Here is a 279,462-nt window from a genome sequence, read left to right as displayed (position 1 = left end):
ATGAACACACTCCTAACCCTGTGGAAAGCCTTTCCAGAAGAGTTGAAGCTGTTATAGCTGCAAAGGGTGGGCTGACATCATATTAAACACTATGGATTAAGAATGGGATCTCACTCAATTTCATATGTGTGTGACGGCAGATGAGCAAATTCTTTTGGCAACATAGTGTGTGTATACATATATATTCTTAATCCATTCATGGTGGGGAAGTACATGCAAGGTGTTCCAAGGCAGAGCAGTCAAAAAAGACAATATATTTCTTTTTTTTTTTTCAGATTTACGACTACCAACATTACATATAAAAACTCAGAATGTGTAGGTTCACTGGTGGTTTTGGATAGAAAATAAAACAATGATATAGTCTAGAATCAAACCACTCTGAATGACTTTTATTTACATCTTAGCAATTCAATTATGCAATTATTTTTTAATTAAGTGGATTTGACCGATGAGTAGGCTTATAGTAGCTCGAGCACAGGCCTAAACAGACTGGAAAATACTTCTACAATGAGCTAGGCAAGTCTTAGAGATGACAAAAGCTATAGTTCAAGGAGCATGGTCATTGTGTAGACCAGTGGTTCACAAACCAGTCCTCAGGGCCCCCAGACAGTCCATACCTTTGCTGTACTGTAGCTTTGAACACATGGGGTGTGAACCATTTAGCAGGCCATGAGGATCGGACTGAGATCTATATACTCACCTTAAACAGTATTACAAGAAAAGGGCAAAATGTGGAACCTTGGCTTTCTGCAAGAACACTTCATGACACGAAATCAGACCAGCAGGTGGTGCTGTGGTTAAAAGACATTCAACATCTCTGTCAGACTCTTCAAGAGTGAAGGAAAGCCACTTGAGGAGCAGACGCCAACGGCAGATAATCATCCCGAAAGCAAAAGGCCGCTGCCTGCGTCATTCACACCTGCCAGCACAAATTCTGCATTTCAGAACTTCCCACACAAGTCAACCGCTTTAATGTGCGTTAAAAATATAGATCACAGATGATAAAGTCCATTATCATCAGCAGCAGTGAGGTCGCTAATTTGGAACTGGAACCAGGGGGCAATGCAATGGCGCCCTCTTCTGGAATGTTGGTGTGGAAAATGAAGTTTATAACTTTTTTTTTTTTTTTTAATCAGATTATTTCATTTCTGCTGAGCAAGCTTTTACATAGGCATTCTGAGCTGCTGTAGTAGCACTGCACGCTTCGGTGTCTTAAATTTAAGACATTTATTAAATTCTGAGGATTGTTATTCAGTAATTCCACGAAAAAACATGCAGACTGGCTGAGTTATTAATAAAATAGGACGTTGACGATGGGAAAATAAGTGTTCTTTAGGGACTATTTTGCTTTACAATGCCTTGCAAGTATCCCTCCACCGTAAATCGATTACATTAAATAGATTAAAATACATTTTAGGCCAAACCTTTATCACAAAACTATGATAAAGCAATGTCTCGGGCATCAGGCAGCAATATATCTAATCATTTCATGTAACAACGTTCTGTGAGGGAGCTTTCAGGGGCATTAAACTCCTCAGACGTCTGGTTCCTATCACCACTGTAATGGAGAACAGAGCATTTCATACCAAACTGCTGTGGATGGCTCTGTTTACATATGAAACATTCAATCATATATGCTGGAGTTCTCCTTTATGTTAAATGAGTGAGGAATAGAGGTCTGTAATCGCGGGTGATTCTGTGAAGATTAAAAGTCGAACATTCACAGTTTCTGCACAATCCAAGCATGCGTATGCAAACAAAATCATTCCGAGTGATTCGATGTGAAATGAAAAGAAAAAAAAGGCCGCAATTTTCCCAACATCAACATTAGATATAAAAACTCAGAAGACACGTGTAGGTTCACTGGTGGTTTTGGATAGTAAAAAAAATGGCTATATTTGTGTTGTAGTGTCCTATCACCACCACTGGAAAGAAATCTGAGTCTGCTACTTTCCCTACAATTTCATAATAAACAACTCTGAATGACTTTGCTTACACTACAATGACAGAGTTATGCAAAAATTTTGAAAAACTGGTGGAATTCCCCTCAAAGGTGAACTGATACCCAAAGAAGACTCAGATTTACTACTACACGGTTCCTCTCAGCAGCACTGTAGGGAAATCTGAATCAGTACGTTTTTCCACAGTACATCATTTCACTTCAAACCACCATGAATGACTGTTTACATCTCTATGATGAGGTTATTTAGAGATTTTAAAAGTCAGTGCAGCTCCCCTTTAAATCGCATATAGAAAGGGAATACATTTCTATATATTTTTCAAAATATATTTGAAATTTGTACCATATTGCTATATATTATTTTTCAGTTTTTGTCATACCCAGAACAGGGTCCAAAACTGACTTGGGAAAAAGTTCGGCTCCATTGACTTACATTAAAAGTAAAGTATGTGTTTCTAAGATTAAGAGTTTCACAATAGGGAAATTTCACATCCGCATTTAACCCATCTGTGAAGTGAAAAACCACATACACACTTGTGAGCACACACACAAGGGGGCAGTGAGCACACCTGCCCAGAACAGTGGGCAGCCCTATCTGCAGCACCCAGGGAGCAGTTGGCAGTCTTGCTCAAGGACACCTCAGTCATAGACTGTCAGCTCTGGGGATCAAACCAGTGACCTTCCGGTCACAGGGCCAGTCTCTTAACCTCCAACCCATGACTGCCCCCGTCTCCTGTAAAGTGACTATTTTGGAGATACAAGGTCTTCTTCCGACAACAGAAACATGTCTATCATATACATTAACACTTTTAGATATATTAGATATATTCCACTACATCCAATATATGACAATATAGTGGAATGTTGTCGGAAGAAGACCTTGTATCTTCAAAATAGTAACTTTACAGGAGAAGGAAAAAACTTACTTCACTTTTAATGTGAGTCAATGGAACCAGACATCTTTTCACGTCATTTTGGGCCATTTCTTTTGGTCCGTTTATCATTAAATTGACACACAACATAAAGGTCAGTAGGCATTTTCAAACTATGCCAAAAACTGAAAAATTCTAAAAATGGAGATACAAGGTTTTGTTCCAACAGCAATGATATGTGTATATACTGGCATACATATAGATATTAAAAAAGGCACAGTTTATATATTTAGCACATACATTTTGAGACATCACATATATCTGCTGACAAAAAAGACCATTAGAACTATTTGGATTAAAACCTAATGCTTCAGCTATGTAATAGGATTGGTTACTATTAGAGGTCACTATCTTCCTGTAGGATACCTTTAGATCCCATTTGGAAACCATCAAATGCATCTGGAATCAGGCCACCTGTTAAACAGTTAGATTCCTTTCCACTGTGATATCAACCCATCAGGAAAACACAGAATACCATTAGGACACCATCATAAACCAGTAGACATTTTCAGCATGGTTTGCAAATATATGAACATTTTAATTCCGTGTGAGATTATTTCTTTCTTAACTAAGATTTTTTTGTTTGTTTGCTTATTTTTTCCCCCAAAATGTAACAGTTCTGCTGAAAACACCCATAGAAACCACTAAGTGCTTCTGATGGTTCCTGATGGTTTTGTAATGTCTTTCGGTTGTTTTATGGGTTGATATAACAATGTAGAGGATGGTAATGGTTTAACACGTTACCAGAATGATTCTAAATGCATCTGATGGTTTCCCAAAGGGATCTGAAAGTGTGCAAGGGGGAACTAGTGTGTCTATTGGAAACCATTAGGCCGGTTTCCAGCAGAAATCAGAACTACTAGGTTTTAATCGTGGTTTCTATTGGTCCCATGTCCGCAGGGAAGCGCTGTGCAGTCTAGCGGTGTCGGTGTCGGTCACCTGGGCGCTGTGAGAAACTTCACCGCGAGCTTTTTGGAGGAGTTTCTTTTTAAACAGGAAGTCCCCGCGTGCTTCTTCTCTCTGCTCACCTCGAGCTCGCGCGCTCGTCGCGAGCTCACTCAGTCAAGGCTTCGGCTGGAGGACGGTCAGTCAGTCACACGCCCTGAGAAAACGCGTCTAACTCTCACCCACAACGACTTCCGCCAAACCCCGCTGATTTATTTAGTCTGTACCGCCTTTCTTTCTCCTTCTGTGAACTTTTGGAGCACTTTTTTGAGGATATCTGTGAGGAGGTGAGAAAACGTCCTCAAATGAGTTCTAACTATGAAAACAGTGATGCCTCGTTCGCCGGGACCGGACAAGACGAGATGGACCTTCCCTTTCCTCTTTTCCTCTACAACCAACCTGGAAATGACCTTCCACAGGATGACCAAGGTCAGTTAATGGGCACTAGAAATTACATGCCAGAGGCCACTTTGTTAAAACATTGCCTACTGGTCCCAGTTTTGCTGCAGGTTATGTTATTCACTTGTGTATTTCCATATGGCACTGCATTGAATTTTTTTTGTAATTGTATTTTAAATGTATTATCATTAACAGAGCATTAATGTTCTATAACAGTGTTAAACCACAAAAGAACTTCTTAGAGCGAAGATATGGTTGAATTTAGACATTACGTTTCAAGATATTACTTAAATGTCTTGAAAAGTTAGTACTCTGAAAAGGGTTGTTCAGGGGTTATTTGTGGTTATGTATTGGCTAGAACCATAATGCCTCAAAGAACCATGCATAAGTGGTTCTTGGCATGGTTCAGTGCTTCTCTAAGCCTCCTTTAAAGAAAAGGCTATATATAGTGCACAAAAAGTTTCCGCTGTTGTGTTGTTTTGGTACAGCTTAGAACCCTTTTTTGCTCAGAATGTATTTTTGTTGTTTGTTCTTCGTAGAAGACATGAAAAGTCATTTGCATTGCCATAAAACCGAGCACTGAGGGTTTCCGTTTCCACACTAAAATGGCGTGTTCAGTTTTTCTTAACCGTTTGAAGAACCATCTAGATCCTTCTTCTGTTCTTCCCCTCAACACTGACCCATGTTCACTTCTGTGCTTGTCAACAGATGACCTTGATGCTCCATCACACCTCGATGCCAATCCATCTTCAGCCTGCACCAATGAGGGCCATGCTCCATACAGCGACCTGTCCCTCAATCAGCCTTCCTACCATCACCCAACTTCGGAGGACCTTCTCACTTGCCACCATGCCGATTTGAGAGACCTTCTTGGCCACTCACTCTCATCCCACTCTGGAGCTCCTCCAGCCTCCAGCCCCAGGATTGAGATCACCTGCCCTGATCTGCACCATCACCACCGTGACCATGTCCAAACGGCGCCTGTGGACATCAATCGACGGCTCACCGTTCCTCCTTACCAGAACACCCTGTACAGAGAGAACCTGAGTCCAGCCAGCAGCAACTCCTCCACCAGCTGGCAGTCAGAGGTCTGTTCTCCTGTGCCTTCGCCCGGCGTTTCACCCAGTGGTGGTGGTGGCGGCTTTACAGCTGCAGTGACAGTGGCTGAACTTTGCCCAAGACTCCAAGCCATCCACGCATCCGGATCACCCCGTACCTCACCAACCACGTCTCCACGTACCAGCATCACTGAAGAGACCTTCCTGAACTGCAGACAGTCTTCTTCGCGGCCACGTTCACGCTCACCTTCTCCACAGATTAAACGCACCTACGATCAGTACCAGAACCCCAACCTGGTTCACCCGCGCTCTCGAAGCCCCTCTCCAAATGCCGGGAGAGAAGAGCCACCAGAGCCCTACGGCCCTCTGGCCAACCTGGAAGAGTTTGTTGACAGCCCTAACAGAAACCTGACCAAACCCATTCCCACCAAGATTATACGACCCAGTCAGGAGTTCTCTATCTACAGCCAGTCAGATGCCGTCTTCTCGACCATTCAAGAAGTGAAGAGGGAACCTATAATGGAGCCTCGCTATGTCATACCACCCATCACCTGGACTAATCAGCTGCCCTCGGGGATGTGCGGGTAAATCACCTGATGTTAGATGTGTGGTAATGCACCAGTTTCAATGTGGCGATTCAACTGCATCAATTTGCTAAACCGTTGCAGTTACAATCGATTATAGTAATTAGGGGTGAGAATCATGGGCCGATGCTGACATCTGATATCTTTAAAGTGCAGCATCTGCTGATGCAGATACATAAACATATATGACATAGAGAACTTGGGACTACGTCTAGCTAGATTAGCATTATAGAAAGACATGAATTTTATTTCTGAAGGGTTACAAATGCCATAAAATGAATAATATGGAAATATTCTAGCACAGGGCCACCTAACCATTCTAGAGTACAGTAAATACTTTATCATATTTGGTTTGAAATACCTGTCAAATCAAATCACTAGTCCAATGGCTGCAATTATCTGCAGGTACCAATTTTATTGTGCATCCCTAAATATAATACATTTAATATAATGATTAGAGATGTATGATCATATTAGAATTTTATGAACTGTAACTGTCCTCTCATTTTTGGTTCTCAGTGTGACCCTGCCTCCTCTGGAGTGGTCTCTGCCCAGCAGTGCCAATGAGTATGACCTGAGTATAGAGGTGCAGCCCAAACAGCACCACCGCGCCCACTATGAGACGGAGGGCAGCAGAGGGGCCGTTAAGGCACCGACACCTCCAGGAGGCCATCCTGTGGTTCAGGTACAGAAAGCATGTCTGTATTGTGAGGGAGTAGGCTGTGGGGGTGGCGATGTTATCATGATTGTGATAAATTACGTCATTTTTTTTCTGAGTAGGCCGTGGGCATCCTCAGTACTGCACATCTACACATATCCGTATCATAAACAAGACAGATTTAGAGCAATTACAGAAAACCTGTACACAACAACCGGTGTACAGTAACTGCATGAAGTGCAGGGAAACAACACTGTTAATCCTGATAAGTTGAGTTTATTCAAACTATTAAAATAAAAATCACTTTGATTAAAGGAAATTGGAATTTAAGGAACTTCACTGCCAAATTCAGGTTTGAAACTCTTTGTAATCATTTATTGCGTTGAATGCATGCAAATGTAACAAAGTCTAAGTAATTATCACTGAAACTATAGTAGCGTGAGTTATTAATACTACATATCTCATCAAATTAGCTTGTTTAAAGCAATGACTTTGTAACATTTTGTACATTTTGTTGATTTCAATTCCAATTATTTTACAGTTTGCTAAAGTGCTTCTGCTTGTGTACTGTAATGATAATAAGTTCAGACAAAACACTTCTGTTAAGAGTCTTCAGAGTTACATGCTATTACATCAAACCTTTTAAAAGGCAACTTAAGTTGCTTTGTTATAACTGGCTACTAAATAGACGCACATAACACAATCATGGTTAGAATAACTAGAATGTGAAGTGTATATCACTGCTGTTGGAAGAAAACCTTGTATCTCCATTTTTGTCGTTTCTCAGTTTTTGACACAATTTGAAAATGGCTGTTGCCCTTTACATTATGTATAATTTTGTATAAAAATTGGACCATGAGAAATGCCCCAAAGTGATGTGGAAAAAAGTCTGGTTCCATTGACTTACATTAAAAGTAAAGTATATATTTTCCTTCTCCTGTAAAGTTACCATTTTGGAGATATTAGGTTTTTTTTTTTTTGGATAACAGCGATATACAACCTAAATGAAACCTATGTGATATGAAAATGCCATTAGTGTGAAAACAACATTTGAAAGAAAAATATGAACTAATAAACAGAAAGCAACAAAACTCTGGGAATTCTGGGAATTTTTTCCCCTTACTATCTTATAACGTGTCTTGTTTAGTTTTTCCCAAAAGTGCACTTGAATTTTCAGTAAAACATTACGAACAACAACAAATATTACAAACAACTAATTGTAAAAAAAAGTCATTAATCATTACTTGATTATTTAAATACAAAAGATGTCAGAGAACTTACATCAGAAAAACAACATTTTCTCATACAGGTCTTGTATCGTGAAAGCAGTTTCTATGTTGCCCTCCCTTGGTAGGCTGTGTATGTAAACACGAATGTGTATGTGAAGTTAGGATGATGGCTTTGCATGAGTCACAGAAATAGTCTAGATAGAAAGTTGTGGTGGGGTTTGACAGTGTAAGGATTGTGGATTACTGAGATAACTATGCAGCAGGGAGAAGAAGAGAAGTTTGTCAGTGTGTTTGTGTGTATATGTTTGTGGGGTGTTTGCGTGTTTGCAGTGACAGTAACTCCCTGTTATCCAGTAAGCTATGGTGTTCTGGTCTATGAAAATGAAGCTTGGTGTTTTTGCCCAGTGTCACAGAGTTCAATCCATTGTCTCTCACTACTGATTCAGTTAACCCTCTTTAGACCGTTCCTACATCAGCAGTTCTTACAGAAACTCGAGTTTAGCTGAGTCTGACAGATCTACAGGATTTTACATTTTAGGACACTTTGAATGTATGCTGCCTCTCAAAAGTTTTGGTGCACTTTACCTTCATTTTGAATGTGAATGTGAATGGTAGTTAGCAATTAAATAGGTAAAAATATTGAAAGTTTTTGTTAAAAGCCATGTTGATACTCACTTTTATCTTTAAACATCACAATTATTTCTTTCAGTCTTGAAGATTTACTTTGTTGGTTCAAAACTTTGAATGAATTCGCAAAAAAAAAAATTTAATAACAAAAATAAACTCACATCCAGACAGAAAAAACTCACATGCAGGCATAGTTTAGCTTGCAGGAACAGAAATGTAAGATTTCCAGGGCCTTTTTTTTTTTAAGGTTGCTACTGAAAATTTTTGTCAGCGATTCCAAAATGAAAACATTAACTGTAACATAATCCCACAGATTCAAAGATAATACATGTAAAATAATACATATGCTAGGAATTTCCAAGTACAGCCTAAGTGTCCTGACGGTTCTAGTGAATATTATTAATATATTATTATTATATTAATATATATATTATTAAAATATAATACTTCATTATTTTCTACAGGGAAATTTATTGGTAAATTCCATATCACCTTCACTATACCAATAGAAAACTCCTTCTTTTTTCAAAAGCACAAAGATGTGGTTTGGAACTCACTCATTTACTTGCTCATGTTTAGCAGTCTGAAGTTTCTCCGCAAGGGGACACTGTTAGCACACAGTTGCTTTGGAGTATGTTATTTAATGAGAAGAAACGCCCATGAAACCCCACGCCCATGAACGCACGAATTTGCAGTAACATCTTTTAAAATAAGATGTGAAATAGTTGTTGAAAAATTTTGTTACTCAGTATTATGTTATTTAACATGATTAATATTTATATTAAATATTTTCATTAAACAAACATTTTTGATAAAAAAGTAACATTATGATGTACTTTTAATAAAAAAAACACAAAATATTTAATAAAAATGTAATTGGATTAAATGGTGAAACAAGACTTGACAAGTGCACAGATTTCAGACTACAGTCAAATTCAACTAAGCTAACACTACTTGTTAATGACAGTACATTATCGTATGCAATAAAATATCGTACCATATCGTAGGCAATAAAACATAAAAGTAAAAAGCATAGAGAAAATTTTAATCTTGGCAACCTGAATCGAATTTGAGAACTGAATCAAGTTGTGAGGTTCCCCATCCCTAATATTGAAACTATTTTGACACAAAGGAGGTTTCAGCACCTGAAAGGTGTGAGTGCTGATTAGTGTTAACTCTGCAAGAGGATAATTTATGTGGTCTTTCACTAAAATTGTCACAAATATTTATGTTTGATGTTTTCCTCAAAATGGAGAATTTAATATGTTAAAGCATTGCAAACCAACAAAGAGAACATGCGCATTTGTATTGTAAATCTAGATATCTCCAAACTTTTGACATCAGTGTAGCTGCAGTGTTTTTTTTTATACCAAGTTTTAGACGCTATCGCTACTCCTTTATGGACTTGTTTCCTGCAAATGATAAAGAGGCCTCTGTTGATGTTGTGTGTAGTCAAATTTCAGACTGTTCATGTAGAGCTAATCTACTAGAAATGCCTGTCTAGAAAACTGGATTTTGCAGGCTGACATTTTTGTTTCGAAATTGAGTCATGTACATGTAGCACATATTTTATGCTACTGTGGTGAAATAAATAATAAATAAAAAAAACGCTTTAGTCTGTATTTAAAAAAAAAGCAAAAAGCTCCTTCTTAAAAATGGCATCCAAAGTTGGCGTTATATGACTCTATCTGCATCAGACAATGAGTATGGCCACTGACTGTGGAATAACCAATCAAAATTGATCTTTTACATGTGCACTAAAGCACAGCAATAAGCTCAATAGGGATGGGAATGTGATGTCATAACGCAATGGGTGGCCATTGTGGCAGGGTTCATCAGTCTAGGCTGGTTTAGAAAAGCTGAAAAACACAAATTTTTCTACCTGCTTTATTTTTTTTTCTCTGATCAGTAGTTTATGGTCTCGCTAAATAACTTTACAGAGATTACTAAACAGATCACAGATCAGAGCAAAATCAAGAAAACAGTTTGGAAGGGAAGTAAATCAGCAAACAGTTGGTCAGAGAGGAAGATAATCAGGAATTTAGATGCAGCTGTAGTTAAAAAGGACACATGAAGCATCACAGTGAGAGTGCGGATAAGCATCAGTTTCATGTTTATTTTGTAGCTCTACTCGTGTAGATTTTTAACAGGAAGAAAAATTTCAACATCACAAAAGGCTCATGGGTGTCAGCATGTCACTGCTGCCATTTAAAGTGCAACAGAAAGTTGGAATAAGAGGCTGGCGAATAAGAAGGAAATCTCAGCATTGTGGTGAGGTGTGATACCACTGCTGATCAGCAGACATGACATTTTATTTCTCCAAATGTATTGTTTTCCAGCTAAAATGTATGAAGTACTAAGTGAAGTGAGCAGCTGTGACTGGGCTGAGACGATTCATGTTTTTTTATTTGTTTCTCTGAAAGACTTTAGATTTACTGCCTCTTTAGTGTAAATGTGAGAGTTACATGATCTAATATGGATGTTATAGGGCTTAACATTGTACAGTATAGCAGTAATGTCTTTTGCTAAATAGCAAAGGAAGCAGAGTTTACTAAAAAGCTGCCTACAGTGGAATATGCTACGTCAATATATAAAATATGCTACGACAACACGTCATCTAGGAAAGGTCTGTAAACAGAGGAGGAGGTAACATTGGCATGTCCAGATTATTACTCAGATCCGTGTTTGGGGGTTTGTGTGGATCCAGGCGAACAATAAGGCTAATGTTATCATTCAATAGTTTGTCTTCCCTCTGGAGTTGGTTAAGATACACTCCCTTTTCATTTCATTCAATATAATGCATGAAAAAATCACTAAGTCTAAAAAAAATTTATTAAACAGCAATTTCTTTAAGTGAGCATTTATGGCATGTAAACAAAGAACGTGCTCGGCCAACATAGTGGAACGATCCCATGATTCAGCAAGGAATGATGTACATTCCCAAGCTCTGTATGCTTTTGTCATTTCTAAGACTGTTTGTCATACAGTTGCCTGTAAAAACGGAAAATTCAGGCTTCAAGATGCCTCCTACTGCGGCTTTAAAACAATGTCATGTGGTGTCAGGAACGTAAGCAAGTCTGTTTGAGATTACTGAACATCACAGTGTGGTTTGAAGTAAGGGTGTGATGATTTTGGCATGCACTGTTGGTTAGCTTGGCTAGCTTTCACAACTTGTTAGCTACATTTGTACGATTGTATTCTTTTACATGAAAAATAAAAAAAAAACCATTTATAAACTATGATTTATCAAACCATTTGTTTTGGACTCGCTCAGGAGCTCCCTCTAGTGTTTGAGAAACCCAGAAGACATTGCAGAGCGGTAATTCTCCTGTCTACAAGTTCTCTGGCAGCATAGCAAGTGTCCAGAGAGCTGGAGAACAATCCTGGGGAAGAATTTAATTTTTTGGACCTGAATTATCCACATCTGGTCACACTACATTCCAACTTTAACTCTGACTACTGTTTGTTATGGGCGCAGTTGCGTGGATACAGGGGACGGGAAGCTCTGGCTCTGCATGTCTTCATCGGCACGGCTGACGAGAGGGCCGTGAGACCACACGCCTTCTACCAGGTCCACCGCATCACCGGCAAGGCTGTCACCACCACCAGCCACGAGAGAATGATTCATGGAACTAAAGTTCTGGAAATGCCGCTAGAACCCAAGGACAACATGCGGGCCATGTAAGGCACTGCTTAACATTTTTTGTAGTTCTGCCCTTTCATAAAGTTTTTCATGATGATGTTTGTACTAAGGCAATTTTTTTTTGAAAAAAGTAAAAATTACTTTTTGGAGTAAAAGAAAATAGTCCCATATCCAGAGGTGTCACCTGAATCACCTCATCAGCTACTTACAAATTTCTTGTGTTGAACTGGATTATTTTTTTCCTCTGACTGATAAATTTTTATAGATAAACAAATGCTTTGCTGTTACAAATACTTACAAATGATGGATTACACATTATTGTCCATGTGCATGCTGTTTCAGTATGTAACATACTTGGCTCTTTCAGAGTGGACTGTGCTGGAATTTTGAAGCTGAAGAATGCCGATATCGAGCTGCGGAAAGGTGAGACCGACGTTGGACGGAAGAACACCCGTGTGCGCCTGGTCTTCCGTGTCCATGTGCCTCAGCCTGGGGGTCAATTGCTTTCTCTCCAAGTGGCCTCACATCCTATTGAATGCTGTAAGTAATCTAATCATAGGTTAATACAGTTAAAGAATGACTATCTCTCTGCCTAATTAGACTGCATTACATAAGATTAAATTAAGTTAATAATAGAAATGTAATATTTGGATATGGGCACCTTTCATACTTGACAACTGTATTGATTTCTGTATAGAAACCTAATAAAAAATAGGCTCCTAGGAGGAGTACATGATAGAAAAATCAGGTCATCAGCACATCAGCACCAGTAAAAGAAGACGGAAGTAATACAGTGCATGTATTCATGTTACCGGCGGTCATGTTTTTCCATAACCTCACTGATTTCAGTTTATATGTCAGTAGCAACCATCATTCATTCATCTACATATATTCAAATCATTCCATTCACCAGTGTAGTTCTGTCAAGGCAGCTTTCATTATTTCTATGTAAGTTTTTATATGGATGCCCAACGTCTGGGGATTTTCATTTTTAAGTAATGTGTCATAATTTGAATTAAATTACTGGGCCAGGTAAAGTAATCTAATCTTAGAGTGCTTTCACACTTACCTTGTTTGATGCAGACCAAGTAAACATTTTGACAGGTATGAACTCTGCAGCAAAAAAAATGAACAGTGGTCCGGTCCACCTCCAAGTGAACCCTGGTTCAGTTTGCTGCTGGTAGAAATGCTTTTTCATGATGCGCCAAATAAGGAATTCAGAATTGATCAGCATTGATCAATCAGTGTCGATGTTTTGCATCTTCTAGCAAAACATCAGCCTGTACTGTCTTCATAATCTGCCTGTTTTGACATCTTGACTGTTGGCAGACACTCCTGCAGCATGAGCTGTTGCTAATGAAGGTACATTTGCAGTAAAATAGGAGCAAAGCAGTGTGCGTGTAGTTTTGACCACGCATCAGCAACTTGGTTGGTTAAATTCAAATGAACAAGCCAACAAAAAAAGTAGATATCAAGTAAGGTTTATTATGTCTTTAATTGTAATACATGGGCTTAAAAACATCTCTATTTCCTATTTATCTATTTTCATGGCAGCATATATAAGATTAACACAATGCTTGTATTCCTGCAAAATTTCTAACCAATAAACAAACACCCATTAATTTGGTGCACTTTATTCATTGCAACCAAATGAAAAGGATACAGTGTCACAAAAACCCAAACCCAAACTGATGAGGATTTTTGCAAACTAACTAGCTGTGAAAACAGCCTAAGATGCATCATGATTCTCTCTTAAAATGATCTCTGAAATTCCCTACACTGTAAAACGTTTTAACTTTAAAAAACATTTGCGTTCATTAAAATTATAATATTAATGGAAGAACAATTTGTGTTTTACATTTGTTAACTTATTATTTGAAGTTCAGTAAACTAAAAATATTAAAGTTAACCAGTTTGCATTTTTAGGTTAAAAGGCTGCATTTTTTACAGTGTACTGTAAAATAAACTTGTGTGGACCTAGAGACTTTATGAAGTGAGATCTTTGGAACAGCCTTGCTTTAAGGAGAAAAAAATGTAGGATCTCACTAATGTGCACGTTTACAGACACAAATATTTGTGGTTATGAAGTAAAATGTTTAACATATGCACATGTGCCAGGGGTTTCCCAGAGTAAGTGGAAAATTCTTAGCATTTCAAATAAAAAACATCTTGGTTTAGACAGTGAAACAAGACTTAAGAATTTCACAGGTAGGTAAAACTGCAATATAGTAAAAATATATTCCTTGATTTTTTTTGTTTCATTTCTTAGATTTTAGTTAAACTCAATAGATTGTAGGCCTGTAGACTTAACACGTATGCAGAATGTAGCACGGCTAGATTCAAATTCAAGCTAACACCGCTTGTTAATAAACAGGAAATAAAAAATGTAATTGTAATCAAAAGATGCATCAAGAATCGCTTTATAATTGCCTCTCGGCTCCCTAAATTGAATTTCAATTGAATGGTAAGGTGCCTAAATATTCTCACCGCTAGTTAATTGTCATGCCATCGTACTAACTTTGAATGTCTACACTTTTAGGCAGCTCTGTCCCAAATGAGGTTTTATTTGAAAGCCTAACTTGTATGGTTGCAGTAGGAGGTCACCGTTCTGTGTTGGTTCTGTTCTGTATGTTGCAGCTCAGAGGTCGGCCCATGAGCTTCCGGCTGTGGAGAGACAAGATGTGGATTGCTGCTCGGTGCTGGGCAGTATGCAGATGATCCTAACAGGACAAAACTTCACCTCTGAGTCGAGGGTTCTCTTCACTGAAAAAACCCAAGGTGGGTGGGGTGGATGAGCGAGGACTGTGATATTAATCAGTTTAATATTGGAATTGTAGGTTGAAAGAATGCTATTTCCAAATCACAAGAGCTGCATTTTTTATTAGAGCCTACATTATCATTATCAACAATGTTGTCTTAACAAATTTAAAGTGTCTAAAATGTAAACTGGGAACATGCTTTTGAACCGTCTGTACATTAGTTTCACCAGTCAGGCCAATCAGAAGCAAATAAATGTCCATGCGTACCTAACAGTATAATAACAACTAACTGGCAGTCTGACACAGCGTTGTCCACTGTTCAAGCCTCAAGCCAGAAAAAATGACTTCTTGCTTGGCCTTCGTATGAGAAATAATCAGGATTGAAATCACAACTGCAATATTGGACGCAAAAATCGCAATTAGACATTTAACCAAAATTATTCAGCCCCAGCTAGGATGAACTCTCAACACGACCACAAGCAACCTCCCTGTTAACTTTGACTCCCATCATCACTGTTTTAATACTTTAAGCCCCCAGGACATTGTGCTCTGCTTGTAGTGAACATTAGCATGTAATTTGTTTTGGAGTTGTATTCACATCATTTGCATATCAGGTTGGAGCCAGCCTGTGGGTTTGCATTGTACACCGTAGTCTGGTTTGGTCAATGCACTTCTGGTGCAGCAGCGTAAGAACGGGAAACAGACAGATAACAGGCTTGCAAAGCAGCAACATACACGCACACAGAGAGACTCACCACACGTCACTTTGTCAGTGTTTACAGAGAAAGTCAATAGACCTCAGAGGCAACACCCACACACTGTAGATAAATAGGTGAGCTTACATTGTCATCCCAAAATTAAAATCTGAATCATGCATTTAAGCAAGTCAAATGTGAGCTCTTCCTTTACAGATTATCATTTGCACAAAATTAAAGGAGATTCCACCAATTTTTTCTACATAATTTAATGGTTGAGATGTAAACAAAGTCGTTCAGAGTGGTTAAAAGGTTAATTGTAGAGAAACTTACTGACTTGTATTTCTTTACTGTACAAGTGATAGGAGCCAGGGGTCCCAGTGTCTACAACTATTTTTCTTTACAGCACCCTGCTATGAATGTGAAGAAGTGTCTCAGATATCAAGCAGCATATTCATAATGATTTCATGCAATATTGTATTGAGAGGGAAACTTTTAGAGGCATTAAACTCCTCAGATATCTGGTTCCTACCACCACCACTGTAAACAATTCTCACTCTGTAAGTTTATGTTGACAAACAATGACTGAATGACTTCACAAACACTAAATTGTACATACATTTTGAAAAAAATGGTGGTAGGTTAGTAAAGTTAGTAAAACTATGCAACTATATTTGAGTACAGAGTTAGTAAACCCAATTAAAATTCTCTTGCTCAGTTCAAGACAGTTCACTCTCAACACTTGACAATTTAGAACTTACATTACTTGCATTGATTTATAAATGTCAACTACCTTAGAGAAACTGTTTTGAGTAGCTTTTGTTTTTTGAGCATAGTTGAGCATTTAACAAAGACCATTGCTTAAACTTAAAAAAAACACAAAGAGAAACTTGCACAAACAAAATGGATGTACAGTTCACTCCAGTTAACACCATCAATCACTGAGTTAATTTAAACCACAGTTCAACTGTAAAGAATGGCACTGGCATATTACTGAGATGCCACGTAGTTTGCTACTGTTTGGTGAATATAGAGTTCAGCGCCATTTTCCATTGAGGTGTGCAGTGTGGTGCTAAAGGATGTGGTTAGGCAGTGCAGAGATACGATCTACAAGCAGAGTCTTCTCTTTCCTTTCCTCTACACGGAGTGCGTAGGCAGCCAAATAGAGGTACAAGGGGAGGGGGAGCTTCACTCACCGCACATGAAAGGGACTCTCTGCTGACTTTGCCTACGCACCAGAGTCATGGAAAGGATGCAGTGGGAGTCAAGTTTGTTGTGGCACCGAACAATACAAGCAAATGCTAAAGGGGGTATTGGTGTGAAAGGTGCTGTTAGTGTTAACAGGTTATTTGTAGAACAAGAGAAACAATGGAAAAAAATAATAAATTAGAATTTTTTTTTTTAAATTAGAACCATTTTGCCAACTGTGTTTTGCACACTGTGGAATTAGATCTCCACATTTAACCCATCTGTGCAGTGAAACACCCACATGCATGCACACTAGTGAACACACACACTAGGGGGCAGTGAGCACACTTGCCCAGAGCAGCGGGCAGCCCTATCCACGGCACCCAGGGAGCAATAAAATGGCCCGGTTAGTGCTAAAAACTCATTTGAATTAGTTATTCAACAAGTCCTTTAAATCAAAAGGCCTTGATTACTTTTAAATTATTGTTTGGTTCCTGCAGATGGCTTGGAAGTATGGAAGGCAGAAGCAACAGTTGACAGGGAAAAAAGCCAAACTGTAAGTATTCAATACAATATGTGGCTGGATGAAAAAGGAATTATTGTAAATAAACTTGTTTGTAGCTAAACAGTTATTGTGTCCCACCCAGAATATGCTATATGTGGAAATTCCTCCATATCAAGACCTCAACATCCACCACCCAGCCAAAGTCAACTTCTATGTGCTGAACGGGAAGAAGAAGCACAGTCAGCCGCAGCATTTCACCTACATGCCTCTCACAGGTGACTGTCTGCTTTCCATTATGACCTAGACACAGAGAAGGGCACTGCAGGGCAAATAATAAGGTCAAAAGAATTAGAATCAAGCGATTAACATCTTTTTGTAAGAGAGAAGGTGGAACTGTTCCCTCAGAGAGCAGACATGAGGGAACAGCTATATTTTAGGCAAGCCAAAGACAAGAGACAAGAGTTTTTATTTTGCTGGGGCCGGTTTCCCAAAAGCATCCTAGATCACAGAGAGAGTGTTCAGTGTGAAGTGTGAATTATTTAAGAATAATTACTGTGCTTAGATGCTTTTGGGAAATCTAGCCTTGTTTGAAAGTGCAGTGGGTTCCAGAATGTTATATTTAAAACAACATGAAAGGTGTCCAAAAAATGTTATCTCCAAATATAGGTGGGCAACAATACAACATTTTATTGTTATTGTGATTTAATTGTTTTCATGATGCACTGTTTGCTTTTCTAGGCATATTGTGGGTTTTGTCCATACCTAAAGAAGACTAACTGCATGTTTTAGTACAAAGAGGGCATAAATTTGGCCTGTTTACCTTGATTTAGTGCAGTGCAGTACGTGAAGCATTGACTAAATGTCATTGAATTCATAGTTTTTAAATGTGGCTCTACTAGTGCATCATGTCTATGTGTCAAAATATTGTGATACGCATCATTTTAACTTCATAGAAGACAAAAAAAACATTAACCTTTAAAGTACCTAAATATAAGTAATTTTGGAGCAATTCTGTTGGTCTATTCTATTGGTAAAGGGCAGCAGCTGTGTTCAAATTATGTAGAAAAAACAAAATAGAATGAAAGGAGATACATCGTTTTGGACAGCAATATATGATATGTGAGCAAAAAAAGTCTCATGTAGCTAACAAGTAATGGGAAGCTTATTCCATACCACACCAGTGCTGTGCTGACTGCTAACATGTCTAAATTATCACACACTAGCCACAAGTTGTGTTGTTAAGTCATCTCAAACAGATTTGCTAATAGGATTTCTGTCACATACGGTTACCCAGCAAATTACCTGTACATTGTTACTGTACTTAATCCTTAACATCTTTTTTCAATGTTTTTTTTTTTTTACTTTTACTACTTCTACTTTCACTCCATCACATTTCAAAGTGAAACATCCTCGTTTTCATTCCACTACTTTCTGCCCAAATATGTCGTTACTCGTTACTCTGAAGTGAGAAAGACTGTTTTCATGTGATGCACTTTCAAATCAAAGCAAACCAATCATAGCGCACCTTTCACTAAACCCTGCCCCTTAATACAAATTGTTAAGTCGTAGACCCGGACACGTCAGAGACGTTTTCAGAATTTAACCATGTCCCTTCATGTTCTGTGGGTTGATTTTTTTTTTTAATAGGCTACCCCCCCATATTCTAAGCATTTGTAGTAGGAAGGGAAATTTGACCCAAGACACAAAAGAAGATCTGGACTAAATATTGTGGAAGGCTTCTTCCTTTTCATCTTTTATTTATGCATTTAGCCACTGTATTTGTCCTTTAGCACTATTAGGCTGCCTTCATTGTGCTCCACCAGCATGCATGAGCAACAGAAGAGTAGTGAGGTATTTTACAATGTGCAGGTGTAACATATTTTTAATTATGTAAAAGCTTTTTTTGTTAATAAATCAAAATAATATAATGCCTAGAATAACTCGCATTACTTTCCCTTTTGATGCTTAAATGCCAAGTACTTTAGTTTTTTTTTTGTTTTTTTTTTTTTACTAATGTAGAAATATAGATAGAAATCTTTTACTTTTACTTAAATAATATTTTACCAAGAGTATCTCTACTTCAAGTTCAGGAGTCGTGTACTTTACCCACTACAGTAGTTACCCATAAAAATGGGTAAAAGTGTTTTGCATGGCTAAAAACACCAGTATTGACCATTTTGAAGCCTCAGTTCTGTCTGTATGCTTTCTGTCTTGTTCATAGAGAGTGTCTGATAAATTGTTAGAAACCACATAAGCAAAAGTCAATTTGAGGTTACATTACAACACAACTGGTGGCAAGTGTGTGATGATTTAGTCATGCAGTTTGCACATTGCTGACTGGTGGGGTATGAGTTTCCATTACTTCTGTTAGCCACATTAGCCTTGTAGCCTCCCCAGTGCAAAACTAGAAAACTTTGAACATCACACTTGGCTGATCGAATGCATTGGTGGAAAAAATCAAATTAATATTGTTTTACACTTACCCCAAATGCAGCTGATCAGCCAAGACGTATTTGATGTCCAAATTTTGCTTTTTTAGTTCAGAACTGGAGCTGCTAGGCTAACACTGCTAATAAATATTGGAAGTCAATAGTCACCCAAACTGTTTCAGTAAATACATGGCCAAAACTCTCAATTCAATTGAGAGTTCAAACTGTATACAAGTCAATGTGGTTTAGGGCAGAGTGTGAGTTACTATGAACTATAAAAACAAAAAAAACTTATCTGTGCAGTGAAAAGCACAGCCATGTAGGATAATGAGAATCAGTTCTTTCCTGAGGACAACTGGGTATCATTCCGTGCACAACAACCAAAAGCGGGGCTAAAGGAATTCACAATACAAATGCACCGTAGAGTAACCATAGGTAGAGAAACTAAGCTTGTGCTGTCAGAAAATCATCACACTGTCCAATTACAATTTTGACGATCACATTTTCTGCACAAATCAGCCACAACCTTATATGTTTGAACCTGAATACTCACATGAAGACATGTAAGTTGGATGCTGGACCCACCAGTGACTTGCTGGGCCACCTGCAAGTCCTTGTACAACAGCAACCTGGTGGTGTACTTGCAGAAAGAGGCAGGTGATGCTGACAAAGTAATGCAGTAATTTGGAAAAGTGAGACATAATGCAGACATGCAGGTGCAATTATAACTGTCCCTGCCATTTTAGGTTGTCATTTAAACAAGTTTATGTAGCTTCTTGATGTAATTTGAAGCAAATACATGAAGATTTTGGCAGGTATTTTTGGGGTGAGTGACCTTCAGTATTTGTTAGCATTTTTAGAATAGCAGCTTCAATTCTAAATTAAAACAAAATGATCTGCTTCAACATGTCTTTTTAAAGTGTTTTCATGAGCTTCATCTTTGTCCTCCTTGTCATATTCTTACCCTTCTCCCAGTGCCGTTGATAAAGGCTGAGCCAGTTGACGAGTATCAGTATGGGCAGCTTGGTTGCAGCATATCACAGGTTTTGAGCATGTCTCCTCAGACCTGCCGCCACACCAGCCAGCTCCCTACCAGCAGCTGTGCTATGCCAGTCATGGCAGCCTCTGTCTCCCCGAGGGCCAGCCCCACCTTCTACCCTCCAGTTTCAGAGTACCAGCTCCAGCACCCCTCAGCCCTCTACCAAAGCCAAGCAGATGTCCTGAGCAGCAGTCCCGGCCACTACCAGCCTCCACTGAATCACTCGGCACCTGGAGTACATGCTAGGGCCCAGATCCCTGCTAACCCAGGCTCTCACCTCAAACCCAGCAGCTACCAGCACGCTATGGCTGGGCATAGCTACGAAGCTGCGGCCTCTGTCTTTTCAGACCTGCATGTGTCAGATTTCAGCCCCCTCGTTACTCACCAGAGAGGCTTTGGGCAGAGAGCGGCTCCTGCTGCTGGGAGGTCCCCTCCAGCACAAAACTACAACCAGCCGCAGCCCTGTCAGCCTATAGAGCATCAGAGAACCAGCAGCCCTGCAAGAGTCACAATCAAGCAGGAAAATCTGGACCAGGCATATCTGGACGATGGTGAGCAGGCTTGATACCACTTTTTCCTTTTTTTCGAATACTGATACAGACACTTGATATCTGTGATAACAGTAACAATTATGGGTGTGGCAGATTGTTTCAACTGATACTTGACATCATTAACCAACAAACTTAAAACCAAAGACCCTTGAAACGACGTTTTATTAATATAAACAAGGCTTTAGGCTTTATTGAATGAAAAAAATTGCAGCCTAATGTAACAGATATGACAGTAATGTACTGTAGTCTACTTACATATATTTACCACATATAATTAGCCCAAGTTAACAAATGTAATGGCTTGAACGGTGCTTGCTTGAAGTTCATATGCATAGTTTGAACAATCAACATAAAGTCTGTAAATCATAGCTTATTTGGTTATGGGGCTAACTACATAGGATAATTATTCACTAACAAATCTTTGTAAGCTACATATTATGGCTCAACCAAAGCAACAGGTTGGATCATTCTCAGCACTGCAGTGACACTGATGTGGTGGTGGTGTATTAGTGTGTGTTGCGCTGGTACGAGTGGATCAGAAACAGCAGTGCTGCTGGAGTTTTCATTCACTGTCCATGCAATTAGACACATTGACTTAATTGGTCCACTTTATGGAGGCAGATGATCTGCTGTGGCGACCCCTAAAGGGCGCAGCCGAAAGAAGAAGGTCCACTTTGTAGATGTAAAGTCAGAGACGATAGCTCATCTGCTGCTGCACAGTTTGTGTCGGTCATCCTCTAGTCCTTCATCAGTGCCCACAGGACACTGCTGGCTAGATATTTTTGGTTGGTGGACTATTCTCAGTCCAGCCGTGACACTGAGGTGTCACTCCAGCAGCACTCCTGCCTCTGATCAACAACCAGGGCAACACACTAACACAATCCACCACCCAAATAAAACAAAGAGTATGGATGTAAGGAGGTATAATTAACGTACTGGCTGAATAAACTGGTGTATATTTCACTTTCACAGTTAGGAAACTAGGGTTAAACGATAAGACAATATGTAGCTGCAATTTTTCTGACCAATATTGTGACTGTGATTTAAATTGCGATTATTTTATATAAATAAGGTTAAGGCCTGTTTTCTTTTGACCAGTATATCCACTCTTCTGGCTCGAAGTGTGAAAACTGAGTGTAGTATACCAGTGTTCAGTTGTTTTTTATTGGTCTCGGTATCTGAGCTTTTTATAGTTGTCTCAGTATCTGAACTATTATTTGGTTAAAGTTCCCTATTTAAAAGTTAAGACAACATTGTCGATAGTGTAGGCTATAATTAAAACAGCAACACTTTAAAAATTGACTTTCAAAATGCAATTTTAATATAAAAAGATTCATCTTTTGGTCCTAATGGAAACCATTATGAGAAGTGATTTACTGAAGCAAACCTGGCTATGACGTAATACCATACTTTCACAGTTGTTGGTCCTGGTGTTTATAGTTACCATTTCATTGTGTCTCAAGGAAGAACACATGACAATGTAGATCAGTATGCATTTGTTCTGTAGCATGGCCCCCTTTTCAGTGTGCACTATGTGGGTCAGTGCTTTAAATAGTCCGTGGTAATGCTAGTTCAATATTGAACTGTCAGTTGGTGTAACAATACACAGAGTAGGTCTGAGAGGACTATTGATCTTTCAAGAATAGGTTCAATTGAAAAAGCCCTGGTGAATAAACAGCCTTTCTTCTTTGTTTTTGTTGATAATGAATTATTATAGTCTTTAATTAAACTAAAAAAGTCACTCTTAAAAAACACATTAAAGTTGGGGTCATGGCTGATTGCCCCCACTGTGACATATGGTGGAGCACTAAGCAAATTAAAGGGCCCATACAATAGAAAGTTTTTTTTAAACAAAATAGTTTTAAATTCTACTGAGCTAGGTGTCCTGAAAGCATCACTGAGATGCTTGTGGGGAAACTGGGCCCTGTTCGCTCATCAGTATACAGTTTATGAATGGAAGAACAGCCTGTTTTGAATATAGTGATTTTGTGATGTCACCAAAAAAACAAGGAATTTACATGTAGCTACCTGTTCAATTTACAGCAGCGTAGCCCTGCCCACCCCTGTTAAAGTTATAAGGAGAGTTTCAACCTGGACAGCTTTTCGAAATATACCACTATACAAGGCAGCCAGTGAGAACACAGATCATTTAAATACCTGTCTTAAAGCCATATTAACCAGATTAATGGGATAAAGAGATGTTGGAAATGGTTATCTAGTAATAATTTAGCATAGTTTTTGGTACATTACACCACACAAGCATCATAAGTGAAGCTCAGGCAAAAAATACAAGAAAACTATAGGATATGGATCGTTTAATGGAGGAAATCAGTGTTTATTGTTCAGTTTGAAAAAGCTTGGTGTACTAATTGGTATCCCAACTTGACGATTAACCAGCATTAAGTATGATGAGTAATAACTGACATTATGTTTACCATTTGATGTGTCGGACGGTCCCACAGTCTCATCTGCACTACAGTGATTCTGCGGTGACTATCGTAGGAGTTGAAGTGTCACTGTGGCACTTTGCCTTCTATTTAAGGCCCAGTGCTACCTGTAACAACCACCTTGATCTAAAATTAGACTGGAGAGGGAGAAAAGTTTCCAATTTTAGCCCACTCTTGTTCAACAACAGGAAGCAAAGCCAAATGAAGCATTAGATTGCCAGTTGACGAACAATACTGCCCCCTAGTGATCAACTAATGCACAATTCTCATCTAGGCGGGGCCCATACTGCAGTACCCCTGACTGCGCATTTCACACTCACTACTCTGGCAGAAGCCTGTATATCACAGCAACATCTTAAGCTTCTGTAATTTTCATTTGTTGTATGCAGTAGCTTTAACTTTACAGGTCCTAGAACAGCCTCATCTCACTGTAGAGTATGCAGATATTTGCATAAGTCATCCCTGTAACATTTCTCTTCTGTTCTCACAGTGAATGAAGTGATCAGAAAAGATCTGACTGTCCACACCAGTGAACAGTGATTGGCGACACAGAAAAACAGCTTCTTCCAAAGAAGAAGACACTTCTTCAAACTTTACGTCTATACAAAGTTCTTTATTTCATATCCAGAGGTTTTTAAAGGAGCAGTAAGTAACAGTGTCCTGTAATGCTTTAGTGATACTCATTACTGATGGTGAAATAACTAGCAAAGTGTCAGAGAAAGCACTTTATCCTTGAGTATTAACTACTGTTAAAAAGATTTGGTTTTTAGTCGACATTGAATTGTGCTGTTTTTAGCTTTTAACAGAACATGTTACTCATTGGTCCTTTAAAACCTATTTCTTTTCTAATTTGTGAAAGTACAAAATGTTGAGCAATATCAATTTTAGTCTTTTTTCTCCTGATATTTTTATATCACAGATGTTCTCATTTAATAATGCTTATGAAGCGTCTTTGTTTTATGAATATGTATTTATGGCTGTACATTCATATTAAATTCACTATAATAAAGCAATAGAACTGCATCTACAATGTATATTTGATGTTTCCTGTAGACTGATGGAAAACTGACAACTATAGAGAACCAGCATAAATGTTGTAGAAAGGCTAGAATATTAATATTGTGTTCCTAAGCTGATGTACAGTATTTCCTGATTACAGCTGCTACGTTTTTAGTAATTACAGAATGTGCAGGTTTAAAACAGTGTCTCTTATGAAAGTCATTTATTGGAGGGACTTGTATTACAAGTTAATGAAATGTTGCTGAAAGAGGAGCAATGAAGGCAATGATTAACTTACAGATAAGCTTTCCTCAGCTATATATAGAAAAGATCAGATTACTAATGGGGAATGGAAGGGAATGGGCCCATGATCAGTTTATATATAGTCCAATTTAGGTACAAAAAAATAGGAAAAATGTTCAATATTGTACAATAAATAAATAAAAAACTACTACTACAAACGGAAATTCTCACCAAAAGAACTAGAAAATTTGTAAGTGTTGTAAGAAGATTTGTAAGTAGTGTAAAAAAAATGTTCTATAGTAATTGACTACCATCAGCACAGTTAATTAAATATGAAATGTTGCAGACTTTTCACATGGAAACTGTTTCGTGTTGAGAGTCCATGATGAAGGTTTCTGAGCAGCAGCACCCACAACCTATAACTAACATTCACTCTCACACTTGCTGGCACACTCATATCCAAACTCGAGAACCTTATCGCTTCTTCTTGCTCTCCTTTTTTGGTTTCTGTCGCATCTGCTGTATAGCTGCCTTTGGCTTTTTGCTCTGCTCAGAACCTTTGGTGTCAGATGGCTCTGCAGTCTCTTCCTGTAAAAAAACAACGAAGAATGCACCTCAGTAGTCGAATTAGATCCACAACAGATTAGGTCCAAAAAGACAAAACAATATGCAAATAAACTAGGTGTCTTTTATAAGATTACACTGTATTTTGTTGCAAAAATACATTTAAATATTTTAAAGGGTAAATAGTATTTGGTAAATAGCACTTTACATAAACCCTATGCTTTGCTTATTGGGTAAGGAGGTGGGGTCAGGGTGTCTTTCTCGAGGACCAAAGTAAACATCCTCACTGCTGAACCCTTAAAAACTGTTCTATGGAGTTTCTTTAGTAATTGCACTGGTTACAGATACAACTGTGAACATTCAAAAAGCCATATGAGTGCTTAAACGGTTCTGTGTGTTACCCAAAAGGTTCTGCTATTGTTAAAAGTTACAGAATGAATCTATACTCGGTACAACACAGAATGCATTTTGCTAATAGATATAAATATATATATAAATTTGGTCTAGATCACGTAACTTTAAGTTTTGGACAAACTTTTAGTGTCAGTGGTTCTTCACAGTTTCATGAATCAGCCCATAAGCTGGGAAAGTGGGGAAACCATTCTTATACTCCATGACAAACATTGGTAGTCAATACATACTATTCTACTGTAGATAATAAATATATACATGCATAGTATTTATGTATTTAACTTAATAGTCTTTGTTAGAATCAAAACAGATGAGTCATTACTCCGTCTCATCTGGACATAAACACACAGGTCAACCAATCAAACATTAAAACCACCTCCTTGTTTCACTCCACACAGGAGCACTCTGTAGTCCTACAGCTACAGACAGTCCATCTGTTGGTCTGCATCCTTTCTTAGCCCCCTTTTACTTTGTTCTTCAATGGTCAGGACACCATAGAGCAGGTACTATTTGGGTGATGGTGGTGGTGTGTCATGTGTGTGGCGCAGGTCTGAGTGGATCAGACACAGCAGTGCTGCTGGAGTTTTTAAACAATGTGTACCACTCACTGTCCACTCCCACGTTACCGGTGGTGTAAAGTCAGAGACAGCAGCTCGTCTGTTGTTGCACAGTTTGTTGGTCATCCTCTAGTCATTCATCAATGGTCAGAGGACGCTGTTGGCTGGATGTTTTTGTTCGGTGGACTATTCTCAGTCCAGCAATGACAGTGAGGGGTTTAAAAACTCCAGCACCCAAGTAGTACCTGCTCTGTGGTGGTCCTGAGCACTGAAGAACAGGGTGAAAGGGGGCTAACAAAGTATGCAGAGTAACAGATGGACTACAGTCTGTAATCGCAGATCTACAAAGTGCTCCTAGCTATAAGGTAGGTGGAGCTGATAAAGTGAACAATACAACGCATGATATAAACACTAGCAGCAAGTACAGGCTATTCTCTGACCTCACCTGTTCATGGCTCTTGGATGTGGGTATAATTATGGCTAAAATGCAGACGAGCTGGAAAATAGCTCCAAGAAAAAGGCCATAGCGCAAGAGATTCTCGAAAAGGGTGGGCTCGGGAACCTCTGGAGGGGAGAGATCCAGGTCTCCAGACATGATGATGTTTATCTGCAGCCAGGAAAATGACACGTGTATGGAATAGAGTGAAACAATCCCAGGATCCCAGCCCACTCTGGAATAGCCAGGCTAGTGGGAAAAGTTCGTAATTTACAACTAGACACAAACAACTCATTAACTGGCTCCTGAATAAAAGTCACTTACTGTTCTAATGCAGTAAAGCGCCGAGCTCCAAGCCGTTCAGTTAAGATCGATGTTTTGAATCTTCGCTTGATTTTCAGCTAAACATTCTTCTTTGTGTCTTTCTCGCTCTGCAGCCGATCACGCCAAGGCTTCTGCTGTATGAAAGTCACACACTGCCACCTGCTGTACAGGCGCGGAAACGCGTTCGGCAGACCCTCCGTTCAGGCCCGTCCCTAAGACCGTGGTTGTCCTCTCAGTGTCAGTTCTGGGACCCCCATGCTGAGGACATGTTTGTGTCTTTCATGCTCTAACAGGACACGATGAGCGTGTTAGGGAAATTATGCATAGTGGGATTGGGATCCAGACCTAGACTGAGAAGCCCTGTCACAAGACTTATTCAACTCCAAATCCCCATCAGTGAAATCCCATTCAATCAAAAGTAACTGCCTACAGAATGACTGAACTTTACTTACATATACATAGAAATTTATATATGTAGCACCTGTGTAGTAAGTGAAGCTGATTATATGGACAATGAGCGTAGAAACAAAGAGGTGTATGTACGTATATATACATATACATATATACATATATACACACACACACACACAATGAAATGGACAATGAGTGTAGAGTATATATATATATATATATATATATATATATATATATATATATATATAAATTTCCATATATATATACTCTACACTCATTGTCCATTTCATTGTTCACTTACTATATAGCTGCACTTTGTAGTTCTACAATTACAGACTGTAGTCCATCTGTTACTCTGCAGACTTTGTTAGCCCCCTTTTACCTTGTTCATCTGTGGTCAGGACCACCACAGAGCAGGTATTGTTTGGGTGGTTATCATTCTCAGCACTGCAGTAAAACTGACATGGTGGTGGTGGTGTGTTAGTGTGTGTTGCACTGGTCTGAGTGGATCAGACAGAGCAGTGCTGCTGGAGTATTTAAACACCTCAGTGTCGTTGCTGGACTGCAAAAAGTCCACCAACCAAAAATATCCAGCCAACAGCGTCCTGTGGGCAGCGTCCTGTGACCACTGGTGAGGGACTGGAGGATGATTAGCTCATACTGTACAGCAAGAGATGAGCTATCATCTCTGACTTTCCATCTACAAGGTGGACTGACAAGTTAGGGGTGTCTAATCGAGTGGACAGTGAGTGGACACATTGTATAAAAATTTCCAGCAGCACTGCTGTGTCTGATCCACTCAGACCAGCACAGCACACACTAACACACCACCATGTCAGTGTTATGAAGGAAAAGGGGCCTTACAAAGTACACAGGGAAACAGATGGATCTATCTATCTATTTAAAATCCATTTCTGTCCTATTTGCTGTTTAATATTTTATGTTTGTTAGTCTAACATGTCACATAAAAGAAACAAAATGAAACCATGACGCAGTCAGAGCACATCTGTCATTTTTATCTGATTGGTGTCCTTATTTAATAAAAAGTCCATTTTGAGAGAATACATGGTCAAAAACTGTCTGAAATAGAATTGTAATTATGATATATAACCTAACCTAAAACCTGAAATTAGGACAAGCATTGGTGCTAAACCTTATCGAGCCTAATGAGAAGCTGGTTTTGACAAAATGTGAACATGTAAAGTGCATCATTCAATTTCAATTCCTTTTCTTTCGTATGTTTGTGAAGGTTCACACTATTATGTTGTATGTATGAGGTAATATTAGCATGGGAGCAAATTCATCTGATTTAATCTGCCTACAAAAACAAAAACATAATGTTTTGACACTAAACAAACAATGTATGTGTTTAATGTATTTAATCATAAAAAATCTGATTATGAGGAATGAGATTTGTCCAAGCTTGTCCAACCAACAAAACCTGCAAAAATAAAATGAGCAAAAATAATTTGAAAATGGATCAATCAGTGATTATGAATCTACCATTTAATATTCATTTCAAAACACATTATAGGCCACTTTCAAGGGTTTTTTCTGTGTGATATAGGTTATTGAGACAGGCTTTCCACATATAAGACATAGCAATGCTATATTGTGACTAATATTCATTAGAAACATAAGAGTATATTTTCCATCAAATGTCTTTTCAAAAAATTGTTATATCTAGAGTTGGTAAACTCTTCATTTGTACTTACCTAATATTTCAGCTCATTTCAGTCATTCTGTAATTAGTTAGACCCAATATTTAAGATGCAATTTACAATCTGTTGGACATACTTTAAAAATGAATAAATAAAAAACTATTGACAGCAAGTTGGCAGGATTGAACAAAGTAAATCGAAGTTTTTGCCTGAATTTTTTCATGGCAATCCATGATTGGCCGGGCCCTTGGTGAGCTGGTGTATTTGGGCAGTATCGCAATTTTTTGCTGTTCTGACTATTCATCTATTCAATTTGTTATTAAAGGAAAAAATGTAGTTTAACCTCTTCAACTCCTTGAGACCACCGGTGGTTCCAAAATGTGCTTCATCATGTTCTTCATAACTTTCATATTTCATAAGCTACATTCAAAAGCTGGGCGTCGTATGAGGCTGTAATTCTTCTCTCCAGTCAAATAGGGGGTGATGTCATTTTAAACCCTTATAATAAAAGCAGCTGATTTTTTTTTCTACTGAAAGTCGTCAGTCAATTTTCCACAAATCTGGGCTATAAACTCTAAACAGACGGCGTCTCTTCAGTGATCTGCTCTGTAAATATGATTTTTATAAAATAACACAAAGAGCGTCTGAGATTTTTGGCTTTCAGCTGTAAATTGTAAGCATAGAGTAATATGTATGATTATAAAACACATTTTCTGTCAATTAGAGGGGAGCGTTTACAAAATAAATAAATGAAATAAAAATGTACATTTATTTCATGCAGTTACTGAATAATTTGCCTTACCATTTGGTCATGAAAATTCAGATGGACAAACCAAAATATACTCACGAGAATAAGAGGTTACATAAACGCGGCCTGCTTTCCCGTTGGCTGTAGGGCTAATCCTGCGTGTAGATATTTTTCAGATTTGTGAAGTGCTTATCAGATATTTAGAATACAGAAGATCACTGGCACTTTAAACTGCCTGTACATGTAAGTGATTATATAATGCATTCGTCACTCAGGCATGAGGTTACATTTAAAAAAAAAAATGAAATGAAGTCTCGACACAAATTGATGTAGATAAAACTGAATTAATCAGAGGAGGAAGACGGATGCACCACTCCACACAAAGATATTTAAAAGGCTTTTATTTCATATGATTAGCTAGTCGGTAACCAATGGATGGATCTGCATGTAGACTTTTTTAATGCTTGGTATCTCTTGAAGTATTAACATTTCTGGTTTACAGGATGACAATAAGCTACATTAAGCTACAGGAGTAGCAAACGCTTATCTTCCAGTGGCAAATGTGTTCCTCTGTAAGAGAAGGTAAAGCATGCCAAAGCATCCACAAAAGGAATCACTGATACAGATACCTCTACACGAGACAAAAAAGGGACGAGGGCGAGCAGTTCTTTGGAAAAAGTCTTTACACGGTGGAGATGAGCGCAGGGACAGAGTGGGTTAGGTGGTGTTAGTAAGCAGCAGTGTCGGCAGTATTGCATCTGCAGAGGTCTTTTGCGATTGACATGGTTTCTGACAGGTGGTGGAATTAAATGTCTGAAAACTGGGGGTTGGGGCCAGTCACTGGCGTCCACAGTGTCCCAGGGAAGACTGGGATTTTGTTGTCTGCTTGGCAGGGGAGTAAAGAGCCCCTGCAGCTTTTTCAATCATGGTCACAGAAGAAACATGAAGACATTTCTTTTATTCTGCATTGGTCCTATTACAACGCAGGTTCACAACACACACGCAAGCAGTCCTACGCAGCGGCATTAGAAGTCCAAGGCAGCTTGAAAGAACCAAAAAAGCAACACGGCACATTAAAGCAACGGTAGCAGGAGAACAAGCACTGTAGCCATGACTTCAAAGTTAAAAAAATAAGACATTAAAAATGAAAAAGACAAGTCAAAACATTTTACTAATGCCCCTACTTCAAGGCTTCTTACTCTCACAATTGACCTGTCTATGCTCTGCCCACAAATGTTTCTCATAGCTACTGTTGCTAGGTAGGGCAAGCATTGGCAAAAAACGCACTGAGCCTAATGAGAAGCTGTTTTCTTTAAATATACACATTTAAAGTGCGTAATTCAGTTTAAATTATATTTCTTTTGCATGCATGTGACAGTTTACAATATTAGGGCAGATCAGGTGTACTTGTGTTGCATATGTGAGGTAATATCATCATGGTTGCAAATCCTTTTTTAATCTAGTCTTGACTTGCTACAAAATAAAACATTATGTGGCGACACTAAACAAATTTTGTACGGTCCAATATAAAAAAAACACATTCCAATTAGGTTGAATTTGATTTTCGCCATGCTTGTCCAACCTAGCAACAGTTGCTATGACAGAACACATTTGTGGGCGGAGCACGGAGTTCCAAAGGCATTGCATACAGGCAAAAAACAAACAAATAAACAAACATCTTAGTTGGCTATTCACAGCTTTTTCACAATGACACACAATGACAAGCATGAAAAAAGGCCCACATATAAAGGTACAACACTGAGAAATAATTAACTTAAAGAAAAGATAAAAGAAAACAAAGGAGCACATTAGACAACGGGCTTTGAAGACAAGATATTACAACATATTCTTCTTATTCCTTCAGAAAAGACGGAATATTATCCACCAGTGTCGATTAGCCATATGGCAAACCATCCAGTAAAAAAACAGAAATCAACCCTCAATGGATATAAATGCATCCGCACGCACACAGGCATTCATCAACATAGACACACATTGCATAATAAAATCATGCCACTTTTACTTGTGGGTCGCTGGCATTGTAATAAACTACTAATCATTTTCTTGCAAGCACTATACTGAGCAAAGTGAAATGCTAAAGTAATTCATTTCTGATTGGGAGGTAGCCTAGCATTAGCATACTAATACTCTCCTGCATGTGTTTATGAAATGGGTGCGTGAAATGAGTCTTGATCTCTTGGTGAACTGTTCATTTAAAGAAATAAAACTGCCTTTCAACAGACAGTGTCATTTGTTACACTGAAACTACCTTTCAGATCCTTTTTCACAAGGATTTATAATGTGATTTATCTCTAGCAGCCAGGTGCACGTTTTGTTGTGGAAAAGACCCCCATGTATGGCTTTCGACAATGGTTATTATCTTACTCTTTAAAGGGGAATTTCACCATTTTTTTTCGAATTTTGTACATATTTTGGCGTTTGAGACGTGCAGAAAGTCAGAGTGGTTTGATGTGAAACGTTTCAACAGAGAGAAACTTACAAGGCAGTTTCTTAATAATGGTGGAAATGGCCACCAGACGTCACAACACAAGTCAGGGGTACAACACAAATTTTACTGTCCAAAACCACACCTGGACCTACACGTGTCTTCTAAGTTACGACATGTAATGCTGATGAACGTAAAATTGTGCTAAATTATGAAATTATGGTTTTCTTGGCCAGTTTCACTTTACTGTAAATGGTATTTGTTAAAATGGGCCACCCTGAATGCACCTTTGCCACCCTCTGAGTAGCTTTTAAAAGTGCACTATAGGCCAGATATCTGGTCTCGGATGTGTCATAGCGGCCTCAGGCAATGAATGTGTCATCATTTCATGTCATAACATGCTGCAAAGTGGCTTTTACAAGCACTAAACGTTGCTTTAGATGTCTGGTTCCTATCACCACCACTGTGAACAATTCTTACCAAGTTTCTCTAGAACAGAGCATTTCACACCATACCACTCTGAATGACTTCGTTTATATGTTAGCCATTTATTTATGCAGAAATTCTGCATCATTTCCCCTTTAACCAAAGTAAGAGCAGAATATTGTGGGCCCAAAAATAATATCAACACATTTAAATGGACACAGAAGTGTTAACAAGTGAACAAACACACAGAAAACACAATCAGCACATGAATAAACTAATTACAGATTAAACAGCAAATATGGGCTCTAATTGGATAACACAGCTCATAGTAGCACTCTTCAGATTCAGGCAATAAAAGTAACCTGAAAGACTCTATTAATATAGCTCTAGATTTATATTCAGTCCTACACCCACTCTGGGGAAATTTAATAAAATGTGCATTTTTCCTCTACATTTTATTATCAAAATGACAAGTGCCACACACATACACAATATAATGATGCTCTATCTTCAGAACATGCTTCTATGTACATCAAGTTATAGATACATGCTGTATTAACAAAGTTGATCAATGCATATGTACAGAGCACAGTTATGAGGAAAGAAGTGCACACCGATGGACTGGGATTAAATGCTGCCTATCTCCTTATGTTGCCCTTCAAGTGTGAAATGACTGGACGATGATTATCGCATCTCCGCTGAACTGAACTGCGTCCCTTATTATTGTTACTTTGGCATTTCAAAGAGTGATGTGGTACTGAATGGGTCTGAATGCTCCAAACAAGGCAGTGGACTAACCAGAGGTATTAAAATGTATGTGAGATGATGAAAAGAGGGGAATCAAAATGGATTAGAAGCTTTCAAGAGTACATACCGGTATGAACAGATGGCAATAGATCAGTTCTCACAAAGCATTCTTGGCCAGTTTCACTATACTGCAAGTGGTATCTGCTAAAATGGGCCAACATAATGAAACTCATGAATGTGATGTCAGTCCATGTTTGGCACAGTAATATAATCAATAACAACATAATCCCACCTTTAAACCCTCAGACAAAGAAAAGTATGATTATTTTAGACATAAAGCATTAAATGGTAACTGGTTATTATCACTTATTAGCCTATTCTTCAACAGCGTATAAACAGAGAGCTGTAAATCGCTCCACATAGCCCTGAATCTTCTCGGCATCTCATATACAGAATCAACTCTGTTATCTAAAATTCTCAAGTCAAATCCAGCAGCCCGAAAAAGGTCTTCGTACACATAGTAAACAATTTCATCATACAATAAAATATTCAACAACACCTGGGACTATTCATGAAATACATGAATGCTGAAAAACTGTGATAATTAACTAGGCATATTCATTCAGGCACTCGGAGCCAGCTCATAGAAGCAGAACGAGCAGCCGATAAACCACAGACTAGGCTGCCTTTCCCTTTTCAAGTGGACAATCCACATTGAAAGCACTCAGTAGTGTGACATTAAACATTTAACATATTGAAAATGGTAGATAACCCAACATTTAGCTAACTGCAGCTGTAAGATCAATGCTGGAAACATTGGAAATATATTTCTGATGCCTGGTTGGCACCTTCCTATACTACTGACACAAATGAGTAGCTTCATATCTTCAGGTAGTTCGATTTTTAGCATATTCTCACACTTTGGAGCTGCCCTCATTAATAATTTACTTACATGCAATAAGATTATTTTCAGTTTAGAATTGATGTAAATGACTACAGTGGAGAAAATGTCTTGTATAACAGTGCTGTAGGCCATATGCCTCCATCAAGTGCAAATATTCCTCTGCTGAAGAGCATAGGGAAAACAATCCGAAACCTGCTTTGGCTCTCCTTTCACTCTCCATGCTTCTACTAAATGTACGCTACATAGTGAAAAGGTTACATGGAGACATGGATGTTTCACACTCAGCAATGCTCTTTACTTTTTCAAGTATATTTTTCTGGATACTGTGTGATTATGTGGCGTAGATGTAAAGGAGGTCAGGGTTCATGCAGTGGTGGCTGTTGGTGGGGGTTGGTTAGTTGGTTAGTCGAGTTATAGAGAGGTGGTGTTACTTCTTGGCGTGAAGGCCAGCCAGCGTGGCGTCTATCTCCTCTTCCTCTTTGAGGGTGTGCCATTGGGCAATGGGGCGGCGCGGGTTGGCCAGCATGTCAGACCAGTGCTTCAGCTCCGTGCCCGATGCCTTGCTGCCGATAAAGATTTTCCCGATGGCATCGTTCTTACCAATCTTGTCGTAGTCAAAGACGGTGACCACCACAAGGATTTTCTAGGTTGCGAAACAAAGACAGTATTGAAAATATTTTTACAGTTAATAAAATATGAGTGAATGTAAAATTCTGAGGATCTAGTAACTTTGAGTGAATGTCCACAGGACAAAATGTAACAACTCTAATTTTTGCTTACTATGATGTGTGACAGCAGCACATTTTGAAAATCTCTCGTTTTTGCCATTGAGAAATCTTGCTTAGACTCAGAGTTGCTAATAAGGGCATGGCACACACTGAAGAAAAATGCATGAATTCAGAAGTCTATTATAAAACCGTTCATTCCAGCAACACCGTCTGATTGGTTTAGAAGCGTTTTCTTACTCTGCAGCTGCCTGTTACTCAAGTCAAGTCAAGAGGCTTTTATTGTCATTCTATCTATGTACAAGTACACAGTGGAGTGAAATTACGTTCCTCCAGGAGCAACACTAGGAACAATGCTGTGTTCACATATTTGTGTTGAAAGAACGTCATTCCGCACCTCGTAGTGGTATGTGACTGATAGCGGCATGAAACCATGCAAACAATGGCATGGCTTCGTTATATAATACCTTTCAAAAAATCGATATCTGGTTTATTCCACCCACCACTGTTGCTCCTTGCAGTGGAAGAATTTTCCATTGCATTTCGATTTTAAAACTAAGGAATATGTTTTGCCATTGTCCATCTACTGCAAACATGCAAGTGAAGCTTAAGCTGCTACTTTAGTACATGCAAAAACAGAAAATAAACATCTATTAAACTTCTATTAAAAAATACTTGACCCGCAGCTCGTTTGGCCACGTTCTGTGTGGCAACAGGTCTGCACCGAATCTGAACCTGTTGGCCCGAAGCTACACTCTTAAACCAGATGGTTCTTCAAGGGTCTTTAGTAAAAAAAATGGTTGTATATAGAACCATGAACACTCAAAGAACCCTTTACATGACTTAAGCATACTTTTCATTGTCGAAGTGTTTTTCAGACTGATGTGATTGATGGAAAACGTATGATTCTATATAGAACCTTTTTGAAAAGGGTTCTACATAGTACCAAAAAAGGATTCTTCTAAGGGTGTTACAACACCAAGCATGGAACAATAGAAAAACCCGTTTTGTTGTTATACAGAACCCTTTTCAAAAAGGTTCTATATAGTACCATCTACAGCACATTTCCCCATCAATCTGAAGAACTCTTTGGTGATCCAAAAAACCCTTAAACCATGCCAAGGGTTCTTTGCGTCACGTCTGCTGAGGAAACGGACTCGATTTCCCAGGATCGCTTGGCAGATCACAGACACATGACACTACCTACTTCCGCTCAGGACACACATTCGGACTCGATCTCCCACTGCCTTTGGAGATCAGCTGACCCCGGATTCTCCCCCACGATCCTATCAGCGTTCATGACCTCCTGTTTATTGACTGGTGCCACCTGTGTATTGATCATGTGCTCTTCTTAGTTAGTTTAAAAGCCTGGGCTTTAGTTGGCTTCATTGCAAGGTGTTGTTGGTTCTATGGCAATTACTGAGCGTTCTTCTGACTGCCCTCCCGTGTATGATTTGTGTTTTCTGGTTCTTTGACTCTGTTTTTGGATTTACCCTTTGGACTTGTTTATTCTTGTGATCCTGCCTTGGTATTCTTGGTGTTCCCTTTCTGTGCTTTGACCATTTTGCATGCCTCTGGACTACAATTGTGGTTGTGGATGTTCACATTAAAACTTCTGATTTTTACAAAGTTTGCGAGCATCTGAATTCTGTGACAGCATTACACTTTGAGTTTTCATGATTTTATATAGATTGGTGGTACATGGTTCTATATTACTAAAGGAACCCTGAAGAACCATGTGTGTACCTTTCGGGTCAGTAGCTGTAACAGACTAACTAAACAAACTACAACTAGCAGCACCGAATAGAACTCAGCAAACAAGAAGGGCTGTGAAACGCTTTATAGACTGACTGGAACAAACTAGTTAATCCAGCAAGTGCTAAAAATCCTGGGCTAAACCTGAAATTGCAACTGAAATTGAAATTTTATGGCTCTATCAGTAATAATGCAAAAGATACTACATGTTTTGGTAAAGGAATCGCAAATATTAAACTATTTTTTTTAAGCTTGAGGTTGTGTGTGTTACCATGGATCTAGGATCTACTGTCCTCGATGTTATTCACAGTAACATACTTCCTCTCGTGTCCTACTGCTAAAATATGGAATAGCTAAACCATAAGTCTATGAGGACCTCTAGAACAACATATTCCTAGCCACCTCCCAGCTTCCATCCATATCTAGTGATGTCAATACTTTTCAAGAACTGCATAGCAAATCTCTGAACTACCAGTACTCACTGCAGTACTTCCTTCCACAAGGTAATGAACTCTATGCTTTTTATAAATTCTGTTGCTGCTGCCTACCTGCATCTGCTCCAGTGGGATCTCAAAGCTGAAGGACTCGTTGTAGTACGGATTCAATGTGTTTTTCTTTACTGTGGTCTTCTTCTTCTTCAAACGCTTGCCATTCTGCAGCAGCTGGATCTTCACATATGGATCTGCACAAATCGCAAATATCAAAAGCACATTATCTTGTTGCACATATACTCCATTTTAAGAATATATGAACAAACTTTTGCTAGTTTACCATGAGACACTGTTTTACCTTCAAGTGGACAGCAATTAAACATTAAAGTGTCATCAAAACATCAGATCCTTCCAGACTGGATTACTGATTTCATTATAATCAGGTAATTAGTAGCAGTAACTGCCACAGAATTATCCTTTGAAAGTAACCTGTCTGGGTAAGACTAATGCAACAGGGACAGGTCTGGTGATCAGTCACTGTCAGTCTTATGTTTTAGGTGAAACTGACATTCTTAAAGGAGAATTTCACAAATGTTTCTAAATTGCAGCATAAATAAATGTTAATGCTCCATTCTATAAATGCACCCAGTCACAATTGTTCACAGTGGTACTGATAGGAACCAGACGTCTGAAGAGTTTAATGCCTCTAAAAGCTCCGTCACGTTCAAGTTTTTACATGAAATCGTTATGAATATGCTGCCTGATGCCTGAGACATTGTTTTATTATAGTATTGGGAGATAAATTACATGACATAAAGGTACATACAGGATGTATGTACAAAGCAGGCAAAGCAGTTCCCCAAAAAAGTTAACACTGTTTTACCTTTACACACCATTACAACATACACAAACTCTAAGGTGCATGTATATTGACTGGTGGCTTTGGAGAAACACTACATTTGTGTTACAGACATACTGATCATCTCATCACCACTGTAAAAAATGATTTGGTATTTTTCTTTACAATGAATCACACTGACGTTTCTCACACACACACACACAAAACACACACATCTTCTAAGCCACTTATTTGTTTACATCTCATTGATTGAATTGACTGAACAATACTTAAAATTCCCCTTTAATCTCCTAACATGTTCAGGGTCATTTCTACTTCTCAGCTCAGCTGGTTCTGCTCACCAGACAGTCCACCCACGTCCATTTTCTTTAAGTTCTTCGCCTCTAGGATGCAAACGGTGAGCTTGCCAGCAGTGGGGACATATCGTAGTGAGATGCAGATATCACCAAGCTTCTCAGGCTACAGAGAGAAAGCAAAGAGGGCAATTAATCACACATGCAGCAGATGAGAAGGTGATGAAGCTACTTTGCATGGCAGCTCTTTATGCTTCTAGACTCTATAGACTCTATAGATTTAAATGTATGCAGTTCATGTAAAGGCCTTAAACATGTTTCAGTTCATTCACCTCTTCTTTCTCAGCACTTTCCAGGTCTTTCCACTCCTCGATGGGCTGCCCCAGGTCTACTGTGTTCATGGGCAGCTTGACCTCACCAATGATGTCGTGCTTGGAGAAGCGGTCATAGTCGTACACAGACATGACCAGAGTTTTTCCTCCCAGCTCCTGGTAGGGAACCTAAAGGGGAGACCACCAGGCAAAATGAACACTGGTAAAAACTTCTATATGAAGTAATTATATTTCTTACAGAATGGCAAGGATTGTGTTAAATTAAATAAATTAAAAAATGTAGTAATGCCAGTTGTGCTGCACACCACTGTGATTAGTTTGGGCAACCAGTATATTCCATGTAGCAACATTATGAGTCTAGTGCTAACGCTGCTTCTCTCTTTTTTAACAAACAAGTCTAACATAGTGAAATTTATGTCTGTAAGTCTTTGACCTACTTGAACTGTATTATTCCCTAATATACCCAATACAGCAAAACAAATCCTATTTCTTCCTCTGACGGAGATCATAAGCTGTGTGTACCACTGACTCATTAGTGGAGGAACATCAAAGAAAATGAATGTGCTCCGATTTGCTGACAGGTATAAAATGAAGCCGACTGCTCTCTGTTTACCCTCCTCTCAGCAAGTTCACTAGATTTCCTCACTTAACTGTCTCGCTTGTTCTCTCTCTTTCTTTCATTCATATACTCAGTGTTGAAATGTGGCCATCCCATTTTAAAAGTTGTACAGTCTCAGACAGATGGCTTAGAAGATAGGGAAAGATTCCTGTCCCAGATCAGCTCTCTCGTAGCGAGGCAGTGAGTTTGAGCTGTAGCTGCATGGCTGACCACCAGAGGCCTGTTAGCTCCCTATAGAGCTTATTAGTGACTATGAGAAAGAAAAACTTGCTGTTTAGCCAAAGCAGGCATTAGGCCTGAAGCACAGGCAGTACTGGAGATTTAGAGAACAAGATGAAAACAACAGAATTTTTAAACAGATTTCTCCAACATAAACTACTAAAAGAACACTGTGATAGCTGTGATGCTACTACTGTTCTAAGCTACCTTATATTGTATTGTCCATTGTTATAGATAACAGTATATTAACCATAAGTGTTGAGTCAAGTGTGTGATGATTTAGACATGCAGTTTCCAAACTGCTAGCCTAATTGGTGGGATATGATCTCCTAATACTTATTAGCTAGTACTTGTTAGCTGCATTAGCCTCATTGCTTCAGTGAAAAATTAAGGAATCCTTGTGAAAAATCTCATTTAAACTCTTTCCCTCTTACCCTAAATGTAGTCGGTCAGCTAAGACATAACTGGTGTGCAAGTGTTGAGTCCAGTGTGCGGTGATTTAAACACACGGTTTGCACGGGGCTAGCCATTTTAGTTTAGCTAGTACTTGTTAGCTACATTAGCCACGTGGCTCTGGTGAAAAACTAAGGAAGCAAACATGGCTTGGTGGATCAGCTACATTGGTGTAATGGGAACAAATGTCTGTTTCAGTTTTTTCTTTTTTAATGGGAAAAGCTCTGCACTTAGACATACAGTGCATAGTACATAGAAGAGAGGAACCCTATTTGGAGCTATAAGAACCATTTTTAAAAAGGGTTCTTTTAAGAGCCACTTACTGTTTTATCACCATAGAATCATTTGACCGTGCAAAGAACCACTTATCCAAATCACGTGGTCGCAACAGCAGAAGTTGGGCCGCAATTATAAACGTACAACTTTACAGGGATATTTGCAGTATATTTGCTCCATAAAATTAGCATCAAAGGCCTTTCAACACATTGCGTCACTTGTTTTCAACTGCAGAACCATCAGAACCATGTACAGAAAATTCCACTCCTCGTGATGCTGTGAATCCTGGAGGCAAAGTCATACTAAGTCCTGAAACCTACTCCTACAGCAATTTCACATTATATCTCTGATATCTTAGACGTTTTCATTAGATGAACATGTTTCAGAGCAGGGCCCTTTGGCTTCCACATAATATGAATTTACCTGATGATGTCTGATGCTCATATGATAGAGTTAATACTACATTTATGTACTCATATTTTAATGTAAACTTAAAGTATGTTCACTATTTAGGCCTATTAGTACATCACATTCTCTGTAAAATGTAAAAAATGCTTGATGCAGATTACACTTTTCAAAATAAAGGAGGAAGAAAAGCTCCCTTGAACAAACCTTGAAGACAAAGGTCTCATTGAACACAGGATTGAGTGTCTTTTTGTGCACTTTGGTGTCAAACTTTTTCTTCTTGTCGGGGAGGAGGAAGACTTTGACGTAAGGGTCTGAAGTTCCTCCAGAGTCCATAGAAATCAGGTCAGCACACTGCAAGATCCCCACTGTCAACTGGGAAAAGAAGTGGTAGATAAAAAGAAAAAGGGTATCAGTAGAGGAGACATGAAGGAAAGCATAAAACCCTTCACAGTTTTGAAATAAACAGTTTTTCATTCACTGACAAAATGTATTTAATTGATTTGTGCAAATAATTTCTACATGAATATATTACATCGACACAGTTTTTTCTCTCAGTCATGTCTTGCAATAATTTTGTTGATGGAATATATTATATTTATGGTGGAAATGATGCAGATGTTTGAATAAAGAAAATTCTGTGCATCACCCTCAGTGCAATGCAAATACCTTCAGGTGGAGAATCCTGAAGAACTAAATGAAAAATGCCTTAAAGGGTCCATATAAAAGAAAAATGTAATAATTTTGAAATAAAAGAGATGTTCTAGGTGGAAATTTTGAAACATATGCAAAAAATATTGTTAAAGCTTCAAATTGTACTGTTCTCTCCTCAGTTAATAAAGCATGTATAATTTGAAGTTCTGTTTTTAATCTTTTTAAAAATCTATTTATTTACATATGTTCGCCTATTGAGAAGAGCCAGTTGAGGTGGTTCAGGCATCTGATTAGAATGGCTCCTGGCCACCTTCTGGTGGAGTTTTTCCAGGCACAGCCTACTGGGACAAGACCTCAATTTCATCCCTGGACCTGCTGGAGTTTTGGATTTTTTCTCCAGTTTGGCCTGGAAGCTGCAGGGGACAGGGTCATCTGGGATTCTCTGCTCTCCCAACAGCAACAGCGACCCTAGCTGGTTTTAGTGGTTTAAGATGATGATGACGATGATGATGTTCGCCTATTCAGCCTATAGCAATTTAGCCCCACCCACTCAAACAGTTATAAGGAGTGTTTCAGCCTGGACTGAGGTGCAATACATGGCAGCCAATCAGAGATGGTGGCAGCCAATCAGAACAGAGTACAATACATATTCCAGTCTTAAAAGCTCAGCAACCAAAACAGACTGCTTAAGGGAAAAGTAATGGTTGGAAAATGATCAAGTATAAAAAAAATAAAAAAGGAAAAAAAGTAGGATATAAACCCTAAAATAGTTTGAATAAAATATCAGATTTAATAAAAAATGCAATGCTTTCATTGAATGGAGAGATGGATGTTTTGCGGGAGTAAACATGACTTATACCCCCACCTGCGACATTCAGCTTCTGATCAGAAATTTGCAGTACTTTCTTACATTTAATATTTCTATTTAAAGAGATCACAAGAAAAAAAAAACATGAGCGAACACCACCCATCACTGAAACATCACTGAGTAAAGAATAAATGAGGCACCTTGTTATCCTGGAAGTCATAATCCAAAGAGTACTGCAGCTTTCCAAGCTTCTCCTGCTCCTTTTCTTCCTCCTCTTTCTCCTCCTCTGTCAGACCTGTTTCTCCATCTTCGTCGTCATCATCCTGTTGTTTCTGCAGGGGGAGGTTTGTGTAAATGCCTTTAGCAGATGAGGAAGACTGAGGAGTTTTAGTGTTTCCTGTCTGCAGCATGCCACAAGCTCAGGGCTTTGTTAGCCTCTTGGTGCAATAGAGTGTAGATGTGATTATAACTATTCTTGTCTGTTCATACGCCTGTTATAGCAGCCTCTTACCAATGCAGTCATTCAAGGTTGGATGTTGCAAATGACTTGAGCTCACAATTTCTTTTGGTGACACGTTATTATTTTTTTCATATAGTCATGGATGTTGAGTGGAAATAGTGGAATCTTGTGCTTTGTAGAAGTTGGCATCCTACTGGTGCCCATCAGTTCAGACTCTTCAGTGTAAATAACAGGCCTATTATTCACTTATTAATCTACAATAAAATCATCAGTAACTGCTATGAAACTGACATGTATGCTAGTATTTATGCTGGTGAAGACCAGCAAGCTTATAGCATTTGGTCCCTAACGCAATGTTAGTGAATGTATTCAGTTGAATAAGTTTATTTACTTTAAGACGTAAAACTATTTAAGATGTGAAACACAGGAAAATATATTTGGTGACTTGTTCACATTCATGTATAATTTGAAACATCCCATGTTTTTGAAATAATAATCTGAGAAATTGCAGCTCAAAATTTCTGCATATGACTAAATGCTGCCTGGCCGCATTTGCAGGCCCATTTTCTCGTCAGCATGATCTAATTCACTGCTATTCAGTAATTCTCAAGGGAATAACCGGTGAGCAAAAATGAGTTAAAGAGGAATGGGTTCCTTTGTGCTATTTCTGGACTTTGAAACGCTGACTTGTGTTTTCCTTCTATTTTCTGCTTCAGTATTTTTGAATAGCACCCAACCGGGTGCAGAAAAAAACACATTACTAACATTCAGGCATCATCAGTGAATTTACAGGCATCATCAGCTCTTACAGTTTAACACATAACACATGCATTTTACAATTTCTATTCAGTCTACAATCCATTGCTTAAAATAATTTTGATTCAGATTCCTTACTGATGCTAAAATTTAACCAAATAACTGGCTTAATCTTTGGGGAATTCCAGTGATTTTGTGCATAATTCAATCACTGAGATGTAAACAAAGTCTTTCAGAGAGGTTTGATGGGGTGCGTTGGAGACACTTACTGAATCCACTTACTTGCACTCTACTCACTTACTGATCTAAACATACCTCCTGAGTGGTAAAATAGTGATAAATCTAAAAAAAAGGTTTATTTGAGTACTATTTTTCCTAACAATGCTCGGCATATATGTACCTTTCTGCCATGAATGTTTTTTAAAAACTTTTAGACCAAAATATCACAGAACTATTGTGAAACAATGTCTCAGGCCTCAGGCAGCATAGCCATATCTATTTATGAGGGAGCTTTTAGAGGTGGATGTCTGGTTCCTATCACCACCACTTTGAACAAGTCTGACTAGGTAAGTTTCTCTAGAACAGAGCATTTCACACCAAACCACTCTGAATGGCTTTGTTAAAATGTGAGCACTGTGATTATGCAGACTTTTAACAAATTTTGTGGAATTCTCCTTTAAGTAAGTGCTGATTCATACACTGATCCAGGATCAGATTGGTTCCTGTTCAGAGTGTAATTAATTAAAACGAAAGGTACTGAAAAGCATAAATCCTTTGAGACTTTAGGAGTAAAATGACTTGAGCTCTTCATCAGATTCCCATATTTCATTCAGCTTGTTTTGGTTTTATTGATTTATAATGTGAATTAGAGTGTGCGTTTTGGCTCAACAGCACTGTGTGATGTTTTTTTTTCTGTGACTGGTGTTCCTGACAGAGTGCCACCAAAAAAATTGTCAGTCTCAAGACCATTCCTAAAATTCTCCCTATAGCAGCAAATTAAAGGGCACAGCGTAGTATGTTATATCTAATGCTCCTCAGATTGTCTAAATGTTCTTTTATTTGCATCAAGTCTTTTCCCACTTTAAAGCTTTAAAGAATCCTCATCACCCTCTAATTCTGAGCTTTTCTCCCCCATAGAAACAGCTATGCCCTTTAACACATGCATCTGTGAGTCTTATGGGTTGCCTTTGACTAAAATATTCAAACCTGTCAGTATTAGTGAGTTAATTGTTCCATTCTCATAACAAGGTTTTGCATTGGTTATTATTGGTTTGTCCATGTAATCATCTGCATTGTAACTTTCCTGTGTTTTTTTTTGTTTGTTTCTTTTCTTGTCAAGCAGTAAAAGGTTGGAAAAAAAACAAGGAAGTTACAATGATCATTCTGCCAAACCCTGCACTAGCACTCGGCGGCCAAAGAGCTGGGTGCCGTTCGTCCGTTCACCTACCGTAGCGCCGCCAAGAAGGAGAAGCGCCGAGAAGCACGGCGCGCACACATAAAGACACAAAGCAGGAGGGGAACAAGGGAGGGAGAGCAGAGAGAGAGAGAGAGGGAGAGGGAGAGGGTGAACTCAAGAGACACACCAGGAAGAGAACGAGAGACAGCAAAGAGAGCCATCAACACCAAGAACACCACTCTGAGAACAGACACACTACAGGGACAAGAGGAGGAGGAAATCTGAGCATGCTCTGGAGGCCGTAGCCTTCACTGAGACGAGCTGTATTCAGAGGTGTAGTTTTTTTTTTAACTGGTTTATAAGACAAAGTGCCATCGCTGGCCCACTAAGGACTACTGGCTTTCCCTCAGCATAGGCCTGAGGACCACCAGAGGGTGCTTCATGGTGTTTGGGAAACCCCGTTGTACGGGATAGTCACTAGAAAATATTTCGTTTTTGCATGTACAAGGGTGCTAATTGGGAATGTGTCTCCTTTTGCTGCAACAGCCTCTACTTTTCTGTAGGGGAAGTTAACTGTGGCTGTCAAATGGCACTCTAGCTCATCCCAAAGCTATTGGACTGGGTTCCATCACACCGGAGAACACAGTTGTTGCTCCACAGCCCAGTGCTGGGGGGTTATCCCCTTTTAGCTGACATTGGGCATAGTGGCCATAGGCTCATGTACAACTGCTTCAGACCATCCCATGCTATTGGTTAATGCTTTATAATGGAGATTATACAAGCTGTATGAGTACAATTAAACACCCATGTCAGCAATGGGTGACCTTAAAATAGCTGAGTTCACTAATTAGAAGGGGTGTCTACAAGCTTTTGGACATGTATTGTACTTTAAGGTGCATCTGTTGCTGACACAAGTATCAACTGTGCATGGACAGCTTGTATGATCTCCAGGAAAATGCCCTGCTAATAGAATAGGATGCTCTGGAGCAGCTGTACATGAGCTTAACCCCCCCAACATTGCGCTATGGAGCAGTGGAACCACGTTCTTTCTAGTGATGGAGCTCCATTCAATACCTTAGAGATAAGTTGGAGTGGCATTTAAGAGCCACAACTAACCATACAAGAGAAGAGTAGAGGCTGTAACTGTGGCAAAGAAGAACTTCCTATTAATTCCTTTGATTTCAGAAGAATCACTGGAAGAGCAGGTGACTTTTACCACCACTGCATGTGAAATTAAAAGGAAAGAAAAGGAACAAATTAAGACTGACCCTTCACTCAGTGTCTCCCCTAAATACCAACTGTCTGGTTGTAGCTTAGCAACTGTAACTAAGCTCAGGCATTCAGAACTTCACTTTATATGCTATGTTGTGTGAGGGGTATGTGTAAATCTGATACATAATATACTATGATTTTGGAGAAAGGAGTGAAATTTCACCCTCTTCCTAATCCAGAAGGTGGATAAAGAACAACAGACTCTGTATTGAATTAATTCAGTTTAGTATCATCTGCAGCTAAAACAACCATTGAAATTAAATGGATAAGAAGCCACAGGCAGAAAAAGCTAAATATATTCAATAAGGCAAAATCACTGTGGCATATTGTATTTTCTAGAAAGCTTGGCTAACACTGTACGTATTTAAGATATGAGGCATTACAGATTAATGTATCATTAACCCTGTGAACCTGACAAGCTCAGTAGCAGGCCAAAAAAAGAAAGCTGCTCCTTTAAATCTGCCACCAGAGGAGTTATGCCATGTATGTGTTCCCACTGGCAACACTGAGCTGATTTTATCCAACTCAGTGTGTAGAACTGGACTTTTCTGCGTGCTATCATGTTTCCTATCACTGTATAAAAGATGGCTTTGGATGCAAAATTTATATACAACATTGTGTTTAATCAGAGTAGTAGAAAAGTATGCCTGATGTATGACTTGTATTCCTATACATGGGTTTAAGATTATATATCGCTCCTGTCAGAACAAAACCTTGTATCTCCAAAATTGTAACTTTACAGGAAAACGAAAAAACATACATTACTTTCAATGTAAGTCAGTGAAACCAGACTTTTTTCCAAATCATTTTTGGCCATTTGTTTTGGTTCATCCTTCACAAAATGTACACACAATATAAAGACCAACATGCAGTTATGTCAAAAACTGAAAAGCGACAAAAACGGAGATACAAGGTTTTCCACCAACAACAGTGATATTTAGGAAAAGATTACATTCATATCAAGTTAAATGCAAAAGCAGGCCTGAAAAATCACATGATCAATAAAGGAGAGTAGGATAAACAGCAGAACTTGCTACTTTTGTGTATCAGGCTTACAAAAGTAAAGGGTTCAAATTCAAGCATAATGATAATAGATTGGTTTACAATAGATTGGTTCACAGCAGCTCAAACTAAATAATAATTAAAATTTGTGTTTTTTAAGACAAACGGTCCAAACTATGTATTGTTTGTTTTCTCAGGTTTTACCAATGATTGTTTGAAACATTAATATGGCCTTTAGTTTGGGATTCATAGGTCTCTCCCTATTCAAACAGCCAGTCCTGTATGAGTGGAGGTATCTGCCTGGGGTTTTTGCCAAAATGGCCAGTGAGTGGACAGGCTTTCTTATAAGGACTTTGATTGTAGGTACTTTTAGCGGGTATGCACTAGCTAGGCTATTTTTGCTAACCGGACTGGACTAGCTCAGCACAGAAATCACACTACTTTAGACTTACAGTACACCACTGTTATGCCCCCATCCAAAAATCTGAGGAGCTGGTGGATCCAGCACAGTGTTTACTTGGCTATCTCTTCTTTTCCTGCCTTGTCATCACCTAGCGTGTCTTTTCTCATCCGAGAACACAATGAGATACAACACTCACATTACTCACAAACACAGGAAATAAAATTCCACAACAAAACAGACCAGATGGACTCTCCTCTTCCACACACATCTGCTCTCACTTCCTGATGACTCAGCAGGATTTCTAAATGATCTGGATTGCTACTTCAAGCTTACAACTTCCTTTCGTGTGGGCAGAATCACAGAGCCAGGTTGATTCTGAAATTGTATCATTAACTGTAGTGCACTGTGGATGTAACAGCGCATCACAGCACATACACACTCCAAGTAAGGGACTTGAGCCTGAGCAGGTTGTGCTGTACAGCAGCTTTAGCTTTATCAGCTCACGGTTCTCCTTTTTTGCAGAGGTGCTCAGGGACCTCTGCTTCCTGCATACGTACATCTCCACCCTGCATGTTCTTCATGTTGAAGCCGTCTTTGCCCTTCTTGCCTTTCTTGTTCTTCTTCTTCTTGCAGCAGCACTTCTTGATGATGCAGAAGCAGCAAGTGAGGATGAGGAGGGCGGCCACCACGGCGATGGCAATCAGAGCCCAGGGCGGCACTGTGACAGACAGAGACACTTAGTAATTAGCCCAAATTATGAATCACAACACTACAGTGAAACTGATCACATGATCAAAAAAGCAGTCTGGTCTCAGAATAGCGATGCAGTGTCAAAGACCCCTTTTACACCTGGTTATTTCATGTATTCTAATACTGGACTGTGTTCTAATAAGACTTAAGCCACATGTGTTTACACTTGGTAGTTAAATGAATCTCCAGGTAGTCAGACTGAAATCTGATTGCTGTGTGGGAGGAAATTGGCAAAACTGGTTGTTACTTGGCAAACAATTACCAATTGTTTATCCATTCAGCCTCTTCACCTGCAGTTTGCTTTGCACAGTAGAATCTTTTCACATTGCTATTAAGCATTAAGCATTTTTCCGTCTGGTCCCAACCATGTGTATCCTCCACGATTATCCACCTTGTAGACACGGAACACATGGCATCCCTGTGAGTTTGGGTTGTACTGGTAGGGGTTTTGGTTGTCAAATGTCTTGGAGAGATGAGTTCATGTAAACTGCTATAACGTGGCTCAAATGTGTCTCAGACCACCTCTTACAGTGGTTTGAGTGACTGGATGTGTATCTGCTTTAAATGCAACTTGGATGTGTTTACACTTGCATTTTTATGCAGTTTGGCCTTATCCAGGTATATTTCTAATACTCAAGATGCAGAGTCTGGAGTCTGAAGTCACTGCAGTTTGAGTCTAAGTTGAGTCTTGAGTCTCTGGGGTGTGAGTGCAAATTGAGTTTCTAGTAGTGAATTTTAGTTTAGTGTCATTATAAGCTGTGGCCATTGTACTAAAGTAAACCCTCACTTAGAACCTGCCAGGTTCCACAAAGCCAGGTCCAAGAAGTCAAGACAGATGTGCTAATAAATTGAAATGGTTCACTGGCCTGCAGTTTATAGGTATTATGCTGTCTAGCTTTAATCTAATTTGATCAAGTCTTAAAGGAAGCTAGATTAGCTCACAGCTTCAGCTAAATTATCCTTAGCATACTTGCTTTGAAACTACACAGGTTGTTGTCTCTTACCTTTGAAGATCAATTTTAATGCATGTTGTGCTTCATTCTGTCTGATTGAAAGTTTTGCTAAAAAGGTTATTCAAACCTGACACAGGAGCAGCGCTGTAATTACTGTGTGTGACAGCAGCAAAACTGATAGTCATGCACATAAAATTGGAAACTTAAGCTTTTATTCATTTACTGCAGAAAGTTTGGTGGTCCTAAATAAGTTTTTTGTTTCTGTTTTTTCCCTCAGGCTGAATTTTCAAGTCGTAGTTGAATTTTAAGTCAATGTGCAACTCAAGTTCGAGTTGCTGTCCGTCCAGGGTACAGCTTATATCCATACTAGTTTTCTCCTTTTTTGGTAGTCATAACAAAGGAACAATTGGATCCAGCAGAGCAAGAAGCATTTCATCATTATCCTAAGAAACCCTCACATCTCCAAAATGACAACTTTATAGAAGACTGAAAATGGGTTCTTCACAGTTTTTTTTTTTCACATTTTCTCTACAATTTAGTCACTGTCAATTTCACTTGCAAGTGATTTTTCCCCTCTGATCAGGCAGTGCTACTAAGCTAGGAGTGTGAAGGCTAGCATGTGCTTCCTCCATGACACTGTCTTTATGAACTGCCACTAATGCAACCTCATTGGCCAACTCAAGACGCTCAGAGGAGAACGCTTACTGCCAATTATGTTAGCATAACACTAGCCAACATGGTGGGAGAGGGATTCCCACCCAGAGAGAGTCAGACCAATTATGCTCACTTGGTCTGCAGACATCGACGGCTGTGGCATTGCCAGGTATTAATCTCACAGTCCCCCAACAATAAAGCTTATATTAACTTAACATTTGGTAATGTAACTCCTCCCTACAGACTGCATATCCTACTATGACATAATTACTAAGAAACATAGAAATGTAGTGGGCCTACATATAAGGTCTTCAAAGGTTTGCTTTTAAAACTTTCTATTGGTTCATTTGTCAAGAAATATTTTCACAGCTTTCAAGCAGTGCAAAACAGTAAAATACAAAAAAAAAAACAACACAGTTGTGACTTTTTCTTGTTGTTGTCTAACTGTGCAAAATTTACTTGACTCAAATGAGCACATACATCATTTCTAGAAAAACTGACTGTATTATACATGTGCAAAGTAGTCTTTCATTTTACACGTACTATGTGTATTTCAGTATTACTCTGGAAAGTAATGCAAAAGAAATGCTGATGTAATACAACATTTTGGTGCCCCTGGTTAATATATACATTTTGTTGACTTTCCAAGTGAAAATAAGTTAACACTGTACATTTTAATGCACAATTAGTGTTTATATGCTGATATGATTTATATGAGTTTAACATAGTGAGAAAAAAAAGTAATATTTTAATAAATTGTATAATTTGTTATATGCTATTTTCTTTCAACATGTTAAACTCAGAAAATAAATAGAATATGTGCACAGAATTGTGCATAAAAATGCCATGTTTACGTTTCCTGTAGAGAATGTGTTAAATTATTTTCATTTAGAAAATCAACAAAGCATGTAATTTGACCAGGAGGGAGGTGTGCAAACTAATGCATACAACTATGCATCAGTTCCACATGTGAATCAAGTTACATCACATCATCAGGTTTTTTTTACATTAGCTTCATGTCTTTGTTACCCCTGCACAACTCCACCCTGACTGGACTTACATGGGATCGTCTCAATCTCGTTGAGGAACTTGTTCCTGATTTTCTCAAAGATGTCATCCATGGAAGATCCTCCAGACTCGGTGGAGTTGTCTGCTGTGGTGGATACGGCAGGGACAGGAGCCATGGTCATGGTGCTGGGCGGGTGGGTGCCCCCTAGACCCGTGGGCTCAGGGCCCACCATGGCCTCAGGCTTCTTCTTGAACAGGTTCCACTTCATGATGTGCAGCTAGGCACTGTGTCCCTGCAAGAACACACCAAAATACAACTCACCCACCAGGCAAGGGCACCTGTGATGCAAAAAAAAAGGAAAAGATTGATGTGATGGGGACCCTTAGCACAAAACATGATTGCTTTGTTAAAATCACCGTGGTCCACGTCCACTGAGACTATGGTGTCCATACTGTTAGACAGATGAGCAGAACACAGCTGGGGAGAAAACATTAATTTTACAAGAAGCTCTGTGTCCAGAATTTGAATCAATAATACATTGAAGACACAAAAAATATATGTGGTTAAGGCCTTGCAGCTCTAGGAAAGAAGGCTCTTTTTAATAACTGAATAGGCGGCTTTGCATATAAACAATGGGAGCAGAAATGAAGGCGCAGCATCGGGGGCTTCAGGCTAGCCAAGGATGCCACACAAGACAAATGACAGGGACAAGGCACTGCAGGAAAACACAGAGACGCATAACAGGATGGAGTTTGCCGACCATGAGAGCGAGAAATATTTGTCTTAGGAGGTGGGAACGGCATGGTAATAAACCCTTGCTTAGACGCTCTACATTATTAATTTACCACTCTGAAATAAAACAAAGCAAAAACAAACTCTAAAGAGGCATAAATTGTGCTTTCATATTCAGATACACAGATATCTACAACAGTGGTAATAGGCAAAAAGCAGAAAGTTGCACTGATTGCCATATTTCTAATTTTAAAAATCTTTTTAAGCCTTGGGGAAAAAAGTTCCTTGAAAGAAAATTATATTTTTCCAACTATATTTAGCAGTTAGAATAATGAAAAGGTTTTTTATAGCTTATTAGGAGAAAAAAAAAATCAGCATTTAACGTAAAACAGCTTTTATAGTTAATCAAATGACTTTCTATATCTAAAATTAAGACCAGTGATTCTATTAATGTTATTACTGATGTTCATTTAATTCATTATTATGTATTATTCTGGTTTATGTACATATGTTTTCTGTGAAAGTCCAGTCTTTACAGCCTGTATTACCAAGAGACATAAATAAAAAAACTGGTAACACCTTATTTGGTCCTTTGTAGATGATTAATAAACTCATCAACAACATATGAGTGAAGCAGCAGTAGTGCAGCATCTGAATACCCTGAAGTAAATATCTTGTAGATGTTCTGTTGATACATTACTTACATTAAGTAGATGTATTGTTAATATCTTACTCCCATTACACAAAACCTAACCTTACCCAACCATAATCAAATCCTACCCTTCACCCTGGCCTTAATCCTAACCCTCACCTTGGCCCTAATCCTGAGCCTAACCTTAACCTCAACCCAAAACCTAATCCTTACCCTCATATGTTTTTGAGTCCATTGAGTGTTTGTTTCATCTAGAAAGGACCCCTCAAAATAAAGTGGCACCAAAAAACACAACTCCAGGACAAAAACACCTCAATTACCTTTGTGGAAAAGTCTGGGAAGATCTGGGAAACACTACAGGTTAATATAGAACAGCTTTGGCAACAAAGAGGCATCAAAACCGACCAGTTCTCCAAGACTGATTCCAGTCTGAAAGAACCAAGGACCTAAAATGCTGAACTTGCCACCCTCTCAGAGGTTTAGGCTAGATAAGCTGCACCATCACAAAGCCCTCACATGACAAAAGCAACCCAGATAAGAGTTCTCTGTGAATTTAGATAATCCCAGTATTCCACCAGTCATTAAATGGGCTGGATCAATCGCTCTACACAAAGAGCTAAACATTCTGATAAATCACAAGTAAAAAAAGTTAAGTGTCAGCACGATAAACGTAATAAACATTTGCTGTCAAGCACTGTCCTCAGAGATGCACCTCAGCAAATTTAGCTTCTACATACACCATATGAACCAGCACTGGACAGTGGAGCAATGGAACTGCGTTCTCTGGAGTGACGAAGCTCCATCCCACACCTTTGGGATGAATTTGAGTGATCCAGAAGTAATCATCTAACATCAGTACCTGGACTAAGTAATGCTCTTTTGGCTGAATGCAGTCAAATCCTTGCAGCAATGTTCTAACATCTAGTGTAAAGCCTGTAGTAGCTGTTACTGCACTGAATGGGGACAAACTCCCTAGTAATACCCTTGATTTTAGAAAACAGTAGACGAGTAGGTATCTGCTAACTTTTGGAGATGTAGGGTCAGATTTATGTTTTGTTACTTTGCGCCTGCTGTGGCTTCTGCTGCAGAACTGTCACAGCTTTTGATGCACTGCAGGCATTTGAGAGGTTTGTGCTCACCACAAGTTCCAAATCATGCAGTTCAGTCAAATTAAACAGGGTTTTGACAATATTACATGGTTTCTAAATGTACTCGGCGAAAAACTCAGCTCGAGTGATGAATGGAAACAGAAAGCTAAAATAATTACTGATCAATATGCCAAAATAATCACAACGGGTAAAAGCCTTTTTTCACTTAACCCCTTTATAAGCCCAAAACCTTAACAAGTTTTATCACACACTTCTATAACCTCAGAATAGCATCATTAGTTTTCATCGAAGTCCCTGTAGTTACTGAATAATAAGCTTTGCATGAGAAAAAACCTGGATTGTTTAGGGGTTAATAGCTATTTTGACTCACTAAATCAAAATGTCAAGAAAATGCACTCTAATTTTCACTTAATGAGTTATAATATGAACCTGAAACAGAGAAAATGATGCTGGAAAATGAGCTTCTGTATAAAAAGCACATTAGCCAAAAAGGGGTTTATTTAACGCTGGTCATATGTTAATTACAAAGTAGTGCCTGTGTGTTAATTTCCATGCAAATTATTAGCAGATAAGCCACTGAGCTGGCCACCCCCCACTAGCGTGAAGCGTCAGTAGGCTGTCAATAATTAACGCCTTTTTTAGTAAAGCTGCCCTTTGGTGCTGGTAGACAGAAGCTAGTAGTACTGTAATTACATCAGAGTCTATACTGCAGGCTAGTGTTGTTACTATGGACGTGTATTAGTCATCAAACACAGGCTGAATACTGAACTCACTCTTTAGGAATTCGTTATGTTCATCATGAGATGTCAGGACGACGATATGGTCTTCACAAAAAAGTGATTTATTCAGTAAAGTAAGTTGGGAGAATCTAGAATGTTCTCCTTATTCACTATTCATTTGTTCACTTGTTCAGTTCTTTTCCTGGCCAGAGTACACTGACCAAATGTTCTGTTTATTTGGTAAGTAGGTGCTCTGGAATCTGGAATATAATGTAAAAAATGAAATTTGAACAATACATATCACATTTTCAAATAATGACAAACAGACTAAACTAGATTTATATGTATGAACAGAGCCCTGATAACTCAATCAGCAGAGCATCAGCCTTGTAATCCAGGGTTTGAGCCCCTGTTTGGGGGACTAGAACAGTTGCTTGCTACCAAAGCCCGTCTGTAGACAATTGTGAATTTATCTTTGGGGGACTAATAAAGGGTTATCTTATAAGAAGCATCTGCTGGAAACTTTTACAATGATCTTATTCAGGCAAACTGGCTAATTATACAGACCTCTTAAAAGCAAATCAGATTTTTTTGGAGAACTGAAACATCTAGATTTATAATCTTACAAACATTCTGAAACACATCATCCTTAAAATAAGTAAAGTTGTCTTCTCTCACTGTGCAGTTTTGAAATGTTTCAAGCTGATTAACCTCATACTGTCACGATTGGCCCCTCCCAGCCCTCCATGTGATTTTGTTTACCTCTGGTCTTGTCCATATGCTTCCTTGTTTTGATTCTTCCCTGTTCTGCCCCCTTGTTTCTAGACTCCACCCTTGATTGTTTTCACCTGTGTCTTGTTAACCCTTGCTGTTCTTGTATTTAAGCCCTGTGTTTTCCCTTGTTAGTGGCTGGTCTTTGTATGGTGTTGTTTCCTCTGTTGTCTGTCTAGTCTGTGTTCCTTTTCATAATGTCTGTCCCTCAATCTCTCAATGTTGGCTCTTTGACCCTGGACTGTTTACACCGTGATTATGGATTTGCCCCTACTAAATCTTGCTTCTCTCAGCGTATGCGTCCGCCTCATCGTTGCTCAACCGCGTTACACACACACATCTGGACTAGTCAATGTCTTCCATCTCTTTGGAATTAATAAAGTAGTTTATTAACATATACATTTTTGTTTTGTTTTGTTTGAAACATAAAATAGTTACTGATCAATGTGCCAAAATATTCATAAAGAATATCAATTCACATTGCCCCTTAACAGGCCCAAAACCTTAACACAATTTGTTTTGTTTTTTCCAGGCCTCATTTCAAGAGGTGTTTTCAGGAATCTTAACCCTTGTGTGGTGTTTAGGTCTCTTTGGAACCCATTTTCAATGTTTACGAAATTAAAAAATGTGATTTATTATTATTCTAAACCCAGATTTGTGAGCTTTGCTCATTTTCTGTGAAAGACATAAAATAAAATATATGTGTGTGTGTGTGTGCACAGCATGTACAGGCTGCTGACTGGCTACAGCTGCTGATGTAGAACCCTACACTGGGCACTTATGATATTTAAAAAAAAACGGATAATTACATAAACTGTTCTGGCTGAACAATAATGTGGTGGGTCCACCAGGCCACTGAGTGACAAATACAAGGTTAAGAATTGTAGTTTGACTCAAGATTGTTTGAAAGATATTTTTATTTAATAAAAAGCAAAGTTTCTCTAGTATTGAACTGGAGACTCTACTCTAAATCTACAATGCCTTAAACCAATGAAATATTGACTGATCTTCACTTATTAAGATCATCTATATGTCACCAAAAATAAAGAACAAGGTGTGTCAGAGAAAATTTTAGTCTGTGAAAATAGCTGTACGTTTATAACCCTGGCCATTTCTTTGACTAGAGTGAGTGAAAATATTCCTAAACAACATCAATCTAAGTTGCCAGCTATCAGTGCTTGGTTTCTTTTCCCTACTGAACACACTAACTCCTCTTAATCTCTAAGCAGAGGCTTAGAGAGGTGGTAGTTAATAAGAAATATAAATCTGAAATTTGCAGGCTGACAGGAATGCGGGCAGAACTGAATGATTGTGTTATTGTTTCAGGGCTAATGGCTAACTCCTAATTACACGTTCGTTCTCTTTAGACTTGAGAGGGAATTGCTTTAATAAGTTTTATTGATTTATGTATCAACTATCAAAGGACCCAGGCACATAATAAGCAGCGCAATGTAAGTTAATGTGTATTAAATATTGACAGGCTGACCTGTTTACAGTACAGATGGCAAGATATGACTATCATTTTTAATATAGATACAGATGCTGAAATCTTGAGCATCAGCTGATACTGATACTCAGCTTTATAGTGAACTATATTTAATTGAAGCTGTTCTATGGCTTTTCACAGATGAAAGAAAACATGCAAAATCTGACTGATTTTATACAAACAGAATTAAACAAATATATAGAGAGCTACTCTTTGTTTCTCTGTTAATGTTAGATAAAAGTGATGCTCTTATGATATGAGCAAAATAATTCTTATTAATAATTCTTGTGCGCCAAGCAATATTTTGGGATACATTTCTTAGAGAATCAGGACTACTGCTTTATAAAGGGTGTTAAAATGGTTAATGATCATAAACACCTTATAAATAATTAATAGGCAGTTATAACATATACACCAAAAGGGCAACAGTGATCTGTTTCTTGCCAAATGGTGAGACCACATTCATCTATACTGTTAAACCAGATTTTTCTGGTTACTCGTCTTTCTCTTCTCTACCAGTCAGCTCCATTACAAGTTCATATTCATCACTCAGAGTAGGGTCCAACAGTCTGGGACCCCTCATGAAAATTCTTCTGTTTGGCATTCTTTTCTAATTTAATCATAGTTTTTTCATCACAAATTATATTATCAGCATAGCAATTTGATTGAAATGTAGAATCTTTGAAATTGTAACATTATAGATTTTTAATATTTGGCCTGTCCTTCTGTTGCTTTAATGACACCGTGCACTCAAGCTGCCATGAAGTCCACCAGTTTGTGCAAAAGTCTCAGTAGATCAAATCATTGTCCTCTGAACATGTGCATGAGTGGAACAGATGAAAATGACCTTTCTGTAAAAAGGCTTACGGTCATTGTTACAAATCTGCTTAAATTTGAACAGTGACGTAAAACTAAAAAACAAAGATCCACTGTTTCTGTCTCATTTTAATTGTCATAACTTTTCTTTGTTTAAAATTCTTCAAAATTCTAAAATGTTTCTTAGCATTGTTTATTACACACTTCCATAACCTACGAATAGCTTAGTAAGTTTACACTCAAGTCCCTGTAGTTGCTGAAAAAATAAGCCATTGTATGTAATAAGCCTGGAATGTTAAGGGGTTAAAGGTTACATGAAAAAGAAATCCAGCTTTTTAATTTTTTTCAGACTTTTTAATTTTTTTATTTTTCAGACTTTTTTAATTTCAGTTCAAAAATAAACCTTCTTCTACCTTCTTTTTTTAAAGAATGATTTTATTTGTTAATGTATGTTTTCTTTACCGTATAGAAAAATAAATCATTTAATCTCTTTTAAAACCAAGATTATAATGAATCGATACTTTTGGTCCAACTGCACAATCTAGAACATTCTAGTAACTCTCAGATTTACTTCAAAACAAATGTTAGGACACTAATCCAAATGTGCACACATTATGTTCAAGCCAGAGATCTCCAAATGACAGTTTGGGGACAAACTTGTGGACTTATGATGTAGGGCTGAATGAATCTGACAAAAACAGCGAGGAAAAGTATGATAAAAACTGAAAACTGCACTGACAATTCTAAAGTCAAGAGTGAAAAATACACTGAAATGGAAAAACACAGATGTGTTCCACACCTGCTGTACTCAGATCATCCAAAGGAGAACATCTAACAAGCCTGAATGAGCATCAGTCGTGCAAACTCAGAATACGTCAAGCTGTCATCCAAAAGAAGAGATACACAGCAAAATACTAAAAAAAATAAAATATGTGATGGAAAGAGACACTAATGTTTTCTTAATGTTTCAGCACTTTTACCAACTTTCAGTTAGTAAACCTGGTCATTATTGCTCATTATTATAATATTATTGATGGAGTCAAATAAATAAATAACTTTCGCTTGGAAAGTAAAGCTATAAAGTTTGTTCAGAAAGACTCATTTTGAGCACTGAATGTGTTTTGTTGTATAATAAATGATTATTTGTTATTTTTATGGTATTTAAGATGTAATTAATACCCAATAATAAACTCATTTTAACCCATTCATAAACTTTTTATAAGGATATTCTTAGTGTAACGTGGCACTGAATCAGACTAGAATACACCATGTCAGAGCATTTTCTGCTGATATCAGCTCAGTATCAGATCACTGTAATCTCTAGTTTAAAATCTGTGTACAAGCTGTGCCTTCAGTGAGTAAGAAACCAGTAAAGCCAGAGGATAAAAAACAACGAGAGGACACAAAAACAGCCAGCCCTGTATTAAATCTCTAATGGAGGATTTTAGGATGAAGGTATTGATTAATTCAAGCACAACTGCATTATTGAGAGAGAGAAAGATCAAGAGAGCAAAAGAGAGGGGGGGTGTGAGAGAAAGAGAGGGTGAGAGAGAAAAAGAGAGGGGGGAGAGATGGGGAGAGAGAGAGAGTGAGCGAGAGGGAGAGAGGGAGAGAGGGAGAAAGAGAGAAGGGGGAGAGAGAAAGAGAGAGACAGAGAGAGAGAGAGAATGAGAGAGGGAGAAAGGGAGAAAGAGAGGGGGGAGAGATGGGGAGAGAGAGAGAGAGAGAGAGAGAGAGAGAGAGAGAGAGAGAGAGAGAGAGAGTGAGAGAGAGGGAGAGAGGGAGAAAGAGAGGGGGGAGAGATGGAGAGAGAGAGAGAGAGAGAGAGAGAGAGAGAGAGTGAGAGAGAGAGTGAGAGAGAGGGAGAGAGGGAGAAAAAGAGAAGGGGGAGAGAGAAAGAGAGAGACAGAGAGAGAGAATGAGAGAGGGAGAAAGGGAGAAAGAGAGAAGGGGGAGAGAGAGAGAGAGAGAGAGAGAGAGAGAGAGAGAGAGAGAGAGAGATAACAATATATAACAAGAACTCTGATTGGTTCAAACTAATTGTTTCAACAAAAAAAAAGTCTGCACGATTTGGGCAAAATCTATAATTCCGATTTTCTGACCAGTAATGCAGGTGGGATTTAAATTGTGATTGTTTTCTATAAATTAAGATCCATGCTCAGCAGCTGTCCTTTACTTTCTGTGAAAAACAGATGATTGGACCAACAGAAATGCTCCAAAATCACTTAGAATAAAACATCTTTACATTATCTTACATGGGAAGTAAGGAATTTGTTGCCCTCTCCTGTACAGCTACCAGTGACGATATGCAGTTTTACCAGACTTTAATGCTGAACGTATTGCTCCAGACTGCCACTTAGTTATGTTTGTGATGTCAAAGCTCAGGGCGTTTGGCCTAATTCATATACATATACAGCTTAAATTTAGAACTTGCACTCTAACCCTTGTGTGGTGTTCAGGTCTGTGGGACCCAATTTTAATGTTTAGCAAAAAAAAGGATGCAATTTATTATTATTTCAACCTCAGCTTCCTTTGCTCATTTTCTGTGAAGACCATATAAAATAACACATTCTTAGTGACTCAACTTTGTTCACCCCTACACATTTATATTACCCATGTGGTGTTAGGCTGAACCTGCGGGGAATAAAAGTGTGAGGTGCTGTGTCCTTCACTCTGTTCCCCTTCTACATGACATGCTGTTAGTGTGTGTTTGTCTGTGTGTATGTGTTTGTCTATACACACAGATATATATATATATATATATATATATATATATATATATATATATATATATATATATATATTATATATACACACACACACATATGTGTGTGTGTGTGTGTGTGTGTGTGTGTGTGTGTGTGTGTGTTTATGTGTGTGTGAGGGTAGACAACATGGACAGGCTGCTGACTGGCTACAGCTGCTAAAGGATGCTGGCCACCTATATTTTTTGCGATTTGTGATTGGAAAACTGCACTCTTTTGAGTGTTTTCAATATAAACACAGTTCATTTTTCAGTCCTACTGGTGACAAAATGCATTTGAGGAAAACTGCCAAAAATCAAATCAGCAAAAAAAGTCCATCTGCCAATTTGGCTATAAAGAATTTAGAATCGAAATCGGCCACAAAAAATAATGACAGGTGCACCAGCCAAAAACAAAAACAACAATAAGTGATGCAAAACCTTGGGGAGGAAACTGTAATATGATTAGAAAGTAATTTGAACTAAATCACAAAGAATTATTTGAGCATTCGCATGATTATTTAAGTTGTCGTGATTCTACATTTATCCATTACTTTGTCTTTATAATGGAAGAGCTTGTAAAAACAAACAACCTCCAGCCATTTTTCACAGTCTGGTTATCTCTCTGTATTTCAGCCAGTTTTCCATTAGCATCCATTACGTGTAGAACTCCACTACATTACATGTTAAGCGCATGGAGGGTGTCATTGATTTTCTACACCTACTGCTTGTTATCGGCCCCTCTTCTCTGCAGCCCCACAGCTCACCTGCTGAGTTAGACTGACATTTGCTCTCTATCTGAGGTATTGATTGACAATGTCCCATCGTTGTAGCCATTCTGCCGGCATGGAGAATATGATGAGCCTGCCCTTTTCACTCGCACACTCTATCAGTCACAACAGGCTCTCATTAGAATGCCTCTCGCTGGACTCTGCTCGTCATATGTAAAGTGCTTTTGACAGATCAGGGATTTGGCTTTTATCCATTACCCTGCATGGAAAAAAATGATAGCCCAAAAAGGATGGGAATAAACAATGAATGTGGCATGAATATCCGCAGAAAAGTCATGTAGCACTTTCATTCAGCTTCGTCTCAGTCGTGTATTCCTATTGGCCTCGTAAGCTCTGATTCGATTGGCTGAGGAAAAGCATCGAATGGGATATGTAGAAGATCCTGGAGCAGCATTTCTCTCAAATACATCACTGGTCTCCAAGCTCTGCCCTCAGCAGTTTGTGAAGGGGGGAGTGTAGCTTTCACTTCTCACTCTCCCTCAGAGAGACAGAGCGAGGGAGAAGCGATCTGTCTGAGTTTAGGAGACAGGCAATCTCACAGCTCCAGCTAAATGAGCAAGCAAGACAATTGGACCGAATCAGGCTATGCAGCTGCCAAACTGGCCAGGTTGTATCCCTGACATCTGCAGAGCAGACATGCACATTTACACACTGATATTCTTCTCAGTAATGACAGATATGAGTAGCTTACTTTTAAAAATAAAGGTGCCAGAAAGGGTTCTTGGAGCCATAGAAGAACCACTTTTGGTGCCATAAAGCCTTTAGTGGATGTCACTTAAAAGAACCATTTTTGAAAATGACACGTGAATGTAAAGATTCTGAATCAATGATTGATTTTTTTCTTAAAAACATACAACAAGGCGAAAAACCATTTAAGCATTTTCTTATGGCACCAAATACTGGAACCTCTTTTTGGACCAAAAAACTGAAGCTATGCTATTGACCATCAACTCAGCACTGAAGGTTCCAGGTGTTTTGGTTCAAGTGGGTCACATAGGGTGTCCCACTATATCTGTGGTAGAACTTGCAGCTGGAGCCTACTTAGCATATTCATTACTCTTCGGAGTACATGTGATGATAAAATCAGCATTACAATGGTTCCAGATGTTTCTCAAGCAGATGGAAAATGAACCAGAACTCTAAGTTCTTGTTGGTTCCTGTTTGAGCCATATAACTTTTGGGTTTTCCTTTAATAATGTGCTTTTAGCAGAAACCCTTAAGGCTTACAGAAACAAATGAAAGATATTCAAGATAAAACGACTTTAATTAAAGGCCCATTACGTTTTTATCATACAATCAGGTCTAGGACCTCCACGGTCATTCAATTTTATATTTGTGGTTAACAATTCATTAACATTTTTTATTCGTTGTATGCTGTAACTGTTAAAGTACCAAGCCCAAAAGTGGTCAGATTGACTGATTAGCTAGTTTTCGTCCAAGTTTTCGATATTTAGTAACTCCTAACTGAAGACAGAAACAACTTGAGATCAAATAAATAAACATTACTCACTGCTGCCCTCTAGAGGTTTTATTAACAAACATCGGATAAACAAATGTTACTCACTGCTTCCCTCTAAAGGCCTTATTACAAACACCAAATAAACAAACATTACTCACTGCTGCCCTCTAGAGGTCTTATTACAAACATCAAATAAACAAACATTACTCACTGCTGCCCTCTAAAGGCCTTATTACAAACACCAAATAAACAAACATTACTCACTGCTGCCCTCTAGAGGTCTTATTACAAACATCAAATAAACAAACATTACTCACTGCTGCCCTCTAAAGGCCTTATTACAAACACCAAATAAACAAACATTACTCACTGCTGCCCTCTAAAGGCCTTATTACAAACACCAAATAAACAAACATTACTCACTGCTGCCCTCTAAAGGCCTTATTACAAACACCAAATAAACAAACATTACTCACTGCTGCCCTCTAAAGGTCTTATTACAAACATCAAATAAACAAACATTACTCACTGCTGCCCTCTAAAGGTCTTATTACAAACACCAAATAAACAAACATTACTCACTGCTGCCCTCTAAAGGCCTTATTACAAACACCAAATAAACAAACATTACTCACTGCTGCCCTCTAAAGGCCTTATTACAAACACCAAATAAACAAACATTACTCACTGCTGCCCTCTAAAGGTCTTATTACAAACATCAAATAAACAAACATTACTCACTGCCGCCCTCTAAAGGAGTTATTATAAATACCAAATAAACAAACATTACTCACTGCCGCCCTCTAAAGGCCTTATTACAAACACCAAATAAACAAACATTACTCACTGCTGCCCTCTAAAGGCCTTATTACAAACACCAAATAAACAAACATTACTCACTGCTGCCCTCTAAAGGCCTTATTACAAACACCAAATAAACAAACATTACTCACTGCTGCCCTCTAAAGGTCTTATTACAAACATCAAATAAACAAACATTACTCACTGCTGCCCTCTAAAGGCCTTATTACAAACACCAAATAAACAAACATTACTCACTGCTGCCCTCTAAAGGTCTTATTACAAACATCAAATAAACAAACATTACTCACTGCCGCCCTCTAAAGGAGTTATTATAAATACCAAATAAACAAACATTACTCACTGCCGCCCTCTAAAGGCCTTATTACAAACACCAAATAAACAAACATTACTCACTGCTGCCCTCTAAAGGTCTTATTACAAACACCAAATAAACAAACATTACTCACTGCTGCCCTCTAAAGGCCTTATTACAAACACCAAATAAACAAACATTACTCACTGCTGCCCTCTAAAGGCCTTATTACAAACACCAAATAAACAAACATTACTCACTGCCGCCCTCTAAAGGTCTTATTACAAACACCAAATAAACAAACATTACTCACTGCCGCCCTCTAAAGGTGTTATTAACAAACATCAAATAAACAAACATTACTCACTGCCGCCCTCTAAAGGAGTTATTATAAATACCAAATAAACAAACATTACTCACTGCCGCCCTCTAAAGGCCTTATTACAAACACCAAATAAACAAACATTACTCACTGCTGCCCTCTAAAGGTCTTATTACAAACATCAAATAAACAAACATTACTCACTGCTGCCCTCTAAAGGCCTTAATACAAACACCAAATAAACAAACATTACTCACTGCTGCCCTCTAAAGGCCTTATTACAAACACCAAATAAACAAACATTACTCACTGCTGCCTTCTACAGGTTTTATTAACAAACATCAAATAAACAAACATTACTCACTGCCGCCCTCTAAAGGTGTTATTAACAAACATCAAATAAACAAACATTACTCACTGCCGCCCTCTAAAGGCCTTATTATAAACACCAAATAAACAAACATTACTCACTGCTGCCCTCTAAAGGCCTTTTTAAAAACACCAAATAAACAAACATTACTCACTGCTGCCCTCTAAAGGTCTTATTACAAACATCAAATAAACAAACATTACTCACTGCTGCCCTCTAAAGGCCTTATTACAAACACCAAATAAACAAACATTACTCACTGCTGCCCTCTAAAGGTCTTATTACAAACACCAAATAAACAAACATTACTCACTGCTGCCCTCTAAAGGTCTTATTACAAACATCAAATAAACAAATATTACTCACTGCTGCCTTCTACAGGTTTTATTAACAAACATCAAATAAACAAACATTACTCACCGCCGCCCTCTAAAGGTGTTATTATAAACACCAAATAAACAAACATTACTCACTGCTGCCCTCTAAAGGTCTTATTACAAACATCAAATAAACAAATATTACTCACTGCTGCCTTCTACAGGTTTTATTAACAAACATCAAATAAACAAACATTACTCACTGCCGCCCTCTAAAGGTGTTATTAACAAACACAAAATAAATAAACATTACTCACTGCCGCCCTCTAAAGACCTTATTATAAACACAAAATAAATAAACATTACTCACTGCTGCCCTCTAAAGGCCTTATTACAAACACCAAATAAACAAACATTACTCACTGCTGCCCTCTAAAGGTCTTATTACAAACATCAAATAAACAAATATTACTCACTGCTGCCTTCTACAGGTTTTATTAACAAACATCAAATAAACAAACATTACTCACCGCCGCCCTCTAAAGGTGTTATTATAAACATCAAATAAACAAACATTACTCACCGCCGCCCTCTAAAGGTGTTATTAACAAACACCAAATAAATAAACATTACTCACGCCCGCCCTCTAAAGGCCTTATTATAAACACCAAATAAACAAACATTACTCACGCCCGCCCTCTAAAGGTGTTATTAACAAACACCAAATAAACAAACATTACTCACTGCTGCCCTCTAAAGGTGTTATTAACAAACATCAAATAAACAAACATTACTCACCGCCACCCTCTAAAGAAGTTACTAACAAACACCAAATAAACAAATGTTACTCAGCACTGCCCTCTAAAAATGTTATTAACAAACACCAAATAAACAAACATCACTCACTGCCACCGTAGATTGCTTATTAACAAAGGCAGAAATTTGGACGTTGTTTTTGTTATTCTTTTGCTTTCTGCTTCACAAATACACTTTTCACTTTTTCCCTTTTTTTAGATTTCTTTGCCTCAACCGAACAAATGAAAACCCACCAAATTCATTTTGTCTTTGTTGCCACCTAAACACTTGATTGTAAAAAATAACCACTACAGAAAATGTTTGCGATCAGCTCAAATAATTTTTGATTGTCTAGAGCAATTGCAATCAAGCAGTTGTGTAATAATTGTGACAGGTCTACATTAAACCTACATTTTTTCTCTGATAGAACAAATCAACCCTTGAGAATCCTCTTGTTTGTAAAAAAAAAAAGGAAAAAAAAAGCCACAATTATTACTGCAGCGTCAGAGTCTCTCTGCTGCCCCTTGCCTGTAGCAAGGGGGTAACTCAAGTTACAGAAAACAATGCAAACTAACATCCTCAGAAAAATCTCCTACAGACAGGTACATACACACAGAAAAAAAACTGAGGACCAAAACAGAAAGGGGCTTTGAACACAAAGGTTGGAACACAGCTAAGCATAGCTTTGAAGCAGTCAGGGGAAAAACAAAGCAAGTCCATTTCATTTGCAGTTCTATTCCTGGGACCTCCATATATTATATAATTGTGCATGTCCTCTGGTCTAACACACCCGACTCAAGTCATGAAGGCCTCGATAATTATCCAATAAATTAAATGAGCATGTTAAAGCAGGGAAAACACAAATAAACTGTGGGGTTAGCCTGGCAATAGAATTGAGAAACAAGTTATATCCGTATAGAGAGCCCTAGACACAAAGTAATCAATGTCTTATTCTCCTCAGAGGAAAACACCAGGGGATAGAAAGCATTCAGCTTCAGGGCTGCAGGCAGAAGGAAACGGATAACTTTCAAGAGTTCTTAAAAGCAAATACAGGACACACTGAGTCAAATAAGCTCTTTGCTGCAGAAGAAAAGGAGCTTTGTGGTGGCAGAGCACCACTGGAATGGCACAATAACAGATCTTTTAAGTTAATGCTCATGGACCGACTGACTTTCAAATTATTCTGTTTTGATTTCAGAAACAAATGACCAAAATGATTATTTTGTGATGCAGACACCATGTGGATACAAGGAGATTCCCCCTTGATCCTCTTGACTGGTTTCCCTGCTTAAGTGACCTAGTGGAACATTATAGTATGTTAGCTAGTAGGTAACCATGAGTCTGAATCAAACCGCTGGCGAAATCCACACAACTGCACCCTTGTTGAGATGTAGCGGCTCCCAGGAACATCGTTTTTTTCACACAGGTTTCTGTTCATTGTTTCAATAGGAGAGGTCAAATGTCAGTAAAATGAGGGCCTGCTACTTTATGGGAACACTGGTTTGTAAGGGATAGTATACATTGCTGATAATGAGGCAGGGCATGGTCAGGCCTTGGCCAGTTTGCACTGATTCCTGTCCATGAATTCAGTTACAGGAACAATGAGAGCTGGCAAAACCTAATTTGTAAACCTGGTGCTTTGCTGCAGCATGTTAGCCAAGCCAATGACTAGCTCCTCTCATATAAGGAAAGGCTGCTGGAATACTTGACAAAAGGCATTATTGGCCTTTTTTCACAGTGCAAATGAGCGAGCATTAACAAGACTAATGGGGAAGAATCACTGACATAGTGTAAAATATCATAAAATCATAAAAAGGGCAGACAGACAGACACATTCACACCTAGGGGCAATTTAGCATGTCCAAATAGCCTGACTGCATGTCTTTGAACAGTGGGACGAAACCCACGCAGACAATATGTAACCTCTACACAGAGAGTATTGCGGTCGCCCAGCCGGGGACTCGAATCTAGGCCCTACTTGCTGTGAGGCGACAGCTCTAGCCACCACGCCACCGTGCCCCCCCAAATGACATATGAAAATGTAAAAAGAAAGAAAAATAAGTGAAAACAGATTTTTGGACAGTGACGATATACTGATAGTAGTATTCATGAAGAAGAAGTTCCAAAGTTAATTACAGCCAACACTGCTGTCTAAAGGCCATGTTATAATTACAGAATCTTGTTGGTGTGAGTGATGCTAAGCTATTATCAGAGGTCTCAGCTAACTATTCAAACTTATGCAAAGCTACTGTGTATGTACGCTGGCTGATCTAAAGCAAATCTCACACAGAGAGGTCTTTTATTAATGTTGATGGTGTGAACAGCCGTGTTGGCTTGACTAAGCTCAGAGTTTAGTGCACTATCCCGACTTTCTGAGCAGGAATTCCTAGGTAATGGGTCGTTTTCTTTGATCTTTCCTCGATCTTTCCTAGACGTGGGAAATTCCAAGCTATGAGCTTCAGTCGAAGGCAGCATTAAGTACTAGATCACTGCTCTATGAGTGAAGGCCAGTTCTGTTGCTATGAAGCTACATTACATTTTTCTTCATTCAACCCCTGACAGGATTTAACTTCTGCATGTTTGATGCATTTACGCTTACAGCTGTTCTGCTCTATCACTAGGGGCCCAGTGTACCTCAAATGTTCTAACATCTTAAACACAATCATTTACGCTCTGCGACGGAGGCTTACACATAATCGTTTGGCAGATGTTCTTAACCAGAGTGACTAAAAAGAAATGGTGATGGATTTTCATATCTACTGCACAGTGATACCTGTGAGAGCACACAAAATATCAGGTTACTGTTAGAGTGTTTGTTACATAGCTGCTTGTCCTGGGCTGACCCTGATGCAATCAATTTACAGCAGCTCCACAGCCCAGAGCAACACCTCCACAGCAAATAGCCTAACCACATCCATTTCAGTGTCTCCTACAATATCTACAATGTACTGTACAAGAAGACAGGAAACAGATAGCATGAAGCAGCCAAGCAGATAAGCTTTATGAGTCTTGTTTTACTGTAACTACTGCAAAATTCCACTGTGGTTCATCCAAGAGGGATGAATGAAGAGCAAGTGTAGCCAGTATAGCACAGTTTCACACACTGAAGTGGGAACTACTGGCACCGGACTCAACTTCCAGCAGCCTCCTTATTATAGATATGGCAGCGCAGCCACATTAGTGAATGGCATGATTAATTACGGTCATTGTCACTCCTAATGCACCTGCTGTGATAGGCTTGCTGCTCTCCACTGAGGCAGTGAGGTAAGCCTCGGGCTTTGAACTGTGCCCAATTTCACATTAGCTTAAGTTTCTAAACAACCAAATGCAACATCGTTTCACAATGAACTGCTGTCTAAATCTCAAAGGCTACAAACCAACTCTGTGTGCCGGAATAGAGGTGAGCTTAGAGTTTGGAGAGAAGCGAAGAGATAGAGAATGAGAAAGAGAGAGGAACCCCCTTACCAGGCAACAGTTATGTCCTCCTGATCACAGCCACCCATCCAAAACAAGTGGTGGACTTAACGCTTCAATGGTGAGGTAACATCCCCCAGTGACTCCTCCATCAGAGCAAACTGCAGCGCCCCTCACTTCTCTCCACTGCAGCAGAGCTCGCTCACATACACTTCCACTCACAGTAACCCCCCCCCCCCCCCCACACCTCTCTCTTTCAGCTATCTTCTGTGATTCCTATACCTCGCTCGCCCAATCTTGCTCTCTCTCTCTGTCTCATTAGCTGTCCTCACTTCCCTCTCTCTCCCTCTCTCTCACACACATTCACATATACTCACACTCTCGCTTGATACTTTTACCTCTCTCTCTCTCTCTCTCTCTCTCTCTCTCTATCCTCATTTAAGATGCTGCTCACACACTGCTGCATGCAGTAAGCTACGCCCTGAATGGGTACTGGAGGACAATCTCAAATGATCAATATGTAAAACCCCCCCGCCCCTCAGGGGCTCCACTGGTTTAGCCACTGAAATGGGCTAGGATGGTGGAGGGACCAGGTGCACACAACAAACCTGGAGAGGGAAGATGGCATTTTTGGAGTCTCAGTTTAGTCCAAGCTCACTCAGTTCCTTCATTCAGAGCAAGGCTGTACAGTGAAAAATCTCAGGTCAGCTTTTTACAGTGCATCGCAAACATAACAAAGGAACATTGAGTATTATACACCACATGGCCAAAAGTATGTCGACATCCCTCTTAACGATTGAATTAATTATTGCACACAGGCGTATAAATCAAGCACACAGCCAGGCGCTCTCCACAGACAAACACTGGAGGTAGAATGGGTCATATGGCATTGTCACAGGATGCCACCATTTTTGCTAGATCTGCCCCAGTCAAACCTAAGTGCTATTATTGTGAATGGAAGAATCTAGGAGGAACAATAGTCACAAAGCTGTGAACCACACATACTAACAGAGCGAGAATGCCAAGTGTTGAAGCATTGTAGCGCCTACAGGGAACAATCTTAAACGTGATTTTTTTTCTGCAATTTGTACTGCAAAATTTCTAACTATTTGCTGACTTTAACATATTGAGAAAGAAATAAACAAAGTGAAACATACATAATTATTTTATATAGTTTTATTTTGTTACCCAATGTGTTACATCAGCAAATATATTGTAATTTTGCATCCGAATATGCAGTTCATTTAAAATGTTTGCAAATATATATATATATATATATATATATATATATATATATATATATATATCTCATTGCTGTGCAAAGAAAACCATGTATCTCCATTTTTGTAAAACCTCAAAACATCTTTACATTATCTTACATTGAAAGTTAAGAGCGTTTCTGTCTTCTCCTGTAAAGTTACTATGTTGGAGATACTTGTTCTACTTTAGACAGTGAACATATCACTGCAGTCCACTAAAATGCTTCTGCCTGGATGTGAATCTTTCCTGAGCTCTGACAAGCACATGTTTCTACTGATGCTTTTCTTATAAATCACATTAGCAAGCAGTGGGCAGGTGTTGAAGTGTCCAGGTGGTGCAGTTACCATCTTTTTATCAACTAAATTGGGTTTCAGTGAAGCCTCAGGCATGAAAAGAGTAACACAACACAATTTAGAGAAAACATCTGAAACAGAAGCTACACTCAGTCTGCACAGCACATTGTAAGATTCTCACACACTATTAGAAATTGAACTAAAGAGCTAAAGAGCAATCTAAGAGCCCATTTGTCTACTTGTCTCAGTCGATAATGTGAAATAGCAACACTTGTGCATAAAATCGGAACATTACACTAGTTCAGTGCAAGAAACGGCCAAGTAATAAGCATCACTGCGATTCATGTCTTACAGAAAGTGATCTGAATAGTGACCAAAAGAGAACCTACAGGACGTGTAGTGGATATTAACGGAGAGTGAGGCAGGCGCAGGCTTGGCAGCAGCTGTAGCTGACTTGCTTGTCACAAAAGTGACAGGCCATTTAAACCTGAATACTTTATTTAGGTTTACTAGAAGCTTTAGATAAATGAGGACGTGCATACCGGAACATCTCGTCCTGTGCCGCACATTATCTGAGCCAAGATAAATTCTACATCACATCTGAGCAAGTTTGTGGCATTGTGTAAAACATGCTGTTGATTTTGAATTATAATGGGTAGAGAAGGTAATTTTAAAGGTTTGAAATGCACGGAGATGCAGAATTAAAGCCATCAGAGAGATTTTCTTGTGTCATTTGTTATGTCAGAATGGTGAAAGTGAGTGTGTTGCTATGCAGACTGCAGAGACCAGTGATTTAGCATAGCTGAGAACTGATGATGCAGGAGAAGTGCTTTAATGTCAGCACTGATCAAGGAAGGGAACGTGAGAAAGAGAGAGAGACAAAGAGAGAGAGAGAGAGAGAGAGAGAGAGAGAGACATATTCTTAATCTTTAAAATACATTAATATAACGAGATTTCATTCCAGTAAATTCTGGATAATTTCTTTTGGCCTATTCATCTTGAAATGGCGTCAAAATAAATAACTGAAAAAAAAAGAGTTATGAAGTGTTGATATGACAATATACTGACCACTCAAACTGACCTGAATCAGGCAGGTGATTTCTAAATTGATTGATTTCTAGTTGATCAGGCATTGATTTTCTAAATTAAAATACGTTAACACATCCTCTACAGAAAACATGCTTAAAATAGTTTTTTTCTGCAAATTTTAGTGTAAAATGTCTAATCATTTGCAGAACTGAAAAAATAATGCATTAAATTTTAATTGTGGCATAACTTCTGCATATTTTATGCTTTATAATTTTCCCCAATGTGTGAACTTCAGTCAATAAACAGTAATTGTGCATTAAAATGTGCATAAGTGTGATCTCTGTAGAGCATCACGTAGGAAATAAAACTTTGGCACCCAACATTCTGCATACGATTGTAGTCACTCACAAAACTACATACCTGACATATCAGTTTTGTAACAGCTGCTGAAAGCTCTGTAATATTTGAAAGTAGTGAACTGTGAATTTTAAAGCTAGAGCTTGAAGCTGGGCATAAATATCAAAACAAAAAACATCTGATTTCTGCACTTTTTACATATAATACTGGACTCCCTCGAGGAGAGGCTTGGAAATGAGTAAACACAGTAACATCCAGAAAATAACTATTTATTTTATATATATATATATATATATATATATATATATATATATATATATATATATATATATATATAATTAATATTCTATAAATTTTGTTTATTCACATATTAACACTTTTCTCAGTAAATAAACATATACTACACAAATAAACAGATTTTGAAAATGTGTCTTGGGTACCTAAGACTATCGCATAGTACTGTATATTTTACCTTACATGTTTTAAAGCCACTGCCACTGTTTTCCATTTCTAACAACTGACTGACATTTGGTTAGACTACAGCTTGTATTCACAGTCCATGACGTATCTAGAACTTCCAGAAGGCCTACAGTGACATTTGTATTTCACACAATTAGCCCTTAACCCCAAATCAAAACATTGGTTAACTCCTCTGTCCTAATTTTACTGGCAATTAATCGAACATGTAAGCCCTTTAGTTCAGCGCTTATAGATCCAAACAATGGGAAAGCTCTCTTATCAACCTAGATACTACGGAGGAAAAAAACCCAGTTGGACAATTTTCCATTCCACTGCACAATTATTAATTGCATTGACTACATTAATTACACGATTAAATACATCGTACCGTCCCTACATGAAAACTAAGTTACAAAAACTGACCATTTTAAATTCATCCTTTTTGTGATGTCACAAAAACCAATGCATACAACAACTTAGCCTTGCCATTTCTGTTGAAGTTATATTATATAGCACAGCCCACCAGAAAAGAGATGATTTACATATATCAGTCTTAAAAACACAGTAACAGCTTGTTTAATTGTAAATGATAAAGAGAAACCTTGTCATGTAAGTATTTAAGTATGTCACAATGTATGTTCATTTAAATATCAGTGCTGGCCTGAAATGCTGCACTACTCTGTTGCTTTTTAATCAGTATTTTAGAACGGACAGTTGAACAGTGTCGTCTCCCTGCCCTTGAGTAATGTCCACTCCCCTCTCCATGTGTCTTCTTCTGGGGGGATCCCTCCCTGCATGTGTGCGACATCTTGTGATAGAGGGTGAAAAGATGTGGAGTGCTCTCCTGGCACGGTGCCATATGGTGCCAACTTGGTGCAATCACCCTAGACCAGATGGGGTCTGCCACCAATTGAATTAGTCACTTAGAACACAAGGCAAAAGGAATACAAGCAGCAAAGCTGGATTACCTGTTTGAAGGTTTAGTCTTCGAGATATGCTTGATGTTCTTGACTAGTTTGTGCACACTTCTACACTAGTGCTTCAAAGAGGTGATCCAGTATAGACATTATTCAGGCTTTGTGTCAATCGAGGATGGTAGGTGCCACAAGACGGTAGCAAGACGGTCCATTACGGATATTGTATGCATGATTTCATCTTCAAGATGTAAACATAGTCATTCTGAGTAGTCTGGTGTGAAATGTTCTGTTCTAGAAAAACTTACCAATGGTGGTGATAGGAGCCAGATGACTGAAGACTTTAATGCCTCTAAAGTCTCTCTCACAGAACATTTCTACATGAAATGGTCGCGAATGTTCTGTGTGATGCCTGAGACATTGTTTTATAGTTCTGGGATAAGATCGTTTTGGCCTTATGATATTTTTTTTTTATTTAGCTATGAGGTACATTCAGGGTGTTCTACAACCCCAATTTCAATGAAGTTGGGATATTGTGTAAAACATAAATAAAAACAGAATATGATGATTTGCAAATCCTTTTCAACCTATATTTAATTGAATACATTACAACAAAGACAAGATATTTAATGTTCAAACAGATAAACTTTATTGTTTTTTGCAAATATTCACTCATTTTGAATTTGATGCCTGCAACACGTTCCAAAGAAGTTGGGACAGGGGCGTGTTTACCACTGTGTTGCATCACCTTTCCTTTTAACAACACTCAATAAGCGTTTGGGAACTGAGGACACTAATTGGTGAAGCTCTGTAGGTGGAATTCTTTCCCATTCTTGCTTGATGTACAACTTCAGTAGCTCAGCAGTCCGGGGTCTCCGTTGTCGTGTTTTGCGCTTCATAATGCGCCACACATTTTCAATGGGAGACAGGTCTGGACTGCAGGCAGGCCAGTCTAGTACCCACACTCTTTTACTACAAAGCCACGCTGTTGTAATACGTGCAGAATGTGGCTTGGCATTGTCTTGCTGAAATAAGCAGGATGTCCCTGAAAAAGACGTTGCTTGGATGGCAGCAGATGTTGCTCCAAAACCTGTATGTACCTTTCAGCATTAATGGTGCCTTCACAGATGTGCAAGTTACCCGTGCCATGAGCACTAACACACCCCCACACCATCAGAGATGCTGGCTTTTGAACTTTGCGCTGATAACAATCCAGACAGTCCTTTTCCTCTTTTGCCCGGAGGACAAGTGTTTTTTGAGCATTCCTCAACTTTCCCAGTCTTTTGTTCCCTCTGTCCCAACTTCTTTGGAACGTGTTACAGGCATCAAATTCAAAATGAGTGAATATTTGCAAAAACAATAAAGTTTATCCGTTTGAACATTAAATATCTTTGTAGCGTATTCAGTTGAATGTAGGTTGAAAAGGATTTGCAAATCATCGTATTATGTTTTTATTTATATTTTACACAAAGTCCCAACTTCACTGGAATTGGGGTTGTAGGTCAAAATAGCAAATCATACCCAAAAAAACACTTTTTTGGCAACATTTAAACTAATAAGACACGTTTTGACTTAATAAAATGACCCTATTTGCATTATACATTGCAACCCCTGTCATCACCACTATAGAGATATCACAGTCATAAGTTTCTCTTCAGTGAATCATTTCACATCATGAATGACAGGTTTTATTATGTACACAATTTGCAACATTGTCACAACTTAACCTTTGCTCTTGCTGCCAGCCTGATGCTTCACCAGACAGTTTAAGCAAATTTGAGCATTTGTTGATAAGCTATGTTATTACAGACAGTGCAAATGATGCATTAATATATAGTGATGGGTTTAAGCCTGCACTCATTCAAATGCATTTAAATTGATAGATTAGCTTGAATATAAGATCATTCAGGGTGTGAAGTCACTATGAAAAGGACAATAATATAACCTACATCCACATTTGCCCTATATAGAGTATAATGCATGACTCTAGCAGCTCACTTCCATCTAATTAACCCAATACTCTGTGAAATGGTCTAATTTTAGTCTGGGATTAATGTGTGTAGGTCTGATGAGTGGAGAGACTAGATGCACCGTTGAATGATCAACAGTTAAATGCATCTAGCAAGCAAGCAAACAATGCGTGATTGTTTCTCAAATCAAACCAACAATTTTCTGCAGGCTCTATCCCCTGTCTCTCTCTGTCTCTCTCTGTCTCTCTCTCTCTCTCTGTCTCTTCTACAAGGCTTTCTCTAGGGTAAATACATCATTCTTTAATAAACAGCCTTTGAAATGTTTAAGGTTGGAAACAAGTTATAAGAGCTTTTTCCTCTGCCTGTGAAAGTGTCTCTCATAAAAACAGAAAACTTCCAGCAGAAGGAAAAAACTAACTTTTTTGGGTCATTTCTTTTAGTCCATTCATCACGTAATTTACATACAGTGTAAAGGGTAACATTTTCAAATTATGTCAAAAGATACAATGTTTATACACTGCTCAAAAAAATAAAGGGAACACTCAAATAACACATCCTAGATCTAAAGGAATGAAATATTCTCATTGAATACTTTGTTCTGTACAAAGTTGAATGTGCTGACAACAAAATCACACAAAAATCATCAATGGAAATCAAATTTATTAACCAATAGAGGCCTGGATTTGGAGTCACACACAAAATTTAAGTGGAAAAACACGACAGGCTGATCCAACTTTGATGTAATGTCCTTAAAACAAGTTAAAATGAGGCTCAGTATTGTGTGTGGCCTCCATGTGCCTGTATGACCTCCCTACAATGCCTGGGCATGCTCCTGATCAGGTGGTGGATGGTCTCTTGAGGGATCTCCTCCCAGACCTGCACTAAAGCATCCGCCAACTCCTGGACAGTCTGTGGTGCACTGTGGCGTTGGTGGATGGAGCGAGACATGATGGCCCAGATGTGCTCAATTGGATTCAGGTCTGGGGAACAGGCAGGCCAGTCCATAGCTTCAGTGCCTTCATCTTGCAGGAACTGCTGACACACTCCAGCCACATAAGGTCTAGCATTGTCCTGCATTAGGAGGAACCCAGGGCCAACTGTACCAACATATGGTCTCACAAGGGGTCTGAGGATCTCATCTCAGTACCTAATGGCAGTCAGGCTACCTCTGGCGAGCACATGGAGGGCTGTGCGGCCCTCCAAAGAAATGCCACCCCTCACCATTACTGACCCACTGCCAAACCGGTCATGCTGAAGGATGTTGCAGGCAGCAGATTGTTCTCCACGGCATCTCCAGACTCTGTCACATCTGTCACATGTGCTCAGTGTGAACCTGCTTTCATCTGTGAAGAGCACAGGGCGCCAGTGGCGAATTTGCCAATCCTGGTGTTCTCTGGCAAATGCCAAGCGTCCTACACGGTGTTGGGCTGTGAGCACAAGCCCCATCTGTGGACGTCGGACCCTCATACCATCCTCATGGACATTTTAACCGTTTGTGCAGACACATGCACATTTGTGGCCTGCTGGAGGTCATTTTGCAGGGCTCCGGCAGTGCTCCTCCTGTTCCTCCTTGCACAAAGGCGAGGTAGCAGTCCTGCTGCTGGGTTGTTGCCCTCCTACGGCCTCCTCCACGTCTCCTGGTGTACTGGCCTGTCTCCTGGTAGCGTCTCCAGCCTATGGACACTAGCTGACAGACACAGCAAACCTTCTTGCCCCAGCTCGCATTGATGTGCCATCCTGGATGAGCTGCACTACCTGAGCCACTTGCGTGGGTTGTAGAGTCCGTCTCATGCTACCACGAGTGTGAAAGCACCACCAACATTCAAAAGTGACCAAAACACCAGCCAGAAAGCAGAAAGGTGCTGAGAAGTGGTCTGTGGTTCCCACCTACAGAACCACTCCTTTATTGAGTGTGCCTTGCTAATTGCCAATAATTTCCACCTGTTGTTGTTCAGTGCTCTCTCTCTCTCTCTCTCTCTCTATATATATATATATATATATACACACACACATATAGCACTGAACAATAAATCCACAGGTGTTTCTGTCCATGCCTTCGAGAAGACACCTAAACTATAAGTGTATGAGTCTGAAAGTATGAGAACTTCACTGAGAAATGGAATCAGAGAACAAGCAGAATATTTGCATGAGAACATGAAACTGGACATCTGAGTCTGAATTTAATTTGGATTGCTTTAACTGTGAGAACCAGAAAGTGCAAAAATAATTTAATAAAAAAAATTTTTTTTTTAAATAGAACGCAAGACTCCTAATAAGGATGGAAGAAGTAATACACACAATAATACTAAAAATGTGATATGATATTCAGTTGCTGTGGTTTCTGTATAATTTTCTCTATGTCTTTTGCATTTTTCCCAAAAAAATAAATAGCTGGAAGGATTGAAAATAAGTAAATATAAATAAATTGAAATGTGATCTCAGACTTTTGACAGTACTGTATATATCAGGCTATAATTAGCGGTAAGTATACAAAAATCTGATACTCTTTCTTTTTCTGTATCTATATAAAAAGCGATATGTCTCCTGATCCCGCTGGCTGGAGTAATCAGCCATATTCCATTCTCGTTGCGATAACTCATTTGTCCCTTGGCTCTGATGCGTCGACACAATCACATTTCCAATCATGAGCAGGGCTGAAGCGCTCAGGCCCTCCGCCCAGAGACTCCTCCATTGATTCCTGCATGATTTATTCCACAGAAACAGAATGTCCCTTTTTGCTTGGCTGGATTTATGAGTCGGCTGAGGAGTGCTGAGAGAGCAATGCGTTACAGACTGAAACTGAAGCTTCAGCTGAGAGTCCACACTGCTGAACTTTCCTCCACAGTCGGCCATTTTGGATCAATTAGGGAACACCTCCTAATTATGATGTATGCTATGATGTATGGTTTGGAGACTGTGGCTCTGTCTAAAAGATAGGAGGCTGAGCTGGAGGTGGCGGAGATGAAGATGCTGAGATTTTTGTTGGGAGTGACAAGGATGGACAAGATTAGAAATGAGCAGATCAGAGGGACAGTGAAGGTGGAGCAGTTTGGAGATAAAGCCAGAGAGGCCAGGTTGAGGAGGAATAGTGGATATATTGGTCAAAGAATGTTGGAGATGGAGCTGCCGGGTAGAAGGAGAAGAGGTAGACCTCAGAGAAGGTTTATGGATGTAGTGAAGGTGGACATGGAGATGGTTGGTGTAAAAGTAGAGGAGGCAGTGGATAGGGCAAGATGGAGGCAGATGATCCGCTGTGGCGACCCCTAAAGGGAGCAGCCGAAAGAAGAAGAAGAAGAAGGGAACACCTCCTAATTGGTCGAGACTATTTGCAGCAAACACATCTCTGGATTTGTCTACATACAGCAGTGGGCTGGATGAACCTTTTCCTTGGGTCATTACTGTTGTGGTACAAATAATGCAGATAATGCAGCATACAAACAGTGCAAACCACACGAACGGCATCTCCTTTAGCTGAGTGGCTGAGTCAGGGATGTTTCAGTCACATTTCAAATAAGAATGAAAACGCAGCAGACCTTCAATCACCTCCTACTGTCTAATCCATCCACTGCATCCACTTTGTTTTCAAGACAGTAGACATAAAAGAATTGCTGGTCTTCAGGCTTAACACAACATGAACACCTGAGTGATTGCCATGTTTCCCTCGTAGTGACTGAGAAGCTGCCTGACTCAGCCTTGACAACAAAAAAAGCTGTGGACCAGCTGATACTGCAGTGAGAATGACTAAGATTTTCCAAATTCCAGCTGATGGTCGGAGGCATGAGTGTATGAGATACACATTTGAGAGAAATGACTGAAGTTGGTTCTTATTCGAATTTCCTGTTCCAGCTTAAAGGATGCAGAATGTACTGCTGTACCATTTAAGGTGGAACAAAAACATTAGAGGAAAAAGCTGCTGAATAACAAGCCAACCTCTACATTGTTTTTACCTCAGGGGCTAGTGTTAGAAAGCAATACTGCCGTGGGTTTATCTTTGTATTATTCAGGTTTGTTTTAATGTTTTGCACAAAAAATATTGCAAATTTGCTTTGTATGTTAAAAACAGATGGTAAAGGTGAAGGTAAATAAATTTGACTATATTGCCCACAATCATTTGCATGTGTATGTACATGTTCTGTGCAAAGGTTTTTTTTTGGGCATCAATAGAATAAACAATACAATAGAATAAACACAATTAAACATTGTGATTTATGTGTAAGATATATATTATGTGTACATAATAACTTTACTGAAAGAAAATTATCTGTGTTTACTTGTATTTATACTAATATATAATATAGTGTTTTACACACTTGCTGCTGAGATGCAATTTTTTAATCATTTTTATTGCAAAACAACAGTAATATCTCTAGATAATTACATTTATGTAACAGCTTTAGCATTTACTCCCCAGTCCATATAGAAAAACTAAGCTACAAACACAGCCTGTTGTGAGGTTACTGTTTCTGTGATGTCACAAGAACCAACTCATTTACATGTATCCATCTATTCAGCCTATAGGAGCTTGGCCCCACCCATTTATGCTGAAGGTATAAGGAGTGTTTCAGTGTTTCAGGGTCTACTTTTTTGCAATATACAGGACAGCCATTCAGAACAGAGCACGTATATGTATCAGTCTTAAAGGCACAGTAACCAAAACAGCCCGTTTAATTCAAAGGGAAAAAGAAATGGTCAAAAAATTAATTAGAACTGTTTTAGTACAAAAAACACAAATGTTGTAAGTGCACCTCAAGGGGAAAATAAAAGACAGTAAAAATGTAGATATGGGCCCTTAAAAATGTACAGAGTAGATGAATGGAAAGCCATTTTTCCTGCCCGCTGGTTCACGATGACATAATCAAAAATCGGAAGAAATACAAAAATCGCAATTTTTTTTGTATTTCAAATGAGGTGACTTGATGAGTCGGGTTTAATATGATAACAGACCTAAGCTAACAAGTAAAAAAGTTTTGATTTCAGGTTGACTTCAATGGACTGAAGCCACATTGAAATGTATATATTCCTGTATGGTGACAATCTGTTCTCTCACAAAAGATTTCTTTAAAAAATAACGTTGTTGTGGAAGGCATGTGAAGCAGCTGGCATGTGTGGTGCGGCCAGTGATATTTTTAGGATCTTATATAAATGCTTCCAATTGCCAAAAAAGAGAGGAATAAAAACGAAAACAAGGAAGACATAATGAAAGAAAGAATCCCGCTGTCTCGTAGCGCTCACGAAGACAATTATATTCTTTTCGGTCAACTTAATTGATACTATTTGTTTCATGTGGGAGTCTTCGGGGAGCGTGTTTCCTGCTTCAGGCGTAATGATCTCACTGTGCAAATCCAGCCCAGACCCAGTTTGTAGGCACCTGCTTCTTTAACACAAGAAATCTCCCTCAACAGTTAAAGAAAGAGAGCTGACAGTGAGAACTCTCTGCTCTCTGAAACACGTTTGGAACTTCACTCCATCTAAAGCTTGAAGGTCTCGGGGACTCTGTGTGTTGTCTTTATACAAAGATGGAATTATACGCTACCTGTCAAATGTTTGGGTACACCTAGCTTTACAATGTAACATTATATATAATGCTGTTTAGATCTTGCTATTCTTTTCTTTGTAAACACTGTAAATCTGAAGGTAAATCTAATAAAGTTTTATCCCCTTGCTGTGATGTCAGCACTCATCAAGACTCATCAGCACTCAACACTGGAGGTGTTTAAACCACCTTCGAACCAAAACAGTTTCAATATGTGCTTTAACAATATTTGAAAAAGAAATTGCTCAAATTGTCATATTGTGTTTAGGCAAAGCCTACTTTTCAAACCAAAGAACCCAATTACAGTAATCAACATCAGAAGAATAGAATAGAATAGAATAGAATAGAATAGAATAGAATAGAATAGAATAGAACAAAGTAGCATAGACTAGATTAGACTAGACTAGAATAGAACAGAAGAGAGTAGAATAGACCAGATTAGACTAGAATAGACTAGAGTAGAATAAAATAGAATAGAATAGAACAGAGTAGCATAGACTAGATTAGACTTGAATAGAATAAAATAGAATAGAACAAAGTAGCATAGACTAGAATAGAATAGAACAGAGTAGCATAGACTAAATTAGAATGGAATAGAATAGAATAGAGTAGATTAGAGTAGATTAGAGTTTTCTGCATCTGTGAATTTATCTGATAAATTGTGGAAACATTTGCATTCAAATGATTTGGACTTCTCATTCTTTTCATTTGTTTTTCACAGCTTTGGACATTCAGTCTTTGAGTCAAAGAAACATTTTGGTCAGTGCAACTGTAAGGAAAACTCACATCATTCCTTTTGGCTGTTGGTGGCATGTACATTGGGCATGTCTTTTCACCTTGTTTAACCTTCCATCTCTGTGCTGTCATTCTCCCCAGCCTACCTTCCCTTGGGTGCTTGCTCATTTTGGGAGCTCATCTACTTTCAGTCAGTAATGACCGTAGATCAGTGCTGAGTAAGCGGAGCTGCCATGATCACGCCTGCTGAGTGTGGTTCTGGACACTTCAGACCCCTCGTGCATTCTGGGCTGAACTGAGAGTAATCAGCAAGATGGTCCAGAGCAATATTAAATTTAATTGATAGAGGCATTTGTGTAAAAATGTCCTGTACAGTCTGAATTTGTTAGAACTGTAGCCTAATTTAGCGTTTAATGGAAGTAACTGGCTTAGATAACCTTGAGTGGCTGGAGTTGTGTGAAGGCAGCAAATGTAGGCGACGTTTACACAGCAGGTAAAAGTGGTCCAAATCAGATCTTTTCCTCATATTTGACACAGATTTGTCATTTGTGTGGCTGTGTGAAGAGCAGAAAATGCACTGAATCTGACATTTTCAATTCCAATTTGAGATGCTTTCATATGTGGTACTGAAATCCAATCCGTATCCGATCTGCAGCAATGCGACTGAGTCTGAACAGCCAGATCAGAATTCATGCGACTTTTACGTCAGTCCAACTCGACAAATGTCATCATTTCGCGCTGCCGATACTCGTAAACATTTATTCTGGTGTTTCTGTACCAAAAATTAGAGGAGACTTATCGCAGCCGCTCTGGGTTTTAAGAGGTTTCGAACGAAACAGCCAAGCGCAGCCAGAGGAGCCCGAGGCCGCAGCGCCAGAGAACAGCTTAAACAATCCGAGGGCCCGAACCAAAGAAGTGGCCGTGGCCGAATAACGCACCTTTTTTACGGCAAACTCGAACACACGAGCCCAGCTGTCACACACTGGAATGTCATAACTGCTCCTGCAATGCTGGTGAGGACGAAACCAGGCGCGACTAGTGTTCGCTAGTCGTCATGATTGTTTACCTCTGGACAAGCCACATGAAGTATGTTGTTCTTTTGTGCATGCGGGTCGGTTTGGGAGCTGATCTGTTCAGACTGATGTCGCATACAGATCACATTTAAAAGACAGTGTGAACAAGCAAACAAACAAATCGGATTTGGTGAGAAAATCAGATTTGGGCCAATTTTACCTTCTGTGTACAATTAAGTTACAATTAATTAGTTGTATTGAGTTAGTACCATTAATACATATGAGTCCAAAATGCTCAATCATTTCAAGACCACAGGAGTGATTTATTCAATTTACATAAATGTATACAACAATAAACAAATGCTTTGTTAATACTTGGTTCAGAGAATTACTTACAGTACAATGAGTTGAGTTACTTAAACTTAAATGGTTTAAGGTAATCACTTTCCTCAAACCATTTAAGTTCACTGAACTGACCAGGTTTTACAGTGTGGAGAAAGGTTGGAGCATAGATGAACCTCCCCAGGAGTGGCCGGCCTACCAAAATTTCACCAAGAGTACATCAACGACTCATCCAGGACGTCACATAAGAGCTAAGATGAACGTCTAAAGAACTGCAGGACTCAATTGCCTCAGTTATGGTCAATGACCACAATTCCACAATAAGAAAGACATAAAAATGGCATCAATGCGAGAGTTACCAAGCTCAAACCACTGCTGACCAAAAACACAAAGGCTCACCTTAAATTTGCCAAAGAATTTCTAGATGACTCCCAAGACTTTTACAACAATATTCTGTGGAACGTTTTGGAAGACATGGACCTCATTACATCTGGCATACAGCTAACATCATATTCCACCATAAGAACATCATACCAACAGTCAAACATGGTGGGGGTAGTGCGAAGGTCTGGGGTTGCTTCGCTTCTGCATGACCTGGATGGCTTGTCATAACTGATGGAACCATGAATTTTGCTCTCTATCAGAAAATCCTGATGGATAATGTCCTCCTGTCACATTGTGACCTAAAGCTCAAGTGCAACTATTACTAACTATGATTACTACTAGTATTGATAACAGTAATAATAATAATATCATCATCATCGTTTACATTATATATACTATATCAGTACACATGTGCATAAATTTGTAGGTAGTTTGACCAGAGGAGGACGGGTCCCCCCTTATGAGCCTTGGTTCTTCCCAAGGTTTCTTCCTCAGCTTTCTTCCTTGCCACTGTCACCCCTGGCTTGCTCCCCTGGGGGTTTAACATGTCTTTTTCTGTGAAGCTGCTTTGTGACAACATCAGTTGTAAAAAGCGCTATACAAAAAATTTTGATTTGATTTGAGTTGGGTTATGCAGCAGGACAATGATCCAAAGCACACAGACAAGTCCACCTCCCGCAAATGTTTGATTGCAGAGGTGTTCTAAATACATTCTGAGCATAAAATGACACAATTTCACATAAGGCAAACTAAATCCATCCATCCATCCATCCATCCATCCATCCATCATCTTCCGCTTCTCCGGGGTTCGGGTCGCGGGGGCAGCATCCTGAGCAATGAAGCCCAGACCTCCCTTTCCCCAGCCACTTCCACTAGCAAACTAAATCTTCATATAAAAAAAAAACATCACAGATCCAAAAAAAATAAATTTAAATTTATTTAAAAATGTATCTAAATTTGGCCCATTCTGACTCATTTTCTGTTTCATCATGTGAAAATGTAATTCAGGCAATAATCTCAATCTAAGACATATTACATATATTTATATTTCAAACATATATGTTTACATATGTTTATATTTAACATATTTTTACTTGCCAATATAGTGATTTTGCCTATATATCGCATTTCTATCTGGTTAAAATTAAGCCGTAGCTCCTTTTGCCACTCTTTACAGTGCTCTATGAAATTGTTCTTTAACCCCAAAATGTGTGTACAGGTCACATGCTGGCACAATCTGAAACCCACCTGCAATAATAAGCACACATTGTGAAAAGAATGAAAACTGTAGTGCTGGAGGAACACCTAGTATATCTTCATGAGGAACTGAGAACTGAAAGAGCCTAAATGCTGCCATTTGGTTACTGAGGTTAAAGATAGATTTCAGTAAAATATTACATGGAAAACCTCCTTGAACATAGTATATCATAACATAAAGATTATATTAGACTTACAATATTATGTTTGTGAGGGTCTTCCATTGAACCACATATTCCTATAACACTACACCTAAACCTTACCTTAACCTTAGTAACCAAAAGACAGCATTTAGGCTCTTTCAGTCCTGCAAATGTAAGCCGCTTTGTGCAAAAATTAAAAGCTCATATTTTTTCATATTTACACACATTTTCCATTACAACTTTTATGTCTTTTAATAACATGTTTAAACACCTTTTTTGTATTTCTTAGAGCACTGTAAAGAACGGTAAGAGAAGCTGTGGCTAGATGTAATCAAGGTAGAGAAATAATATTTGGGCTATTCTACTGAATCAGTTCAAACTGCAGTCCCAACGTGAAAAATAAATAAATAAATGAATAAGTAAATATTCAGACCTTAGACATATTGCTGTTGTCGAAAGGAAACCTCATATCTCCAAAATGGTAACTTTACAGAAAAAGGAAAAAAACAACTTTACTTTCAACTGTCACTACTGAAGTAGTCACTACTGAAACATTTGGCAAAGTGTTAATAGTGTTCTGATTGTCTTCACAGTGATGAAACGAAATGTTCAGTCCTTTGTTGCAATATAAATAAACATATTAAAGTATAGGGGCACTCAAAGCAAAAAGGTTTTAGTCCAAAGGCCAATTAAAATCCGACATGTAGTTTTGAACCGACTCAATAGAATGATACATATAGAAAAAAATCCTGGTAAGTCAAAACATCATAAATACAGAAAATATACAGATTAATTTTGAGACGGTTGTAAGAATATCATAACCGTGATCAACTTATTTTTACTTAAATAACATGATCTTCAGGAGATCTTAAGATGATCCACTGGCAGATCATTTTACTTTCATCAAGCTTTATTGAGGTACACCCACATACATACACAGAACCCTTTTTCATCTGTGAGCAAGAGCAACTTGCTCAACCTTAATTTTTAATGTGAGTACAAGGTAGTGAGTCCTCTAAATCCTGCTGTTGTTTCACTGAGTGTACAATGGAATAAAACTAAACAGCCAGCGAGCAAACATGGAGGTTAAAGGGGTATAGTGAAATTAGCCATGGTGAAGGCCATTTGTGTCCCAAACCTCTAGCGGATACTATTTACGCTGCAATTTATTCTCTCTCTGAGTGTGAGGAGGACAGATAAAGACGGCTCTCTCTCTCTCTCTCTCTCTCTCTCTCTCGCTCTCTCTCTCTCTCTTTCTCTCTCGCTCTCTCTCTCTCTCTCTCTCTCTTTCTCTCTCTCTCTCTCTCGCTCTCTCTCTCTCTCTTTCTCTCTCGCTCTCTCTCTCTCTCTCTCTCTCTCTCTCTCTCTCTCTCTCTCTCTCTCTCTCCTTCTGCAAGTACTGCTGCAATGCAGGGGTTTAACAAGGAAATATGAAGCTAGAGGGCGCAGGGAGCACTCTCCCCTCTCTCTCTCTCTCTCTCCTCTTATGCACAGACAGAAAGTACAGTACCTCCCCCAATAGTACAGTGAATGTAATGCTAATCAGTAGGTTTACTATGCCATTTCCAATGACTTGTCATTTGGCATGATATTCCAGCAAAAGAAGAAGTATTACCAGTCTCAGCAGGAAAATATTAAACTCAGTAAAAACTCTCTTTTTCTCATTTTACATTAAATATGACGTGCTTGCACCGCCTTTGTGTATATACTTCCGTGAAATAAATCATAGCTGAATGAACACAGCATAGCCCCAATTTTCAATTATGAGTCAACATCAGCAATGCTGGATTACAGTCTTATTACACTAAGACGTAATTGAATGGAGATGAAAGGGCAGCACAGTTCAGTCTTACACTGCTGGAGTGCACTATTTATCCCAAGACTCTCTGAGCTGAGCACTTATCAGCTTTCAACACAGCCCTTGCTCTTTGTCTCTTTGCTTGGAAAAGTAGGGTTTCTAAGCATCCAGTCTGCTTTCAAAGTGAGGTCAGCTTTAGCCCCTTTAATTGCTCGTATCACTGTTGCTCAACACACGTTGGCATCTGTTTGAGGCCTGTTCATAGACAGTCTCTGACTTCTGTTAATAGGATTTTGTTCTAGATGAGAGTGAACTGAAGGATGAATTAAGATTAAAGTCATGTACACACATGAAAATGAAAGAGATGTTTATGAGTGAGAAATGAATGAAAATGCACACCCTGAGAAAATTAGACTATATTTTGTTTCAATGAGCCTGGCTTTGCTGCTAATTTGCCCCGTTTTGTTACAGCCACTAAACATCTCTGTTCTGTTAGTGCTGTAAACATTGTAAAAGGAATGTGGTTCCTGCCGGTCTGTGCCAGTATGTGTTATACTAACAAATTGTCTGGTGTTTGTTTTTATTTATTGACAGGTGGGGGGTAAACTAGACCCCTCTGGCTCCTCTAGCTTAGTCCTGTGCTGCAAGCATGCATGGTCTATAAAGAGCACTGTTCAATAAGGCTGCTTTGTCATGCCTGTGGCTCAATATATCTAAAAAGGAACCTTTTGTGGTGCTATATAAAACCATCTTTGACTTGTTCTTTTAAGAACCACGCACATCTGGTTCTTTATAATGGAAAAGAACATTTGCATATATGTTATTGCTGTCTGAACAAAACCTTTCTATTTTTTACTTTTTTGCTTAATTTGAAAACACCAGTTGCCCTCTATGTTGTGTTAAATATCATGATGAACGGACAAAAAGGTAAAAAAGCATTACTTTAACTTCCATTAAGTTTTTTTTTATCTTCTCCTGAAAAGTTAACATTTTGAAGATACAAAGTTTGCTTCCCACAGTGATGCTATAATTGCCTTTAATAAAGAGACCTCCTTTTTAAGAGTATGCCATAAAATGTTAAGCTCATAAAACTTAATGGTTAGATACAGAAATAATCATGGAGATCATTTCAGAAGTTAGTATAGAAAGATGATGGGACTGTTCTCAGTGGATTTTATCAGATTGTTTCTGGCTTCTGTGGTTGTATGGACCAGGGACAGGTTGTATATTAAGTAGTATGATATAGAATTTATACTCTAAAATGTTTGCTTTGCTTTGCTGTGTTAGTGAACGTAATGATGGTACTTTTCAGGACTGACCTGTGAAAAAAGTGGCAGCGATGTTACAAACTGTAGCTGCAGAAATGAATTCTAAGTATGAAGAAGAAAGATGCTGGTGTGGACAAGACAGCCGATGAGAAATAGCCCAGTGGAGAGTTTGGAGAAAGTGGAATAAAATGTCAGAGATAATGGGAAGGCGGTCAGCATTTACCACACTGGAACTCCTTTAGAAACATAGACTTGAAATTTGTTTAAAGAGGAATGATGGTTGAATCAGGTTTCTTGCACTTGAGCAATTATGTAACTAATGAAACATAGCAAATGATTTAAATGAAATTGTTAATGAGTAATAAAAATGTGATTATCTAGAACGGCTGAATGCTAGCATTAAGGTCTACATTGAACATTTCAGGTCCACGTATAATAAATGTGAGGTTTCATGCACCAAAAACAGTTCATTTATTTTTTACATGACCATTTTCCAAACTCTCTTTATCCCTTAGAATTAAGCAGACTTTACTGTGCCTTTAACCTAATCAACTCCTTGAGACCACCATCCAAAATGCAGTCATATTTTTCATAACTTTCATATTTCATAAGCTACATTCTAAAGGTAGGTGTCATATGAGACTGTAACTGTCTTCTTTCCAGTCAAATAGATGGGAGATGTAATTTCAAACCCTTATAATGTCTCTTATAGTAATATACTCTGTAAAACCTTTTGGCTTTCAGCAGTAAACTCTGTGCAATATATGTGCGATGATAAAACACACACACACACACACACACACACACACACACACACACACACACACACACACATACACACACACACACACACACATCTTCCAAGCCGCTTCTCCTTCTGGGGTTGCAGGAGGTGCTGGAGCCCATCCCAGCTGTCATCAGGCGGAAGGCATGATAAAACGTTCTGTTAATTTGAGGGGAGCTAAATAAGTAAATTAAATAAAATTGTACATTAATTTCATGCAGTTACTGAATAATTTGACTTACGATTTGGTCATGTAAATTCAGATGGACAAGCCAAAAACAAACTCTGGAGAATTAGAGGTTAAGACTGATATATGTAATGACGTCTGCTTTGATTGGTTCCCCCTATTGTGCCTCAATCAAAAAGCAGTTCAGGCTGAAACACTCCTTAGACCTTCAGTATGAATGGGTGGGGCTAAACCGCTGTAGTCTGAAAAGGTTGATAAACTTAAATATGTTGGTTGTCGTGACACCTCAAGAACAATACATTCAAAACTGGCTATTTTTATAGCTCAGTTTCCATATTTGGATTGCGTGGGCTGAAACTTTACCAGTGTTATTTTTTCATTTAAAAAAAAGGTTTCCATGATATAAGCCCTATAAATGTGTCTTAAACGCATACAAAACGTTGCCTTATAAGCATTTGCATGTATTTTAGGTGTGGATTCTTTAAGCTCTTTATAAAATTCTCTAAAACATAAGCTCTCTTCCTCCTCATCTTCTCTGAAAAGGCTTAACCTGTGAGGCCATGAGGTTTACTGACCTGAATCTATAATTCAATCTAATAAACCACAAGATCAGTAATGGAAGGCAAATCTTTTTAGCCTTTTCAGTTTCTCTTCAGTAAAAGCTTCAAATAATCTCAGACTACTACCATATATTGGATAATAATCTATAAGAATGTACGCTATGTGGCCAAAAGTATGCATACACCCCTCTTTATTTTTGAGGTTTTAGCTGCACCCATTGTTAACAGATGCATAAAATCAACCACATTTCCATGCAATCTCCATAGACAAACACCAGCAGTGGAATCAGTCGCACTAAAGAACTTGGCATCTTTAAATCTGGCACTATCACAGGACCACACCTTTGCCACAAGTCAGCTTGTGAAATTCTTGCCCTGCTAAATATGCCTTGCTATTATTATGAAATGGAAGCTTCTAGGAGCAACAACAGCTCAACCACAAAGCATTTGACCAGGCAAACTTATAAAGTAGGCTTCTGAGTGCTGAAGCCATAGCATGACCAATCTTCTGTTGCATCACTCATTAGAGAGCTCCAAACTGCCTCTGGAGGCAATATCAGTGCAAGAACTACACATCAGGAGCTTCATGAAATGGGTTTCTGCTCCACTCAAGCTTAAGATCACTATGCGCAATGCCAAGTGTCGGCTGGAGTAGTATAAAGCACGCCAGTACTGGACTCTTGAGCAGTGGAAACTCTGTTGGATGAATCTGAGATTAATCTCAGCAGATGTCAGGAAAATGGCATATACCCAAATGTAAACTTTCATATAGGAGGTATAATGGTCTGTTTTCAAGTTTTGGGCTCAGCCCCATAGTTCCAGTGAAGGGTGATGTTAATGCTACAACCTACAAAGACATTTTAGACAATTCTATGCTTCCAACTTGGTGGCACATTCTTGTTCCAGCATGACTGGGCCCTGTGCACACAGCAAGGACCATAAAGACATGGGTTGATGAGTTTGGTGTGGGGGAACTCCAGTGGCCTGCACAGAGCCCTGACCATAACCCCACTGAACACCTTGGCATGAACAAGAATGTTGACTGCAAGCCAGGCTTTCTCAAATCTTCAATGTCGGACCTCACAAATGCTGTTTTGAAGTAGAGAGGCTGTCAGCTGCAAAGGGGGCACTGCTCCACATCAATGTTCACAGGTTTGGGGAGGGAAGGCAAACAATGGTGATGGTCAGGTGACCACATAAATTTGGCCATGTAATGTATGCTTATTGTCATTTTTTTAAAAGATAAAATGAGCCACAAACCACAGCCTGCCAAATAAATGATAATCAGTTTCTGATGTTGATCCAGAGTCTGTGTTGTTAAGCTAAGATCAGATTTAGACTTCCTATATTCAGTATATTTACACTTATTTCCTGATTCAAACAGAGGATTATGCACAGTCCAGTTAAAAGTATGGTATTCTATATCATTGTTCATAGTACAAAGTAGCTTAATAAATCACTGTGAAACAAAACATTCTTCTGTTCATTATAATAATAACTACACCTGGAGGAGTTGAGATCAAACCACTGTTCCTCCTGTGACCTCTTCCCCCAAGTATATCCTATAATTACAAGACAAATTAAAATCCATAAACAAGAGCATGGCAGACAGAGACAGATATGCCTAAGGGAGAGATAGCACAGTTATGATTCATTATGATTTAAACCAACTTTTAGACAGAAAAGTGTGGGTAGTGGCATCACTCGAGCGCTTGTTAATGACAGAAGCCTCAGATCCCCATTCTTCACCTCAATAAAGGCACTCTAATTTCCATTAATTGCTATACAAAGACTGCCCAGTGCTCCAGTGCTCGAAAGCAGAACTTCTGTTCATGGTCTAATTTCCAATTTGTTGAGAGGAAAAGAAAACAATCTCATTAATTTCAGAGGAACTAATTAATGATGTGATCATTTAAATTTATAGGGTCATTCCCAGCAATTATCTCTTGCACCAGACTTGTCATTTTCGGTGCGCCTTACTGCCATTCCCTCTGCCAGTTCAGATCTCAGACCGCTGCAGTGTCCACTGGAGCATGGAAAATTCAAACCCATGTCCACATGACAATATTAATCCATTATAAATTCAGCACTCTGGAGAACACAGCTGCCCTCTTTGAGGCACAAGGAACAGTGAGTGGTTCTTACTGATGAGCAATCAGTTCTAAACGAGAATCCAACTTATTTTGAAATTTATAAGACAGTTAGAATTAAAGGGCTCATATCATGACAAAATGACCTTTTCTCACTTTTATAAATAAAAGAGCTTGAAATAGTGTGTAAATATTGTTAGTTTCAAAATGTACTGGTCACTCCACAGTTTACAAACCCATTTCTGAAAAGGTTGGGATGCTGTGCAAAATGTAAATAAAAACAGCGCAATGGTGTGCAAAATATTTAATCTCTAGATTTAACTGAAAACAGTATAAAGACAACATATAAAATGTTGAAACTAAGAAATCTTACTGTTTTTTAAAAAAATATATAGGCCTTGTATGCCAAACATACAAGTAAATAAATAAATACACACACACACACACACACACACACACACACACACACATATATATATATAGCCCTGCGATGGGCTGGCGACCTGTCCAGGGTGTTTCCTGCCTTCCGCCCGGTGACAGCTGGGATAGGCTATCCTATGGGATAGGATTGGTTGAATATATGTATATTCAATATATATTCATAATATGAATATACATGTATTCAACCAACAGCAGTTTGACCCCACCCATTCACACTTAGGTTATAAGGAGAGTTTCAGCCCAGACTGCTTTTTGAATGAAGCGCAATCCAGGGCAGCCAGTCAGAACAGAGATCATTTACATATTTAATTCTTAAAGGCACAACAGTAACCAGAATAGCCTGTTCAATTCTAATGGATAAAAAGAGGCAAGAAAAGGCCACATAGATGTAAATTATCACTGTGCTATGTGCTGTATCACAGCCGCTTATCCTCATGGGTCGCGGAGGTGCTGGAGCCTATCCCAGCGGTCATTGGGCAGAACACCCTGGACAGGTTGCCAGTCCATCACAGGGTAGACAATCACGCCTAGGGGAAATGTAGCATCTCCATTTCACCTCACTGCATGTCTTTGGACTGTGGGAGGAAACCAAAGCAGAAAAAAAATTAAGCAAAAGTTATTGCTTTGCTACTTATGTTACTGTTCTACAGTCTCTGTGCTTTATTGTAGAAAATCTAACAAATGGTTAATACATGTGATTATCCCTCTATTGCACACTGTATGAGAGAGATGCTGGCCTAATTATTAAGATAATCAAATGATTAAAATAATGTGTGGGTGCTCATTATGTTGCCTTGTATGATATCTTGATGAAACATTGTACAGTAATGCTACGGAGTCCTACAGATTAGCATGAATTTATTTATTATTTATCTAAATATTTGGAATAAAAGTGAGTACCTCTAAAATTTGCTGATGTTAAAGGCTTTGTGGTACAGAGGGATGCAGTATGTTCACTCTACAGGAGTGCTGGCCAGAAGTCTTTTGGGGGGTGGCCAGTAACACAGTAACAACAACAACAACACAGATTTCATCGCTGTCCAAAGAAAAGGAAGTATCTCCAATACAGTAACTTTACAGGAGATGGCAAAAACAGTCTTACCTTTCAATGTGAGTTAGTGTAAAAAGATCTTATTGGTCCAATCGTCAGGAAATTTTCACAAAATGTAAAGGACAGTTTCTGAGCTCAAATTATGTAGAAAAGTAAAAATTGCAAAAATGGAGATGCATGTTGGACAGTGGACAGTAACGATATGCTCAGTTCTGATAAAATGTACTTTACAGGGGCCCATTTCCTACATTTGTACATCATCCTGAGGTCTACATATTACATTTGTGTGTAATAAGTAAGTGTGTTTAATGTGAAAACCAGACATAATTCATTTTACATGACTATTTTCTAACCTCTCTTCATCAGTTAGACTTAAACAGGCTGTTTTTATCACTGTGCCTTTAGGACTGATATATGTAAGTGACTTTTATTCTCATTGACTGTATAGGTAAATTACAGTTGTAATTCACTTTCACTTTCAGTGAAATCACAACAATTAGATCAATGCAGGACGTTCCATCCATGGACTGAATGGGCTGGGGAACGAACACCATGTTTTAAACCTTTAAGAATATTTACATACTACATCAAACTCCATGATACTGTCCCTTTAATATTAAAATATTTAAGGTGCTGAAGAACTGAATAATATTTTAATAATGCCTTTATAAAGCTGCTGCAGGTCTGGCTACACCTGAGGCTGGTCCATGGAAGCAGCTGTGAGCCTCTGCAAAGAAGGGAATGAGGATGAGTCAACCCTACCCTACAGTTAATAGTGAGGCCAATCGATAACAGCACTGCTGTGGGGTTCTGCCAGTTATTTCATGAGTAGCTGAGCAGATCAGCTTGGCTGAAGCTGATTGGAGAGGTCCAGGTGTCGGTAGTATTGTTCTAGAAGAGTCATGGCCTCTCTATGGAAGAGTGTGGAACGAGGCTGTGCTCTCCTCCGCAGTGCCTTTCTCTCTCCCCTGCCAAGGTCGAACAAATTAGGCCAGTCAGACACTCTGGCCCACATGTACTCTTTCGACATGGCTCTATAAGTAACACACACATACACACTTTCATGCACACACAAACTTGCTTTTGTTATCCTTGCCGGCACCCAAAATAGCATGTCCCAATAGGTGTGGGGATAGGTGGGAAGGTGGGAGACAGATTGGGCTGCATTTTACCAGCAGCCCCCAAAACAGAGATGGAGCCTCTAGATTATCTAGATCTAGGTCAGTTTGACTGAGTACCCTGGAAAAGGCCTGACCCACAGAGAGAGACTCACTCATGACTAATTGCTTAGTACGTCGGTCTTCCTCTGTCAGCATTTCCTTTCCATATGTCAACACCTTGAGTGGGAGAAAACCACTGGGTTTCGACCAGGGCCTGACCGATACATCTGTCAGCTGATAAAACTGGCTGATACTGAGGATTTACTGTTTATGATATTACCATATAATATCATTTAAAAACATTTTCACATTACTCAACGTGCATAACAATTATTTATTTTCCTGAAGTTTGATAATTAATAAGTGCCATATTTAAAGGGCCTGTATCATTTTTTGCTCCAAGGTTAAAATGATCAAGAACATGATATTTTCAGCCTCTCTTTATTAAACAAGCAGGTTTTGTTACTGGGTCATTCTCCAGTTGGAGTGTGAATTCACATGAATACATTCTTTTAAAAATTCATTTCTTTCATCCCTGAACTGAGTAATCTTAAAATGCCCATTGACATCTCCTATTATGATATATGTAAAAAATGAGAGCTTAAACATATTTTACAGTCACTGGTGTTATATGACCGGGGTACAACACCACTGGTGGTCAGGTGACCTTGTGCAACCTTTTAAAATCAGCAATAAAAATGATCTTTGACATTATTTTGACAATTTTAATAACCCATCCATTAAAGCACATAACACCAGTGACACACAGAAGTTATGTACTGCCAGATAAACAAAACTATTAATAAATCAATGAAATATAATGAGCAGGTGTGGACTTCTCATGCCTTGAGATGCTTCTTCTCTGATGAGCCCTGACCCAAATAAGCAGATTAATAGAGCTGAAAATACTGTTAAAGTGTAAAATAAGAGTCCTGATAACACCAGTGACCAAAATTTCTGTGACAAATGAATTTTTCAAATAAAATATTGTATGTACCTTTAAAATCTGGTATAATATTAGTGAAGTTAAACCTCTTAAAAATATTATTTTATATTAAAAATTGTTTCTCAAATGTTGAAAGGTTTTGTGATGAGCCTTTACAGATACAGCGTGACTATGAAACAGGATAAAAATGTATTATTTAATTTTAGGTCAAGTCTGTAAATGTACATACCGATTGTGTTTAATATTTTAGGCATCTTTTTGAGCCCTGCAACCTCTGAGATGTGGTTTCCCACTCTAACTGGCGAATGACTCTACTAAACCTTTAAGACAGAATCAGACAGATTTTTTTCCAAACTGCTATAAAACATGAACAATTCAGGACCATCTACATGATTAAATGGTTCTTTACATCGTAAAATGATGGACTAAAAAAGGACTAATGGAGAATGTGTTGTAGATGGTTCTGTATAGCACCTATTTGGAAAGGCTTCTATGCAGCATCAAAAAGGGATCTTCTATTGTTACAAGCTTGATATCAAAACAACAGTTTTTGGTGTGGGTAAATGTGATGATTGTGAGTTGAAAGAGTATCCAAAGAGAACTCAATCAAACTTGGTGCAGGATGTGTTGTTTTCATTATGGGATTTCAGCAGTTACCTTATTTATCTTGTTAGCACCCATGTAAACAGCACATTCCAATGTCTTAAATCAGATTAACACTTCATGAAATCTGGATTTTAACTCAGTAATCAGCTTTGTCAATGTCATGTTCACCTCTTCTCAGACTTCTTTCGTTTTTCTTAGTCTGTGCATGTGCGCAAACAGAGCCCTGTCCTGTAAACAGCAAGCAGCATTTTACACTGCAGCAAACACTTTTAGAGCGTTGCTTAAACCAACTACATGCTTGACGAGATAAAGAATTTGAGTATTCTTCATTTTCTAGATGGTTGTGCCGGGCGCCCAAGCCTAGGGCACAGACGAAAGCCACGAGAGGCAGCATGAAAACGGTGCTTCAGGCCTGCGTGAGAGGTACACTAGGCTTGGATGCCTGGCACAATGATGTAGACTCACAATTGCAAGTAAAGTGACTTCACATTTTAATAAAAAGCTGCGGCATAAAGTTTTAACTTTGCGTCACGTCCTTCTTCTTCTGTGAGTTTATGGCTGGTTGCACAGCAGAAATCTGATTATTGCCTGACTCCTGTGGACCCAGAGTTTTCCCATCATCTGATTACCTAAGTGCATGTAAACACATTGAACGAATTACGGTAAAAATCAGATTTTCTTCCATTATCAGAATATTACGTGCATGTGAACGTTCTCAGTGAAATGGTGATTTTGCCTTTGAGACTTAAACATCGAGCCAGACCTTCTTTTTGAGCCTGCGCACAAAAGACTCCAGTGAAATATAAACAGACGCGTTTAACTGTTGAATTATTATATCAAGCTTTACAGGGTGACTCGCAGCAGCACACATGCACCATATTTTAGGGTGTTTTTATCCTCCAGACTCAGTATTGCTTCTTTAATTTTAACAAAGAAAACTTAGATAGTGCAACTTTAAATATGTTCAGGTGTTTAAGGACGGTATTTAAGGTATTGAAGAGTTTTGTATTAATGAAAATCTGGACTGACACAAAAAAATATTCAAGGTGTCCATTTGGTATAAAGACAGCAAAAAGATTAGCAGATTGATTGACTGGGTGTGAAGGATGTCTTGAGGGACTGCGCCTCTGATTCTCCTTTAGTGGCTGAACACCAAAAAGGGGCAGCAGGAGTGAACAACTGACCAGGCAGCATGTCACAAAATTTAGACCTCTGCAGCTGGAGGCTCAGCTTTATTGGCTCATGGTTTGAGCTGGTAATTTGATCATGGCGGTAACATGCATCATCGATCACGCGTTAATGAGTCTACATTGGAGCGAATGCTGAATCAGAATGCAGAGCAGTGCTTCTCTGCAGAGAAATGAGGAACAGACGGCACGCTGACTAGAAGCTAACATAGGGTACATATAGTGCGCTATACATTATTCAGACAAACCCTGTAGTTAGTGCAATATGCCCTGAAAATACTGCAGATATATCACACACACATGTTGGGTTGGATGATCGCTGTCATCTCTGTACATCCGCAATATTAAATTAATGTAAACATTAAATTTTGTGGTGAAAGTTATTGTGCTGTTTCCCAGTCCTGAACATGAAATGTGTAAATAAGTTGTATAAATAATAAAACATCATGCTATTGTGCTCATGGATGTGGTGAATAGCATTCATAAAAAATAGCTATTACAATCATAAATATCATCCCTGTTTAATAATACATGCTGGCTGAGTAAATTAACTCAGTCGAAGGTACTGTATTTAGTGAAAGCCATGGTGGTTCAGTTTGAGCTGTGCTTTGAAATCATCTTATCTGTCAACCTACTTTTGTTTACTTTTGTGTTGCATCTTTCTTTCTTCTCGGGCTTATTTGCTCTGTCTGCTGCAGCTTAAACTGAACAAGCAGGAATCCTGCTGGAGTAACATTCATTCATTTCCCTTAAAATAAGCTGATTTGGAACTGCTTCACGTTTACAATGATAACTCTGTGGAACTGTTTGTTTGCTTATTGCATTGCACGTTATCTTTTCTAATTGAGTCTAAATTGCATCTCCATTAAGTTACCGTTTTTGTTTTACTGTATATGAGAATCAAGCACGTCATTTTGCCTTTAATGTTGATGCATTTATTCGGCCTAGCCAGCAGCTGACTGTGATTATAACGGGCTAAGAACTTATCACTTATTCACCCAGCAGAAGAGCCCAGGATACACCTTTAAAAGCTTTATTTACACCACTGTGCAACAAGTGATCCTTAAAGAGCTCTTGATTGGACCTTTGTGTCTTTTGAAAGATTCAGCTAGGTTTGCTTACAGCCCACAGAAATATGCAACATAGCAATGCTGATAATATTATGGTGGTAGCATGATATCAAATACCATCGTTGTCAGGATAAAACCGCATATCTCCATTATTGTTGTTTTTTGTGTGAAACTTTCATGATAAATGGGCAATTAAAATGGGCAAAAATTACCTGGACAAAACTAAAATACTTTAGCTGACATAAGCAGTTTTTCCTTCTCTTATAAAGTTGCAATTTCAAATACAAGGTTTTGTTCTGCCTGCTCTGACATTCAGCGACAACCTGAATTTACAGTAGACGGCACTCTTAGCCAGAGAGACAGTCTAATCACGATTCATTGGATAGCAATCGTGTGAGGGGTCTTTCCTAAGGCAACATAAATGTTCTCATTGTTGCCAAAGCAGGGAACTGAACCCCAGTCTTCACTGTACAAGGATATGGCCATATAATTATAAGATCTCATGAGACCTGCTGCAAAAACAATAATTAACGCCACACCCACCACCAAATTTGCTTGTTACATCACTATTGTTATGTCTCGAATAAGCCGATGCTCTCAAGACCACTTCACCCACTAGCATCTAACATGAGCTAAACATTTGTTACACTACCTATTTAAGATTTAGGAAAAAATTCAAATTACAAATAATGAATATCGAGTGCCCACTGGGACAGACCACTACTAAGAATTACAAAAATTCATGCAAGTATTTCAAAGGTTATACTTTGCATTAAATTGTTGGGCTGATTATATCATGTGTAGTTTATTAGTATTAGTATTATTTGGATGAGAACAGAAGCATTTTCACAAGTGGTCTTAGACCATAGAAACTGGATATTTGAGGGGGCCCAGTCACCACAATGTGATTGTCCCTCTTCACAGCAGCCCTCCTGGGCCCCAAGTAGTTATGATACTGGATGCAACTTAGTCAATTGTGCCTCACCAACTAATCTTTAACAGTGAAAATGATACAGAATATAATGACAAAATATAATCAAACCCTTCCACGGGTCTATCTGTAAACATGCCTGTCTGCAACACTTTTTTTGATAAGTTATTCATTCTTGCCAGCTCCATATTAATATTAATAGAAACTATGTCGCTACAACACTAGATCTTGTGGTGGATCAAACTTTAGCTAAAGAATAGGCAGGGAAGACCTTGCATTTGAAATAACAGGGCCAAATTAATTCTAGAAAATACGCAGTTTACCATTTCGCTTTACTGCTCTCTTAATTATTATGCAGTGACACTCACTTGTATCAAAGCTACACTGGCAAACACAGTTAATGACTTTAGGAACAGCAACCAGTTTATTATTTCATCTCATTTTTCCTCTGAATCAGACCCCTGTGCATTTAAAGCTAGCGATGGAAAAATAAATCACAAACAACACAGCACATATCAGCAGCTGGGCTCACTACGCTTCAGGGCTCCCTGCATTGATTACCCATCCATTGATCTGCTCATGCTACGATGCCTGCAGTGTGGTTTGGTACAATCAGGTTTGGATTAGTCCAGCAGCTTTCGCTACCTTTTCCTCGAGCTGATTCCTCCTGTTTAATCAGCGCACACATTAGAATCGGTGCTTCTCTCTCTGTCTGTATCACACATACATACAGTAGTGCTGTACAGTTCAGAACTGCTGCTTTGGTGTATCCTTACTGAGACAACTGCATCGGAGGTTCTGTCGGTGCAGTGTGCGCAGGTGTGTGTGAGAGTGAGCCACTCTGGGGGAACACACTGCACCAGTGGCTGTGAGTTGTGTGGCAGGCTGCCTGAGTCAGCCTGAGGCACTCTGGGCCGCAGTCGCCACTGGAGCAATTTGTTAACATACAAGCCTTATTTTGCCTTCCTCCTGCTTCACCTGTACATCACAGGATAACATCACCACCAAATAATTCATATACTGCAGAAATTAGGCACTATGTTCAGTACTTAAAGAACATTTGCCAGCTGCATGTTTCATTAGAAAGAATTAAAACATAATTAGCTGTTTAACTGGATTTAGCACAGAGCAATGTGTGAAACGTTGTATAAAAATCACTGTCTGCATAGTTTTTGATAGATTTATTTTAGGTTTTAGACTTTTTAATTTGTTCAAACTATTCAAAGTACATAATAATAAAGCATTGTGCTATTAATGATATCTTGAAGTATCACCCACCCCTATTATATAGATGCATTACATTTTTATATAGTCCACATTATCTGTTTGGACAATTCTCTACCACACACACACACACACACACACACACACACACACACACACACGTATACATCTCTGCTGTTGGAAAAAAAAACCCTCCATCCATCCAAAAATCTCCATTTTTGTTGTTTTTTCAGTTTTTCACATATGTACACTATATATATATATATATATAATAAAGGGAGCACTCAAATAACACATCCTAGATCTGAATGAATGAAATATTATCATTGAATACTTTGTTCTGTACAAATTTGAATGTGCTGACAAAATCACACAAAAATCATCAATGGAAATCAAATTTATTAACCAATGGAGGCCTGGATTGGAGTCACACACAAAATTAAAGTGGAAAACACACGACAGGCTGATCCAACTTTGATGTGATGTCCTTAAAACAAGTCAAAAGGAGGCTCAGTATTGCTCAGTACAGGGTCTGGGCCTGCTCCTGATGAGGTGGCAGATGGTCTCCTGAGGGATCTCCTCCCAGACCTGGACTACAGCATCCGCCAACACATGGAGGGCTGTGCGGCCCTCCAAAGAAATGCCACACCATTACTGACCCACCTCCAAACCGGTCATGCTGAAGGATGTTGCAGGTAGCAGATCGTTCTCCACGGCGTCTCCAGACTCTGTCACGTCTGTCACATGAACCTGCTTTCATCTGTGAAGAGCACTGGGCACCAGTGGCGAATTTGCCAACCCTGGTGTTCTCTGGCAAATGCCAAGCGTCCTGCATGGTGTTGGGCTGTGAGCACAACCCCCATCTGTGGACGTTGGGCCCTCATACCATCCTCATGGAGTCGGTTTCTAACCGTTTGTGCAGACACATGCACATTTGTGGCCTGCTGGAGGTCATTTTGCAGGGCTCTGGCAGCGCTCCTCCTGTTCCTCCTTGCACAAAGGCGGAGGTAGCGGTCCTGCTGCTGGGTTGTTGCCCTCCTACGGCCTCCTCCACGTCTCCTGGTGTACTGGCCTGTCTCCTGATAGTGCCTCCAGCCTCTGGACACTACGCTGACAGACACAGCAAACCTTCTTGCCACAGCTCGCATTGATGTGCCCTCCTGGATGAGCTGCACTACCTGAGCCACTTGTGTGGGTTGTAGAGTCCGTCTCATGCTACCACGACTGTGAAAGCACCACCAACATTCAAAAGTGACCAAAACATCAGCCAGAAAGCAGAAAGGTACTGAGAAGTGGTCTGTGGTCCCCACCTGCAGAACCACTCCTTTATTGAGTGTGTCTTGCTAATTGCCAATAATTTCCACCTGTTGTCTGTTCCATTTGCACAACAGCTGTGAAATTGATTGTCAATCAGTGCTGCTTCCTAAGTGGACAGTTTGATTTCACAGAAGTTTGATTTACTTGGGAGTTATATTGTGTTGTTTAAGTGTTCCCTTTATTTTTTTTAGCAGTGTATATATATATATATATATATATATATGTATATACACACACAGTACTGTGCGAAAGTCTTAGGCACCCAAGAAACATTTTCAAAATCTATTTATTTGTGTAGTTTGTGCTTTGCTGAGAAAAGTGTTAATATTTACATAAACAAAATGTATAGAATATTAATTAATAATTATTATGTGTACATTGTGCTCATGATGTAATTGATGATATTAACAAGTCTCTGTGGCGGTTGTGAAGCTGCCAAGAAAAAATATGGACCCAAGAAATTCTTGTTACTTTTTATTATTTTTATGTTTATTTGGATTATAAATGTGACTTTATGTATGTTGTGATAAACTCACTGCTGAGGTAAATTGTTTAGATGCCTAAAACTTTCACACAGCACTGTATGCCATATATATATATATATATATATATATATATATATATATATATATATATATATATATATATATATATATATGTTGCATGTGCAGTTTTATCAAAGCAAATTCAATACTCATAGTCATCACAGGCAGGGGTCAGTAAACAAGCGGGCAGGTGCAAATAAAGTAAATCCATTATCAAAAACCAGGTAACAAAGCAAATGTCAAAGAACAAATACCCACACAAACCACAGCTCAGCGCTCAGTTTAGGAAACAGAGGCTTTATAAAGTCCAAGGCTAAACAAAGGGGTATATATGTGAGCTAATGTCCATGAGATGAGTTACAGGTGCATGTGGAATTGAAAGAGTGGAGCCAGGGCAGAGCTGAAGCTGAGTACAGCCAATGTAAAACAGAGGGGGAAGTGAGAGCCGGAGTGAAACATAATGGGGCAGGTCCAAATGGAGCCACCCCAGAGGGGGGGACACTGTGACAAATCTGCACTATTTTTAGGTCATTATTCAAATTTAAGCAAATTTGTGTCTCTGACCATGTTATGGCCTGTATACAGAAAGGTCAGTTTTTTTTTGCATCTCTTTCACTGAAGCTCGTGTTCAGATGGACTGAATCTACACAGAGGCTTTCGTCATTGTCAGTGACCAGAGTTGCGCCAGTTTGAATGCATGCTTACATTAAATCAAAGGGCCACACCAAAAACTTAATATAATCTAATGTCAAAATTTTGAAGATTCTACCTTTCACTCAGATTGATCATTACACTGATAATATAATTTGTAATGATAACGTTTGCATGCATCAAGTAGAAAAGAATGGAAAATATAAGCATTTTCACTTGTGGTCAGATTTGGGTCTCTACTGTTGCCTGGGCAAAAGTTTTTTTATGTTTTATTTTTTCCAAAATATCAATCTCAGCAAATAAACAGAAATTGTGCACTAAATTTGCAACAATTTCCATATTTGAGTATGTTCTCTGTAGAGGATGTATTAACTTCTTCTCATTTAGAAAAATGAGAAAATCAATGAGAAAACAGATCTCCTAATGATCATGCAAGAGCTGGTAGAAAACCAAAAAGGTCCCGACCAGATAAACAACACTTCAAGCTTTCATCTTTGAGAGAGAGAAGAAAATCAAGCTGCTTCAGATCTGAAAACATCCACAGGTTTCTGTCCATCCTTCCACTGTGAGAAGACCATGCAGCGCTGTGGCTCTAAAAGGATGTGTAGCTGTCAAGAAGCCTCATAGAGAAGTGAAAGAGCTGTTTTCAGAACAATGGACTGACCACCCTGGAGTCTAGACTTCAACGTCACTGAGTGTGTTTTGCATTATTTTAACTGCAAGAAGAAAATATATATCCAACTTCTAAGACTGAACTTTGGAGGTGTGAAGAAAATCCCAGCAAGTCTCCTGAAAAGACTGGGAGCTGTAATAAAGGTGCAGGATGGACACACTGAGCACAGAAATGCTTGCATTTGTAATGAATTATTGAGGCTTTTGTATAAATTAGTTACATATGTCTTCTGTTTTTTTTCTAGTGCTGAGAAATAAAAAGCCTGTACTCAATGGCTGTTTTGACTGTAAATGAAAGACATGAAAGGGCAGTCTGTGACTTGTATGTATATTGTATATATTGTAATGCAGTAAGATCCTCTGTTGGATGACAGCACTCAGGGACAAATGCAGCTGAACAAGTGTCAGAAAAAAAAGGAAAAGTCAAAAGTCAGTGATGTATTCTGTGACTCCCTGTCTAAGGCCACGTTGGCTATTTGTTGGTAGAATTAGTCAGCAATAACGGCTCTGACTCTGCATCTGGACATTCTGAATACAGAATAATACAGTCTATACTCTCACAATAGCACAATTCATACACATTCCACTGATGACTGAACATGCAGTGGGCTGTCAGTCATTATCTCTGAATAATTTAAAAGACTACTACATTTTGTAGTATGTGTATATACAGTCGTGTCCAAAAGTTTTGGCTCCCCTGGTCAAACTTCATGTTTTGTTGATTGTATTATGCAGACACACTTCTGTATAATTTAATGCATGGTTACTGTTTATTTCCTGAACTTCACATATTGGAAAAAAAACACATAAAATGTGGACTGTGCAAAAGTCAAAGGACATTTTATGTTTTGCATTTTCTTCCTAAAATGTTAAACTCAGCATGTAAACAAAAATTGGGCAATAAATCTTTCAGAACAATACCATATTTAAGTTTGATCTATTCAGAGGACGTGTTTACACTTTACACTTTACTTTTACACAAAACCTTTTCATATGACTGTATATGTATATATGTATGTAACATACAGATTGTGTCTATTGCTGTACATCTAAATGCAGTGTGCAGTGGAATTAGTGTGTGTGTCTGCATACACATGTTAGTAACGCATACGAGGCACCACTTCACAGTGCGAGAGCGCACACAGGTCCACCACATCTGACTTGGTCAGCAGAAAATCCATGCAGCCTGCAGGCACTGAAGCTGTACACAGGGTGCCTTCTGCTGCCCTCACTACAGATGCAGACTTCACTGCTGGCTTTAATCAATGCCTCGAGTGCTCCGGCCCTGCCTCTCCATCAGCTTCCGTGCTTCAGTGCGCCTGACATCAACCAAACAGGGACCATCAAGGTAATCATGACTGAAAGAGTGTGGGCTGTCTTCAGCCACTGCGGTAAAAGATCGCAGCAGCCAGCACTGTTTGAGTGTAGTTATCAGTGAAATGGAGACCCTGGCAGGGTCCTTGAGACTGGGAGGGGAGGCATTCAAATAAAGTGTTTTCAGTGTCACTGTTGCCGAGCTCTTTGAGTTTATGAAGCTGCAGTGTGAGAGACTGATTGATGAGACAGCAGACAGAGAGAAATCAAAGGTATCTCAGAGAGAGAGAGAGAGAGAGACAGAGAGAGAGGGAGAGAAGGAGAAGAACATGACTGTAACATCGTATATGGAACAACTGCACATAGAGATGAACATGGATAAACAAATGGCTGAAAAAAATTGCAAATAAAGTCCAAACTCAGCCGCTGCATTTTTGACTCTGTGTCCAAGGCCACATCAGCTGTTTTCTGATAGTGTAAAAACAGCTCTGACTTCAATAACGGGGCAGCCTTCAGCGGGATTTATTCTCTACGTATTTCACTCATTAAGTGCCAGGATTAATATATTTTCCATCAGTCTATCTTACTCAGTTGTTAAAAACTGGCCAAATTACATTCTGCATTATATAATCACAGACATATCAAAAGCATTTTTCAATTTGTATTACATCATTTGAGTACAGCAGCTGTCCTTTACACTGTGGGAGGATTTCATGATGAATGGGTCAATAGAAATGTTCCAAAAATTATATTGGCTTACATTAAAAATTAAGAAAATTTTTTGAAAACATCACTTTAGAATTACTAGAGGTTTTTGGACAGCGACACAATACATATATGCCCTGCGATGGACTGGCAACCTGTCCAGGGTGTATCCTGCCTTCCTCCCAGTGACCGCTGGGATAGACGAAGCAGCGGCTTAAAAAATGTGTGTGTGTGTGTGTGTGTGTGTGTGTGTGTCTATATATATATATATATATATATATATATATATATATATATATATATATATATATATATTAGGTTAATGTGTGGCTACATATACAGTAGATATATATATATACATACATATACGGTAGATATAGGTAGATATAGATAGACAGCGCTGTACAATGGTCCAATGTTTCTTCTAAAATCAAGGGTATTAACTGAGAATTGGCTTTATTTTTACCCGATTTTCTCCCCAATTTAATTCCACCTACTAGTTTGGACTCCCCCAATCACATGATGTTGTCAACACTAGGAGGGTGAAAGCAGCACAGGCTTCCTCCAAGACCTGTGAAACCAACCGCCACTTCTTTTTGAACTGCCGCTCACGCAACGTCACGGTACAGCTGAATGCGCTCAGAGGAAAGCGCCAACCGCCAGATCTGTTACGTCAGCTAACAGACGCCTGCAATGACTAGTATCGCATTGAGTGATGGGGGGAGAATGGGGGCCATCCTACCCACCAGAGAGATAGCAGTGCTCAGATAGCAGATAATAGTGCTCTCTTGGCCTCCCGGCTATGGACAGCTGTAGCATCACCAGGGATCAAACTCGTGATCTCCTGATGGTAGGGTCAACGCTTAGATGGTTGTGTCAATCGGGAGCCCCAGCATCTACTCTTTAATGAAGGCTTCACACTCGATTTTGACACATTGCTGTGAGGATTTGATTGCGTTCAGCCACAAGAGTATTAGTGAGGTCAGGTATTGACGTTGGATGGTTACTTTTTAATCACAAATACCACTATGACACATCCTAAAGGTACTGAATGGTGTTCCATCACTCAAGAGAACACAGATATATATATATACACAAGATATATATGGGTATGTCAGGCTCTGTTATGTACTATCAGAGACCAGCAAGGCTTTTAAAAATATGCCTTATCATCATACACATTTTCATTTGCATCCAAGAACTGCTATAATCAATACATTTTGGTAAAAAAAAAAACTTGAATAATTGAGTAGAATCTATATTTAAAACACAGCATCCAGTCAAGAACATTCTGTTGTATAGGCCTTCAAACATCTGCTTTACCCAGCTGTCCTGTGGTGCAGTCTGGGGAACACCCTATTAAGAATTCCACAGAGAAGCGGTCGTGCTCCAAGAAGAAAAGGCAGCAAATCCCCTTCGTATTTACCCTTTTATTATGTTTCACTGTTTCAGTGTTAAACTGAGAAGATGCACAAGAACGACCCTGATGCTCGGTGGAAAAATCTCATCCCAGTTTCATTGACAGGGAAACACGAATCGAACAGGAAAACACAATTCAATTTCATGAGCCATCAACTACGTAGCTATCCACTGAAGACATACTGCACTCCAGAGAGAAGGGTGGAGGCGTTTACGAATGGGGGGAAGGTGGGGGGTGTAGATTAAATGTTTGTTAGCTAAGGAGAGAAGAGTGTTTTTTGTTGTACAGTGTAGAATAAAGCCTGGTTCTACAGCACAGGCCCCATGAGGTGAAAGCCAATAACATTACACTGTGCTAAATTATGATTCCTAGTACTGCGTCATTACTTCAGAAAGCTTGTCCATTATTGCCGGGCATAAAAGGTGACACCTCTGTTCTCCAAACATTAGCAGCTCCCATGCAGCAGTCCAGTGCAGGGACTTACTGGGGGTGGGATGATGGTTTCACTTCAGTGAATCAGCAGAGTGTGTGTATATATATATATATATATATATATATATATATATATATATATATATATATATAGATAGATAGATAGATATAGATATATATACAGAGGTATGTATGTGTGCAAGATATTCCTAACTCAAAAACATTCACACTCATTATATCTGACCCTCAAGGACAACTGGAGCATCCAAATCCCCTACCTTGCACCACCCCCCCCCCCCCCCCACCTTCCTTCCAGTCTGACACTGCATGGTCTATTCACCCTGGTCAACACTGCAATCAATGAGATTACCCCCTGAGTTGCTTCTCTCTTCAATTGCACCACTGCAGATTTTGCTTTGAAGGACTTTCTATGGGGCAGAATCGGCACACTTATTCACTGCGAAACAGCTTTTATCATTGACCTCAGACCAGTCTGCTCTACCTGGTCAAACAAATGCCCTTCATCAAGCGGAATGAGCAATCCTCCAAGCTCCCCAATCTAACTAAAAACTTAATTAATCAAGCAAAAAGGACGAACAAAACTTAAAACGGTCTGAAAAGCAAATATTTCCATAGACAAAGTTTACAGCGAGCAGAAGATAACAGGGATAATGTGGGCTCATCTATGTGAGAGCTGTTCAGACAGAACAGCTTGTTCAGCAGAAAAAGGCTCGCCTACAATCAGTGCCCATAGCCCACCGTGGGACGCCAAACCCAAAAAGCCCTATCACAGCACTGACGAGAGACATACAGAATCCCCAGAGAACAATCTGAAGCACCGTTGGATCCTTTTCCAACATTTTGCAGGGCAATCTCTGTGCACTCAGTTCCATTCATGACAGTTTCCCTGCTTCAGCAGCTGCTCATCGGCTTCTATTATAATCATGTTGAGCACCAAGCAAAAGTAATGAAATGATTCTCTGTGGTAATCAATCATATGCCACACATGTGTCAGATAAGCATTGGACTGATGTTGAAATATTCCTTTATTTGCTATAAAGTTCAATATCTTTACCTCAGTCTTGGTTTGAGAGGCATTCAGCCCTTTATTCAGCACATGTCCACCTTCTCAAGTTGCATTCTACGCACATCTCTATTATGTAATCAGACACTGCAGCACGGGATGCTACACAAACGGACCTGCGAGGAGAAAGTTACACTCAAGCAACCCCCCCAGACCCTCCTCCTCCTCCTCCTATCCCCTCCCCATCTCCTCTCCATGCAGTACTTCTATCTTTAACTAGGAATTTCAATTAATTGCATCTTTTGTTACCTTTTAAAGTCCCCTACATGTGCAGGGCTGGTCTCAGGTGGCTGCGAACCTGAGTAGCCTACAGTATCACTAAGAACTAAGAACCTTAGAGTATGTACTAAAGGAAATGTGCTTACCTTGGGCTGAGCTGTACTGCGCCAAGAAAGGAAGGAGGGGAAACTTCACCAGATGCCGCAGGACACTTTGAGCGGCACGTGAAACGTAAGAAACAAACAAACAAAAAACCCCCGAAGAAAGCTAAAGGAAAAAAGATCACAGTACTTTGCGTTATCCTCCGTTATCTTTCTTTCTTCCGCTCTTTTTTGTAAGAAATGTTTTGCAGTGCCCACAGGGGTCTTCCTCTCCCGGGTCTCCCTCTGCCCCTCACACACACTCTCTCACTCACACGTACACACACGCTCTCCGGAGAGATGGGCTCTGACAGCGCGCAGGTTTGGGACGCACTCGCACATTTTCACTCCGCTGTTCTGCAATCGTTCCTCAGCATCGCAGCCTCTGGCGTTTCTCTGCTGTGCCGCGCAGCGGCGCTTTCTGATTGGTCGCCGAGCCGGTCAATCAGTGCGCCGCGTCTCTCCGATTGGCCCAGCGAGATGTTTTCTCCGCCCCCTTTTCGCCACTACTTTTCACCACTCCTTTCTACTACTGCGGCCTAATGACGCTTAAGTTAACTTGTTCGAATTTTCCGTTCCACCTTAAATGGTGCAGCGGTTACGTTCTGGCGCTTGCGCAGTTTAAGGTGGAACTGAAAATCAGAACTTCAGCTGCTCGTAGTAGAAAGCAGACTCGGGAGACAGTCACCCACAGTGATAGGGAGGGAGGGAGGGAGGGAGAGGGGGATGCTAAGGGAGGCACAGGCACTGCTGAGGAGTGGATAACGCTGCGGAGACTGGACGCGGATTGCCATGCTCAGCATCCCACGGTGTGTGTGTGTGTGTGTGTGTGTGTGTGTGTGTGTGTGTGTGTGTGTGTGTGTGTGTGTGTGTGATCGTTTCTCGTATTCTGTGATTTGTGGGGACCCGCTGGTCTGCACCATGACAGGAAAACAAGGATCTTTGACGTTACTGCTGCATTTACAGGTCCTTTTTAGCAAAAATGTACAAAACTACAGATTATGGTTATTAGTGAAATAAACAAATGAATGTGGTCTTAAACGCTGAACAAACTATTACAGAGGTAGGCCTCAGTTCAGGCCATAGATGTCAACACATGGTCAAAAACGAGGAAAGAAGTCACCTCTCTGATAATGCTAACATCTGTTAGTGCCCCTATGGGATTCTAGGAGTATGTTAGTGCTTTTGAAGCTTGTAAGTGACATATTAAGATATGTTATGCCTTTTATGTATCAGTTTTACAGTGACTCCCTTATTTATAGAGATGCTGCTGTTGTTTTCCATTCCTAACAACTGACCGAAACCTGGTTAGAAGACCACGCATATTCAGAGTCAGTGAGTGACTTTCAGAAGGCTGAGAGTGATCCCACCCGTTGTAAATCAAAAAGCAATTCCTTGTTTGCGCAGTCAGTTCCTAATTGTTAGCAGTCTGACAAGTTAGGATTCTATCCAGGTCCTGAAGGCCTAACTAACAGGTGAGCTTGCTTGGCCTGTGTTTGTATTAATTTAACAGGGTAAATCAGCAGCCCGCTCCTAAAGAGGTAGAGCCCTGGTTTTCTGATTTTATTTGGTCAGCTAATGACCATGGCTAGTGCTGCGTAATGGGTAAAACTGCTGACATACCACAGCACACTAGCTCTTGGGCAAGACTCCTAGTCCTACACCAACATCTGTAACAAGATTGAACTGTAGGCAGTTCTGGATAAGAGCATGCTGTCAAACGCATACATTTTAATGTATTGAGTCTGAGTGGGTATAGATTAGCCTGTTCAGATTTGGTGAGGTGGTCTAAATGTGGTGCTGTTTAATACAACAGGTAGTGTCCTACAGGAGTAAAATCCAATGAAATAATGAAATATTAAAATTCATAAATCCTATGGAAATGGACAGCAGTGGCCTCAAGCAGAAAACTAGGGAACATGATTATGCTACATTTAAGATAAAAGACTCCTTTGGTTTAATTTTATCACTAGCTGTCCAGGTTGCTAATCTTTTCATAGCAAACAACCAAAAGCGTGAAATGAAGAAGATGAAAATGCCCAGATTTTGGAAAAAGCTGTTAGCTAACCTAATTCAGCGAACATATTAGTCGAATAGCTTTTCTGTGCTGAGTTAGCCGTAGTTTGCAGTTCGTTTTTCTTCCCTTTTTTGAAAGAAGTCGGAGATGGGTTGGGCTGGTCTGTGACTGAACTCCCAGTCTGGAAACGAGTCCCACTCTGACCCTGAAAATGATATTTTAGTTAACAAAGCAAATGCTATGCTTGGGTTTAGGGTAGATTTAGCATTATTTTGCTGCAGTTATACAGAAATCAGTGGAAATATCCTACTAAGACAGAAATACAAATGTGTCTGTGTGTGTTTGAGAGAGAACGAGTGGGAGTGCATCATCCTGCAGTGCTAAGTGCTAGCCTCTTGCTACGTAAAGTTGGTGGGTTTTAACACTGAGGTGCTATTAGCATTTAGCTAATGTGCTCTCGGTGAACGAGCAAAGACTGCAGGGAGGAATTGGTTGTGTGCAACTCGCACTTCGACTTCCATGTGGAAAGAGTCAGGCACTCATAACGAAGATAAACAGCTGGTGGGTTCTTCATTGAAAGGAATAAGAATGTTCAGGCCTCTTCTTTGCTAACCTACTACATTGAAAAGGTTCAGTGAATGCTTCAGGCTCCACTCTAGCTTCTCCCAGTTTGCTCTGTGGTGACTCAGTACTAATTAAATGGGTTTGATGGAGCCCATGCCAGCATCTGAAATCAATGCAATAAATTTAGGCCTGGCCCAGACAGCTAGGTGGAGCTGTAAAACGGGTTTATGGTTTTATAGAGCAGAAATCCCCAATGATACAATAAACATACATACAACCAATATGAACTCTGAGTGTTCAGGACTGATGAATAATCTATATTCAACAAAACTCAGTGTTCATTTAATTTCTTCATTTTTCATGCTTTGGAACTGATGATATTGAAGTATTGATGTTGAAAAATCAGTGCTTTAATAAAATACAGTGGTATGCCTTTCAATGCCAAATGGACACAGGGACCCCAAAGTGCTGGCTCCATGAGTAGATTTATTGCATACTGATGCAGAAGCAAAATGTTTCAGAGCATGGCAGACATCCAAATCATGCTGTTTCACTATCTTCAGGAATTTCACAGCAGGATTCAACGTGTAACAACTGTCTGGAAAAACTCATGCATTTTTCAGCTACTCATACATAATCATTGGCAGTTAGCAAAAGTAATTTTGGTATTGCTTGCATCTTAAAGTTTCTTTAAAAACAGAAACACATAGGCCATAGACTTGATTTGGGGCCTGTTTTCATACAGTAAATGTATAATCTAATTCTCAGATTCATCCATTTAGTAAGTCCTTGAGTCCTGCATTGAACGCCTGCTTTGTTTGCTCAGCTGCCTGACACAATACCAACGAATGACAAGCCCCATCAATCTGACCAGATTTGACAATGTCCTAATTGCTGCAAATAACAAATGCAAAGGCAAAGACGTGCTGGTTGTTAATGTCTGTAGTACATTATCTGCTTTAAAAACCAGTTTCCCCTGTTCCTTAACTCGAGTTCCCAGTCCTGGTCCTGGAACAGCCCAACCCTGTATCTTATGGTCCTGTTTTAACAGACCTGATCCATCGAATCAGCTAAATAACAAGCCCTTCCTGAGCTGAAGTAGATGTGTTAGAGCAACACATACCCAGAGTAATACCTAAACCGAGTTTCAGAAGAGTCATGAAATGTGCTGACTCTGTCCACTCCATTTCCAGCCTGGCTCCCTCCACTCATCATCTCTGCAACCTGTGCCTGGCTTGTTTTGCATTATTTTTGGTCTGTGTTTAGGTTGTTGTAAGTATTCTAGCACTATATAAGTGTTTGTTGGTTCCTTTATAAAACTGTACATGTTTACACTGCAGTTCTAAGCTGTGTTCACTGTTTCTAGCTCCAATCCTTAACACCTGTTACATTTATCTTCCTGATTTTTGATCCCTACTGAGACTTTGCCACTGTTTATACTGAATGACCATGAGTTTTGGGAAAGCCCTGCAATAAATTCAACTCGGTGCGTCTGTCTGCCCCTCATGTCTTTCTGTTAGTATCAAATGTCCCCATTTTTTTCTGTACATGTCCCCATTTGTCCACTCCTAAGCATGTTTCTGTTTAGTTTCTTTTCTCTACAACAAACAGAAAGGGTTTCAGTCTCTGTGCCAGGTGCCACAATCTGTTCTGCATGAGATGCCACAGAAGAATAATTTTTTGGCTCCTGAAAGAACCATGTTCGACAAGGACATCAGAGAATGTGAAGAAGCTTTTATAGATTTAAAGAGACTTTCACACAATGGAAAGGTTCTATACCAATTTAAGGGTTCTTCCTAGACCAGGAGTTGTCTTGAGGGGCCAAAGTTGTGTTGAGGGGCCAAAAAGACAAAATATTATACATTTAAAAAAGGCAGGTAGATTTAGTTTACTTAACATCTTAATCAGAATTTAATGTTATGTAGAGTATAAAAACGTTTGCCGTCTAATTGGGTGAGGGGGTGGGGTTACAGTAACTTTCCAGTGGGAAAGGTTGGGCAACATTATGTTGAAGTGTTTTGATCACCCATAATGTTCTTGAAACTCACATATCTCACTTACAAAAATGGTTCTCCAAAGAACAATCTATTGAAAGGTACTGTAAGGCACCAAAAATGGTTCTTTTGCAACTATTGTCAAAGAATGAGAAACCAAAGCTCACTCCGATTTATTTCTTGTTGTGTGTATTATGTGTCACCTGAATATCTCAATGACATGTTATTCTGGTTGCTGGCAGCAGAGGGTGCTGCAGTTTCAGTTAGCGTGTATGGTCTTCAGTGCCTCAGGATAGATCTGAGTGCTTTTCTAAAGGAGCTGACTTGAGATCAGTTGTTCCAGTAAGAACAATGATTTACTGATGTAATATTAGTGCCACAGGGGCGGCACAGTGGCGTGGTGGGTAGCGCTGTCGCCTCACAGCAAGGAGGGCCTGGGTTCAATTCCCCGGCCAGGCGACCAGGATCCTCTCTGTGTGGAGTTTGCATGTTCTCCCCATGTCTGCGTGGGTTTCCTCCGGGTTCTCCGGTTTCCTCCCACAGTCCAAAGACATGCAGTCAGGCCAATTGGACATGCTAAATTACCCCTGGGTGTGGGTGTGGGTGTGAGTGTGTCCAGGGTGTATCCTGCCTTCTGCCCGAAGACTGCTGGGATAGGCTCCAGCACCCCGCCCCGCGACTCTGACGGAGAAGCGGCTTAGTGCCACCTACTGCACAGTATAAAATGAAGAGGCTGATATCCATAGCTTGGTGCACTAACATGTACAGGTTTCCCCTTGTACTTGCTCATTGTGTGAAACACTTGTAAATATGTGGCTAATTTGAGGAAATGTTCTAAACAACAATGAGGGATGCCATAACAGTGAGGGATGCACGTGACATGCTTCTTGTGCAAGGAAAGCACATATCACTATGCATGGCTCTCTAGGAAGTTGTAGTAATGACCGTCATACGTGGAACTACATGGAAGCGCTATTGAATACCTGCTGGTGCGGCTTGGATGAGTGAAATGCCTGCACGACGTGGGCCCATGGTTGTGTATGTGTGCATATTTTAGTGACCTTCACTGACCCATCTGCTTTTAGCTGCATTTACGTTTGTCGCGAAGGCCTTTTGCGTCATGGTGAGAATTCATTTGGCACGGTTTGGCTTAATGTTCAGTTCTGTTATACTATCTGTGTCATGTTCACCCATTTAAAGACGCACCTACTCAGATTAAGCAGCACAAGTGCTTTAGATTAACACTTTGATACTTGATATTCCTATAGCAGTCATCATATTTGTACGTTTGTTTCAGTGTAATAATAATAATAATGATAATAATAATAATAATAATAATAATAATAATAACAAAGAGAACAAATCGAAGGTGTGAATTTATTTTTAACAAACACTGAAAAGTTGACAGAGTTTCCCCTTTTTGCAGATGATCCCATAGAACTGTTGGAAACTTTATCAGCTTGACAATATAGGACAGCGACAGGTTTGGGGGAAACACATACATAAATAGACACAATATTTAAATAGATGTCTCAACCACAAGCAGTCAATGGTGTATATTCTTCCCTATGTGAATATAAGAGCCAGAGTGTTACATACGAAAAAGGCGATAAATGTCTCTTTATTTTTGTCTTCATATGTACAGTTCATGTTTTTTTTTTCATTTCGGTAACCAGTGTCTTCAAGATCCTATGAAGAGAGAGAGGGTCAAATATTAAATATCATTTTATGAATACATGATAGAAAGACAAGTTTAATATGCATGGCCTTTGGTACTGTTTTTGGTGATCCTTGTCCAACTATAGAATATAGTTGAATATATATATTCAAAAGTTTGGAATTATTTGCCTAATGTATTATTGTAAAGTAAATATGGAAAATAGACTGAAATGTCCTGTAATTATCCGCTCTACATCACTTATGTCAAGTTATTTGCCTTGATATTTGATCTGCACTTGTGATGAATTCTGAATATTAATTTTATTATAACTTAATTAAAAGCCACTTCATAATCCTATGCAGCTCTGGTCATCATTCTGGACACATCTAAAAAGGTTGAACTTTTATTTACATCTTCATCTTGTCCTACTAATTACTTTAAACTGTGAAGTTGGACCAGACTCACAAAATAGCATGTTTACAGTAGGAAGCAAAAACATTCTGTGCTGTAAATGCAATAAAGTTAATGTGAATAGATTTTATTTGAAGCTATATTGGATCATTTCTATTAGTCCATTCATCATAACATTAGTTATGTTGACAGTGATGATGTTATAATCATTATATACAACTAACTTTGTTTTATATTATTAAACACAATGATGCCAAACTGTTGAACAGAACTGTCTATGGTGTAATATAGCAAAATATTTTAGTAATATTTTTATATATAAAAAGTCACTCCACACCTTTTGAAAGGACTCGCTCTCTTCCTACTGCTCCTAATTTGGGACTGGAACATATGCAGACAGGAAAGAACAAGAAACAGTTGTCAGTGGCCTCTGGCACTATATACGACAGCTGAAGCAGCAGAAACGACATGCGGTTTTAGCTTCTCCTTTTGTTTAAAGTGAGAAGTTCAACTCGAATTCCTAGACTTTTCAAAGCAATTCATTGATACATTATCATTATGACTATTACAATATTCACTGCGTACACAGGACGAGTTACTGTGGGTCCGCCCAAACAAAGAAATTGAACGTGTTCAATCAAATAGTGCATGTGGGCTGAAGGGTTTATTAGCATAAGAGCTGGGATTGAAAGGCTGTGGGCTACCCAGGGCCTAATGGGGAGCCAGGTCCTGAGTCAGGAAAATGTGATTGGGTCTCCCGTTGTACACATATGGAGGCACACCAGATTTAATTTATGGAGCACAACCACTCAGCCCCCCTCCAGCAGAAGGGGCTGCACTCTCCAAGTATAGTACCCACCATGTAAGGTCAGCGTGTAGGGGGGGAAGACAGATGTCTTGTCAAGACCCAAATTAGATGTAAACTTAGGACTCAAAATTGCTTATTTGGAACTCTTCCGCTACGAAACCTCAATGCCTAATTTTTGTGACATGCTTTTAATGACAAAGAGGTGAGGAAATCGAGTATTAAATGAATAAACAAACAAGCAAACAAACCAACAGCTATTTTTAATGTCGCATGCTGGCAACACTGACCTGCATGAATGTGGCTTAACAACTTATTTTTTGTCAGCGTCTGCAATCACTGCCTCTGTAAGGAAGGAAAAACAGTTGCAAGTTAGCCATGATGCCTTATTCAAACTCAGTCAAAGCATGTCTGGTATGATACATTAAAATAGCTTCATGTTATCATCCAAATCGATAGGTTAGCAATTTCAACAAGGCACTGTCACTGAAATGACAGCAATGACTATAGCGGCCAGACATGGTGACATCTTAACTCAATTGCTAAAAGACTTTAAATGACTTTACAAGGACAATAAATCTGTCTGGTTCAGTAAGCCTGAGCCGCTAAGTGGCTAAAGAGTAATAACCCTACTAGCATTAGAACAGACGACAGATCAGTAGCAATAAACATAACTATTAACATGACTTAAGGCGGATTAGATTAATATCAGGGGCACATAAACACAGTGTTTAATTTGATAACTGCCTATGGAAATCAACCAAATACCACAGGTGTTTATTCAGGACTGTACTGTGCCTCAGTATATAATCAGTTTATATGTGGACACCATCAAATTGGACTGTTTTTTGTAACATTTGTCCAAGTCCAAAATGAGGATAAATTAGGGATATGCCGATATGAAACTTTAATGTCACGCTAATTACTGAACCTTTTAACACAGTTTTTTGATGCTATCATGATACTGTATTAGGATAAGAAAAAAGACTACATGTATTAGATAACAATGTACACATACGCAGTCTTAATGTTGTTAAGTGAGCATCATGTCTTTGGGCCATGTGGAAAACCATTGGTTCTCTAGATCAGCGGCTCTCAAACCGCTCCTCAAGGCCCAACAGATGATCCATATTTTTGCTCTATTCCTATGTGTTGTAGGTTGGGTAGGAGCAAAAATGTGGCCAATTTGGAGAACCACTGCTCTAGAGAGCACTTTGAGTTTGAAAAGACAGCACTGTGACCATTACTGTGAGCTGTGAATGTACTCAGACTTAATGGGATCACAATGTGATGGCATTAGCCATTTAAGGATGTGGCAATTTCTGCCTTTTTAACTACTCTTTCCTACCAACAACACAGTTACTGAATGCTGTTGCTGTGTTTATATGTAAAGAATGTGATCTAATGAAGCCAGAAATTCAGAAATGTTTTCAGTTTATGCCACAAACTACCATTTTGAACAAAAGATTTGCATTTAAGTCAAATGTACATCTGATTTCTGGTGAAATTCTCTGGTTAAAGTGAGATCGGTCCACATTAACAACATCACATGATTGAATATTGTGGTTTTGCATTTTATTGAATATCAGCACGTCTAGAGTACCTCAGGGCTAAACGGCCAAATATTTATGTATAATATATCTTGCAAGAAAATGAGTGATGTTGCCCTTTTGGTGTTCAGTGTTTCTGACACTGATTAACCTCATTCACTATGTTAAAGCTCACTGCCCAAATCAGCAGTGCATAAATTGCTGTCATGCATTGTTTCTCAGCACCTGCTGAGCTTATTGTCCGGCTGACTTACGTTTGACCTCCAGCTTGCAGGAGACAGTAGCCTCTCCATGTTCGTTTGTGGCTCTGCAGGAGTACACACCACCGTCAAAGTTACCAGGCTTGCGAATCTCCAGAGAGCAGATGCCTTGGTTGTTGATCTGCCTGAACTTAGGGTCATCTCCAATGATCATCTGATTTTTCATCCACATGATCTTGGGCTGCCGATAAAAAGAAAGCAGGGCCCATGTTTTCTGAAAACTTTAAAAGCATAATTCATATAAATTAAGTATTAGTTGTGAAAATCTTTGATGCCTCAGTGCTGGACAAATTAAGCTGCTAAGCATTTGTCACATAGCCGCTGAGTGACTAGATCCCTGCTATGCATTCCCACATGCATTAAGTGGACCACAGTCAGGGGTCTCTGGACCACATAGCTGAAGAACGCTACTCATCCGACCTGCGCCAGTGTGCATCTATTCTATTTATCATCCATCCCAAGGGCTGGCGGTGTCTACGAGGCTAAGCTGACTGCCAGATTCCTGAGGTCATTCGAATTCTAGCTTTGCATCCACACAATGGAGGCTCAGCACACTGCTGTCAGTGCTGATAATGGAGGCCCAGCTGCACTTAAAGAAATCAGCCTCAAAACACTATGTTAGGGATACATAAGGAGAACATGGGTTTCTTCATGCTTCATGACTCCTTTTTGGGTACCTTCAGTCTAGTGGAGGACTGACCAGTATGGCTGTCAACCATCTAACTTCAAGACTGAACAAGAACTCAACTCCTACAGCCACTTTGCAGTGAAGCCATGAAGCTGAAATGAGCTAACTTACCTTAGGGAATCCTCTGACTGAGCAGAGCAGCTTGGTGCTGTAGCCCACAGTGGTGGAGCGGTCTTGCATGGGAGTGGTGAACTTGGGGGCCTCGCTGAAGTCATGCTCTTTGTACACTGGTGGCTTATAGTCAATACCTGGTGGACAAATATCATAACATGCAGGTGTTTGTCAACTGGAATCCCTTTTATCCACATTCATATCCCAAACATATACCAAAGACTGACTTGAAAAAAGCTGTTTTATTTACAATGGGGGCTGAGACCAAAAGTCTGAGACCACTAGTGAAAATGCTTCTGTTTTGTATTTAATAGGCTGGTAAGCTGCCATAGACCCCACAAGCAAATGCCTTAACATGGTCAGTGTCACAAATTTGCTCAAATTCGGATAGTGACCTAGAAATAGTCCTTTATATTAATAACCCCATATATTTCTTCGTTTTGCTCATCATAACTTTTCATTTGTTGAAAGGTTTCACAATTATAAATAAATAAGTAATTGTTCAATGTGGTTTCAGACATTAGACCCTGCCACAGATCTAAACAAATACAGATGACCAGGGAGAATTCTGGCTTACCTGTCTTCTGGATGGTGGCAAAGGTCTTTGTAGCAGTGGCGGCTTCACTCATTCCACACTTGTTCTCAGAGAAGACCCTAAAACCGTAAGTATTTCCCATGATGAGGTCTGAGATAGTGGCGTTCATCCTGTGATAGTGCTCCAACACTGTGAACCAGTCCTGTAGAGAGAAAACAGTCAAGCTAGATGAATAAACGTTATTGATGAGATTCAAATCTAACAGCAGCTGAAAAGGCAGGAATAGTTTTTGAAAGGCAGAAAAAGGTTTGCTTGATATTAATAACATGACAAACAATAGAAGTCGCAGACTAAATCTCAAACTATGCTAACTTGACAGAAGTGAGCCAAAAGAATTGAACAGTTTTATTACATAAGGGTATATGGGTCAATATGAATGTTGCATATACGTCTCTGGTTTGGCTGAGCTTGGTTTAGCATTATAGATCTAATTTTGTGTTCCCAGCTGTACAGCTGTAAGAACAGGTACAGAGAGCAGTGGGGAATGAGATACTGCACTTAGCTAGCAATTTAGGCTGCTACACCAAAACGAATATACAAGATGTAGAATTTCTAGTTCCAGTAAAGTAGTGGTTTCACAAATATCACAAAAAGGTTTCCTGAACCACAGAAGAACCACTTTTGGTCCTTTAAAGAGCCATTAATGATGTTTGTGAACATTAACAAACTTTTAAAAGGTGATGATTATAAAAATTCTATATTAATTTAAAGGTTCTTCCTGGAAAATTACATAACATGGAAGTTCTTTAAAATAGAAAAAGGTTCTACACCCTCATACGTCTTGTTCATACAATGGGTTCTCCAAAACTCTATCCACTGAAAGGTTTTTAGAGAAGCCAAAGTAGTTCTTCTGTGGCGGGTCTCTCAAACTACCGGCCTGGCAGCATCATACGGTCCAGCACATAATTACAATTCATTCTTAAATATGGCATGCGTGTCACTTTTTTCTGCTTTTTGCAGGAAAATATTGACATCTTAAGGGCAGATTTGCTCCGCCCCACCAACCACTGTAGCTGATTAGCCAAAATTAGCTTTATTAAATGGTGGTAATGAGGCTAAAAGCAAAAATAGAGCACTGCATCCAAGATAAACCATTCAAACCAAAACCTGATGCAGCATGAACATTGCACACTGAGCGGGAACACTGAGCGGGCACACTGAGCGGGCATCACTGTAATTTAGCTACAACTTAGCTATCATTTCAGTTTGGACCACTTGTTAGTTCAATTTGCCTTAGTGGATTCATTCATGACATAGCAGAAGATATGTCAGAATTCAAAGATGAATGAAAATATCAAATAAATATACTAAGAATGCAGAATTAGTTACTAACACTTCATTCACAACCCTTTCTAGCACCTTTATAGTGCAGGACATTAACCCTTTATAATCCTAGCCTTATATGCCAAAGCTTATTATTCAGTAACTACAAAGACTGCAAACTGGTTGAGCTATTCTTAGGGTGTAGAAGTGTGTGACAAAACTTTGGGCCACTGATGGGCCCTGGCTATTTAAGGTGTTAAATCAACTTGATGACTAATGAGTCACTGAGTCACTGAATATAATAAGAAGAAGCCCTCACCCCAGTCTTCTTATCAGCTTTCTGGATTGTGTATCCAGTGATGGTTGTATTTCCATTATCCTTGGGCTCGGTCCATTCCAGAGCCACATTGAAACCCCAAGTGTCCACAATCTTCACACTTGCTGGTGGACCTGGCAGCTCTGTGACCCAAAGAGAATAGAACTGTGTTAAAATGTATACAGTTAGCCCCAAATTATTGGAACCAAAGCTGAAATCATCTCTAAAGACTCCAAATTTGGTAGAGGTTTTTGTTAATAACATCTATGGTGTACAGTGGGATCCAAAGATCTAAGACCACTAGTTAGAATACTTCTATTTTGTATTCTTTTCTAATTGAATATGCTTATTTTCACTGTTAATTATATCATCTGTACAGCAATTTGAGTGAAAAGTAGAATCATAACATTTTGACAATCATTTCTCTCTTTAGCTTTAACAACACAGTGCACCCAAGCTGGCATGGACTCTACAAGTTTGAGGCCTTAATGTGTTCACTGTGTTCATGATTTGCTTAAGTTTGAGTAGTGACCAAGAAACAGTGCACAATCTGAATATTTCCTCTACATTTTTCTTGACATAATTTTTCTTTGTTTAATTTATTTCCAAATGCTAAAACTTGCCGTTTATTTTGTTATTGTTTACATGAAAAAAATCTCAAATTCTTGCTGTGATCTCAGACTTTTGAACTCCACTATATACCCATCATTTTCAGACACTAACATAATTTACCAGCTTTAAATAAAGTGTTATAATTTATACTGTAACATAGCCTCATGGCTTACAAAACAATGTTCAATCTTTGGAAAATGTATGAAATGAATTTTCAAACAGTGACGTTGCTGCACACCAATGATCTGCAGAGTTATCTGAGCTTTGTCCTCAAAGCTGTCCACCTTTACACACATCTCATAGACACCAGAGTCAGCTCTCTCTGAGGTACGGATGAAGAAGATGCTGTCTCTGTCGGTGTTGCGGATGTTCACTCTCTTGGTGTCGAGAGGCTGGCCATCTTTCGTCCAGGTGACCGCAGGCTGGGGTTTGCCCTGAGAAGAGGAAGCGTTCCAACATTGGCACTATTAAGTGGTAATAGCTGTGAATGTAAAGCTACAAACATGTTTTGTTTATGGAGCTATAATTCATATAGAGACCTGCTGAAGTGTTAAAGCTCACTTACAATGAAGGGGATGACAAGATTGATCTTCTCTCCAACATTCACCACATAGCGCTGCCTCAAAATACGTGGCAGGTGAATCTTGGGGCGGTCTACACAGGAGACAAGAAGAGATACATTAAACATTTAGATTTAGCCTCTGTGTGATGGTGTTAAAGCTAAAAAGGTAGTATTTTAATTCCAATTAAGACCTGCAAGTTTTATATTTACCCTCTAAAACATAAAGGTTTTTTTAATCTGAAGTCTGGTGATTCAGTAACTGCGACAAATTATTCAGCAACTATGAAACTAATATATAAGTTACGTAGTTATTGTGGGAACACATAGGGGTTCGCTGGGTAACTTCTAAGGTCAACCTTAGATTCAGTTTCAAGTCCTTTCAGAGGGCAACAGAATGCTAACTAACTGAAATTCCACCCTCCCTGCCCTGTGCAGACTTTTTTTTTGTACTGTAGAAAATTGCTAAAACACTTCTTAACCAAAGATCTTGCACATTACTAATTAACATTATAATCCTGGGATCAAACTTTATCAACTAAATCAGTAGTCAGCAGCAGTATAAGCTCTCTTCTCTGCACTGCCTGTGGCTCATATCTACTTTTGGACATCTGACATGCTGACTGTGGGTCTGCTCATCTCATCACCGCTGTAAATAGGTCAGTGTTATCACATCCCGCCTACTTATAACATATGATGGAAAGCTTGAGTTACATTTAATGAGCAATTCTCTTAAACTCCAAACTCCAGCAAGCAGAGATATGCAAACATAAAAAACAGCAAAATGGCTACATCTTCTAATTATTGTTTACAACATGGCAGTGAACCTTGCTAGAGTTGGACCAAGCCAAGCAGACTCCAATGACACCGGCATTTTACAAGGTTTGGCATTCGTTAAATGTCAACTCAGCTGGAGTTCTCTTATTTTGCCTTTGGAAAAAAAAGAGTGTAAATATAGCAAAAAAATAAAATACAATAAAGGATTATCAACTGATACAGTGCACATCATCTGTAGTGACATAAAGCCTTAGAAATAAAAATGTACAGCTTTTATTTTGTCAGTTCAAATGAAAGTACATAATGTATCGTTACATTGTAATTATAATGTAATTATAATGTAATAATCAAGTAATTACATAATTTTACATTCAATGAGCATTCAATGAGCTTTCTGCAAAAATAGACTGTACATACAACGATAACTTATCATGGAATACAAATCATTCTACTACATTCTGCATACTAACTCAATTGTGGTTTGGATGGAAAGTTTAGAACCTGCACTTTTAACCAAATTTCTTTGCTCATTTCAATGAGCTACAAGTGAAGCATAATTATTATGAAAATAAAGCATGCTTATAGTAATGACTGCAATGTCTTATGTTTCATGACCAACACTGGGTATCTAACTGTGACGCTACTTTAAAGCAGTATCAAAATCATTTGTTAATACTTTGAAGGAAATTCTTAATATTTGCCCTCAAAAATCATAATATTTCCTTGTTTTTTTTACCCTTTCTTTTCATTAATGTGAGCTACTTTATACTGCTGTTTTATTTAAAATAAGAAATGCAGTATAAGTAAATTGGGGATAGGAATGAAGTGGCAACAAAAAGCAGAGAGACTTTGAGACAAGAAAACTTTGGAATCCTCAGACCCTCATGCGTACGCTTGGAAATTTGTAAGAGCCAATCATTTAGATTGTTGCTTCACCACATCATAGTTCATTTGCATAAAGTTGAAAAAATCTCAACTCAATTTGTTGTCCTGTGATGCTTGTTGTTAAACCACAGCTATAGATGGCAAACAATCACAGGAAACGACTGGTCTCCTATGGCTCTATTGCTTGCTAATGTAGGCCTATTAATCAAATTTTAATAAAAAAAAAAACTTTAATTCCATCTTGCAGTGAAACCTGGTGAATCACAGAAACCTGTCATGGACTATTTGATCTCATTGAGCTTGTTTGAATGTTTGAATGTGTTTCTATGTGTTATCACTTTTACTGGCACTGAGCAAGTATTTCAGGGAGTTTGGCTTCCAAAATATAATAAGTTATGATATGATCAGGAAAAATTTATATAAAGATATACAGATGTTCAAGCTGAACAGCTTTTACTGAATATATTATAAATCTCAACGACCTGTTGATGAGCATTTTCAACAGGATGCTGTTCTAAGCCCTGTGGAAGCCCATAGGACATAATACATGCACTATATTAAATTTAAATATTATATTTATAAGCATGAAAAAAATATATATATATTATTTAAATGCTACTAACCCAAAGTTGCCTTTCAGATTCCATGGCATGTTTCTAGATAAACACAGCATCTCTGGCAAGTGCAAAGAGCTTGCAGGTAACCCGAGATGCCTCTCGGCTCCAGGAACGGTGAGAGAACACATGGGAATGTCACCCACCCCCCATATGCACTATTCACACTTGTCACCATCGCTCTTGTGGGAAGTAGCTTGAAACCAATCCAGAATGCTTTCTGTCCTCAGTTTCAAAGACCTGCAAAACCCTTCATATGTAATCCTTGTTAATGGGAAGTAATTCCTTGCGATTTTCCAAGGATTTGTAACCAGGATTGCCATTCTTACTTGCAGAGCTAATTTATAAGCTGTCATTCTGCCCTGTACCACCAGTGCTGGAAAGGCAATGCAGGAGTTTGGACCTTCAGCCAAAGCACTGCATCCACCCTGCATGCCTAAAGTATGTAGGCTGGACTCATGTTACAGTGCAATCTAGCTCAACTTTCCATCCTACATTCATGATTTCTTTCTTTAGACTCTGAGTGCGTTCAAACCAACTGCTGATAAGGTGTCCTGTCAGCTTTCCTCCAAAAAGAGTCTCCTTAGGGTAAAAACTGGCTGCTTTGTGAAAATAGTTTGATGTTCTTAACTCTTTAAATGGAAAAGCTAAAAGAGCCAAACTGTTATTACTTCTACAACCTAAGATTAACTCAAGTTCTCCCAGAATTTTATGTATTTGAGTCAGATTAATGATGCAGTCACGGAATTAATGGCAAAACTTTCATAGTAATTGTGAAATTCAATTTCAACAAAGTGTGAAAAGTGTTAAAGTTTGCAGTAAAAACACAAATGCCATTAATGGGTTTGTTTAGTAAGAAACTGTACAATTAAAACAACAGCTTCAGTTACTGTAATTCCTCCAACTGTATGTTTTGAAACCAAAGCTAACCAACATTAATCTGAGTAATGTTAACATAAGATGCCATACTGGAACAAACTCTTCCGAATATGCAGACCCGTGATCTACAAAATCCCTCTCCGGCACTCAGTTATTCATACTGATCGAGATGGATGACCCTGGTTCTCCGTTTTGTTTTAACATGGTGTTCATGCCACACAATTGAATTAACATCAAGCTTGTAACGCAACCCCATCAAGTGAGCCGGAGCCAAACCCTGTCCGCTAGATTCGCCCTTCTACAGGCAGCCAACTGTCAGAGAACATAAAAACTTTCCAACACACTTTGCCAACTGTCTGGGGAGCAGAGCTGGAGTCCATGCCCAGTTCAGCACACTTACAGAATGCAGGCAAGCCTGGATATCCACGTTGGCTATTGACAGATTGTTGGAGCACTATTTCTACATTACAAATGTTGAAAAACAGCCCACATTAATATGCCCATTTCTCATAATCTGGGACTTTCAAATATTTTTTTTCTAAAATACTGCATAATTAAATGTTTAAAATGTAAACAAAGCCATCCCAAGTGGTTTGATGTGAAATGCATAAGTCTAGAGAAACTCACTGATAGGAACCAGAGAATTGAATACATTTAAAGGTTACAAATATGCTGCCTGATGCCCACAACACTGTTTCATGATACTTTGTAAACACATTTTTGGCCTTAAATTGGCCAAAAACATTCATGGCAGAGAGGTACACGAAGGTTGTTGTAAGGCAAATTGTAGGTTCGTACCCTGTAGTGAGCAACACTGATACCCCCCCAGCCCCCCGCACCCCACCACCCCGCACCCATGGTAGACTGGAGTTAAATTCCTCTACGCATGCAAGCACACCATGCTACACCGAAAAAATGCCTTGGGCAAGACTCCTAACTTTATATTGGCTTAACTCCATAACACAAAATTAAAATCAACATTGTACACTGTACAAAAAATCATAAAACATGTTCCCTGGTCAATTTGGATTGCAAATATGTCTGTATTTGTGACCCCTGGCTCTTGTCACCACACTGTGAAGAAATCCACAGCATTAAGTTCAATCAGTCATCACATCAAACCTTTGAGTGGCTTTACGCATCAACAATTGTATTACGCAGAAAATTTGATAAAGTGGTGATGTTCCACCAATAAAACATTATAGTGTTGTAGTAGAACGTTTAGAAAAAGGACTGATAAACAGAATGAAACAGGATGAATGGAGGAAATTGCTCTAGAGACTCTCGTCTGCCGATGTTGGTTAGGTTCGTGCTCCAGCCTTTAGATAGTCTTTACTTATAAGACTTGTATAGGGAAGTCTTATACTTCTGCTGGAAAACCAGGACTTACCAACCACCTCTCTGACCAGGACAGCATCAGGCAAAACGGCAGGGGGGCTACGTCCGCCGGCATTCACAGCCACCACCCTGATGTTCAAATGGTCACCAGTGGTCTGGTTCTTAATGACGTAACGGCAAGACACTGTGAGCTCTTGGTTCACAGCCTTCCAGTCACCAGCTGAACAAAACACAGAGAATAAAGATCAGTTCATGTACAGAAATATAAGGTGGATATTCAAAACAGTAGAGGTGTTTTTGTGCTGGTCTTCCACCCGAAGACTGCTGGGATAGGCTCCAGCATCCCCCCGCGACCCTGACGGAGAAGCGGCTTAGAAAATGGATGGATGGATGGATGTTTTTGTGCTGTCCATACTGACCCACATGAGCTCAAAGCAAAACTGACCTGCACTCCTGCTTTATTTATTTAACACTGAGGATATTGCTTTGGGAGATTGAGCCCTCTGAAAAGTACAGAAGGTACCGGCCAAAAACCTGCTTCCATAAAATATTCTTTCACAACATCCTTTGAACTGAGATTTGGAGTGAAGTAGTCTTACAGGAACTGCAATAGGAATTTTATTGAAGAACATTTGTTCCATTTATGGTTTAATTGAAAAATCCTGACTCTTTAGCACCATCAGCGTCTGCACATTTCAATGCAAACTTTCTGGTTATTTACAGAATTTTAACATATTGGGAACAAAATATAACATAAAATGTGGCCTATGCAAAAGTTATTGTACAATATATTATTAATATATAGTATCCATTATGTTAAACTCATCAAATTAATAGACACTGTGCACTAGAATTTGCAGAAAAATTTTATATTTAAATGTGTCCTCTGTAGACTTTTGACTGAGAAACAGTTTTGTCCAAGACCAAAGACAGGTATGAGGAGCCACTAATGCATTTGGTGAAAACTAATTAAAACTAAGTAAACAAATTTACTATCAAATTTTTTCCAAATACAGTAATGTGAGAAAGTCTTAGGCACCCAAGACACAGTTTAAAAATCTAGTTATTTGTGTAGTTTGTGTTTATTTGCTGAGAAGTGTTAATATTTGAATAAACAAAATGTATAGAATATTAATTAATAATGAATGTATATATTAATAATATTGCAGTTAAGGGTGTTACTTGCGAACAGGATCTTTCCTGCGGAAAACCATGCCGGCCAAGCCAGCCCCCATCAAGAAGGCGGTCAAGAAGGAGGCCATATATTAATAATAAATTAATAATTATATATATATATATATATATATATATATATATATATATATATATATATATATAATAGTGATTTTATGGATTTAAGTGTGTTTGTTTAACCATTTCCCAGCCTCTCCTCGAGGAAGCCCAGTATTATATGTAGTTTAAAAGCAGCTCCTGGTTTGACCAATCAGTGCTTCAGTAATTTGAGCTCATGATGTAATTGATGATATTAACGAGTGTCTGTGGCGGCTGTGAAGGTGTCAAAGAAAATGTTTATTGTTGAAAATGTTATGTTTATTTGAATTAAGAATATGACTTTATTCTAATGTATATTGTGATAAACTCACTGCTGAGGTAAACTGTTTTTTTTTATAAATTTTAGTAAATTTGCTTAGGTGCCTAAAACTTTCACTCACTGTATTTTTATACTGTATTTTTCTCCAGCTTTGCAGAAGCTGAAACTGAAAGCAGCTTCTTTCTACCTGCCAGGCACTTCACTTGTGAGAAGGGTTCCTGGAGACAGTGTTACCACTAGAAATGCCTCACTCCTTATATGGACACAAGCTAGGTGCATGCGTAAATCTACTGGTGACACTTTGGGGACAGGTGAAACTGAGAGCTCTGACCAGCCAACTCTAATTTGCATTTCTCTGTGTTTAAATCTGGGAGCAGTGCAGTGTGACGTGGGGTATTTTAAGAATGAGGATCTCATTAAACACAAAATGTTCATCCATCCAGGCATGGATGTTATCATAGACATTTTAAATGATCAGATTCCTTCTTGTGTGGAAGCAGTTTTTTTTTTTTTAGAATTTTTAAGGAACCATATCTTGGAGTGTAATGTCACATGAGAACAGTGCTAAATTTTCAAAGGACAACCACCCAACTCTCCATATATGGACACTAAGCTGCAAAACACATTCTTTTGGAATTTGTATTTGTGATGTCACAAAAATGTTTTCATATGGAATTCCATACACTTGCCTGTTCAGCCTACAGTAGTTTAGCCCTGCCCATTTCATTCTTAAATTAGGGATGTTTCAATTTGGGTTTTGGAGTATTTAATTTTGGCTAATCAGAACAGATTTACATATAGCCATCCCACATCCCAGGCAAAATTACATGGTTAATTGACTTTCTAAGTGAAAATGAACACATCTACTACTACTACAGAGAACATGTGTAATTTCTGCCAATATTACATAAACCATGTCATAACATTTTGCCCTGGACATGTTTTATTTACTAGCCCCCCCAGTATTTTACATTCAGCAAATAGACAATAATTTTGCATTAAAACATAATGTGATTGGGGTACCAAAACTGTTGCATTTGCCTGTATATCAGTCATAATAAAGAAAGGTTGGAAAATGTTTGCAAGTTGGTTATTTAAAAATAAATGATTTTTGATAAATTAACCACATGAATGTCAGTAAACAAATTAGACAAAGAAGAAGGAAGATGTGGGCGGTGGGCAGGGCTGGGATGTTTCAGAATTCATGTATCAGAAATACAGACTACAGAAATTAAGTCCAAGTTATATTTGTAGTCAGTCCAAGTTGCATTTTGTGAAGGCAGTATTCAGAAAATACTTTTACATTTTTAGAATACTTTTACAATAGTTTCCCACAAAATAAAAAAATATATACTATAGCCAGTAACAGTCAGTGATTGTTGACAGAACTTCATTGATACAATCCCATACATTATTTACTGAGTATCACAGCTAACCACTTTGCAGTCATCATCATCATTAACCACTTAATCCAGATAGGGTTGCGGTCACTTTGTAGTCAAGTTTGCAAATTTTTAATGAGATATGCCAAATTTTTTGCTTAGTTCATTAGATAGCAGTGGGTTTATGGGAGCAGCAGTGAACCAAGGCTGGTGATCAGAGCCAAAATAATGTTGAGAATCTTGAGTTGATTTAATTTTTCATTAAATTAACAGAAGAATTACATGAAGAAAACTGCTACCAGTTACAGCGAGGAACAGTGTGAATAAAGACACATATATATATGTGCATTCTAATGTGCATATATATAAATATGAATTCTAAATGTTTTCTGAATTTTTCTTTTTCTATATTTTAATGGAATACGATACTGAATACATTTTGGACATTGTATTGAGTATTCAGGCTATAGGCTCTTTAATCCCTTAGGATCAATCAAAAACCTCTGAAAACAGGAACTTCAAAAACATCTGATTTGGTTTTGTGTTGAAAAGTTTCTTTGGCAGTGAAAAGCTGTGAGAAGAGTAATGTATGATGCTGGGATTGGGTTCAAATAACGCTCCAGCGACCCCTCACAGAGCGGAAAGTTCTCAGCCACATGCAGAGCGTCCGACTTACTTCCTTCTTTGCAGCATTCCACGGTGTATCCATCCAAGCCGGCGTTGCCAATAGTAGCAGGAGGCCTCCACTGGATAGTGACTGAGGTATCGTTGACATCCTCCACAACCAGCTCCAGTGGCTCACTGGTGGGCTCTGAAGAAGCACCACAATCCAAAATTACAAACTCGACCTTTCAGTTTCTCACAAAGGCCATAATAGTAATTAGAAAATCTGGAAGAAGATGGAATGTGAAGGAACCAGAAGCAGCAAGCTCTCCTCTGAACGGGAGGTTTACCTGCAGGTGGAGGTGGGGTAGGAGCTTTGACCTCCTCAGCTGGTGGAGCCTCAGCAGCAGCTGGTGTTAAATAGGCAGGGGTCCATTAGAAGCAGCAGATATAAAAGCAGTTTTTTTAGGACGTATACATTAGCTTGAGCCTTGTAGCTTAATGTAGCCTAGTAAGGTTTCACTCCGACATAACTGAGTAAAGCAGCAGCATCATTCAAATAATATGAATATATTCTCTACAAGGCCTAGTCCAGAAAATTCCTTACACTGGCATCTGACAGTGGATATTTGCTCACATAGTGTGAAAGGCACAGTACTAGGATTGCACTTTACCATCAGCGGGAGCCTTTCCTTCAGCAGCAGGAGCAGCGCCTTCCTCAGCAGGAGCAGCAGCAGCTATGTTAGACGTCAAAGCGTTAATCAATCAGATAAAGCAAAGACTTCAAATCGCCCACAAGTAGCAACAATCCTGCTGAAAAAGCAGCACAGACCAGCATGTAGGCTAACTGGTTTATACTGGTCTGGTGCCAATTTAGCTGGTCACCCATCATGGTCATACTTGGTTGACCAGCATGCCAGCATCCAAAAGGCAACATACAGTGTACTGATTAGCTGTTTTCTCTAGCAGGGAAAGCCAAAACAAGAGATTTGGAATGCTTATCATTTGTTATGTGTAGTTTAGTAAGCTTCATCAGTAGCTGCTACATTTAAATGTTAAATGACCTAAAAAGCTCATTTGATAAAAACCACTTTCTAAAATACAGCTAATCAGTTGACAAGCTGCTAGTGCAAACACCAAAACAACGCCGCTAGAAGTAGCAAGCTAATAGTGTGCAAGACATACTCTCACATGAAAAGTGTCAAAGGATAGAAGAAAGTACGCTACATGTATTCTGATATACAAAGTAGATGAGGATACATTAAAATGTGTTTTAGACAGATTAGATATAAGTCCGGATGTTAAGGCTAACATGCAAACTCACCCTCTTTCTGCATTCATGTTTCACAGATTCACAACTTGATTAAAAATGCAGCCATAGCTAGTTATTAGAATACCAAATATATTCCCTTTCAGAAAGTAGCTCTACATAAAACGTCCTTTGGAAAGGTAAAAATGCATTTTTGATGGTAAAGCTAACATGTTAGCCTCATTCTGCCTTCAACTGGATTAAAAACCTAGCTCTAGCTGGTTGTTAGGATGCTAATTACATTCTGTAGAAGATTAGAACTTTATAAAAAGTGTTTAATAAAGATAAAGAAATTTTCACAGAATCACAAATTGGTTAAAACTCCACATGTAGCTAGTTGTTAGCATGCTGAACGTGTTCTGATATGATGAGGAAAGATAAAATGCTACCATCTCTTCGCCTTTGTCATTTATAGAATCACAATTTGATGAAAAATTTAATTTGTCAGAGATGTAATTTGTAAAATGACAGTAAATGTTACGAGAGTGTGCTAAAGCAAAAATTTGGCTCAAGAGTATCAGCCTGGATGATTATAGGCTGTATGGCTGCATGGCTTCCCAACATGCAGAGCTTCGTTATGCTGATACTGCACGACGACTGCGTAAAGTAAGGATGTACTGCATAGGCGTAACATGAACTAGTGACTCTGCAAATCTAATACAGGCTTAGAATCACCCTAAAGTCTCACAGGCGAATGAGCTGAGTTTAGGCTGGGATTGGACAAGGTGTTAGTCCCTAACTAATGCATTAGCAATGCCAAAGAGGAACTGTGAGATGTAGTTAAATCTCAGGACAAATCCCAACAAAATGAAGATGAGCCCTCGAACTGTAACAATAATCTCTTGATCATCATTGTGGTGCAACTGATGTCCACAAGCTATTGCTCAGGCTTAGATGCTAAATAGGCTGCCTGTTAAATGGAATGGCGAGGTTTTCTGTCAGCTGTGCAGAAACCAGAATAAAAATAGCCCTATAGGCAGGCTCTTGATTAAAGACGTGTCAAAGCTGTCGCAGAAGCGTTTAAAAGAGAAAAGCAGCCAAACAGCTGTGGACTCCTTATGGTGCTGTCCAGCCTCTGCTGAACCCTGAATTCTTGGAGGGTTTCACTGTTGCGGTGAGATGAAAATTGCACTGTCAATGGATTCTCAAGCCCGGGTAGTTAGGGGTTTACAACATGCTGATAAAGGTCATGCTTCTGTAACTATGTTAAGATCAGTGCATCAATTTCCACAGAGATGGCAGGATTAAGTGGGAGCTGTAGTCGTGGTTACAGGAAGTTTCGGGAAGTTGCTCTCAATTCCTGTCCTGGTAACCCACTGTCCTGCAAAGTTGCAAGAGTTCCCCGCCCCAAGGATGTCCTGGATCAGGCTTGTTAGGGTAGGGAACACTGTGCACGACAGTGGGTTCCCAGTTGAGGACTGCTGTGATAGTAGACAATACCTTCGGAAGGAGGGGGAGTTGGTGCCTTGGGTGCCTCGGCTGGCGGAGCTTCAGCAGGAGCAGCCTCCGCTGGTGGCGCCTCGGCTGGGGGAGCTTCAGCAGGAGGAGCCTCAGGTGCAGGCTCTGGTGCAGGCTCTGGGGCAGGCGCAGGAGCTGGTTCCTCCTTCTTGACCTCCTTCTTGGCCTCCTTCTTGACCGCCTTCTTGATGGGGGCTGGCTTGGCCGGCATGGTTTTCCGCAGGAAAGATCCTGTTCGCAAGTAACACCCTTGACTGCAACCAGGAAAGGGGCGAGCTGGATTTTATAGCTTGTGTGGGGGCTACGGAACTCCACCCCAACCCTTAGTTTTACGTAACAGCTGCAGATAGGACCACACAGAGCTCTTGGCATCATAGATTGACTGCCGCAAGTCGACAGGTCAAAGCAATGCTGCTTGCAGACAAGGACAACAGCAGATTCAAGTGATGAGAGATGTAAGATTTATAATAACTTGATGGGCAGTGAGAGGTACAGTTTATACTGAACTATATTAAGTAAATGATTAAGTAAAACTAGACTTGTCCACTAATGTTGTGGCTACAATAACAAAAATGAAAAAGTACAGCACTTACAAATGTCAGACAGCAGCCTTCATTTATTTAATCTCCTGTCAAAACTGCCACTCATTCATTTTTCAGAACATTTCTGAGGAGATCAGATATAAAACAATTCACAATTAAAGAAGTGGAAAAACAAGAATTTCCAAAAAAAGAAACAAAAATCATAGATAAAAAAAAAAAGATACAGATAAACTGGGACTCCTAACACCCATGCGAGACCTAGACGACCACCAAACCTGCCTCCATCATATAAACAGCACTTAAAGCTTTCATCTTTGAGAGTGAGGAGAAAATCAAGATTCACTCTCATCAGATCAGAAAAAAATCCACAGATGTTTCTGTTCATCCTTCCACTGTGAGAAGACAAGCCACTACTATAAGTGTGAAAGGATGTGTAGCTTAATAAAGAAAAAGAATGGAATTTGTAAAACAAACACAGAAGCTACTGATGTCTCCAGAAAAATGGACTGCCCACCCCATGGAGTCCAGCCCTCAACATCCCTGAATCCCTATTTAACAATCCCTATGTGGATTATGTGGATTGTGAGAGGAAGGAAAAACAACTAGGGAAAAAAATCCCTGTAGACTTCTTTGCAAAAATGAAAGCGTGTCTCCCAAAATGAATGTAATAGAGTCAAAGAGTGGACACCATAAATACTGACATTGTATTTATTTTTGTTGGAGCTTTTGTGTAATTTTCTGCTAAATCCTGCTTTTTTCCTGAGGCTCGAAAATGAATAACGATGAAAAAAAGTGCTTGATGCCAGTTTTGACTGGAAATAAATGAAGGACGAAATAAAGTCGTCATTGACTCTTTCACAGCATTGTAAGTCATAAAAAGCTCATCACTATCAGACTGCACTATTAAATCAACTCTGGGCATAGAAATCGTGACCTGATCCCTCACTGTAGTACTGCAAAAACAATTTGAACGGTTTGAAAACTGGGCTACACTGGAAGGAAAATTGACTAATTATTTAAACAGACCAAAAACAAGCATGTTAAAGAATGATGTTCTTTTATTATGGTAGACGGACAACATTGGATTGGTTGTTATGCAGAAATCTCCGGAAGCATGCCAGTTCCCCACAGGTTTACAGGGCAACGCAAAAACATAAAAAGCACAATTTTCCCCTTACAAACCACATTTCTCTACTAGTTTTCCTTATCCTAAACGATTGTTGTCGCAAATGACTTGGCTATTTACAATGTATACAATTATGACTTTCTGTACAAAAAAAAATGGAAATTAACTTGTACAAATGATTATCTGGGGGGAAAATTACAAATAAGAAAGTTCTATCCTGTTAAAACGGCCGAACATTAGGTAGACCATTTTCCAAATTCTGTTTCACACCAAGGTGACATGCTTTTACAACATTTAGAAACCCATTACATGTCTATTGCACATTGCAAGTTACATTAGATACCATACCTTTAACAGCATATTTTAATTTTGAATCAATAACAAGCATCGCATGATGTTGGGGACTGTTCAACAACTCCTTGTGATCCTGTAGCCAGTGTCATGGCTTGATATATAGTTTAAAACATCTTACACTCTTCAGGGAAAACAAGTGCTACTTGTAAGCCAGCTTAGGCCATTTGGTTTGAAGAACACAACTGTGCAAATGATCTGAATGCATCAAAGGACATTTTTAGTGCTCCTTTGGCCAACACAGTAAACTCACCATCGTTATTTAGCATTCAATTTAACTGTGTGGTGTAAATGCAATTCCGACCGAAGTTCTACAGTAACACTGGTGATTTTACTGCATGCAATTTCAGGGGGAAATAAAAGGTAACCCCCTTCACCACTAATGCTCACCATGGGGCATCAAATCACCCCCGTGCAGTGAAATAATATGGCAGATAGTGTAGTTTATGTTGTAGTCTATCTTCGACATACTGCAGTTCAGAACATTCCAGAGGGAGAAAGGGAGAAAAACAGAACACAACTGAAACCAAAGTCATTTTCACTGCCATCTCCAGTTATTTTCCGCCATCTCTGCCAGTCAGAGTAAACAGTAAGTTGTTGAATAGTCCTGTTATGAGAGACAGCACAACACAACACACCCATCACAGAGTTACAGGCACAGTAACCAGGGACATGATGCAGACAGAGCACAACGGCTTCTGTTACCAAAACCCGACTTCACATAGGGGCCGTTTGAAACAGTTAGTCGGTTATAATGGCATGGGACTGCAAACGTAATCTCTTTCCATCTATTGCCTCAAAGCTAGACAAAACACACAGGAAAAGAGACTGAAAATAGGCTTCTCTAGATAAGCTGCATTTTTGCCACTATATTTCTATTTTATGGTAAATTACCAATATTGAGTTAGGTTATAAAGCCCAATCTATCCTCATAACATTGCTTGATGTAAAAACATACTCCAATCTCGTTTATTAAAAAAAGTAAACAGCACTGAATGGGCCAGGCAAATTAAGCCATTAATGCACTGTCATACGTCTTAATGAATGTAATTAGATGTAAATCTCTCACAGCAGACTGGAAGAAGCAGTGCAAAGAAATTTCAGAACAGAGTAGTATGTGAACACAAGGAAGGCCTATCTAGAATATTGTGTGGCTCTTTTTAACTGATCTGGCTAATAAACCCTTTCTGACCATTTTAAGACCCTTTTTCCTTTTCTGTCAGTGACATATTTACATAGATGAATAATGGCAGCATACAATGTTTATGAGGAAAAATAAATGGAGGTTATAAATGCAGTAGTAAAGAGAGTGATGCAAGTTCCTAACTGACCACTGGCTTACTTAAATCAGCTTTGCTTTCCACATGCGCGTTTGGATATGCTTTTTTTATTTTCAGGTAGGGATGAGGGGAAATTACTGGTCCACCACTGCTTACTTTAAGCAATTCCTATACATCTTTTTCATTTTTTACATACTGTAGGGACTGACCGATCCTCTGTGGAACAGCATGCAACTTCAACATTAGTTATCTGAAAAATACTGCTGTGATATGCTTTTTCTAGACTTTAATGAAAAGAAAAAAACATCATGGGTTGATGAATAACATTACCACATGCTAACATGACTATTGAAAAGAAAAGGAAGGGTAGAAATAGGTTGTGGGTTTGAATCATTGTATGATTATTTATTGTTAATTAGGTACTTAATGGATATGCCCTTGTAAGCTATGAGACTGTAAGGCTATTTCACTGTGATCAAGCACCTATGCTATTACTATAAGACAACTGCATGGAAAATTGGTCATTTTCCTATGGGGGAGTGACATTTGATAGCACCAAATAATCAAAAACAATCCTATTGTTTGTTTTCTACATACACATCAGATCTTGATGCTCTTTCATAGGGGTAGTTTCTCTCCCACTCTAAAAGCATGGCTGACGCTAAGCAGGTCTGAAAACTGGAGTATTTGGTTTTTGCACTTTGAGATATTTGCACCATACGCTACAAACTAGAACATTTGACTGAGAGGACAGCAGTATTAAATAATCGTATCTGGACGCCTGAGATTACTAACCCCCTGAGCTGAGATCAGTTTCAAAGCCAAATAAAATCTACCTAAAGTATTGTTACGTTAAAAAGAACAGTCCACAGAAACTATATGCTGTTTCAAAAGCTTATGGCAAGAACCTTTATCTGCTGGAGTCTTTCTGAATGCCTCTGACCCTTTACTGTGTATGGTTTTAGTGCTGTTGCTGACTGCCTCGATGCTGCCAGAGATTCAGCAGTGCAAGTTTCGAGATGCCCCCTACAGGACAACCAGGGAACAGAATAGCGCACCTTGCAGTACATTGCTGTTTTTAAGGCATTCTTGTTTGTCCTAAAGAAACTCGGCTGGCAAAGAAAGGTAACTGCATTCTGCATATGCCAAAGTGTCTCTGAGGTTCATATTCATCACACGCTTCCACATGCAGTCTAATTTATGAGTAGGAGATTTCTGAAATGTATGCCCGGGTGGGTATATTCGATCAGCAGCAGCATTCCTGCACTAGCCATCACTGCGGAGGACTGCAGATAGAGACGGTGCTCAATCGTACGTGGTGATGTCCTTGATTTTTAAGCTTTGAGGTGAACGTATTTTGTGCATGCTAGCAAGAGGCAGTTAGCACCTGTTTTCTTGAGTTGTATTGTGGGCAGCAGTGGAACAGTAAGGGCTCCCGGAAAGAAAGAAGTACATACCAATGTATATGTGTATATGATCTGCAGATACATTATATATTTTTTTTGTTTGTGACAGACGTACCTATGGTCCTTAATTATGATTCTTGCAATGTAAGTACAGTATTACATCAACAATTGCAAAATGAGATGAATAAACATAAAAAAGATGACCTCTGAACCCTGTTAGCACAGCACAGGATCTTTTCAGCGATTTAACATGAACAGGTATTTCAGGGAGTTTGTGTTTGGAAAGATGGAAATGCCGATGAGGGTTCAGTTTATATTGGTGTTCAAAGTGTGGGCAGTTTGGGGTCAGTCTCTTTCTCTGGAGATTCAATATAATTGGCTGCCTCCTGCAGTTTTAACAGCATTGCCATCTGCAATAGCAAAGAAAAAATTGCATAAGGGTCCATATAGCATGTAAGTGCATTTGTAATATAGGGTATCTATCTATCTATCTATCTATCTATATATATAAACCTCAAAACTGTCATTAGAACATACCTACTAATAATCTAGGCATCTACAGATTATTCAGAAAACAGCTATACAAACCAGGGGGTCAGACTCCATGGAGCTTGGAGGGGTCTCCTTATGGGGCCGCTCCTCTCCAGGTTGGCTGGGACTGGCTGGCCCTGTGCTCGGAGGAGGCAGGTGGAAGAGCTTGGCCTGGTCTTGTTGAGCAGAAGGCCAGGGAAGAGAATCCCGTACCCACTCCACTGGGTCCTCCCAAACTGCCTTCTGACCATGAACCTAGAGCAGGGAAAAGTGTGAGTTATAGATTAAAAGACTTCTAAAACCGACTGCACGACCTGTAAACCGCAGCTTGCATCAGCTGGACATGGAGTCCTTAAGCAGTTTGGAGATCATTGTTCAGTTTAGTACCTGACAACACTGATTAGGAAGAACCCTCTAAGCATTAAACAGCAAAGCTTTGAACAACAGGAACACACCAACATGTCATCTGTAGGCATGACCAGGCACTGAGTTCATAAACTGTTGGATAGCAAGACTTATGATGTTCAAAGTAAAATAACTCTGTCTGTTTTTGTGAAGCCTGCCACACCTTGATGCCATCTTTGGCCCCCTCCTGCAGGTAAGGGATGATGGAATGGTTCCATAAATCAATAAACCAGGAGCGGAAGTCCTCCACTGTCACTGGACAGGACAAGAAGAAGCACGGGCCTACAAAACAACAGCATAGGAACAGAGACATTCTTTCAGCAGAGGAACACGAATACATTCATTCTTTTTTATCCTAATTAAACTTTTAATTATCTCAGTTTAATTTTTAATTAGATTTTTAATTTGAGTTTCTCTTGAGTTTGTCTTTCAAATCAAAGCTTTCTTGTTCTATATATGCCTGTAAATAGGTTTTTGTTAAATAGATATTGTTTCACCCTTATTATTATTACCGTCCTGTGTTGTGTGACTGATACTGGCTACGAAATTTCCTTTGGGATCAATAAAGTATCCGCCCCCTCAGCCCCCCTCTCCATCCATCCATCCATCCATCCATCCATCCATCCATCCATCCATTTTTAATCAAGTTTAATTACATGTTTCTAATGTCTATTCTCCTTTACTTTCTTTTTAAAACATCTGTATTTTCTCATTTATAAAGCACCATGAATTACAGCAGTGTATGAAAGGTGCTATGAAAACAAATAAATATATATAAATAACTTGCCTTGCCTTTCCTCATCTATTACCTTACTTAGCTTTTTTTAAGTTCCAAAAGAGAATTTTCTAAGTTGTCTCAGTGTTTTTTTAAATGTAAATCATGTAATAGTAATGCAGGTTACTGATTTATTTTTCTTCATGTATTATTGCTACTACTACTACTAACAGACTTCACTACTTCTTCCCTGAAGCCGTAAGACTCTTAAATTGCAATTAGACGTCACTGCAATGGCACTTCGTGTCCACTTATCTCTGCTACTGTACTGAATCAGTGCCCCCACTATATCACCCCTAACACATGTCACTTTATACATATCACTTATACATCACCAGTATTAAGATGTACACCTTCTACCTCGTACTGCTGTGGTTCATGCTGCTGTTATTTGCACCTTTTATTATTATTGTACCACATGTGATGGGAATGACAGTAAAGCCTTATCTATCTATCTATCTATCTATCTATCTATCTATCTATCTATCTATCTATCTATCTATCTATCTATCTATCTATCTGTGTATCGCTATTTGTCCATCCATCCATCCATCCATCCATCCATCCATCCATCCATCCATCCATCCATCCATCCATGACACTGAAATGCAGCTCTTGATGATGTTTTAACTTTAAAAACTTACCAATTAAGAAATCAGAGGTGCTGTGCTTCTCCAGGAAGGTGTGGAGGTGGTACCAGAGCTTGGGCACCCAATCCAGCACCTTCAGAAGATCCTCATTAGTCAGTCTTTTCTGGTCTTCAGCTTCCATCAGCTTCCTGTGTAGATAGCGCACTAGAAAGCCATTGGCTGGCTCCACATTGTTGGAAAATGTAACCATCCTGCAAAGACAGAGTGAAATGAATAGGTAAATGCGTACCTTGGCAAAACGCTAACATGGTTAACACAGTGAATAATACATAGTGGGGACCATGTTATTTTTAATTACAACTTGTCTGCATTTATAACAAATGCAACAAACTTTCATTTGCTATAAATGCAATTATTACAGCAAAAACCTGAAACATTATGAGACATAATAAAGAGAGTATTCCTAGAATTCAAGTCAACAATGACGGTAATCAATGACATTTCTATAACTTAATTTTATACAGCCCAGTGATCTCACCTGAAACTGAGGTGCAGGCCATGGTTGGGGGTCATCTTTACTGGCTGATTGGTGGTCCCTATAATGTACGGACTGGAAGACATGGGGAACAAGCAGATGTAAATCACATTCTTTTCTATAACAGAGACATACTAAACAAAGCTTCACCATGCAGTTTTCAGTACAGTTTGCACTTACCATTTGTGATATTTACAAGTTAAAGCACCATTAACTAATTCACTGATGGATGCAGCATCATGTAAATCATCCAGAACTACAACTAATGGGATTTCCGATGTGCTGGTCTCCCGGTCAATCTGATTGGCCAGGTTGGACAAATAAAGTTGAAGATCCTGGTGTGGGGAAGGAGAAAAGACATTAATTACCTGAGAACCCACCTACAGATGTAAACAGTTCCAAGACTCAACCTAAAGTACATAAATTCTCTTAATTTGTTCAGTCATAGTCATTAAAATCCTACTTTGCATAAATACATTATGACACAATATTTCAAACAATCAAAAGAAAAAAAGAAAGCTAATCTGTCTAAAGATCATCTTACCTTGCAAGACTGGCGGTGCATGTTGAAGGTGACAGCAATGGCAGGTGTGACCTCTCGCGCGCTGCGTTCCACCAGGTACTCGGTGAGGCGGGAGGAGAGGTAGGTCTTCCCTGTGCCACTGGGCCCCGACAGAATCAAGCGCCGGTGCTTCAGCAGCAGACTGATATAGTGCTGTATCATGGGCTTCGGGATGAGTGTCTCAAACACCACATTATCAACACACTTCTCTTTCAGACCTGCACAGATATTGTGGAGATTTGTGTGACCCAGAGAAGGCAGTAACTGGGGAAAGATAATTAAAGTCTGTGGTATTTAAGTGATTAAAACAGCCTCATAAATAACATATTATTAAGGTGCAATTAGTGTAATCTCAGTTGGCTCATGTGCTGTGACCAGACAAGCACTGCCACAGAATCTTCATGCACTGCTAAAAAAAGAAAACCAAACTGTTTAACTTTGGCACACTGGTGATAACGAGAAATGGGCGACACTGCAGAGTTAGTGGACGAGGCTAGCCATCTGCTTGCATTTATCTCAGTGACGCTTGTTGATGTACGGTATCACATGGTCTCTATAAACTGGTGTGAGTGCAGTCTGCTCTGAAAATAACCCCCAGAGAGAGCTCCGAGGAGTGCGTGTATGTCACTCCTGTAACCAAGTGTCGCATATCACTCCTACAGTAGTGAAGGAAGTGGGGGGAGAACTGGGAGTTGGGACAGGGATGTTAACTGTAGCGGGACAGCACCTCTGCTGGCCAAGTGGAAACATTTACCAGCATATGCACATCTACCAGCACATGCACATCTACCAGCACATCACTGTCAGTGTCATCTTTCAAAGATTTTGTATCACACAGATATTTCATGTAATACACAAGCCAAAGATTAAAAATAAAATGCTGTCTCTCATGTGTGAGAAGGACTATTTTTAAAACAACAGCAGCCTAAAAAGTAACACTATTTGAACTCTGAAAACTAGCTAGAATGATGACTAATGGGATTTCAGATGTGTTGGTGTACCGGTCAGTCTGATGAACTATGACAGATTTAGAATGATAGATTTAAAGATCCCGGTGTAAGGAGAGGAAGAACACCTCATCAACAGTATTTGAGAACCTATTGTTAGATGGAAGCAGTTCCAAGATTTAAACGTAAATACATAAATTTACTTGATCTGTTTGGTCAAAGTCATTAAAATACTACAGTGTACAAAATACAATATTACTTTAGTAACACTTTCTATGGTCACGTTTGTAAGCATCTATAAACATATTTATAACATGTTATAATGCATTCATAAGGCATTATGAACATGGTTATAAATGTTTATAAAAATGAAATAGACTGAATTACACATTATAGCCATGTTTATTATACATTATGAATTGTTAATATAATGCAGTATAAATAGTGCTAATAACCTGTTACACCTTCAGTGCCAAAGAGATCAGATTGGAGAGTGTAAAGTAAAGACAAATACAAAGTTTATTTACCCCCTGAGATTTACAGTATTTTATTTGAGCGTAAAGTGGAGTGAAGGCCTGGAGAGGGAGAGGGGAGAGAGTGGAGTGCTGCCATCGTAATTTGTTCCCTCACTGGTTCTAACGTCAAGCGCTAGAACCCTGACCTCTGTAACATCACTATACTACAGTACAGTAATGCAAATTTATGCTACCATTCTACTGGATATGCAGTGTTTAAATTAGTGTCAAGCTAACGGTGGTGTACATTAACTCTCCCACATTGGGTGAAACACTGATGGCAGCACTACTTTAAACTCTGACATTTGAAGCCTGTAATGAGCTTTACTGTGTATGTTTTAGTGTTTCAGTAAATCCTTCAGTAAATACTTCAACTTGAAGCCTCACTCTTAACACTGGAGGAGGCTTTAGTACAGCATGCTTCACTTTACTTAGAGCAGACAAACAACTTATGAGCTCTTATAATTTGTTATGAACAGTACTTATAATGCATTATGTTAACAATTCATAATGCATAATAAGCATGGATATAACGTGTAATGCATTTTTATGAATATTCATAGCCATGTTTATGATGCTTTCTGAATGCATTTTAAGATGTTATGAATGTGTTTATAGATGCTTACAAAGATGACATTCATAGAAAGTATTAACTATTACTTCTTATTACCGTTTATGTTTCAAGGTGACCAAATGGAACAGAAAAATCATCTTTTAAGAGATCTATTAAATTATTCATGTTTAACTATGTGCAGTTTTCAGTTTACAATTATCAACTGATCCATTCCTGAGAATCTCCTTTGGTCTTGTATTACGTTAAAAAGTATTATGGAAACTCTTCTTTGAGTAGCACCAGACACAATTTCTTTGCCAAGTCTCAGATTATTCTGATTCATATCTACTCTTGGACATGCAGAACATCCACTTTCTTGAAGACTGAAAAACATGTGAGATCTTAAAACATAGCATAAGAGCTTTATGACCATCACATCTGGATCACAACAGAGATATTCCGAGAGAGAAGATGAGGAACAGACATAAAAAAAAAAATCTTAAGACCAAGAGTGTATTTCCTCTCTGCTGGCCAGAAAGCATAAAAAAAAGAGTTAATCTTACTAATATATCTCATATGTAATCAGTACCAAACTTCTTGCCATGTAGGAAATCTGCAAAGTTATAAAGCTAATGCTAAAATTTCCTGAAGAACAGTGCAACCAAAATGGTCCAAAATGACTTACATATCAACTTACATTAAACATTATGATTTCGCTTATACTGTAAAGTTACTTTTTGTTAAATACAAGGTTTTGTTCCAACAGCGACACTCATTTAAAATGAAATTCTTATATCCATCCATCATTTCTACCTACTAACCTTTGAGGGCCACGATGATAGAACTCTTGCTGAGGCAGCGGACTGGCGGGGTCTCGGGTGGCTGGGCCCCCAGCACCCTTTTGAGGTGGCTAAGGCTGTAGCTGTAGATAGAGTCCTGAGACAGGCCCAGGCTGGAGCTTGGGTCTACCACTGACATGTAATCCTGTAAATACACAGAGAAAAGGTTAGTGAGAGATGAGTGAAGGATTAACCTGGCTTAATTAATGCCCTTTCACACGCTATTTCAGGTTTTGTGTGTTGTGTACATTTTGGTGAACGTGTATATGTCTAGAACTCACTTTGAAAGCTTGACAAATGGCTGAGTCAAGGGTCGACCAATCAGTCCTTCCACTGAGTTTGACCATGCCAATGAAGAATTCCAGCTGTTTCACCTCCTGTGTAATAAGGGTAGTGGTTTAAACTGTGTAAAGATCACTTGTACATAATCAATGGAAAGAGTGTTCACATGAATTTCTGAGGGAGTGTTAAAGTGTTACACACATCTTTAAAGACTTGCTGGTTGGGTATGCACACGACCACTCTGACAAAGCTCTCGTCCTTCTGCAGGGTTGAACCAGGACTATGAAAAACATCTGTGAGAAAAATAACCAAAATGTATTTCATTCAGTGTAATTCCACAGCACTTTAGACGGTATGGTGCAGTCTTCTATCCTGCACGTATCCCAAAGGAAGAAGACACACAGGAAGAAGAACATCTTATATTCTTGTATAGTTTGTTTTGCAATGTTTTGTTATATAATGTGCTCACATAGAACATATCTACTGGCGTGGCAACCACAGCACTGTTATTTAATGCAATAGAATGTTACCATGGATATAACCCCCTCAGCATAATGCAAAAAAAACTATATTGCTATGTGACACAAACAGTATATCAAGGGTTTCATTCAAAAATTGTAGATACAATAAGTATTAAAAAAATAACATCTGACAGCTATAATGGAAACAAGACTTTTTTTTTTTCACTTTACGTTTCTGATCAAGGTGTCATTAATCATAATATTGCACTGAGATTTCTTGTGTGTGTGAAGTGTACTCCCAACAGTGTATTTCAAAAAAGACAGAATTTTCTTTTTTATGAAATTCATATTGCCTCATACTACCATGCAGAGATTGTGTACACGTGTAAAAGGCCTCACCTGTGTTGACGTTTTCACTTGCCCCCATGCTGAAGGTCTTGCTAAGAGAGGCTACTGACTGCCGTGGTGAAGAAGTGCCCAATGAGCCCAACCCTGAGGACTGCGAGGTGGAGCTTGGGGGTCTGGAGGGGCCACCTGTCTTCAGCTGGTCGTTCTCTGCCTTCAGATTTTCTACAGTCACCTGCAGGAGGAGCATTATTTGCATTTAGGTTTTCTCTGAAATGTATTTTACAGAACAGAGATCTTCAAATTCAGACCATGAATTCAGATTCTGCTCCTAGATTTTGTAATTGCTAGTAGGACCAAAAACTGGATTCAGGTTTCTGGATTTGAACACCCTGATGTAGAATATAATGCAGTACAGAATAAAATGTTTTGTATAGGATAAAATATGGCAATGGTAAAATAAAATGGCGGAAAAAAAGTATGACATTTACTCTTGATTTAATCTTCACTTTATTCCATTAGACAGCTACACAGTGACTCCAAGTACTTCCTCGATACACATGACACAATCAGCTATGTCAGCTCTGCACTCCCCTGATTTGTAGAATGACCATATAGGCTTCACACACCTGCATCTTGGTCATGGCGTCCCGGAGCTGCTCCAATTGGTGCGCAGAGCTAAGAGCCTCTAGTCTGATATCTGTGAGCTTTCGCTCCTTTTCCCAGAGTTCGGAGCGCAGCTCAGATACCACTGTCTCCTCAGTGTCTGTGTTCTCACTGTGCTCACCCAGTCTGAGGTTAGAAACACATTTTTATTCAAAAATCTGTTTCTAGATATAAAACTTTAAAAATGTTTAATATAATCTCTTATGTAGACAAATGTTCCGCTTAAACATGCGTATTGTGGATGGTCATTTAAGCCCTAGAAGGACCAACGTACCCAGAGGAGGTGGAGGCATTCAGGGGGGATGGTGGCTTGTCCACATCATGGTGGATTTTAGGAGAGGAAGGCGCTGAAGACTCCGGAGTGGCAATTTCCTCAATATCTGCGTACGATTTGGAGCCCTTCTTACTAAAAGCCTTGTTAAAGGAGCTCCTCAACTGAAGAGAAAAAAAAAGTTGACCCATCACACTATAGGTATATGTAAATACATATGATACTATGAACATACAATACTGTAAACACAAAATGAGGTAAAACAGAGAACAATGAGTTAAAAGCAAAAAAATAAAAAATACAAGCAAATTGAATCAGAAAGTAAAAAAAGATGAACAAGTAACTTGTGTGATGAGTAAGCATGTCAAGTTATTGTGATGGGATAAAAGTCCTCATACATAAGACCTGAAGGACAGCTTTTGAAAATCTAATAAACATATTCATCAGGAAGGCACATTAGACTTTATAAGCAGGTCTCAGAGGAGGACAAGGCTGAAGCCAACTACAGCAGCTGCTGTGAAATGTAAATTGTGACAGTCACTGGGCTTCCTGATGGAAAATAAGTTAGATGAGGGAAGTACAAAATGCTGCAAATGTGAGTTAGCAAGGTCTGATGAGACAAAAACAAAAAGGCTTTTATAAAATGTTCTGAACTGACAAAGTAAAAATGTTAAGATACAATACCCATCCATCCATCCATCCATCCATCCATTTTCTAACCTAAATCACTGGTTCACAATAATAACTAGGGCTGTCACTACCGATAATATTAGTAATTGATTAACCTACCAATTTTTTATTTTTATGAGTAATCACGTTAACAGTGCTTTAACAAGGCCAAAAAACAAAAAGTCCCACATCCTACATTTTTCTTATGTTTTATTTTCTCCACTAAAATCCACTTAGTATTCATATGGTTCTATGTACGTACCAGAATAATTCACTTTTACATTATAATTCTGTCTCTCTTTATCCTTCAGAATTACACAGGCTGTTTTTGTCACTGTGCCCTTAAAACTGACATAAGCTAAATGAGCTCTGTTTTGATTGGCAGCTCTGTGTCGTACCTCATTCAAAACGCATTCAGAGCTGAAATGCTCCTTAGAACTTCAATATGAATGGGAGAGGCTAAACTGCTGTAGGCTGCATAGATGGGTACATGTAAATGTGCTAGTTTTTGTGTGACATCACAGAAAAAATGCATTCAAAATAGGCTGGTTTTGTAGCATTTTAAAACTATGAAACTCCTTTATTAAAAAAAAAAAACAAACTAAAGGAATCTTTGCAGCAATTTCAAGAACGTGAAGAACCTCCAATGACGTCCAATCACCCTGTTTATTGTTCAATTTGCAAGCAAATCAATCATTTGATTTATCGAGAATGTACTTAACCGAGTAATCAATTTTAATCAAGTGACTGTGACAGCCCTAATGACAGCATATAATGAACAGCTTAATTTGTATAAGTACAATCTTAATTTGAAATTGTAGTTTTAGTCTTAATATTTAGTACATACATACTAAATGAGGTCATGAAAAAGTAAAGCATATTTAAAGCTTTTTTTAAAGCAAAAATATGTGAATATGATTCATTAATATTGGGGTAGAGGGGGCTCATTTGAAAAAAAGAGGGCCACAAGGAAGATAATCTTGCTTTTTGGTTTTAGGTGGGAGGGGTGGGAAAGGCACTCACCTCATACACCTTAAAAGGAGAGAAAGGGGAGGCATGGGAAAGAGAGCAAAACTAATGCTTAATGTAGTTCCCAATGCACAATGCAACAGCAAGCAATAGCACATTAAAGGACTGCTGGCTGTACAAACAGTACAATAGTAGAAAGAGGGAAAGAAAGAGGGAAAGAAAAAGGGAAATAAAGGTACTGGAACAACATTTATGCAAGAGCACTTGTAGTATTACTAATAATAAAATAACTAGATTACAATAATAAGTGAAAACTGACAGGTTTCAGGAACTCTTGTTTTTATACTGTTTCACAAGTCAAGTAAATAAAGGCCTAGAAGATTAAGGTCAGTGTAAATTCATTCATTAGAGGCGTATAAATATATTCATATTCATACTGATGTACATCAATGCACTGCAGGCAAATTTGTTATTTCAAGCAATCAAAGCTTATTTTCAAACATTTTTACAAACTTGTTATTTACACATACTGAAAAATCTAAATTCTAAAAAAACAAAAGCAAACAAATTCCTTTCTTGCACTGAGTACATGGTTGTAGTCTACATGTTGCAGGGTCACAATAAAATATCATTGTGAAATGGTACTCGTGTGTTGATCTGTATTGTAAAGAAGTGGATCTTATTGTGTAATAACAATAGAAATGTAGAAATTGAGAATTTTTAGAACCTGGCAATCAAAGCCTGCTGAAAGTAGCTACCATAAATATTAGATAAGAATTTGCCTGAAGACAAGACAAATTTCTCCCACAAACTTCTTACCCAGCTCTTTTTCTTCTTCTTCTTGGCATCCTGTTCCTTCAGGCTGCCCATGCTGGAATGGCTAGTGATGCTGTTCATGCTGGATATGCTCTCGGATGAATTCTGCCTGTTGATTTGTAGTTCTGCACAGACAGGGAGGGATCATAAGTTGAGAGTGTGCTGAGCTGCTTCAGTGTTAGATCACCCCTCAATAAATATATACACATTTATTTTCTATGTAAGATTATAAATGAGAAGATTCATGCAATAATCTGCAATGTCAGCTAAATAACTCTGTTTGAATTAAAAGGCCCAAACCATTGGGTGTGGAGTCAGGTTCACTGAGTGCTCCGTGGATGATGGTCTGAGCCTCTGTGTTCTTGGATTTCAAGACTTCAATGGTTTCCCGAAGATCCTGAAGCTCAGTATCCTACAAGTACAATATGTATGAGTAGAAAGCTCAAAGCCTACAAAGCCAGGAACTGATGATATGCAGATTAGCTACAACACACAAAAAAAGAAAGCAAAGGGTCTGTGGAGATTCAGTTTCAGTGCCTTGAGTTACAATTTAAAAAGCTTATTTGTATATAGCTCATAAATTTTAATAATCATGTTTTGAATGAGAGCGAGAATCAGCATTAGAATCTACTGCACAGTTCTTTTAAATGGGATGTCAACTGGACTGAGGAATTAAAAATGTGTGAAGTACTATAAATTTGATTCTAAAGACGTGACTTAGTGATCACTTAATGATAATTAGGTCAGTTAAAAAAAACAACAAAAAAAACAAAAAAAACACAAACACATTTACGTAGCAAAGCTAAAAGCTTTTCTGCCTGATCAGGATGGAGTAAATGTTTCAGAGTAGTGTGGCTGTGGCAGCGTAAAAAAACACATTAGCAAGCAGTAGGCTTTCCTTTCGCTTTTTAAGCTTTTATTGTCTGGGACTTTGAATTGGGGTGATGTCTAACAGCCTGCAAGTCAAATCCTCCTGTAGTTTGTAGCTGCCATCATTTTGCTTGAAAATCTAAGCTACAGCTTCACAGCACACTCTACATTTTGTACAATACTCCTCACAAGAAATTCTCCAGTATTATCACCCTCTACTGAGCTGATGTACTCATGTGAACAACTTGTTTTTGCATTCACAAAGATGTTTTTAACAAAAAAAACCCCCAAAAAAACAGATGTATGTAAATAAGAATAGTAGTTAAATTTTGTGCACATTTCACAAAAACACACACACAGACACTGACCTTTTGCTCAGAGCTGACCGACAGGCTCTGCAGACGAGCAGTCATGAGTGTTAGACTCTGTTCGAAGGCAGCTACCAGATTGGCCTGCAACAGAAAAGTAACATTAATGATGGGCACACACATAGACATAACACACACTAAGAACACCTCACAGGCCAGCGTGTCTCCATCCGCGCTGGAGAGGGATGGGAGAAGAGGGCGATGACGAAAGGCTGTGGAACACGAAGTGAGGGGATGAGGGAGAGGATGACCTGGATAATGGAAGTACAAATTCATGAGGTCTGGCATTACAACACAAACACACTATAGGCCAGTGTTTTGTGAGATATATCATCTTGTACAATGAGCATTACGACCTATTGTAATCCTGGCAGCATTGTACACAGGACTTTGTCTTTTAAAGGAAGTTATGTATCTAATATTAATATGACAACACCAAAAAATACTACCATGTTTTAAAGGCTGTCAGGAAGCAAACTGATCACTGAGGCCTTTGAAAGGATCCACACAATTACACAGGAAGGCTGGACAATGGTCATGTAAAAATGAATGTATGACTGTTTCTGGTAAATAAATAAAATAACCAGAAAAGGACTCAATGTTACAAAAGATTAAATAAAATTTTAATTAAATTTAAAAATATATAATTTAATTCACATTAATGTGAAAGGGGAATAAATAGGCTGTGTCAAAGCAAATGTCTACTTCCATGTTTCAGGTCATAAAAGGTAAGATCTAAATGGTCTATAAACATTTTTTCATCCCATAGCTTTAGGATGCATGACAGTTAAACCTCTGGATTGTAAGAGCATTTTCTCAATTTTTGCATCTTCTTAAATTTGCCTTTAAAGGCACTTGCAGTTGACATAAAACCCATGTTTCCGTTATCTTCATCGCTACTTTCCTAAACTGCTGCAGTAACTTCAGCGGCTGTAAACTCTTTCCACACCATTTCACGTGTGTCTCTGATGTGGACTGAAAGAATAATTAAGGGTTTCTGATGTAAATGGGTCAGTCCTTAGTCAGAACCTGAGTGTCCATTAGTCAGTTTCATACGAAATATAGATTTCCACCAATTACATACAGTGCAAGGTAGATGATGTGTTTCTCAATCCCTCTTCATAGTTTCATAACGCTGGATGTGAGTCATGTATAATCTCAGGATAAGACAGAATCAAAAGGGCATACTACAGATTCTGAAAAATTTGCTGACGTTCTTCCTTAACTTTGCTTCCTCAAGTTGCATCTTAGCTGTCTGATTTCAGTACTCAGTCATGTGGTCTTATTTACATGAAAACAGTCTTGTTACTGCAGCTCTGGATTAGGCAGAATGATGATGAATACACTACTGTCAGCAATAGGTTATGGCCAGATATCAAGAAATTGTGGGGCATCATGCTTGGAAATTAAAATGGCCCTTTTCTGTCAACTATGTGCAGCGAAAAGCCTGTCAAAGTTGTTTTTGTGCTGGGGCTGAGTGGACGAAAACATAAAATGCAAGTATGTATTTAATTTAAATGCAAGTAAAATGTGGAACATGGGCCCTTTAAACAATTTACTCATTTCTATGGCTGTGTGTGTGTGTGCGTGCAATGCTCAGTTCCTCATGAACCATCCTTTATCAAATGGTATTCATTATTCTTATTAACAAAACTATGACATCACCATGAGTCCAAATGACACCTGATAAAAGCAGAGCAAATAAACAGAAAATGAGCTCCACTTTGACATCATCAACCAGCACCGGGCTGGGGGTGGGGGGTGCCTGCAGGAGGACGAGGTTAAAGATCATGCAACAGCGACGGGTAGGGGCCAGAGTGACAGTCCAACAAACCTGGCCTGCCTGCTACAGCCAGCAGCCCCCGGATCACCCGCAACCAGCCCGCAACCAGGAGAGGTCATCAGCCAAGGAGAGAGGGACAGTGGTGTTAGGGCCAGGGTTATACTGCTCACTCTCTCTCACACACACACACAAACACACATGCTCCCACTCACACACACACGCATGTTTATAGGAACAGACAGCACTGGGATCAGCCTGCTTTCTCTTTACATACAACACATTCTCACAGACTTCCTGAATAATACAGTCAGGATGCTTAAGTATACTACTACTGTTTGCTGAACCCAGTTCTGTAGAAAAAGGTTTTAGGAGGGAAGAGCTGAGTGAAGCACGCTGGTGTGTGCTGGCAGTGAGTGCTCACAGTGTTGTGTGTAAAATGCATAGACTATAGGGTAAAATGTATGAACCATGATGGCTACTGGCTACTTGCATCATCATAGTGAGCTTGTTAAATAATGAGATTTACATTTATGTAGGCCTATATTGAAAATAAAACATTCAGCTCATGTTTGTAGTTGTCATTTTTGGACTGAAGGACCTCATGTTGGTCACACACTCTCAAGATCCAGTCAAGAAAAGGGAGCCATTAGCAGTCAAATAGCTTCTGATGGTGTATAACAGCAGTGCTTTTCATCAGTGACACCAGAGAACTTGTAGAGAGGAGAAATACCACTCTGCAATGTCATTTTGTATTGTTTGCTACTTGCTTAAAGCAATGGTTAGATTTACATGCATAATAATGTATTGCATATTATTGTTGTGATATCCAACAGCTTTACTGAACATTGCATTCCAATGTCCATGCAAGTCCATATTGTGATGCCCTAATGGTAGATGATTAAAGATGCTTTTTAAAATAAATACTGATGTAGATTTAACATCATAGAAAACATAGCAATAAGGGAATATAATATGGATGAACATTTAGAATATTCTAATTTTATTTATGAAATAAAAAATATAATAAAAAACAGTATTTAAAAAGAAATAGTTAATTAGGGCAGTGAAGAGACTCCAACTTACATTCTGGTTCAAATTTGTTATCTGTTTTCTTCCAAAGAAGAAAACATAAAAAGTCTACCACTGGCAACTAAAGTCTACCACACACCACAGCAGGAGCTCCACATCGTACCAACATTGGGTCTCTGGCACTAGCAGACAGTACAAAGCACAGCTATAGTGCATATAAAGCATCATACAAAAAGTCAATAAATAAGTCGAACCTCATTTTATGCTCTTCTCATATGGATAAAACTTTCAAGATCACTTAGTGAAATCATTAGGTTTTGCGTCAGCTAAGTCTAACGCTGTTTTTAGCTAAAAGTTAGGGTAGGGTGTGATGTGACTATCATTTATCTGCTTATGTCATATGAAAGTGGTAGTCAATAGAGTCCGATGTCTTTTTTAACCAAATAATGCCTTAAAAATTGGAAAAAGACGCACATCAGATGAAAATGTGTGACAAGAAAATAGCACTGAGATTTACTTAACACTGTGATGAAAAGAATGACTGAACTGGCACAAATAAACAAAGACAAAAACTTGGCTAACGGACCTGAGAGAACTGAGGCAAATCATAGTGAATGCAGCTGATTCAAATGACTACCCAATGTGAGATAGGTGATGCCACTGGTTGGCGCTTTGTTACGTACGTTCGCAGACAGCTGGTTGGTCAGGTTGGCCACTTTGTCTTGAGATACCTCAAGCTCACGCCTTAGCTTTCGGATTTGCTGTGGACAGAGAGAGAGAGAGAGAGAGAGAGAGAGAGAGAGAGAGAGAGAGAGAGAGAGAGAGAGAGAGAGAGAGACAGACAGACAGACAGACAGACAGACAGACAGACAGACAGAGAGAGAGAGAGAGAGAGAGAGAGAGAGAGAGAGAGAGAGAGAGAGAGAGAGAGAGAGAGAGAGGAGATTCATTCTATAATCTACTGAATCTTAACCCCCTAAAGGGAAGCTGATGGTATTTTGGAAAAGCTGCTGTTTATGATCATGAAAAGCTTATAGCACAATAATATGACTACATGATGACTTGCGACCGACTGTTTTATGGAGACGGTGAACAACACAAGTTTACAGATGGAACTGATGGATGTTAGTACATATTATTCAGGTGCAGCCAGACATCCAATCCCATAAAAACTAAGTCAAGAACACCATTTTGCAAACCAAGTGATGAAGCGAAAATGAAGAAGTCAAACAGTAAGTCCAAGGATGAAACCAGGAGATGAAGAGATGAAAGGATAGACTTACCTCTCCCTGCATTCTCTCCTCTGTCTGAGAACGCAAGATGAGGATAGGGAAAGGAATAAAGAGTAAGCTAAGACAAAAGGTCTCAGGACTGAAAACGGCATAGAAAAAAAATTACAGTTCGAAAGTTTTTGCTTCAGGTCTTTTCACAGATGTATTATGTATGGGAACAATATCTAATAATGCATGAGGATAAAAGCACAAAGGAACTCTATTCTGGGAGCTACTTTCAAAAAGAACATACGAAGAACACAAAGTTATTCTTATCTGATGCAGCCACTGCAATTTTCTCTGGCGATTAACTAGTTTCTACTTACTGAAGAGTAGTTGGATGAAGCGTTGGAGGCCAGAGATAGGACAGAGCCATGAACTGCAAGGTAGGAGGCAGAATGAATGATCAGTGCATACTGTACAGCATAGCACACAGAACCCAGTACTTCAACAGCAGAACCACTAGATGCTACAGAAGGCATAATATTCAAGTGAAGGTAAAGACCACTCTTATTTTAGCTGTTTAACAAGCTGAAAGGGAGTTACATGTAAATCAATGCAATATACCTAATACCATGAAACAGCTTGATGTAATAACAAGCAAAGCACCTCAGTGTTTCATCTTAAATTTACATATGGTTATACAAAGGCATTGTTATATGTACAAAAAGGCAACACATCATCACTTGGGTTATAAATAACCACCACTCAAAAACAAATTCTTGCAAATCACAGACACACAATCATAAAATTAGGAGACGACTTAAACAGAGATTCAAATTCAAGTTTTGTAAATACAATACAAAACAGGCAAATACAAAAACAACTAACCTAAATGGTCTTCTACCTTTCCTGTGGTCATACTATCAGGACAAATATTACTAATTAAAACAGACTAACTGTACAATTACTTAAAAAAGACTGAAACTGGTGATAAATAGGAAGTACACAATTAGCTGGAACATTATACAAAAATCTTTTACCATCTTCTGGCTCTCTGAAGGATCCGGAGCGCATCATGCTCTTGGGTCGGTCGGCCAGTGAGACAGAACTTCCCAGCGGAGAGCTGGAGTACAGGTCATAGCCAGCCTCATTGGCAGGGATGCTGTTGGAGCGTGTGATACGAGGGGTGGTGCTCGAGCTTGGGATAGGAGCCACTGTGGGAGAAACAAAAGTCAAGGTTGAAGAATTAACCCACACAAACACAACAGGTCAGTTTCCCAGATAGGGAATGAGCCTCATCCTTTCAGCTGAGAACCTCATTTAAGAATGCTGTATAGACCAGGAATAGGCTTAATCCCTGTCCAGAAAACCAACCCTATATGTCTAGAAGTCTGTAGACACCATCTCATCAAACATTTGTTCTCAAATCAAGAGTTTACCTTCTTTGCTGCACTATCAGCCTATACTCTTCTACGAAGACTTTACACTAGAATGTGGGAACATTGCCACAAGGATTGCAAAAAGCCAAAAGAGCATTAGTGAGATTAGGTAGGAATGTTGGATGATTACTTCTCAATCACAAAAGGTATTGGATGGAGATCCATCACTCTAGAGAACTTAGTTCCACTGCTCCACAGCCCATTCCGGCTGGATAGATGCCTGGCATGGGGCATGGTGACCTTGGGCTCATGTGTAGCTGCTCCAAAGCATCCATGTTTTTCTGTGGAACTGTTTGTATACAACTGAACGTGTGTGTCTCACACCTTCTCTACACACATTCAGTCGCAAAAGTGCACACATGCTTGCACGCACGAGTCCCAGGATAGCACCAAAGACTGATGAGTCATTGAAAACTTATACACTTGCTCCATAACAGTCAGAAGAGTAAATATAATACTAGATGACACATTGAACCTTATCATTACCTACCGTATTTTTCAGTACAGCACTGCTAATGGTGGGAGATGGGAGAGAGACTTCCTTAAACATTTGCTCCAGAACTAAAGAATGATTAAACTGCATCATGGAGATGTCGAATGTGGACAATGGACATTCTATTAATTATGCCTTCTAATGTAATCACACCAAAAGATTACAGCTCATCAGATCATCAAACAATCTGCACCAGTCAGCACCTCACTCCAGCACTCCTGCCGTCTTCCAGCTCTAATGTTATTAGTGACTTGTTCAACAACATGATTGTAATCACGATTTTTGTTCATTCGAGTTGGAGACAAAAAGATAAAAAGCAATCATAAGCCAGGTTATGGTGAATGAAACCACATCATGAGCTGAATATAGAGAATGTAGAGGTGATCAATATGATGAAACTCTTATTGTAAATTTTGTCACATTAAGTCACAATAAGCTTTTCTGAGCATACTGTGGATATCATTACCTGTAATGAAATATCAGCATAATGAGTTTTATTTCTTAGGTGTTGTGTATATGTGTGTGTGTGTGTGTGTGTGTGTGTGTGTGTGTAAAATCCCCCCCCCCCCCCCCCCCCCAAAAAAAAAAAAAAAAAAAAAAAAAAAAAATCCATTGTATACATAGTTCTTAGTTTTTCTTTAAATGTGGGCCCCTGCTGCTTCTTCTTTATCTGTTCCAACTTCTATGTATAACAAAGTTTTGTTCGACATGAATTTAGCACTTTTAGCTATTGAGAAAACGTTTTAAAGTACTGTAATAATAATTTTGCCACAACACTCATTGCTATTCCAGAATATAGACGTCTTCAAAGAAATAAGTCAATCTTTGTATGAATCTGTAGTTTATCACACTACAAGGTAAAGTCTTTCCACATAGAAATCAACTGAAATGCTCTGTCTCTAGATACATTCCCAGCTAGCAGAGAACGTTCCCATAACTTTGGCTAATGTTACCTACAAGTTCTAAAAATGTTTAAAGAAATCCTTTTAATAAAAATCTTCCAAGAACATTATAAGGGTGTTTATTATATCAAAGGTTACATGTTAACTAAGACAATGATTTAACTGCAATGTTCAGAGGATGTTTTGAGGATGCTGTAAGGGCCACAGATTATGTTACATGATGATGTTTTCAGAGAACATTCCCAAAAGAAGAAAAATTAGAAGAGCTTCCCGCTGAAAACATTAAAACAAACACGTGTAATATTCTTAGAATGTTTTTAGAACAAAACATTTTTAGCTGGGTTGACACTCACCAATGTTGGTAGGTGGAGTTTTGCCAGGGAAAGGCTGGGCCATGTGAGTAGGCGAGGGGAGTTGGGGAGGGCTCTCTGAGTCAGTCATGCTCATGATCGTGTGAGAATGCCGACGTTCCTTTCCTTCTCCGTCTGACTGGCCACTTCCATAGTGGCTACATGAAAGCAGAGAAAGTAATGTTAAGAAAATGTTTACAAACCACAGTCTTGTATCAGGACCGTCAGAGATGTGTAGACAAAGTAAGAGTACCTTAATCCTTGCTTTGGTAAGGTGTTCCTATCAGTTTGTAAACTGGGAGAGGAAAACAGTAGCATAAATAGTAAACGCCTCACCCATAGCAACATTTTAACATTATACACTAATATTACACAGATTACCTGATTATATCATACTTAAAACTCTTCGGTCTTAATTGGTCAGATACCAGCATCTTTGAATATACAGTCATATGAAAAACTTAAACAACTCTGGTCAAATGACACGTTATGTTGACTTTCTAAGCAAAAATAAACACAAATCCTATACAGAGAACAGACATGTATACTTATTTGACTTGTACCCAAACCTTGGCATATGATTGTATGGTTTCAGTAGTTATGCTGCATCTGAACCAGTAGAGGGCAGTAGTTACAAACAATAAAACAAGAGTTAAGAACTTAAAAGTCCACTCTAAAACAAATACTGTTGTGAGTTTTTTTTTTAACACTATTTCACACTTGCCTTTTACACTGTGTGAACATTTCATGATGAATAGACCAATACAAATAATCTAGAATTACCGTTCAAGTTGCATTAACAGATGTTACAAATATTACATGTAAGGGGAATAAAATTAAGGATTCATTTAAACCATAATTTAATGAATCTGTACACCACATCCACACAGACGAACCCACCTGTCATTCAAGGTGGCTGATGTCCTACTGCTCGCCCCCCAGGTGCCCGTAGCCCTGTTCTCCTCTCTGTCCCTCAGCTCCAGGCTGGGAGGCAAGCTCATGTGCAGAGAGAGGGACTCCATGCTACGGTGGCTGCCGGACATTTTGGGATATAGCAAAGGGGAGCTGCTGAGAGAGAGGGCTTGGCCAGAGAAGCAGCTCGGAGAATCGATGTGCAGTACTGGGGCTGGACTTGGGGTTAGGCGGGGGGTAACACGCGAGCTTGCCAGGTCCTGTAGTTTGGAGTATGGGGGAATCTTTGGGGGAAGGTCTTCGATGGTCACGCAGGAGTCCAGGCTGTTGGAATTTACCTTGTCCAGGTGGGCCAGACTCGGAGGATGGGCTAGAGACTTAGCCAGCAGTCTGTAATGTCAGTAATGAAAAACTGCTCTTAGTATGTAATCAGAGAGGGATGGAGCAGCAAAATGCATGGAGCACAAGCAGTAAACATGCATAAAAATACCCATAGAAAAAAGTAAACCGATTAAAGGATATTCTCTTTCATTTGCATTTCATTTTTCCCACTCTGAAGTCCTCTTGTAACATCTGGTTTAATTCATTTATTCATTTTCCCATGGTCATTTTCCAATCTCTTTTTTAAATTTGGTTGATATTGCCTCTTTGAATACATTTTAATTTCTTAAACAGCATGTCTTAAATTTATTGGAACATTGGCTGCATAACAGAGACTCTTTTGTTATGATGATTTGATCTGGGCCAGCCATTGCACAAGCCTTCAGTGGAACCACCTACTTGCAAGCAATGTCTAAAACATTTTAAACATATCCACTTCAATATTACACAGCTTCTCTATACAAGTAAATGTCTTAAGACTGACTCTGAAACATATGCAAATAGTCAATAAGTCACTGGCCCCAGAAGAACCGAGTCTATGAATAAGATGACAACAAATTGTCAGCCACAACAAACATCAACAGCCCTTTGTGTTTGCGTTGTCTTTACAAAAGTGATTTAAATAATTGAGGATTCATAATAGAGCTTTTGTAATGATCAACCTCTATAACAGACCACTTTTAATAACGACTCATATTTCAAGGCCATCCTAAAAACTTTGAACATAATTTGTTTTCTCCCTTAAGGCACCCTGTGCATGGACACCGACGATCGTCATTTGCGATGAAATTAGTTAGTGGTTGTTTAGTTCTCTTAGCAGTTACAGTCAATGTGTTCTACATCAATTTTAGATGCAGCTATAATTACAGCTGATTGTCTTGACTGATAAATTAACACATTAACATTTTTTCACCCACTGTTTGGAAATTTCTTGAAGAGACTTCATCGCAACTTCACTGATTACAAAACATGGCTCATAATCACTTTCTGGTTATCTTAGTTCAGATTGGCCTTTAAAAACTACAAACTATATCTGTGGATTAGTTGAATAGTGACATGGATCTGATGCTGTGCTGTATCTGGGAAAGAGGGGGGGATCTCCCTCAAAATGCCCTGCAGTAGACCCCCTTTCTTGAAATTAAAAACTCAAAATGCACACAATTTACATGAGTGGCAGACTCAGCATTCAAAATGGTGTCATTTGTCAACAGGCAACATTTGCCAAAAAGTGACAAGTTTACATGTATGTATTTATCAGGTTCATGCATAAAGGCCCAATGTGTAGGCAAAGCATCACTGGCTGTAGAACATCAATCTATCAGACACCCTCTACCTAAACTATTAATGGAAAGGGACCACCACTCTGCCACTGCTGACTGGGTTTGGCTATCAAATTTTAATACTTTTATGGCACTGACTGAATTTCAGTGAAAAACTATAAGTGTGTTCCATGTCAATATCACATTTATTGTGCATTAGAATAGGTACAGAAAATTTTCAAATGATTCCTGCTGCTGACTGCAGATATTACTTAGGACACCATTCTCAGAGCAGCAGTGACAATGATATAAGTGTATCTATAAAATACTCAATGGGTAAACGGACTAATTCACTAGTGAAAATTTATTGTTTTTGCTGACAACTGTTTTAGTCTGGTCTTACCTCGGTGTGGTAGTTGGAGAGCTCAGTTCTGGGTATTTATTCGTGCTGGTTCTCCGCACCCTCTGGATCTTCTCCACTGTTTCTCCACAGCTCTCTCCCTGCACTTCATCCTTCAGAGAGCTGCTCTCCAGGTCTGCTTTCGCCTTGGCCCTCTCCTTCTCCTTTTCCCGGTCCGTTTGGTTAACCGGCCCTGTGCTGCTGGGACGGCTGCTTGCCTTCAGGCTGCCTCCGTCCTTCCCTCTAGTGGGCATGGTGGTGGGCAGTGCAGGCACAGGTTTGAGGGTGAGGAGACTGGCGTCAATGGTGCCGCTAACAGGGCGTGAGGCAGGCCGGCCGGTTAAGCTCATGGTGCTGGACTTAGCGGGCCGGGGTAGACTACGATACTGGATGCTACCACGAGCATTGGGCCCTAGGAAGCCATTCTCACCACTGCTGGCATCCAGACTGTTCTTACGGCTTCCTCCTCCAGGTACAGGCTTGGTTGGTATGCCCGAAGATTTGGGGATTTTGCCCACTGTGGCCGAGCCACTGGAGATGGTAGTGCCTCCTGCTGTCATAACAGTGGCAGTGCCAGTGGTTGGAGTTTTCTTGTAGCCAAAATTGCCTGCTGTGGGCTTGACCAAGCCTGAGGGAGGTTTGCGGTGCTCAACACTTTCTCGGCCAGCATCAGAGCGAGAACGCTGCAGACCTGACGTTTTCAGAGACAGCTTCTGCTTATCCATAGCCTTAGGGTCCCCTTTAGGAGCTGCCAAGAAACAGAACAGAAGATTTGAATCTTTGCTAAGGATCAGGATCCTGCATTTAGAGGCAAGCACTTAACCTTATCAGACCAGCTCTCCCACCAGCAAGATGAAATTCCATGCTGTATTTAGAGCATTGCTGCTTCTAAACTCTTTGAGTGGGAGAGGGAGTTTTTCGCCCATGAAACTAGAGACACAGTTCTAACTAACAAGCCCTAGTTTGTCAATGTGAACCACTTCCTTGCAAAAATTCTTCAATTTAATGAAAAAACAGTCAATTGTCCTGTTGCATGTCCGGTACATAGCTTTTCAATGTCTGTTAAAGGGCTGATGTATTTCATTGAAAATCTTCCAGTACAAACTAAGCACCCTCACCCATCACAAGACTAATGTATCTTGTCCAGGCCACACAGTTTTGACAAAACAATGCCTTCCCTGTGGTCTCTCTGCTTGAGTTGTAGAAACTTAACAAGCAAAAGCTAATAACCATGTGAAAGCTAACAACCAAGAGAAAATAAAATCACGATGATGCCAGGAACCAAAACATCTGAAGCCCATGTTAAAACCCACTGCTGAACGACTTAAAACATTATCAGCGTGCTATACTTTAATCTTCCTTCAGTCCGCGTGGGAGTGCAACACGTGTGTTTATGGCGCAGACCTCAACCTCATCACGTAATCGTCTTTGGCTGCATGTGGTCAAAGTTGCTCTCAAGTTGAGTTCATAAAACGGCCTAGGGGCTTCACATCACTCAAAGTCATCACTCAAAGCCTGGAAGAAAGCATCAAGGCAGCGTGGCTCAGCATGTTCATTCACATCTGAATATTCGTAATGTGACTCAGAGTATACAGATGGAGAAGACGAGTAAGCAAGGAGCCATCTGTATTTACTTAAGACTGAGTGTGATCAGAGCCCATTTTGAATGGTCATGGAATGACTTATAGGTGTTTGTGTCAGGGCAGGGAAAGGAGGCAACACATTAGCAAAACAACTCATACAAAAGTGCTGAATAAGAATACTCCAAAACCACACATTGTGTTGTGAATCTCATGCCTCAGAGTGCCGGTTTAGGTCTAAGTCTTTCATCCACGTAATTGGCCACATTAGGATTAGGATAGAGAGCAAATGACCCTAGATCATTTCTCCTGCTAAAAACACTATGAGGTCTGACCAAAGATTGTTGCTGAGCAGAGCACAATTTATATGTTACCGATGTCTAAAAACACATATCCTATGCTATATATATTGGTCTTAAATATTAGCCAAAAACCACAGCCCTTTAACATTAAGAAAAAGTTTTGACAAAACTCTGGAGCTGCTTACAAGTGAAACTGTAATGTTGACTGTGCAATCATCAATCAATGCTTTTTATGTGATTCAAACAAATTCAACTTTGACAGTCATTTACAAGATGAAAGGAGTAATGATGCTTTTGCTTGTGCTCTCGGGCACTGTTGTTTTTAACATGAGCCAAATGTTTTGCGAATAAATGTTTGCATATGCAAGATCATGCCTTCACTCATTTGATCAGCAAAAATCAAATGTGATCATAGTCATTTTATACATTTAGCTCAAGGGCCAGTCCAAGTTTTGGAAAAAAGCTAATTTAGTTTGAAACTTATTCAGAAAAATCTCCTAATGGTCATTATTCATAGTTCCTTAAAGACCCTTTTGATAACAGACACTATGCATCACCCTGTTATCATCAGGTTAACATTAGACTTCATTAATCAACCTGCTTTCAGAAGTACAGTCATATACAAAAGAAGGAGTATCCATGTCAAATTATGCTTTGTTGATTTTGAAGTGTAACAAAGTTAAAACACTGTCTATAGAGAAGACATTTCTGCACATTTTCATGCACAATTCCTATTTATTTTAATATACCAGTGAAACAATGTCATGCACAAATGTTATGGAACATTTAATACATTATGTTTTATGTTTTTTTTATGTTAAACTTGCTTGCTTATTGTAGAGTATGTGTTAATTTATGTTAAAAACAATAAAATAATGAAAATAAGATGAAGGACATTTGGTGGAAGTGATATTACTGAGAAATAAATGCTCAGAGAAAAGTGTAAAATTGAAAAATCAGGCTGTGCAACCAACCACATTATTATGAATACCATGCTCACTATTATGGACATCTGAGTGCAGTTGTACTTAATAGGCATTCTAAGTGTTCACAAAAAGAACAATTTTTGTTTCACAATAAGTAGGGAGTGAAATAAGCTACAGAACAGCCAAAACACATTCAAGGCTGTTGGCTCTTTGAATTTGAAAATCATAGCATTCTTAAAATTGTAGAACAATCAAAAACAGCATTGTAATAATCAAAATATTCTGATATCCTCTCCACTATTATCTGTTTCTGTATTCCTATGGACTAAAGTTGGGGTGAGCAATACAGAACAAATATCATATCACATATCAAGACGTTCACAATATGCATCACAATATTTTGACACAATAGCAGTGTTACATTTAAAAAAGATTCATCAAACATTTTTGGTACAAGTTCCTTATTTCAATCCTTAAAATCCCAGACTTATTGCATATTGCTTATTATACTCTACAGGGACTTTAATGCAAACAGGCTGAACTATTTTAGGTCATAGAAATAGGCAATAAAAGGCCGGTGGGCCTTGGCCATTTAAGGGGTTAACATTTCACATATGGTGCCACACTAAAATCAATTAAACAGTACTAATTATGCTATCCTTGTAATGAAACATGCAGTTGGCCAGTGATCTTAAAGCATGAATGAGATACATAACATAACATGCTTAGAAAAGCAGAATATAACAATAAAAAAAACTGGTAACGAAAACGATACATAATCACATTGCCCGCCTCTAGTTTTCTGGACCTGATGCAATGTCACAGGAACATTCCAGAAACTGACCCCATGTAATGACACCATTTGTGATCCCTGAATTATTGCACCTAGCTGCCAAAGCATTATTTGAAATGCCGTGAGGCATCACAGCTAATGGTCCTTCAGCTAACAGTGCTGTGTCTCTGACATTTAAATGTCATTCTAACCCATGAATCTGGCATGGAAAGGTTACAAAAATAGAACAAAGAACCCATCTATGAGTAAAAGTCCTCAAGAGGTGAACTGAATGTGCTGGCAACCTGAATCAAAATGATTATTCATTTTTCTCCCTTGAACATTTTTCTATAAGCCAGAGCTATGGACACAGTTAGGGAGGACTGAATTAAGCTTCTCTCCCTGTACTACTAAGGACTTCACAGTAATCAAACCCTGGCATCAGCTCAAGAAAACCACTCATCCCCTGTTATATCTCTCTGATATCTGCTGAAGTGACATATTCCTGAGTTCAACATCACATCTGGTCTTCATTTCTGAGGGGGTTATGGATGGCAGGGGTGACTTGCAAAAAACAAATCTAACAAATATGCTCCTCCTTTGACTGACCCCAGATCACATTCAAGTCATAATGCCAAGCCATTAACACTTTATCCTTTCAAGTGGGCCTTTGGGTTTAGAGAACAAAAAGGCTTTGTGCTTTAGACCAAATCAGAGTCATGAAGCTACAGTGTGGTAAGACAGATAAGTGTTTTGTTATTTTGGTGTCTGCGTGCTAGGTGCTACCCGTGTCTACTGCAGATCATGCAGCAGAAGTCCTCTCTCTACCACCATGACCTCCTTCAGGGCCTGGGGACAGAGCTTTGATGTTGAAATGGAATGCATCTACAGCTGAGATGTGGGTATATGCTAGCATGAGAGGAAATGATGTGTTGTGCAGTGTAGTGCAGCGTTTACATGTTTTGAAACAACTTATTTCATCTCATGACGTAAATGCATACAAGTATGTTGGCTGCATACAAAGTAGGGATGAGATGGTTGCCAGTTTTCAAACTTCACTGTGGTTCTTTAAAAAAGACGGTAATCACGGTTATCAGAATTGTTGAAGGTAAATAACCTACTGCTAGAGACTCCCTGCAAAGCATGCATCAAGAAATACACATGCTTACATAGCTATGAACAGTAAACAATACAATGCTATCGCTTTACTACTTTATTTTTATGCTTCCACTAATTTGTATGAAGCTTTATATAATGAACTGTTAGATGAGTCCAGAATGTTAAATAGAGCTGTAGATAATTCCACAATGACTAAGAAGGATGTACTAGACCAAGAATTAAGTTATAATAATACTAACATCAGGAATACCTTGTATTTGAAAAGTGGTGACCAAATATTTAGTGTAAATACATCATTCCAGGACATTATTTATTATTAAATAAATTCTTGCTGTTCAAAAAAAAAATATATATATACTTTTATACTAAAATTTAATACATGATGTTCAAATACCTTCTAGTACGTTTGTAAGTTATTACTGAATGAAATAACAGCATTTATTAATATGACAAGTGATTCCAATCATACTTTTGACAAATTCATTTCAGTGTGTAATCCTTTGCATATGTTCTAGCAGTACCACAATACAGAGAACCCATACAGTAAAACAATACAGAGATAATGACAGCAGATTTTTATACCATCCCATCCCTAACACAAACAGTACTGCAACATCCAAATGCATTCGCCATTCTCACCTGCCACTTTCAGCACACTCTGCGACGTGTGCGTGATGGGGGAAGTGACACCAACTGGAGGATTTCTTCCTTTTTTGAAGTTGCCCGACTGTGCAAGACTCTGTGGCTTCTTTAGCTCTCCTCTTCCTGTCTTCTCCTGCCCAGTGCCCTCTGCTGGCCTGCTCTTTCGATACTTGCTGGAGGACTCTGTCTTCAGGCTGCCCGTGTCATAGGTCCCATCGTTGGCCTTCCGCAAGGCCTTGCTGTCCTCGCTGTACCAAGCAAACCCACTTTCCACCAAGGAGCGCTTCTCTGCATCCGTACGCAGCTGACAAAACACAAACATATTCTATGTCACTTGTACTATGGCTGTTGTATTACAAAACAGTGATGGGCAATACAGCAAACATATTCACGATACATATTCATGTGCATGTCCCATTTGGCAAGAGTAAAATCATTTTATCCTTTTTAGTGTGTATAACCAGAGCTTTCTGTGTTTTCTATCACTGTATAGAATATGCACAAGGCTTCTTTCTTAGCGGATGCTTTGGACCTTTTTCCAAGTGAACACATGAGCTCATTCAAAATCGCAGTTCAGATGAGCAAGCATTTATTATTTATTTGTGTCAATCACAGTGCCAATAAAACATTATTAGGGTGTGAATTATATTCCTATTCTTGTGTTTTGTTGTTCAGTATGGTAGCTTGTGACACAAACTGAATGAGAATCTCCAAAGTTAGAGTACGTTCTATAAATAGTAAATAAACACATCAACAGCACTCAGAAATCTCATTATTAACATAAAATTATGAACAAAATGGCAGAAAAAGCAACATCTGTGCATACAGTTTCACAAGATTACAACATCTAGTTTCTCCAAGGTAAGATAAGTTGGTGGCCCCAACAGTGACACATTATCAAATCATACAAGTAAAGATTTCTAGTCAATATTTAAACAAGGTTAATAATGTTCTATTTGGAATAAATAACTCTACTACAGATATAACGTCGAAATATTAAGGTACTGGTCAGGAACTTCATTTACAGTATTTCTGAGTGCTCACAACTGCATATTTTGTCTGAATGCGTTGTCTGTTATCTTAAAGGCCGTCCCAAATCAGTCGCAGTTATCAACAGCCTGATCTGATTGTCTACAGGGCCATAGAAAAACATGATGGTGAGAGAGATTGATTTCAGTCTTAAGGAAGCATAACATTAAATATGCTCCAAAGAAAACTGAACCCTCTCCTAGGACTTCATCTCTACGTTTGCACTCTCTGTTCATAACATCAAAGCCATCTAAGTCTGAGACATGCTCTGAATTTAGGTCTCAGGTCATGTTTTGTCGCAGTCCTATGAAAACAGCAGATATGAGCCATACAAACATATTTTTCCTCACCACAAAACTCCACAGTAAATCACTCCAGTCCCAAAGTACACCACCAATAATAGCCTGGAAGACACAACTGCATCTACCTCATGATTTAGAGTAGTTTATTGTTTGGCCATGTGCTATTTGTGGCGTGGTGAGGTCAAAACATGGCAAGATATTAGGTTTTCATAAACCATGTGCCTAGTTTTTGCATGCCACAATGGAAAAATATGACCGCACACAGAAGAGTCATATGAATTAGGTAACTATTCATACATAATGAGACAAAGATATTATGTATGCATTAGAAATAGCTATGCAATGTACTAAGATTGCCAGATATTGGTTATAGTGGCCACTCTACAAGTACTCTTCCCTACACAGCAAACCAAACCATGGACATACAAAACTCTCAAGAGCCTAATGACTGAGATGATTCTGAAAGAAAAGAAACTCTGTTTGCTCTTTGTGGATCTGAATTAGCATGTGCTAAACTGCCAGTAATGCCTGTGATAACAGGTTGGGAAATGTAGACAAATTAAGGATAGCCGAACAGTACATGGTGTAATAAATGTAAACAGCAATGCCAAGAGCTGGCACTCCTCTCTTATAATTTGCTATAAAAGCGCAGATGGCACATTCAACAACACCACATATCCCCAAGATCTCATATCACGCCATGATATAATAATGCCGTGTTGCCATGGTAACCCAGCAAGCCTATTAACGCAGCTTTATTTCTCCTTACTCCCGCTGAGTCTGAATTGCCACACTTCTAAATTATAAGTATCTCAGAGCAAAGATTTCACCAAGAGCTGCTTAGCGTAGGTCTATATCTCAGGCGAACAAAGGAAGTATGGAATAACGCTTCAGCTGCTCCTAATTCAAATGCAGGAAACCGAAGCCAGGACTCTCATATGGTTCAAACATCCTTATCTGGCCTGGAGTTCGACGGATGCAATATATCTGTGTCACGTGTTAACTGGTGTTGCGTGATTTTTGGTTGTTATTCTTGGGGTCTTGAGAAGGTGCGTCCCAAGACTACTTCGTATTTATGACTAAATTAGACACGCTCAGGGGGAGAGAGACCGAATCACAAACAGAGGCTCACAAATATGTACAAACACAGCACTGATCCAGGTCAAAGACACACACACATTGGTCTACAATATTTGGACACTTACTGATTGCAAGTTGCACTGCATCAGGATTTTGCAATATGAGATGTTTACTTCAAAGCTTCAAAGGCCTGGCTTACATTTGGCTTAACATGCAAACACTGCTACGCCATCATGGTGTTTAGATCATTATCTAAACCAATTCACTAAATTCGCCCTGTTCAAATGCAGCTTCTGCACAGTTGCAGCCACAAAAGGCTGCAACTAACAAATATATTAATTTCTGAAACCATAAACAAATATTATGCATATTCGAAATGTTCTGTAAGAATATAAAAAAACTCCATACATGTTTGACTTTAATAGCTGAATGAGGAGGAAAAAAAACTTTTCTATTCTTATTGTTGTTATTATGGTATTTTTTCATAGCAGATGTTGCATTAATCATTTTTAGCAGTACCACAATTATAATTATCATTATTATAATTACATTTATGTTGCACTACTGCATAAATTCTTTTTATTTATTTAGCTAAAACCTACTTAAAATACTATAAGGTAATGAAAAACATCATTGATGTATAATTATTTTCATAGCAAGCTGCATTTGAGTTATATGCTAAACTGGAAATCCTGCCCAATCTAGCAACCCTGAACAGGTTGCACACAGCACATGGGTCAATATTAAAACCTTTCAGGTTAGACTGTGAATAAAGGCAGCTTGATCTAGCAGCAAGATACAAAGCACATTCTGATCATTAACATAAAGACACAGGGTGCATTTTAATGCCAAGTGTAAACAGGCCCAAATTCACACAAAAAATGACACCGCCAACATAAGTCCAACAAATATGACAGAAAATCTCAGATTGCATTCCAGAATTCCAGTCTGTTGCAATCAAATACCAAATCTTTACATGAGCGAACATAAAACTAAGTCTCAGATGTAATTCTGTTCCACTGCTGACTAAAGAATAAACACAGCTGGAAAACACAGACATAAACAATATGTATATTGTGGTGTGTGGTCCAGGCCTCCACCCATAAACACATATAAAACAAGTGACACTTCACCCACTGCATATAAACTAACACTACAACTCTTAAAAAGATGGTTCTTCACAGGTTCTTTAGTAAAGGCCATAGTAGTATTTGGAGCAATGGTTCCCATATAGAACCATTTCATGCTTAAATGGTTCTTTGCATGGTGAAATGATTATTCAGACTGATGAAGAATGTGTTGCACATGGTTCTGTACAGAACCTTTTATGAAACAGTCCTATATAACACTAAAAAATGTTGTTCAACTGTTACAAACTTGACATCGTAAAAATAGCAAAACACTTTTTGGTGCTAGAATAACTTTCAAAAAGGTTCTCTATAAAACCATGAACAACACATTCTCCATCAATCTGAAGAACCATTTCACCATGCGATCTTCTGGTGTAGATGGATGAATGTTGCCCATGTATACAGTAAGTGGAGTCTTACCATTACAGAGGAGTTTCGTCTGGAGCCAACAGGTGTGGTGGGGAGAGAGTTGAGGGAGGAGCTAGCATTCAGCTCCTCTAAACTTATATTGTCAGATCCGTCACTCAAACCACTGCTGATGGAGCTACTCTCATCCCACCTACACAGAGACAGAGGGAGGGAGATAGAGAATTAAATTAGCACACATTCATTAAATTTGAATTAGCACCAAATAGTCACTGCTTATGAGATGGACGAAAAAGCTTATAAACACCTCTAGGTTGTTGACCCACTGAAAGTGCATCATTTTACTTATTTTAGAAACACACAGTGGGGCAGCACTAGTATGGGAAAACCTCCTTGGTGTGAGGATCCTAAAGAGTCAGCTGACTTCACCATATGACCAGAGACTGAGCCAGTCTGTTATCAAAACTCTTTGAGCCATGCTGAGCACCAAGCTGCTCATGGAGCTTTGTGTTCAACAGTCTGGGCTTTACAGAGAGCACCTTTCCAACAGACAGCAGCAAAACATGAATGACTACGCAGTATGTGACACTTATGACTTTGAGAGGGCTGAGAAATATCGTTGGCTGTACAAAGTTGGGCTACTTCACCATTCTGGCTTGGTCCACCAGCCTGTGGGTTGTCCATCTGTTTTGAAAGAGGACAGCATGGTTGTTGCTAATCAGACTGGCAAGATTCACCTACTGCCCTGTATGAGTGCAGCATGATTCACACCATACAACACTCAGGTCATGTGGAGGCCACACACTCAAACACACATAGATGCATTATTGCTGCATGATGTACTGCTTATTATTAGCTATCACAGTACTGGAGGCTACAACATGGAAATGAGCCCTCCAAACAATCACTAAATGCTTTTTATTTAAAAAATGAAGAGCCTGTTGCCCAAGGGGCCACTTGCCTTGGAGTTTTTTGGGCTTTTTTCGCATATTTATCCCTTTAGACAAACTGCCAAAGCAACTGAATTTTCACACATTCCTAAATATGCACCATTAACAACAAAACTGATATTTGGTTGGAAATGGAACTGCATCAAATCTGATTCTCTTAGAATTCTCCAACTGTAACCACGGTGTTAGCTAATGTGACAGCCATGTTCTTATAAGTGATGTCCAGTTAATGTGTTAATAACATGTTACACACACACACACACACACACATTTCCTAATTGTTTATCCTTCTGGGTCGCAGGGGGTTGCCGGAGCCCATCCCAGCGGTCATTGAGCGGAAGGCAGGATACACCCTAGCCAGTCCATCCTGCCACCACTTTTTAAAATGTTGTTAATCCATGTTTGACTCCTAAAACCATCTGCACTTCTAAGTCTGAACTCCAGCTTCTTGCAAACTGTTGCTAGCCACTGTTGCCCTCTTGTCAAGCTCCACTGATGGATCACTTTATAAATATAGTATAATTGCAACGACTGATCCAAATATCATACTGTAATGTTGTCATATGTAGTAATATAACAGCAATGTGATATTTTGATCATATCATGCAGCCCTAATATGCTCAAGTGTACATCTAAAGTTTCTAGGTGACTGAAGAGGACAAACATACAGAGACAGCTACTGTCAGTCCAGTCCAGTACGCTCCCTCTCTGACATGCTAACACACCTGGTTTAGGCCAGGCTACATTCTGCCTCACATACACCAACACAAAGCTCAGTCTCCGTATGAAATTGCATTTAGACGAATGAACACAGTTTAAAGGAAGTGAATCTGAGAACTCTAACTGGAATAATTGATATAGCCCAGGCAGAATTAGGTCAAGCTAGTTTAACACATTTTTCTATCATTCTGCTAGGGATTAATTTCACAGCTAAGTTCTCGGATGCTCTTTAACAGTTCATGGGAGGACAGTGAAGTTCCACAGGATGACTTTCTCTCAGCCTCTTCATCTTCATCTGCTGTGGTTGGTAGATCCCTCATTATGTTGTCTACATGAGTGCGGCTAAGCAGACGATCTCTAGTTCAAGTCTTCCGTACATGTTCAGTAATTCTCCATGTTTCACCTCATTTTTCCCAATCAATCATCAAAGTATCTCCTATGCTCAAACGTTAAAAATGAACCCGAATGAAATCAAACTGGATTGCACAAATTTACAGCTGCTTTTCTACCAGCAAACTAAATGCTCATGATTAGCAAAACACCTCAAATCACCTCAATAAAGAACTGCTATCCAGCCTTTGCTTTTTTGTTTTAATAGAGCCACTTTAATTGCTCCATCTGTCACTGTACTGATGTTCAGCCACAAGCAACACAATCAACTTCTCAACGCTGTTTGAGAAGAACATAGAAGCACCTTGAGAATCACACCGAACACCCCGTGTATTCTATATTGTCTCTATCCTGCTGATTCATCTAGCAAGGTCAATACTTCAGCTAGATATTTCAGCTAGATGAAAGCACTTAGTGGCAGGTACTGCATGCTCTGCATCCTCATAAAACGTTTAAAAGTGCTCTGCATTTTGGCGCACTTCTTTTTTCTTTGCTTCTTTAAATGCCTCTCATTTGTACTTGGCATTTGTAGGCAACAATCAGCATTGCAAGGATACTTCCACCCCATCTCTCCTGCAGAGCCTAAATTGCTCAGTGGTTACAGACTAAGCGGAGTCTTCACCAATGGAAAAAGGGAATTATACGTGCCAAAGTGTCGGGGGAGGACAAAAACAGCCTGGCGAATCTTGGAAGGCCAAGTTAAGGAACAGGCAGTCTGTGTTAATCACAGGTTGTGAGGGCCGGGGAGAGAATGGGTATTGCCTAAAGGGCTCTGCAGCTGCACAGCTCCCTGAACACCACAGCACAAGAGCACAAGAACAAACAACATCTCTCCTTCTCTTTCCACAGAGGTTTCCATTTACACTCATTCGAAATGCAAGGGTGGCACTCTGGAGCCGGACAGGCTGTAAAACAATGCGTCAGCAGGTTTCTGGGCTTTGGAGTGGAGGTGATATTATCACAGCACAATATTACTGTGAGGGCAAAAGAACAGGTCATATCAAAGACTAGCATACCAGGAGTAACACAGCACAACATATACAAATTTAATGTACTAATTAATTAATTAACCACATTTAATCATTTACCTAATATGTGTCAGCTATGGAGCAGATGGCTTTTCCTCTCTCTTTTGTCTGCAAGGCATTACTTCAAGACTTTTTTTAGGGACTTTTTGGGACATTTCATGCTGAGTGCCTTATGTCTTTAAACCTCAAATATATTTGAATACTGGACAAGGAGATAAACATGATCCCATCTGACAGCCCTATCGTGAACCCGGTATCATGAATCGAATCAAATCATGGGCTCAGTGTATTGTTATACCCTACCTACAGTTAAGCCTACATATTAAAAACATAAATCACAGACAACTTCATAGTTGAAGAAAAACCTCAAGGCTGTTCATAGACCCAACACTCAAAGTTACAGTGCAATTCAACTTATTTCTAAGTAAACACCACCACTATAACAGACCAGATAAAACCAGAGTACTGAATGCAACAGAAGAAGCTCCATCAGAGCCTGTGGCCGAATGGGACAGAAGATTACTCCCAGTGGAGTTTGGCATCCTCCAGAGGCTCTCTCCATCTCTTTCTGAGCTGAAAGACAAAGTGGTAGACCACTGCTTTCTCCACACTCAGTGAGAAGCCCATAAATCTCACTTAGTCATTTTACAGCTGCAAAAGACAGCGCAACGCATTTCCAATGTCTGCCAGAAAGCCACCAGGCCACCACATGCTGGTTTGGAGGAAAACAGACAAGAAGGAGAAGGACAATGGGAAGAGTGGTTGGTTAGGTGTGTCTCTGAAAAGGGGTGATTTTGCTTGTCGTGCTGAACTGTGACATGATTTATGTGTTTCCGTGTGTATAAACGTAGAATTAGGATTGCATCTGGTACAAGAATAAGCGAACAGCTCAGATGAAAATACAATTATGTCTAAGGAAAATGGTGTGACGCTGTTTTAATAACTCAATAAACCCTAAAGTCAAGGTCAAAGTTAACTATTAGCAGGAAAAAAGGCAGAAACTCCTGGACTTTCCACTAAAAAGAATCCAGTTCCTCTACAAAAGTAGGTCTTAATATAAGGCTGCTGAACCATGAACACTCAGTTTATATATATTAATAAACTGAGCAACCCTAAGTTAAGATACTAAACTAGGTCTGCCATGTTTATACAAACTCTAACTCCTACAGAAAAGTCCAAGTGCAGACAAGTACGGAAGTTGTGTGTTGATGCATTGGGGCTATTTCTTTTAATAGGCCCTCAGGGTGCATGAGGCACTGATTCAGAGTGTCTGCTTTCAGTGTGTAAAGATGTCTGTGTGTGTGAGAGTGAGAAAGACAGCAAAAGACTGACAGACAGAGTGAAGGAAAAAAAGGAGCAAGCTGGTCAGCACGAACTGACCCCAGGCTTGAAATGGGGGTGAAAATTAAGCCAATGTTTTTGCTGGACTGGATCCAAGCTGGCTGGTTGATTTGTGCTCTAGTTCCATGATTAAAAAATGAGAAATGACTGAGTGGGAAGGCTGTTTTGGTTTGAATTATCAGTCAGGGAGGGGGAGTTATTATTATGGTGCACTGTACTCCTCCCCAAGTTGTATTCCCATTGCCAAAAGCATCAGAGGCTTTTTGTGACAACTCCCACTTTTCATTATTCATGCCAACTGTGACTGAGTTTACACCCTTTTCAGTCATGAAACATTTCAGTCATGAAACCAAACATTTCCACCATCAATCAGAAAAATCATAACTTTTACATCAAAGGTGTGAGGAATTGTTCAAATTATGCACTATGTAAAGACTGAGGTGTAAACAGAGTCAAAGTGAGTGGTTTGATGTGAAATCAAATCTCTGTTCTGGAGAAATGTACCAAGCCTCAATTGTTCACAGTAGTTGTAAAATGAATCAGACTAATCATCCAAAGTGTCTGATGCCTCATCATAGAAGGTACTATATGAACTGGTCATGTTGGTCATGAAACACTGCCTTATGATAGTTTCTGAGACAAGCTTTTGACCAAACATTTTTTCAGGATGTTAGAAAGCAAAATAACACAAAAAGATGTTCCAGATTTACTGCTATTTTACCATCAATGCTGAGATTCATTAGTTGTTCTGGATAGTAAATAAAATGGCTATATTTGTGCTGTAGACGGTACTTCCTTTAAAATGCACCATTTTACATCAAACCACTCAGAAGGTCCGTTTAAATCTCCACAGTCATATTATGCAGGAATTTTGGAATTCCCCTTTAATACAAACAAAGGTCTGCAGGTTTATCTTTGTGACAAAGCTGAACAAGAACCAGACCTGTGCTATAAAACATCTAGCCTCTTCTTTAGAAAGGAGGAAAAACTTCACTAGAGGTTCAGATCTACCCAATCAGCAGTGCATGTTCAACTACCGCCTCACCTTGACCTTCAACTTGGACTTAACAAGCTGTTGTATCAAGCTGTTGTCCTCTCACTGGCTTAGCTCAAACTAATCGAGACCATTTTTCCTTTGAAGTAAGCTGAAGTCCAATCTGTAAAATGTCCAAACCTGCGAAACAAGTAGCAATGTTGTTTAAAACACAGAGCCAAACACCAATGATTAGTGGAGTGGAGTTGTAGAACTTTACGAGTTCTCCACAGGACGGGCCAGAGGTTAACATTCGGATCAAAAGGGCTCTAAGCTGCAGGAGGGCCAACAAAATGATGAAAAGAGTAGATGAAAAGGCGCCCAAATTTGGAAGTGACTAAATCTCAATTAAAATGCAATATGCACATGTGGTTCTAATTCATTTAACAGTAACAATACGCTCTGAATATAAACACTGCTTGAAAAGCACCACAATTTTGGGGTGTATGAAGCAATATGAGTCAACAGTTCAACAGCATAGCGCCCTTACAGAAGATTATGACAGCATACTTCATACAGGCTGCCCTAGGGAGAAGGAGTGGCTGTGAACTACACTCACTGACACAGAGAAACTTAAAAATGCAAAGAAGTCCCTAAAACTGAGTCCTAGCCTCAGTTCAAAGCTACTTGTCCAAGAGTTATTATATTTATCATGCTGTTAAAGATGGATTAGGGCACCTCTTGTAGCCTAAGCTTAAAAATCCTGACACCAAAGTTTTAACCATATACTCTGGTGTAACTCATATGAAAGAAAACATTCTACATCAGATGTCATTCTTAATCTCATCCCTAGACATCTGAAATCAGAATGACACTTGAGCAATGTTATCATGTTTCTGAAATTCAGAACCACCCTTGCATTTTCTCTTATCAAAATCTTGTCTTGACAACTCATTTGTCGCTGACTCATCTCACTCCCGTCTGCATAATCTGTAGCTAAGAAACCATAAGACCTCATCCTTCTTTCATACAACCCTCTCACATTATCAGAAATCTATCAGCTATAGCAGAACAACTCAATCTTTTCTCATTTATCTCCAGAAGTTCTTACAATTAAATATTTTGTTGATCTCCTTCCTTGTTTTTTTACTCAATGAGGGTTTGGGAAAAATAACTTATGTTTTGCATACAACACTGAGCTCTGCTTAATTTCTCCTGAAACAAAAAAGGAGCTGGTCTCAAGACATTTTTTTCATTGGGAATGTTCACTGAACACAGACCTTAGGGAGGAAACGGGGTCAAATGAATCGTATTTTGCTTTCTCCTGTTTTCTTTTCAGCTTGCATTTTCTTCAGCCCATACCGCTTTCTCTAAACTATTCAACATCTCAGTGGGTCTGTTGTTCTTCAGCTGCCCAGGAGCTGAAGGCTAACTTACACAGCTGCATTTTCAACTACAGACAACATGCTAAAGAAGGTAAAGACAAAGGAAAGGCCCACTGCTCACTGACAAAGCCACAGATTTCCTGGTGTGAGCATTTGTAAAGGGAGAGACCACTGACATTTCCATAACAGCTCAGAGCAGTCATGTTTAGACGGCACTTCATTATGAACTTGGAGTAAAATTTCAACACTGAAGGGGAATTCCACAGATTTATTTTAAAATGTATGCATTGTTTATATCACAAAGACAGAATAAGGTCATTCAGAGTGGTGTGGTGTGAAATGGCTCATTGTAGAGGCTTTATACAGTGGTGGTGCTAGGAACCAGGGGGGTCGACATGTCTACAACACTAATATAGCCATTTTATTAACTATCCAAAACCTCCAGTGACCCTACACGTGTCTTTTGAGCTTTCATATGTAATGCTGATGGAAAATAAGTTTTCTTTTGGGACTATTCAGCCTCACAAGTGCCTGCATGTACTCCCTTTCCATGAATGGGTTCAAATCACTGACTAACCAAGACGTTTTAGGCCCAACCCTTATCACAATAAAACAACGTCTCAGGCATTAGGCTGAGTAATCATAACCACTTCGCGTACTAACTTTCTGTCAGGAAGCTTTCGGACGTCTGGTTCCTATCGCCACCACTGCGACTCCAATAAGTTTCTCTAGAAGTGAGCGTTTCACACCAAGCCCCTCTGAATGACTTTGTTTACACCTCAACCATTTAATTAGGGAGAATTTTTGAAAAATTGGCGGAGCTCCCCTTTAGCGTTAACTACAACGTCTGTCACTAGAAACGCTCATTTAGCTCAACTACCACAAAGAAAACAGGGTGAAAACGTCTACATTTCTAGTGGCTAAGCTAGTCTTTTCGGACTGCTGACTGAACTTCGACACTCGGCTTTAAATCACAGTGAAACGCGACGTTTCTTTGTCTTTTTCGAGTGATAAAAACCCGCTGTACTCACACTAAGCGGATCCTGCTCGACCTCACCGGCCGTTGGACATGACCGCGCGCGCTCATCTTCACATTCTAGCTCGCGCCCTGTAGTAAGGCACGCGCTCGGCTCCTCTACACTCGCCTGCAGTTCAACACTCGATTCAAACTCTCATTCAAACCAGCCGAGCAGGAGGAGGAGTGAGTGAGTGAGAGTGTGTGTGTGTGTGTGTGTGTGTGTGTGTGTGTAGGGTCACCCCCCCTCCCCCGGACCGTGCACCGCACACACCGGCATCGCTCTCTCTCCTAATGACACCCAGATGTAGCTCACCCCGCTCAGCCAGCAGCAAACTGTACAGCAACAGGATCGCCGAGAGCCTGACAGGTAACTAATCACACCTTACAGCGCCTTTAGCGTCCTGTCGGAAGCATCGTAATTACAAGATGAGTGCACGACAACGCCACCACAGCGTCTTAATTACTAGCAGGAACCTCTTTTTGTGTCATTATAAGCGTCAATAAAAAGTCAAGGCAGCAGCTGATGGCTGGTTCTCTTTGAATCCTTCAGTTGTGTTATACACGTAGACACTGCAGGCTTGTTTTTTTACCCTCTCCCAGCAGTTAAAAGAGCAGGATGCGAGCATAAAGCTATGAGCTACACTTAGCATCCTCTGCTTTTCATTCTCTTCCTCTGCTTGTCAATAACATCCTCTCTTTAAAAATGCACCCAGGCTTTCCATTTTGCTTCTGATCAAAGCACAAACATATTTTCGCACATATGACCCCCAAAAACACAAAAGCAGACGCTTCCGAAGGGATAGCTGTATATTTACGCTGAATAGTAGCTGTAAAACTACTAGTAACGCTGATAATAATGTAGCACTCACCGCTATTAGGAGACACTGCTTTCAGTTGTGGTGCTTTATTCTCCAGCTGTTGTGGGCCACAGCCACGCCGTACACAAGTGAAGCTTATTTTCTCTCTACCAAGCTCACATCTCGCGCTCTCCTTCTCTGTCCACACACACACACACACACACACACACACACCCCACACCCCACACATAGCCCCACTCCTCCTATGGGTGATATGAGTCCACAACTAAATGAACCAAGTACAATAAATGCTGGAGCACACAACCTAAAACAAGCATGCCAAAAGGCTCCTTGAGCACACTAAACTTGTAATAATAATAATAATAATAATAATAATAATGAATATACCTTTTTCAGTTTGCAGTGGCTATACAGTGGCCCAAAAAGTGTGGAAAAATGTGTGTAATTTTATTTTGTGAGGAAGCTAAATGTTAAACCAAGTGTCATTTATTTTAAACAGACCATTCCACTGTATTTTTCTTTTTGGCAAAGTATTCTTTTAAAAAGGCAGCTGGTATAGTAACACAAGCTCACCAACGCCACTGTAGGAAAACCAGCTCCAGACATAAGACATTAATGTTTCCACCACTGCAATACTGCAAGTGCTGTCTCCAGACTTTTCCTACACAAGGATTGTGAAGCAGACGTTGTGCTAAAAGTGTTTTTCTTTAAAGTTAACTTCATTAAAATTTACCAATGGTTAAAGAGGCCCCTGGATGCACGTTTGGAACTTTAAGTGAACTAAATTATCTTAAAGTTGTGTGGACGAAATTGCCTTGTTGATGTGAGAGGTCAGAGGAAAATGGGCAGACTGGTTGGAGACCATAGAAAGGCAACAGTAACTCAATTAACCAACCAAACTCTCTGATATACATATATATATATATATATATATATATATATATATATATATATATATATATATATATATATATATATATATATATTTCCTCAGAGAGTTTGGTTGGTTATTTGAGTTGGTTATTTGAGTGTGTATATGTGTATATATATATATGTGTGTGTGTGTGTGTGTGTGTGTGTGTGTGTGTGTGTGTGTGTGTGTGTGTGTGTGTGTATGTATGTATGTATATATATATATATATATATATATATATATATATTTATATATATATATATATATATATATATATATATACTGCTCAAAAAAATAAAGGGAACACTTAAACAACACAATATAACTCCCAAGTAAATCAAACTTCTGTGAAATCAAACTGTCCACTTAGGAAGCAGCACTGATTGACAATCAATTTCACAGCTGTTGTGCAAAATGGAACAGACAACAGGTGGAAATTATTGGCAATTAGCAAGACACACTCAATAAAGGAGCCCTGCAAAATGACCTCCAGCAGGCCACAAATGTGCATGTGTCTGCACAAACGGTTAGAAACCGACTCCATGAGGATGGTATGAGGGCCCAACGTCCACAGATGGGGGTTGTGCTCACAGCCCAACACCATGCAGGACGCTTGGCATTTGCCAGAGAACACCAGGGTTGGCAAATTCGCCACTGGTGCCCTGTGCTCTTCACAGATGAAAGCAGGTTCACACTGAGCACATGTGACAGACGTGACAGAGTCTGGAGACGCCGTGGAGAACGATCTGCTACCTGCAACATCCTTCAGCATGACCGGTTTGGAGGTGGGTCAGTAATGGTGTGGGGTGGCATTTCTTTGGAGGGCCGCACAGCCCTCCATGTGTTGGCAGATGCTGTAGTCCAGGTCTGGGAGGAGATCCCTCAGGAGACCATCCGCCACCTCATCAGGAGCAGGCCCAGACGCTGTACTGAGCAATACTGAGCCTCCTTTTGACTTGTTTTAAGGACATTACATCAAAGTTGGATCAGCCTGTCGTGTGTTTTTTCACTTTAATTTTGTGTGTGACTCCAATCCAGGCCTCCATTGGTTAATAAATTTGATTTCCATTGATGATTTTTGTGTGATTTTGTTGTCAGCACATTCAACTTTGTACAGAACAAAGTATTCAATGATAATATTTCATTCATTCAGATCTAGGATGTGCTATTTGAGTGTTCCCTTTATTTTTTTGAGCAGTGTGTGTGTGTGTGTGTGTGTGTGTGTATATATATATATATATATATATATATATACACACACACACACACACACACACACACACACACACACACACACACACACACACACACACACACACATTTGAACGTGTCTTCCAAGTCCCAGTAGTTGCTTTCTGTCCAGGATCAGATAGTAGATGTTTTGTCATCAGTTTAATTTGAAGAGTACTTTAAATTTACAGCACATACATTCTAAATAGATCACACTGATGGGGCTGTTTAATATCAGAACACTGACACGGCAGTTTTCAGGATTAATCTTAAGTCCGGACCTCCCGAAGCCAGAGACAAAGGGCTGCCCCTTGCCAAATGGGATCTTGTTCAAAAGCATGTTGAGATGGACAGATGGGACAGATATGCTTTTAGCAGTGAATCAATCGGGTACAGCCAGTTTTATTTGGGGCAGTCAGCAATATATATAACGAACTATGGTTGAGGAACGAAACAGGATACAAACCTTTTCATTTCATATTTTAGTCAGGGCTTTGGAGCAGTAGAATGAACGCTGCACATTTACTCTTCCATGTCACTCTCCAGAAACCCAAATTTATACAGTTGTGCAGATTTTCCTTTAATCACTTCACCACGCTTCATGTTTTCATTCACCTCAACTCTAATCCTGGTCATCACGTGAAACGTTTAGACCGGGCCAGTAATAGAGAGATGTAATGGCTTTTCCAGATGATAGCTCACGCCACACGTAGCCTAACACTGCAAGGCTTTCCACACATTCATCACTGTACATCTTTGAAGTGGAGAGTTTCCTCCCTCTACGCGAGAGACCTGCAGGGAGGCCTGGCAAGGATTTGCTCTAAAAGCGGACTCAATGAGCTCCAGATGAAAGAGAGAGGAGTAGAGGAACCTGGAAATGAGTGATCGTCATGAGAAAGTTAGAGCTCAGCCATGACAATCCTGGACAGAAGGACTGGAATTTGGAATTCAATTGGAAGTGAGTCCGTTTTCAAAAATCAAAGTGCACAGATGTTTTCAGGTGGGACTGTGTTCTTTCTTCATTGGCCTACAGTGTCAAACTCTACCTAATCCAGGAGAGCTGTGCAACTCTGGACCTGTCAAGACAACGCAGAGCTTCAGGCTGCTTTTCCCAGCACCACCTTACTGACCATGCATGACCCACAAACACACACTCTGTGTGTGGCCCAAGACGACTCCGCATCCTGTTCTTTCATGGGCCTCTCTGTCATTCAGTACTGAGCAAACAGCAACAGTAGCATGGGGGCCTGTGAAGGCTGAACACAATGACACACTTTAGGAGGCAATGAGTAGCACAATCATAAAACCACACCCACTAACTATGACTTACAACATTAGAGGCATTTAATCATCTGCTTCATGTAAGAGCACTGCGGTAAACATGGGCAAACACGTTGGTCAGACTCTTAAGGGCATAGAATGTGTTTGTAACACAACATCCAAGATTCAGTTTCAAATGCCCTTCCAAAAAAAACAAATAAATAAATAAAACATAAATAAACTCAAATGTTAATAACCAGGTTGCCTTAAAATTTTGAGTTAGCAATAGTTGAACTTCTATAAAAAAAATAAAATAACTTTGGTAATATAGCACCTTTTGTTCATTAAAAGAAACGGGAAGCAGATCAAAGAATAAATACTTCTCGAAAAATAAATAAATGCTTAAAAAAATAATAAAGTAAGAATAAATATAATTAAATTTTTTTTGTATTGCTAACTGAAGACACATGTTGCAACTATTCAAATAATAAGTTAACAGAACAGTTTAGTTACCTCCTAATTGTAATGTAGCTCTGCTACTAACTTTTTAGAGCTAAAACCCTTTTTTATGATGTGGAATGCAAAGATTTGTCTTCTAGGACACTATGGACCTCTGAAGCAACGTGGTCATTCTGTAGTTGGTATCACTCCTGTGTTAGGAACTCGGGGTCTGCACTGGATTTCTCAGTGAAAATGCCGCTTTCAAAAACACTGCTATTGCACTCTGTGGAGTCAAAACACAAATACTGCTACTTGCAAGCTAACAGTGCTGCACACCGAACTGACATTACACTGCCAACCTGTCCAGCAAGTTCTGAAGTGTGGTAGTTGTTTTAGTGGTAGCAGCCTGCAGTTTCAGTAGCTGGTGTTGTATAGTAGTGTTGAAGTTTAGTCGCCTTGCTTTGACTGAAACATCATTTCAATATACAGGAACATTAGCATGCTTGAATCATGGTTCTAGCAACATTCATGTTCCGACACATAAGGAAAAAGTACAATAATACTTCGGGACTTCTTAATATGGGCATGACACAGACTACAGACTTTAGTGGTCTATGCTAATTGATCTATCCATGCTCCATCCACAGATGCAATTTTTCATACCAAATGTTGTTAGGTTGGCTTTACATAAGCTTTACATAAGGTTTACCGTTTGCAGAAATTCAATTCAACATGATTAGAAACTGCAGCGCACAGCTCGGTTTTTGTCACAACACCTATATTTTAACTAATCAAATCAAATCAATTTGTATAGCGCTTTTTACAACAGATGTTGTCACAAAGCAGCTTCACAGAATTCCAGAAAAGACAAAGTTTTAACAAGAATGTAAAAAATGTAACCCCCATTTAGATGCATATGATAAGTTAGACTGTTAGGTGGGGCTAGACCAGAATGCTCAACTATTCCGATATCCATTCATTGAGTGGGTATTCAGTTTATAATTTTGGGATTCAGATATTTGTGGATTTGTGAATATGTGTGAAACTTCGACGGCTCAAGGTCACCGTCCATAACACAGCTTTAAGTTTAATTTGCAGTGCTAAAACCCCACCACATCACCCATATTCAGGGTCTTCACCATAAAAAATCCTTGTATGACTGAACCTAAAGCAGCCCAGCGTAAATAATTCTTCTCTTTAAAAAAACTACTTGCAAAAACGGTGTGGCGACATTGTCAGCACATTCTTGTCCTTTACTTCTACTTTTTAATTGCAGTGTTAAAATGTGAAAATATAGACCATCTCAGCTCGGGCGCCTGACATCCTGCTCCCTCACAGCAGTGAACGTCATGCTAACATGGTTCTAGACAGCATATATTCCCAGAGTGGCTGCAAACAGTGCCCTGGACCATTACAAGGGCTGTGATGTATGTCCCTTGTACCACAAGCTAGACCACCTCTGTGAAGAGCTGTTGAACTTGTGCATGTACTGTGCTGTTACCCCCTAGCCTGCCAGTAAGAGTGTTTAGCGGGCCTGGTAGTTGGAGCGAAGAGCTGTTAGCGCCGCAGCACTCTGTGAGGAAAGCAGCTAGCCTGCTCTTAACACGTGGATTTTTGTGAATGACTTTCTCAGTATGGTTGTCTGAGATTAACTGGTGAGTACCACTGTTAATAAAGCACAGCATTCTGGCTAACGAGCAAAAAAAAACTTTTTACAAAATATGTCCATTTGTTGACTACATAGAAAACATGCCACTAGATCCGATAAACTAAACCTATTACATCAGATATGCCTTCTATCACTCTGCCTTTTTCCTTCCCTCGTCCAATGTTTATTTATTGGTTAATCCCAATAGACTCTGGCTGTAGACGTGCACTCTCAGTCAGATGCACTCTCAGCCCTAGTGACGTCACATGCACACACACTGTCCACCACAATGGCAGAAGTGGCTCAAACGCACATTACCATTCGACTTCTTCTTCTTCTTTTACTGAGTTGAGGACAATCTTAAAACAGTATTTTCATCATAGTTTCCTTTCTCCATCTCAGTAACCTTATCATCACTCAATCCATTTTCCTTGAGAATTCCATCAAATGTATTTTTTCAGCAGTAGCCCGTTTGTTTTTCTGCTACTAAAGCTAACAAAATGTCTTCGGTTTTGTTTTGTACATTGCCTTTTTATTTAATTTCATTGTTATCAGTATGACTAAGCTAAAATCCATTCAGTGTAACTCATGTAGACCAACTGTACACTGTTCTTGCCCATTAAACCAACAGAACATTGATTGACCAATATCTTCCTAGGTTTTTTCTTAAATTTATTCTTGAGAAAGGACCTACGAAAAAGCCTATATAACATTTATAACAATTATGAATTGATTGCACCTAATTGCTCTTGAGTGTTCATAGATTCTGCTCTTAGCTAAGAACAAAATCTCAAATGAAAAAGGAAACACTGGTGAATGTCAGATTGTTCATGAAAATGACTTCTTAAGTATTATAGATGAATGAGGCCCACTGTCATGGCAGAGCATGCACTGACATCATGAATTGGCTGGCGGTGCATGTCAGGCCGGGACCCTTCTCAAATTATTAAAACAAAAGTATACATATTAAGTTAGGTGACCCTTATTAGTCCCACAACATGGAAATTTCACTTCTGCATTATGACCCATCCATGCATTGAAACACATACACACTTGTGAACACACACACACTAGGGGCAGTGAGCACACTTGCATGGAGCGGTGGGCAGCCCTGCCTACGGCGCTTGGGGAGCAGTTGGGGGTTAGGTGCCTTGCTCAAGGGCACTTCAGTCACATACCTTTGGCTCTGGGGATCAAACCTGCAAAACTTTTCAGTCACAAGGCTGGTTCCCTAACCTCCAGCCTATATCGATCTGTCTGTCTGTGTGTGTCTGTCTGTGTGTCTGTCTGTCTGTCTGTCTCTTTCTCTCTCTGGTGCAAAGGGTGCATTTCCACTAAATCTACATTTCATCAGTGAAAACAATTAAGGGATTAAACAGGTCAAAAACAATACAAACAGGCTACACTCATGCAGGTGTCTGTCTACTGAAGGTCTGTTTATATATGCTGTTTGGACCTCAGATAAATAAGCGTACATGTATCTATTACAACACCACACAAAATCACCATGACAACACAAGTCTGACCAATGGCGATGGCCCAGAATTGTTTATCTAAATCAGAGAACCCAAAGAAGACAGAAGCAGCTGACGCTGTGGGCGAACACTGTCAAGCTGTTTCAATATAGATATTCATGACTACCAACACAGCCCACAGTTTCTATGCAGCAGCATCTCCAGAGCAGTTCAGCGATGAAGCAGCATCTTCAGACAAACTACACACACATTATATATAATATATATATATATATATATATATATATATATATATATATATATATATATTAATAAGTGTAGCAGTGATAGAATATTTGCTTTGGTGCTGTTTCATTGTGTTTACAGACAGCAGGGCAGACTCTCCACACACAGTCTCGCTTATTCCTCACTATCAGTTCTGCTTTTGACTGTGCAGGTTTGGGGCGCTGCTGTCAGACGTCTTTATCGCTCTGCTTATCTGCGCCCACCACTCAGCTGCTCCTGAGAAACATGGCCACGGTTCACCATATGTTCCTCTCAGCTTTGTTCCTCAACTAACTGAAATACAAACAGCAAGGGATGGAGATAAGACAGAGATAATAAAACTATGATCATGTACCAAAGAAATGATAACAATATGGGCTGCACCTGTAATTTTACATTGAAATGTTTTTCACGTAAACTGGCTATTATTACAGGACAGGGACAGCGAGATGGAGGAAATTAGTTCTGCAAGTAAAAGAGAAAATCAATACGAAATACATGCAGAAATATGAATCCAGATGGAGCTCACCAAGCCAGGTGGCATAAACATGTCTGAAAAATCAATACAACAAACCATACTCCTGCGCAAACATATGCCCACAGTTTAATTACAATACTCGTAAAGCCCCAAATCTCTTCAGGTCCAAGCCAAAACACCTACCATCACCATGACGTAAGTTTAACCATAACCAAAACTTAAGCCTAATTTCACCAGTTTATAAGTATATGGAAGCTCTTTTGCACCAGGTAGATGAGGAAAAAATGCCTAGACTTTTTGTCTGTCGTTTCTGGCGGCAGATAGGTCACAATTTTGACTTAGTATCTCAAAATAATAACATATTTTCTCAGAATATTGACTTACTATGTTAAAAATGTGCATATTTTGACACAGTATCTCAAAATCTTTAGAGAGTAAATCATTATTGTGATGTACCATATCAGTATTTCAAGATAATAAGTCTTATATGGAGATACAAAGTCAAAATTCTGAGAAAATAAGTCATTATTTTGTGATACTAGAGAGTAGGAATGGGGTTCCATAAAAGTAAGATTTTTTTAAATGCTTGCAGACATCTGCTCAATGTAAGAAAGATAAACGCATGCACGCACACACACACACACACACGCACACACACACACACACAGAGCCCCATTACTCACAGCTATAACATTTATTTACAGAGAGGTCACATATCAGAATAAAAACACGTTCGGTGTACATGTGTTTAATTTAATGAAAGACAACCATATGATGTCACTGAAGGGTCTTATTAATTTAAATGCACTTTGCGTGTCCAAATGCTGACACAAAATCTTAAATAATCACCATATTTAGCTCTTGGGTGTGCCACTATGAATGCCTTTCACTTTACGAGTTTGTCTTTGGGTGGCCTGCAGGGGTTAGAAACTTGAGCAATACCCTGAAATACAAACAAAGTCAAAGGAGACATTTTACTCATTTTTTAAACTTTTGATAATACTGTTTAGACAAAACTTACACAAGCGCATATTTCTTTTGTACAGTGCCAAGATGTGGGCTCGTATATATTTTCACTGTCCAATGAAAAACATGTATCTCCATTTTTTGTGATTTTTACTTTTCTGCATCATTTGAGCTCAGAAGCTGTCCTTTATGTTGTGTGAAAATATCATGATGACTGGACCAATAGAAATACTCCAAATTAGCTTAGAATAAAAACCTTTTCCATTAATTTACTCTATATTGAAAGTAAAGAACGTTTTTGCCCTCTCCTGTAAAGGTACTATTGTGGAGATACTTGTTTTTCCTTGGACAGCGATGATATGTTTACCATGTATTATGTATTACTTGGTATCTGCCCCCCCCCCCCCCCCTTTTTTCAGCCCCACTTACCACATATACCATTACAGACTAAAGTCCATGTCTGCCTAATTTGTTTGCCGTTCATCAATAGTCAGGACCACCACTGTACAGATATTATTTGGTTGGTGAATCATTTTCAGTACTGCAGTGAAACTGACATGTTAGTGTGGGTTGCATTGGTATGAGTAACTCAGTCACAGCAGTGCAGCTGGAGTTTTTAAACACTGTCCACTCAATGTCCACTCTATTAGACATACCTATCTTGTTGGACCACTGTGGAGATGACAGTTTAGAGAAGAAAGCTCATCTCTTGCTGCATAGTTTGTATTAGTCATCCTTTTGTCCTTCATCAGTGGTCAATTTCTGGCAACAGGATGCTGACCACAGGATACTATTGACTGGATATTTTTGGTTAGTGGACGGTTCTCAGTTCAGCAGAGGCAATAAGTTATTTAAAAACTCCAGCAGCTCTGCTGTGTCTGAGCCACATGTCACTACCCAGTTAGTGTCACTGCAGTGGGGGTCCTGGCCACTGATGAATGGAGTAAAGGGGGGCTAAGAAATTATGCAGAGAAACAGACGGGCTACAGTCTGGATCTACAAAGTGCACTTATAAGGTAAGTGGACCTGATAATAATGGACAAGCGTTCTCCAGATGTCAAGACATATTTGATGCAAAAAAAAATTCTGCTTCTTTAATTTAGTGCTAGAGCTGTGAGGCTAAAGTTGCTTACAAACACTACAAGTCAATAGTCACCTAAATCGTTTCTTAAATACATCCCCAAAACTCTCCACCTACACACACCACTTCTACGTCTTCATAAAGGTTGCACCCACCTTTCAGTGTGGTTTAGTGTGACTTACTGTGAGCTTTAAAAAATGAACAATTCCTCAGTGTGCAGCTGAACACAGTGGGCAGACGTTTGAGGCAACAGGCATATAGTGGGCAGTCATGGGCTGGAGGTTAGGGAACCAGCTCTGTGACTGGAAGGTGCCTGGTTCAATCCCCTGAGCCGACAGTACGTGACTGAAGTGCCCTTGAACCTTTAACCCCCAACTGCTCCCCGGGTGCTACGGATATGGCTGCCCACTGCTCCGAGCAAGTGTGCTCACTGCCCCCTAGTGTGTGTGCATGTGGTGTTTCACTGCACAGATGGGTTAAACACAGAGGTGAAATTTCCCCATTGTGAGACTAACAAGGGCGTCTTAATGGACAACAGATTACACACACACACACACACACGCCTGCTTCTCCCTCAGGGTTGCAGGGGGTGCTGGAACCTATCCCAGCTGTCATTGGGCAGAAGGCAGGATACACCCTGGACAGGTCGCCAGTCCATCGCAGGGCAGAGAGACGCATGCACGCTCACGCGCCTAGGGGCAATGTAACATTTCCAACTGGCCTGACTGTATGTCTTTGGACTGTGGGAGGAAACCAGAGAACCCAGAGGAAACCCATGCAGACATGGGGAGAACATGCAATCTCCACACAGAGAGGACCGTGGTCGCCTGGCTAGGGAATCAAACCCAGGCCCTCCTTGCTGTGAAGCGACAGCGCTACCCACCGTGCCGCCCCAACAGATTACATTTGTTTGCAATTTCTGTTGTTTTATTTTTATAAACTGTTAATCTGAATTTTTTGAACTGATGATATATGTTTTAAAAAATAGAAACAACAGACATCTCACACTTAATCTACAGTATCCAGATTAAGCGTGACGAGCATGCATGCAAAGTGGAGTCCGACTCTGGCACATCATCTGATGTCCAGTGATGTACAGTGACGTTTTGCTCATTTTATGGTTCACAGTAAGTCATACTAAACCACATCAACAAGTCTACATGGCCTTAATAAAGGCCTGGGTAGGGTTTGTGCAAGTTGAGAGGACACCAAATATGTCTTGGCCAATCAGTTACTTCAAGAGTCAATGAAAAATTGTGTAAAATGAATTCTTCACCTATATGTACTTATAATGACTCATATCATCCCATATATAATAAGGTCCCATGCAGATCATGTGTGCTTAAATATTTAAAAAGTAATAAGAATTTTATGAGCCCAGACTTAACCTCATGGATCAAAAGAAGGGGACATTTAGTTTTTATAAAAAGCATTTTACCAAGTCAGTTTCATTTTGTTGGTTCATAAAGTCCTGCACTTCACACAGTAGGTTAGCCCTGTTTTTCACATCAAGTCAAAAAACAAGCCCTTATGCACACAGTTCACACAATAAAGCCTGCAGTTACGGGATCTGTCCATTAGGGGGCATAAAGAATGAAACGACTACCCTTTGCATTCAAAACTTCTTTCTTGCCATATCTGTACTTTAACAGTGGATTTCCTGAGAAAGTTGCAGATTCAGTACACTGCAGTTTAAAATGGTCTGGCGAAGTCCAGAGAAATGATAGAGCTGCAGCAGCACAAAGCTCAGGCTGATGCTGCTGTCTGTCAGAATGCTTCACTGATGATCTGAGCTTAGTCTGTGTCTTTCACTCTCAGACCACTAGGCTGGAAAATCGCTGCAAGACGACTCCGTCAGGCTAACTCATTTCCTCAGTGAAAGCACAGCAGCGTGCTGTGGTCACTGGCTTTGTCTTTCTCTCTACAGATTCAATGTCATATACTCACAACAGATGGAGCACAACTGGGACAAAAAGGGAGGCAAAAATACAAGACTTAATGAATTGTCTGAGAAAATTATAGCAATTAATTTTGTCTCTCTGTAGTCTTTCATGTCACTCGTACCAGCGTCACACGCATTAACATGTCAGTGTCACAGCTGCGCTGAGATTGGTCCCCCACCCAAATAATAACAGGTCAGTGATGGGTCTATGGTAGTCCGTTTACATTGATGGATAAGATAGAGGGTGATCGATAAATCGCACAGCAACAGATGACCTACAGTCTGTAATTGTGTGGTCACTGGCCACTTTATTAGATAACTTGTTTACCCACCCTTTGTTCATTTTATCAGATTCTACTTAACCTATAGGTGCACTTTGTAGTTCTATAATTACAGACTGTAGTCCATCTGCTCATCTGCTTCTCTTCATACTTTGTCAGCCCCTTTTTACCCTGTCCATCAGTGGCCAGGCACCCCACGGGACCTCCACAGAGCAGGTATTATCAGCATTGAAATGACGCAGGGGAAATGGTAGGGTCAACTCAGTGTCACTACTGGACTAAGAATAGTTCACCAACCAAAAATATCCAGCCCACAGTGTCCTGTGACCACTAAGGAAGGACAAGAAGATGACCAATACAAACTATGCAACATCAGATAAGTCTCCAATTTTACATTTATAAGGTGGAATAACAAGGTAGATGTGTCTAATAGACTGGACTGTGAGTGGACACATGAACTGTCACTGCAGTGCTGAGAATGGTCCATCACCCAGATAATACCTGTTCTGTGGTGGTCCTGATCATTGAAAAACAGGCTGAAAGAGGCTAACAAAGTATGTAGAGAAGCAGATGGACTATAGTCTGTAATTGTAGCACTACAAAGTGCTTCTATATGGTAGCTGGACCTCATAATGAGCATAGATAGTAAAGTTGTACACAAATGTTTGCACACCCCTGGTCAAATTATATCTTTTTTTATTTTATGACATTTGACATGCATATAACACTTTCTGCCAAATGTACTGCACGATTTCTATTTACTTGCTGAGTTTAACATGGGTGGGGGGGCGATGGCATAAACTATAAAATGTGCCAATTGTTATAAAGACATCATATCATGTGCATTGGGATCTACAGTTCTCTGTAGAGGATGTGTTAACTTGTCATGCTTGTGTTAGCATGTCATTTGACCAGGGGTGTGCAAACTTTTGCATACGACTGTAGGTGTACCTAAAGTTGGCCAGTCGCCAGTGAGTGTACATTATAAGTGGTCCTATAGGGTACGAGTACGTGATAAAGTATCCATTAGAGTAGGAACAGGGTTAGTGTCCCTGATACACTGGTAACTGTGAGTGGCGTCAGTGGGCTGAATCAATCAAACATGGCATTACGTGGCATTACAGTCTGGCAAATCTCATAACTGAATGTAATGTGAAACATGCCTGCAGGCACAGCTAATATGCCTGAGCACCATGACCACCTGGAATAACGTATGCATGCACGTCATAGGATGTCTCGTGTTAATACCCCCTGAGGACCCCTTTCCTCTCCAGATGTTTTTAGTCTGTGAGTGTGTGTCCAGCTGATTTCCACATGGTCTGCTCAACATACTGCCCTTCTACTACCCCAACATGTGTTTAATGAGGTGCATCCTGTAGACAGCGAGGCTCAGAAAATACTACAAACTCCTCTCTGTTTGCACAGTCAGTCATGTTTCACTGTCTGTTTGAGTTCAGAAAGGCAATAGCAGTAAACCAACATAACAGTTTTAAAGGGTTATTAAAATGGTGCATCTTTTTAAACCTTTATTGCACAATGTTGCTTGATGGGTAACAAACACATTGTTTATAATGAAAGAAGAGTTTGAATAAATAATATACACTAAAATAATATAACAATTATACTGTATCCAGGGGGCTACTGGACATGATGTGTATGATACACAGAAAAATTGCTAGTTCATCATATTTCTCTCTCTCTCTCTCTCTCTCTCTCTCTCTCACACACACACACACACACACACACACACACACACACACACACATTATCTAAGCCCTAAGCCACTTATCCTTCTGAGTCACGAGGGGGGTGCTGGAGCCTATCCCAGTGCTCTTTGGGCGGAAGGCAGGAAACACCCTGGATAGGTCGCCAGTCCATCACAGGGCAGACAAGACAGACATTTACAATTTCACACACATTCACAAAGGATCAGTTTAGTGTGTCCAGTTGGCCCGACTGCATGTCTTTGGACTGTGTGAGGAAAGCCAGGCAGACATAGGGAGAACATGCTCCAACTCCACACAGAAAGGACTCTGGTCTCCCGGCCGGGGATTCAAACCCAGGCCTTTCTGGCTATAAGGCAGCAGCCCTACCCACTATCCATACATCCATCCATCCAAAAATATGATTCACATTTGTTAGAGTATGATGACTGTTTTTAACTTTTCGAATCATATAAATCATTGTTATTAGAAATTGTGTAAATATGTATGTTGTCTAGAAGCAACATTGCATGAAAGTAGCAAATACATTTAGAATAGCTAGTAGCAAATACATTTTTACTTATGTAGCCTTTTGAAAGAGCCCTGCATTTGTCATTTATTTTTCATTCAGAATTTCTTTGTTTACATTTAAATGTGAATATTAATTTTCCAAAATCTTTCAGATGTGATTTTCCTCTTTTAAATTTGAATTTTGCATGTAGCATTTAATGCATATATCAGTGGCTAGAAGTCCACTACAGTAAAGTCTGTCATGTCATGTCCAGTAAACACAGCAAAAAATACAGTTATGAGTACCTGAACAACTTACTCGGTTTATGTAGCAAGGTTATATGTGCTTCTGAATGATATTTAGTCTGCAAGAAATCAAAACATTACAGTGTTGCATCACGGTGAGATCATTACATTTAAGGCAAAACAAAATTGCCTTAATTTTACTTTATTTTATATTTTCTCCTGCATTCCATTTGCAATATTTCTGTGGCTCTATAAACAAAAAACCTAATTTTTTTGCATGTCAGCTTTTATATGTAAACTTTATGGAGTGGGGATTAAATAATGCACCTTGAAACTTTAACAATGTTTGCATTCCGTATAAATAGCAATTGTTGATGCAGTTACTCAGTTTAAATATTTGGATAAAGAAAATCCTATTTTCCTCATGACACAATAGATTCTCATTAAGATTCCCTTCAGAATGTGAAATCTCTCCTTCTCATGTTTCCATACATGAGGGGATAGAGGGAAATCAGAGACCGAACATGTAAACCAAACAGAAATGAATGGGACATGTCAGGTTTTACCTTTCTAAACAAGATCCAAACCTCTTATCAAGCACCTGTATTATACTGTACATTCATAAGCAGACATTTTCAATCTTCATTGGGATTCCAGTCACACACACACACACACACACACACATTAACACACTGACACGCTGCTTTTCAATGGGTCAGACTGAAGATGGGGGTTACTATGGTTGCTATGGCAACATGTCCCGATCCATGCACTGCATGTTCTGAAGCATGCTGCTGCAGCAGAGAGAAAGAGGAAGAGAGACAGTGAGGGATGGAGAGAGAGAGAGAGAGAGAGAGAGAGAGAGCGACTGGGTGGGATCATTCTGCAATCCGCCATTACCCCTCCATCCATGTGCATTCCCACCCTTCTACTGTGCCACCAAGTATAATATTATATAATTTCATATAATCAAATTTTAGACTGATGACTCATTAGGAATTAAAAAAGGAATTTCAGCAGGATTCAATTTGATTACATTGGAATGATTTTGAATTATTTAAAAAAATATACACTGACTTTTCTTTGGACTTATATAGTCCCAGTATCCTAATGCACAGTGTACTGAATATTTAATATAATGCTATTTCAAGGATACTTACATAAAGGACTTCATGAAACATGCATATGCATTGTATAATACACTTAAGAAGCACAACCTGAGTATTTATGAAGATTATTTCAAATGTTTATGAAATAAATGACATTGTATTGATGGTATTGTTGATTGACTTAAACTAAAATGACTGACATTTGTTCTATGTATAAGACTGTTCTAAAGAACAAGGCAAAGGCCCAGTTAGGAACACCATTTATTGTGCCAGCAGCCAGTTGCGCCAGCTGAACGTAAGTTCAATCGTAAGCTGGGGTGTAAAGTCCATCCTAAACCTTACGCTGAGAGTAGTTGGTTCAAAACTAGCAACGCACAGAATTCCAGTTGCACCACAGACACTTATCGTAGATTAAAACAATGTTGCACAGAATGATGTTCACACTGCAGCCAATCAGTAATGCTACCGGACATAAACGGGAAACATTACACGCAGTGAAATGGCTCGCATCTCTCTCTTTCAATAGTACATTTACTTCGCTTAAGGCATGTCGGTCGTATTAGCTATAATTCAGAGATTGTGTTTTACAATAACGCCATGTCCACCAAGGTGTCCATCTTTTGTATGTGTGTTTATTCCGTTCTGTTGATGGAATTTTTCCGATATTCAAACTGGGCTCTTGTGCACAGTATTTTAAAGGCACTTTCTCAATAAATGGACAGTAACGTTAGCAAAGCTGCAGCTAATGTAATCACTATCTGAATCTGCTGAATGACAGAAAGGTATGTTAGTAATATTGTAAAAATAATCTGTTTTGTATATTCTGTGATAATAAGGTCAGCATCACACACAACCTGAGCACTGATGGAGCTGCTCTTGTTGCTCTGCACACAGTTAACGTGTGTATTTTATAGTGTCACTCACCAGGTATAACTTAAAACTACGTTAAATCTATGTTACTTGGTGCAACTGGTTAAATTCTAGTAGCTTGTAAACGTAAAGGTAGTTTATGTTTAAACTAGGCTACGATCAAACTTACGTTCAGTTGGTGGAACTGGCTTCTGTTCTATAAAGGAGGCCTTCACACTAAAGTGATGAGGGAAAATTTGCAAGCAAACTGAAACAGATCACTTGAATTTGATTATAACTTATTTAAATAGGCTTTTGCCTTCTAAGTACAGTTGAATTACAAGTATGCTTCATAACCCTGTAATAAATAGATTAAATATCTGTTACTTTAGTAAAAGGCCTTCATGTCAATACAATCCAACTTCATACAACACGTCAATACTGACATGCTGTTTATAAATACTCAACTATTCTCCTTTTAAATGTGGTATTTAATGTTTATGGATTTTATGACGTCTCTATGTAGGCAGCCAAGCATTAATTAATATGTTTACATTTATTGTAAACACTACTAAATATAATTTTCCATAACTGATGCAGTTGAATCATCACCTTCAGATCGTTGCACCATAACAAACTGGTGCATTTTTACACCCGCGTTATCCTGTGTTTCACTTGACTGTTTGGCTTGGCTGTGATCTGTTTCTGTTAGCGACAGTGCTAATCACATTGCAGTGATGAACAAAGAGGATTCTGGGTGGGCTGTTATTGTTGCATGCTCTATTTAGAGCATTACCTCACTCCATCCATCAAACACCAAACAGATCACTCTCTTTCTCCCAGCATAAGAGAGAGGTGGACAGCAGACGGCTGTGTCCAGGCCAGATCCCAGACCTCTGCTATCTTTTAGTGTCCAAATGCCTTAACCACACCTGACCGTGTAACTCAAATGTGTGTTTGAATAGGATCTAAAGCCAAAATGAGCTTGTTCGTCCTCTTCACACTGAGTCTGGGAAATTCAGCATGGACACAGAGTGCTCCCTGAACATGCTGGAAGCCACAGGGTGAAACGCGAGAGTTTAGTGTTTCTGTCATGGGAAAAAAAGAGATACGAGGCAGACAGGAAACAGTGTTGTGCTCAGGTGGAGTTCGGTACAGCCTGCATAAACTGATAAGAGTCACCATTAAAGGTCATAGACTTAGACAAATGGTATATTCCACTTTGGCCCATCACTGAAGGGCATTTACATTTGTTTAACACAACACTTTTGAGGACGAGCTTTGGATTATTCCTGTAAATTAAAATGAGTAAAATTACAGCCAAAGGCAAACAGTCCTGTTCAACTTATTCTACATGGACCATTCTACAGAATCAAACACATCCACAGCAAAACATTTAAAAAAAAAGCATTTAAGTATGCAGATGTTATTTATTTTATTTTATGACCTATTTAAAATCAAGGCATTAATTGAGATAATAAAAGCTAACTACATACAAAATCATCATTTAGAGGGTACTTTCAATTGAGAGGTGTCCATCCCAAACCCTGACCCCTAAATTTCAACTTCAATACTCAGATTGGTATGTTTAAAAAAGTTTTAATTTCTTTTTAAGTGAAAGAAATTGATTTATTATGAATTTCATTTTTAAATAAAAAAACTTTAAAACTTTAAAAACTGCTGTGAAATGTAGTTTTAGTCCATAGGTGGAGTCTTATTTTAACCACATGCATTTTAAATCAGGAGGTGAGACTGCACCCCTGTCCCTCATGGCCACAGGGTGAGCAGTGAGATCCCATTGTTTTAAAGTAAATATGTCCCAAAGTTTGAAAATCAGTGTTTAACATTAAGAATTCTCCCATATTTTCTGCAAATAACTAAACATTTTTATGTTTCAATGAATAATATTATGATTTTATACATGTACAAGTGTTCAAAGCTGTGTTTGCTGTATCCTGTATTCCAATACTGGATGGCATTTTTTCAATTATGCTCAAAATTTGCTAAAATTATCGCTACCAAAACACATGGAAGTTGCAGAGGCATTATTATATCAGTTATACGTCTGAAATTTTAGTTTAGTCCAAATCAGTTAAAAAGTCTGGAATGGGTTTTCAACTGACTTTGAGTTTGAACCAATTGGGTTGAATGATCCATATAAATGGAATAAAGCTGTTAAACAATTATAACTTAATAGTTACTGACATACATCAAAGGTGGGGGGTGGGGTTTAGGGTATCATAGGTTCACAGATTCACAGGTTAGCTAGATCAGAATGAAGTAATCAACTAATACACCCAATCTATGGTACTCTCAACTCGGATAGTTTTACCTTAGCCTGGAGTCAAATTAGCTTTATGTCTACTCACAAAAAGTACTAGCTAACTACAAGAACCCTAGGAACATCACGCCAAGCCACAAGTGAGCTTTTAAATAGCTTTTATAAAGATTTGTAACAAAAGAAATGTTCATGATCAAATAAAGCATAACTTAAATAATAATAGCTGCTCACTGGACCCCTAATTTAGCAAGCTTTGCTCACATTTATGTAAGAGCAAAACTGATCTGAGCAGATAAATGAGACACTGGAACTAACAAACTGTGGCTCTATCCAGGTGTAGTTTTTTCACCACCACTCATATTGAACATCCCTACTGTAAAACAATGATTGCTGAAATTGTTGGGAATCTTTTCAGTGCAAAGGAGAACCAAATATTGCTTAAAGAACAATTTAAGATCTTCTGCAAATTTTGTGAGGTGGTCATACGGAAATAACAGGCAAAGATGCTCTTAACTTTACAGTGCATTTGGGATGTAGCCCAACACTGCAGTTTTCTGGGTTGTATCAATTTCAGCATTAAATAGTTACTACATCACAAAGCTGTTGATGTTCTATTTAGAGTGAAACAATCAAATTTTGCTTTGTAGAAATTCATATTTATGATTTTATTGCAATTTTATTCTATTTTCCCCCCATACCAAATGCTAGCTAGGTCTCCCCCTATCTAAAGCTTGGAGGGTGAAGGTTAGCATGTGTCCACTGAGACAACTGAAGCATCGCTGCATCTTTTCAAACTGCATTATTAGACAGCTCAGCACACTTGGAGGACAACGCTAAATGCTAATGCTGTTGCGTCAGCCATCAGATGACTGCATTCGCTTGTATCAATGATGGGAAAGAGAGAAGGCAATGTCTCAAATCAAGAAAGAGCTAGAGGGGCCAACTACAGTCCCTTAAGGCCTCAGCAGACTTCAACAATGTTCACCTGGCTTCAGCAAACAATATGACGTAGTTGTGGAGAAAACGAACCTCAGGCGTCGCGCAGAGGCTTCGTTTACCATGTCACGCACATGGCAGCTGGGCAAACTCCGCGAACAAAGACGCTACGAGGCAATGCCTCTGATTGGTCAGTAAAAAGGAGGCATGCCATGTAACACAGTTTCGCAAGAAGTACGCTGAGCGCTTTGGCAGACACATCAATATTTCACTGGGAAACATGTATTTGTTAAATAAACAATGCATATGTAAGACATTAAGTCTATTATTTGGTAGCACTATCTAGCAGTAAGCACCAAAACATACAGATTGACTTTGCTGGCTTTCTATTCGCCAGCTTCTTGTTCAAATTTTCCTGTTCCACCTTACATGGTGGCAGAATTCTGGACTTGCATGTTGCCATAGTTAGAACTGTGATGAAATCGTTTTTCACTAGTCATGGAATTTATCATAAAATGTAATAGTGTCACCTGCATTAGTGAAGAATCTGCGACAAGCAATGCGAAACTGCAAAGAGTATGCAAGGCTACTTGCGGCTTTGCCCAACCCTCGAGAATTTCAATTCGCAAGAAGTACGTTGAGGCCTTTAGGCTCCTGGCCGTGGATGGCTCTAGCATTGCTGGGCATTGAACTTGCCTTGTCAACTTGTCTACTGACAATAGGGCCACTGCTTAGAAGTGGCAACTGCAGTTATTTCTGAATCAAGGGTGACAAAAAAAGAAGATTAACATTTTCTGGACTACATGTAGCAAGAGTTTCTCAAGATGGACTTGTTTTTGGTTTAGAGTCTCATTAGGGTTGATCTACTTGCTAACCATGGCCTCAGGGGCCAATAGATACCATGAAATACACTGAAACAGAAGTGTGTGTTGTATATACAGATCTTGACATTTCACAGTTTGCTTAGGCCAGCACGCAATAGATAGTCATTATTTATCTATCACAGGACTTCATTTTCTCCCATATCCATTTTTTATTGACCCCAAAAATCTTGCAAGGGAGACGCAAACATCAGCAGGCTCCGCAGTGCATGACTCACTCATACTCTCCACTGGGCTGGAAGTGGGAAATATTCGGTCCAGTTCCACTCTCACATCTCATCTCAGGCTTCCCTGTAGTGTCATTGCTGCTCATTTTTACTGCTCTGACATAAAGTATGAAGAAAAAAAGCCAAAACTACGGGTGTAACGTTTCTATTATACTCAACCTCTAAAAGAAATTTATTTGCTTCTGCTGGTCGTAAAGCATTAGCGCTGGGGTGCTGTTTTGGAAACATCGCGTGCTAAAGCCCACTACAGAAGAAGCAATTTCCTAGCAGCAGAAGAAAATCGATTATGGGAGGTTGAAGATACAGCTGGTCGCAAAAAAAACTTCACCTTATTCTTTCATTTCCTGCTGGCTCATCACCAAGGTTACCACAAAGGACTCACATCTCCTAGCATCGGTGGAAGCTAATATTTTCTCCTTCGCAGGTTCCGCCAAACAGCTCTGCAAGAACATCTGCATTGTCCGAAACATGGACCAGCTGAAACCATCACACTTTAGACAAATGAGCACTAATATGCTAAGAAATGGAGCAGAATAGTTGCTAATATTAATGCTAATGTGAATGCTAATTTGTTGACTGGTGAGCTAATGCATTATCTCTGGCAGGGGGCTGGGGATAACGGAGATGCTTCGCTGACCTGCAAGCAGGTGGCACACAGCAGGTGGCTCAGAGGTACTAATGGTCACCGTGGCAACCACGCTTGAGGTTCTGCAGGTGGCCACAACGGACTGGATGACCGCACACACACATATCAACAGACTAATAAAAAGTATATGTGGGGAAGCTGCAGCATATGAGGAACAAATTGAACACTGATTGCCATGTTAACACTGTAATTTCAGCTTGTTTACTTTCCTGCATTGAAAATAAGGGTTTAATGATTTCAAAGCAGGATTCAAAAATCAAAATAATAAACATCTGAAAAAAGTGTTTCCTGCCTTCTGCCCAGTGACCACTGGGATAGGCTCCAGGCTGTGCATGCACTCCCACTCAGTTCACTGGGCTTCTTGTCTGCGTATAAATTTACACTCTTAAAAAAGATGGTTCTTCAAGGGTTCCTCAGTAAAGCAAGTGGTTCTATACAGAGCCATGAACAGTCAAAGAACACTTTGTATGATTAAAGGGTTCTTTGCATTTTGAAAGTGTTCTTCAGACTGATGGAGAATGTGCTGTAGATGGTTCTATATAGAACCTTTTTGAAAATAGTTCTTCTATTGTTATGATGTCAAGCTTAGGTTTTGGGTTGAGGTTGAGGTTAAGGTTAGGATTAGAGCCAGGGTGAGGGCTAGGTTTTGGGTAAGGTTACGTTTTGTGGAAGTAACATTAATAATACATCTACTTAATGTAAGTAATGTATCAACAGAACATCTACAAGATATTTACTTCAACGTATTCACATGCTTCACTGCTGCTACTTCACTGATAATCTGTTAATAGTTTGTTAATCATCTATGAAGGACCTCTCCAAATAATGTATTACTGAGATTTTTGCTGCAAACACACAATTTATTATCTTTTTACTTTGATCAATCTGTGCAATAGATTGTATTTGTTTTAAATAGCAGGTAAGTGAATTTATACTGTATCTGCAATCTGCTGCTAAAGCATTATTATACAGGACTTACTGTGCTAAACAGCCAATCACACATTGCTTTAGATGTAGTACTTTGTTTCATGTAAAGGGCCCATATAATGAAAAAGCTATAAGAAGTTACAAAACCACCTATTTAAAGCTAAAGGATAAAGAGAGGCTGGAAAATGGTCATGTAAAAATGAACAATGATGGTTTTTGGTTGTTGATACATAAAACCACACAGTGGTTATAAGTGGATCACAGGGGGAAAACAAAATGCAAAGAAAATGTAGTTATATGGACCTTTAAAGAGCAAAAAATGTTAATTACATTACATTACAACTTTGGGTAATACAGTAAAGGGCATTCCATGTGTTGATTTAACCCACACAGTGTGAGCTGATAAAAGGCTAATAAAAATCAGCCAAACAATTGGCCATTGCTAGATTTGACTGTAAAGAAATCAAAATCAGCCATAAAAATTCATTAAACTCCCAGTAGTTATGAGAGTGTGAACTGTCCACATACAAACTGTACAAACTGGAAATATAATGAGTTAATATGAGAACACAGGGTGGGGTCCTCATGAGCACAGCAGGAGAACAGGATGGGTCCGACCACCCAATGTTGTATATTTAATATGAAAAAAGAGGGTGGGTCTATTCACCCCATGCCACATCCGTGGTATAATAAAATAAACTGGGTCAGATCACCTAATACCAATTCAGTGTTGTCTCTCTCTCTCTCTCTCTCTCTCTCTATCCTTTCTGCTAATTCTAATTTTACCACTTTTACCCTTCTCTCTTCCTCTCTCTGGCTGGGTCTGATCCCCCACTGTCATGCAGCACTCTCTAAATCCCACTGCATGAGCTCCTCTGATAAAACTCCTCTATTCCTCACTAGAGAATTGCCCTGGATTCTCAGTTAAAGTATATAAGTGTGCTCTCATGTGATTCAGGGTGGGGGTGGCTGTTAGTGAATATCTGACTTCTTTATGTGAGTGAAATCCAGGTTGAAAGGTGGTGACAGTTACATTATTTTCTGAGGACAGAGACGCAGCCAACGGAACCAGAACAATAGTGCTGCAGTGACAGCAGCAGCAAAACCCAATGATCCTGCTGAGCAGCCACAGAGAAAGAGAGAGTGGGAGAATAGTAATGCTTCCTAACTGAGTACAGCCACCTGCCGTGCTTCCCTCTGCTAATCTGAGCTCCCGGAAGCCACAGTCAGGACAGTTCAAGGTCACCCTTTTACCTTCCAAACATGCAGCAAAATCATTAACCAGATGGAGCTGCAAACTTGAAACTCTCTCACAAATACACTGTCACTCAAAAGCCTGGAATCATACATAATATAAATAACCTCTTTTATTCAGTAATAATTTATAGTGTATAAATATACTATGCATATTTAAATATTATACAATAGACATGGCAATGTGATATTTTATTCTGTATTCATAGCAACAAAAGGGGAGTAATGGCATGAAATGTTAAATGATACATACTGTATAAATAACAAATAATGATCTATTATTAACTTACTGTCTAGAAACAATTACTTAATATTTTCCAAATATTTACTCTCTCGTGACATAATGACTAGTGTTTTCGACATAATGACTAGGAACTGACTTAGAATCTTGACCCAATTGAGATACTATGTCAAAATAGTAAGATTTACATTTTAAGGAAGTAATTATTATGGAATAATAAGTCTTTATTACCATATACTAATTAATTTTTTACTTAGTAATTCAAATTAGTAATTCATTTTCATTATTATGAGATACTAAGTCATCACTTAAAAGTAGTATCAACATTTTGAGAAAATAAGTTATAATTTTGATATACTAAGACATATTTTTGACACACCATTGACAAAAACAGAGAAAGATTGCTTTCTCCTACAGCTGGCGGGAATGGGCTTCCATATAATAGATAACATAGGTTAAAAAATTCATTTCAAATGATTTAAACCAAGAATACTGGCATTAGAATAATTTTATATAAGCACTGAAAACATTGATTCCAAAGTTTTGACTAGCGAGTCCAAAGTTTTGACTGGTAGTGTAAACACTGTAATATTTAATTTATCAGTTGTTTTGTCTTCAAATAAAAACTGAAAATATAATCTAATTTCTTGGCTCCTATGAAAAGCATAGAACATGTCGGGCCAAAGTGATCTTGATTAAACTGCTGCATAGAGCTTAGTTCTATTGCCACTCCCAATAGGATTGGTGCACTGCAATCTAAGGTTAGGGGCAGTTCCTATATCAGCCTCCGTCATCTCCACAGGCCTCTCTGTTAATGAGGCTGATTAGCATGCTCCCTCTGATACACTGCTCTTTGATGGCTGTTATTCTACTGCTCTTACATTCAGCTTACTGCACCGCACTGAGACTTCTGGTCCTTTCTCAGCTTGGGATGGTACACTAGTTCACTGTAATATGGCAAAAAAATTACATTTTCCACTTCAGCTTTTCCCATGGAGGCTTCATTTCCTGACGCTGAATGATTTTCTCTCGCTCTTGCCAGTTCTGACAGGTGGTCTAATTCTAAGCATGAAAGCAGCTACCGTATATACACCACTGTTAAAAGCCTTGGAATCACCATCAAATAGTTTGGTATCAATGGTTTGGAGGAAAAAATGCGTATATAAACTGATTTGAATATGGTGATACTGTTGTGCAACTTCACAGGCTTTAAATATTTACTAGAGAGCTTAAAAAGAGGACAGTAAGATGAACTGAGCTGGCTAATGATTCTAAAATGACTTACAAAGCCACTTAGCATGAATAATTAGTATGGATGCATGATAATATCAGAAAGCAAAACAAACAAATCTCAAGGCAGATAAGTCATTTATGTTTTGGGCAAAGCAATCCAAGATCAGATGCGGTCAGGAGAAGAAAAAACCCACTGTACTTGTAACGTAAGTCAGTGGAACCAGACTTTGTTCCAAGCCATTCTGGGCCATTTCTCTTGGCCCATTCTTCATTCATGAAATTTACACACAATGTAAATGACAACAAGTATTTTCAAATGATCAAAAACTGAAAAATGACGAAAACAGGGCTATGAGGTTTCTCATCTCATATATTTCTTCATGCTGTATGTATATATGTGTGTGTGTATATATATATATATATATATATATATATATATATATATATATGGTTTTCTGATGTTCAGTAAGTCACAAAATGTTTATAGTTAATCATGTTAAAATAAGTAAACATGACTTAACTAAAGAAGACATGTCTAATATTGTGCACACTATCTAATGGGCAAAATCACATTATGTAATGAAAGTATTGAGCAAATCTGAGACGATGAGGAAATGATGATTTCCTGGTGATTTGAGGCACATTTTGTGGCTCCCTGTTCTTCCCAAAATACTTCAAATACCTTTTCTGTTTATTATATATAATTGTTAGCTATAGCTATAATAGCATAATGTCTAAAGACTACATCACAATATAGCATAAAATGACTAAAATGATTAATATGGTAATATAACTGATTCCAAACCTTTGAATGTTAGTGTAGCACACACACCAGGACCATTTTCAAAGAGTGTTGAGAACCTACCCATTAGCTAGATTATCATCGTCATCTTCATCGTTCAGGCTCTTGATCAGCAGGTCCGAATCACTCAGGTAGCCAGATTTGAGGTCACTGTCTCCAGCGTCCAGGCCTTCGATGAGCTCAGTGCGGGTGGTGTGACTGCTGAGGCGGCTGGAACAGCGGGCAGGCATGGTGTGAGAGGTGTACTGAGATGATGTTTTTGAACTGAGCGAGTAGCCACCACCTGTGGAGGAGGGGGCATCTCCAGCCTGCAGGCGGGGGCTGGACTGACCATGATGCCAGGAAAGAGGAGAGGAGCGGTTGGAGAGGCTGGAGATGCTGCGGGCATTGGTTTCATCACTGTCATAGCACACACTGCTATCCAGGCAACTGAGACAGGGAGACAGAGAAGCAGATTGGGAAAGGGAACAGAGAAAGAAAAGGAGATCATCCTCATTTATTTTCATCAAACTCCTGTATGATCTCAAAAACTGGTTCAAGCTCTGCATATTTTTGCTGGGTCCCAGTTGGTTACTAAACATGTTTGTCAGGTATACACTATATAAGGTATACTGCATACCTGTTGAGAACTCTCAGGGCCTTCTAGGGATTCTCTGAAAGATTTTCTAGGAATTAAAAAATGTATACATGTAATTTTTTTTGTTTTCTTTTGATTTCAGAGAATCATCAGACTCAATGTATTTACAAAATGCAAGTACTGTAATAGTATACTTATTGCATTGTTAGGGTTTGGTTGGAAAAGGGTTAAGATCTTAAAGTGCCCAGCAAAAATAGTACAATCAGATTTTCTTCTCTGTGGAATCTAGGCAGATACAGGAAATAGCTCTGCTATTGATTAGGACTTCAGAAGCTGGACTGAAGGTCTTACACATTAGAACAACTACCAGCATAATAAGGAACTGACAAATCAAAGAATCATGCTTTAATTTACATTAAGTGGGACCGATTTTGTAAGAAAAAACATCAGCTGGATACATCATACACTCTAATGTTCATGTGCACCAGCAGTAGCTTATTGTTATCATACTGTGAGAAATCTCACCAGGAGCTATCAGGAAATAGCATTCAGATTTTTATATTTCATTTTCTGACTGAATTTTCATATTTATGGATAACCCTTATATTCATGATTACCAGTTGTGATATCACTGCCTGTACCATCGTAGGAACTCAAGAGTCTTTTTTCAACATGCACTATGTGGCTAAAATTATGTGGACAACTGACCAGCACACCTGTATGAGCTTGTTGGACATCTTATTCTAAAATTATGGACATTAATATGTAGTTGCTCTTCCCTTGCATGCACCCTGGCTTGCAGTCAACATTCCAATTCATCCCAAAGGTGTTAAGTGGGGTTAAGGTCAGGGCTCTGTGCAGGCCACTGGAGTTTCACAACACCAAACTCATCAAACCATGTCTTTATGGAGCTCGGTTTGTGCACAGAGACACAGTCATGCTGGAACAGGAAAGGGCCTTCACTAAACTGTTGCCACAAAGTTGGAAGCATAGAGTTGTGTAAAATGTTTCTGAATGCTGTAGCATTAAGATCACCCTTCACTTGAACTAAGGGGCCCAAACCCTGAAAAAAAAATCCCTCCTCCACCCTCCAATTTACTGTTCGCATAATGCATTTCAGTAAGTGGTGTTCTCCTGGCATCCGTTAAACCCAGATGCATCCATCCACTGCAGTGTGTATCCACTGCCAAACAGTGAAACATGATTCATCACTCCAGAGAACAAGTTACCACTGTTTTAGAGTTCAGCTGCAACATGCTGTACACCATTATAGACACTTGGCACTACGCATAGTGATCTTAGGCTTCTTTGTAGCTGCTCAGCCATGAGGTGGCTCATTTTATGGAGCTCCTAAAGCACAGTTCTTGTGCTGATGTTGCTTCAGTGGCCCCACTATGTAGGTTTGGTTGATTGGCTGTTCATGGATGATCTGTTGCTGCCCCTTGATGCTTCCATGTCACCAGATCACTTACAGTTGACCAGGGCAGATCTATCAGGGCAAATATTTCATGAATTGACTTGTGGCAAAGGTGGCATCCTATGACGGTGCCATATTTATATTAACTGAGCTCTTCAGTACAACCCATTCTACTGCCAATGTTTATGGAGGTTGCATGGCTATGTTCTTGACTTTATACACCTGTTAGCAATAAGTATGGCTGAAACACCAGAGCTCAGACTGTCCACATATTTCTGGCCACATAGTGCATCTCCAAATAATGACTTATTTTCTCAAAACATTGACTTAATATCTTGGAATAATGACTTATTTTCTTGAAATGTTCACTTAATATTAGTTATTGGAGTCATTTTGGTTTTAAATAACTCAATATTCTGATGAGGTTCAGAGAAAAAAGAATCATGAATTTTTATATTTTATTATTTCTTCAGGTTCGATATCTCATTTAGTTGGTAGCTTCAGTTGAGAAAATCAATGCAAAAATATTACAAAAATCCTCCCCTAAAATAGAGGCAGCAGCACAGCTGTGTACCTACACTCAAAGAATCAGGGTGTGTGTGTGCATATGTGTGTATGTGTGTGTGTGCTCTGCAGGCAGAAGTAGGCCAGTCTCGGGTGGATCTTTTCCATGGAGGGTGGAGATTACACAACCAGATGTGCCAGTCCAGCTAAATAATAAAACAGCTTCCTGCACCACCTGGGCATCACGTAGAGCTATTTTTACACAGAGTCGAGATCATTTATCAATCAGGGATGAGACCAGAAAAACAAAACATTGTCCAATGGTCTTACAAATGACATGATACTCGAGATACAGCATGAGGTTCATTCATACTGTATAGTGGATGAAGTGACCAACCATTTTATTCCGAAAAACCTAGCACAACTGTTGTGGTTTACAATTAAGTGCTTGTTCTTCCATGAGACTCAAATAGACAGGGATGAGTTCAGGTCACTCAATTTTAGAGATCAACATGTCAGGAATTGTGGGTTACACTTGAGATGGCTGTAGGGAGATGACTGAGCTCCAGGTGTGGTCAAAACTGCTTATGCTTCTCAGTCACATACTTAAAAATCTGGAAGGACTTGAATAATAATAAGTTTATATAATCGATATAATACTACATTTCTTTTGAAATTAAAAAATATCAATGTACCTACAGCCACCCATATAGTGAACTGTGAATATTACAGCTAGTCCTTCAGTTTGGGCCATATATATGACACAATTTCATCAAAAAACAAGAACATAACAGCACAGAGCTCCAAGTAATCTGTGAAATGTCATACACACGTCAAATGTTGAGCAAATGGCGTATTATTATCATTACCATTATTATTATAATAAATGAAGCACAGATGACACTTCAATGCTGAAACAAATAAAGGTGAATTAAATTGTCTGTTCTAACATAAAACTTGGGGTATTGCAATCTTGGAAAATTGCCTAACAAAGGAACCTTTAAGTTACCTTTGTAATTAGTCTATTGCCCATATGGGTTTTATTAATGCCCCGTTAGTGCTGAGCTAGCACAAGAGCACCCAAACGTTTTATGGCCTTAGGTAAACACAGACACTTAAAATTTGCAACAGGAATTCCAGTAATATGTACTTCACTTTGGTTGTTGCAGTTTTATTGTGACTCCTACGAGCTACTGCTGGTCTTGATTTCTAATAGCTTCCAGAACATTCATGGTTAGGCTAGCACTTATGTTCACAGTCAGTGATGTATCTCAGCATTCCAGAAAATTTCTTTTTGGTGTTTTGAGATGTTAACAGTGGTGGGCAAAAGTACACAAATAATGTACTTGAGTTAGAGATACCCAAGGTAAAATATTACTGCAGTAAAAGTACAATTTCCTATCTTTAGACCTCCACTTGAGTAAAAGTACAAAAGTATTTGCCTTCAAATGTACTTAAGTATTGAAAGTAAAAGTACTAAAAGATTAATTATGACTAATGTCCTGTTATCATTTTTGTAACACCTTTTGCTTCATGAACTCATTTCAGTTGAAAGTCCTCCAGCGTCTCTCTTGGTAAACCAGTCTTTTAATAGAACGTCATTAATTAGTGACACTGACGTCTATTAAAATCATAAGCACAAAACACTGAAGGCAAACAGTTTCCATCAGGTAGAACCGAGTGGCTCTGAAATCACTTTTTTGCAAACAAGCAAAGTTTAAGATTTATTTGCAACTTAGTTACAAGTTAAACTTGCCTTAAACACAATTTCACAAATAGGTTTTTCTTTACTATATTGATCTGTAGGTCTCTGTTCATAAACATAAACTAGCAAAAACAAATTTACTATAAAATACATTGTACATATTCTGCACAAATTCAGAAAAAACATCCCAGTCACAACTGCATATGTGGACAAATTTCTAGTTAGTTCCATCATTTATGTTGGAATATGCTAGCTGACGTTGAACCATGTGTTTGCACTGGGTCGGTATGTCCAACAAGTCAAAACAAGCTCAAAACAAAGTGAGCGCTGTGCCCCGATTGGTGTTCTTGCTTCACACTTCTTTCGTTCTGTAATGACGGGGAGGGAGGAGGTGGACGCATGTGCTAAGGTAAGCGACTTTTATTGTGGGCAAATCCAGGGTCATGGTCAAGACAGTCCAGGTTCACAAAGCCAACACGAAGAGCAGGAGGGACAGACATGACAAAATGAACACAGGATCAAACATACAAACAGTACAACCAAAACAAATACCAACCCAGACAAAGGGAAAACACAGGGCTTAAATACAACAGGGCCAACAAGAGATCACAAGATACAGGTGGAAAACACAGGTGGGAACAATCAGGGGCAGAGTCACTAAACAAGGGGGCTGGACTACAAAACCAAAACACAACATGAACACATGGACAGGACTGGGAGGGGCCAATTGTGACACGTTCTGACGTGTTGCGTTTTTATACACATATAAACCAAAAGAAACAACATAATGTTGTTTTGCATAATGTAGTGGAGTAAAAAGTAAGAAATTATATTTGACTTTGAAATGTAGTGGAGTGAAAGTAAAAAGTCACCCAAAATGGAAAAGCTTCAGTAAAGTACAGATACACAAAAACTACTTAAGTACAGTAATGAATTATATTTACTTAGTTACTGTCCATCACTGGATGTTAACACTTTCACTTCCAACCAAAACCAAAGGAGACTTGGTTCTTAAGTTATTCAGCCTCATACACTTGTACTCTTAGTCAATCTGGGACTTTATGAGGACTTTCGTATCTACTTGAGTCACTGGATCATTATTTCACAATACTTTATTATAATATGGTGGTTACACACTAATCTTTCCTCTCTCCCTCATCTTTTTTTGCGGTCATGCAGACAGATGGAACTTACTGGCAGCTAACAGACAAACTTGTGCAACATCTCTCTCTCTCTCTCTCTCTCTCTCTCTCTCTCTCTCTCTCTCTCTCTCTCTCTCATTCCTAATGGAGAGGAAATGCAACATTCATGCTTCCTGGAGGCAGTCGTCCCAAAAGAGCTTGCAGTATGGCATTAATACTGATGGACAGCATCACTCAATCTCTCTCACACACACACAAATACATCACTACATCAGCTGCACAAATGAAAAATTCATTTTAAAAGATGTCATATCCAGTATTTTTTTAAGTCCACTTATGTGTGTTTTTATCCAACAAAACAGTTATGATTTATTTTTATAAGACCTTTTTTAACACTATTTCCTACAGTTAAATTGATTGTTTTTGTTACTTTGCCTTTAAGACACTCACACACACACACACACACACACAAAGGGGCAATTTAGCATGTCCAATTAGCTTGACTGCATGTCTTTTGACTGTGGGAGGAAACCCACCAGACACAGGGAGAACATGCAAACCCTGGTCACCTGGCTGGGGAATCAAACCCAGGCCCTTCCTTCTTGCTGTGCCCATTGCGACACCGTGCCGTGCTACATTTAAAACAGATGTATGTAAATGATCTCTGTCCTGATTGGCCAAAAGATGCACATGTGCCACTCCAATGGGACAGGCAGAGTCCACTTCTATATATAAGTGCTACATCCATGCATCTGACAACTGCTAAATATTAAACAGCGCTGCTAAATTGGGAGAGGAGCTGGTTAGCATGAAGTAGTGCACACTGCATAGGGAGTAAGCTGCCACTTAAGATTGAGATTATATTTTGCCCAGCTATGTATATTGTTTTTATAGCATGTATACCGGCTAAGGACACTACCATACACAAAGTAAGCTCAGGTAGATAATCCTGGCTTAAAGCTGTTTGTTTTCACTAGTAAACATGTAGGTTAGCATGCATACCGAGCAGAGAACAGTGGCAAACACACACGTTCAAATGCTCAATACTGGAGAAAAGGGCTGTTTTGTTACGGCTCTAGTAAAATTTTAAACTGCCATAAATTGTAAAATGCTTACATGCATTTTCCTCTGTCTATCGGCACAATCAGTGAGTTTCCACAGCAATCAGGGAAAAACATAAGTGGGTGAAATGTGATTAATGGCCATTCTGACATGAAACAAATTTAATATCATATGACCTTTTTTCATTTTTGTGTTTTTTCTGCTATAAGTGCTCAATACTGGGTTAAATCACTTCTGCTAAAACCTCAAAAATAACAATGATGGCCATTTCAAAGAATAAGAGCTTATGCAGTGTACCAAGTGTTCAAACCTGAAGTAAAAACAACCTTAACTCTGTTTCAATAGCGTTTTTAGCTGACAAGGAAGAGGAAAAAATGTTTGTTTTATTAAGAAGGAAGAATTAATAAACGTTGTCACATGGAGGGAAGTACCTCTGTGTCAGCATTTCACTGCTGCTCACTAACATTACGCTGAAGACAGTTTGCGCTTTAGAGTTGATGCAGAATTGCAAGTGGATAGAATCGGGGCTTCAGTGGAATAGTTTAGAATGTTCCCCTCAAAACCTGCCCATATTTAAGAGAGCAAGTCATTCACTGGAGCTGCTGGTTGTGGAAAACATCTACAGTGGTGTTGTGGACCATAACTAGATGCCATGCCCCACTGCTGGTGTGTGTGCTTACCTTTTTGCTGACTGGTTTATTGTTAGCTTGTTGTTTGGACAGCTCCAGCTAACATGGCTAATCTAGTTTTTACATACACTTATTTTACCTCATTCATTGTTTTATCCCTCTGTAGACATTAGCTGATGATACTGTACTCAGATAGACAGATTATTCTTTATAATTTATTATTTTTATTATTATAATCTGTATATTTTACTATATCAAAGAATTAAAGGGCCTATTTTGAAATACCAACATCACTTTTAAATGCTGTGGTATATCTTGTTAACATTATACCGCTTAACACTATAGTGGCTGTATGTCATGCTTGGGACACGAAGATGAATGCAGGTTTAAAGAGGGAGACTAGGGCAGGTTTTATTTACCAAATACTGAGGCAAGCTACATACAGAAAAAGGAAAGTCTAAAGCCTGAATCCAAACACAGGCAAGCCGAACTACAAAGACAGGCAGACAAACTAAACCAACTAGGCAGTGTAGAGTCCAGGTTATGAAGCAGATGAAGGAGGAGGAGACAAAGGATTAGAAGTAGAGATGGTAGAACCAAGCAAGACGTTCTTGTTTCAGTATTTCATTCTTTTTTGGCCTAACTCTGCAAAGATCTCACTATTTTAGTATTCTCAACAGCAGTTATACAGCAGGCTAAGCTTATTTAAATATATATATTTTCCATCTCTGTAAATCCACATACATTAAAGTTCTTAATGATGGTTTTACTCTGTACAGAAAATATAAGTATGTAATGTCCAGGAGCCTCTGTAACATCAGGTCATGTGTGAAACCTCAGCTCAAACGATTTTTTGAAAGATTCAGTATGAGAAGAAACCTCAACACTCAAAACCACAACAAGACGCCACTAAGAAACAAAGAAAAACGAGGATTCGTAAACAAACACAGAAAATCAAAACAGTTTGAAGTTGTTGCTCACGAGATGGGAGTGAGAGCGTTTTACATAAGTAAGTAAAACAGTTGGAGTTCTCAACTGTTAATTTGTTAAAGTGAAATATATTAAAAAATATGAAGAGGAACGTCATGGAAAGACGCTGTAAAACAGCTTTGGGAGAAAACAAGGGCTTCAGTAATAAACGTCACTTCATTCTGCAGTAATCACAAATTTATGACTCCTTCTCCCACATGCTTTTAAAAAGGAACATCGACATTCTGGGCATATATATACACACATTATGAATCAGCTTCGGAAAACATATTGTACACATTTGTCATCATATCTTCTAAGGCCTGATGGCATCTTGGATGTTACTTGAGTTCAACACTAAATCACTAGACTTACTGGATTATTGGAAATTTTTATTGGAAATCAACCTCTGTGCAAAACGGCCTTCAGAGACTCCAAAAGCACCAACTCTCTGTGAACTTACATGAAGACTCTCTGGGTGATCACAGGGTTGGTATGATGGTAAATCTGAGTGTTGTGTAGTACCTTATATATTAATGTTTGATCCTAAGAGTCATCACGTATATGCCTGAAGATCGCTCATAGGGAAGTGCTGATGTCAGAGATTCTAACCATGCATACGTCATGTTAACCCCACAAATGGACAAAGTTCCTGAATAGCAAATCTTAGTATGTAATAAGCCTGGGATTTTAAGGAGTTAATAATATTGTAATAAGCAGACACACATACTCCAGGCATTTTCTTGCTATAAGTAGTAAAAGTAGTTCCTACAAACCCTGGACTTCTGCACTTTTGTCAGTTTATTTTGTGCAGAAGTACATTTTATAATGCAGCTTGTGCTTTGGATCTTCCTGGGTGAGCAGATGAATCTGATGACTGCAAGTGCATTGAAAAAGTATTCAAAGAGAACTTCTGAGGATGTAAGTGGATTACCCACAGCTGTCATCATATCTTCAAGTAAAGACAGATGATGACATCCAAATAATCCTGCATAATCTGTTCCAACAATGAATTTTTAAATTGTTATTTCAAGCTTTTGAATGGTAGTGTATGTACTTTACACAGATATTATAGAAAGCATTTCACAACTCAAATTGGATGTACTCTTAAAAGTAGTATTGACTCTACTAGCAGAGGGTAGAATAAACTCTGTTTAGGGTTTTAGCTAAGAAGAGTTATCTAGATGGGAAGCTATGCAGACCATTGACAGGCAGCATTAATAGATTAGGAAGTTATGTTGCACAATAATGGTCAGAACTTCATTTGGAGATGAAACTCATGGTAAAATTATGGAGTCAAGGAAAGATAACATTGATAAGTGATGATGAATTCTAGGTTTCTGAGAAAGCTTACAAGCATAATTAGCAATAAGGTTGTTTTTGGGAATCAGTTCATTTTGTATGCTCTGAATGACACACTGCCAAGAAGACAAACACACCAAGAAGGACTGCTATTTTTTCAGGCCAAGATATAATGATGGTGAGAACGATGTGCAGAAATGGACTATTTCATTATATTTTCATGTTGGTTAGACAAACAATATAGGTAGGTTTTTGCCAAAATTGAAAGTGGGTTTTAGGAGTGGAAAAGCTGCAAATTGATTGTATTCCTGTAAAAGTCTGAGCTGAATGTGTAGCTCACACAGCTAACAGGAAAAGACTTTCAGAGGCCTTCTTGAAACACACACTGAGCCCATGGCTACTTAAAACAATGGACCGGTCAAATATTTACTTTACTCAGTTATTCCCTTAGTGGTGAATCGGTAAAGACAAGTTTGCTGTCTGAAGTTTGCTTATTTAGTTTTGCACTAGTCTTGTCACAGAAGTTCTAACGTTGGACTTTACAGTAATTAACTGTTATTTGCAGTCTTCAGCAACCAGTCTCTGAATATCGTCGTGCCGTGGGTGGAGCTTCCCAGCAGTCCTCATGTTTTTCTAGCTTTTGTCCATTTGCTTTTTCACAGGAGTTTTCTTAACGGTATTCTAACCACCAAGACACATTTGAGTATTTTATACTTAGGCAAGATTTTATACTTATGTTATACTTACCAAGGTGGTGTTATATGTTTCAGATAACTAGGCCATCCTGTAATTTAAAGATATTTGGTTACTGCTGTCTTTGTAGTCTGGTATAAGTGCAGTAACTGCTGTGTGATGTTCAGTTCACAGTGTGATTGATAAATAGATCTACACTGTTGTATCATCATCATTCTCTTAACTGTGCCTGAAAGTTCAAGCTTTTGCTATTAAATGCTTGTTAGACAAATTTGCCCCATTTGTATATATCTTTACATGTTGTACTACATGATGTGGTTCAACAAGGGGTCCTAAGACAGCTGTGAGTGCACGTTAGAGCATATATGGGCTGTACATTAGAAATACAGGAGTGCAGGAAAAAAAACTGTACAAATACAGTAAACTGCTGTGTTCAGAAATACAGTAAAGTACTGTTATTATATAATACTGTATCAGTACTGTAAATAAACTGTAAATTGTGGGAGAAATTGCTGCCAGTAAATGACTAATTTTACACTGAATTGTAGTGCATCCATTTGTAGACTGTGAGCCTAAACCATTACATGATTGCTTCAAACTGCATTGACACAATGTTTTATATAAAAAGCAAAACAAAAAAAATGGACAAATGTATGGAGAAACATCAGGTTTGAAAAGGGCCGTTACTTCTTTTGGCAAGGCTAATGTACATTTGTTTCTTTTTTACAGATAATAGCATAATTTTTTTTAACCCCTTAAAATGCAAGGCTTATTACATACTGAGGGTTACTATTCAATAACTACAGGGATGTCAATGCAAATTGAGCTATTTTTAGATTACCAACGTGTGTAATAAAACTTTGGACTCACTGGTGGGCCCTGGGCTTTTAAGGGGTTAACAGCAAGTGACACAAGTAACTGACAATGACAACGCAAAACGCTCCCGTTATAATCAATGATGCTGTCTACTCCAGCTCCAAGCACAATGTAGTACAATGGATGTCCCATTTTTGACTTACGTCCCGTTTCCAGATTTGATGTGTCACAGCGCTCTGCCATTCAACCTCATAATGGAAGAGGAGAAACTCACACATGAAGTGGAGAAAAGAAGGGATCACTACAACCCTTCCTGTATATATCATAAGGATATTTATATAAAATAAATTATTTGGAGAGTGCTGGAAGTTGGAGACTTTTATTTTGTGTCACAGATTGGTAAAGATACTTAGCTAGTTAGCTAAGTAGACTTTGCACATACAACCAAGGATACCACTTTACAACTTTAAGACTAAACTTATGTGTTTACATATGGTATAAAATTAATTTATTAATTCAGTCATAAACAATTATAATGAATGATTGGTTATAACACATAAATAAGGTGTTTATGACCTATTTAATAATCACAAATAAACTCATTTTAAACCATTCACTGAACCTTTCATGAGGACAGTCTTATGTGGCACTCAATACAATAGGCTAGCCAGGATGCTCACCCATTGTGGTTGAAGCTGTTTTCTGATTGGTCCATGGTTTATTTATGTTTTGACTTGCACTCAATTGACATTTCCAGTGCAGACATCCTGCAGGCTTTCTGATGTGATATGATACTATATTTAAACTCTTGCTTGCTGTTAGGATATGGCTATAGTGTCAGAAACCATAAAAACCATAAAAAAAGTCTATTTGAGAAAATTTAACAATTTAAGCTTGCATGATGGTAAGGAGTGGCTATACACTTCAACTACCCATTAACTACATTAGGCTTGTAGCTCTCATGCAAAAATAGAGAAGCGAAGTTGTCAAGATGCCAAACATGTATCGGGTGATCAACTACATTCAGGGTAAAGCAGTTGTGTAAATGGGATTTTTGGATGAACCACTTCTTTAAGACTACTGGAGATATAAGGGTTGACTGGATGTCTACAGAGATGTCACAGCTGAGCATCAGGAAGGAAAAGGAGTGTGATGCGGAGCTACAAGCCTCATAAGCATTGAAAATTCTCTGTGGACCAACAGCAGGGAATCTGCTGAAGAGATCACAGTGCTGTGGAGATATTGCTAAACTAAGCACATTCAGCACAGCTCTGAGAGCCAAGGAAGATGCAAGAGGCCATCACTGTACACCACAGACCTGAAACCTGACTTCTGATCAGACTCTCTCTCTCTCTCTCTCTCTCTCTCTCTCTCTCTCTCTCTCTCGACTGCTTACTATAGCAGTTTAGTGGACTCCATCTTGTCTCCTATGCCATGTTTGTGGTTCTCTGGGAAAGGCACTTTATGCTCAGTCGTATGGAAAATGGTCGGGTGCCCCTTTCAAATTACATGTTTTGTTGATTTTCTAAGCAAAAATGAGTTAACACATGTCTGCACATCTGCAAAATTTTAAATATTGGAGAAAAAATTAAACAAAACACAGCCTGTGCAAAAGTTATACATGTTTTATATTTTAGCTTAATTTTTTTTTCCAAACTCGGGTAAAAAGAAATAGTGTATTAGGAAAATGCCATATTTGACCTTGGTTGTGTTAACTTTAAAAAAAAAACAAAAAAACTTAATTTCATTGGGGTGTTCAAACTTTTGCATTCAATTCTATGTGTATGTTTAGTAGAAGAGCCTGACATTCACTGATCATGACCACTGTGCAACATAAATAAAGCATTGGTGTGTTTATGAAGCATTAAAGCCAGGTGTTTGGACAGCTGAAGTGGCAGCTTTCCCGAAAAGCATGGCAGGGGAATTGGATACTAAGGCAGTTTGTTTGTGTATGCGCGTCTTTGTTTTCGTACAGGCACTATGGACAGTAACTGTTTCCAAACAGTTTACGGTGCATTTAGAAAGAATCAGTTGCACCATAAAAGGCTCATTTCATGCACACTTCAGCAGATGTAAGCATGTGCGCATTAGTGCCTTACCCATGGCTGAGCTGGGTCCCTCGCAGGCTGGACATGGTGTCCTCCAGGTTCTGCCGGAGATCCAGGACATTCTGAACAGTTCGCTTCCTCTGAGACTCACGATCTGCCAATGAAACCAACAGATCAATGACATACACTCACACCTGCACCTCAGAGCTGCACAAAAGTCAGAAACCACCTGTCACCATTTACCAACACCAAGTTCATCGTTTTCACAAGACATAACACACACATATATATATATATAAGGAAGGAGAAAGGCAAAGGAAATGAAGTGAAAAAATAGGAAGGTCAAACAACTAAGGTCAAAAAATACAGAATAATAGGACCCCTAACTACCATGCAAGACCTGGAAGACCACCAAAATCAGATAAACAGCACTTAAAGCTTCCACCTTTGAGAGAAAAGAGAAAATCAAGCTGCCTCAGATCTGAAAACATACACAGGTGTTTCTGTCCATTCTTCCACTGTGAGAAGACGACTCAACGCTAAGGATCTGAAAGGATGTATAGCTGAAAAAATTGATGAAAAAAAGAAAAAAAAACAAAGAGGCTGCTGGTGCTCTGAGAGCAATGGACTGACCACCCCAGTGTCCAGACTACAATACTGAACGTGTTTGGGACTTCCTAGACTGTGAAAAACAGGAAATACAAACCAATGTCTAAGACTGAACTTTGCAGATATGGAAAATCTAATTATATCTTTGAAAATTTGAAAGCAAGTCTCCTTAAAAAAACATAGAGGACTGGTGTCAGGTCTGTAGCATCATGTCTGGATTAAGCTCCACGGCAGGTTCTTACCACACACACAAACATGTGTCAGCAAAAAATCAAACATACAATTTTCCCCTTACCCAGAATGTTGATGAACAATCAAGATACAGTCGGTGGCTGAAGTTTGCTTCTTTAGTTAACATGTAACATGTGATCATAGATCATCACCCTTGCCTCAAAATAAGTTTAGAAGTGACTTTTTATGTTTATGATTCTGATTTCTTTCACAATTGGCCATATTTGATCTTTAAAAGTTCATTAAAAAAGCAGTAAAGTATTAAAATAACAAATTAAAGTGCTACATCAAAGGGAAGAGGTGGCCAGCTATTGGGCTACTTAGCATAATGAGTCGTGCATAATTATGCTATGGCATTTTGATACAGGTGTAGCAGCAGCAGCAGCATACAGACACAGCACAAGTGCAAAATCCAAATCATAAACTGTCTTTGAACTGATTTACTGATTACATGTTTAAGGCAAAACCTAGCAATCACCCCTAGTTAAAGAAATAGTTCTTCAAAATTCAAAACTTACACATTTTTCCACCCACCTCAGATGCTGTCAATCAGCCATGACATGTTTGGTGTCCAAAGTTTGCTTCTTTTGTTTAGCTATAAGACTAATGTTGCTAAAGAACACTAGAAGTCAATAGACACCCAAAGCATTTCTGTAAACATATGCCCAAATACCTCTCTTGGCTAATTAACTACATTTGGGGTAAGTGAAAAAACTGCATTAATTAGATTTTTCCCCAAACTACTGAGCAATCTTTAAAATATTTACTTCTATAATTTATAAAAAAGACCATCTTCTCATAACTATTAAAACAGATGAAAGTACAAAGCAAATTCATCATTAGCTTGTAGTGGACCAAGTACATAACTAGACATATGAAGGAAAACTGGAGGTCCTCCACATGTATACCATTATTAAACATCATAGTAACAAATAAATGGGTCTAAAATTATTTTTATATTGTTATATTATATTATACATTTTGTTTCAGTTTAATTTAATATTAACAGTTAAACAACACAGTAATGCATCTTAGTAATGCTACTTACTGTTATTTAGTATATGTGCAGAGTATAATCTAAAACATGTTTGTGAGAATAACTGTACCCTGAAATGTGCAAACCAGCCCCAGAATCAATGTGCCAAAGAACCCCACCCACATCAAGACACATTTACTTTGTTAGCAAGCTAGCATGACTTATCTTTAACTTTCAAATCTTGCATCAAAATATAATCAAGTGCCATTTCTGTCAACTAAAACCCAAATATTTACAATATTGCTCTTTAAAATTCTATTTGAATTCATACATCAAATACTGCCACTACAGTTTTCAGCGTTTTTCTCCAACATCTTGCCATGGTTTGAGCCAACCGTGTGATGATTTACACATGCAGTTTGTATGATGCTAACAGATAACTAAGGGCTTGCATTGCTTGTTTGCTACAATAGCCTTGTAGCTTCAGCACAAAACAAAGACGACAGCTTGGGTCTTGCTTAACACGGTCTTGAAGAACTTTGTTTGAAATCATCCATCATTCAGTAGAAGTGACATGGAATTAATTTGACTACTACAGTTCCCTCTACAGTACTGTTCCCAAACGCCCCACTAACACCATGCTCCAAATGTTAAGGCATTTCCTAAATGTCATGCTTTGTATCCAGCACTGCTATAAAGCTAGAAGTCAGAGCACTGTAGTTGATGGTGTGTTCTAATGGCTGGCTGGCTGGTGGAGCGTTCACATGTAATGAGCTGGAAGGGCCAGTTAATTAGGCCTTCGCCATCCCAGAATCCCGCTTCCCTCAAATGATATGCAAAGATTTACAAGAAATGGACAGTAAAGAAATCATTTGGGCGAGCAATCTATAACAATGGTTAGAAAAAAGCAACTAAAAGCAATTCACCAAACGAATAAATGAAAATGTTGTAAATCCCTCAGTCATGTAGCCCCTCTCAAAGCTAACAGACTCTTCAGCGTGCTCCTCTGTAAGAGGGTGAGGACCATGAACCACAATGGAATTAGCACAGGCAGACAGGTCTAAATCACTCCATCCCCTCCATTTAGGAAACAAACAGAATGAGCCATAAAGTAAACGTCCACCTCAAACAAGACGTGCAGCCACATTTGCTGGCCGAGGTTGTAAACTGCTGCTCTGTTTACTGGCCTTAAGAGGGATCGAGTGGGGAGCCTGGCTCACATGGACGGTCAGCATGTCATCAGCATGGCCAATCAATCCCATGGTGCAGTTAGGCACGATGCCTGCTCTGACATTATTAACGACTGGACTGAGCCAGAGAGAGAGAGAGAGAGAGAGAGAGAGAGAGAGAGAGAGAGAGAGACAGACAGACAGACAGACAGACAGAGAGTTATGGGAAGAGCTGATATCCTCTGTCTATCAAAATCCATTCCCAGTGGAGCAGAGGAATTAACATGTGTCCTAATTAGAGATGTCTACATGGCTCATGAGGGGCCACTGTGGTATAAATAGTAAATTATGGACAAGATGACTCTGATTTATCAATTACACAACAATCAGTAGAAAAATGACAGGCATAAAATTGATATTATATCTTAATGTACATTTGAATCAGTCAGTGTGTTTGCATGCACACTAATGCCATTATATTTTCTGATTTCTGCAGTTACTGATTTTGAAGTCATCACATAAACAGTATGACCACCAATATGACACAGTTTGAGCTAACTGTGTGATGACTTGGCCACGCAGTGTACTTATTGCTAATTGGTACTTTGTTACTTAAGCTACATTTGCCTTGGTGCAAAACACAAGACATTTTGGAGAGGAAACCTGCCCCCACGTCTGCACCTGTTTAGTGATTTATCTGATTAAAGCTATTAGCAGAGGGTAAGAAAAAATGGATTTTGGCTCAATAGTTGGTATTCAGTAGACATACACTAGTAATCTGATTTTGTTTTTCCATATCTGTGCCAACACAACCAGAAAGAGATTTAGAAAGAAATCCATTTAATCCAATTTCTTCATTTAAATCTGAAGTCTCCCCATCATCAGTTTCCTTATGCGCATGTATGTTTGGAATGAATTATTCCATGTTGCATGCATGTTATCAGATTATTTGTACATGTGTGAGATAGCAGGGCTGGCTGACAGAGCTGCATATGAAAACTGAAAATCTTACCCATGTCGGGGCCGGTTGACATGTGTATTGAGGATGCTCAGCACTATAATTTTACAGAATAAGGCAGCAAATAGAAATAATCAGAGCTTTTCATTTAAACTAGACCACAAAACATTCAACAGCAAGCAAATAATATTTTTGAATGAATGTAATGTTAGGAATGTTTGATTTATTTTATGATTGGCTTTAATTCAACAGTGGTGGGCAAAAAACTTATTTCGTCTCAGATATTTATATATTTCATAGTTAAAATATTTAGTGGGTTCAAAGTTTATTTTCTTCCTGAGTCAGATTCACGTATCATCAAATGGCCCAAAGCTTGGAAGTTAAAAACAACATGCAGACATAATGTACATTTAAATGGTGATATAGTACCTATGTTATCTATGTTGCTAGATTGCTTTTGTATGAGTTCATGTATAGCATAAAATATGTTTGTGACACTGGCCCTAAACTTGAGCAGACCCACATGCCAACCAACCCCACCCACAGCACGGCACAGCTCTGTATTTACTCCATGTTAGTCAGATAGAGTTACTTATGCTCGGCATTCCAGTCATACATGAAAACATAACTGATTGAAATTTCTACTAACTAAAATAAACATTTGTACAGTTTTCTCTTTAGAATCCTTTAGTCAAGAGCGAAATCATTTTTATTTCACATTTTTGTGAGAGCTCCTCTTACATGTTAACACTGTGCTAACCAACCCAGTGTTCTTCTAAACATACTCACCATAACTATCACCTGGAAACCAAATACTGATCTATATGACGACAAGGCAACACAATAAAGCAGAAACAAATGAAAGAGAGTAGAGTATTACTGCCACATAAATGGGTCACTTTCCAAAGTTCTCTTACCCCCAAAAATAGCCAGCACCTACTGGTGGGCCCAAAATTTTATTACACATCTATAATCTATATCTATACTCTATCTATAGCCTTAGAATAGCTCAACCAGTTTGCAGTTACTGAATAATAAGACATAGTATGTAATAAGCCTGGGATTTTAGGGGTTAACTGAGGAAAAACACAGCCAGACTCTGTAATGGCCTTTTCTTGCACAACAATAAAGATGCTATATAGTCGTGGGAACTATGATGCAGAAATGAAAACTCAATATATGAACTGGTTTCCCTTCCTCCAATTTCATCAGCGAGGTCACACAGTCCATAGTGACACATTTACTTCCTGGGTGGTGAAGTAGGTCACTCACACAGGCAGTGGCAGACTCAAGAAAAGCGCATCACGGACCTACTATAGCTTTATTCTGACTTCACTAGGTCATTCTTTGTTGATGTGACCATTCAAAGCTCTAGCCCGATAGCTCCTGCTTAATTACGCTTCCCTGATAGCCCCTCCATATCTCATCCTCCAGCTGGGGTCATATTCAGGCAGCACTATGAAGGTCATGTTCACAATGGAAGATGTAAAGGCACAATTGTTATGTCGTTCAGGGTGTTTCTTTAGTTCTTCGCAAGAGATCCAACAACATAGACCAGCTATGCCTTTTACAGTAGTGATCTGGAAGTATGTTCATATGAGCATTGTATTTTACAAATGTTCTTGTAAGATTGTAAGTAAAATCAAATTGTGGAGCCCTAAATTTGATCTTGACAAGATATGTTGACTGTACTACTCAGTACTATGTAAAGTATGTAAAAAGTTAACTTAGTAAGTTATGGTAGCTTCAATAAGTGGTGGGGTTTGAATGTTGCACCATCATGCCGAAGCAAATTCCTTGTCTGTGAATCCTGTTCATTGACAATGGCAATAAAACTTCTTCTGATTCTGATTCTGAAGAAAAATGATCCAGGATAATACTGTGATTCATAGCATTCAATTGTGTCATTAAGAAGTCCACATTGCCATGTTGGTAGGAGAGCTGTAACTCTGTGCTCTGATAGAGCTCATCTCGTCACTGTTACTGCAGTTAGAACCCTGCAGCCAGCTGAAGACCAACAGTAAAACAGCAAAACTGACCAGGATGACCATGAAAAACAGGAAAAGTGACTGGCAAAACTCTTAAATAGTGACCTACTACACTTGGGAAACCAGCCATTTAGATTTGAGCTTTTGTTATTTGTTATTAATACAGCAACAAATTAAATAAAGTCAAACTAATCGACTCAAATATATCAGTTAATAAGCTTTTAAAATGAGATTAAACTAGAGTAAAACTGATTTAAAAAGTTTTACTGCCTTTGCTGGATTGGTTATTGCTTTATTTCCTTCTGGTGAGATCATATTTTCTGTTAGTGGAGTCACCAGTAACAATTAGACAATGTAGTGGATAACATGCTTGCCCCACTTATAATATAAGACTCTTAACATTACATTCCTCTGCCACTGTAAACTGCTCTGTTTAAAAGCATTTGTTAAAGCTGTAAAGATAAAGCCAGTTTTAGAAGTTGTTTCTCTACTTCACAAATAAAAGCATCTGCTAAATACAACCCCAATTCCAATGAAGTCGGGATGTTGCGTAAAACATAAATAAAAACAGAATACGATGATTTGCAAATCCTTTTCAACCTATATTCAATTGAATACACTACAAAGACAAGATATTTAATGTTCAAACAGATAAACTTTATTGTTTTTTTACAAATATTCACTCATTTTGAATTTGATGCCTGCAACACATTTCAAAGAAGTTGGGACAGGGGCATGTTTACCTCTGTGTTACTTCACCTTTCCTTTTAACAACACTCAATAAGCGTTTGGGAACTGAAGACACTAATTGTTGAAGCTTTGTAGGTGGAATTCTTTCCCATTCTTGCTTGATGTACAACTTCAGTTGCTCAACAGTCCGGCGTCTGCGTCATTGTATTTTGCGCTTCATAATGCTCCACACATTTTCAATGGGAGACGGGTCTGGACTGCAGGCAGGCCAGTCTAGTACCCGCACTCTTTTACTATGAAGCCACGCTGTTGTAACACGTTTAGAATGTGGCTTGGCATTGTCTTGCTGAAATAAGCAGGGATGCCCCTGAAAAAGACGTTGCTTGGATGGCAGCAGATGTTGCTCCAAAACCTGTATGTACCTTTCAGCATTAATGGTGCCTTCACAGATGTGCAAGTTACCCATGCCATGGGCACTAACACACCCCCCACACCATCAGAGATGCTGGCTTTGAACTTTGTGCTGATAACAATCCAGACAGTCCTTTTCCTTTTTTGGCCTGGAGGACACGACGTCCATGATTTCCAAAAACAATTTGAGATGTGGACTTGTCAGACCACAGGACACTTACACTTTGTGTCAGTCAGTCATGAGCTCAGGCCCAGAGAAGCCGGCGGCGTTTCTAGATGTTGTTGATATGTGGCTTTCACTTTGCATGGCAGAGTTTTAACTTGCACTTGTAGATGGAGCGATGAACTGTGTTTACTGACAGTGGTTTTCTGAAGTGTTCCTGAGCCCCTGTGATAATATCCGTTACAGAATGATGTTGGTTTTTAATGCAGTGCCGCCTGAGGGATCGAAGGTCACAGGCATTCAGCGTTGGTTTTCTGCCTTGCCGCTTACTTGCAGAGATTTCTAAAGATTCTCTGAATCTTTTGATATTAAGGACTGTAGATGATGAAATACCTAAATTCCTTTTGGACTGTTGGACTATTTGCTCACGCAGTTGTTCACAAAGTGGTGAACCTCTCCCCATCCTTGCTTGTGAACTGAGCCTTTCAGGGATTCTCCCTTTATACCCAATCATGACACTCACCTGTTTCCAATTAACCTGTTCACCTGTGGAATATTCCAAACAGGTGTTTTTTGAGCATTCCTCAACTTTCCCAGTTTTTTGTTGCCCCTGTCCCATCTTCTTTGGAACGTGTTGCAGGCATCAAATTCAAAATGAGTGAATATTTGCAAAAAACAATAAAGTTTATCCGTTTGAACATTAAATATCTTGTCTTTGTAGTGTGATCAATTGAATATAGGTTGAAAAGGATTTGCAAATGATCGTATTCTGTTCTGTTTTATTAATGTTTTAAACAATGTCCCAACTTCATTGGAATTGGGTTTGTATGTTGATGTAAGGACAACGTTTATTTGAATGTTGTTTTGTCTGCTTCACAGTTCTGATTAGCTTCAATAAAAAAATGAGATCTTAATTTGCAGTCAAAGGAAGTCGATTGAAAAATATTGCAATGTGTCATCTCGCCAAAATTTGAATATCACAAAAGAATTTTATCTTAGGGCCTGTAGTGAGTCCCACCACTAGATGATGGTATAAAATAAAGGTAAGATAAAGTTATTTTGCATCATAGCTTTTCTCAATATCAGATAAACATTTTAAGCTTATAAATTAGCAATTAGCAATAACAAAGGCTTTTAAAATCACTATGTTTATTGATTATGTCTGATAAGATCTGGCAAATGTTCATGACAGACCACAACAAACATTCACAATGTGATGTTAGACAGAACAAATAGATAATAGACTATTAAAAACAATACAGATTAACGATGGAAAAACCCCTGATGTCTGTCAGACAAGGTAGAAGTTTTACTTGTAAAAATATTATGTGGATCACTGTTTTAAGGTTTGCTCTGGGCTAAAGAATAAAAGAAAATAAAACCCTCTTCAAGTGCTTCTTGTGACTGAATCTTGGCTTGAGCTGCCACCCCAGTCAACAAAAAAATTGACTGAAGTCTGGTGTGTGTTGTGCACTACACTCCGAATTAGTCAGGGTCACATTCAAGGATCAGGAGCCAAATGCAGCCACAGGCTCTGATTAAGTTTCTGTCTCTCATGGCTCCTTCTCAATTCAGCCCATTGTCCTTGCGCAGATATTTAAGGCAGGGTTTCCCCATAGACTCCGATCCCAGTCCAGCTGCATTATGCAGTAAAATAGCAGCTGTATTCACAGAGAAAACTAATGTTTCATTCTCTATGCCATGGAGGAAGTACGCTGTTTCTGCTGGCATAGTGGGGCAACATCACACAAGGTCAGCTGAAGAAGTCCATAAGGGGGTCTATTATATTGCAGTATGAGGCCCAGAACTATGAAATGCATATATGCTGTGAAGAGTGCCATACATTAGAGAGGAGTTGATGCTTCCGATGACTAGTATCAATGGACTACTTTCTGAGAGTTTGAAATGATTTCCTGAATTGCAAATGAGGTGTCTTCTGAATATTTCCTATTTGGTGAATCCAGGACTAAGAGAACTGCTCAATTATTAATATACTGTACTGTATAAAAATGCATTGTCTAAGTTCAAAGTCATGTAGAAGTTACAGAAACTCAAAATAGAGCATGTAACAACCCTAGATCACAGGCCTAATTACTGGGGCAAGCGGGGTGAGGGGTGGTTACAACCCTTTTAATAATTAGAATTCGGCCATATAACTCTCCAATAACAAATGTTAATAATACTTACTATTCCCTCAATATAAAACCCATTATCATGCCTTTTGCCTCTTTTGATTGCTCTATGAATGGAAAAGTTAGTGAAAACAGTGAAAAGAAACTTCTATGCCATTCTAAGTAGTAAGAATGCATCTAAAATTATTTAGATAAAGTATGTATGAATGCATTAATATCTAAAGCTGTTTCTCTCACTATTTAACCCAATAGTAAAAAGAATTGACTATGGTTGTATCTGCCTAATGAGTTAAGAGGTTTGGTTCTCGGTGTTAGACCAACCATTAAAACTACACAGTCAGTAATAAAGGTTCTGCAGGTGCATTTTTCGTTCATCAAGGTACAAATAATGTAAATGTTCCCTCAAAAGGTACAGCAGTGGTTAAAAAGTATGTATTTGTACTTTCTAATAACCTAATATTTTGAAACAGAGTGATGAAATGAAAATGAAAACGAAATGAAAAGCCTGGAGATGAGACAGGGTGTGTGAAGTCAATACAACTTAGGAAATATAATTTCAATGGTTTATGGTACAGTTATGTTCCCTGACTAAAGGTACTGATATGTACCCTTGAGGCTACCACCCCAGTGACAAGAGGGGTACTGGCCCAGTGACAGTTTAGTACCTTTTGTTCTGAGAGTGTATTACAGATTTACTTTAGAATTCTTGTGGTGATCTTGGACTGTTACAGTCTGTATATGTGATTTCTTTTCCTTCTACCCAGGACACCACAAAGAAGATCCTGTTTAACCCCCTTAGTTTTCAACTCAGATTTACATCCTCGCACTAGATGAAGAATGTTGGAAACTTATCTTGCCTGAATCAGCAGGATGAATCCTTGGCAAAGTTTCCTGACATTAGCCAGTTGACCCATTGAGTTGGTTAAACTGTTCCAATCTGCATCACAATGCACCCTGGTCTCTAGTACTGAATCTCATTTGTGTGGTTTTCCATCTGCCTTCCAAAAAAGCCTTTAGGTAGAGATGGAGGGGGCTTTGAAAATAAGCTTCCCTGGAAACAATTGCAAGGATGCAAGACGTTGTGGAATTGGCAATTTAAATAACTGGAGACTGAACTTAGAAGTCATCCATTCAGAACCTAATGCAAGGATACAAGGAACATTGTATTTTTGAAAACATGATGGTATATTTGCCTTGGGTAGCTACAGCACAATGCATTTTCTCTCTGACAAATGCCAATATCCTTGTGCCCTATTCACTAGATGAAGACAAGAAAATAGTATTCCATGCAGAAGTCAGAATACAATCTTTGTAAATAAAATCAAATAAGACAACAAAAACCTGGTCAGCATAAATCTGAATAAAAATTTTACATGCAAATCTTGACTTGATATGCTCCTCCACAATGCGATGAGGTAGACTGTATCGATATGCTGCACAGAATGCTTGGATGGGTCCTGAATCCAAACAAACCGATCATGATGGCGATAGACAGCCTATCTATGTCTCCCATGCTCGATACCACAGACGGGGATGTACCATCTGTCGATGGCCATGGATAATCAGGAGGCTAAGAGGAGGCTAAGTGTGAGCACCGGTGTGAGCTGAAAATGAATTCAATATGGCCTGGTTTATTTCACTCCCCTCTCACCAGCAGCCATTACCTCGTTACTGCTAAGAGTGGAGCAACACCAGTTCAGAAAACCAGCACACACACCCACCCACACATGTACTCCAGACAACAGAAAGCAGATCAGTGTGCCAAACGCTGCTTTCAAGCAAGTTCCACTGACCACTGACCAACACAGGATATAATCCAACCAGGATCATTTATAGTCTCCACGAGAGGGTAGCGATGACAATGGTGTGACTGCACCGAGGACAATGCCGTATAACGCACATAATAGCCCATGCATCTTTGTCATAACATCCGTATGATTTATGGCAGTGACAAACACAAGAGTGAAAGCCTTCCAAGGGCAAATGCCATAAACAGTGTCTTCAAAATAGATCTTCAAAAGGTTTCAGTCAATCCATACCAAGCCTTGTGGCTTCTCTCAAATGGCAATGCAGCTTATTGAAGGCTGCGTTGAGAGCTAAAGTAAGCGGCCATGAAAGCTTCCAGTCAAGGTTAGAAGTTAGAAGATGACATCTGCAGACCCTAAGACGGTCCTTAAACAAACACACCATGGGCGTACTCACCGAGCATCTGACTGAAGAGTAACTGCTCCAGATCACCAAGAACGGTAACCACCAGCTCTGGATCCACCTTCAAAAATGGCTTATCACCACCTTCCTCACCCTGGCCTTTGGCCTCAGAGTCACCCTGATTCCCAACCACGGTCTTCTTCACAGCAGCCTTTGCCTTGCTGGAGAGGATGTCATCATCTGACTTGCCATCATCTGAACCTTTGCTTAGGGGCTTCACCTCTGCATAAGGACCCCGTGGGATGCGACTCTGGGTCTTTCCAAGAGAACTCGGAGCCGCAAGTGGGGTAAAGGGCTTGGGCTTGGCCTGAAATAGAGAGTGCTCCGACTTGGACAGGTTTCTGGAAAGCTGGGTACCTCCGGCACCTACTCCTCCCACAGGTTTGGGTTTGCCTGTCTTCAGGTTGCCTGCACTGGCCTTGCCCATGTCGTCGCACCACTTGGGCTCATAGAGCTGCATCTTCTTCTCAGCATCCGTGAGCACAGCCAGGTTGGTCAGGGACCTCTGCTTGCGCAAATTGGTGGGCACCGGGATGCGTCCCTCTGTGCTACCCGTACGGTAGACCTTGAGCTCACTCCGTGCCACACTCTGTGGTACCCCGGACTTGCCCCTCTTGGCAGCCATGTCTGTGCCTTTGCCCTCCGTTTTGGCTGTACACTTGAGTGCCTTCTGTTTGCTCTGCCGATCCGCCCCCCCACCCCCTTTTCTGCCTCTTACACTGCCCCCAAGACTCTCCCTCTATGGGAGAGCATTTAGAGCAGCTTCAGCAAGCAGGAGAGGTCGAGAGAGGAGAGAGAGAATTCACAGGCTGCGCTCAGTCTTTCTTTCCTACAGCTCTCTCTCTCTCTCTCTCTCTCTCTCTAAAGGAGGGAAGAAAATGCTAATCCCGTCCTCTCTGGCTTTTTCCTCCCTACGCCTTCCTGTCTGCCTACTGCTGCTGCTTCACTGCTGCCCTGGCTCTCCCTTTCTTTTCCTTTCTGCCTCTCTCATTTCTCTCCTCCCTTCACCCAACCCTCCTGCTGCTGAAGCGCGCAGCAGCCGAGTGACAGCAGCGGCAGACGCAACAACAATCCCTCCCCCTTTTTTCCCCCTCCTCTCTCTCCCTCCCTTCCACCCTCACTCCTTTCCCTCGCTCTTTCTCTGTAGCATTTATCAGCGCTTCGCTCGTTCGCAGCAGAAAGTGTGAGAAGCAAGGGGGTGACGATAAATTGCAAGCCTTGATTTTGATCTGGCTCCAGTCCAGAGCATCAGTTAATACACGATTTCACATGATTTGCCTCCACCCCTTTGTTTCCCTACCCCCTCCCCTGCAGGGCATTCACAATCATTAAAGTCACAGTTATGTATAAGGTGCTGGTCATGACAATTGTAATGCAAATTACACTAGAAGGCAAAAAAGGATCTTGTCAGAATTTGAGATTGAAATAAATCTAATGATTTGATGCATTAGTTCATAGTCAGTGATAAATCCATGCAATTCCAGTATAATTCATTAAGATTCTGTAACTTGCCAAATAAGAAGAAAGATAAAACTGAAATACCCACGAAAGCAAGATTTCCAATCTTAACTCCATCCGTTTGTCTACAGAATGGGTCTTGTTGGCATGCACTCAATCTCTTATTTTCCACAACTAGAACAAGCCAGTCTGGAGACTGACTGTTCAGTATTACTTTTTTTTTAATGCTCCCCAGGCAGCAGCCCAACAGAACACAAAAGCTGAATTTGCATCTGCCAACAATCTGCACACTAAACTCATTTGAATTTTGCAAAATATCCAGCTGCAGATGATTCACAAACATTAGCCAGAGCACCCATCCAGGCTTATCTTGCATCATCTATGCTTAGCAAAACGGACGGGGTATTCTGAGATGATCCCTAAGACCATCGCTCATGACAGTCCATACACATTTCTCTGTGGAGTACTCTGCAACACTCTGCTGGAAAAGCTGTCTCCATGGCAACCATGCTACCTACATCACAACATGCATTAGGAGTTTGGAGTCTCAGCGCACTCTGCATTGCACAAAGCATTCTGACTAAGGCAACGCTGTGTTTCTGGTTCAGCCTTTCTTTCTTCCTTCTGTTGGAAATGCCCTAGTTCCTCACAGTACTTAATGAAAGCAACAGGGCAGACTGACACCTGGGAGATGCAAGAAAGAGCACCCCTCCACCCCCCCACCCCCAAACCCCCAAACTCCCAACCTGCCCGAGGCAACTGACCAGTTTAGTACAATGTCTAAAGAAAAGTCTTAAAGCTCTCCTGCTGAGAGTCTACACACTTGGCTAACCTCATGCTGATCATGGGGCAACTGGGGTAATTCCAAAGTTAAACAAGTCATTTGATGCAGGGGCTAAAAGGGAGCTGAAAAGAAGGGCCTCTTTTGTCTTGCGTCGTCATGAACAGTCTTCCCATGCTACGGGCCATGTCTGATGACATCACTGAGTGAAAAACACACTTCATGTGGCCAGCACCATGAGGAAAATCTCTAAAGAACTGTGGGTGTTAACCACATTTATTAACCACAGTGTTCCTAAAAAGGTCTGGAGTTAAAAAATCTTCAATTCATCTTGTGTAGGTTGGTTAAACTTTAAAAAGGTTCTTCACACTAACACGTGTAATTTACCTAAAGATCTACATATTAAAACGTGCTTTGGAGAAACAAAAGTGTTTCTTCTATGGCACTGCTTGAAAAAACTTCTTTGGTTCCATGTGACACCTTTAAAAGCTTATTAAACATTGATTTTTTACCCTAAAACAACACAAACATTAACCATAACCTTTATTCGGATGTCAATAAAGCAATGCCTGTTAAACAAAATGTTTACAATGTACAAGTAACACTATATAACAACACAGCAGAAGAATTACTGGATTTGTTTCTTGTCTTAAAGTCTGAAACACAAGGCCTGGTGTGACCACTCTTTCTCTGGAGAGGTTTCCCACACATCTGGAGTCCATTGTAAGGCTGTGGTTGGCCAGCAGTACAGCTGTCTGTGGACACGTGAGCATCCCTAAGGCTATGACTGCTCAGTTGCTGCCATTACAACATAGTGATAAATTGCAAATGCTGACAAAAATGACAGAGGGCCGTCCCCAAATTTCATCTGGTGTACACAAAAGAAAATCCCCAAAAAGTCTGTGTCCATTCTTGTGTATTAATTCAAGACCCCGATTAAAAGACATAAAATAAATAATTTAATTAAGTGGAATGTGAACTTGAAGCTAAAAAATCTTTACAATATTTTTCTTGTTAGCCTGCTATAAACCTATAAACACTGAAGAGCAATTTGGTGTTTGATTAGTTTGTACTTGATTATAAAAGTACACAAACCAGTTTGTTTCAGTTAAAACTAAATTAAAGACATTTTATTTAGAAAGGTGTTTTCATACAAGCTCTGTTGTTACAATATGTTATTACTTATTTCTAAACTAGAAAAACAGATTTTTACGGGCCCAAAATCTAAACCCTGAGGGACACCAGGTCACAGTTCCATTGCCAGAGGGTGAAACTTGATCCATAGGTCCGATCCCACTGATAAAAAAGCTGGCATCTGGTGTGTCTCTTCCCTGCAGCCATTCAGGCCTCCATACCAGCCTATCTTTCAGGCCTTGTAAGAGATCAATGCTTAGTCAGAGTCATCTGGGACTGCTTCCTGACAACCCAGACACTTTAAAAAGCAGTTATCATTGGCTATCCCATAAGCCAGAGGCCTTTACCATTATCTGAGAGATTTAACTCTGTTTAAAATGCTGCATAAATTTGCAACATGGGGTAACGGGTGGTCTATGATTATTGGGGGTGATGCAGGACATTTGGTTTTGAGAGAAATAAATTTATTTTGAGGTAGACTTCTTACCCCAGGCAGGAGGTTGTCCTTTTATAAGATTTTCATTTTGTGGCATAAAAACTAAATTGACTGCTGTTCTAGGTTATTCCCACTTAACTTTGTGTAAGTTTATCCATCCTCATCCTGTACATGCTAAACTCATGCACAAATACAGTTTACAATAAATGGCCAATGAGCTTCATTCACAAGTTTTTTCTTTAATGTTCTGCAACTATTAAACCACAGAACTGTTCATACCTTTGTGCTCTTGAGTGTGTGCAGATTCTGTTCTTACCCAAGAACAAATGCCAAATAAGAAACATTGGTGAATGTCAAAATCTTCTTGAAAACTGTGTGAGTTTTAAGAAGAAATGTCTTCTTAAGAATGGTTGGTGAATCAGGCCCACTGTTCTTAAGAGGGGGATTTTGCCCCGTTTTCCCTTATCCATGTTTTCTTCAATGGTGCCAAAGAATGCATTTATTCATCATTTTAAATTGTTCAATGGTGTCTACATAGACAGTATGTGACTGAGCGAAAAATGTCCAACCCTGCTATTTGGCCCTAGAATCAAACAAGCCATTTCTGTTTTCTGGTGGACTCACGAATAATTTGATGAGTTCTGCTCTGATCTGCTGGTTTACAAGGAGGATCCATGAAGGCTCAAACAAAAGCAACTTGTTGAAATAGAGGAGTGAAAGTAAAATGAACTGCTGTGTAAATGAACTAGGTCGTCACACTCTTTCGCCAGCTTTGCTAGTTTCTTGCCGTTTGCTAGAAGCCAACATTACCTTCGCTTATTTTTATTCTAACGTTAACTTAACAACACAAAGTAAATTAAACCTGTTAGCTCGCTAAGAAACTTTCATTTTAAGTTAATCTGGCTTCAGCTGTAAAAAGTGAATAAAACCAACTCAGCCTGGTTGTTACTTACAGGTTGCTGTTGGCGTTGTGATGCTAATAAAGTCGTAAATGCCCCTCAGTCTGAACTGCTGAGCGAAGCCTGCTCAATATTGTCCAAGGTTTGAGAAAATGTCTAGAGTCAAATGTACACAGCAAACTAACAACTCTGAATTAAAGTTGTCTTGACAGTAGCTTCATATTCTCCAGCTTGTTTCACTTTAAATGGTGGCACAGTTTTGTTTAGGCACCTGTAAAAGCTGTAGTATTTAAGGAGGAATGGAACATTCAATCAAAAAGCTTATGAGCAGGAAGCCAATTCTGTCCGTTAGACAGTTTGGTTCTTAGTGAAGGAAATGAAAAGTGCCAACATCACAGCCTGGAACGGTTCAATTTCTGCAGACAGTCCACCATTTTCATTGCTGTTGCTCCATTATCATTGTTTCCTGCTAAGCTAGAACATGGACTGGTGTATGCCACTTTTGGGGGCCTAAGCATTAATGCGCCAAGACTGTTGTGTAACAGTTTAAGATTTTTACTTCCCTCTTTTGCATATGTGGCATTTGCTCTTGAATGAGGAGACAAAAGTGTGTGAAGTTCAAATTATGTCAGTTCTATAGACTAAACTTTCCTTATCTGTGCCAATCTAATATAGTTTTCCATTCTATGGCAACTTTAAAATGTACAATTAGATTTTAGTCAACTTTATTTATTTTTTCCATTGTGCAGGTTCTACAAAAGCTATGGTGTATTTAATCACAGGACTGAATAATTGGCCCATTAGGTTTTCTTCAACACATGCACTCCATCAGTTAACAATGATTCTTAGAGATTAGTTTGAAAAAGAGAGTACACCACTCTATATTAATGCTTGAACTAGAAAAACAGTGAAAGAAAACAAAGTCGTTTATTGGCAACAGGAGTGATTGATTGCACTGCAAAATTACAGCATGGATTTTGAAACACTGGGGACTGTGGGAATGGACAATGGCGTGTCTGGGGTTAGAGAAAACAAAGCTGTCAGAAAAATGCATGTGTTATTCACAGTATGTTTTCCCATGCTATCTAAGCCAAAAGTCTGTTCATCAAATTTCCTGTGAAACATCCTTGCACGTGGACTAATGGAACAAGCAGACGCACAACATTCCAATATAGTACCTTCCAACTAACCTTTAGATCCAACAGTATTTTATTCCCACCTCTTAAACTAGCAATCCCAGTGGTCAGATTCTTGGCATAAATTGTTTTAAGATGCTTGTCCAAAGAAAAACTCTTAAGTCTAGGCTCCCTAGGACTGGGTTTCCCACTGACTCAAGGCAGTGTTTCAGTGTTTGAGTTGTCCACGAGGCAGTGGAGACAGCCAAGAATGATTCACCACCCAAATAAATGCCTGCTCTGTGGGGGTAATGTGGGGGGTCCTAACCATTGAAGAACAGGGTAAAAGAGGGCTAATAAAGTATGCACCGAAACAGATGGACTACAGTCTATGATTGCCTATATTCATACCTTTATGGTAGGTGGAGCTGATAAAATGGACAATGAGTGTAGAAACGAGGTGGTTTAACGTTATGGTTAATCAGTACACACACACACAGTGTGTGCTACTGCTAGGAAGACCAAATTTGAATGCAACTATTTAAATGCTGTGTCTTCACATTACCATTACAATGGAGAGAATAGATTACTGACTCATCAGATGAGGAGAACAACAGGCTAAAGCTAAATTTAGCAGGGTAGCTGGCTATCTAGATACTTTATCTCAGTTTGGCCTCTTTTCTCTGGTGGAAAGGGTAAATTTTAAACTTACTTAAAGACAAAATGTCTGTTTAATTTACACTTTTATTCTACAACTGAGGAAAGAGTTACACTAATGCTAGCTTTGTTGCATTTTTAGCCTGTCGCTCAGTGGCTAGGTTAGCAGTCAGGATTGGTTGACACCATAGAGGTTCCCAATGGTTATATGATATGATAAGTATCGTTGTGAACACATTTGATGGACAAAAAAATAAAAACAACAAAAAAATTAATTTTGTCAAACCAGTAAGGTTGATTGATACAATGCTACAGAATACTGCCTAATTCAGCTAATAATATATCAAACTCTAGTTTTAGGCCAGAATACCCCATTAACACTGGACCATCGAAATGTTTATCCATCTCATTGCAGATAAAAGATTATATTAATTGTAATATTGAGCTTTATTTGTAACAGACCAGAGAGACCATAGTGACTTCATTTTCTTACATTATGAACAATCACTCAACTTCCACCCAACAATGTGAAACAATGTGAAGAGTAACAAGGCTAAGAAGTTCTGTAAGTTATGTTTGCATCCAATTTTTTTTTCCAAAAACATTGCAAATCTTCCAAAAAGGTTGTTCCTGTAGAAACTGTAATATTTTTTTGAATGTTGATGAATTCACTTTTTTCCTGTTCAATTTCAGTAAATAATTGATTATCGATACCTAGAATGTCATAATAATTGTGGCGTGGTGGGTAGCACTGTTGCCTCACAGCAAGGGCCTGGGTTCGATTCCCTGGTCAGGTGACCACAGTGCTTTCTTTGTGGAGTTTGCCTGTTCTCATGTCCACATGGGTTTCCTCCCACAATCCAAAGACATGCAGTCAGGCAAACTGGTTATGCTAAATTGCCCCTAGGTGTGACTGTGTACGTCTTTGTGTCTGCCCTGTGGTGCACTGATTACCTATCCATGGTGTTTCCTGCCTTCTGCCCAATGACTGCAGCTACAGGCTCCAATGATCCAGAAGGATAAGTGGCTTCGAAAATAAGCGTGCATGTGTGCTAAAATTTCCTGACATTTATGCATAAATTCATGTTACAGATTTCCCACATGCATCTTACAAGAAACAGACAAACACAAACATCACGGCAGAGATGCAGAGCTGGACTGAGGAGGAGAAGAGAGCGCTTTTAAAAAGGAATGCTGCCACTTTTCAGTTCTTGCAGATAGAGACATCCAGAACAGACTACAATCTTTCTAAAAGGAACATGCTCAAACAGCTCTAAATGACAGAGAACCATGAGCTCTCAGATTACAATTCTAATGGGGAGGGGGGTCAAAATAAACTAAAAAATAAAATTTCCTTATCAGTAAGCTGTGGGGAAGTGGGAAAAGCTGTGATGTACATGATGTTCAAGATGAAAATATGCCAAATACAACTTTCAAGTTTCACCCTCTGGCAATGGAACTGTGACCTGGTGTCCCTCAGGGTTTAGATTTTGGGCCCATAAAAATCTGTTTTTCTAGTTTAGACCACACCAATAATAGTAATGTAATGAACCAGCCTTTAAACACCAGGGTAAAATAAATAAAACTGAATAAAACAATAACATATTGTAACAACAGAGCATGTATGAAAACATCTTTCTAAATAAAATGTCTTTAATTCAGTTTTAACTAAAACAAACTGGTTTGTGTACTTTTATAATCAAGTACAAACTAATCAAACACCAATACAACCCACACTGTACTCCAATGTAGTGTCTCTTAAGAGACACTAAGAAGCTGTCCCTTGCTGAGGAAGGCTTCTGGACAGCATTAACTGTCAGTAGTGTGACTGAGATAAGAGATTGAAAGGACAGAGGTCCGCCAGATTGGCCTGAGAGTGTGGGTCTGGCATGACACAGCAGAAAACATACATCATTTTACCCATAAATTAGCCTCATATCTACCACCTGTGGTCATTTTTTTTGCCCCTGCATCAGCCTTTAGCTCTGAAAAACCTCAAAATGCCAAACAAAACTACTTCTGCTGATATGCTGGTTTCCTTTATGTAAAAAGCCGTGGGTAGAAAAAGCATTTGAGGAAACGGTCCATCCATCTGTACCTCTAATTGTCTGTGTAATGCATAAAACATCCCTCTAAGTTTGGAGAGCAATGGCATGCATGAACGCAGCTGTACACAGTAGTCCCATGGTAACTACTGAACTGCACTCACTCTTCAGGATACACGACTCCCTAGACCTATACGTTCAGCTGACAGCAAAGCTATGATCATGGAAAACGTATCAAGGCAGATCCAGGCCTGAGCCGTCCGGCTGACGGGAGTATGGCAGGGTTCTGAATGTGGAAAGAGACGAAATAGCATGTTCTCATTGCACCTAGCAATTGCCCAGACAGTAATTACATCTAATTCTGCCAGGCTTGAATTACATCCACATTCAGAGTCGAAAGGGCTTTAATAGTAGGCCTAAAGCAAGTGTAACATACTGGTCACGAACTTTAAGGCGTTTTGAGAATGGGCTTACCTAAATCTTCACAGCACACTTCCATAGAGTCCGAAGAGCAGTCGCTGACATCGTCCAAAGGGGACGCATCTGTATCCTCCTGAACTTGAAGCCTGGGGGACAAAAAGACAAGTCCAAACCTAAAAATTATAGTACTACTGTGTTTATCACGGCCTCAAAATATACAGTTTTCCTAACATAATTTATATATATTGGTGTTGGCAGAGAAGACATAATTTATAGAGTGAGAACAGCACCTGAACCTGGATTCAGTTATTTATCTAATGTCTAATTTAAAGCACTAGCCGTAACACTTTCTATGAATGTTATGTCTGTAAGCATCTATAACCACATTTATAACATGTTACAATGCATTCATAAGGCATTATAAACATGGTTATAAATATTTATAAAAATGAATTACACTTCATAGCCATGTCTATTATATATTATGAATTGTTAATACAATGCATTATAAGTAGTTATAGCATAAGTGTTAATAACGTCATACTGTCAGTGCCAAAGAAGTCAGTGCCAGCTGGGAGAGCGTAAAGTAAATACAAACAAAGTTTATTTACGCCATTTCCAGTATTTTATTTCTCAGCGCTGGTGCTGTTAGGGCTGTATCTTTGGGTCTTCAGTCCTAAATATTCAGATGCTTCAAACAGGCTGTCCAGCCTAGAATTACTGCTACAATGTGCTTTTCTTAACCAGCGCTCTCACTTTAAGCTCTGCATTACGTCACGGCCATAAACCAAGTACCCATCCTCCTCCCCTGTACCCCGTCTGACATCACACTGAGTGTGAAGTCACTGTTGAGTGAAGGCGTGGAGAGGGAGAGGCGAGATAGTAGAGTGATGCCATTGTAATTTGTTCCCTGATTCTAACGTCAAGCACTAGAACCCCTCACTCTGTATCACTAAACTACACTACAGTACAGTAATTCTAATTTATGCTAGCATTCTACTGGATATGCAGTGTTAAGTCAGTGCCAGGCTAATGGTGGTGAACATTAACAGTGGTGTACATTGACTTTCCCACATTGGGTGAAACACTGATGGCAGCACTCGTTTAAAATCTGCCATTTGAAGCCTGTAATGTGCTTTACTGTGTATGTTTTAGTGTTTCAGTAAATTCTTTAGTAAATATTTGAAGTCTCACTCTTAAGACTGAAGGAGGCTTTAGTACAGTAAGCTTCACTTTACTTAGAGGGGACAAATACAACTTATGTGCTCTTATAATTTAATATGAACAGTGCTTTTAAGGCATTATGTTAACAATTCATAACACATAATAAGCATGGCTATAATGTGTAATGCATTTTTATAAACATTTACAGCCATGTTTATAATGCCTTATGAATGCATTATAACATGTGATGAATGTGTTTATAGATGCTTACAAACGTGATATTCATAGAAAGTGTTACTGCACTAGCTTTAAAAGTTTAAATTCAAATTTCAAAATTCAAATTTAGACAAATTTTAACTTGCGCTAAATGTCATTGATCAGCTAAGACATTAAGACAACACATTCATAACACCCCAATATTTTGGGTACAAATCTTTATAAAGTGTAAGAATTTTTTATAATTATAGCCAGGTTTATAATATATCCATAAGGCTTTATAATGTGTTATGCATTTATAGATTTTTATATGAGAACATGAGTTCAAAGAAATTATTGCCACAGCTTTTTATAGTTTTGCACTGGAGCTACAGGAGTGTACAAAATACTGGAAACACCACATAAAATACTCCTCGCCATCCATTTGAACAGGAACACCTATCATATAGAGGTGCATTTGGTAAACTTACAGTGACTGAGTGTAGCCCATTTGTTGCTGCACAGTTTTTCAGCCGCCCTCTTCAGCCTCCATCCATCACAGGAAAGTGTGCACACTGTATACGCCTACTGCCCCCCTTATTAGACAAACCTACCTTGTCGGTGTGCTTTGTCAGGGCAGAGTTAGAGACCGTAGCTCATCTTTTTCCACACGCAATTTGTGTCAGTCATCCTGCAGCCCAGGGGTCAACAATCTTATCCACAAAGGGCCAGTGCGGCTGCAGGTTTTCATTCCTTTCAAACAGAAGCCCACCTGATTCCACTTCTTTTTTCAGTTGGTCTCAGTCTTCAAACACACTGATTAGTTATAAGAGATGCAGCCACACCAGCTCTTTGCAGATAAGATTGGTGACTTCTGCTCTGGGTTTTCATTAGTGGCCAGTTTCTACTTTTTGCTGGAAGTTTCAGGTGAGCGGATCCAGCAGTGACTCAAAAACAAGTGAAATGACTTTAAATCAAAGCAACAAATCTTATTTTTTAATCACTGATAAGATTACTTGTCTTACAAAGAGGCCCCAAATCTTACACTTTTCTTCTATTGTATTTTTCTCTTTGAGAGCCACTTATAACATTTGTGTGGTTTATTTACCAAAAAGTGGTCATAATACATTCCTACATCACTTTATCACATTTCCTAACCTCTCTTTATCTCTGAGAACTAAACAGGCTGTTTCTGTTACTGTGCCTTGAGGACTGGCATATGTAAATAAGCTCTGTTCTGACTGGCTGTTGAGTATTGTGTCTCACTCCAAAAGGACTAAATCACAACTTTTAACTTCAGTGTGAGTGGGCGGAGCCAAACTGCTATAGGCTGAATAGGATGAAAAGGGTGTATGTAAATAAGCTGGTTCTCATGACATTATAGAAACAATTAACTCAAAACAGGCTGTAAAGATGGACTTTAACATATTATATACAACTTCTAACTCTTTTTTTCAAAAAAGCAAGGGAAATTCAGTTTTCCATAATATGACAATAAGGGTAAGTAATCAATGACCTGAAATAAGAACAGTCACTCACATGGTCATTCCGATTATTAAGTCAATAGTTCTGGGCTTTTTCATTTGTTTAAAGTAGTTGCCTCCTCTTACTTTGTCTCCTCTGTGATTTTCAGATGATATTTTTGTAGCATGGAATTTAGGAGTCAAAGTTTAATGTTTTTAGCCAGAATTCTCAGAAGCTGTGTGTTAACACTCTCACTGGGGTTTACTCACATTTGATCTGAGGTAAATAAAAGATCCAAGTTCTGACTGTCTGTTTTAGTCTCAGATTACAGTGATACAGCCTCACCAAGAGATTTGGATATGAGAAATAGATTATTTTGAGTCCCTGAAAGCAAAATCTTTGATGATTATTTCACATTTATAATACAATATTTACATGCTTTACATTACTTACTAGTTTTCAGATATTCAAGTTGTGGGAAGATGTGAAAATGCTTATTTCAAGAAATCCTATTAAGTCAATTTTGCTTACCCCATTAGTAGATGTTTTTAGTTAATATAAATGTTTTAAAAATTCTATATATTTTTCTATTTTTCAGAAATGTTTCTTGTACTACAAACACATCTTCATGTCATTGCCATGTCAGTACCACCAACTAAAGGTCCACCACACGAATAAAGTCTGGTTAGCGGTTGTCCTATGGTGGTCCTTCTCCATTGTGAATGGGTTAGACAGAGGGGCTGATGAATTCTGCTGCAACAGATGGGCTACAGTGCTGCAACTACTAAAAGGATGGGAGGTGGGGCGGTCAAATCCCCCCAGGCCCTATGACGCAAGGGGGCCCCAAGACAACCGGGTGCCTAAAATTTCTGTTGTGCCTCTCATACAGATACTGTGCACCACGAACCACAGAAAGACCCAATTTTATAACAACATGCTCCACTAGTTAGCTTCCATCAACAGTACACTGACACAGCTGATGCCTATTAAAAGAAAGTAAAATAAAATGTAAAAGATTTTTCCAAAGTAACCAAGGAATTGAATCATTCACATATAAATATTATGTGGTGGATGAACAGTTTGGCTGTGTGTCTGTGTCTGAGTGGCCTTGAGGCATGAGGACGAGGAGGTCTTCTGTGAATGGCTTTGAGGTGCCGGCTGTGACTTGATGGGACACACACATCTAAACAGCTGAAGTCTGCTTATGTCATGAAAACATTAAAAATGATCATTGTGAAAGGGGAAAGTGCATATGTAGCAGAAATAAATTAGAAATATATAAATCCAGATGTAATAGGTGAAGCAAATATAGCTCGAAGGTTTGGGAGTTTGAGAGTGACCTTGGCCTTCAAAAAATAGATTACTCTGAGGTTTGAAAATAAAGGAGTTGAAATTAGCTGTGACATTTGGAGATAATGGTATGCAAATCAAAAAGTATGAAATGTATGGAAAGGGCAAGGAGGGTCAACACCTGGCTCCTCCTTGTCCTTTCCAAAAAGAGTATAAAAAGCGGGGATTTTTGTGGGTTTGTTAGTTGCACCAAGGCCAAGTCAAGATTAACGCTTAATGCTGGAAAGCCTTAATCTTCAATAAAAGAATTGTGCCTTTTCCTGCCAATCCTGGTATTTTGAGTTTTATTTTTAGTTCTGTGGCGAGAGCAAAGCTGCAGAGATATTTTTTCCATGACAACATCACCAATTAACATCATGCAAAGTGCATAGCTAAATTTAGTGTTCTCACATTGTATGACGTGCATCCATAAAAACAACAAAAATAAAATAACCAAAATTAAGGTGTCATGTTAATACATTTCTGTAATACTTAGTTCATTTATATTTGATATAATCATGATGCTCTTTGATTTTAAACTCTGCAAGTGCTAAAGTACTACTCTTATTTCATTCTTTAAGTTTTAGTTGGAAACCAAAGGGTTGAATTCTTGAAATACCCAAAGAAAAATGATCCAATCAGACTTTTTTCTCTATAGTATCAGTGTAGATACAGCCAAGCAAGCTTAGTCTTTCAAGAGCTGAACTGAAGGTCTAATGTGTCAGACTAACTGCAAGCATAATTAGGAAAAGATAGGGAAATCAGCCAGTCACGTTTTCATTCAGAATAAGTGAAACTACTTTAGTGAGAAAACAACATTCCAGATACATTACTGGTGCGAATATGTGGGGTAGCCTAACCCCTGTGTTTCAGTCCGTTGCTAGAAATGGAAAATTAGCAGCAACAGAACTCTTTAGTGAAAGAGTAACTGCAAAACTGCTTCAAGGTTAAATGTATGTCAATTAGAATTAAAAGCTTGAATTAATATGTGTTACTACAAACTTCTAATAAAAGTCTGAAATGTCTGATTAATTTAGAATGGCCAAGAAGTTTTGATGTTATCGCTGAAACGCCTGTTAGCTTAGTGCAAACATACTTCTGAAATCCCACAGGAGTGGCAGCAGAAATCAACATAATTGCAGAGTTTTGACATTTATGGCCAAAACCAAGGGTGTCAAACTTAGCCACTAAAAATGCCATATTAAAAAAAATCAAAACAAACCTGTGGGCCAGCTACAGCGGCAAAAGATGAATACTGAAATTATTATTTTTTTTTAATAAAACAAAGTATTTTATATAAAACAATAGACGGTGTAATCTGCAAATAACCGTTAAACCTCTTAAAATGTGCCCAATGTATAGAAGGTTTCTTAAAACTGAACTCGACACCTGACACCTTTTTTTTTTTTGGGTGCTGTCCCATAGATCATTGTTGGGGAGAGGTGGGAGCACATGTTATATTGCAGAGCATGCTAGGAACTGTAGTGCAGCTCATGGTGAAACAAGCTAATATTACAAAAAAATGTTTAAAATTTTGCAGAACAAATATGATTTTGCCATGGGCATTGTGTTTGACACATGGGGCCTAAACTGAAGGTCCAGCTGTAACAGTCATGGTTTGCCACTGGGTTCAGGCATGCAGTTTGCACAATGCTAACTGTTTTGACATAAGCATTAATTACTTTTCGGCTACATTAGCCTTGAAGCTCCAGTGCTAAAACTAAAAAGGCGAACTTCAGGCACTCAACATGTCTTGGGTTATCAATGGGGTAAATTGAGCTTGCATTCTACATGGACTCAACAGCATAAAATCTAATTCAACAGTGATGCCTGGATTGTACACATTGCTGTCTGAGTATAAACACAGTCATCCTACCTGAACCTGAAAGGTGCCACTGCAGCCATTCGAGGGGACTCACTACCTCCAGAATTGACAACAGCTGCTCTGGTATTCTGGCCTGAAAGCTTGTAAGACATAATTTCTCTCTCAGTTATGCCTCCATTTGTAAATTTGCTTCTTTGCTTGTTAAAGGCAAGTTGATGACCAGATTGATGACCAGATGATGTCCCCCATATGAGATTCCCATTGGTTGTTTTGAGACGAGGGACACCTTCCTTTGCTCTGCCTGTCTGGAACTCCTGCATACGTGAAGGTGGCTGAACATCACCATTATCCAAACCCCTGAAATGGGCTTGACCAGATCTCCAGTTCTTGTTGCCATTCCTTGCCAGCTCTCGAAGTGTTTCATGGGGCAGCGAGCCTCTCTGGAGGTCCAGCGTGTCTTTGGAGCGGAGCATGTTCCTTTTGGGAATCTGTGGGCTGCTGTTGGCAGAGCGAGAGCTGATCATTCGATCAAGTGAGGCCCTCATCGGAGTAGCTTTCTGCTGTTGATACTGAAGCCTTGATGATGCCTCCTTTAGCAGTTCCTTAGAGTTAGTTATAGGAGCAATGCTGGAAGTGGAAGACGAGAAGGAGGTCATACGTCTGCCTGGCTGAAACTGCCCAGGTGGGCATACGAGGCTGCTGCTGGAGTACTTGGCATTCTGTTTGGAGAATGTGCTCATGTTCCGAGGCAGAGGGATTCCAGAGCTGCTGTGATTTTGGGACACAGGCTTCACATTCAATCCAGCACTCATGGTCCTCAACAATCAACAGGCAAAACTCTAGAGAGAGGGAAAAAAAAAAGTCTGGTAATCATTTGTTTTAACCAAATCTGCACTAATGCGTTGCAGTCAACATATTGAGAGACTATGAGAAAGTTCTCTTTAGCCAGAGATGGCGCAGCACATGTTTGTCTTTTCTGATACACATACAGACATTGAAATCTTGAGGATTTGCACCTATTATAATTAACAGAGTGTAATAGTAAGATTGATCATACACACACACACACACACACACACAAACACACAAACACACACAAACACATACACTCACCAGCCACTTTATTAGGTGCTTCAATTGCTTGTTAACACAAATAGCTAATCAGCCACTCACAGGGCTGCAACTCAATGCATTTAGGCATGTAGAGGTGGTCAAGACAACTTGCTGAAGTGCAGACTGAGCATCAGAACGGGGAAGAAAGGGGATTTAAGTGACTTTGAACGTGGCCTGGTTGTTGGTGCCAGACGGGCTGGTCTGAATATTTCAGAATCTGCTGATCTACTGGGATTTTCATGCTCAACCATCTCTAGGGTTTAGAGAACGGTCCGAAAAAGAGGATCCAGTGAGCTGTCAGTTGTGTGGATGAAAATGCCTTGTTGATGTGAGAGGTCAGAGAAGAATGGGCAGACTGGTTCCAGATGATAGAAAGGCAACAGTAACTCAACTAACCACTCGTAAAAACTACAGACACTGCAGATTCATACTGGATTCAAATCATGTTGCTCGTCAGTAATCACTCAAATTACAGCAGGTCCCCAGGAAATACTAATCCTGCTTGAATAGGGCTTTACTTGAAGCAAGGTCAGTTAGTCTGACAGAAGCCTTGAGGTTTAACACTTAAATGATAGGGTAACAGAGTATTTACTTTGTCTTGCACATATTTATAAATACTGACTTTTCTTTTTTGAAACTAAATCATGTTTGGACTGGATAAATCGGCTTTTTCTCTCACTTGGAGCTTCGAGATTCAGTAAGCACAACCTCTCGTACCCCAAACTGACACATACCCACCTTGTCCTTTTCACCAGACCATCACAGCATCATTAAAGGATAAGAGTAGATTCAAAGGCGAGAAACATTTTTTTCCCCTTGGCATTAAATAAAACAAATAAATGACTGAAATCACACCAAAATAAATGAACACAAATGCATTTCGCTACAGTGGAACTGATCCATCGGTGCGAGAAATGGCATCAGGGTTTTGCAACAGCTCAACAGAGCCCATAACACAAACATCATGTTTCCCCATCAATGTGTGTGGTCAGAATGTGTGGGAACCAACTGTACTAGACTGCACAGTGCAGTAAATCAGAATTTCCACATAGATAGGAGCTTATATGCTGGGCAGGACCAGGTGCTGAAGTCACTCAGCAATGCAGACAGACCAAAGAAGTGCTGGTACAAGAATGAAAACAGCCTGAACTAGATCACTTCAGGAAAATCATCTCCAAATTCCCATGTTTTTTATGCCATCTAATGCTGTGAAAAATAAAACTGAGCTCAAATGCAAGTAGTGTAATCCTTAAGGGATGTACGGTTTTGTGTTTAGGCATTATAAAAAGTCCAAAAAATAGCCAGATCAGCACAAATTTCTTTGTTGGATTAAAGGCTGTCAACTAAGTTCATTAATCTGCTTTTGTTGTTGTACATGAAGCTATGAACTTGATACGAATGTTAATCATTGTGAAAGAGAAGCTCTGATAGATGGGGGTTGGACTATGTTGGAATAGGCTGGCGTGTAGCTTTTCCTCACCTGTCAGAATTAAGGTGGAGCACTCAATAGTTAAAGCTGAGCAGCAGTAAACAAGCTACAGTGTAAAACAGGAGTGCGTGATCTTATCCGGAAAGGGCTGGTGTGGCGTGTGGATTTTGATTATATAAATCAGGGCCACACATGATCCGTTGTTGAAAACTGGGACCAAATGATTAACCAAGTGGCCTTTACACTGGCCCTTTGTGGGTAAGACTGGACAAAAAAAAAAAAAGTCAGTCAAACTTTTGCAGCTGCACAGCTACCATGGCAAACAGAATGCCAAAATAGTACAGCATTTTGCAATTAGTAACTCATTATTAGAGTACTATATTATAGCGCTGCTGGCTGCATGTGATAGTGAGAGGCTTGGGAGGCGTGGCCATGCAGAGGGTCATGTGAAGACACTCATTGGAGGCATGCGTCCCCGTAAAAGGGAGTTATTGTTGTTGTCCGTTGGATAAAAAATGTGTTGTGTCATTTGTGTTACTTCGTGTCTGGGTGTGGGGGGTTTTGTGTGCTGGGGGTTAGTGTCTATGTATTAGACACTAACCTGGCTAATACATAGAACTTAAGAGACTAAAGGAAAGCATTCCTTAAAAGCAAAATAAAATGTGTTTCCTCCATACAAGCTGAAATTGCTTACTTTTATTTACTACGTTTTTCTCAGTTTTAGTTGTTTCTAATTCTCATAATTATCACACAATTACCCCAAAGTCAGAGAGGGCGGTGGGCAGAGTGCTTTTTACTCTCTAACCATGGAGGACTGTGTCACTAGAGTCAGAACTTCACATGCCCTGATGAGCAGCTACTCACACAGTTGTGCCACTCTGGAGCTACAACATTGGTGCGAGAAAGAAAAGAGAGGTCAAATTACTCAGCACAGTGAAACCTGTGTTCAAATAGCTGCTAACATTGTCTATGATTAGACAACTATGTAGAGAACAAAGTATTACACTATTTTATGGTGTTATTTTCTTTCTTTCTGTAGTTTCACAGCTCCTGACTGATGCAACCCTCTAACTGTCTGTGACACCAAATATGCGCTGTGGTTGGGGATCTGAGAGGAGGAAGCACAGCCATTACCCCTCTAGCCTGGGGGACTGTGCAGTGGGGGAGTCCTAGCCAGCAGGTGAGAATCAAAGGGGACCAAAAAGACTAATGTTTGGGGCAATTTCAGTTTAGATGTAGGCAACTCATTTTTTTATTGGTTTTTCAAAATTATGAAACACACAAAAATAAATAAACAGTAATAATAACAATAATAATAAATAAAATTAAATAAATAAATAAATAAAATCCCACCCAAAACAAACAAACAGTGAGCGCTGCAATAAATATCTCTGCATATACACACATAAACATGTATACATACACACATGGGAATAATTAAATGATCAACAAGAGTGCAGGAGACAGGTAAATGAGTAACATATATGAAATAGATCAAATAAAAGGGCAGCCAGTCCTCCTGTTCCAGGGACAAATGAGGAATTATGGTTTCTGTAAGAAGGAAAGCAGTGGTTCCCAAATCCTCCGGAACTTGTCAGAATTGTGGCTAAGGTCATGAGTCAGCTTCTCAAGAGGAATAAGAACAGAAATCTGTGTTATCCACATGTCAACTGTAGGGACCTGGGGGGTGGACCACCTCAGCAAAAGAACTATCTGGAGAATAAAGAGTCACTTTAAAGTGACTTTACTATAAGAGTCACTTTAAAGTGTCCTGACCGGCTCGTCATCGTGACAAATAAAAAGGAAGCACACAGTGAATAAATTAAAAAATAATAATAAACAAAATAAACAATTAAACTGAAGCATAATGCCCAAAAGAACTTAAGAAAACTGCCACAAAACAAAAGAGAAGATCTCCCACAAGCACACCACACAGGTGTAAATAGTGTTCTTAATGAGGCCTTCAGCCCCACCCACTACAACTCCACCTGTAATGGCACAGGCCTGTAATGACAGGCTGTCACAAAAGCTACTACATAAAAGATACAATAAAAAATGTATGTCTATCACACTTAAAATAAAAATATGATGTGTCTTCTACATCCAGAAACAAAGCTCTCAGCATGTGCAAGCAGAAATTAAGATTAACATATAGGTGAGATTTAATATTTATAGCCTGAACACTAATCGCCAAGATTCACCACTGGTACAAATGAAGAGGTGCATTAGATAAATATGTATATACAGCAAGAACAGGTATAACAGCATTATCAAAAACAGCCTACATATGGATTAGTTGATGAAGCTTTTAATATGTTTAAATATCTGAATTAACCGTTAACCCCACACAGGCACTGTAATTGATATTTACACAGCAGTACTGAGAAGCAGTGCCGTTTACAGTGCCAGATCTGCTGGTGTTCTGCAAAGGGGCATGAACAGAGGTCTTCTGACAGCCTGGCACCACTTGACACCCTCAGCGGGCACTGCCAGCCCTGTCTGCCATCCCACATGCCCCTGCCTTCCAGTGACTGGCATAGAGAACAGCCCTACTCTACCCACACAGACTTACAGGCTGTGCTGCAGATTCAATTCAGTTTAAACAGTTGGAAAGGTTGGTTGACATCATGCAACAGTCATAAGATCTATACACACCAATAAAGCAGGTTTGATATGAATAAAGGTTCAGAGATCACAACCAACTCTAGCACAAATAATAATTGTGCTGGAATCTATTAAGTACAAAGAAATCAAAGATAGTGTTTCTTCTCTCAGTAACCCACTATGAGAAAATGGAAAATATTGTGCCAATAGCAACCAAAAATTCTACAAAACAATCCACGTCTGCCCAGACGAGGCCTACAAGAATGTTACTGTACACAACTGTAGCAGTCAATCATGAGACCACACTGAATTGTGTTTAATAACACAGTCGTGGATCCCTGGGTTTCTCTTCAGTTTACTATCATTCCAAAACCCTCCCTGACCTCAGAAGATTCAAACAGACGCAATGAAGGATATGATGAACGCGGTGACCTGACAAGACTGTCATGTTTCATATTTTCATTCTTCGTGTCTCCTGGCAGATGCCACTTTATGTTGATTTCATTATAAATATACTGCATGAAAGATTATTTGTTATCTGCTGCATGTGGCTCCAAAAGATGGATCAGTGTCAAACTGCAGCCACAAGAAGATGGCGTAGATGACTCTTCTGATTAGGGCTATACATGTCATCATATTTGTGTCATTACTGTGATATGAGTGTCTGCAATGAATATACAACTAAGGGCAGATGATGACAGGCAGAAATGTAGCTTTCAGAGATGTCTAACATCACAGCCAGGACAACCACTAAAAACATACATGTACAGAGTGGTGTACAAAATGTGTTATATTATATTATATATATATATATATATATATATATATATATATATACATACACACACACACACACACACACACACAGACATACATACATACACCTTTTTTTAATAGGGTTCACTGCTAGTAAAAGACACAATTAGTAGTGGTGCTTTATTAACCAGCTGTTGTTGGCCACAACTACACCATATATACACAGTTTTCTCTAACAGTTCACTTAGAGCCTAAGTTTATGTCTTATTCTCACAGCCATAAGCTCTTGACTGACTTCCCGTTCTCCTCGCTCTATCACACATTTCCCTGGTGAAAGCCAGCCATGCCTTCAAAGTAAGAGTCCTTATCAGAATAACCCATGAATAATAATAACAATAATAACAATAACCTGAACTAACATTTCAGAAATTTTTCTTAAACAAGGCCACTGGGAGACCAGAAAAAAAACCTATGGAAACAATTTTAACAGCAATGGCGGATTTAGGCTTTGAATCTGCCAGCCACTTGGAGACCAGAAAATGTTCTGTTGGTCATCTTTCTTATTGTGCATTTTTCCTATTTGGACAAAGGACAGGTTAGCTAGATTTCTGTTTAATTAGACTTAAAAAGCCTTTTAAGCTAACAGCTAACAATTTAGCTAGAAAGCTAACAACTAATGTACTTAGAAAACATTTATATTACAATAATTACAAATAACATTATTTAAAAAAAACAGGGATTCTATATATACATATGAAGCCCTGTATTATTTGTAGCTAGAACCCAGTACCTGGTTTTGCTCAGCGGTACTTCACTGTGTTAAATCAGGTGTGCTACTGATGGAACTGAACAAACCAGATGACGGGGGAGAAGCGAAAATAATTGTTCATATCAGCTCTAGATATATTAGTTACTTTTTACTGTATTTTTATGTACTGCTATATATTGCTGTTGAAAGAAAACCTTGTATCTCTAAAACGATAACTTTACAGGTCCATTTATGAGATTTACATACAATGTAAAGGACAAAAAATTATGCCAAAAAAATGAAAATGCCCTATTTAGTTTATTTCTTTGACTTAGAAAATTAAGAAAACATGTAATTTGACTCGGGGTGTTCAAATTTTTGGCATACGACTGTATCAGCTTGTGCATGTTAAAGAGTCAGACACTGTAAAATTCAACAACTTGACTGAATATCCAGTTTGTTTGTTGTTTTTTTTTATTTCTCTTCTCTCCCTCATCCAGTGTCCTTTAAAAAAAACTGTCCATATCTTACAGCCTTACCTCTGATACATACGGGAAAATGGATTTTAAAAAGTGCAGAAAATTATATAGCAAGCTACTATACAAAAACATGGGAGATTCCAACAGATCTATCAAATAACCTGATAAAACCAATCAGCAGTCATTACTGAAATTCAATATCCTGCTGACCTTGTCAATATAAACACGCAAGTCAGGACCTCAGTATAGAGAGCGACAGCCGCCTGCCTCGCTTTTCATGACACTGCAGTTCTATTCAGTAAGCGATTGGATTCTGGATAAGCAGGCAGAGAGAGGAAAAAATATCACTGAGCTGTTATTATTATTGTGAGAGAGAGAGAGAGAGAGAGAGAGAGGGAGAGAGAGAGAGAGTTCACTAATGAGTTAAAAGCACCATGTCATCATTACTGTATACTAAATACTGCATATTACTTCATCATACCAATCAATTCATTGAGTAAGCCTACGCCTCACCTGGCTCCAGTCTACATTCCTGTCCGTGTTCCCTTGTTGCAAAGGTCAGTGAAGTCCTTGGGTGTCCGAGGCGCAGTGCTGCTTATGCCTGAGTTTGCTGTGCCAACCGCTATCCACTGTGATGAAATAAACCTTTAATGCTCTAACGGAGCTGCTCTGAGCCACGTGCCGTTACTACAGGAGCCAGGGACGAGAGACATCTGGACACAGAGGACACCACTCTCTCTCTCTCTCTCTCTCTCTCTCTCTCTCTCTCACAGTGTCCTCAAGCTTTATCTCGCAGAGCGACACACTGACACACTCTTACATGCACACATTCCACCACCAACACCAAGCACAAACACAACTAAAGCTGCCACCACACACACTTCTCTGTGTCTTATCTATTACTCATGTTTATATATCACATATATAACCCCGGTCACAGAAATGCTATTATATAATTATATACTGGTTCTCACAATCCAAGTAATCCAAACACATTCAGTGATGTTGAGGTCTGGACTTTGGGGTGGTCAGTCCATTGTTCAGCTTCTTTGTTTGATGTGTCTGTCTCCTTTTCTCAGTGAGACTTCTTGGCAGCTGCACATCCTTTCAGACCCACAGCGCTGAGTTGTCTTCTCACAGTGGAACCATAGACAGAAACTGTGGATTCTTTTTTCATTTTTGAACAAAAGTAGAGCTTGATTTTCTCCTCCTCTCAAAGATGAAAGTCCTGTTTATCTGAAGGGGCAGTTTTGATACCACGTCTTGCACAAGTGTTAGGAGTCCCATTTTCTCTGTATCTTTCCATCATTTTGTATATGCCAGTTTTGAGTTTCCTTTTCTTCATACAAGTGAAATATTTTACATCTTCTCAGAAAAATCTCCCAAAAACGAATAACTTGATGGCTGTTTTCACTGGAAATTATAAAAATGAACGATCTCTGACTTTTCACAGAACTGTAGCTGCCAGCACATGTGTATGCACACACACACCACTGCCTCTCCCTCTCTCGCACACATGCACTCATCAGTGACTCATATTTCTATTAGTAATGACATCATGCCAAAACTGCCCACCCCCGGGGTTGTGTCCTTCTCACAGCTTGAAATTATTTTCCAGTTGGACTTCAGTCACCAGTCCAGCATCAAACTACATCAAACAGCATCACTTCACTCAGCCAGTGACAGCTGACGATCCATCCACACTACATATCCACAAATAACACTGTGCCACCAATGCCCGAGGCTCATGATGTCACCAAGGGGGCAGCGATATGAGATTTGGGGGTGACGCTAATACCCGATATCTCTATTGTACATATCTGCTAAGGCTGATACATGTGTAGAGGCTTTTGTCTGCAGCTAAATGCAGAACACAATATGTCATCAAACATCAGTCAAAGCTCAGCATCTGTCCAGTGCTAATCATTTATCTGCCGATACCGATATTCCAATATCATTGTTCATCCCACACACAACATAAACACAGCACACAGCAGGAATTCTGAACCAGGCCTGGCTCACACATTCAATATGCATCGCTGTGCCCCTAACTGACTTCACAATGCCATTTGTCCTGTTTTTATATAACAGGCCTGGTTTTACTTGTTAAATTTAGACCCAAGACCCAGATTCAACTTTTTTTCTACAGGTCCCTCTTCGTGTCAGTTTCGGTCTCGTCAAAATGAGAGAGAGAGAGAGAGAGAGAGAGAGAGAGAGAGAGAGAGAGAGAGGGGGGATATAGAAAGAGAGAGAGAGGAACAGAGAGAGGATAGAGAGAATAAGAGAAAGTGATAGAAGATAGAGAGAAAAGAGGGATAGAGAGCAGAGAGAGAAAAGAGAGAGAGCTTGGCAGGATGAACAGAAGATGCTTCACATCAGATTTAGCTCAGAGGCAGCATTAGGAGGTGGGAGGAGAGAGGAGAGAGGAGAGGGAGAGAGGGAGAGAGAGAGAGAGAGAGAGAGAGAGAGAGAGAGAGAGAGAGAGAGAGAGAGAGAGAGGGATGGAGACATTGTGTGATAGGCAGAAAGTGGAAGCACATCTCTGACTAAGACGGTCGTTTCGTGCCAGATACAATCGCACTAAGCTCCCTGCCAAAAAGTACGTCTTCTTTGTCACACAGATTTTCATCTAGTATTGCTGTGAATGCGTAACTTCTTTTTCTGTTTGACCTTCACTCATATCACTGACACACACACAGAAATGGACCATTATATGAGAACAGTGGCACTGCTTTAACTATGCAACATCATTTTGTCAGTTTTTAAAGATAGCAGGATGTCATACAGTGCCTAAAACATAATCAAGTATATATATGAGATAAATTAACATCTCTAGACAGTTTGAGAGAAGTGCGTGAGGATTTAGACAAAGTTTGTACAGTGTTAACTGGTGGGGTTTAAGCTTCCATTACTTGGCTGTTATTATTACATATTAGCCTCATAGTTCCAGCGAAAAGCTAAAAAAGCTAATATTATGTGGGGTATGAATTATTGGCTTAAGATAGCTATTTATGGAGAACTTACTGAGTTGTTTTCACTAAATTAGCACTTAGAGTCTTGAAATATTTGTTTCCTCAAAATCGTGACTTTCTTAAAAATGATGACTGATTTTGTTGAAAAAACGTCTTAAATATTCTCCAAATTTTGACCTGATGTCTCAAAATAAAAACGTTTTCTCTATGTTTACTTAATATCTGAAATGAATGACTTATTTTCTCAAAATTGTATCATCTCTAAATAATCAATCACTCAAATCAAAGAATTACTTTCTTGAAATTCCATAAGTCATTATTTTGAAAGTTACTTTTGGTAACATTTTATTTGGATGATCCACTGTACATGCTCGGTATATCTTTAGGTAACATTTGACTAAATATTTATTAAATGCAACTGAACTTGAAATTGAGCGTGGAAAATTCTAATAAAACTAACCCTAATCCTAGACCTAACTCTAAGCCTAACCTCAAGGCAAAACCTACACCTACTCTTAACCCTAGGCATGATGCTGTTGATAATCAACTGAGTATTACTAGAAACTTTGTTAATGGTTTAAGTATCTGTAGATCATCTAAAGTGGGCCATGCAAATAAAGTGTGACCAACATTTTGAAGCATTGCAAATATAAGCTAATATAGAGAAGGAGGTGATTTTTTTCTCCTCTACTTGGCAGGGTTTCCATACATACAGTGAATCTTAAAATATTAGTTGAATTCAGTCTGTGACTCAGGATTATCTTTTCTTTAGTCAGCTTGTATTTAAGTCTGATTTAAACCTCAGTATCAAAATATGACATCATCAGTTTTGTCTGAAGGTCATGAGCACTAGGGGATTTAACTGACACCAGACTTTAACATGTCTCTCTGTCTCTCTCTCTCTCCCTCTCTCTAGGCATGTTTCCCAGAAACATTCACTCCTAATTCAATTCTCCCTCCATTCACTTCAGCCAACCAGTCTGTCGTACAACTAACACAATTAAAACACGCTATCTGTCTGTCCCTCAGGAATGTAGGGGGTCCATTACAATGCACACAAGTGCCCGAGTTAAAATGAGGCAGCAAGAGAAAACGGACTATCATCCGTAATGTCAGGAGAACTGCGACGGTGAGACAATTGGATAAAGGTGTGTAATACCACTGACCTACTTTTAACAGCACGGATGTAATTTACTCTCAGATAAGACTGTTTTATTTCGCACATCTCTGAATATCTGTGGTGCACATTTCCTCAGAAAAAAAAAAATCGTTGAGCTGAGACACGCAACACGTTTTTAAAATGAAAGTGTTTGATGTAGTCTGTAAACATTATCGAAGTTTCTCAACATAGCATTCACTCCCCAGTCCATATATGGGGAAAAAAGCTGCAAATGCAATGCATTCTGAATTTTGTGATGACACAAAAAAAAAAGTGTATTACCACATATCCGCCTATAAGCATACAACAGTTTAGCTTCACCCACTCACATTGAAATTATGAGCAAAATTTCAGCTTTCTGAATGAATCATTTACATATATCAGGCCCAGTAACAAAAACAGCTTGTTTAATACTAAACAATAAAGTTAGGTTGGAAATGGTCATATAACTCAATTACATGCATAAAACTACACATCCTTTATTGGTGGACATTTTGGAAAAAAAATTAAAATAAGAAAAATATGATATTGGCCCTTTAAAGGTACAGTAAGGAAAACACCATGCTTGATTCTATTGGATCAAGAAAAGTTAGAAAATTAATATTGAACAAGGGCCCTTTAATGTGGCAACCAATGCAGTACAGATATGCTACTGCTAGCGAAAACCAACATTATAACCAATGAGGTAATCAGTGTCTTAACCTAAAATGAACTGCCCTGTACTGCCCTGTCCACTCATGAGGTCATGAAAAACATTACTGATTATCTGTCACATGAGCAGTGTAAAATGAAGATAAATCTCCCCTACCTCGATCTGAAAACCATCCTTTATCCTTTCCCCTCCGTTCACCTCTGAGCCTTTTAGTTAGCGACCAAATCGCTGCTTAATTCGCCCTCTGATTGACTTGAGGAGCCAGGCTTAGCTGCAGCAGCAGATGTGGGATTAGTCTTGCTGCCTGTTTTTGGACTGAGTGTTGGTCAGAGCATTGAGGGGTAGCTTGAATTAAGCCGTTTGAGGCTGTAGATGTCAAACAGCATGTGTTTTTAGTCCTGTATCTGAATGCTCCAAAACGCTAGCAGTAGACACCTGCGCCGGGACATCACTGGGGCCTTCTTTAAATATAGGCTCCTCACAATAATTTGCATAGACTCTGTTTTGATAAGCACTTGCATTTTGCAAATGTTCATAAAATGCATAAAATGGAAATGAATGGAATGGAAAAGTCAGAAATTATTTAACAATAAATAAATAAAGAAATATTGCAAAAAAGGTTTTTACGCTTGGATAAGGTGGAAAACTTAGTTTATCAATAAAGGTTCTTATTTAACAAGAACTAAACAATTTTGCAATAAGTAATGAAGTAGCAGAATCTAAAGTCCACCTGATGATCAAAAATAAAGCAAGAGATGAAAATCCTCAACTATGTCTTAAACCACATATACTATATTATACCACATATATTTACTATTGTATATGTGGCTACTGTATATTTACTGTATATACTACTGTATATTTGAGACATAGTCAAAGATGCAGATAATACACCATAGTTCTGTTTAAAGTGGAACCCTAAATGCCTTCTAGATCATTTTTATGCAGTAGAATGCTTGGATTTAAACAAGTAGTATTACAGTGTTACTCTTGTTTCAATGTTAATTCTGAACAGAAGCAAAAGCGTTAAATTCTTAAAAAAGCCATGTAAAAAGCCGGCCAATCAGGAATACATTTTCTGTGGTATCCAGTAAGATATTGCTAAGCAAGCTCTCTTATTGGTTAGGACTTAGGATGTAAGAGCTGAGGATGCTTTAGATTATCCACCAGCAGAATTATACAGTATTTACAACGGATGAGAAAACATCACTCTAGGTCACATGTGTCAGGCTCCAGTCCTTGCAGGCCAAAATACTACAGACTTCCGCACCCCGCCTCTTTAAACACACCTGATTTAACTTCTCAGCTAAATAGCAAGGCCTTCATGAACTGAATTCAGAGTGTGGACGCTAATCTCTGTACCTGGCCCAGAAGGTCCCCAGTTTGACATGCCTGCTCAAGGCCTTCTGAAACTCCTAGACACATCAGTGACTGTCCGTTTGGCAGCCCAATCAGTGGGTTGTTGAACAAAGAAATGGAAAACTCTCCAGCTCTGTATCAGAACTCACTACTGAAAGAATCGCTGTGAAACTGATATAAGGCAAAATATATGCTAATATGTCTGTCACAAGCTTCAAGTAAAACACGAAATGCCTATTAGAAGCTTCAAATGTCTGTGTGTAATGTAGAACAAAAATAAGTTCATGCAAAGCACCATTAGCTTAGTGCCAGCAAAAATCCAATAGGGCCACATAATAGTAGAGGCGTGTTTGTCTGTATATTATAACTGAGTTTTTACATTTACAGCTCAAATTAAAGGCCTAGCTCGAATAATCCTGGTTTACTACTGACTCTGCATGTGTATGTATGTTGATTCGGAGTTCATAAAAAAAACCTTTAGCTTTCCATAGTTTGCATGGCCAGCTCACTGACCAATCTAAACAAGGGCAAGTGCATTCCGAATATCTGCTTGTCAATGTCCCCTCTCTTCTCTCATATTAGTGTGACAGTGGCATCAAGGTGGACCCAAAAGATATGTATTAAGACAACATTAGCCAATAAATGCATATCTGAAACTTCTCATTACTTGGGTAATAAAAAAAGACTAGAATGCTTCCATTAAGCCAAACGTTAAGACCAGCTAAAATGCTGCTATACCAGGTGCATGTGAGATGAGCTGAGCATAATACACTTCTGAGGAAGTGAATAAAACAAAACGACATCATAGGTCTGCGCTAATTAGCCATAATAAGAGACCTATACACATTCAAGCCCTGCCAGCAATGATGCTATCATTATCTCGCTAGTGTTCAGTTGGTGTTAGATGCCCTGGGCACTGCACTAATTAAGATGAACCATATGAGCCATAGCACATGTTGCCGCATCGGCATCCAACTGCACTGCGAGACCATTAGCCTTCCATTAGCCACCGCCCAAGGTCAGGGTGTTCAGCAACATGTTCATGCCAATAGTGGGAAGAACAATAATAATAATTTTAGAAAGCAAACGTGATGTGAACTTCTACCTCAAGAGAAAGTTGGATAGTGTATCAGCTCACAAAATGCTTTGAATCACTGCAGGTCATTAAGATTAAGAGACCCTTATCAGTCCCACAGCGGGGAACTGTCACCTCCACATTTAACCCATCCATGAAGTGAAACATCACATACACATTAGTGAGCACAAACATACATACACACACACACACACACACACACACAAGGGGGCAGTGAACACACTTGCCTGGAGTGGTGTTCAGTCCTATCCGCAGCGCCCGGGGAGTAGTTGGGGGTTAGGTGCCTTGCTCAAGGACACCTCAGTCATGTACTGTCAGCTCTGGAGATGGAACCAGTGACCTTCTGCTCACAGGGCGAATTATTATACAAGTTTATAAAACTGAAACAAGGAACCAAATAAAGAACATACTAAAAAGAACTATGGAACACCCTGCTAGAAAGAACAGCATAGACCAACATAGCTGGTCACCAGTAAAACCAGCATATGGTGTGTTTTGGATGCTAGGCAGCCAGCATGACCAAGCTGGGTGACCAATCTGGGTGACCAGCAAAACCAGCACCAGACCAGCTTGTGAGATAATAACTACCTAATATGGGACAATGAATGATATTACACAGACTGTGGGACTTTTCTCGGTCAGTTTCCACCCCTCTCTTTCCCCTCAGTCTTGTTATTTTGGTCACTGTGTCTTGTCTGTAACCTCACCCAGTAATTGTGCTCAGGTCTTTCTTGTTGGTGTTTCTCTGTATATACCCCATGCTGTTGTACTAGGTGAAATGAATTTGATCCCTAGTCACAGGAACATTGAGACATAGATGACTCAGTTATGCATGAGATGGAAGCAGAGGCAGTTTGTTGTAGTACAAACAACATAGACTGGAAAGCTCACCTGTTGTGTTATGCTTAGCTGTCATTTTAGGACAGTATATTATAGTCATTTCATAAACATATCCATTTTGTCCACACTGAGACCCAAATACAGCCAAATGTTGGTTACACATAGAAATGTTTAATGCAGTTAGGCTTTTCTTCATTTGATTAACAATGCTAGCATACAGCTAATTTGTGTTAGTGCTGCTATAGTGTTGTCCAGTGTTGCATTAGCACCAAGCTAAATGGTTCACCTAGGCCTAAGAAATTCACGGCAGCTATGGTTGAAACAGTCAACTGATGAGTGAATAGAAATTCAGTTATCTGTTAAATTAAACTATTCAGTTAAATTTACAGCTTGTAACAAATTTAATATTTTTGAGGTGGCCTAATTAGCTTGTTAGCCATTAGTTAGCAGGTCAGGCTACTTTATCTTTTTTGTTGTTGTAGTTGTCCATGACATTGTATAATACTGCTGAAATATACTGTGGGTTTTTTTCTCCACAGGTAGCAGTGGCAAACATTACCATACAGAATATAAGGTAAATAAGTATCAAATGCTTCTTGTTAACTAAGTGGCTGATTTATTCCTCGTTTTTGTGAACTGTCTGTTCAGTTTCTTCATTTAGTTTTCTCGTTCTTCCTTTTCTTTTGCGTGAGTGATGCTCAGTCCGAATGACTGGAAAAACTGCTCAAGCTAAATAAATCAAGGGCTCTGATTTGGTTTAAAGTTTAAGAACCTAAAGTTTCGCACATGACCCAAAGTCACACTGTTAAGATCATCAAGAATCTCTGAACATCTTGTATGAACTGACAGCACTGCTGAAAGCGTATGCATGTTGGGTGAAAAGTATGTTGGGTGTTATATACAAATCATTCTAATAAACTGGATCAAAGTCAGAGTTAAACACATTTTGGACTTTTAACTGACAAACCTAAGACTGAAATCCTTTTGCTTTGAGTACATCTATGCCTTAATTATGATAAATGATTGAACAATTTTGTCACTAACAAAACAATCATAATGCTACCAAAACCTATATGTTGGATTAATGACTGTTTCGGTACTGACAATTTTCACTACTTTTGAACGTAATCCAAAAACGCTAGCCAGTAAATGCAATACATGCATCCCAGTACATAGCACACAGCTTTGAACAGTTCTATCCACAAAAAAATTATTTTTTTTAAATGCAAAATAGAAAATGTGTTTTAGTAGTGACAATTCTCAAGGTTATGCACTGATTTACAGGCTCTGGGGCACATTTACATCAAAACAATGCGCTCCAATTGCTCACCATGTGGTCATGAGGGATAGGGATGCAGTCTTACCTCCTGCTCTAAAATGCAGTTTGGCTAAAATGTGGCTGTGCCTACAGACTAAAATTCTTTGTGTTTTGGTAGTGACATGAAAATGTCAGACAGCATTTTTATTTTTTTATTTAAAAATATACGTCAAAATCTTTCAAGTTCACTTTAACACAAGTAGGTAAGATATTTTCAAAACACAACATTAAAAAAAAAGCAAAAAAAGGTACTTTTTTTATGCATGTTGAAATTTAGGAGTTAGGGCTGGAGGCAGACAAACTGCCCAATGGAAAGTGCTCTATAAATGATGATTTTGCATATATTTAATTTAATACTCTCTCTAATAATGCATTGGGTTTCTACTAGGTTTATTCATGAACTCTCAACAGCTACTGCTGAGAATTCATCCTAAATCACATTCAACTGGGTTGGCTGTACCATATTCACTGGCAGAATGTAATACGTGCTGACTGAGAATTTTCGTTTTTAACTGTTTTTAAATGTCTTCAAACACGAGAGTTTAGAACGGATAAAAATGCCTTGCTTGTTTCTACCACCACTAGCGTAGCCCTCCATCAATATGAACTACAAAAAACCATCCTCGCTCACATCCTCATGTGCATCATCAGCTGCCACAGTATATCAATCAATATACTGGAAAGTGTAGCACTTTAATAATGAATGGCATGGTTTAAATACAGTTTGCAAAAGTATTCAGACCCTACCTAAGCAGTCCAAGTTGGTGACATTAATTCATGAGTACTATGCATGCAATATTTTACTTAAAACCTGCTCAGTGGAGACGTCCTATGGGAGCCCAATTCTCTCTCATCATCATGAAACCTCAAGTCACAGTCTTTACGTAAGTGACACAGTTCACATGTTAAGCACAAACTGAATGAACTCGAAATAAACCCTGTGGGCTGTTATGTTAGCGCTCTGATGCTGCTGAGTGTAGGTGGTATATATTCAGAGGCTAGTGTATGTAGGAAGGGAACTAGGTCAATAGAACAACAGAGCTTGGCAGAGCTAACTGCTAACTGCCATAAGTAGAGATTACAGTGATGAAATGCTGTACCACTGTGTAGTTCACTGTATACCAACGGTAATCATACTGTTGATCAAAGAAGGAACTACAGAGAAGTAAAATGCAGCATGTTGAAGTCAAGATTAAGCTCAAATTTCAGCAAAGTAGTGTAAATAGTCATTCCGGATGGAGATTAGCTTGTATTAGTGAAATCTGCTCAACTACTCTTCCTTGCCGTGACTCATTTGACAGTGAGAGCCTTATTTACTAAGGGAAAGTCTAGGCTCTCTAAAAATACACATTTTAATGATGCATTTTTGCTAGTGTCCTTCAACCTATTCCCCTTCCGAAATTTTAATCAGTGAGATGAAATTCCTTGACCAACTGCTTTTTGCTAAGTTTTCAGCTGAACTTACATCCTGTAGTTATGCTGACATTAGCGATAAGATGGTTAAGATGGAAAAAAATGGTTGATGTAAAAAAACTGTGGCATTATTATTTCCTTACACTGGTAGGTTTGTAGGACAAATAAAATATTCTTAGAGATTAAAACCAAATAAAATGCTTCTAAAAAGTACAAATCTTAATAAGTGGATCAAATGATCATTTTAACTGTGAGAAAAACAGAAGCAGCATGTAAAAGATTTGTATTGGTATTTAATGTTCATGTTGTAAAATGAATGGATACTTAATTTTCTCAAGAACAATTCTGATTTACCACAGAAGGGCGCTATTAGCACTCAAGCAGCGTTGTTTCTGCATCTTTGAGTCAACACAAGCATTAATGCATGCAAGTTGAAAATCATAAATTTTAAAACTGGAAAGGAAAAAGTTTATTACCTAAAGGTGCAGCTAACTGTAATTTAATGTGTGGTTTTTTTTTTATCAGTTTATTAAATAGTAAATAGGCTAAGGATAAGTTCATTGTTCATAAGTTCACTGCCACCTTACTATACTCATAAGTACTTAAATCCTGTGTACATACTGTAAATTTCTTTATATTGTCTTAAATTATTAGTAAAGTGTTTATTTTTACAAAAGTGGCTGCATCTGTAACAACTGCAATTTCCCCCTGGGATCAATAAAGGAATCTGAATCTGAATCTGAATAGGATAAACTCCTGATTCAAAAAAAAAAAAAAAGAGCTTTTTTTTTTTTTTCAGGCAAGCTGTAGAATCCCACATCATTGCTGGCTTTAGTATGAAATTACAGCCCCAAACTAAACCAATGTTGAGCATTTTGTAAAGTGCAAGGCCCTTTGTTTACAGACATCTGGATGTGTTCTCTGGGCTTCATACTATTTGATGGACCACAATTATCATGAACTCTAGAATTTAACCTGCACCACAGCTTGCATGACTGCACTGAGCAGATGCCTCTGCCTGTGGGGAAAGGTTTGGTACTGTACACACCACATAGTCAGAACAGCTCAGAACAAACTCACTATAAATAACTGACTACAACTTCCATGAGCACTTTTGACTGGATAATATATTACTGAATGAAGATGGACACACATGGACACGAAGACGTATAACCCAAAAAGAGCATCAATGCCTCCACTTCGTAACAGCATTCTACTGGGTGCAGTATATTACTACACACTATTCACACACATAGTAGGCACAGCATTACAGCTGTCCAATATGGCTTGGAGTGACCGATCCGAGAAGATGGGTATGGGTTAAAATGTGTCTCATCCTTATGTGGATTATCTCTCAGATACAATTCTGATACTCAAGACAGATAAAACAACCTTCTAAAAACTTCCTGGGTTTCTAGGTACAGGGTATAACTAACCAAAGCTACAGTAGAGTTTGACTGGCCCATATCACATCTTCTATGTGAAAATAAGACTTTCCAAGTAAAAATAAGTTAAGACATCTTCTACAGAGAACATTAGATTAGATTAAGTGACCCTTATTAGTCGCACAACAAGGAAATTTCACCTCTGCAATCTAACCCACATAGACACTAGTGAATGTACACACACACACACACACACACACACACACACACACACACACACACACACACACACACACACACACACACACTAGGGGGCAGTAAGCACACTTGCCCAGAGTGCAGGGCAGCCCTATCCGCAGCACCCTGGGAAGAGTTGGGGGTTAGCTGCCTTGCTCAAGGGCACTTCAGTCTACTGTCTGTCCCCGACTACTGTCGGTTCAAGGGAACAAACTGATGACCTTCCGGTCACATGGCAGGGTCCCTAGCGTTCAGCCCATGACTGCCCCCAAACCTAAATTCATCTCATTTTAGTGCACAGTTTCTATGTAGCTGTTGAGTTTAGCATGAAAAATGAAAAACATTAAAAATGATAGAAAAAAAAAGACATAACTTTTGCCACATTTTATATGCAGAGGTTATGTGTTCTCTGTACAAGATTTATTAACATATTTTTCAAATAGGAAACCAACAAAATGTGTAATTTAAATGTGGAGCCAAAACTCTTGCACATGAGTGTAAGAATGTTGCTTTTAAATCAGAGTAAACAAATTTGAACAAATCAGGAACAAATGCTTCCCTGTGTGCAGTACAAAACGAGAGAGAAAGCATCTTACCAACTCCAAGTCAAACTCTATCCTATTACAGATTTCTTTAAAAGGTCTGCTAAAAGTGAGCCTTCTGATGGACGGTTTAAAGGAAGGTGGTTATTCAATCATGACTTCACTGACCTTTCTAAAAAGCTTTCATCTTCATCTCGAATTTAAAGGACCTCACCACTGCTGGTAGCCATAATGCATGGGTTGAGACTGCATAGCTCTATTTCTGTTCCTCTCTGGATAAAACCTATGATCTCCCCTGGATGAGCAGTCAGCTGTTCATGGAAAAGTCCTGTGATCCACACCCACAGGCTCTTCTCCTCTCGCTGATACTTCTGCTTCCCACTCACCATGACATCATATACCGTCTGATGTCTCAGGGAGAATATATGCTCCCCTGGCAATGTTCCACAAAAGCGCAGGACATCATTTGTCTGGGGAAAAATAATGTGTCAAAATGCACATTGTCTAGCGCAAATGCTTCAGCTCTGACTGATGATTCATGGACAATAAATCACTTGCTGTGTCTGTAGCCTTCAGGGTTTGGGGGATGGGATGCTTGAAGCACATTCAGCAAATTTTGCTGCTCATCATACATCATATTTCTGATCAAAATCCACGCTGCTGTCTGCTGGATGTAGCCTGATCACAATCTACACACTTGAGTTGTTCAAATCCAGAGGTTTCTCCAAGCATTAGCATAAGCTCCCTGCTAGAAAAAAGCAGCATAGAGCAGCATAGAAGGTCACCAGCAAAACCAGCATACATTGTGTTATGGATACTGCTATGCTGGTCAGCCAGCATGACCACAGTGGGTGCTCAGAGAAACTAGCACCAGACAGGCATATAACAGTGTAAACCAGTTTAGACCAGCATGGAATTGGTCTGAATGGCTCATGGATAGCTAACTTGATTTAAAAAAAAAAGGTATTTCCAGCTACTCCTGTACCATGAATTTATCACTGAAGTACATCTAGTCCGAAGTGTAATTTTCAAGCAAAACACACCGCTAATGTGAAATAACAGCGCTACTGCCAATATGAGTAATCTGTAGACTACACTGGACAGTGCCTGTAAGAGAGAAAGTAAGAAAGGAATAGCAATGAGGGAAGCTACAGTTCGCACAAACATATCGTTATGATATGAGGATACAGTCCCAGAGCAGCTGGAACATCTAGTCACTGCTGCTCTCACTGGAGGCTGGTGATGAAAAGTCATATTCATGCTGCATTTACATGAGTTTTATGTTCAGCTCATGTACGAACCTGATGCTGCTTCCAAATAGTCCCTTATTAAAACCCACAGTGGTTGAACATTTCAGTAAACAAGAATTAGAATATATTCTGCAACAGATAGCAATTACATGTTTTACTGTAAAACATTACCAAAGCTGATATTCATACTAACAAAGCAGACACTGAGCACTACCCTTTAACACGTCCACATCACATTACCCTCGCCATTTCACCCCTCGGGGAGTCCCTGCTACTGTCTTAGGGCTTCCATTAACATATTAGCTCAAAGTGACCCCATGGAGCAGTGAGGAGTCGGATCAACATAAATGTAGAATTCAGGGCAGACTACTTATCCATTTTATCCATTACTTACTATTTCAGAACCACAACATTAATTAATTTAATACATTCAAAGCTTGGGCTTTGTGATGGACTATTTGAGTACTATGCCACCATGCTAGTTAGCAAGCTAAGAGCTACACAACTAGCAACAAAAAAGAAGAACAGTACATTATAAGAACAGGTTCTTTTTTTAAACCATAAGGAAAGCAATTGCTCACAAAGTCAATGTACACCATGCTTTTATGTTTAAGAATGGTTTGCATTAAATTAGCTTAGTTAATAATTGCTTTGCTTGCTAACTAGCTCACTGGCGTTAGCCAAGTCAAGAGCAAGTGCATTCCTTTTTTTCTTTAAACTGTCCGCTCAGTATCCTATGCATGCAAGTGTCATTGTATCATATTGAGACCTCTACCATGTAAATAGCATAATATAAGAATATAAGGCCCTGAAAATAAGAAGCTGCTATGCTCCTGTTTTATTTAGATTTTGTTGCTAACTTGCTATGACTGCGCAGACACTGGCACAAATCTCTTTTTGAAGCACGAATAACATCCACTGAACTTCAAAACTAAGCTAAAATGAACAAGTGACCCATAATTTTGTTCCTGCACTGTGCGACTAGAGCTTCTACCATACAGAGCTGCCTGTAATCTATAATGCTTCTAATTCAATACAGCAGCTTAGCCTGCTGGTAGAAACAGAGGAACAAGCTTTGTTTCCACCTGACTCCAGATCAGTCTGAACACTCAGTGCCATCACATTACTGCCTTGTGACCAGCAACAAGGATGCACATGACTGCATGTTTTGTCCATGCTCATTCCAGTACAGATTTTTTGCGCTATTTTGGATTTTGTCACCACACCCTCCTTCAGACTGAATTCTTTTAGCCTTTACACAAATTAAATCTCCACTTTCAGCCCTGTGGGACTTCACAAGTTTATATCCTTACAAATAATTAGAAGGAAAACGAAAAGAAAAAAAAAGTGATGTGTCCTGAATTATCTACAGGGCCGCAGATGATTCTAAAATGACATGAAGTTATCATAACATTAATATTCATAATGCCTTGTATCTCAATGTCAACAGTCATATTCAGATTCAGATTCCTTTATTGATCCCAGGGGGGAATTGCAGTTGTTACAGTTGCAGCCATTTATGTAAAAATAAACACTTTACTAATAATTTAAAACAATATATGTGTTAATATTATGTCGGCCCAACCTATGCAGCTATAACAGCTTCAACTTTTCTGGGAAGGTTTTCCACAAGGTTTAGCAGTGTGTTGAGAATTTTTTTGGCCATTCTTCCAGAAGCGCATTTGTGAGGTCAGACACTGGTGTTGGACGAGAAGGTGTGTTCTGTTGGGTTGAGGTCAGGACTCGGTGCAGGTCAGTCAAGTTCTTACACACCAAACTCGCTCATCCATGTCTTTATGGACCTTGCTTTGTGTGCTGGTACGCAGTCATGTTAGAACAGGAAGGGGCCCCAAACTGTTCCCACAAAGTCGGGAGCATGAAATGGTCCAAAATCTCTTGGTCTGCTGAAGCATTAAGAGCTCCTTTCACTGGAACTAAGGGGCCGAGTCCAACTCCTGAAAAACAACCCCACACCATAATCCCCCCTCCACCAAACTTTACATTTGGCACAAAGCAGTCAGACAAATACCGTTCTCCTGGCAACCACCAAACCCAGAGTCATCCATCGGATTGCCAGACAGAGAAGCATGATTCATCACTCCAGAGAACACGTCTCCACTGCTCTAGAGTCTAGTGGCGGTGTTTTAGACCACTGCATTCGACGTTTTGTATTGCATTTGGTGATGTAAGGCTTGGATGCAGCTGCTTGGCCACAGAAACCCATTCCATGAAGCTCTCTATGCTGTTCTTGAGCTGATCTGAAGGCCACATGAAGTTTCTGCAGAAAGTTGGCGACCTCTGCGCACTATGCTCCTCAGCATCTGCTGACCCCGTGCTGTCATTTTACGTGGTCCACCACTTCGTGGCTCAGTTGCTGTCATTCCAAGTCGATTCCACTTTGTTATAATACCACAGACAGTTGACTGTGGAATATTTAGTAGTGAGGAAATTTCACAACTGGACTTGTTGCACAGGTGGCATCCGATCACAGTACCACGCTGGAATTCACTGAGCTCCTGAGAGCGACCCATTCTTTCACTAATGTTTGTATAAGCAGTCTGCAGGCCTAGGTGCTTGGTTTTATACACCTGTGGCCATGGACGTGATTGCAACACCTGAATTCAATGATTTGAATGGGTGACTGAATACTTTTGGCAATATACTGTATATACATGCATACATACATGCATACATACATAAATACAGGAGGCAAAAAAAGTTGGGTCTGAGTGCTAACAAAAACAGCTCTAACCCCATTTACACCTGGTCATTTCATGTGAATAGTATCTGGATTATATCCTGATAATATATTCACACTTGGTAGTCAAATGCATCTCTGGTTAGATGACTGAAATCTAATTGTTGTGGGGGGGTGAAATATGCAAATTCCCTTGTTATGTGGAAGTCTTTTCTCCTAAAGCTGTTTTATGAAGCCCTGTTGGTGACATATATATGACTTAGTAAGGAGTGGGAATGAGATCACGGCTCACTAGTTCGCAGCCACACATTAGGATCTCATTCCCATGCCTTACCAAGTTGTGGCCAAGTATTATTTTTATTTATACAGGATGTCACCAGCGGGGCTCCGTACTGTTTAGATATTTGTTTGAATATGACATTGTTCCTGTATGTCTGCATTTGTTTTGCAGTATTGCCTGTCCATATTGCTATTGACCATTTTTTTATCCAGTCCTCATCTATGTGTGTCTTCAATGTTTATCAAGGCGTGGTTTCCTGCTGAAAAAGGCAGCAGCCATCATGGAACACCACATTCATGAACAGCTGTACCTGGTCCGCAACCATGTTTAGGTAGGTGGCATATGTCATACTGACATCCACATGAACATTGCCCACAGCATCATACTCCCTCTGGCTTGTCTTCTTTCCAAAGAAAATGAGAATTATCAGACCAAACAATCTTCTTCCAGTGCTCCAAGTCCAGTTCTGATGCTTGTGTGCCCAATGTAGGTTCCTTCAATAGTGGACACTGGTTAGCATTTGCACTTTAACTGGTCTGTAGTTACACAGCCCCATGTGTGTTGTGACACATTCTTACCATCCTATGGCAACTTGTGCCATAGCAGCCCTTCTATGGGTTCAGACCTCTCGAGATTCATTCACCTTCATCACACCCAAACATTGATGAGACTTGGAAGCCCAACGTCCTGTCGCTAGTTCGTAGTTAGTCCCTCTTAGGGACCACTGTTGATCGGAAGCACCCCACAAGTCTTGCCATTTCGGAGATGCTCTGACCCAATTGCCTGGCCAGTAAAATTTGGCCCTTGCCTGTCCATTTCTCCACATCAAACATCAAATGTTCAATAACTGTCTAATATTACCAAGACCTGTGGTTTATTGCTTCATTTGGTCATAATGTTTTGGCTCATATTAGTATTAGTACAGTAAAAGACTTTCCAATAAAAGGTGGATTTTTTTCCCACAGTTTAGAAGCAAAATAACAGAAAGAGGCCTCTCCACGTTTTATGGAAGTATTTGGAGAAGGCAAGTATCTGCAGAGCTAAGATCACATGTTGGAACATAAGCAGACACACATTCTGTGATGTAAATGAGTGCTTTATGGCCCTTAGACCCTAAAAAACAAGTAGCTTTAAAATCTATTCTAAAAAGATAGAGACAGAGCAGTTCATAAAAAACAGGTGCAATATAAGCTCTGTTTTTGTTTTAGTTAGGATCCGTGCTGCTGCATTTTGTCTAATGCACTAAATTCTTTCATGAAGAATCACATTCGAGTCAGATCACTGTTAGGTCGGACGTTTACATCCCTAGTTTGCCTGTATATATTACCTCATGGCAGACATGCATCACCAGAAAAACCTATAAACCCAACTAATCTGCTCACAGTATGAATCATCATATACTCACAGTGGAGGGAGGAGCAGCCGCAGAGCCAGTGAAGATGCTGACACATGCAAAGGAACCACAGATCAGTCACTTCAACAGCCACTGCGGCCAGACCAAAAGCTCCAGTCTAAACTCAGAAAAAAAAGGTCTAATCAAAACCACATATTGAAATACACACTGAGTGCAGTGTAGGCTCCATTAAATCGCATTTCAACATCTCTATCAGCGCTGCAGCCCGCAGCTGTTTAAGACCAAAGCTTCCAGCTCGCTTCCCTGAGTCTAAATCAACAGGAGCTGGCCTCTTTAAAAATACTCCTACTGTGCCGAGGTCTGAAACGCCGATTTTCTCAGCCAGCAAATGGACTCTCTGGCAGGGTTCCAACTCTGATGGATATTTTTACCCAGTCCTGGAGCTGAGGCATGCACCTTCTGAGGTCCATTACTGCTGGACAGGCATACCCGCCCCGGGACCTCTACCTGTCCCACATACCTCTAAAGCTGAAGCCCCACAGCTACAGAGGTGTTGCTTTAATCCACTTTGAGGCAAAGTGTGAAGCTGAGGAAAGCTGCAAATGCTTCAGACAAGCATCATCTTCCATAGGAATCCTATGCAACAGTCTTAGGGTGAAAAAGATATTATATCAAACATTTTATATCTATTATTTACTTCAGCACTTCATACTGCTTTCCATTAAGAAGACCTCCTCAGACTCCGGCTTCAGCTGTACAGATCCTTTATGTGCCTCTTCTACTTTCTACTGCTTCCCTCACTTTCACATAGTGTAGAGATATACCATGTAACTTCAACATGACCAGCTTCTAATTACAGTCACCGTAATACTTATTCACACCCATCTCACTTCTCTCTCTTGCTCCCGGCTCTATCTTTCTTTCTCTCTCTCTCTCTATGTGGTGTTAATGATCACAGATTGAGTGGTTCCTGAGAGATTGCACCTAGTACAGCACATTCTCCCACCTTTTCGAAATGACTGTCACTTACTGTTCCTGGCTGGTGGGTGTTTTTACCGTTGTTTTTTTTTTTTTTTTTAAATTGGGAACTGAATTTTCCTCACTTTTTTGAAGTAAACGAGTTCAGTGTATTATGTAAGCATTGATTAAAACGTACTCTTCACTCTCCGGCATATGCAGTACACATTTGCACATGGGAACAAGATCCTACCTAATGCATGGCCATGACTTGGTAATGCATGGGAATGAGATGATTAAGTCATGGCCATGGCTTAGTAAGGAGTGAGAACAAGATCACAGCTCACTAGTTCATGGCCACACATTAGGATAATTCCCATGCTTTACCAAGTCATGGCCACGCATTATTTTTATTTATACATGATGTCACCAGCGGGGCTCCGTACTGTTTAGATATTTATTTGAATATTCCATGATTCCTGTAAGCCTGCACTTGTTTTGCACAGTATTGTCTGCCCATATTGCTATTGACCATTTTGTTTCGTCCAGTCATCAACCATGTGTTTATCAACACATATAAACATTGGTTTATCAACCAATGTTTATCAAGGCACGGTAAAAGAGTTCAGTGTATTATGTAAGCATTGTTTGTACTCTTCATTCTCCGGCCTATGCAGTACACATTTGCAAACTAGACTACTACAACAGCCTGTTTTGAATTCATTGTTCTGGTAATGAAATGTTCAGCATCTAAAGCTTGCTTTGCACTGTTTTGCACTGAAGTTACAAGGCTAAATATACAGTTGTCTGCACAAATCTGGGCACCCCTGGTCAAATGACGTGTAGTTGATTTTCTACATGCAAATAAGTGAACACATCCTCTACACATTTTAATGTACCATGTTAGAAATTCGGCAAGAAGAGTCAGGAGACTGGAGCTTCGGCATTGACTGGAATTTATTTCCACACACAGAGTACGGGTACAGCATGTTCGATCAAAAGCCAATCAGCAGTATCAGGAGTCTAGTCTTATTCACATGCACAGCTTGGTCATCAGTCTGTCACCAGTCCAGTCTGGTCACCAGTCCAGTCTAACAAGAATATTTTGGAAGGTCCTTATATACATTGAAAACTGTGGGGGAGGAGGGAGGAAGGAGAGGAGTTTGAGCAGTGGTAAGGAAGGGGGTGAAGAAGACTATGAAATGAGATATAGGTGGTAGAGATAAGGGGGGTGATTGTTATCACCTTCAGGTTATGAGACAAAGGGTCATCTCAGTACAAAAACAAAGGAGCGAGTTGACAAGGTTAGTGTGTTATCACCTTTCACCTCATCCCTTTCTGCAAAGGGTGGGTGACAAGTATTACTTTTCTACAACAAAAGTCCATTTGCTAAAACTCTACAGTAAATATGGTTAAGACCCTTAAGAAAATAACATATAATGGAAAACAACATGTATTGAGAATATTTTCTCTCAACAGTTACTGATTATTTGCTGAATTTATACTGAGTGAAAAAATGTGAATGTGGCCTTTGCAAATGTTATAGCACATTTTATGTTAGTTTTTCGAACATCACAATATCATGTACATAATGTTTGCACTAAAATAAATAGAAAATGCAACAAACTGAAATTTGCCTGGGGATGTTCAACCTTTTGCATTCTACTGTGGCTAGCAATTCATGGACGCTGATGCATAAGAATTAACATTAAAATCCTAAATAATTGCATTCTCCTCAAACCATGTTGAATTGTTCTGAAATCAAAGTTGACCACTTTTATCTTGCTTCATGTCTCTGGCCATATTAAGCACAACTAATCAGATTATATCATTTAACCCCTTAAAATCCCAAGCTTATTACAAGTTAAGGCTTATTATTCACTTACTACAAATACTTCAGTGCAAACTGGTGAAGCTATTCTTACGTTATAGAAGTTTGCAGTACAACTTTGGGCCACCAATAGGCCATGGCCATTTCAAGAGTTTTCTATAATCATCCATCAAAATGTAAGGACATTTGGTCCAACTCAAATATCTTTTGATTACATCACCATGCATCAGTGGGTGGGGAGTAAAAATAATATTAACCAACACTATCCTGTTTTTTTGCCCCCTTTCCCACCACCCCCACCTATCTACCCATCAAGTGAAAATGCTCAGCTAGATCAGAGACTCTCACTGATACAGAGCTTCAGTAATAACAAATACATCACTGCGTTTGACGTCACTAAGGTCGCTATGAGCTCCTGATCATGTTGACTTTAGAACTGCACTATGTAACTTGTGAAACAACATTTTGTAACATCGGTTGTGCTTCGGTCCCCTTCCTTAAGCAGAGGAATCTGATGATTATGATTGTATTAAAAGAGCATTCAAAGAGAACTCAGTCAAATCTGTGTGAAGCTCATGTCTTCAGAGAATGTAAATGAATGATCTACTTTTATCATTGTATCTTCATTAATATAATGTTGATTTTGAATTTGAGACTAAACGTCAATCCAGAGCTCTTTTTTGAGCCTGCGCACGTGACATTGACACGTGAAGACGTATAACATTGTCCAAAAAGGTTCTGCAAAATCAACGCATCTGACTTTTAAATGGTTATTCCAGTCTTCGCAGGATGACTCACAGCTGAGCACACACCATACTTTAGCATGCTTTTCTGCTGACTAATACCACCACCACCACCACCACCACCACCACCGACAACCTTACATAGAGCAGCTTTAGGTAATTTCAAACATATTTGCGTATGTGGATTCTAACACTGTATGACATTTGTAAAAAATTGACAAACGTAATTTCATGCCAGTGAATATAAAGAAGGACGAATGGAAGAAAACCACAGATGGACGAAAAGCAGACAAGATCAAGCAGCAGACTTCATTTGTCTTGGTCTAATCTGAGCATTATGGAATGAAGCGTTCTCGACCTCACTCTGACCGAAATAATATCCTGTTGTAGTCACATAAGTGAGTGGTATATATGGGTGGATGGACAGAGATTTAGTATAATACCTGGCCTACAGGACAGAACAGAACAAAACACAAACAAAATCTAATAGCTGGACAGAGGAAGAGGAGAGGCATAGAAATCTCAGCATGTCCTGAGCCAGGCATACTACTCAGATTTGAGACTGGACGACCCAGGATACACACTGCAAACTGATTTCGTTCCAATTGAAGGGTATAATTTGACTGTATGACTAAATATAGTGGTATAATATTTCTCTCCAGCATCTGAGAAAAAAGGAAGAGTGGAAAAAGGGTGGAGCCTTGCTAAAGGCACATCAGGTCATAGGTAGGTAAGGGTGCCCTCTTCTGGTCACTTTATGCCTCTGCAGTGCAGACTATTACAACATGGCCACAAGCTCCTATTGACTGAGGAAAGCATGTAGCAAATGGAGCTGATTGGCTGACATGTAAGTGACCCCATACATCAAGCAAATCAGGTTTGCCCATAACCATCAGCACCCCCTTCCATTCGAAAGACATCATGTGAGTAGGCTAATGGAGGCAGAAGCTAAAGAACTCAGTAAGTGAAGTAAAAGAGTCCTGCAGTGCTAGAGCACTGAAGCATGCCCAAACTAACCTGAGGAAAATGTGCAGTATGCAGCATGACATACACTGGAATGAGTAATTTGGTGGTGATTTCCAAAGCATTTATTTTTCTTTAGAAAATATTAGATTATTCACATTTTTCCAGCCAAACAGCCTTAAACCTCACCGGGTCTGCTGAATCAGTATGTGTCTTGACATTTATCAAAGACTTCAGACTGATCTAATATTAACTAGCTGGAGGCTTCCGCTGGAAATTGTGAGCACAAAGAAAGATTTCTGGCCTTTACATTAAAACAAATAGAATACTTACAGTTTTTGTCGCTTGTCTTTGGGCATCCAGGCAAAAGCATTGTTGGTTAAAAAAAAAAATATACACAAAATTTGTTAAATGTATGACATCATCACCATCTTCATTCTTCTGCAAAGCAGAAATCTGCCTCTGTTCCTTCTTGCTGTTACACAATTAATTCACTGGCTGCCCATGTGTGCACACAGATGTAGATGCCAGTTGAGCCTGAAGAGACAGTGGCCTGTGCGTGTTGACCATAGGACACTATAAATAGGCTTCTTTGTCTCTCTCTCTCTCTCTCTCTCTCTCTCTCTCTCTCTCTCTCTCTCTCTCTCTCTCTCTCTCTCTCTCTCTCTCTCTCTCTCTCTCTCTCTCTCTCTCTCTCTCTCTGGACTTCGGATGAGTTTCAAGCTTCTGTCTCTGTTCGATTGAAGGAAGTGATCCAATGTCCAGTGTGTATCAGGTGTACAGTATGATATTCTCAGGCAGCTGAAGATTTGAAGAGGATAACAGCAATGCTTAAAGGCAAACATGCTAAAAACTACTTGTAACATATGGAATTTGTTAGCATTAACAACCTGATATATTAACATGAGACTTTATATAAAACTTAATACTGTATGTACATGAATTTCTATACTCTCCATACAACGCAATGCATGACTCAACCTATTAACCTTCTCTTCACATGATGTTTGGTAAATGCAGAACTGAAGCAGCAACAGTTTTTCCACTTCCTCATGTTAAAACAGAAAATGTAATTGCGTTAAATCATAACATTACCCAATACTGCATTATAAAGGTCTTACTGAGAACATTTCAGGACTTACTAAGTTAGCAGTTAAGCAGAAAATCAAATATACCCTGAATGTAGCAGCCAAGGCTTGATTGGTGTCTTTAGTTTTGTACTAGAGCTACTAGAAGCCTATAAACCACCAATTAACACTTTGCCAACTGGAGATGGCACGGCACTACCTTTTCCCTTCCGTGATCTGATTCAGGATTTTAGGCTGATATCGGGCCAATACCTGGTAACAGATTGGTGCAATCTTTAGCACAAAGTTTACACATTTGCCACAAATCATGTTGAGTTTTTCAGTAATCTTGAACAGACTTGCTTTTGTTATTTCTGACAGTGTATGACAATGCAATTTTACTGCGTGTTAACAGTATGTCAGAAAAGGCTATGGACAAATTATCTTACTTTGTACTGTATAATAGCTGGGCGAAGGGTCGATGACACGCAGCTCTTTTACTGCCCTGTTGTGGCTCCACAGCAAAATTGGATTTTTAGGTAAAAATAAAATAACCCTCTTTTGCAGTAAAATAAAGCTCTGCTGACTGATCAACACAGTTCAACAATAAATGCCCTTAATTCTGTAGTTAATGTAGCCTATACCTGCTAAATCACCCTTTAACCCTGAAGACCAGCACACAGACTGTTGGTCACATAGCAACACAGGCAACAATTTCATCTAGCTAGTAGCTAACAAAAAGGCAAAAAAAAGATTTAGAACAAACTTTGATGATTTGGAGATGAATGGATTTATTTGCATGTATAATTGATCCTGCTGGTGTCTTGATACGTTTAATCTGCAATGAGAAACTGTCAAACACTAAAAAGTCCTGAAGCTGAAGTCACTTTCTCATCCACCAGCTTCTTTTTCAAATTTTCACATTAAATGATGCAACAGTTCACTACAAAGTTAGATTCTGGCTCCTCAGGCACCATTAAAGATGGAACTGGAAACTTTGAACTAGAAGCTGGCAAATGGTAAACTGACTTCAGCCTCATAAAAAGTCCAAAATTTTACAAGAATCTGTTCTACTTTGGGGTAAAAAGGTTTCCTTCCAGAGATGCAAGAAAAGCGACTATAGCTGAGCAAATTAAGCTGTGTTTTTATTTACATTATAATTTTTAGTCTATATTAGGGCATTAGCACATACTGAAACATTTTTACAGCCAGGATGGTGAAAAATTACTTCAATAAACTGGACATGAAATGTTGTGGCTCTCAATGTGGTTTGATTTGGTTAAAAGGTGAAACTTCACAAAATGGCTCTTCTTAACATTTGGACTGCTGACCCCTGAGTTAGGCAAAGCAATGTCTGATTAAAATGAATTTTTAAAGGTGAGGCACTCCAGCAGGCTGTACTGTACTGTCAACCCCAATGCTGAAATCCATTAACTGGATTGAGTGAAGAAAACTTAAATAGCCCTTATCATGAATAACCAAATTTCTCTTGGTTTTTATTTTTCAAAAAAAGGAGTAAGAAATAAACTGTAAGCAGTGTCAAAGTTTCAGTATCGACCATTCTCTATTGCATATTGTCTATATATGGAAATTAAGCTGAAAAAAAAAGTGTTTTTAATTAAATTTTTCTGTGATATGACAAGAGCCAACTCATTTACATATATCCACCTATTCAGCCTGCAGCATTTACTTCTGCCCACTCACACTGATCAGCTTATGACAAGACTGGCAAAATTTTACAAAACCATTGGAAATTTCTGAATGCCAGTTAAGTCAGACTTGTGGACTTGAGTCACATGACTTGGACTTGAGTCTGACTTGAGTCACGAATTTGATGACTTGCAACTCAACTCGACAATATCATAAAAGACTTGTGACTCGATTTTGACTTGGGCTTTAACACTTTAAAAGACTCAGGACCATCCAAAAACCCATTTTCAGTATAAAGACTGACTGCCTTTTCGATTGCTTGCATGGTACTTTATCACTGTAACGTTAGTGAGCTGAGCTGCTTAGCACTGTTTCTCCAAAATCCAGCAACCAGAGAAAAACTGCAGCCAGTTATGGGAAACCTCCGGGGCGCTAGTTCTGGTGTTTTTGCGTAATCCTTTTCAACCATAAAGATTCTGCTGTAGTGAATAAAAAAAAGAACAGTAATATGCAAAACATGTGGGGTAAGATCACCAATGGAAATGCACCATCAAACTATATCATTCATATCAATTCTTCTTCTTCTTTCGGCTGCTCCCTTTAGGGGTCGCCACAGCGGATCATCTGCCTCCATCTTGCCCTATCCACTGCCTCCTCTACTTTTACACCAACCATCTCCATGTCCACCTTCACTACATCCATAAACCTTCTCTGAGGTCTACCTCTTCTCCTTCTACCCGGCAGCTCCATCTCCAACATTCTTTGACCAATATATCCACTATTCCTCCTCAACACATGTCCAAACCATCTCAACCTGGCTTCTCTGGCTTTATCTCCAAACTGCTCCACCTTCACTCTCCCTCTGATCTGCTCATTTCTAATCTTGTCCATCCTTGTCACTCCCAACAAAAATCTCAGCATCTTCATCTCCGCCACCTCCAGCTCAGCCTCCTGTCTTTTAGACAGAGCCACAGTCTCCAAACCATACATCATAGCAGGAGGCACTACTGTCTTGTAAACCTTCCCTTTCACTCTTGCTGCTATCCTTCTGTCACACATCAGCCCTGACACCCGTCTCCACCCACTCCATCCTGCCTGCACCCTCTTCTTCACCTCTTTTCTACACTGTCCATTGCTCTGGATGGTTGACCCAAGATATTTGAAGTCATCCACCTTTACGACCTCTACTCCTTGCATCTTCACCTTTCCACCTGCCTCCCTCTCATTCACACACATGTATTCTGTCTGGTCTCTACTGACCTTCATTTCTCTCCTCTCCAGTGCAAACCTCCACCTCTCCAGATTCTCTTCCACCTGCTCTCTACTCTCACCACAGATTACAATGTCATCTGCAAACATCATGGTCCATGGAGCCTCATGAGGTCAGGCAGCTGTCAACCTTTCCATCACCATTGCAAACAAGAAGGGGCTCAAAGCTGATCCCTGATGTAACCCTACCTTCACCTTGAAACCATTTGTCACACCTGCACACCTCACCACTGTCTCACTATCCTCATACATGTCCTGCACCACCCTAACATATTTTTCAGCTACACCTGACTTCCTCATACAGTACCACAGTTCCTGTCTTGGCACCCTATCATATGCCTTCTCTAGATCCACAAAGACACAATGTAGCTCCTTCTGACCTTCTCTGTACTTCTCTACCAACACTCTCAATGCAAAAAATGCATCTGTGGTGCTCTTTCTGGGCATGAAACCAAACTGCTGCTCACTGATCTGAACCTCTCGCCTTAGCCTTGCTTCAACAACTCTTTCCCATACCTTCATGGTGTGGCTCATCAACTTTATACCTCTGTATTTACTGCAGCTCTGCACATCACCCTTGTTCTTAAAAATGGGGACCAGTACACTGCTTCTCCACTCATCAGGCATCCTCTCACTCTCCAGGATTTTGTTAAACAACCTGGTTAAAAAGTCCACTGCCTTCTCTCCTAAACATCTCCATACCTCCACAGGTATGTCATCTGAACCAACTGCCTTTCCATTCTTCATCCTTTTTAAAGCTGCCCTCACTTCCACCTTACTAATTCTCTGCACTTCCTGATCCACTACCCCCCCCCTCTTTTCTTAGCTGCCTTCTTCTTCTGAATACTCTCCTGGACTTCCTCATTCCACCACCAACTTTCCTTGTCTTCTTTCCTCTGACCAGATGAAACATCCAACACATTTTTGTCAGTTATATCAATATCAATTGCATAATAATAAACAAGCTAACAGAGAGCTAATGATGAACGAAGGAAGTTCTATCCCAACATAATGCTTACATCGTTGATTTTTCCCTACTTGCTCTTGTCAAAAATGAAAGCCATGGCAAACTCAAGACTGTGAATATTTACTTTGTTAGGCTGTTCCTTTTATAGAAATTCCTCTGGCTGATAGCACACTAAAACAAACCCACCACCATGAAAGAAATGCAATATTCCAATCATTTCATAATATTCTCATCCATAAACCTTGACTTTTAGTAGTTTTGGTTGAACTGATTAGCATTTTCACAGCAGATCTATGTGTCTCTGAGAACAGTCAGATTCAATTTCTTGCAGTGGGTTTAATAGAATGTATACTGTACACAGTCTATGGTTTAATAGGTTTAATACTGCTTAGGCAGTAGCTTAAACTTAGATATTCTGATGTAATGTACACCACCACTGGACTCTGGAGCAGGGGAAAAATATATGAATGCATGGACAACATTACCTGCCTGACTGCATTGTACCAAGTGTAAAGTTTGGTGGAGGAGGGATGATGCTGTGGGGTGTTGTTCAGGGGTTGGTCTATGCCCATAAGTTCCAGTGAAGGGAAATGTTAATGTTTCTACAGACCAAGACATTTTGGACAACTGTATGGTTCCAACTTTGTAGGAAGTTTGGGGAAGAACCTTTTCTGTTCCAGCATGACTGAGTGCTCAAAGCAAGCTCCATAAAGGCCTGGCTGGGTGAGTTTGGTGTGGCCTACGCAGAGCCCTGACCTAAACCCAGTCAAACACCTTTGGGATGAACTAGAGCAGAGAGTGTGAGCCAGGCCCTCTCATCCAACATTAGTGTCTGACTTCACGAATGCTCTTCTAAGTGAATGGGCAAAATTTCCACAGACACACTCCAACATCTTGTAGAAAGCTTTGCAAAGAGTGGAAGCTGTTAAAGCAGCAAAGGGGGGACCAATTCCGTATGAATGCCTATGGGTTAAGAAGGGGATGTCATAAAAGCCCAGTTTCCCAAAACTTTTGTCCATATAATGCAAATATATCACACTGTCATGGAAATAAATATTTTCAATAATACTAAGAATAATATATATGTGTGTAACTATCCCTAAATATATCATTTCTACAAACAGACTTTTAATTCTATTAATTTAATTAACGCAAGTATTAAGGCAAGTGATTCCAGGGCTTTTCTCATACGTGTGCATGTTCAGTCAACTTAAATCACCCCTCATCTGAAAACCCCTCAAGTGAAAAATATTTCCAATTTTTTGGGGGGAGGGGCAGTTTGTCACCAGTACATAATTCACTCCTATTTTGTGGACTAAATGTTCTCATGTATAATTAATTCTGACAGATTTCTTCTCTGTAGTGTGCGTTGGTCACAGAACTTCAAATACAGAGCAAGTTTATTCTCTCAGGCTAAGATCCCAGTGAGTTGATTTATTTATGAAATACAGAACAGAGGTCTAAAAGCACATCATTGCAGCTCACTTCTAACATTTACATGAATACTAATGAAGAGGTTCAGGCTGTCTGGAGACCAACTGAGCACAGTAACACCTCCAGAAAAACTTTCAAACTCTCCTCAGGAACAACAGCACAACCAAATTAGATTACAGGACAAAAGTATGGATGCCATGATTTTCAAAAGTTCTAAAAATATGATTACAGTATAAATCAACCTGCCAACAGCCAAACAGATTGAGTCAGCTTCTCAAACCCAGATTAAGGGTTTGAATCCTACATTTCTCTTGTTCTTTGGTATTTTCTTTTACATGTATGGCATTCGGTAGAGACTCTTATCCAGAGCAACTTACAATTTGATCATTTTTTACACAGGTAGGCAAAGGTAGTGTTAGGAGTCTTGCCCAAGGACTCTTATTGGTACAGGGTAGGGTGCTTACCCAGGCGGGGATTGAACCCTAGTCTACAGCGTAGAAAGCAGAGGTGTTACCCACCAACATTTTCCTTGTGTTCACTAATGTCTGAAGTTTTATGTACCAACAATAGTCATTATTCATATCTAACATGACCATTTTCCAGTTGCTCTTTATTTTTAGAATTAAACAGACTGTTTTTGTTACTGTGCCTTTTAGACCGATATGCAAATGATCTCTGTTCTGATGGGCTTCTTTAATTCAATAAGCAGCTGGGGCTGAAGCACTCC

General features: G+C 39.2%; 5 protein-coding genes across 19 annotated transcripts; 1 reads left to right on the top strand and 4 right to left on the bottom strand.

Moving 5' to 3' along the window:
• The first annotated feature begins 3,898 nt into the window (after positions 1-3,898).
• Positions 3,899-24,671, top strand: LOC108410929 (nuclear factor of activated T-cells, cytoplasmic 2). The gene is made up of 10 exons (XM_017682249.2): positions 3,899-4,266; positions 4,945-5,878; positions 6,398-6,563; positions 11,871-12,073; positions 12,403-12,575; positions 14,673-14,813; positions 17,178-17,233; positions 17,325-17,457; positions 20,587-21,201; positions 24,139-24,671. Exons 1-10 carry the CDS (start codon positions 4,143-4,145, stop codon positions 24,186-24,188), a joined length of 2,595 nt encoding a protein of 864 aa, XP_017537738.1. The 5' UTR covers positions 3,899-4,142; the 3' UTR covers positions 24,189-24,671.
• On the bottom strand, positions 23,500-27,330 carry manbal (mannosidase beta like). 2 transcript variants are annotated; one of them, XM_017682251.2, is made up of 3 exons: positions 27,183-27,313; positions 26,868-27,036; positions 23,500-25,478 (listed from the first exon to the last, which is right to left on the bottom strand). In XM_017682251.2, exons 2-3 carry the CDS (start codon positions 27,015-27,017, stop codon positions 25,365-25,367), a joined length of 264 nt encoding a protein of 87 aa, XP_017537740.1. In that variant the 5' UTR covers positions 27,018-27,036; positions 27,183-27,313; the 3' UTR covers positions 23,500-25,364. The 2 variants fall into 2 exon arrangements, with proteins under 2 accessions (XP_017537740.1, XP_017537739.1); XM_017682250.2 differs by having other exon boundaries at positions 24,854-25,478; positions 26,868-27,029; positions 27,183-27,330.
• A 3,059-nt stretch (positions 27,331-30,389) lies between these two features.
• Positions 30,390-108,513, bottom strand: LOC108410934 (synaptotagmin-2). Of its 5 annotated transcripts, none has more exons than XM_037534978.1 (9): positions 108,123-108,513; positions 51,064-51,350; positions 48,204-48,364; positions 42,558-42,689; positions 41,103-41,270; positions 38,924-39,091; positions 38,640-38,757; positions 37,557-37,690; positions 30,390-35,171 (listed from the first exon to the last, which is right to left on the bottom strand). In XM_037534978.1, exons 2-9 carry the CDS (start codon positions 51,278-51,280, stop codon positions 34,956-34,958), a joined length of 1,314 nt encoding a protein of 437 aa, XP_037390875.1. In that variant the 5' UTR covers positions 51,281-51,350; positions 108,123-108,513; the 3' UTR covers positions 30,390-34,955. The 5 variants fall into 5 exon arrangements, with proteins under 5 accessions (XP_037390875.1, XP_037390879.1, XP_037390877.1 ...); XM_037534982.1 differs by having other exon boundaries at positions 42,558-42,680; XM_037534980.1 differs by having other exon boundaries at positions 51,064-51,304.
• Positions 108,514-114,050: 5,537 nt separating this feature from the next.
• On the bottom strand, positions 114,051-132,570 carry mybphb (myosin binding protein Hb). 2 transcript variants are annotated; one of them, XM_017721179.1, is made up of 13 exons: positions 132,301-132,570; positions 129,902-129,961; positions 129,625-129,759; positions 126,067-126,234; positions 121,528-121,616; positions 121,201-121,396; positions 120,354-120,493; positions 118,754-118,913; positions 118,177-118,313; positions 117,372-117,558; positions 115,858-115,912; positions 115,100-115,143; positions 114,051-114,380 (listed from the first exon to the last, which is right to left on the bottom strand). In XM_017721179.1, the coding sequence occupies exons 1-11, from the start codon at positions 132,527-132,529 to the stop codon at positions 115,881-115,883; spliced, it is 1,533 nt and encodes a 510-aa protein (XP_017576668.1). In that variant the 5' UTR covers positions 132,530-132,570; the 3' UTR covers positions 114,051-114,380; positions 115,100-115,143; positions 115,858-115,880. The 2 variants fall into 2 exon arrangements, with proteins under 2 accessions (XP_017576668.1, XP_017576669.1); XM_017721180.1 differs by lacking the exon at positions 129,902-129,961.
• Positions 132,571-133,900: 1,330 nt separating this feature from the next.
• On the bottom strand, positions 133,901-249,961 carry nav1b (neuron navigator 1b). Of its 9 annotated transcripts, none has more exons than XM_037535081.1 (33): positions 249,813-249,961; positions 242,222-243,009; positions 236,248-236,339; positions 215,765-215,867; positions 202,913-203,278; positions 168,457-168,595; positions 164,493-164,799; positions 159,158-159,902; positions 157,103-157,504; positions 156,456-156,497; positions 156,206-156,360; positions 154,059-154,232; positions 153,402-153,454; positions 153,088-153,111; positions 152,488-152,565; positions 150,827-150,838; positions 148,993-149,076; positions 148,055-148,166; positions 147,758-147,879; positions 146,993-147,001; positions 145,304-145,464; positions 144,993-145,155; positions 144,418-144,598; positions 143,759-143,850; positions 143,557-143,652; positions 143,258-143,420; positions 140,404-140,639; positions 140,040-140,194; positions 139,863-139,934; positions 139,379-139,575; positions 138,123-138,241; positions 137,612-137,809; positions 133,901-137,433 (listed from the first exon to the last, which is right to left on the bottom strand). In XM_037535081.1, the coding sequence occupies exons 2-33, from the start codon at positions 242,980-242,982 to the stop codon at positions 137,347-137,349; spliced, it is 5,700 nt and encodes a 1,899-aa protein (XP_037390978.1). In that variant the 5' UTR covers positions 242,983-243,009; positions 249,813-249,961; the 3' UTR covers positions 133,901-137,346. The 9 variants fall into 9 exon arrangements, with proteins under 9 accessions (XP_037390978.1, XP_017576670.1, XP_037390979.1 ...); XM_017721181.2 differs by having other exon boundaries at positions 150,827-150,835; positions 249,813-249,960; XM_037535082.1 differs by lacking the exon at positions 146,993-147,001.
• Positions 249,962-279,462: the final 29,501 nt, after the last annotated feature.

Source organism: Pygocentrus nattereri, chromosome 26, assembly GCF_015220715.1.
Source record: "Pygocentrus nattereri isolate fPygNat1 chromosome 26, fPygNat1.pri, whole genome shotgun sequence".
Taxonomy (NCBI): Eukaryota; Metazoa; Chordata; class Actinopteri; order Characiformes; family Serrasalmidae; genus Pygocentrus; species Pygocentrus nattereri.
The sequence above is the reverse complement of the archived record's forward strand: the minus strand, read 5'-3'. Positions and strand labels throughout refer to the sequence as shown.

Bases quoted from the DNA above. Each gene is read 5' to 3' on its own strand.
- LOC108410929 (XM_017682249.2), top strand. From the start codon at position 4,143: ATGAGTTCTAACTATGAAAACAGTGATGCCTCGTTCGCCGGGACCGGA. The intron at 17,458-20,586 runs GTGACTGTCTGC...CCCTTCTCCCAG, and splicing joins CACCTACATGCCTCTCACAG to TGCCGTTGATAAAGGCTGAG. The intron at 21,202-24,138 runs GTGAGCAGGCTT...CTGTTCTCACAG, and splicing joins CCAGGCATATCTGGACGATG to TGAATGAAGTGATCAGAAAA.
- manbal (XM_017682250.2), bottom strand. From the start codon at position 27,017: ATGTCTGGAGACCTGGATCTCTCCCCTCCAGAGGTTCCCGAGCCCACC. The intron at 25,479-26,867 runs GTGAGGTCAGAG...GTTTTTTTACAG, and splicing joins CATCCAAGAGCCATGAACAG to GAAGAGACTGCAGAGCCATC.
- LOC108410934 (XM_037534978.1), bottom strand. From the start codon at position 51,280: ATGAAGTGGAACCTGTTCAAGAAGAAGCCTGAGGCCATGGTGGGCCCT. The intron at 48,365-51,063 runs GTAAGTCCAGTC...TGTCTGTCACAG, and splicing joins CGAGATTGAGACGATCCCAT to TGCCGCCCTGGGCTCTGATT. The intron at 42,690-48,203 runs GTACGTATGCAG...CTCCCCCTGCAG, and splicing joins AGAACATGCAGGGTGGAGAT to AAACAACAGGATGATGACGA.
- mybphb (XM_017721179.1), bottom strand. From the start codon at position 132,529: ATGCCGGCCAAGCCAGCCCCCATCAAGAAGGCGGTCAAGAAGGAGGCC. The intron at 121,617-126,066 runs GTAAGTCCTGGT...TCTCCTGTGTAG, and splicing joins CCTGGTCAGAGAGGTGGTTG to ACCGCCCCAAGATTCACCTG. The intron at 115,913-117,371 runs GTAAGTCAGCCG...CCTTCCTTACAG, and splicing joins CTGCAAGCTGGAGGTCAAAC to AGGCAGTGATTGCAGACGCT.
- nav1b (XM_037535081.1), bottom strand. From the start codon at position 242,982: ATGAGTGCTGGATTGAATGTGAAGCCTGTGTCCCAAAATCACAGCAGC. The intron at 168,596-202,912 runs GTAGGTTCTCAA...GTCTCTGTGTAG, and splicing joins GATGATAATCTAGCTAATGG to GTGGGATGAGAGTAGCTCCA. The intron at 139,935-140,039 runs GTAAGTGCAAAC...CATGTCTTCCAG, and splicing joins ACTTGTAAATATCACAAATG to TCCGTACATTATAGGGACCA.